This window comes from Eumetopias jubatus, unplaced genomic scaffold (genome assembly GCF_037043125.1).
Source record: "Eumetopias jubatus isolate StellerSeaLion01/CBP00866 unplaced genomic scaffold, mEumJub1_p1.0 scaffold_2, whole genome shotgun sequence".
Classification (NCBI taxonomy): domain Eukaryota; kingdom Metazoa; phylum Chordata; class Mammalia; order Carnivora; family Otariidae; genus Eumetopias; species Eumetopias jubatus.
In genome coordinates, this window is record NW_028274808.1 from 132,181,292 (window position 1) to 132,411,201 (window position 229,910).

At 41.7% G+C, this 229,910-nt stretch overlaps 1 protein-coding gene, 1 long non-coding RNA gene and 1 pseudogene across 6 annotated transcripts; 1 reads left to right on the forward strand and 2 right to left on the reverse strand.

Annotated features, from left to right (window-relative positions):
- The first annotated feature begins 8,096 nt into the window (after nucleotides 1–8,096).
- LOC148164896 (uncharacterized) lies at nucleotides 8,097–14,761 on the forward strand. The gene is made up of 3 exons (XR_015767790.1): nucleotides 8,097–8,250; nucleotides 12,992–13,136; nucleotides 14,449–14,761. It is a non-coding gene; the product is annotated as an uncharacterized LOC148164896 (long non-coding RNA).
- A 9,172-nt stretch (nucleotides 14,762–23,933) lies between these two features.
- AFF1 (ALF transcription elongation factor 1) lies at nucleotides 23,934–225,184 on the reverse strand. Of its 5 annotated transcripts, none has more exons than XM_088021113.1 (21): nucleotides 224,958–225,184; nucleotides 210,347–210,420; nucleotides 117,969–118,089; nucleotides 116,656–117,573; nucleotides 76,835–76,879; nucleotides 71,532–71,618; nucleotides 70,522–70,558; nucleotides 67,237–67,288; nucleotides 58,112–58,190; nucleotides 57,953–57,990; nucleotides 54,959–55,115; nucleotides 49,005–49,964; nucleotides 39,624–39,727; nucleotides 38,392–38,647; nucleotides 37,591–37,682; nucleotides 37,370–37,430; nucleotides 33,447–33,583; nucleotides 32,793–32,861; nucleotides 32,042–32,179; nucleotides 29,920–30,125; nucleotides 23,934–28,872 (listed from the first exon to the last, which is right to left on the reverse strand). In XM_088021113.1, the coding sequence occupies exons 2-21, from the start codon at nucleotides 210,382–210,384 to the stop codon at nucleotides 28,751–28,753; spliced, it is 3,717 nt and encodes a 1,238-aa protein (XP_087877239.1). In that variant the 5' UTR covers nucleotides 210,385–210,420; nucleotides 224,958–225,184; the 3' UTR covers nucleotides 23,934–28,750. The 5 variants fall into 5 exon arrangements, with proteins under 5 accessions (XP_087877239.1, XP_087877242.1, XP_087877240.1 ...); XM_088021116.1 differs by having other exon boundaries at nucleotides 58,112–58,166; nucleotides 224,958–225,183; XM_088021114.1 differs by having other exon boundaries at nucleotides 76,835–76,876; nucleotides 224,958–225,181.
- LOC114224895 (large ribosomal subunit protein uL1 pseudogene) lies at nucleotides 136,878–138,372 on the reverse strand (annotated as a pseudogene).
- Nucleotides 225,185–229,910: the final 4,726 nt, after the last annotated feature.

Below are 229,910 nucleotides of genomic sequence, written 5' to 3' on the forward strand. Positions count from 1 at the left end.
ATATTTTTGAAACAAGATTCATCAGAAAACAGTTACAATTTTTTCTTGTGAGAACTTTTAAGATCTCTCTTATTGGCAACTTTCAAATATACAACACAGCATTATTAACTACAGTCACCATGCTGTAATTTTATCCCCAGGACTTATAACTGGAAGTTTGTGTCTTTTGGCCACCTTCCCCCACTTTGTCCACCCCCCACACCCAACCTCTGGCAACCACTGGTCACTATATTTCTTTATGTAATGTTTGATTCATATATAAAAATATATGCATATGGGGGTAATGAATAATAAATGCCTATGTACACACTAAGAACTAGAACATTTCTGATAGTATTGACGGTACCTTCGTGTTCTTCCCAATTCCAGTACCCAGCTTACCCTCTTCCCCAGAGGTAACTATTGTCCTGAATCAATCACTTTTTTGTTCTATTTTTTGTTTTTTGCTTTAAATATATATATTATCCCACATAATGTTTACTTTTTTTGGTGAACTTTATGCAAAGTAGTATTGTACTTAATATGTAGTCTTATGTTACTTGATTTTTCCATTCAACAGGCTCATTTTTATAATTTAATTGGGTATAGTTTTCCTTATTTTTGTTTTTGGCTTTTACAGACAATTCTAAAATGAACATTAATATAGTTTCTTGGTACAGATGTACAAGAATTTCTTTACAGTGTATCCCTAGAAGCAGAGTTGGTTGTAATGTATGTGCCTGATTAGCTTTTTAACAGTTTTATAAGAAATAATAGTTATTTTCCAGAATGGTTGTGCTAGTTTACAATATGGTTTATCATTTGCTTACTACTGGAAGATCTGATTCTTGCCAATCTGGTAGGTGAAAAATGACATTTTATTGTGGCTTTAATTTGCATTTTCCTAATGAGTTGAACATGTTTTCACTATTGTTTCTTCTGTAAAATATTTCTTGGTGTCTTTTGTCATTTTTTTCTTAGAAGAGTTCTTCATAATAGGATACTAATATTTCTACTGTTAATTTTAACACATTCAAATGTTATTTTTATGTCTTAAGTTTTTTTTTTTTTTTTTTTAAGGGACCACCTGGATGGCTCAGGTCATGATCTCAGGGTTGTGAGATCACCTCCACACATCTGTCAGGCTCCGCGGTCAGCGCAGAGTCTGCTTGAAATGTTCTCTGTCCCTCTCCCTCTGCTTCTCCTCCTGCTTGTGTGCGTGCATGCACGCTCTCAATAAATCAAAAAAAATTTTTTTTTTAGGATTTAATTTTTAAGTAATCTCTACACACAACATGGGGCTGGAATACAACCCTGAGATCAAGAGTCGTATGCTCCACCAACTGAGCCAGCCAGGCATTCTATGTCTTAAGATATTTCTTATAGTCTCCTCTAGAAGTCAAAGTCTCACATTTGTCTTTAGTCTACTTGGAATTGATTTATGTATGCATGAGAAGCAATTTAATTTTTTACTATGTGGATAACTGGTTTTCTTTCTACTGTTTATTGACTAATCCATCCTTTCCTTGGGGACTTTATCTACATGACGAATTTCCATATAAATGTCTATTTTGGGACTTTCTTTGCCACTCTATTGGTCAGTTTGTCTAACCAAGAGCTAAGGCGGCACATTATTTTAATTGCTGTAACTTGATTACAAGTCTTGATAGCTTATAGAGCAAGTCTCCCTTCACTTTAAGGAGTGTTCTTGGCCTTTTGCTCTTTCATTAAATATTAGAATCAGTTGTCAAATTCTTTGGGAAGAAAAACAGGAGATTCTTTTTTTTTTAAGATTTTATTTATTTGAGGGCGCCTGGATGGCTCAGTTGGTTAAGCAACTGCTTTCGGCTCAGGTCATGATCCTGGAGTCCCCGGGATCGAGTCCCACATCGGGCTCCCTGCTCAGCAGGGAGTCTGCTTCTCCCTCTGACCCTCTTCCCTCTCGTGCTCTCTCTCATTCTCTCTCTCTCTCAAATAAATAAAAAATCTTTAAAAAAAAGATTTTATTTGACAGAGAGAGAGGCAGTGAGAGAAGGAACACAAGCAGGGGGAGTGGGAGAGGGAGAAGCAGGCTTCCTGCCAACTCAGGGATCACGACCTGAGCCGAAGGCAGATGCTTAACCGACTGAGCCACCCAGGCACCCCTTTTTTTCTTTCTTTAACTAGAATCATATTTAATCTGTAGTTATTTAGGGAGTACTGACAGCCCTACAATATTGAATTTTACTAGGTTTTGCTACTCTATCAGGGCAAGGAAGTTTCCTTCTATTTTATTAAGCTTTTTCTTATAGGGGTAGAAATTTATGAAACACTTTCTTTTCCTCTTGAAGTAAATGTGTTTATTCTACTTTAATCTGGCAATGTGGTGAATTACACATTTAAAAATTTTTAAATGTTAGCCATACTTGGGCTAAAGCAACTTGCTCATTAAGGAATGATTATTTTTTAAAAAATACACTTCTGAACTTTAATTGCTGATATTTTGTTTAGGACTTTCACATCTGTGCTCAGGAGTGAGATTAATCTGTTACTTTTTCATAGTTTTTAGCCTCACAGAATGAGTTATGGAATATTCTTTTCTCTGAATTAACATTGAAATAATCCACTTTTTTAAAAAAATAATCCACTTTGTGAACATCTGATAGAACGTAATTGTAAAACCACGGGGGCCTACAGTTTTCTTTTGTGGAAAAATTAACTACCAATTCATTATTTTATTGATAATAGGATATTTTAGAATTTCAGTTTTGGCAAGTTTTATTTTTTAAAATACCATCATTTTCTGGATCCCACAAGTTTTATTTTCATTATTTCATTTCATTTTCACTTCTAAACCTTTTAAAAATGTTTATTACAAGTTTTTGGGCCCATGAACTCTCCAAACTAACCAGTGAAAGCTCCCTTCCAGGATAAAGTCCCTAGAAACAATCAAATACACATCTGAAGACACACAACTTAAAATGCTCAACTCTTTTTAAAATCAGCATACACCTAAAAGCTCAACACATACAACTAATCAAAAATAGAATGTCAATACACTTCCTCTGTTGAGGAAGAGATTAGCCAAAGAAAAAAATGGCAATGTATAGAAGATTGAGCAGCATGAACTGCTTTGATATAATGCACAAATACAGAAACTGCACCAAAACAGGCTTTTTAAGAATACATAAATAATAAAATTTAACTCCATAATTGGCCATAAAACAAGTTCAATATATTTCCATGAAGTGGAGTCAAACAGATCATGATCACTGATGAAATGAAAAATAGTAATTTAAAAATATACTTCTAAACTCATGGCTCAAAGAAAAATACTTCAGCCTTTTCAGACCTGTCTCAGACCCCTTTGCTCTCTCAATATTTGAGAAGGCAAAACCCCATCCAGTTTGAGTACTGTTCTGGAGCTAGTCCTCTGAATTTTCCAATGAGCATGTTACCTTCTTTTGTTGTTCACTTCCTGGTTGCTTTCCCCCTGCTCAGTTGCTAATTTCTCACAGGTCTTATACCTGCCCAAATTTTGGGGTTCCTGAAACACCTAGTTTAATTAGGATGTTGTACATAGGTTAATTTTGTTACCCTACTTGTCCTGTTTTTGGGGGGTTGGGCGGGGAGCAGGTTAAATGGTCAGAAATTTTACCGGAACTTCCATTTCTGTCCAAGACCTTTGCCTTTGTTTTAAGGTTTTTCTGTGTGTTTTCCCTCCACCCCTTCCTGTTCTTTTAGTAGTTAACCTTACATGTGCATTGAAATCTTCAACAATCTAAAGTTACTTAGTATGTTAAATGCCTTCCTGAACGCTGAGGGCCTTAGAACACTAAAATTCATCACCTCTCATCCAACCTTTGTTATTCAGTATTTTAGTTTCCCAATCCACATGTAAACAATATTTATTTGGGTTCACTTTGATCATTTTTCTTTTGTGATCTCAGAGGTTGATTCTGAGGTAATTTATTTACTAAAGGATGTATTTCTAGAAGTTACTTTAAGGAAGTTCTAGTTAATCGCTCAGTTTCTGTTCATCTGCAAATGTCATTTTACTGCCAATTTTATATCTAAAAAAATTTTTTTAGCTTTGTTGACAAAATTGTATAAAGTATAGAACATAGGAATACTTGGCTGCCTCAGTCAGTGGAGCATGCAATTCTTGGTCTCAGGGCTGTTTGAGGTCCATATTGGGTGTAGAGATTACATTAACATATATATGTGTGTGTGTGTGTGTATAGAGAGAGAGAACATGATTTAACACATATACATCCATCACCTCACAGTTAATGTGTGCATCTGGTGAGAACACTTAAGGTCTACTCTCAGCAGATTTCAAGTATACAACACTTACTCTTCATAGTTTTACTGGGTACAGTTCTAGTTAATACTTTTCTTTCAACAGTTTGAAGTTATTCCACTATTACCTGGTTTCCTTTGTAGTTTAAGTGAACTGCTATCCTTTCCTTCCTAAGGGATCTCCTTTTACTTTCTGCTATTAAAATCTTTTCATCTGTTCTGATCTGTAGTTTCACTAAAATGCATCTAGATGTGTGTCTCTGTATTTGTCATGTATCTTTCTGCTCAAAATTTCAACCACGGACTCTTTATCACTTCTTTTTCTGGGACTTTACACAGAGCTGAAATGAGAAGTAATAAAATAGTTTAATCTGCTGTTACACCGCCGAATCTCTAATTTCAACTGCTGTTTTTCATTCCCAAAAGTACTATTTCATTCTCTTTCAGATAGGCTTGGCCTAAAGCTTTTTGATTTTTTGAGCATTTCATACATAGTTAATTTTATATCATCTGTGTATCTGAAGTTTTTGGGAGGGGTCCTAAATCTGTTTATTGTCGCTGAATTTTTCTTTATGGTGCCATTCTACCACCATGTGTGGTGATTTTATTTTGTGAATGCTTTCTTGGTTGAACTTGTGGGAATCCAGAGGTTCTAAATTGGCCATGTTCTCTCAGAGAGGTTTTGCATTTGCTTCTCTAGGCCAGGAATTGCCCCTGGGACACTTTAGGCCTCTCCTTGGTTCCTGGCCTAATTTGGGGTATCAGGCTCGGCTCCTCCCCTTACTGTTCATCCAAGGCTCAGTCTCAATCCCAGTGCTGATAAGGGCATTTGTCCTCAGGACAACCATGGCTTTTCTGTTTATTTACCATTCCTGCTTATATTTTGTCCTTGGAGGTTTCCCTGCTTTCCTGAAAATCTAGTAAGCATTTTTAAATGTTATTTTATCCAGGAACGAATAGTAATGGGAGAGCCCTTCAGAGGGTGCCTGGCTGGCTCAGTAGGTACAGCATGGGACTCTTGATCTCAAGGTCATGAGATCAATCTCCGCGTTGGGCCTAGCACTTACTTAAAAAATAAAAAGTGTATTTTATTAAAAAAAAAAAGTCTTTAGTAACTCCGAGTGTTGCCCCTGCCACTCTAGAGCCAAAAAAGGGGGCATAATTTTATCTTGATATTCACTTACCTTTCTCTTATTACAGCTAGACCCCTTTGTAAAATTTAGTTATCTTAGTAGACCTTAACAGAGTTTTTAGTCCCAGATACTTGTCATACCTGAAGTTTTTTTTTTTTCCTTAAGATTTTGAGAGAGTGAGCAAGCAGGGGCAGAGGGAGAAGCAGACTCCCCACTGAGCAAGGAGCCCAATGCGGGGCTCCATCCCAGGACCCTGGGATCATGACCTGAGCGGGAGGCAGATGCCTAACCAACTGAGCCACCCAGGGTGCCCCCTGAAGTTTCTTTGAGTAAACTTAAAAATCAGGAATTTATAAAGGATAATTCAGGATATGTGACATTACTTTGGCATAGATGTGTCTATCATTTCTTGTTTCAAGTTTTATACACGAGACCCTTAACTTGATATTATCAATCCTTTCATAAATGTGATTCCACAGTATTGGTTTTCATTCAGAAAATAACTGTGTTCTGCCTGAAGCTTTGCAACTTTTTTTAATGTTTCCGTTTTGGCCTCTGGCCAAGAGTAATGAAAAAAAAATTTTTTTAAAGATTTATTTGACAGAGAGAGACACAGCGAGAGAGGGAACACAAGCAGGGGGAGTGGGAGAGGGAGAAACAGGCCTCCCTCTGAGCAGGGAGCCCGATGCGGGGCTCAATCCCAGGACCTGGGACCATGACCTGAGCGGAAGGCAGATGCTTAATGACTGAGCCACCCAGGCGCCCCTAGCCAAGAGTAATGAAATTTTTATGTGACCATAAATTCCGATTCCCCTACCAAACCCCATTCATCTGCAAACAATGTTCTTTTTTCCTATCTGGAAACCAGAGCCCAGGGCTGAAATGATACAGGGCTATTTGTATTATAGTCTAACGGTGCTCTAATTTCCCTTCTACTTGTCTCATTTCTCAATACCTATTCTAATGCAATACTAAATCAATGTTTTTTGGATCCAGCTTTATTGATATAATTATATTAAATTCATTCACCATGTTTACAATCCATCATTTACTAAGTTTAGAGCTGTGCCAACATTACCATAATCCAGATTTAAACATTTTCATCAATCTTCGCCCCCAAATTTTTATGACCCTTCGTGCAGTCCATCTCCATTTCTCCCCAGGCAACCATGATATGGTTTCTGTCTATAAATTTGCCTTTCCTGGGTGTAAGTAAAATCGTATTCTAGATAGTTTTGCATCTGGCTTCCTAGTATAAATTTTTTGAGGTTCACCTCAAAAACCAATCTATACTATAGCATTTTTATTGCTGAATAGTATGTCATCTTATGTATGTATCACACATGTTGTTTATCCATTCACCAGTTGGTTACCAAATTTTGGCTATTTCTGAACTTTGACAGCAGCATTATATATAACAGAAGTAACACCAATCACCAAAGTAGTGATTGTTTATTGTGCATATCCTGGGAGCATTCAAACCATGGAATGAGGCTCAAGGGTATATTATCAAATAGCTTATATAGTGGGAAAGCAGTGACTGTTTATTCTTCCCAGCGATTAATAGGAAATTGGTCAGTGGTCACCTCATAATCAACCTTGGGAAACATTTCAAGTTTTGCATAAGCAAGAAATGACCCAGGTCAAGTTAATCTTGCAAAATAAACTAAGTTTATTGTGTATGACTAAACTGGTTTTGTCGGCCCAAGGAATTTTTAAGGCTGGTCTCCATTTGTTTTAATAATTACCCCCTTTTGGTCATTTCCTTAGCAGGCTGAGAATACTATTAACCAGTATAGTGTTATTCTCAGTTACCACCATTAATTTAGTCACGCTGAAGAATCACATGTTCAGGGTTTTCATCCAATTGAGTTGTCAGACTGGAGTGCCATGTAGTCACCGTCTTCATCACATCTGTGGTTATTGTTGAGTTCATCCTGTTGTCTGATAATTGGTATGTCAGTGGCTACGGACAGGCATTAAAAACCCTCAAGAGTATACAATGCACTGGAGAGGTGAATATGATGACTGTAAGGAAAACATCACCAAGGACTGAAAAATTCCCGAGTGGAGATAACCACTTGGAAAAAAAAAAATGAAACCCATTTATATAGGCACAACATGATGTATTAGCATTCACATTCTTGTGATTACTTAAAACATCCTTATATTCGTCCTGTCCTGTTTCAGTTGAGCTTTCACCTAAATTAGGTCTCTATATAATGTGAGCAAACAGGTAATTTAACAAGGCGCATTTCAGTGGAAACAAAAGAGAAAGATTAATAGCAAATTGGAGAGCTGTTAGTTGAGAAAATTTCTAGTGTTGGGTTCAGATGGAGTGGGGGCAAGCAGTGAGAGTCTGACCGATTTTCCTGGTTTGCAATGTTAATGAGACATACGAGCTGTTGTGAGGAATTCTCTGAAGTTTATATCAGGTTGCGCAGCTTTAAGCTTGCATGGCTCTGGGAAAAGGGCAGTTTTAGTTTCATACTGATTCTAAGTCAAAACTGGACATGTTAGTTTGGAGAGTTCTAGCCAAATACTGGAGCAAACTAGAAGAATTCAGGATCTAGTCTAGTTTACAGGTAGAAAACAAACCTCAAAGACAACAGCACTAGAATCCAGTATCCACAAAGGTATATTATTGAAAGGTAATTGTAAGATTTTATTTTTATGTTTTTTAAAGCTTTTATTTATTTATATATTTGTCAGGGAGAGAGAGCACACAAGCCGAGGGAGCAGCAGGCTTCCTGCTGAGCAAGGAGCCTGACTCGGGACTTGATCCCAGGACTCTGGGATCATGACCTGAGCCGAAGGCAGACACTTATCCGACTGAGCCACCCAGCTATTCTGAAAGGTAATTTTTCTCATCACTCCCGTTATGATCAGAGATAATGACAGTAGACTAATTTGTTTGCAAATTAAATCTAGTTTCAATAAAGTTGGCCTATTAGTTACAGAAGTGCAGCAAGAATAGGGATTGACTGCTTTGCTGGGACGTTTCATAAGGAATCTCAGATTGGACTTTCAAAAGCTTGAGGCTAGGAAGCCAAGCCTAGGACTTACCGAACTGTGTCCTGTTACAAAGAGAACAGATTCTTACTGAACTAACATTTGTTTTTGGGAGGGAGAGACAGCGAGTGTGCATGCATGCAAGTGCGAGCAGGGGTGGGTGGGGCAGGGGGAGAGAGAGAATCTTAGGCAGCCTCTATGCTCAGTGTGGAGCCGTACACGACGCTCAGCCTCACAACCCTGAGATCATGACCTGAGCCGAAATCAAGAGTCAGACACTCAACTGACAGCCACCCAGGCGATCCTGAACTAATTAAATGGTTTTTCAAAATCTGGAGAGATCCCGTGGAGATAGAGTGATAAATGCTTCAGCCTTTGTTGCAAACATACATTTTACCAAATTGCTGTAAGTTATAGATAGCTTAAGAGAGGAGAAAAAGGGGTCCTCTAAATCTAAAAAACATTAAAGAACCAGCAGTGTTTTAAATGAAATCATAAAAATTCTAGTCATCTTCATAAGTTCATTTAGTTGTATGTAATTCTTGTTTTGTTTCGTCTTGGGTTAGCAGCTTTATGAATCAGTTTTCCATTAGAGCTTTAGAAATTCTTACCCAGTTCAGTGTTATGAAAGTTGCCAGAAGCCTGCATCTTTGAACAATTGTCAAGATCTTTCCCATGAATTTCTTTCAAAATGAAGCATTTCTGCAGGAACACTTCTGCAAAACCATCAGAGTTAAACAACTACTGTCTGTAAATGGCAAAAGACTTAAAAAATAGCCACTTACAAATCTGGCAAGAATTCTTATATATACACCCCCAAGATGATGCAACTGGCAAGTAAATTTGGTTATTTTTTTATGATCTACAATATTTTAAGATCATACTTGAAACTATGACTGATAACACTATACCAAGACATGAAATTCTTAAAAATCTTATAATTTCTGAATTATTTTAATGACCTATATATCCCAGAAATAGGATCTAAGAAGGTTAAGCCATTTGACGTTTCCCATGCAATTTAATGTATCAAATAAACCTAAATAAATTAATACTTCTCTTTTTCATTCAGAATTTGATTTGGGGAAATTTGTCAAAAATGTCAGAAGATTTAAAACATTTGATCCAATATGATCACTCGTCACTGTGAAACAATACTTAGTTATCCATTCAACCAAAGTGACAGATTTCAAAGGCAAATACATAAAAGTTTCATAGTTGTAAAAAACCTTAGCTTTTTTAATAGAGAAGATTCAAAGGCTTGAAGCACAGCTAATATTTTCATAAGACAGATTTTTGTTTCCTACGCAAATTACATTAAAGTTAAAAAACCACTTCGTTTACAATTTCTTATTAAAAGCAGACCAATAATCTAAGAAAAAAAAAAGTGGCTCTTTTAACAGAGAGGAAACCAAATTTTAATGTGCATCAGTGTACTTTTGATATTAAAAGTCTTTTTAAAACAAATCCATTCTAATCTTGGCTTGATCACATGTAAGATTCCTTTCTTCTGGAACAATCATTTTACTTTAGGACAAAATTATTTTTTCCCTAAAAAAACAAGGTAAAAACAAAGTCCTTCATACCTTTCCTTAGCCAAAAAATTGTTTTCCTTAACTTTTTTTTTTTTTTAAGTAGGCTCCACACCCAGTGTGGAACCCAACATGGGGGCTTGAACTCACGACCCTGAGATCAAGACCTGAGCTGAGATCAGGAGTTGGACACTTAACTGACTGAGCTACCCAGGTGCCCCTCCTTACCTACTTTTCATCTACAGTTCGTTTTTTTATCCCTATTATTTCTAGTAATTTTAATTACATATATTAGGATTCTTAACTGTTCACTAGGAATTAAAGATCCTAAGAAAAAAGCAATTGTGGATTGACAAATTTATAAATATATCTCATAGTTTCTAGAAGTGTATTCTTCCTCATAAATTTTTTGGTGTGGCACCAACCATGTTTATTAATGGACCCAAGTATATTTTATATCTGTGTAGAAAATTAAAAAGCCAAAAGTAGGTAAACATTAAATGCTAAATATAAGTTTAGAAATGATTTAGATATCCAATGAATATCCACCATTCAGTTAAAATTAGTATAAACTTCAAGTTATTGCTTTAAACACTCATGTTTGGAGTAGGCATCGAGCAACCATCTTATTTTTCTTTTTGGCAAATTTTGAAGACATACCTTTTTTTTTTTTTTAAGATTTTATTTATTTATTTGAGAGAGAGAGAATGAGAGATAGAGAGCACGAGAGGGAAGAGGGTCAGAGGGAGAAGCAGACTCCCTGCTGAGCAGGGAGCCCGATGCGGGACTCGATCCCGGGACTCCAGGACCATGACCTGAGCCGAAGGCAGTCGCTTAACCAACTGAGCCACCCAGGCGCCCGACATACCTGTTTTTTTTAAGATTTTATTTATTTATTTGAGAGAGAGAATGAGATAGAGAGAGCATGAGACGGGGGAGGGTAAGAGGGAGAAGCAGACTCCCCACTGAGCAGGGAGCCCGATGTGGGACTCGATCCCGGGACTCCAGGATCATGACCTGAGCCGAAGGCAGTCGCTTAACCAACTGAGCCACCCAGGCGCCCCCCGACATACCTGCTTTTATTAAACCAGCAAACTTAAACAAGTTTTTATTTATCTAAGATTATCTCAGATCATATAACCTTGAAAAACATCTGGGTTAGTTCCTATACTTCTGAGAGTATACTTGATAAAACACTTAATTTTCTTTAAGAGAATTAAATAGAACTCTTTGCAATTTAATTTTGGTAATACCATCTGGAAAAAGAAAAATATCACACCTATAATATACATAGGCATACATAAACATACAGACATCCACAGAGATCTTAGAGCTTTTGTTGTGAAAATTTTACCCACATCTCAGGTACAAAAGTCAAAAGAATTGTTGGATCCAAGCTGTTTTTATTTTTTTGAGAGAGCGTGCATGCCTGCAAGAGTGAAGGGGGTAGGAGTAGAGGGAGAGAATCTTAAGCAGGCTCCAAGCCCAGCACAGAGCCTGATGAGGGGCTTGATCTCATGACCCCAAGATCATGACCTGAGTAGAAATCAAAAGTGGGACACCCAACCAACTGGAGCCACCCAGGTGCCTCCCAAACTGTGTTTCTGACAGATGGACTAAGTTAAGGTTACGTGCTCAGATGGCCAAAGATTTTTTATTTGCATGCTCTAGGGATGCTTTCAGGGTTCTTTTTGGAGTCATTTTTGTCTTTAATTTCTGCATATTGGTGAAAGGATGCATTCCATGGTCTCTGAGAGGTTTGGAATCTTCTCTTTTAAGGGTGAGGCTTCTTAAGGTGGACCTATCTACATTAAAGGTTCCCCAAAGTGGGCACCACAATTTCAAAAGTTCACTCATTTTCCAAAAAGGCACAAGAGCCTCATCCATAGACCAGGTGGAAACAATCTTTGCCTTTAGATGTCTAAACTGAGAGAGGCCCTGTTTTCTAATGGTTTTAAAACACAGGGAAATCACATTCCAGCCCCCCAATTCACTGAATAGAATGACTTACCAAGAAGCTCCAACAAGCAAAATGCAGGTGTGCACTATAAAGTTAGAGAGCTCAAAACAAAGAGCAGAGCTCAGATCCCAGAGAGACCTACCCTCAAGTTCCATTAGTGAGAAAGCAGTGAGTTCCGTGGGCTTCGTGGGTGCCAGCACCTGTTTGTTCACCTTCCTTGGAGACATTTGGGGTCTTCTTTGGATCCCATTTCTGTTGCCAGGACATGGCAGAAGTTCAGAAACAGTAGAAGTAAAACCAACCCATCACCAAAGTAGTAATTAGTAAAATTACTACTAAAGTGTCTCGTATACACACCGGGAGCGCTCAAACCAAAACGTGGAATGAGGCTCAGAGGAATGTTTGTTATCAAGCGGCTTATATAGTGAGAAAGCAGCAGCTGTTTATTCAGTCTTTGGTTATATTAGAATTTTCTTAAATGGTAGGGAATTGGTCAGTGTGTTACCGCCTACCAACTTTGGGAACTGTTCAAGTTTTGCTTATGAAAATCGTAAGTTGAGTATATCTCAACATAAACATGTTTTCATTTATCTTCCTAGGTTCATACAACTGGAATTGTTGGGTTGTATGGTAACGATTTTTAAGAAACTACTAAACTTATCCACAGGGGCTGTACTATAGCATATTCCCATCCGCACAGTATGAGGTTTTTGGTTTCTTTTCATCCTTTCTAACACTGTATGTCTTTTTCTTTGCTTAGAGCCATCTTACTGGGTGTGAAGTGGTGCCTTCTTGTGGTTAAATCCGTGTAGTTTTTCCTAAGGGAAATGATTGCTCTCTAGTGGTGCATTCTGCGCATTACAATTGGAATAAGGGCACTAATGAGAAGCCTAAAGCTAAAACTTGTTAAAACTTAAATTCATTTCATGTTGTTCCTGCATCACTTAGCACACTGAGTGCAATTTGAGGCCCAAGTTCAAAATGTTTTCCTCATTACCACTAAGAATAATCCTCAGGAGCTGGCTGTTGGCTATGGTTTTTACTTAATCCCCAGAGGTACGGTATAGTCAAAACTCTACGCTTTTGTGTTTCAGATCTCCTCCACTCTATGAGGCAGATCTCTCGGTGTATGGCTTTACACCTGTGAGCGGCTAATACCTATGAATAAGGGGAGGAAGAAGACAGAGACAGTTGTGTGGACTCCCACCTACCATATCCTTTCAAGCCAGAGCCAGAGAAGTAAATAATTCTTACTAGTGGAATGAATGTAAATTCTTTTTAATGAATTGCACACAAATGGAATGCCGGGTGGCTCCTTGGTATTTTCAGGTGACACTTTGTAAATATGCCTGTAAAGAGTCGTAAAGTTTTAGGAGAAGGGTCTCGGCTGACCCCAGGCTCCTGGGCTCTGCTGAAAGGAGAGCGCGCTATGCACATTAAAAATAGCAAAGAAATTGAGCCAAGAAAGGAACCTGGCCAGGGATTTACTTACTTACAGGAATGTGTATTTGGTAAGTAATGAAAGATGTGGCTTCAGGAAATTAGGGAAGCAGAACCAAACATTTAATGGTTTATTGTAAGAACCTACAACTTTTGCTTTAATACAACAGGATATTGCACTTTTTTTTTAATGAAATGTCCATATGTGAAGTTTCCCTAACTTCCTGTGTTTTACGTAAATGCATTGTGCTAACAATGCACTTAACCATCCTTACATGTCCATTAAGTAATCATGGATATTCATTTGTGTGTATACATACACATACATACACATGTATACGCAAATACCTGAACACAGAGGAGTAGAGAATATAATGGATGGGCCTCCCCATGGTTGATTTCCTGTTCCAGTCCAATGGAGGCAAGAGGAAGTAAAGAGACCAAGCCATCTGTGTGTGACATTTTTGTACACAGTAATTCTACTCCGTAGTTAAAATATAGTCGAATTCGCTCTTATGTTCCCAATCGAGGTGGATACAGGGGTATAAGGTTTAGGATAGGAGAAAGTCTATTCAACTTCAGGTTAAGCACTGGAGAGAAGGGAAAATTAAAATACTCTGGAATTAAAATAATTTTAAACATGTATTAGAACTTTAAAAATGTTGCCATAATGAATATTTCTATATATAAAGAATATGTAGAAATTTTGATTAATGCAGTGATGCTGCCATCATGACCAAAAGGAACATAAGGAGATACTGGAATTATTTAATAGGGACATTTCTTTTCCTCTGCCTTTTGAAAATTGGTGTTTTAGAGCCAAGTCTGGTGGACAGTATTGTTTAATTCTTCCCAGAAAAACGACCATAAAATAAGGTGTATGCTTACCCATCTAGTCCTGCGAACAACTTTAAAGTGTTCTACATCTGTTTGGAACAATGCTCATACATGTGTACAACCACCCCCCACCCCAAGATGATGATATTGAAGGACAGTGATCTTTTTAGTAAGTTCTGTGTATCTCTAAAGTTTAACCCATCACATTTAACAAATACATTACTAACATTTTTCACTTCATAGACTTTAGGATAGCCTTTCTTTTTTGTTTCAGGTGAGGAAAGAGTACCAGACATTCAGGTGACTTGCACAAGGTAGAGGATGGTTATTGCTTTTGGCTGCTGGTCGTTTTTCCTAGACACTGCATTATGAAAGTGAGAAGCGTCCTGCTGGGCCAAGGCATTCAGCCTTCAAAGTCATTGGTTTCTGAGCTAAAGTTTTATTTGGTCCTACTGTTCTCCAACTTGGAGGGCCCTGGGGGCGGCGGTAATTCATGCTGTTGCCTGTTTCAGTTATTTCATATTTGCTGGGGTTTTAACCTTTAAAGCTTACTTTGCATTGTTCATGACTTTAGAACTTTTGTTTTATGCTAGTTTCTTTAAAGGTTTATCACTAAATTTTGTTTTATTGTACTTTATTAAATAATACATGTACTCATAAAAAGAAAAAAACTAATTTCTGCAAGCACTAGAGGTATACTTGTGTTATTCTAGGAAGTGGAGAAAATCTACAAGTCATATGTAAAGCAACATCAGACTTGGAAAACCCCCACTGGGCGAGTCATTGTATAATGATTGCAGATTCTCAGGACTTCCTTCTCAAGTTCTATTTTATAGAACTTCTAATTCCTACCCACAATCCAATTTTATGAATTGTCTCTAATACAATCCAAAAGTGGTTAAATGTTAAAACAGAGTTAGGATACTGGTTGTAGATGACATTAAAACAGTCTATTTAAAAAACAAAACAGCTTATATTGGGGTGCCTGGGTGGCTTAGCTGATTAAGCGTCTGACTCCTGGTTTCGGCTCAAGATCTCAGGGTCCTAAGATCGAGCCCCACACCAGACTCTGCACTCAGTGCTCAGTCTGCTTTTCCCTCTCCCTCCCACCTGCACATGTGTGTGTGTGCTCTCTCTCAAATAAATAAAATCTTAAAACCAAAAAACGAAAAACGAAAAAAAAAAAAAAGCTTATATAAGCCACATTTCCTCCAGTTCATTCTTATAAGCAAAGTCCATCATAAAAGACAAATCTGTATCATAATTTGGGTCTCACCTTTTACTAGCTGCTTGACTATAACTTACTTTAAGTTTTATCATCTGTAAAGCATGATAGTGACTAATTTGAAAGGTAATTTTAAAAATAGAGACTGTGGGGCGCCTGGGTGGCTCAGATGGTTAAGCGTCTGCCTTTGGCTCAGGTCATGATCCCGGGGTCCTACGATCGAGTCCCGCATCGGGCTCCCTGCTCCTTAGGAGCCTGCTTCTCCCTCTGCTTCTCTCTCTCATGAATAAATAAAATCTTTAAAAAATAAATAAATAAAAATAAAATAAAAATAGAGACTATGGAAACTATACAGCACACACAGTTTAACCCACATTCCTTTTCCCTTCCCCGTGTTTCCATTTTCTATGTCTATTGTGCCATAGGGATGGGGATGTATCATGGATGTAGTAAATGAAAGGAAAAAAGGCTGAGTATTTCCATTTTGCTCTGGGGAATTTAGGACAAATACACAGGGCACAAGAGGAGTGCTGTCCTCTGCCTAATAGATAAACTGGCTAATGCCACACTGTCAAGCTTGAAATAACTCAGTCTGAACAGTGTAGCCACAGGGTGTTAGTTTTACAAAAGCATCTATACTAGGACTGGCTGGAGGCAAGGACAACGGCAATCTGGATGGGAAAGTACCAAATCTGAAGTTACCTGTCACCTGGATGGAAATGAGACACACCATCCGGAAGCTGGGCACCCTGCCCTATGCTCTGTGTTAACACATTCTGAAGCGTGTCATTGACACAAAGCAATCACTCAGACTATTGAATGGACAGAAGTAAACTTCACAGGGATAAGAAATCAGTCTTCCCTTGTTCTTTTAACTTTCATATAAAATAAACAAATATCAGGTTAATAGGACTGTAGTCAAATGAGGCTCGGGACTGACCTGTGACTAATTTGATCAGAGATTTGATCTCTGTAGGCCACAAAGAAACCTATGGTGAAGTTCATTCTGTAAAAACAGTGGGCTTCAAAACTGCCAATATTTCACAGCTTTCAATTTATCTAGGATGACTATCATTTGCTTGGACAAGTAATATGTTTTAAAGATTAATGGACCTTCAAATTCTTTATGTCAGTGTTGTGCATGCAGTTTCACTTACCTAGGGATCGATCATTGCCTCCTACAGGGTTGGAAAAAAAGAAATGGGAATTGTAAGCAGCTCGTGGATGATGTTTTCTGAGGTGCAAGCTATGGAGCAAACTTGGGAAGGGTTATACAGTGGGTTAGAGACAATCACCAACCTAGTCCAGGTTTCTTAATTTACAAATTAGAAGAAAAAAGATAACCTCATAGAAAATGAGCTAAGCACAGGAATAGGCAATTCCACAGAACCAGAAACAAATGGCCAATAAATGTATGACAAAATGGTCAATTTCAGTTGTCAGAGAGGTGTGAATTGTAGAAGGTTTTTCATATTGTATCCAAAGCTGGCAAGGATGTATGCCCAACCTGATAAAGGCCTTATATAAAAAAACCCACAGTCGACATCGTACTCAATGGTGAAAAACTGAGAACCTTACCCCTAAGGTCAGAGCAAGACAAGGATGTCCACTCTCACCACTTTTATTCAGCATAGTACTGGAAGTCCTAGCCACAGCAGTCGATAACAAAAAAGAAATAAAAGACAGCCACATTGGTAAGGAAGGAGTAAAACTCACTACTCACTATATGCAGATGACAGGATACTAAATATAGAAAACCCTGAAGACTCCACCAGGAAACTACTAGAACTGATAAATGAATTCAGTAAAGTCGCAGGATACAAAATCTATGTACAATGCAATCTGTTGCATTCGTATGCACTAATAATGAAGCAGCAGAAAGAGAAATTAAGAAAACAATGCCATTTATAACTGCATCAAAAAGAATAAAATACCTATTTAACTAGGAAGGTGAAAGACCTACCTATACACTGAAAACTGATAAAAAAAAAAAAAAACCCTCTAAAACACTGACGAAAGAAACTGAAGATGACACAAAGAATGGAAAGACATTCCATGCTCATAGGTTGGAAGAAAAAATGCTGTTAAAATGTCTGTACTAGGGGAGCCTGGGTGGCTCAGTCGGTAAGCGTCTGCCTTCGGCTCAGGTCATGATCCCAGGGTCCTGGGATCGAGCACCACATGGGGCTCCCTGCTCCACGGGAAGCCTGCTTCTCCCTCTCCCTCTCTCCCTGCTTGTGTTCCTTCTCTCACTGTGTCTCTGTCAAATAAATAAATAAAATCTTAAAAAAAAAATGTCTGTACTACTCAAAGCAATCTACAGGTTTAATGTAATCCCTATCAAAACACCAGCAGCATTTTTCACACAACTAGAACAAACAATTCTAAAATTTGTATGAAACCATGAAAGACCCTGGATAGCCAAAGCAATCTGGAAAAAGAGAAAGAAAACTGGAGGTATCACAATTCTAGATTTCAAATTATATTATAAAGTGGTGGAAATTAAAACAGTATGGTACTAGCATAAAAATAGACCCATAGATCAGGGCGCCTGGGTGGCTCAGTCATTAAGCGTCTGCCTTCGGCTCAGGTCACGATCCCAGGGTCCTGGGATCGAGCCCCACATCGGGCTCCCGGCTCAGCGGGGAGTCTGCTTCTCCTTCTCCCACCCCGTCTGCTTGTGTTCCCTCTCTCGCTGTGTCTCAAATAAATAAAAATAAAATCTTTTAAAGAAAAAATAGACCCACAGATCAATGGAATAGAAAACCCCAAAATGAACCCATAATTGTGTGGTCAATTAATCTTAATAAATAAAGGAGGGATGAATATACAATGGAAAAGACAGTCTCTTCAACAAATGGTGCTGGGAAAACTGGACAGCCACATGCAAAAGAACGAAACTATAGACCACTTTCTTTCACCATACAAACTCAAAATGGATGGAAGACCAAAATATGAGACCTGAAATCATAAAATCCTTGAAGAGAGCACAGATAGTCATTTCTCTGACGTTGGCCATAGCAACATTTTTCTAGCTATGTCTCCTGAGGCAAGGGAAATAAATAAACTGTTGAGACTACATCAAAATAAAAAGCTTCTGCACAGTAAAGGAAACAATCAACAAAAAAAAGCAACCTACTGAATGGGAAAAGATATTTGCAAATGACTTATCCGATAAAGAGTTATTATCCAAAATATATAAAAAACTTATACAACTCAACATCTAAAAAAACAATCCAATTAAAAAATGAGCAGATGACATGAATAGACATTTCTCCAAAGAAGACATACACATGAAAAGGTGCTCAACAGCACTCATCATCAGTGAAATGCAAATCAAAACCACGAGGGGGACGCCTGGGTGGCTCAGTCAGTTAAGCGACTGCCTTCAGCTCAGGTCATGGTCTCAGGGCCCTGGGATCGAGTCAAACGTTAGACTCCTTGCTCAGCAGGGAGCCTGCTTCTCCCTCTGCCTGCCACTCCCCCTGCTTGTGCTCTCATGCGCTCTCTCTCTGGCAGATAAAATCTTTAAAGGAAAAAAAAAGCCAAAACAAAAACAAAAACAAAAAAACCCCACCATGAGGTATTACCTTATACTTCTCAGACTGGCTAAAATAAAAAACACAAGAAATAACAAGTGTTGGTGAGGATGGAGAGAGAAAGGAATCCTCTTGCACTGTTGAAAGAAATGCAAACTAGTACAGCCACTGCAGAAAATGGTATGGAGGTTTCTCAAAACATTAAAAATAGAACTACCCTATGATCCAGCAGTCACACCACTGAGTATTTGCCCCCAAAATACAAAAACACTAATTCAAAGGGATACATGCACTCCTATTTTATAGCAGCATTATTTACAATAGCCAAACTATGGAAGCAGCCCAAGTGTCCACCGATAGATGAATGGATAAAGAAGATGTGTTATATACAACATGAGAAAATTATTCAGCCATAGAAAAGAATGAAATCTTGCTATCTGCAACATGGGTAGAGCTAGGCAGTATAATGCTAAACGAAATGTCAGTGAGAGAAAGACAAATGCCGTATGATCTTATTCATTATGTGGAATTTAAGAAACCAAACAAATGGAAAAAAAAAAAAAAGAGACAAACCAAGAAACAGACTCTTAACAATAGAGAACAACCTAAAGGTTAACCAGAGAGGAGGTTGGGGGATGGGGTAGAGGATTAGAGTACAGTTGTCATGATGAAAAATAAGCAGGGGGAAAAAAAAAAATTCACGGCCATCCACAGTTGGTATGAAAGCTTTTTTGGGAGAAGTGATTTGGTTAACATAAAAAATCTTAAATCTGATTTATCTTTTGATCCAGAATCCCCCTTAGAAAAATTTATCCTAGAAAAATACTTAAAAGAATGCAAAATGATGTGTATATCAAGATTCCTCAAAAAAAAAAAAAAATCATCAGTACAGCACTGTAACAGAATAATGGGGGGAGTGCCCAGGAGAGGCACATATGCATAATATGAGAATGTTTACATAAAGGGTGATATATCCTTACTGCACAATACTGTGTAGCCAAAACAGGGTTACCATAAAAAGACTGAATGAAGTGAAAGAATCAGAATATGGTATATTCCACATTTATGTTTAGAAACAAGGTATAAGTGCACAATACAAGTTTTGGAATGAGATGCACCAAACTTTATGGCTGTTAGCTCTGGAGGGAAAGGGATAGAGTATGTTTGGAGTATGTCTGCCCTTGCAAGTTTTTGCTCTGTATGCTTTTATGTCATTTGATTTTTTTTTAATTAGCCTATTTGCAATTCAGTTGAAAATGAGATTAAAAAAAAAATTCCAAAATGATTTACATGTATATGTAGGCTTGGGAAGCTCTGCAAAGCCAGTCTAGCATATCACTCACTCCCTCCTTAAGATGCTTGGCAAGTCCTCAGTTGCCGTGACTGCGAGTCCTCCCTGCAGGAAGAGTTTCTTCAAGGTCTGCAAGACAAAGATGGGACAGCAGGGAGTCGAAGAGTTAAACTGAGGCCATACTTCTAAAGCCCATGCAGTTGAGTACAATTCATTTTTTACATCCAAGAGTGTATACACTTGTAGAAAAATATGTGTGCATGCGCCTGTGTGTGTACTATTGCTTAGATGATAAGTTACAGGAATGTTTAGCAGTAGAGAGCTACAAACCTGTAATTGTTTCTGCCGCCTACCCATGAAGTAAGGTAAATGAGAAGTTAGGACTGGGCCCCAGTAGTAGAAAAGGGTGATTCACAGCACTTATCCAGGGCAGGCACATGGTCTTTTAAAGCTAAAATAGAATTGTCTGTTTAGAAAGTATTCCAGGTCCGCCCTCCAGTCTGTTGGAAGGGCACAGGTCTTTATTTAATCTGAGCCTTGATGTCTCACTGCAGTCTTGCTTTCAGCGGAGTGTGGTCTATGGGGAAACCACAAACACTGACCGAGTCCTGTTCTAAGACAAAACAGACGAGATGGGTACATTTATTTAAGCACAGCCAAAGGAGCAGCAGATAAACCTCTGCTTATATTAAGGTAAAGACCCGTCGGGCTTCAAAGTTGTTTAGAACGGATTGGAAGATTCTCAACACCTAGATGTCCTAAGTAAAAGTAGCCTGGGTTGTGACCATTTACATTTCCAACAACCCCGGCACAGAGTGAACAAACATCTCTTTAAATAACTCAGGTTCCAAAAGTGCCAAAATGGTTGCTAATGCAAAAACTGTGTAGGACACAAAGGGCAAGGCATGCTTACTTCAGAGTTGCCTGGTGCTAACACGGCTTCATGGAGCCTGGGGCATAGCCCATACGTGCCTCAAGACACCAAAAGCAGAAACTGCAAAAAGACATTGGTAGAAGTTGGCCTACTTAAAACAAACTTTATTTAAAAGTGCCATAATAAAAACTGAAATGCAGAGGAAAATTTAGAGAGAAACATTTCTAACATAATAGGTTAATATCCTGAATACAGAAATCAAAAAGGAAAAAGATGAAAAGCCTCAAGGGAATCATCTATTCATTTTTGCTGCTCAGCCTCCTCTCTCTCCCTTAAGAGACCCCTTCCTAATGGTGAACTCATTACATGATTTAGGTGAAAACCTTCCCCACATCTACTGAGTTGGGCACTTGAACTGGGTCTTAGGGTACTGGCCACAGAACACACGCTCTGCGAATGGCAACTTGGCATGTGATGGGAAAAAAACAGTACCACAGGGATAAAATGTTAAATGAAAACATCAGAAGACACCGTTTCCCACCTAAAGAATTAGGTGGGTTTTTTTCCCCCCCCCCGCCTTGCATTCTCCAAATATACCCAGGATTCATAAAGGAATGGATTATCAATGCATGCTAAAATCACAAAGTGTCCGAAGTTGCTGGACCAGGGAAAAGCCCATATTCACAACAGTGTTTCGATGATTGTACCTTAACCAAACAAAGTTAGCATCACTAACAATTTTAGGTGCCTCCTGACAGGACACAATGTGAAGTATACCACATCCCCTGTGGGGTCCTGCCAAATATAATCTGGCCTCTAAGACCTAACCCAGTTTGCGGGAAATACAGGAGTTGGAGGAATGAATTAAAGGACACTTTGGGAAACACACAAATCCAAGATGTAGGACATCACATTTAAAAAAAATTTTTTTATATAATGACTAAATGTTATGCATGAAACTTGACTGAATCCTGGTTTGAAAAATAAGCTCTAAGACCTTTCAGGGACAATTACAGAAATTTTAACATGAATTAAATATTAGATGTTTGTTGAAAATTTTTCTTAGATAACAGATATTGCTGTTGGAAAAGGTCCTGGGAAATGCAAGAACTTTTTAGGGCTGAAACCTAATTCAGCAGAAATATATACATGCACACATTTACTTAAGGACAATATGGTAAAATATTAATTGCTGAATCTGTCCAAATAGTTTGATTCAGGGATGGCTGTGGAAGCATTCTTTATCATAGCCCCTAATTAGAAATAATCTCAATGTCTAACAAGGAGGTTGGTTAAATAAATTGGTACAACCATACAAAGGACAACTACTACTGAAAATTTGTAATAGACAAACTAGGACATGGGACATTTTTTGTGAAAAAGATGAAAACCAGAGATTTTATGGCCCATCCTTCAAGGCCTAGTTCCAATGAGATGTCTGCCCTAGAGCTTCTCTTAATGGGGACTAAAAACACTCCCTTTCTCCACACGTGCTTGCCACTGCGTGCTTACCGGTTCTTGGGGCTTGTCGACTCTACAAGCTTGCTGAGTGAGGGTGGGGGGGTCTGTTCGGAAGGATCAATATTAAGTAGAGGTCAACCTAACCTATGGAACAAAAAATGAAAAAGGAAAAGGAGGGTAGTGAGGTCTTTATCAGTGTTCGGTCAGAGGCTGGAGGGTAGCTGTGGGGATACTGTGGTGCCGTAAGGGGAAGGAGTAAATTAAAGGAACCACCAGTTTGTGAGTGTTCATGCCAGGTACTATGCTAAGCGCTCTCCAGAACCATCTAGCCCAATCCTTACCATCTTACTACTAGGTAGATACCAAATCAAGAAAATTTATTAAAATGAGAAAACCCCAGAGAGGTTAAGTAACTTGCCCAAGGCCACATAGCAAACTCAAGAGCCAGGATTCAAATTCAGCAAGTCAGATTTCAGCACCTAGGTTTTTCCTGATTTCCTAAAAGCACTGAGGTAGAACATGAGTTTTCAAAGTAGCAAAGGGAGGAGAGACCAGATGGCCTTTCAAAACCTTTCAACACCAACATTCTACAAATCTGTCCACCCAACAAACATTGAAAACAGGCAAATTAAGGTCACCGTTGCCCCTGGCACAGAATGTCAGAGAAGATGCCACCCTGGTGAAAGGCTAACTCGTGTGTGACTGAAGTTCTTAAAAATAAACCAAAAGAGAAGGATGAGCTTCCCTCTGCCCACACTTCTTTTCCTGTTTCAACAATAAATACATATTGTGAACGAGGGCATGTCATTCCACCGTGTCAGACTCTTCTTGGCTAAGTGGTAATTATATATAGCAATTTTAGGAATTACTTTATTCAGGCAAAATGAAAGCATGGATTCAACCCCAATGATTTCTCTAAATTTTTATTTTTTTTTTTTTACAGCTCGATCCTCTTGTGAAAAGGAAAGAATTTGAAGATTAACAAGTCAATTACATGTCTTTTTAAACAGCAATTAATCCTCATTACAGAGAACAACAAACAAAAGATCTGTGGCACGTTATCTTTGGAAAGATCTTTTGCAAATTTTTCTTCTAAAAAAAGAAAACTATAATTTTCACAGATCACATATGTCTCTTTCAAAGGACTATACAAGGCAGCTAAATTTTATTCACACAAGCCCCAAGTTGCAGTTCCATTGCTGAAGTAGATACAATACATGGCATCCCCCTTACTTGTGTTGCACATCTTCCCGCTGAGAGCATCCCTGCTTCCCTAGCCTACGTACAAACTCACCATGTGGACTAGACAGCTGGCACATTATTCCACAAGAATTAGAGACAAATTCGTATTTTAGACAGACCAGTGATCATTTATCAACTGGGCAATTTATTCCTTTTTTAAACAATTTTAATACCAAGATTTGACTTCCTCTAAAGTTATAAGAAAGCAACAAATATATAATATAATATATAACGGTAATAAATAAAAAAAAGGCAACCCTGCTCAGGTATCATCCAAAACATGATCACATTCAGAAAGACAAAAAACAAAAAAGATTTGGGACACATACCTATAAACACACACACACACACACACACACACACACACACACACCCCAACATGAACAGTGTATACTTGATATCTGAGGGGGAACGTGCAGTAATTTTAACAATACATGTTGATGGCCTGAACAAAAGGCAAAGTTAATACTGCCTGTGTTAAGCATCACCTAAACATCTACTTTTATAAGCAAAGCACGTTATCTTCCTTAGGTCGGCCACCGCCTGGTCTCACCAGTGCAGCTTGGCCAGCCTTGCTGCCAGTGGTCTTACTCCCTTGTCCTTCCAGGCCGAGAGAGTATATCTAGGCTCACAGGGAGCTGTAGGTTTCCTTCCTGCCCTTGTGGGTAGAGAAATACAGGGAACTTTTCTACCCATCACAGTACCTGTTGAGATCTGTTGCACAGTGGAACATAGTGTGATTTCCCTAGGACAATAGGAAATCCACAGCCCCCTTAAGTAGATAGGTGGTGCTTGCCAACTCATTGTAGAACTAAAGAACATGGCCAGTGGTCATCATTCTTAGTCACTGAGAAACCAACATGACTGGATTGCATATTGGAGGTTTATATGGTACAAATACCCCTTGCAATGTTTGAAGGAAGATCCCCAACACCATGTAATTCTGCCAGTCAACCTCCAGCAAACAAAATCACAAGATAAAAAGGCACAGGAAAAACCTTATATTCATTAATTCTCAATAGGACCAAAAACAATCAGAAGAGACAACCCACTACAGAAAGGGAACAAAGAAGTACCGCCATAACCCTGACACGCCTCCGTAGCCCCATACACAACTCTTTCCAGTGAGCAAATCTCTGCATTTGTGTTTCTAAAAGAAACCCAAATATCCTTGCAAAACTGAAATACTGGTAATTGATGGTAAAGACTGTAGTAGAAGTGGCAAAGTTTTTCAAAGATTTGTGTAGTGTCTGGGAAAATAAATCCTTAAGAAAAAAGTAGAATCTGTGGTGGGAGGTAGGGAATCAAGCCTTATTTGATTCATTTACCTGAAGATGAATAAATATGCCTCAAACTTCATGAAGCAGAAGAACAAAAGGTACAAGACCCACATTAACATGTCTTAAAGCCATATCAAAATAAATACAGCATTATCCCAAATTAGTATTATTTCAAAATTAGGTTTGGTCAACAAAGGCACGATGAATAATACATCTAATTCAACCAGCCTCATAGTCTGTGTGTGTGAATGCGTATGCATGCGTACAACACACGCACATCTCCTTTCTGTATCAGATACAAAAGCTGTTCATTTTGGAGGACATAATGGTTCATCTTTTTGCTTCTAAAAATTATTGGACAGGAATCCTAACAAAATAGTAAGCTCCTGGTTCTACGAACATGAATATTTAAGGTACCAATTAAGGCAGGTTTTCAGCCAGAAAGGGGCCAAATGTTAGCTTCTCAAAAGCCTGGGATCTGGAATCAAAGGATATAAATGTGTTCTAATTTGTCTAGGGGAAAAGCTAAATATCTTGGTCAAAACAGATCTATAAAATAAAGATCCTTTTATTTAAAAAAAGAAAATTCAGATTCATTATCATGCAGCACTGAGTGTATCCTAGAAGTCATGCTACTGCAACTCTCGTCCTGATAATACACCCACTGGACCCTCGCTTCTTCACCGCAGCTCACATGTGGCGAATGTTTTCACATTCTTCCCCAGTGTCATTTGGTAAATTTCAGTGAAGTGTTTTTCATCCTTTAGCAGGGCCCCTAGTCTGGCTAAAATCTCAAGTTCAGTGATTCACATTTTAATTATCTCCAGAAAGGACAGGAACATTCAACATTTTAAAAAGTAAAACAGTGTTGTTCCATTTCCTAGTAAAGAGACACACAAACACACACACACACACACACACACACACACAAAACTGTAGTGCCAAAGGCAAGATTTTACACTCAATTTTCACTCCTTAAGATGCTTTGTTATTTGTCTCATTTTATAATCTAGTCCTTTCAATTATCTACCTCAGTACAAATTCTGCCTTTGGGAATTTAAGCATGCAGTGAAAAAGTGCAGTGATTTTTAAAATTCTTTATAGATTTCTATATACAACTGTAACAGGAAAAAGACATTATGAACATTAAGGATTCATCAGCCACTATTTTTCACATACTCTATTTAAAAAGTAGCCACTGGGAATCCTCTTTTAGGTACAAGGCAGTAAGAATCGGAAATATCCCATGTTCAAAATATTACAAATTGATCTCTGCAAATTGATTAGTTTTTCAAGGGACAAATTAATTTTTAATATAAAGGTCAGGGGGGGGAAACACTACACACGAAGAATAAGGCCACTGAAAAAGCAATCTTTTTTTTTTTTTTTTTTTTTTTTTTTTAGAAGTGGCTGAGCAATTGACGCCGAGTGTCTTCAGTCACAGGAGCAGTATCGCTCACCGACAGAACACACACACACACACACACACACACACACACACACACTCCAACACATCTGCATAGATCAGAACCTGTCCGAAAAAGACACAGCCTCCCAAACTGACAGGTGACTTGTACTGGGGAATGGTGGGGTAAAGGGGCAGAGAAGGCCAAGTGAGTAAGCAGGAAAAGGACATTAAATAATCACATATACCTGACTCTGGTGTCTTGTTTCACACATACAAGAGATGGGCATGATGCCACAACCCACCAGACAATTACTGCTCATTTAACAAAAGGTTTTGTTAAATGGCCTTGCTTTAGAACAACAGCGAATGAAATTGGTCCATCAAGACCACACATCCAGTCCTCATGCTCAGGTAGTAGTACCGCTCTAACTCTCTGGCTTTCACCTAAACATAGGTAACAAACCTCTGAACTAGCTACTGGTAACAGAGAACAGGCTGGCTAAGACACTGAAGGAACAGCTTCACACGAACACTTCATACGTGAAAAATCATCATCACTCCCATCCTCCACACATCCCTTTATGTATTGACCAAATCACCGAGTTCTTACATTCCTTGTATGGACCTTCAACCTCTTCCTTATACAGATGGCACTCCCTTCTTCATTAATAGTATGAAAATGACAAACGTTCTGGGTAGGAAACAAAATGTAGAGGGGCAGAATGGGATAAAGGGAGAGAAAAAAATGAACCAACAGTAGCGATAACACTCACTCCTCAATTTTAATACATGTGCAAATTCTACTTCTAAAAGGGATATCAGGAATTGGCTTTTAAAAACACTGCACTCAAAATAATGCTTCCAATAGCCTTCAAAGTTTCAATAAAAAAAAAAATCTGTGCTTATGGTTATGTGGGAATTTTGACTGTGTTCTTTCATTAGGTCATTCCCTACGAACTTGGTTTAACGTCTAGAATATGGCAATAACAACATATGGGAAGGCCACGGTTCTTCAATCCAATCAAATCTAGTTGACGGAGAACACTTTGGAGTGAAGGCATGTGGTGACTTTTTTTTTTTTTTTTTTTTTTAAAGTCTAATTAACCACCCAAATCTCCACATCCTCTTAGGGAGTTAACTTACCCTAGACAATCAAGGGCTCAGAAAGTGTACTTTTGCTATAAATATAAAATAATCTGTAGCAGAAAAATATAGCCTCTCTAAGGAGTAGATTTCATTTTTCTTTGTTTGCTGACAAAATTCTGAGTTGGTTAGACAACATGAGTTACCACATAACTGTAGACCACAGATCAGCACCTCAAATTCCAGCTCTACTTAAACAAAAATTAAAAAGCACTTTAGCCATCTGGTCAGGTATAAATGTTGGTTCCCTTCTTCCCCAAGGTAGAAAATTCAGAATATAGTCAATGGGTGACTGCCTTTCGCTGACGCAGGGGGTGGGGGACGACACCACCAAGTCCTCCATCGTGCATGCGATCTCAAGATGGCGTCCCCGTGGGCAGCAGCTCCTCCCTCCACCACTCGGACTTAGGCTGACTCCCAGCAGTGACGGAGAAATCAGAAGTGGGGTGAACGCGCGGTACTCCAGGCAACAGGGACATGGAGGGTGTGGGGGAGTTGCCTTCAATTTTATAAATTGTGACAATACTTGGTATTATCAAAGCCACTGTTCACGGGCAGGAAGTGGGGTACAGTGGAGTCCTTCACAACTTATGCTTTATAGGTGACTGTTAGAATTTAGTAAACAAATATTTCTCCCAAAACTTAAAAGAAAAAAAAATCATCCACAAAACCCTACACCAAAATTCATTGTTTAAAAAATTTCCTTCTGGGAATAGACTAGGGTGGCTACTGAGATGACATGAACTTGCTCTCAGAGCTGAAACTGCTTCTCCTCATTTCATCTGCCATTTGCATCCTGCTGGTTAAAAAAAGTACGGAAATGTTTCTAGACCACTCATGTGCCCACTTAGTCTACATTGCACTTCTGTCCTTCAGTTAGGAAAGGCAAGGTCATCTCTGGGGCCAGCCTCCACCTCTCTGCTTCTGTACAACCACCACGTCCAACCAACGATCATGTAAGTTCTTGAAAGTTGAAGTGGACAAATGTCCTGGCCATCTCATGGTGCTTCTCTTCTCGAGTTTGGTGTCTTGATGAGACAAACGTCTGAACTGTTTCTGAGGCTTTCAATGTGCAAAAAAGTTCCCAAGCCATCAAATCAACTTGGGCCTCCGTTAAGGTGTTTTGGTTGCTTGTTTTAGCCGCTGAAAACCCTGTCTGGTATAGTGCACCAGATCCATCAAACTGCTGTTGAGGGCCAAGGCACACACACTTGTGCTGAGCTGAGCAAAAAATTCTGCAAACAAAGCAAAACCAAAACCAAGTGAACACATTTGCACACACAAAAATAAAAATGGAAACATAAAAAGTCAAAGTTCCAGCAACTGTATCCCCACAATATTCTGTACTTCATCACAGCAAGAAATCGCCATCTACTACCGTTAATGGCCCACTAGTTCTCCATACGCCTCCACTAGGCCGCAAGGCTGAGCCCAGAGCCAGTTCTCGAGCTGAGTCCATCAGGCCTGGCACAGGGGCTTGTGCTGGAAGATACCCAACCTGTACTACCGGGCCAATGGGGGGCTGAATCAAAACAAAACAAAACAAAACAAAAACAAAACAAAACAACCCCAACAGGTGAAAAGCATCATTAGTTTGCTAAGAAAGAAAGTAAAATTCTAAGAGGCTATGAAAAAAGTTAAGTGGCTACAGCTAGCTGGCCCCTGCCTTCCCTACAGCCAGGAGAAAATCCGGAGTGGCATTCGGGGGCAGTGACAGGTACGCTTTTACTCAGTGCTCGCTGGGCGCTCACAGAGCAGTTCCTCGAACGGCACACACTCTACCATCACCTAAGTCTTGGCTCTCTCCAAGGTTTCTTCTTCTCAAAGAAGCCTCAGCACTGTGTGCTATGCCACGCTTCTTATACTGTTGCTAACCGTCTTTCTCAACAGATACTGAAAACAAGCGTGCGACTCCGTGTTTAGGTCACGCTACCTCACGTACCACATGGGTTGTGCGCAGACAGCCGGTCCCTTCCCGTCTTTACTTGCCCTGCCCTTTCGCTAGCACTTCAGCTTGGGATGAAATGATGATGCCAGAACGTCTGGAGGGCGAGGCGCCGCAACCACTTCTACTTTAATTTTGCGGAGATCTGGTCACGGAGGCTTGGCTCCGTGCCACAGGGCTCAAGCAAGAACTGCGGCTGGGTCGTGAGGCAGAAGGGAGAACAGCAAATAGCTCCACACTCCCTTCACTTGAGAACACTGAACATAAAATACAAACCAACAACGGCACTCCCTCCCGATCCCCATGCCCCGGGAATTACCACCACAGAGCCTTTTACCTTTATTCTTCCTCGTCAGGACCTCAGCCTGCTCCCAAAGATCGAAGGCAGTAAGGACATGGGACGTAATGGTGACATAAGACGACGTCATGTTTTGGATGGTGACAGGCATGCCGCTGCTCCCGCCACTGCTAGCACTTGACTGGGACCCGACGGAGCCAGCAGGAGAAGGCATTGGAGAGAGAGGGGACGGTGTGCCTGTGCTTCTGGGAGGCGGGACAAAGAAGAGAACTGGTTCATCACCTTAACCCCGCAGACTACGGACTTCTTGTCTCTGGGACTGCAGTCCAAGTTACAAAGTTCGGGGTGCACTAACCAAGATGAAAATCACTTCTACAAGATCAGAGACACCCTTCGCTTTCAGGATTTGGGGAATTTACTTCATCGCACACAACAAAATGGGGCCACCAAATAGAGAAAGTAGCTGGACGGACGCAAGGTGTCCTTCGCCGGACCCAGAATCAGGTGGGCACATCTACGTTCCGAACATGCTTGCTCCATTTACACAGTCTACTCCCTTGGCCTGGAATCCCTTCCTCCCCCCACCCTCAGTTCTAACTTCCACCAAGACAGTGCTTCCCTGGGAAGACAGTTCTAATCTCCTATATATTCATTCTCTCATCCAGTCAAACACTGACCGAGCATCCACTCCACACTTGGCCCTCTTCTGGACCCCAGGGAGACAGCATGGCCTCTCTTTGGCCACCACCTGAACTGGTCTCTTTGCATTTACCTATTAATTTATCCACTGCATTTCTCACATCCCATTATACTCTTCTGTCTATTCCTTTTCCTTCCTTGAAGGCTGGGACCATTTCTTATGAATCTTTGCATTTCTAGCACTTAACACAGAGAGTAGGCCCTTCCCAAGTATCTAACGAATCAATGACTGGATGAATACAGGACAGCCTCCGAGGAGACTGGGCAAGAGGTACTGCGCATCAGGGGATGCAGTTTTCTATCTACTCTCCTTCTGGCTATATACCTGCACGTGCAAGTTAACAAGGGCCTTGACGGGCCTCGAGTGAGAAACACGAGGCAAACATTTAGACATAAAAAGTAATGGAAAGATGGGTCAAACAGCAGGAGCCTCATGATTGGGTCCATCTGCCCTCAGGGAGCTGCAGGGACCCTAAGTGTCCCCCGCAGAATGTACACTGTGAAGGACTAGAGTGGCAGCTCCATGAGGGCAGAAATTCTTGTCTGCTTTGTATACTGCTTTATCCCCTGTACCTAAAAACAAGGTTTGGTACAAAGAAGGTGCTTGCTATATAGTGGCTGGACAAATGGTGAAGGAGTTATTTAAAATAATATGACTGACAATGTATTGACTTAAAATTAACATCTGAGGTGAGAGTCATGAAAATTTTCAGAGGTAAGAAGTTACTTCTCAATCAGGACTCTTTTTTTTTTTTTTTTTTTTTTAAGAGAGGCCATATGGGACTCCCTTCTCTTGAATGTGCTAGAAATGGGGCAATCTTCTAGGTGATATTCTTAAAATAGCAAAACCTATCAGAACGGGGAACTTTTCAAGGAGTATAACCAAATAAAACAACAACAACAACAACAAAACATGCTAGGTAAGTACTACAGGGAAGAAAATTCTAACTTCATCTTAACAACACCTGCACAAAAATTCTGTTTTTCAACATCTTATGGCACAGATGAACACCTTCAGTTCACAAAGGAGGCAGGAGTCAGCTAGAGATAGTTTTCATTCTTAATATTACTGTCATAGATCCTAGATAAGGGCATTCAGTTCTGGAAAGTTCTTGTTTACTGAAATGCCAAGACAACGTCATGTAGACGGAGAAAAGACTTTGGCTCTGATTGGCTCTGCCTCTGTTGTGTGTTGTTAGGCATATTTGAAGATCCTCAAAGCTCTAAAATTTTGACCCTATATTCTTTGTAATTATCTTTTTATGTTACTTACTCAGCAAACACCTTAACTTATACCTATTCCTCAAAAAGGTCGAAATATGCTAATAATTTAAGGAGCAAATCAGCACATAGATATACACAATTTTTGGAAAGCCAAAGTCATACAAATGGTTGCAAAAGCAAGAGGTAAATAAAGAGATAGCTTGATTTTGAGAATTATTTAAATTAGACTTTTCATTACCTTGCAATGCATGGAGAAGGTGCCTGGGCAACTTTGAAAAAACTGCTGAAGTGTTCGTTAAGAGCACGAGAATACTTTATTGCTGTCTCTTTTTTACAACGAAACATCGCCATGTTCAAAATGGACTGGCAACGCATGCTATGAACATAAACAGAAGTTAAAGTCAAGAATTACTTTGTAGACACGAGTATCACTACTACACAAAGCCATCTAATTAACCCTTTATAGTCTAAGGAACACTCTGGGTTTTCCTCATCTACATGAGGAAGAACATCTTAAGAATCTTACTATACTGTTCACACTAACATCAAAAGTAGATAAGACACAAAGGGGCGCCTGGGTGGCTCAGTCGGCTGAGCATCCCACTCTTGATTTCGGCTCAGGTCATGACTTCAGGGTCCTGAGATCAAGCTGACGCTGAGAGTGGAGGCTGCTTAAGGTTCTCTCTCTCCCTCTCCCTCTGTCCCTCCCCGCAAAGTAAATATTGGTGGAAAAACACAAATACACAAGAATATCATTTAAGTCATGAGACCAAAGCATCTACTGAGTCAACAGTAAAATGGCAGATGTCTTTCAGAAGAAATGACTATCAGCGGGATTAACCTCCTGACCACACATCCTACTTTCTGGTATTGTTCCGCCTTTCATTATTAATTACCATGTTAAGAAAACAAATTACTCAATCTTTTTTATAACAGCAAAAGATGCAAAAGCAAATACTATTTAGACAAGGAAAAATAAAGGTACACACCATAAAACAGCAAATATTTTCTCTTGTGGAGTTGAGGCGTCTGAAAAGGATTTCAATGACATTATAAATCTACAGGAAAATATAAAAATACATCAGGTTAACCAAAGGCAGTTAGAAAATCCCAGGCACAAAGATACCTTATTAGGTTTGTCTTGGTTTTATGTTCATTTTCCTGAAGATGTGAAGACATGAAAACCAGGCAGAAGAAAACCCCAGGCTTTAGAGCAGTAATTCAGGCCATTCGGCAAAGCAGACAAGGACACGTCTCTTCTCTGGCCTGTTACCTGCTGGAAACCACGTAAACGTGTGTCCTCACGGCGTCCCCTGCCCAAACACAAAGAAGGGAGCGGACACGGAGCTGCCAGTGCGTCTGATAAGACAGCCAAACTGGAAAAACCGGGCTCTCCCTGAATGGTCCGGCATTTCACGGTGCACTTGGCAGAAGGATGGAGCTGGACCCGGTCCCTCCGTTTTATCACTTCATCTAGAATACAATTTTCGTTTCGGGCCCAAGGAATGGTCCTGGATCAGTAAATTTTTTTTTAAGGCTCCCCTTTATTAAGTTGTCTTCCTACTAAATTCGAGTGGATTCAAACAATAAAAGGTGAGGAAGGAAAAGCACGTAGCAAGATGGCAAAATGACGTGGCACTTACTTAATGAGGTCTGCACTCTCCGAGTACACCAAGTAAGCCGACTTGGACGCCGAGCTTTCCGACTCTGTGGCAATCCCACACTCAATAAGGGACAAGGCGGCCTCCAAGTACTTAAAAGCCTTCCCAACCTTGTCCGTCTGTAGAAGAGCATGGTCAGTGTTAGGCCTCAAACAGACTTGTTTATAGTTTCTCAACCACATCCTCTACCTCAACTTCCCTCCACTGTCTTAGTTTAATTATGGCTAGGGAAAAGCGTGAGAACAAGGGAACTCAAAATGATAACCAAAGCCTGTTGGCTCTGACCTACTGCAAAATTTCTTTTAGCAAAAATTTAGTAGGAAAAAGAAAACAATCTTATTAAGACTACTCTCTCAAAGTCTTAAGCTACACATTCAAACCAAGGCAGTAAGCACATCGTCCCCTTGTTATTGGTGTACAATTATGTGATTTTCATGAGAAGATTTTCCTACACACCCAGAATGATGCAGACACAAATTTCTTTGTATGTGTAGAAGTTTATCTTATAAGCAATAGGAAACATTATGGTTTAGGAGCATCTTAGAACTTATGTCTAACAATAATCGTCTTATATATTTTAGAGCCAAACAGATTATCCAATCTCATTTGGAAGTCAGGGTTAAGTGTACAAGGCTATCCCTGGGCCAGGGAGGATAAAATTTCAGAGTCCCTTAAAGGGCAAGTAGAAACATGAATGAGCTCAAATACTGATGGTCACCTAAACCTGAAGGCACGCGGTGTCACGGAATGCTCTCCTCCCTGGAACACAGCCAGCTCTTCAGAGACTGTGATAAGCACCCCCACCTTTTCTCTACACTTGCCATATGGACCATGTGTTATAAGAGCAACCAATTAACACATATCCAAGTTTGTAGTTTCTGCTAATGCTTTCAACTTGGTATGTTCAAAAAGAATTAAAAACAGCAAAGATGCAAGAGGAGTATAAGGAGATGGTAACATATCAGCAAAGAAAGATGGCGTGGGGCTGCTAACTTTTTAAAAATAACTTTGTTCTAAACTATTTTTTCTAGAGAAAGCCAGGCTCAGAAAATCAGTGACAGTAGAGAGGTTCCTCAAAAAGTTAAAAACAGAACTAACTACCCTATGTTCCAACATATACACTACTAGATATTTACCCAAAAATACTGATTCAAAGGGGCACATGCACCCTGATATTTATAGCAGCGTTATATACAATAAGCCAAATTACGGAGCCCAGATGTCCAATGACTGATGAATGGATAAAGATGTGGTGTGTGTGTGTGTGTGTGTGTGTGTGTGTGTCTACACACACACACACAAATGTACATATAAATTTTGAGTCTTACTCAGCCATCAAAAAGAATGAAATCTTGCCATTTGCAACAACGTGGATGGAACTACAGGACATTGTGCCAAATGAAATAAGTCAGTCAGAGAAAGACAAATACCATATGATTTCACTCTTGTGTAATTTAAGAAACCAAACAGATGAACATAGGGGAAGGGAAGGAAAAATAAAGTAAGATAAAAACAGAGAGGGAGGCAAACCATAAAACACTCTTGACTGTAGAGAACAAACTGAAGGTTGCTGGCGGGGAGGTGGGTGGGGGATGGCCAGATGGGGGATGGTTCTTAAGGAGGGCACTTGTGATCAACACTGGGTGTTATACGTAAGTGATGAATCACTAAATTCTACTCCTGAAACTAGTATTACACTATATGTTAACTAACTAGAATTAAAAAATAAGGAAAAATTAAGAAAAACTTGAAACATTAAGTATGGTATTTATTAAGTGCTGTCAACTTCCTGTACTTGAAAAATATGTTTTCTATGTTTAATAAAAAGTCTGTTTTACATTTCAAAAAAAAAAAAACAAAAATTAGTGACAGAAAGAGTAAAGATCAAATTGGCACACCCCCACTAAACCAGCAGTACAGGGTTTTACTGGTTTGCTTCACTGGTGAGAATTTAACTCCTCAATTTGTTTATTTAATGCCATCTCTTTCATGGAAATTCCAAGATTTATACTGGCCTTAGTGTATAAACAAAAGGAACTATAGTAAAAAAAAAAAAAAAAAATTGCCAATATCCGCTTCTTTGAGGGAAGTATTCTGTAAGGCTAAGAACGAAAACATTCCTGTGACAGCCCCCTGGGTAGCTCTGGAGACAGGGTTCAAGAGTAGCGGCCTCACTTCCCTTTTCAACAGTGAGTAGGACGCAGAGAAAAAAAAGACACTCCTCTATGTTCAGTGGTGCACTTAATGATTTGGAACGCAAAATGGACCAATTTGAGTCCTTGTGCAAATAAAGGAGAATTAAAGAATAAAGAGGCTGCCCATTTGGGCTTTTGTCCAAACCAGCATATTTTCAGAGTGAAATGAGCTATTATTAGCTATTAAAATGAGATGCAACAAGGTATAAACCAGGACTGAACTGGGCACACTGGGATATGCGGGCAGCTTAGGCAGGGAGGAAGAAGAGGTGCATCTATATAAATTAATTAAAACAAAAACAAAGTCCCCTGGACTACTGTTTGAATAATGAAGGAATCTGGGGCGCCTGGGTGGCTCAGTCGTTAAGCGTCTGCCTTCAGCTCAGGTCATGATCCCAGGGTCCTGGGATCGAGCCCCACATTGCACTCCCTGCTCCGCGGGAGCATGGTTCTCCCTCTCCCACTCCCCCTGCTTGTGTTCCCACTCTTGCTGTGTCTCTCTCTGTCAAATAAATAAATAAATATTTAAAAAAAATAATGAAGGAATCTAGTGGCTGAAAGCGTCCAATGTCAGGGCAAGTTTTAGACAACCGGCTGACAAAGTACTGAATATTTACTCTTTTGCAGAACTCAAAAGGTTCTCACAGTTCTGGCACCAGCTCTGGGGAGCTGGAAGGCAGAGACAGGAAAAACACTGTCACATTTGGTGCAGATGCGGCCATCCTAGGAACGGGGCTGCTCCGGAGACAGGTCTAGAGGCAGAGGCTGATCTTTGAACCCCTCACAGCATTCCCGTATAGTAAGGCCTTGATAAGCATCTTGCCCTGATGAACAGGGGCTGATAACAGGGTCTCGGTCCAGCCCTCCCTAGCCGGTCTGAGGATCTGAGGAGAGATGCTTGCCTGCAGACTGGGGTGGAGAGCGCAGGCTGGGGTCTCAGGGGCACTACGCTCTTCCCACGTGTATAAGGTTCAATATATAGTATTTGCAGGGGTTGGGGCTCAGAGCACACATGAAATAAATAAAAGGCCCCGAGCCTCAGATGTTTGAACACGACAAAGGGCAGGCATGATGTAATCACACTGCAGCAGGGATGAACAGCACATTCAATCGTGGATGCAATTAACCACAAAGCACCGCTTCCCAGAACATCCCAGCAGCCACTGGGGAAAGAGAGCTCATTTTGTAAAAGCACGTATACCCACACTGCAATCATTATTACCTTCATGTTCAAATTTTACCGAACGGCACTCGGTCTACTCTTTCCTCGGGCCATTATCTCAAGGGCGTTAAGACAATTTGGGAGCACAGACTACCTCAGTTTCTGAAACGTTTTAGGCCGAACACAAATTGATCGACTTTCAATAGCAGAACTCGTCTCCCACAGCCGAAGAGCTGACTCAGTGGCACGAGGAAGCCCTCGTGTATTAAAGCAAACACCACCAGGTAGATCTAACTTCCATTCATTTAGATGTGAAACTTGTCACTAGGTACCCTGTCTATTCATTCACTCATGTTCAGACTGAGTCAAAGCGAATAATTTCACTAAGAATCCCTTACCCCTCGATTCTTAAGACCTGCTGATCCTGCTTTACTTTGTGACCCATGTCGCGCCCCCCCCCCCCGCCATTCAGTGATAGGGAGTTCAATGAGACCACAGAGACCTTATCAGAAAACATTCTACCAAAGGGATGAAAGAGCCAAACTGACCATTAACTCTGCTTTTTGCTTCAACTTTTTGGCCTCCTTCATGTGAAAATCTGCTTGTTGTCTGAAAGAGAAGCAAAGATCAGCAGTGGGTCAGAGGAACCTGGAATTACTAGACTGAGACAAGAGGAGTGAAGGCGAAGGGGGTGAAAAAGGCTGGGAGGAGGGGGGGGAGGGAGGAAGCAGAGAAGGGGCAGGGGAAACAGGAGGACCCAGGCCCTTACCTGTCAGGCTTCACTGGAGGCTTCCCTGGTTTCGAGTTACCATTTGGCAAAGAAGGCACCAGAAAAGGATATGCAGTATCTCCAGAAGGTCCCTTTTAAAAAATCGTCATACAGGTCACACACCAACAGTTACAACCATCGACCTAAAGGTACCACACCCCTCTAAACTAGCCCAAAACAGTAGTTCAAAAAGAGGAAATCAAGCACTGTACAATGCAGCTTAGTTAAGCATTTTCCCAGCTAGATTCATCCGAAACTGTAGGTACTGACTGTACTGAGGACCAAAAAGATGTAAGACAAGAATGTCCAAGAGCACAGATACTCAACAAAGCTAAACGTTACATTTTCTTGTAGTGCCCCCCCCACCCCAGGTTAGCAGGAAGGAAGGACCTTATATTTGACTATTATTTGAGAAAGTGGCTATTTTTTTTTCCCATTACAACCAAAAACCAAAGTATCTGATACCAAACGTGCGAACCAAGAACTAAGCTAGGTAACGTTTTTTACTGCAAAGCACCCGATAGAAAATTAACACAAAAATCTATTCTGATTTTTCACCTCTGAACCACTTCGTTAAGGAAGAATAAACTGACATCTAAACTTACATGGAATATTAACCATCTTTTTTACTCTCCCTCTAAAACGTGGTAGAACCTTAAACACAACTCATCATTGCCTTATCTGCAGGGACGAATAGTTCTGAAATACCATCCTTAGGAACTTCTCTTACCTGGGAATTCAAAGTGAAGATGTAATGATGGGTTCCACGCCACAAGTTCTAGCCAACCCCCCCCCACTTACCTTGTGCTCTGTACTGCTTCCGGGTCCCTTCCCCTCGACTTTTCTGTGCTTGGGAGCGGAAGAGTCTTTGTGGTTGCCCTTGCTACTACTGGCACTTTGGGGAGGGTCCTGGCTGCAGGAGTCGCCTTCCCGCCTTGGCCTCTTCTGTGCAGGCTTGGCTGGCTTCTGGGAGGACGAGGAGGACGACGATGACGATGATGCAGGTGGTGGGGGAAGCGCTTCCTTCTTTGAGGGCTCAGAGGAGGGCCTGGGTGTTCTGGAAGGAAACATCATGCAAAATTTTAAGTTAAGACAGAACCCGAACCACCTAACTTTAGTAGTTTAGTTGTAAGATAAAATGGCCGACAACACCAAAAATTAAGAAATCACAGAGCATGAAATCCATTCTTGTAGAAAGGCCCAATTTCAGGGACTTTGGATACCTCTGAAAGATCTAGTCCGATCTATGAATAATGGATTAAGTTGTGTGGTTTGTCACTAAGCTCCCAGAGTCTCCACAGATCCCAACCCCCCCCCAACCAAGTTAGTCTTATTAGCTGTTCCCTAACCTGTACCCTTCTCTGACAAGCGGCCAAGCCAGCTGCCACCTTCTCTCGCCCTCCTCCCCGCTCCCTCCCTCCCAAATCTGTGGGCTCCCACCCAGTGACACTATGCACTTTCTTTTGCCAAGTCATCGTATGAAGCGATTTCCTGAATAAACCAGAGAGTGAATAACAGTCACTGTTTATAGTCACACCTTCCTGGAACTACCCCCCGTCCCCCACCTCTCTCCAAAGCAAGAGACTTAGTGAAGAGGCCTGGACACTCCCAGGAATCGCCTGAAGAAAGAGCACTGAACCCAGGCTCCCAGGGTTCAAGTGCCAGTTCCATCTGTCATGAATTTTTTGACTATGGACAAGTCATTTTCTCTGTTTCCAATTCCGCAAAGTAGGGATAATAATAGCACCTTTGTTTTTATGAAAAATTCTTTTAGAAAGAAATTACTTCCAGATGTTCAGGAAATTTTCAATAGTTAAAATGTCTTTGATAAACCTAAGCTTGGACTCAATGAATTGTTAATTCCCAAAAGGTCCTCATGGATAAAAGCAACATGAAACAAACTTAGCGCCTCATCAAAATGAGCCCAACAGTGTGCTGATCCACTCCTACCGCAGAAGAAAAATGTTTTTGCCCTCTCAAGGCCTGGGAAGACTCAATCACCTTTCAGGGCGGTTGCTAATCTCTATACTCACTTTGCTTTAGAAGATTCTTTGTGGGAGGATGAAGATGATGACTGTGACTTGGTTTCTTTCTCCAGTCTGGCTTTCTTGCTATCATGGTCTTTCTCTGCTTCAGCCTATTAGTGTAGCATAACAAAGTACACGGTTACAAACAGATGTACGGACAAAACAAAAGACTTCACAGCAAAGGTAATGAGTCATTGGACTTTCGACGACATCTATACACACACAGCAAACTTCTAAGTACCTATACTGTGTGTGTTTTGGGGGGTGGAGGGAAGCAGACAATGGAGATTTGATGAGATCTGTCCTGAGACAGATTCTCGCACAAGGAAGGAGTACCCTTCCCACCCAGGGAAGGGAGGATCTCTATGTCTAAGTAATAGCTGGCAACAGGAAGGCTAAGTAAGAGTCCCCAACACATCACTGATGTTTTTCTAAATATAAAAGAATCAATAAAACATGCATATTCACAGCAAGTAACAATGGATGATTTTATGAGTAAGGACATCCCCCTTTATTTCGAAAGGACCATACACTTATGCCTGCTAATTTATTCTTTGTATAAAATTAGGAGTGGAGTACTTAAAGCTCACTTTTCATCTAATGAAAAACAAGTATATTGCTGAGAAAGAAACAGGGTTACAAAACCCTCTGTCTCTATCTTATAGGCAGGACTAGAAAGACATACAACAAAGTAAGAATAGTTGCTTTGGGATTCCAGCTAACTTTTTTTTTTCCTCTTTCACTGACACAACTGTCATTCTTTCTGTCTTTTTAAGAGACTGTCTTTATATCTCTCTATACATATATGGGGACACATGTTTCTATTTTTCAAAAAATTTGAAAAAAAAAAGAAGGATAAGGGGCGCCTGGGTGGCTCAGATGGTTGGGAGTCTGCCTTCGGCTTGGGTCGTGATCTCCAGGTCCTGGGATTGAGCCCCATATCGGGGCTCCCAGCTCGGCGGGGAGTCTGCTTCTGCCTCTCCCCCGTTTGTGTTCTCTCTCAAATGAACAAATAAGATCTTAAAAAAAAAAAAAAAATGAAGGATAAGTGTAATTTTAATGAGGGAAGAATATAAACAGAAGGGATATTTAAATCTATAGTCACATACCTCAAAAACATCTGTTTATACCAACTAAAGCGCACGCTAAACACACACAATGATTAAGAGAACAAAGAATTTTTCACGGCAAAAGTCTTTTCCCCTTGTCAACGTACAGACCAAGTTTATGGCAAGTCTCACATAGACTCAGTGACTTCATGGCGGCCTCCTTCCCACTGGTCTGAGTTCACATAACCGCTCCATGGGAAGAACAGCAAATGACAATAAAGTGATTGGTGGGAGTCCTTCAATTAATTCTGATGCACATTTAGAACTAAACTCCTCCAACTGTCAGTTCACCAAGAGAGAAATCTGGGACACTACCCAGTCAATCTAGGACAATCCCTAAAAAACCTGAAATCCTCTCTTAAAGCCTTAGAGGAAAAAAAACATTCTTCAAATTAACATTGTGGGAGGCCCCGACTTTCACCACTGGTCTCTCCCTCATTCCCTGAATTTCTCCAAGAAAAAATGAATAAATTCAGATGGGCAGGCTCAAGCTCTGCCCAGACATGAATAAGCAGCTCAAAGGAAGGGGAATAGGAAAAATGTGCCCCTCCTCCACCAGACATTCTGCAAACACATGTGTCTGAGTGTGCGCGGCCATTCAGCCCTTCAGCTCTCCTCCGGAAAAACACTTTCTCTCTTGTTTCAAAATGGATCATTCAAGGTGGCTTATAAAGATACAGGTTTCTAATCTCTTGGTGTGTGAACAAGTGAGAATATGAAGAAGGGAAAATATGGGGAGAGAAGAGAAATGGAATCCAAGGGAAGGCTTTTACCCTCCTCGAGACTCATTCTGCATGGCCGGCACAAGCCCAATGGCCCCCCCAACAGCATCCAGACAGAACCTGGACATGGCTGATCCAAAGCGACGGAGTTCAAAGACTTAGTGCAAAAATGGGAAACATACTTATTTTTATATTGATAAAATGTTGAAGTGGTGATGTTTTAGATATACTGGATTAAATAAAAATTTAAAAATTATTTTCACTGGTCTCTTGCCTTTTTATAGTTTTTAATGTGGCTACTAGAAAATTTAAAATCACATATATGGTTTACATTGTATTCCTAGTGGACAGTATTGTACTACAGTTTTCTAGAGCCACTCTGCAAATTAGGCTCTGAACTTCCAATTAGCCAATTCGAAGAAGGAATTATAAAATGTACAGGTTAGGGGTGACTGGGTGGCTCAGTCGTTTAGGTGTCTGACTCTTCATTTTGGCTCAAGTCATGATCTTGGGGCTGCAGGATTGAGCCCCTGTCGGGCTCTGTGCTGAGCCAGGAGTCTGCTCGAGATTCTCTCTCTCTCTCTCTCTCTCTCTCTCTCTCTCTCTCTCTCCCCCCACCTCTCCCTCCTCTAACAAAATAAAATTTAAAACATAAAATGTACCGGTTAGAGAAGATAAAAACAAACCAGTTGCTCAGAAATATAATTATTACAGAAGACTAGAGAAAAAGCACCCTGGGGGACCCTAGTAAGAAGATAATGTGACGTAAACAAACAGGGTCTTAAAGGCACAGCTGAAGGAGTCGAGGGAATCTGACAGAGCTGTTTCTCTTGTGGCCTCAGCATGGACGTCATGGGCCAGCAGCAGAATTCTGGAGCACAATTCAGAAGAAATGGAAGGTGCTGGCACATGCCAGGAGAAGCCTCCGGCAGTTCCGCAGAGCACACAGATCCCCATCCAGCAACTTGTAATGGCGACCCTTGAGAGACCGTCAACACTGGCAGAGAAGACAGAGTAAACTGGAAATGACTGAGTTAAAATAGAACCCTGCTATTCTTGTCAGTTAAGAACCTACTGTGCCCAAGAGTCTCTGCCACGGGTGGGCCCAGTGAATTCTCCTCCGTCTTAGATTAAGGGCTGGAAAGTTGGCCTAGCAAGCAGTGAGAGATGATGGGAGATTTCTCTCTGGGCAAAGTCACAGAATTTGCTGAAATATCCAGACAGATATTAACTTGTACATGTGGCAGATAGCAATATATACTTTTTCCAGTGGAAGGTATTTCTAGGCAATTAATGACACATAGATAAGTCCCCATGGGAAAACTAGACATCAACTGTCCACAAGGTTACTTCCTTAAAACAAAACAAAACAAAACAAAACAAAACAAAACACCACCAAACCTCAGAGGTGGAATGAGAGTTCATTTTTGTTTGTATATCTTCACACTGCTTAGGACATGCTGGTTAGGACTATAAACCAAAGTGGCAGACCTTATACACCACACATGAAAATAAGACTCACAGTGAGTCAACCCTCACGAACTGGACATACCTCTGGCTTGTGCCAATTGGTGACTCAAGAGAACAGCCAGAAAACCCCAAGAAATCAACAAACACAAACACTGACACTAACATTTAACACCTGTGGTGGCACTTACTGGCGTAATATGCTTATGACACTGATAGGCAGCACTGACAAACTGATCATATTCTGTAAGTTGGCAGAAATTAAGCCATTAAACCCAATGAAGCAACATTCCCCTTCTGGTGATTGTCCTTGCTTGACTGAGTTCAAGCCTGTGGGCTTGAGGTCAGTGTTTCTGTACACTATGCACTTGAAACCCTGTCATCTTCTGTCTGGAACAATCACAGAGGCTTCTCCAGAGTAAGTATTTGTCAAGTGGCACAGAAAGTAAGTTGAGCGGCTGAGGGGCACAGCTGAGGCCCCAGGAAGCAGGATGGCGCTACAACTCTAAGTGGCTGGATTTAGGAAAGGGCCATTAAAGAGGGCACCAAGCAGTACTGAGTGGAAAGAAATGAAGTCTTGAATTTCAAGACCAAAAAGCAGGAGGCAAGGAGTTCTTCAGATTTTTCTGGGACAAGCAGCCATTTGAAAATGAGAGAAGAGTGATGTACCCTTCAAGAGGAAAAGGAAGTCTCATGTGCCCTGTGGCTTAGCCACAGATCAAACCCTGTTACAGGGAACCCTGTGTAAGCTCTGGGCTTTGGAAGTTCCCTCTTTCCAAAAGGACAAGCATCTCAACAGGAACTGCATCAACAACAAAAGGAGGCTGCTGGCTGATGACTGGTCCTTCACTAACTTGTTTACTTTTCTTAACCCGTTGGGTCAGGAGGCCAAGGATTACCTGCCAGATGCTGCGCCCTCTACAGAGTACAGCAGAGGGCGTGTACAAAGACCATAAAAGGAAGAGGGGGGCTGTGCTGGGCCAAGCCGGTTTCTGAAGAACACCTCAGGGCAGCCTCCGACCTGCCCCAGCACCTGGCTTGCTATCTAAGAACTTACAGGTAGCAAAGGGAAAATGAAGACAACTTTTCCAAAACGGACACTCATTTAAGGCCACAGAGTTTCTACCAGGAGCTTAGCTATGACAGAGCCGAGGAGCATGTGAAAAGGCAATGGACATAGAAGGGTAGGTGGGGGTGAGGATGTGGCACACGGGAGTGGCAGGAGCGGGAACAACAGAGGGACTGAGCCAGGACGGCACTCTGTCAGGGTCAGTACACTGATCTTCAGCTGTGACCTTGTGCCTCTCTCCAGTAACACCCCCAACCAGACACCTGGGTACAAAAAAAAACAAAAAAAAAAAAACCCAACCAACCAACCAACCATCAGGTATGAAAGAGAAGAACATCACTGGACTGGGAGGAGTCAGCACGAGCTCCAGAACTACTTCTGCTAAGCAGCCAAGTGTGTGAGCGCCTTCCTGGATCGCCTGTAGAAAAGGAAGCAGCTGAGCAAGTAACCCGTAGGGTCTTGGCACTCAAACTTTAAGACCGTCACCTCCCTCAGGGAAGCAAGAGGGCTTGGTAGCAAGCACCTGGGGACAGGAAAAGTGGAGAAGCAGCCTTCTAGGAAATTCGGGATTTGCCTCTGCAAGGGGTTCACTAAGACGATGATGACACAGTGGACACCAGGTCCAATCAGTACCAAGAACGAGGGCGGGGCCTTACTGAGAAGACAGATTACAGTCACTGGGATAAGTACTACAGAAAAGGAAAATTAACCCACTTTCCCCCCTTCTTCTTGGTGAGGAAATACACAGGCATAAGAATGGTTTAAAACGGCCTTGGCAACCATGCTTATTCGGTTATGATGCTCTTCTTAGGGCAATTAACAAGGCATGAAGAAATCAGACATCAGTGGCTTTAGGAAACTATAAGGGATGACTTTCAAACCCTTGATTTTGGAGAAGACTAACTGGAAATGTTAGTCTGAATAAACAATCCAAGGAAAGACAGTCAGATCTTGGATAGAAGGAAGGGACTGAACCAACCATCCGCAAGCAATAAAAATGCACACTTTCCCACCACATCCCATAACTTCCTTTTCCCATTCCCCAAAACTGACATAAATGATAGTTCTGAAACGTAATTTCCAAAAATGCCAAAGCTTCTTGGTCAGTGAAGCAACTGTTTAGAAAAATAAAAAGGCAGACTTGAATGAATATACCTCCTTGTTCAGATATTTGTCTACATAATGGTTAGGACAGTCTGGCATTTTATTTGAGAGGCGATCTATACAATGAGTGAAACTAAATGAGATATTATAGGGACGTCTGGGTGGCTCAGACGGTTAAGCGTCTGCCTTCGGCTCAAGTCATGATCCCAGGGTCCTGGGATCAAGTCCCACGTCAGTCTCCTTGCTCTGGGGGAAGCCTGCTTCTCCCTCTCCCTTTGCCTCCCGCTCCCCTTGCTTGTGCTCTCTTTCCCTGTCAAATAAGTAAATAAACTCTTTTTTTTTAAAAGAGATATTACCTACAAAAGTGCCTAGAACGCTTAACTCATGCACGGAGTGCTATGCAAGTTAGGTGTGTTGTTAGAACACTCTCAATTGTGCTCGACTGACTGTACTTATTCTATTGTACTTCCCGAATTCCATGTCTTCCTAGCCTGGAAAACATAAGCTTGGTTTACAAATTATATAAATGAAAATACAAGTTGTATTTTAAATTCTAAACCGTAAGCTAGATGATGAAATTTGTAGTTTCTGTAGGGAGTACTACGTCAAGTCATGCCTATTTTCTCCCAAAGTTTTCTCCATTTTTCATCATGAACTGCCCCCTGCCCAGTCCTTTAAGGTAGTAAATACTTTTCTCCAGGGGCCACATGTGACAGCTTCAGCAGAACTGCCATCATCCACCATTTTGTCCTTAGGATGATCTTTTCCTGCTTTTAAGTCTAAAATGGCTTTAAGGATCTGATAACCCTCCGAAAATACTTGCTGAATTTTGCACCACAGAAGGAACAGACAGAATTTAAATGAAAAACTAAAGTTCAGGGGCGCCTGGCCAGCTCGGTCAGCAGAGCATGCAACTCAATCTCAGGGTGGTGAGTTTGAGCCCCATGTTGGGCATGGAGTCTACTGAAAAATTAAAAAAGAAAATACAGAAGAAAAAATTTCACTAATGTGAAGGATCAGGCACATTCTTCAACTGCTCAGAGAGCTTTTTTTTTTTCTAGCGTTCACACTGAAAATGAAAGCAATGAACAATCTTCACCATCCAGGTTTGTGGAAAAGTGCTCAGGCTTCAACACAGACCAGCCGTGCCTGCCTTGGGGCTTGGGCACACATGCTGGGGGAAAGCAGGCGCTCTGTGGGGAAGGCCGGAACAGTGGGAGTCAGGGTCCCGACAGGAAAGGGGGGAGCCCACCCACACCGGGAAGGAGCTCAGGTTCATATGATCAATATTCATAATACCTGGAACCCAGCAGGAACAAAACCGAAAGACCAGGATTTGCTGATCATGAAATAAGTATACAGTTGGATTATTTTTAAATTGACTTATCTGACAGCTTCTAACTAGTGACATACTTTAGGCAAGGAATTCCTCGTTGCCTAGATCCATGATGTCAAAACCGAGCACACTGGAGAAACGTCTCGATCCAAAGAACTAGCTTTGTGCAACCTCAGCCCTGTGGTATGGCTCTGTTCCAGCGGTTCCCAGCTCCGCTAGACATTAGGATTTAGAAAACATCAATGGAGGGGGGTAAGGAAGAAGGTGCAAACCCTGCGGTCGGCCATAAAGGCTCCTGGGGTGACCATCACGTGTAGCCAGGTCTGGAACCACTGGTTCAGACCCTGATCCTGTCGGTATCACAGCACAGAGGCAAACTGTTCCCAGGGGCAGATATCTCTGCTGCCTGCCAAAGCATTCAAGAAAGCATGTATCTGACTCAGCTGAGGGGGTCATTATTTCTCCATCCTCTTGACAGAGAGCTAAATGAGCTGCCCTAGTGGAGCAAGGCCAAGGGCTGGGAACAGCTTTTGAGAGTGCACGGCTCACATACTCAACAGGGAGAGCTGAGTTTCCCATTCCAGAGTTACAGTCAATTGCTTCTAGATTCGCACTTGGGTACGGACTGGGCTGAGAACTGTCTGGGGAGCCTCCAATTTCTAACATTCCCACCTGGTTAGTAAGTATTTTAGAAGTGAATACTTCTCCCCACTCCAGCTAATGCAGAAGGTGAGACTAGACAAGATCATGACAGTTGGGGGATAAGTGATAAAAAGATTTCCCAGGAGGAAGGAGAGGTAAAGGAGTGCAATTTTTTTTTTAAGATTTGTTTATTTTAGAGAGACGGAGAGAGACAGAAAGAGAGAGCAAGTGGGGGGAGGCACAGAGGGAGAGAATCTTCAAGCCGACTCCCCACTGACGAAGGGCTTGATCCCATGACCCATGAGTTCAAGACCTATGCAGAAACCAAGAGTCAGAGGTGCCCCCAAGGAGTGTATTTTTTTAACCTTTCTTGGGGATATGAGATGCAGGAAACTTTTTCTTAGCCGGGCCCATCACAAATTCATCCATAAAGTTTTACACTTTTAACACACACACAGACTGTCTTAAAAGTTGTCTGACATGGGAATATGCCCTCTTCTAGCTGAAACAGCACCACCAATGAGGACTGGACACCACCCAGCTTGAGCTGCCGGCTGCGGTTATGGTGGTAATACACACCCTCACGTCTCATTCAACAAGCTTCTGAAGAAAAGAGTCGCGCTTTGCTATTTGATAAAGTCATGTTATATTTTTAACCTGGTAGAGTAACTGGTCAAATCACAGACAGGACAACAGGCTTCATGATCTTTTTGATCTTTGCTATTCTTAGCTCAACTTCCACGACTGAGGAAGAAGTTTTTTGTGTACTTATAAGAGTGTTAAAAATTTTTATCCCTTGTCAGCAGGAAAGATTTGGTCCTTCTTGTGCCTTTCACTCTGAATCTTGAACAGATTAGGTTGGAATGCCACTGGGGGAAAAATTCACTTATCTTTTACCATGAAGCATCAGCAAAAAAGTATATCAGGAGCTCACTGATTCAGAATATAGGAAGGAAGGAGACTGTCCAAAATAGTGGTATGTCCAGGTTAACTCAGGATCTTAAGTAGTGTATAAATGTGTGTTTGTTTTTTTAAGATTTTATTTATTTATTTGGCAGAGAGAGAGCACAAGCAGGGGGAGTGGGAGAGGGAGAAGCAGACCCCGCTGAGCAAGGAGCCCGATTTGGAGCTCAATCCCAGGACTCTGGGATTATGACCTGAGCCGAAGGCAGACACTTAACCAACTGAGCCACCCAGGCGCCCCATGAATGTTGTTCTTTTCCCACTATGTTCGTTCCTTAAATGAAATTTCTAAAAATCGTGATAACTAGAATGACAGAGTTTCAATACCGCACAATATATCATTATCAGTCCAGTATTACTCAACAAGGAATCCTAACCATGAGTTTAATAGCTTTGTAACTTTCTTTATAATGTTCTGCTTATTGATAAAAGTCTTTAATAGAGGTCAGAAATTCTAAATCTGGTAGTTTCAAATTAATGAGGTGTCAGGCAGCCATGAGTTAAAATATAGATGTAGTATCAGTATTAAAAAGGATCCTACCACAGGAGTAAAATTTAGCATATAGCAGTTCTTTCAGTAATTCAGAATACTTATTAACATTTCAGTTCATGTAAGATACTAATTTCTAGGGCAAAACTTAATAATGGGTAGGGTGGTAAATACCACTGTTAGCAGAAAAAATAAAAGGATACCCAAAATGCTACATTATCCTATAACAAGATATCCTTTTCCACGTCTGCCTCACCTTTTCTCCAACTAGCAGGATCGCTGCAGGATCTAGCATATGCCAATGCCCGGGGGCAGAGTGGGGAGCATGCTGGTCCACAGTGACAGGGTCACTCTGGTATAGGAGCAAAGGCTACATCACATCAAAGATTTCCTGCTTCTAAGACAACCCAGGGGTCATAGCCAGCCCCAGGCCAACAGCACATACAATCCACACTGCAGAGGGAGGCCAGGCCCCCTTCACTCACCTTTCTTTTTTTGGCCAACTTGCTTGAATTGTCAAAGCCTCTCTTCTCCGAATCGAGCTTCTTCCCTGCGGAGGGCTGCTTGTCCTCGGGTTTCCTCGGACGGCCCCCCTTGCCAGGAAGCTGGGGTATCCGGGAAAGAAGGTCCAGAGTTATCTTCACCATCAAGATTGGAGGGGGAGGAGTGTCCCTGAGCGGGGACAGCAGCTTGGGGTCTCTCGCGGGCCCCGGGAGCTTGTCCTTCCTGCGGTCCTCCTGGACGACCACAGCGCGCCGGCAGCCACTAGTCCTGCTGCCACCGCCGCCGCCGCCGCCGCCGTGGGGTGGGCCCTGGCTCTGGGTCAGGGGAACCAGGGCAAAGTGCTCGGGGCTCCTGGCCCCTGCATTGTCCTTCGTGGGCTCCGGGCCCGAGAGCGCCTTTGAGGGGGCCAGCGGCGCGCTCCTGTGCTTCTTCCGCTCACTGGGGCTGGGCGCCGCGGGCTTGGGCTCTCTGCTTTCTCCGGCACGGGGCCTCCCTTTCGTCTTCACCTTGGGCTTGTCTTTGGAAGGCTGGTCTTTGGAGCCGTACGGAGGGGGTCCTGGCTCACTTTCCACCTGCAGGCTGGCCCGTGAGTCTGCCTCGGCCGAGGCCTTGACGGGCTTCTTGGGCTGTTTGGTTCCGACAGTCTGCCTCGGCGGGGGATCCTGTTGCGCGGGGGACTTCTGACAACTTCTCTTGCCGGTGTGGGGGCCTTCAGAGGAGCCCCGAGGGGCTTTGCTGGAGCTTTTGAGGGGAGGATCTTTGGATTCCGAGCGCTCGTGACCAGGGGTGGGGCCACCGCTGTCGTCCCCACCCTTGCCCTTACTGTCGGGGTGCCGAGGCGGGGGCTCTGCGCTCCCCTGCGCCTCCGGGGGTGCTGCCGGCTGGCTGACTTTGGTCAGCCAGTTGTCCAGCTGCCATTTGTTTGTTGTAGGAGGCTCAGGCTAAAAACAAAGGACAAGAGAAAAATGTGAACTGACCAAGGATGATAAGCTCTTCTGTGTTAGTCAACCAATTGTACAGCACTCTCCCAGGGAGATGCAATCATTCCAAAACCGAAGAATTCGAGTCCTTTTTATCCTTCTCTAATTACAGGTCAGAGTCTCTTAATAATTAACTCTTAACCCAATCTTCCAATCTGTTTGTGCTACAGGAATTTTTGCTGTAGCAGATATTGACTACTGACAGATCATGAGATACCCACCACTGACCACTGCTGAGAAATCTTTGTAATATTAAGTATTTTGTCCTAATGGTAATTACAGTGTAATTGAGAACTGACACATTTCAGCTCGTAAACTATCCGAAAATAAAGGGAGAAATGAAGAATAAACAGAATCCTTTTATCAAAAGGATTTCAGAAGGCTAATAAATAATTCTTAGTGATCACCTATAGGCTTTACCCTGTTTTTTGACATACTTGTCAACTGAAAATGACTTTCCTCAAGACTTGACCTCATCTCTTTTATTTACTTAAAAACATTAAACATTTATACATGACAAGGTTTGCAGTATATCATGGATTACAGCCTGATTTTCAAACTTTGCATCTTGGTAAAAGAACAAGTGACGTCACATTGTGACGTCACATTAACCAATTAAACTGGTCCCTAAATTTAGTCCCACCTGAATTCTTTAAAAATCAAACATTAAGTCTCTTGTTACAATCTTATCTGGAATAGCATCTATTTTTCTAAGAAACATAGGGAGGCTCCAGAGCAATTAAAAGCAGTGAGATTAGACTGATTATATGTACATCTAATCTGACGAACAGAGAAGTTCTTGACTTCTGCTATCTAAACTGTTGTTTAAATCTTTGTTGCTATGTATCCTAACATGTCTCTCCAAGTAGATTATTAACAGAAGACCCAATGACATTTGTATCTCCAAGTTCCACTATTATATCTTGCATATAGTGGTGTACACGAGATACTTACTTAGGCATACTACTGTACCCATACATCTTATGCCATATGGAAATATATCAGTGTCTAAAACAGTAAGCAATGATCACACCTTTTGAAAGGGCATTACATCACCAACATGCTACATGTTTTTAAAATCCATTCATTCTGATGGGTGGTTTGTATGAATGACTAAATCACACACACACAGTGCAAGAGGAAGTTAACTGAAAGATAGTCCACACGGGATTTAACTGGTTAGATGATGGATAAGGAGACTGCTCCAGTAGGCGGATGGTATTTTACAGGGAAAGATTGCTAACAATTTTCCCGAGTGGAACGTTCCAAATAATTCAACTCTTTAAAAACACATCAAGACATGTGGATATAATGTAAAGAGTTTGGAGCCAGGAAAAAGTTAGGTAATAAAATGATCAGGTAGGTAGTTTGGGCTTGGTGTTTTACAGTAGAAGAGGAACTTTAAGGAACCAGGTAGGACCAAACTTCGGCCACAAAGAGGGCTGCAGAACTGTTTTTTCTGCCTACCCTTTTATTGCTGCTTAATATAATAGATCTCCTCAATATCAACTCTACATCTAGGCTCTCATTTGAATTTCAGAGCAGGGAGGAGGGGAAGAAGGGAACTACTCTAATGTGCCAGGCATTTATTTTGCCACAGGAGATCTCAAACTGTATTCCATGTTCGAACAAGACAGGAGGACAGTTAAGGGTGGAGAAAAGATCAGCACCCAATACCTACTTGTCAGACGATATTTCCTGCAAACACGTTAGGGTGTGGTAATCCAGGTGGCTCACTGGGGATAAGGCATTGGGATATATCACCTGCCACTTACCTTAGGAACCAAACCCTTCAAACTCTTCTTTGGGACGGGTATGGACCTCTCAACAGGGCTAAGTTTATAGCCCCATTTGAATCACTGACATGCTCTATAGAAGAGTATTTATTCATGAACCAAAAAGGAAAGTCATTCCTGGTATAAATAACATCTGCTCTACCCCCACCCCAAAACAGGGCAGTATAAGATACATTTAGTAGGAATGTCCTACTAAAGGAATGTCCTGATTACAGAAATAAAACACATTTTCTTCCACTGTGGTCCTAAAAATGTCCAGAAGGGAGGCATATGGCCCAATTGCAGGGTAAAATTGAGTTTATGTGCCCAGACAAGAAGAAAGGGTAGGGCCAATCCTTTCTACAGACCTGCTATAAAGACAGAAAAGGTATAGAATTCTCCTAAGGTCAGATATTTGGGTGTTGGGATGGGGAAAACTTTTACTAGGGATTGACTCAAATTGATTTCACAGTGAATTTTAAGTCTAAGTGCTAGGTAGGCTCAAGGTTTGGACTCTGCCTTCTTGCCCTGCCTTTCCTCGCGCCCCATCGCCAGCCTCCTGGGGCTGGTGCAACCCAAACACTGCACACTGGGCATGAAAAAATACCAGACTGGTCTTCGTTAGGTGTTTTCATAAATGTTTGATTGCACGTCCCTTTATGTCTAACCCCTCAAACTGTCAGAAGTTCATGTATTTTAGGATGAATTGTGATGTTGAATAAAAAGTTCTGAGCTATGCACAAATTTTTTTTTTTTTTTTTTTTTTTTTTAGTAAAATCATCATCATTATGAGTGAGTAGGAGTCCTAAAATGAAAGAAAAAGGAGAGAGGTGTGAGAGATAGGCATAGTGTCACAGGAAAAAAGGCTTCAGAGTTAGATGGCCACGGGCCTGAATCTTGGGTGTTGCTACCTTTTTACAGGTGAAAAGACAGCTCCCAATCTCACAGGGTTGGCAGAGAGCTAAGTCAAATAATTCATGCAAAAGTACCAAGTGTGTAAGAGGCAAATCAACAAAGGTAGTTTACTACAGAAAAAGAAAAAGGACAATGAATAGATTAGAAAAGTAAGGAGATCCTTGGATAACTGAGAATAGAAGCATTTTTTCTGAACTGAAGCAGGAAAAAGATGACTCGTCCTACATATTTTGAAAAGCTGAGATTCACATTTTGATTCACACTATAAAGCAGACGCTGAAAGAGCCTTTCCCCCAAGTTCACCGCCCACCCACTGACAGGCATAGGACATTTCAGATCTCTTAAGATCACTAGACTACTTTGTCAAATGACCTTAAAATGGAGCTGTAAGAAGTAAAATTCTCTAAAAAAATCTAAAAATAGACTTAAAAAAGGGGAGAGAGTTAAAACTAGTAACTGTGGCTTATTGTGGAATTGTTACTCTCACACAGGAGATTTACAAGAAGGCAGGTATTGAAGGAGAGAAGGTAGTTAAATACACTGGGAAAAATTAAAGGTTTAAAATCTAGACCCAGACAAAATATTTCTGGTGAAGTCAAGTGTCAGGACATGACATACAAACTGTGCCCAAATCTAGACAGATTTGCTCATCAACACAAAGCTACAAATCTGAGCCTATTTGGTAAGGTGCTTTAAAAAAAATAAAGTAGAATGGGAACATTTATTTTTTAACTAAGAGTCTCTAAATCTACTCCAGTAACCTTCTGAGCAGTAAGATCTAATGGTTTCATTAATACAAACACCAGATTAAATTTTTCTTTCAAGTTTCAATTATTCAGCCAAATCTGTACCATTTCCATTTCATTTGAACAGAATTTTATTATTTAATCCAATTCTCTTCCTTCTCTTAGTAACTGAACAAGCATGCAGATTTCTCTAATTCAATAAGGTGAGACATAAAGCAAAGATCTTATAAAAGGGAACAATCACACAATTTGTCTGCAGAGCATATTCAGTATCTTTTTCCCTGAGGCACAGAAAAATGATTTCAACAGTAATTAGTATCACACAAGGAAACAGCCCCCAGAAATATACTGAGGAGTTTCCAAAATCTGAAAGGCATTTTAAGTGCAGTTAATGCTGATTCATGTGTATTCACTCCAAAAAATATTTATTGAGCACTTACTCTGTGCCAGACATAAATTCATATCTAACAAAAAAATGACACTCGGTTATTTTCCCAGCCTCCCTTGCCCTTGGCCACGGCTGTTAAGGCTCACTACATGTCCTCCAGATGCATTCGGTTAACGCTCTAGTGGAACTGCCTCGGTTGCTAAATGGCCGAGACAAATACTGGGAACCTTAACACTTTCTTAACCAGAAAGGCTCATTTCCCAGGATGCCCATCTAAAACATGCAGAGTAATTTTCACTACATAAGCTGGTCTAATTCACCAAGAATGTCTTTCTTCCCTTTTTACCAAGTAGTCTTCCCCCGCGTAATTTTTACATTGCTACTCCAAGTTTTGAGGGCATCTGGCAGCCCTGATTGTTGTCATTAAACTTCTTGTGCTCAACGATCCGGTAAAAAATAGCATAAATCCTCCAGATAAACTTGGTGCTTGCGATTTGCCGTCTCATCGGTTTATCTTACAACATCGATGTCCCAAGGGCGGGTGACAGGGAAACACAATTATCCCTGTTTTACATGGAGCAAAGGGAGCAAGAAACACAACCCTGGCAAAACCACTTCGCCATCAATTTAATGCATGGCTTTTAGTGATTCAAAAATAGAACCTCTGATGACTTATTTCTAGTTCACATTCCTGCCCTTTGCCAAATTGGGCTGTCTCCTTTTGATTTCCTTAATTCATGCATTCCTGAAATTTCAAAAAGAATTTTCATTAAGATTGAAACAGCAGCCTACTAAAAAACAAGTTTTCTTTTTCAACAGAAGGGAAAAGAAAATGGTGTGCAAACATTCTTAGTGAGCTGCTCTTCCAAACAACACTAGCAGCAACAGAGAACTTATCATTTTAAACAGGAGAGAGAAGACCGCTCTCCCAAACCTCTAGGGCCAAATGTTTGGTAAGAAGTAAACAGAAATGGCTGGCTCTACACGGCCCGGGGGGTAGGAAAAGAGCTGCCCCATGGGACAGAACCACTCAGGCCAGGGTCAGCACTGGCCCACAGCCGACTCTAGCCCCGGAAGACAGAGCGCGGCCATCTTAGCTCCCCTCTCTGCCTCCTGGAGGGGACACGGTACCTCAGGAGCCGGAGTTTCTAGGGGCTCATTCTCTTCGCTGTCACTTGAGCTGCTCTCGCTCTCCGAGTCCGAGGAGCTGTCTGAGTCACTGGTGCTCTCTGACTCGGCACTGCTGGAATGTGCTGAGGCCGCTGCTTCCGGAAGCGACTGTGGAGCACTGTGAAGTAACCCCAAGAGAGAATCTGAAGACACCTCACAAGGTGGATGTTGTCCCTCTCTACTCATTTCCCCCCTTGGCCATTGTTCTGCGACGCAAAAGAAAGGGCCTCAATATTACCTAATATTACTAAATTACCATACCATCCAGTTGAGAGAAAGGCCCAGAGGGGCTCAAAAACCAGTGAAAAATCCTTAAAATAGCTCACCAAATAACTACATAGAAGAGAAGCCTGTGGAATTTTGCTCCTGAAGAATACTGTGAGCTATACAAAATTTACGTTCAACGGTAGTGCTTTCTATCGGAATTCGGTAAACCACAGCACGGACAGGCCGCCTATTTTTCTAAATAAAGTTTTATTGGAACATGTCCACACCCATTATTTTATGTATTATCTATGTCTGCTTTTACACTATGGAAGTAGAGTTGAATAGTTTCAAGACAGGCTGGATGGCCCACAAAGCCTAAAATATTTACTTTCTGACCCTTTAAGTTTCCTTTAAATGGATATATATTAGGCCAAAGAAGTTAATTTATAAAAAGACAGCCAATACATTAAAATCTCCCTCTATTCTCTATATGAAAACTAACCAAATGGTAGCCAGAGAACTACTAAATATAATATATTGAATATGAATGGTGTTCCTCTAGAAAGTGACCTCAAAGGTAATCCAGTCACACTCTTGGGCAGAATTATAAAAGAGGCCTTTCTTTATGAGAGGCTTAGGATCACCCCCAAATACCAGCCGAAGTAGAGATTAACTACTCCAAGTTTTAAGAATAGGGCAATCAGGGCTCAGATGGTTAAGCGTCTGCCTTTGGCTCAGGTCATGATGCCCAGGTCCTGGGATCAAGCCCCATGTCCAGCTCCCAGCTCAGCGGGGAGGAGTCTGCTTCTCCCTCTCCCTTTGCCTCTCCCCCTGCTTGTGCTCTGTCTCTGTCTCTCTCAAATGAATAAATGAAATCTTAAAAAAAAAAAAAAAAAAAAAAGAATACGGCAATAACTCTAGGTCAGTGAGAAAACACACACTGATCGTACTTCTGGACACATACAGAATTTAACAACCTGTGTTAAAAGCTTGCCCCAGATGGAATCAGCCAGAGCAGTAAATCAATAACTATAATCTTTTGAAAGCCTCCACATCTACCTAAGATACTAAATAACTTATTAAATAATACTGTTTATTAAAGTAGAACAAAAAATATTAAAGTCACTAGTTGAAGTAATTTTAAAACACACACACTACACTATGATGTAATTTCCTCATATAAAAATGCTACATCAAGTTTGTGATCACTTTTACACTGGTAGCTTAAGTCAGTGATGAATGAGATGCACTTTCAATGTTATTGCTGCTTCTGATTTATGCCCACTTTTCCTTTTTTCTTTTCCTACACTTTTAAGTTAGGCTATTTCATCATAATTTATGGGACATTACAAGCCACCAGAAATTACGGAACAGACAGAATATAAATAAATGAGCAGAGCTTATGAATACATGATCTTCCTCCACATGAACTATAACATCACCTGTTCGGCAGGAAGGGTTTCTTGCTGTGCTTGTCTCAGAATGAATGACCACATGTCAAGGAGTACAACCACTACCACACAGTTTAACTCTTTGTCCATGGAAGGCAGGTATTGGTATATTAAATCATTAAATTCAGTATCAGAGGAAAATATTACAAAGGTAGTTCAGACAACTCCCACTTCCAAAAATTAAAGCATCTAATTTTCTGAAATATGGCTGCAGTTTACAAAGTGAAAAGAGTGCCATTTTCCATCACACTAAAATGCACTCTAGCTCATTTTTAAAAGCAACTGAGGGGCGCCTGGCTGCGCTCCATCGGTAGAGCATGCAACTCCTGACCTCAGGGTTGTGGGTTCAAGCCCCATGTTGGGTACAGAGATTACTAAAAATCTATTTAAAATCTATTTATTTACTTACAAAATGAAATAAAATAAAATGAAAACAGCTGAAACAATTAGAAATTCATGACTGAGAAAACAGGAACTATGGAAAACAATTTACAGAAATGATTCAGCTTTACAATTTTTGAAAACAGCAAATAAATCTCCCATAAAAACATTAGGCTTTTCAGCATAACTTTTAAAATATTGGTTATATAATACTGATGAAAGTGATTTAAGCTTATTTTTAAACTCTCAAAAATTATTTATTTTAATGAAAGATTTTATTTATTTATTTGACAGAGAGAGAGAGAGAGAGAGCGCGCGCACAAGCACAAGCAGGGGGAGCAGCAGAGGGAGAGGGAGAAGCAGACTCCCCGCTGAGCAGGAAGCCTGATGTGGGGCTCTGTCCCAGGACCCTGAGATCATGACCTGAGCCAAAGGCAGATACTAACTGACAGAGCCACCCAAGCACCCCCAAAATTTTATTTTTAAAGATATTTACTTGAGAGAGTGAGAAAGAATGAGCACGAGGGAGAGGAGGGGCAGAGGAAGAAGCAGACTCCCTGCTGAAGAGGGAGGCCAACTCGGGGCTCGAACCCTGGACCCCGAAATCATGACCTGAGCCAAAGGCAGATGCTCAACTGACTGAGCCCCCCAGGCACCCCATGAAACTCTCAGAAATTTTAAACATCCAAACTGATGATTTAGGTGGGTACAGGGACTTTCTCTTTTATAGAGCTAACAATCTCTCCAAGGCTGATTTAAGCTTCCAAAAAATTAAACAGGTACTTTCTTCTAACTGTGATCCTTTATGTCCTTCCCCATGAAGAAGCTATGAAAGCACTAAATAAGGCTGTTAAGGCTGTATTTTCCCCATTTGGTAGAAAAACGCAAACATTTTGCTCACACACGCACATGATACCTTGGAGGTGCAGATACAGGAGGAGGCTTCTCTGGGCTCTAGGTATGCACAATAAGGGGAAGGAGGACCAGGAAAAGAACAAACAACAGGTTAGGATATGCAGCTCAGAAATACTAGATTTAAAAGGATTCCTGGTACGATGGGGTGTACGAAACTTACTTGTTCGTTGTCACTGTCCTCACTGTCACTGAGCTGAAGGTCATCTTCAAGCATGCTGAAATGGGCAGGGACAGAGACACTGTAGGATTTAAAATAATTTCTAATAACTTATTTTAGCATATAAATAGAAAATATGCTTAATGATTAAAAAAAGAGGGATGGGATAGGTCTAATTTTTATTTATTCATCAAATGCTTCATTTTCCTGGAAATGTAAGGTTTACTATTATAACACAGAAACTAGTTTAGTCTATGCTCCTTACCATCAAGACTGACTCTTCCACACATTGAGCATTAAAAAGCAGAACCACCACGGGACAGGGATTTGTGGCCAGCCCCGAGACTCAAGTTCCCAGGTCCACACAAACAAAACAAACAATAACAACAACAAAGAGAAAAACACCCTACTTTCTCCTATAGTCTCCAACTAGAATAAGTGATTAACCGTTAATAAGCTAACCCTGGATAAATGAATATTTGTGAAGTATTGGCAAGTGCGTCAGGGCACTTAAAAAGTACGCTATGTGAACTCAATACACAGTAAGAGAAAGAGGAAGCTATTGTGGCCACGGTCACCAAACCGTGCCGGTATCTTCCATTTCTGTCCAAAGGACATTATTAATATGGTACTTTACTTTTCACCACCCTCCTCCGACATACAAATTCTCACACACACAGTCTGCTTAAACATTATAATCAGTTGAAAGAGTAGTAATACAAATAATCTTGTTGTCTAGAAAATATGTTTAACCTTACTGCTATCGTTCTGGTGAAAATAAAACCTCAGTTCACTTCCTCAAAGTTATCATAATACTTATCTCTAGGCATTCTGGTTTATGAGCAATCTAAATATTAAAAGCAAATAAGATACTTCCATTTTTAAAAGGTCATTTTCCAATCTGTACATGTTAACTGAAATCTTAGCCCTTCCCTATCTCCTCCCTCTCTTACCATCTTCCAGGGGGATGCTTACATATCAAAAGAATGAATTAGTTGTTAACTGCTTGCTCCCACTTCCCCCCAAATTTATGAGGACTATTTGAGGAAATGTTATTAGTGCAAGTGAAAACAAAACCAATCTGCTTAAGTATTATTAATTTTCCAAAAAGCAAAAATTATATTGGAGGTTATAATACTTTAGCATTTCTGGGGTGCCTGGGTGGCTCAGTCATTAAGCGTCTGCCTTCGGTTCAGGTCATGATCCCAGAATCCTGGGATCGAGCCCCGCATCAGGCTCCCTGCTCGGCGGGAAGTCTGCTTCTCCCTCTCCCACTCCCCCTGCTTGTGTTCCCTCTCTCGCTGTGTCTCTCCTCCGTCAAATAAATAAATAAAATCTTAAAAAATAATAATACTTTAGTATTTCTAAAAACATCTCTTCAACAAATAATCTGACCATTGATTTTTACTGCAAACCCACTAACCTGCCACTGAAATAAGCAAGCATGATTATTTTGGGAATCCTTGGTAAAATCATTATATTTTCTAATGAAAATAAAAGATAAAACTGGGCTCTTTCATAATGACCACTTACATGCAATGTTGTAATTCTGCCAAGAACTACTTTCACCAACAAGTGGTACTAAAACTATCCGAAGTTTCTAAAAAATATGAAAACTGTTAGCTACTTGCAAATGTAGATGCTGCTCGATATTTACCTAATGAGAGCTACCTTCTTATTTTAGCAAGGCTAGAAAACACAGCCTTCAGATGCAGGACTTGGCAGTAGATATCATAATGGTATACAAGAAAAAGTCACTCAACAGTGTTACTGCCAAGTCCTGTCTTGGCTGGGGCATACCCAAGCAAAAGATAAAAGATGTATCTTTGAATAAATGTAAGGCATAACACAACCAGGAAAAAAAAACCCAAAAAACAAAAAACCGACAGCAAAACCACAGTAAGTAGACCTCTTTGTTTCTTAGTCACTGGCTTTTGTATAAAACTGATTTGCTTTAATTTCCTGAAACATCAGTGATCAGGTAACCAATCACACTTCCTGATGTAAGCAGGGGGCTAAATACTCTGTAAGCTGTCCACCTGGCTTCCACAAATATATTCTCCTAAAGTAAGTCAGAAAGCGTATGTTCTGACTTTTAGCTCTACTTGATCTTAAGGAATAAAAGGCACTGTAAAAATGCTGTCTCAGATTCCAAGAATTTCCCCTTCAGAGCCTTACGAAGACAAAAACAATACAAACCGGCAGGTATGACACCTAAAGAGATGAGGGATAGTGACCTCTGAAGGAAGAGTGCTCCAGATACCGCCGAAGAAACACTCAAAAAGCAATGATAAACCAATAGGGTGGCTCAGTTGGTTAAGCGACTGCCTTCGGCTCAGGTCGTGATCCTGGAGTCCCGGGATCGAGTCCCGCATCAGGCTTCCTGCTCAGCAGGGAGTCTGCTTCTCCCTCTGACCCTCTTCCCTCTCGTGCTCTCTATCTCTCATTCTCTCACTCTCAAATAAATAAAAATCTTAAAAAAAAAAAACAAAACCAATAGGGTCAAACAAAATCTACCACTATGTAGGATATACTGGTTATTTACACATGTTATTTCATTTAATCAAAATTCATGGTTCAATTTATTTGATAAAAAAATTAGTTTGTTGGTTTTGTTTTTGTTTTTTTAAAGAATAAGTTCTAACAGGTCCAATGTGGGGCTTGAACTCACGATCCCAAAATCAAGAGTCGCATGCTCTATCAACTGAGCCGGCCAGGAACCCTGATGCAAAAATCAACAAAGTGTATTGTCAGTGTCTGCCACTCTGCTAAGAGTAACATGGAATCTTCCAGAAACCAGAGTTTATTATATCACCAGATGGGTAGCTCAACATAAACCAGCATACTATTAGTGGGGCTAAGAAAGACACTTCTAAAGTTCTTTATAACAAACCTGTCCTGAATCTGTAGTAAGAAAAAAAGTTACTTAAAAACCGTATCTAAGTTTTACTAATACAGAAAATTAATCATGAATACCACTGTGATTAAAAAAAAAAAAAAAAAAGAGGGGCGCTTGGGTGGCTCAGTTGGTTGGGCATCTGCCTTTGGCTTGGGTCATGATCCCAGAGTTCTGGGATCAAGCCCCATGTTCTCCCTCTCCCTCTGCCTGCAGCACCCCCTGCTTGTGCTCTATCAAATGAATGAATACAATCTTTATAAATAAATAAATAAATCCATACAGTTGGGGGAAATCTAACCTGATAACCGGTAAAGGTTTTATCTTTTGAGATAAAGGAAAAAATTTAAAGGAAGCAGCTGCTAAAATCCCCGACTTGTCCCACAAACAGTTATGTCTGAGGCCAAGCACATTACTCTAGCACACTTCACGTGGTACATGTGAGAGAATTGGTCCTTAATGTGAAAAATGGCAAACACGAATTACAGCACATCTGGGTGACCACCTCAGCACCCACTAGAAGGGAATCAAACCTCTTAGACCCAGTCTCACTCATACTGTAAGATCTAGGTCAAGAGAGCATAAGGCCCAAGGGACATACTCAACTATAAGCTTTTCTGGGGCAGGACCAAGTCATTTTCACCTTCATATCTTCTCTATCCAGAACTTGGCAGGTAACCCTAAGAGGCCGGCTGAATGAGTAGCAGCACGCTGTTTGCTGCATAGGTAACAGTACCGCGTAGCTGTGCCCACTGTGTGCTCAGAACTCTGCAGACACTGCCTTTACTCACAACCCTATGGCCGCCTCTGGTCATGCCCTCACATTCTGAGGGTGAGGAAACGGGCTCAGAATGGCCACTGACCCTGCCCACATCGTGAAGCTGGTACATGCTGGATCTGGAAGGCAAAAGCCATTGCGTCTCATATGATTGCCTTGCTCCGGCCAATAGAGGGCGCAATGGCTAGAAAACCTACATGATAGGAGAGATTCTCCAGAATCCCCGGAGAGAAAGACTTCGATTAAAGAAAACAGTAATTACCCTGCTGGAATAAAATGGATACGCTCTTTTTCCCTTACGAAAATAAATGAACTATAAACCTTATATACTTTTAAAATTGGTTAAATGACTAATTTCACTTCCAAAGCCAAGACAAAGCAGCTATTTCAAAGCATATGCCACCATATGGCCTACCTTGGCACTGGTCAAAAGAAGTCAAATACTCAGGTAGAGCCACTCTTTGAACTAACACGTAGCTTTAACCACATTTTACATTACTGGTGAGGTAGAGTTTTTACTTAGAGGTTACAAACAATCCTCAAACCCCTTTGTACAAATGCATTCTTCAGGCCAACTGCTCTGCAACGCTTAGAGAGCCATGTACACGTCCCGGCAGGCAGGCTTCAGTGACTCAGAGCCTGACTGTTCCTGTGTGAAGACACAAGACAAGCCTTTATTCCTTTTCCATTCCCCAGTCCTGGGCTTGCCAACGACTTCACTGCCAATAGTCCGTAACATCTCAATTCAAACCCCAAAACTACTTAAATAAGCTGATTTTTTGGCTCAACATTTCCTACGATTGGGCCGTACGTTTTATTTGGGAAACAGCAAGTGAAGGCAAGCTCACGGTAATTAGTAAGTCACAACCCTGGTATTAGGTGTGCGTAAGACGGCACGTAATACTTTTCAGAAACCGCTAATGAACATGTGAGAATGGGTGAACTGGAACAATCTCACAAACTGAAAACTGATTTGGGAATAGAACAGGCAATGGAGGGCAGAGAAAGAGAAAGAGGCTGGGCTCCAAAGTAGACATATGTAAGTCCCCAAATCTAAAATCCAATCAGGCTGTGATTCCTTTTTTTGATCAAGGGCGGAAATACGGACTGCAAATGCTTTGGAGGAGACGAGGGAAGGCGACAAATTATGAAGAAGGCTCCACATATAATAAATGAAAAACTGAAAAACACAAATCTCGAGCAGTTGTGACACTGCATATAGGGGGGACTCTCCAAATGGTGACAGGGGCTGTCATTATTCAAATTCAGGGAGGGACGGTCTGTGGGAGATTATGGACAAACAAGACAGAGCAGAAAGTGACAGTACACAGAGTAATCAAGGTTAAAAACTGTCAGAGGTGTAAAAGACTTTAAAATCCATGGATGAAGTGAAGATTATCTGAGGTCACAGAAGGACATGAGAAAAATTACAAGAGTATAAATGAGGGGAAATCTGAAGTTAATAAATAAGATTAAATCAGTAAGTATAACAGGGATGCCTGGCTGGCTCAGTTGGTAGAGCATGTGACTCTTGATCTCTGGGTTCTGAGTTCAGGCCCCATGCTAGGCAGAGAGATTACTTAAAAAAATAAGTATGACAAATAAGATATTAGTGCAAGAATGACATACTGGACAACCAGGAAAAACCTAGAAAAGTTATTGCCTTAAATCCTGTGTATTAAGTATTGTTTATACACGTATTTAATCAAGTTTCTATGTAATAGTTTTCTTTCCACATTTACTCTTAGTACTTACTACATGCCAGGCCCTGCTCTAGATTCAGTGGATACAACTCTAAGCAGACAAAATCCCTGCTTTGTGGCACTGACAGTCTAGGAGATAAACAACTAAAATATATACTTTTCTCCCTTATGAAAAGGGAAATAAACAACTAAAATATATTTTTTTCAATGGGTAAAAAGCCTATGGAGGGGAATAAAAGACTAAAGGTGGGCGTGGGTTGCTTTTCTACCTGGGGTAGTTAGGGAAGTCTGCGCTAGTAAGGAGATTGCATACACCACAGGAATGGGGGTAGAGTGATCGGGGCACCCAAAACAGCAAAGAGGGGGCGCCCGGGTGGCTCAGTAGGTTAAGCATCTGCCATCAGCTCAGGTCATGATCCCAGGGTCTTGGGATTGAGCCTCACATCAGGCTCCCTGCTCAGTGGGGAGTCTGCTTCTTCCTCTCCCTCTGCACCTCTCCCCCAGCTTGTGTTCTCTCTCTCAAATAAAATCAAAAGAAAAGAAAAGAAAAAAGAAAAGAAGGAAGGGGAGGGGAGGGGAGGGGAGGGGAGGGGAGGGGAGGAAGGAAGGAAGGAAATAAACAGCAAGGGGGCCAACATGGCCACAATGGAAAGTATACCAGAATATGGGGGAAAAGGGATCGTAAGGGGGGTAGACAGGTAAGTTACTGGCAGGCTTTGGAGGCCCCTGCAGGGTGAGAGAGAATACACATTCTTGTGGAAGTAGACCACATCTTGTTGACTTAATAGCCCAGCATCCCACAGTGGGTGGAAGGCACAAACTGCCTTCAGGGCTAACAGATTCTTAGCGCATTAAAACATATCTTATTCAATCTTTCAGGCAATGTTTAAATTAGTCTATGGTCACTTACTGCAGGAAATTAGCAGTTATGACCAAATGTGAGACTTAAATGGACCTCCACAAGCTCCTTCAAAACCTTTACATAGGCAAAGGAACTACTTCAAAGTTGTCACTGCCAGTAAGAATTACTACTCCCCAATGTTTTCAAATGGCTTCAGAGCCTGCTGCAAAATCTATCAAGCCCCTTTAGACGTAGCAGAAATTCTCTGCCTCGCTCTCCCATCATTCAGGCTCCAGATCAAATGTCACTCCTCTGAGAAACCTTTCCTGACCTCCCACCCAAAAGTATCACCGTCACCCAAAAGAACTGCTCCCTGAGCCTGTAGCCATCACAGCACCTAGTTTGTATGCCATGCCACCCGCATTAAGTTACAAGACAAAAAGACAAGAATTTTGTCTCAGCGGCCACCGTTTCCAAGTCCCTAAAGCAGCACCAAGCACACAGCATGTGTTCACTAATTATGCCTTGAATGGATGCATGGAAGCAATTTTTGGAAAGATCTCCAAGTCACCTGGAACCAAGTCCGGAGAATAATATTGTATCTGAGGATTCCCAAATACTAGCAACTGAAAGAAAAAGCATTAAGACCTAGATTGAGTTTTAAAACCACAGTACACATGATCCCAAAATGAACGTTTTTTTCTCTGACATTCAAAGTGCGTTAGACCATCTCTCTGGCACTCTGCCGCTCAAAGAGTTTCAGTGCATGTCAAAGAGCCTGCACGCTGACACTAGATCAAATTAACCTGTGAGCACCAACAGATGTGACCTACTGAGTCTGAAACCATGACTGCACTGCACAAATTAACTGGGACACGGACGTGATTCCTTTTCCCCAGAGATAACATTTCTGGCTCTTATCGATGCCACCAGCCCCACCCGTCCGGCCACCACCGTACCCACCCCCCCATTCTCTCCTCCTCTGTCACGCTTCCCTTTCCTCTTTGCCTCCCTGGGGCCCTGTCTTCCTCCCCTCCTTCAGTCTACCAGGATCATAATAAATATTCTTTTCTAGGTGATTTTATATATGGCAAATGAACAGTTTTGTAAAGAGAGCACTACCTATGTCATATGCCTGTCACGCACTTGCAGGCACCTCTGATTTCTGGGCTTTAACTCAGCAGGAGGACGGCCCGTCTCTCTGAAGAGCAAACCCAACACAGAAAATGGTCTAAATCCCTACGACTACCCGAGCCTGAAAGCTGATGGAAATGGGTGTGAGAGGGTGTGACTTTGGCCTGCTCAGTATGAAGCTGCTTCTTGGGCCTCGCTCACATCCAGTGGCCTTTCCTCCTCTCCCCAGAGGCCCAAGGACACAGCGGTTTCCTTTCCTCTTCAATTCCCCCTTCCTCGCTGCCCCCAAAAACACAGACAGGGGCCTTTTATGGTCTAAAGGGCTTTACTACCAATCGTTACAAAGAGCACAAGGTGTAAAACCTTGGGGGATGTTAGAGCTTCCACAGAATCATTACAATTGCAGTCCCTTGAACTACAGTTTCTGTTCTCTACCAGCCATCGATTCCAGACTTCCAAAATTCAGAAGCCAGTGAAATTTAAAAAGGAAGGAAGACAGAAAGGGGGGTGGAGAAGGGAAAGAAAAGGCACCATAAGGTTAAAAAAAAATTTTTTTTTTTCTGGTAAAGGGCAATAAAAACAAGCAAAAATCTCACCATCTGCCAGTACCACAAATGAAATAACTTTTATTACACGCACAAAAAAGTCCACCCTTTGAACTATAAGAAATTAATCTTTAAAAATATCTTGCCAGGGCACCTAGGTGGCTCAGTCGTTAAGCATCTGCCTTTGGCTCAGGTCGTGATCCCGGGCCGGGTCCTGGGATCGAGCCCCACATCGGGCTCCCTGCTCAGTGGGAAGCCTGCTTCTCCCTCTCCTACTCCCCCTGCTTGTGTTCCCTCTCTCGCTATGTCTCTCTCTGTCAAATAAATAAATAAAATCTTTAAAAAAAAATTTAAAAATATCTTGCCATATTGTTCTTTTTTTCTTGTTTTGCGATAGAGAAAGGAGCTGGCACTTGGGAGACGTGATTTAACTTAGTCCCACATTCAGTCACGGTGAAAAGATAAAATAACCTCTTTGCCTCGACTACACAGCTTCTCAAAATACTCAACCCACAGCAATGACCCCTTCCAAGATGCATGGAACAAACACTGTACCCAGAGCAAAGCTGGAGCTTAAACCCGAAATTCTGGGAGGCTGGCGCCCCCCCTGCCCCCCGTCAGTAACTGATTAGTACTGAAGGAGCATCACCTCGTTCCCAAAAACCCTTTGCAGTTGGACGAAAACAAGTATTACTTCAATACCATCAAGAAATGACCAAGTGGGTCCAACTGCTGATTTGAAAAATCTTTATTATGTACTTTAAACTGTTCTAAAAACCCCAAATGTATCTGGACTTACTTGGCCTTAATAAAGAACAGCTGGGCAACAGAACTCGTTCTTTATTAGTTAAAACTAGGCCAAAAAAGTGGCAAAAAAATCTTAAATTGTACACATCCCCTAAAATTTGTTTTCCAAAGCAAAAGCTATTTAGGACTGAAATTTACAACGCTAAGACCTTCTATTTTCCACAGTTAACATGTAAAGAATGGCTCACATGCCTTTCTTTTGAGAAAACTCCTTAGCAAACTCTCTTGTGGTGCCTGAACCTTCAACAGAAGAACTTAATCCAAGTATAAATGTAGGGCATTACTTCCTTTTACGATGCAGTGGTAGGTTATGAAAGTCATTACTTGAAAGTGGTAGGGAAAAAAAAAATCTAAGCAATGGATTTACATGGGAAATTACCATGTTACGTTATAAACTTTTAATAAACAAAAGCATATTACTTACGATGTTCCCTGCTGAGAATTAGTGTGGGTTTTTGAAGATGTATCATGTTGTTCTGTGGGGGAAGGAAAAATGATCAGAGCAGCACAATGAGATACATTCCTGAGTTTATTATAAATCCCCTCCTTTTGTGCTGTCCCCCTCACCCCAGTCCTCGCTTTTTCCACCTGAACACTTAGTCTACTTCAACTCGGTCAACCATAGTGCTTGCTATACGCACTGCACTCGGTACAACCTCACCATCATACAGTAACACTTACGTTACCTCTAGAACAAGGACTTGCTCAGAATCGAAAAACCCTAAACAGAGCAAAAAGTCACAGAAAAGCCCTGCTTGCAGCACACCCTACCCCATGACTGGTAACTTTCCTACATGCTGGGGACCTGACTTTCCTTGATGTCAGCTCGCGGTGGGGGACCCCCATGGAAGAAGCCCTAGGACAGAGCTGCTCTCCCTCCCACCTGCTCTGCCCTTCCCCATCTACCAGGGATTTACCAGCACTCCTTTTTCCCAGCCTCTGACCTCCGTTGAGTGTGCGCTCCCTCTCACCTGTCCATTATTCAACACCTGCCCCCATCCACGTAGTCACACTGTCTCCCAGAGACAAGATGCTCAAGGCACTCGACCCTACCCTCAATGAGCTGACAAGTGACCGAGGGACGTGTGCCGGGCACACAAGTATCTCCAGTGGCGGGCAGTGTGAAAGGGGCACACAGATCGGTCACAGAAATGAATTGTCCCAGGAATCTCAAGAATGGTCTCTCTGTTGGTAGTGACTGAAGAAGGCAAGCTAGACAAGGAGCAAAATGAACTGTGTCACAAAAGATGGGTGAGGTTTTGACAGAATGACTGCTGGCCAAGGGGGGAGGAGGAGGAGGAAGGCCTTCAGGCAGGAGAGGGAAGATTTACAACGGCACAGACTTGGAAAGGGTAATAAGGACAGGGTACAAAATGTGTGGACACCACGGAAAGATGGGTGAAAGTCAGATCTGGGAGGGCGCTGAATGCCAGGATGGTAAGTTCTAACTTTGTTAGGCAATGAGACACCACCAAAGGTCTCTACCAGGGACATGCTAGAGAGATCCCTCAGAAAGATTCATCTAGTGGTGCCACCTGGCAGAACCTAGAAGGGAACGGGCAATATTAATGGTGGAGGCAACAACCCATCTGGGAAGCTGCTTTAGGCGTGAGGTAATAGGGACCTGAAACGAACGGGGAGTGGAATGGGAATACGGGTGCCTTTGAGGCAGGCTTGAATGAGATTTCCCAACAATGTCACGTGGAGACCTTGCAATTAATCACTTCACCCTCATGGCGGCGGCAGCTCTTACATGATAGTTACAACCGCTTCCCCCTCTGGCTAGGAAGCTATAGGCAGGACTACAAATGGGAGGGGCTAAGGCCACTCTTCAAGGCACTCACAGGGACTCTCATATACTGGTCTTCACTGGGTTTGAAGCGCCCCAAGGCTCTGGTTATCCTTAGGCATACTTCATTCTCTGCAGGCTCCAAACAAAACCTTAAGATAACTAACTCCCTCTTCACCCAACATAAAACTAGACCTCTCTAGGGTTCAACTAGGCCCCACTCTCACAAAAGTAAACAAGGTTCCCCGGAACACAGACAGACAGAATGGCAGCAGCATGAAAAACCCCAGGGTAAGCATCTAGTGAGCCAAGACCTACTGGAGACCTGCCAGGGTCTGAAAACGCCTCGGAGCAAGAGCAAGGAGAAATCGGCCCACACTACTCCATCGGCCGAGAGGGCCACCCATCCTCCGCCAACAAAGTGCTTACCAGCTCATCTTCAGCTAGGTTTCGCTAAAAGGGGGAATCAAACAATTTAAAGGATTAAAGGGTCTTTCTGAACCAGGAGTTAGCAATCATCAAAGCTGTGAGGAACCCAGGGGAAAGCATATGATCTGCCTGGCGGGCAGCCCTAGCAAATGGGGAGAGCAAGCGGTAAAAGGGCACACAGCAAGGCTGTCCACAGCTGAGCTGGCCGTCCTGCCAAGCCTTGTCCCACTCCACTGCTTATCTGTCTCTGCAGGGACCGCCAAGATGCTGAGAAAAAAAGAGGTCCCGACCTCACCAAGAAGCCATTAATTTCGGTTAATTTTACCTTACCACTTATACAAACACTGTGGCAGGATGATCAGGCTTATTTCTCTGCATTTGGGGGAAATTCAGTCATGAGTCTTTTGCAAGATCTTATTTAGTATCTAGAGCAGAGAATGGCAAACTTTTTCTATAAAGGTCAGATAGTCAGTATTTCAGGCGTTGCAAGCCGTACCTCGTGGCATAATAATAAATGAACGGGCATGGCTGTGTCCTAATAAAACCTTCTTTACAAAAACCAGCTGCAGAACAGATGGACTCTCAGGCTATGGTGGGTCCACCCCTGCTCTAGAGGAAAGGATATTCTGTTTCTTGCTTTCCTCATCTTTTTTCTACTCTCCTCACATCCGTGCAATTTAAACTGTAGAAAAATAAAGGGAAAAAATATATAAGTGAGGGAAAAGAATGAGGTGGGGAGATTTGAGGAAGAGTCACCTCCATGGAGTATCTATGTGCAACCTTCTCCCAACATACATACATATCCTACTTTGGTTGCCCTATTTTTTTTGAAGACTAATACTTCATAACTGGGACATGCACCATATATTAATAAACAAAATGACTGCAAATACCCTAGTCATTTCTATAAGGTTTGAAATGCCTTGCATGTAGTTGGGACACAAAAACTTAATTGAATCAAGGGGTTATTGATGAAGAGAAAGGCTGGATCCAGTTAGCTTACTTATGTTTCCCTCTGAATTCTCAACTATTTACAATCCATAAAGAGAGACCAAACAAGAATTGCAGGGTGAATACATAAAGAAAAACTAAAGAAGTTATGTACTCTATTCCTTATACAAATTTCTTACTTTTCTAAGAAAAAAAACACAAGAACCACACAAAATATCCTAATCTATTCTATATACTATTTCTGGGTTACAATGCTTTGAGAGTCACATTCAAGATGTGTGCATACGTCAGGCAATTATATTTGTTATAATTATGACACATTATATTTGTCAAGTACTTTACTATGACATCTTCATTAACTCTTTGCAACAATCTGAAATTGCACCTAAAGCACAGTTTTATGTTTGTGCTCCCTTCCTATTCTTTCAAAATAGGAAGCCCTCATCTGTGCTGGGCTAGTTTCCATTTTTTTTTTCTTTTAAATAGTAAAACAACAAAAACCATGCTTTGTTCTCCAATGCAATAATCAGTTCCACTTACTTTGGTTTTGGGTTGCAGAACTGATGTGCTGAGAATCCTAGAAAGAAAAAAAATCTCTAGTTATTAAAATATTAAGGTTTATAAATCTAAGGTTGCATCACTGCTAAGTCTGATGAACACTGATAAATCTATTTTTTACATACGTAAAATGGGTTTTAGTTCTTCTATTTATTATTTATTTCTTCTATTCTTTCCTAGAATTTATTTTTCCTTTGGTGTTGAGCAAAGAGTTATTTACTTATTTTTACAAAGTATAATGTTTTTTTACCAGGAATAATGAACAACATTAAAAAAAACTATCATGAGAAAATATGTAAAGTATCTAACATGGCAGATTCTGGTCTGGGTAGATATAACCTCTTTTGAAAACAATACCATGCAAAGGAATAGCTTTAATATATTAAGAGTGTGCATCCATACCAAGCTGGACAGAACACAGATCTGAAGGTGCTATTTCTATACTCTGAAGGTTATCCCAAAGTACAAATAAGCAAAGGAAAATGGCAGTGTTTAAAATACACTGTTCACAAATACTTCAACGGAAACATGTGAGTCAGCAACTGATTCACTTGTTATTAAGAGCAGCACTAATGTAGAAGATGATCACAGCAAACTTTAAGAAAATTAGTGGGTATGAGAAAGTCTAAGATTTATGTGTTATGCATATATCTAAATTCCGAACGAGGAATCAGATACCTACCTCACTCACTCTCCCTGTACTTCTGTTTTCCCATGTCTAAGTAAGAAGTCTCAAGTGAGAGAATTTACTGAAAAGTCCTGAATGCTTTCATAAGCTACAAAACCCCATACAAAGGTAAGATGTTCCCACATAATTTGGAGAGTGAAGTGTTTGAAAACATTATGAAGCACTTCAGAAGCTAAGTTAGTGGCAGTTTTAACCTAATCTGCAAAGATTTCAAAAGCTAGTGCTAGGTTAATCTATCTCATAGCAATACTTCAGACTTCGCACGGGTATGGATACAGGGCCTGTTGTACTTGTAAAGAATTACCTTTGTGGGAAAAGGAAATTTGGAGGGCTCAGCTGTACTAGGCGTGTGTATTGCTGTCAAAGGAGGCGGCCATGAATGGGTCATTTCCTGGAAAGAGACATGGAAAGGGAAGAAAAAGTAAATTATAAATAGCACATTTATTGCTACGTAAGTTAACTTTTCAATCTTAAACGTAAAGTGGATTGGTGGTAAATAAAAAGTGAAATCTTAGAAGTTATTTATTTTACTTTTTAAAAGACGCCTACTTAAAGGGCTGTGTTCAAACGCTGAAGATCTCCCACTCACAAAACAGCATTCAGTTCAGAGAGGAAAAACAAGAATGCAGAACATGAGCGGTCTTCACACTGGAGATCATAAAGCATATTAACAGAGCTTATGTAACTGTGACCACACAGTCGCGACTCAATGCTTGCTTTCTCCCTCAGCTTCTTTATTGCATTTCCTGGAATTATTTAAGTTCAAAGGAAGAAGAACTTTCCTGTTTGACTTAAGCAAACAAGTAATTCAGGTCACTTGTTCCACTTGGGAGAGTTTTAATGGATTTGACCCTCCCCTGATACACACTATTAGTACAAAGGAACTTTTTTGGGGGGAGGGAAGGGCCTTAAAAAATTACCTTCCCTTTCCAGTAATACAAGTTTCACTTTTTTCTTTTTTTAAGATTTTATTTATTTACTTGAGAGAGAGAATGAGAGAGACAGAGAGCACATGAGGGGGGTAGGGTCAGAGGGAGAAACAGACTCCCTGCTGAGCAGGGAGCCCAATGCGGAACTCGATCCCGGGACTCCAGGATCATGACCTGAGCTGCTTTGCTAAAAAACTGGCGGAGAACAGGTCAGATTAAACGTGTCTAATCACAAATACATGTGTGCATGTGTGTGCGATGCGCATACACACACACACACACACACACTTGGGTAAAGAGCTAAAATGGCATTGGAGATCATTCATATCAACCCCTCCATTTTTTTTCAGATTTTATTTATTTGTCAGGGAGCAAGAGAAAGAGAGAGAGGGAATACAAGCAGGGGGAGCGGCAGGCAGAGGGAGAAGCAGACTCCCTGCTGAGCAAGGAGCCTGATGTGGGGCTCAATCCCAGAACCCTGAGATCATGACCTGAGCCAAAGGCAGACGCTCAACCATCTGAGCCACCCAGGCGCCCCTCAACACCTTCATTCTTACAGATGAGAAAACTGAGGCCCAGAATGACTGGATCAGGCTGATGGCTGAGAACACACAGTGTGGGCCCCTTTGCTTCTCCAGTCTAAGAGCAAGACGTCCATCACCACATGTGTCAGACTTGCCTGGGAAACTGGCTTAAAGATGGACTAGCAACTTCCTACCAGCAAGCGGGCGACCCCAGACTGCACCGAATTACTTCACTTGTACAACACAGTGTATTATATAACAGTGCACTCTTTTTCAAGTGCAGACAACCTCTCCATTACCACAGAAACGCTATGCGATCCTTGAACAACTGGAGATGGATCTCTAGCAGGTATTTCCATCCCCAACCTCTGCACCTCCCCCCTTGCCTTTCCTCACAGCCACTCTCTGGGTTGCTATCACCCCAGGACAGACAGAAATGACCAGGCACAATGACGAGCAAAGTCCCTGATTCTGGCTTTCTTGAGTAATTTTTGCTAAAGGTGAAGACATGCCCCTGTTCACTGACTAACCCTCTGCTTTGTGCAGCACAAAGGAAGAATTCTGCCCTCAAATATGATGGAAAAAGTAACCACTCTGGAGCTAGAGTCCCAGACTGGAATCTGAACTCTGACCCTTACCAGCCCTGGGCAGCCTGGGGTGCCTGAGCCCTCTGAACGGCTGTTCTCAGTGAGAGGTGAACTAAGACCACTTATTTTTCTGAGGGAAATGAGGGTAATTTATGTAGTGTTTAGATACATGGTCATAGAAAGTACTTAAGTTAAAAGCATCACAACTTTTAACTAAGTCCAGTTTTTCAGAATTTCAATACTGCACCAAAGAGAGCTCCCTGCTGTTTTCCTTATTTTACTGTCCTTTAAGGAATGGGACCACTATACCGCTACAATGTAAAAATGCATTAATTGAGGTGTTTGAAAGTATCCCCCCTCTTCTGTTTTCCAAGAATTTCTTTAGAATCCCAATGGTATCTATGACTTTTAGTCACCAGTTATTCCCAGAAAATGTCCATTGTACTCACAATGCCTAAGGCTGCCCCGGCTATTAAATTAGGCAGTTGGAAAGTGCATAAACTCTTTCAAGCCCTAGGTTGTTTCCCAACAGTCTGAAAGAATTTATATACTTCCCTAAATGCCTAGCTTACTGGAGGGAGTCAGGCCTTAGGAGAACTCGGGCCATAAGGTGAAGAGGCTGCCCAGAATTGCACTCAAGGCCATGAATTCACCGCCTACCTAAACAATGACTTATCACACCTGCCTAGTCTTGGCTTGTCGGCTTGTTGGCTTCTAGGCGCCAGGGCTAACGCTGCTCCTCGCTCTCCACCTTGCTCATGCTGCTCTAGACACACTGCCTAGCTCTTGGTGCTCTTCTAATACACCAACCTGTTCCCACCTCAAGGTTTTCTGCATTCTTTCCTCTGTCTAGTCCTCTTCATTTGCCTGCTGTAGGACTCATAGTACTTAACAATATCTGACATTTTTATTGTATAATTATCTTCCTCCTGTAGTCCCCTTTAGAGCAAGAACTCAGTCCTACTCATGTGGAATCCCCAGTGCCTAGAAAAGTATCTGAGGTTTAGTGGGTATTTGTTGCATAAATGAATGAGCAAATACTAGTGCTGCCGCTCATTGTCACAGCATCCCCACTGGGAGGCTACACTGAGGTCACGTCCACGAGTACTGCACTGACCTCCCCAGGAGGCTGTCCAGGCCATCCCACTGTAAGGAGAGAACGTGAGCTGTTTCCATTCACCCACTGAGGACATGCGGGCACGGTGCCCTGTCTGGATCTCGTGCACAGCCAATTCCTAGTTTCTGGTAGTATCTATCTGCTATCTCCTTACCCCATCAGCCTGCAGGAATTATAGGCCACTACCTCCCCTTCATTAAAAACACTTCCACTCTTAATATTTCCACCAGAGAACCAAACAGTATCTTCTATGATTAATTTTTTCTGTTAGGGAACAATTTACTGCTTCTATTGCCCATCAGAAAGATGTGTGTTAGGATTCCTGGCAATCTTCATAAATTGCTGGTACAAAGGAAGAACAGGGACCATGAGGCAGAGGAAAGTATCTGGATCAGCACCAGAGAATGGGAGCTAGATCATACCCTAGAGATCATCTATTAGCCCAGGGCCTTCATTTTACCAACGAGGAAACCGAGGCCCAGGGCAGTACACATGACGTAGCTGAAGCTCCAAACAGAGGAGAAATGAAGGGGCACAGACTCTAAGTCTCTGCTATGCAAAAGCCTTGCCCCTCCCCAGTCCAGGACATCCTTCTGTTTGCTTTCTATATGATTTCCAAATGAAAATACTCATCCGGTTACTTGCATTAACCATTCACTTTCATGTACTTCCAGGTAAGGACGGACCTGTGAAAGTGATGTTGGCTTAGAGGGGAGGGAGTTTTTTAAATTAAAATTGCTTGTCTGGTGTTCTAATACCATCGTCCTAATTAAGGGATTCCACAAGTAATATATTAACCCACATCAAAACCTAAGAGTAGCATTTGACATATACAGAAGACAAACTAATCTGTATCGCTGCATTTACTTTTGAAATAACTATAAAACAAATCACATAGGCTTTCAGAGAAAATGCTAAGCCCGTATTTTATAACTAAGTCATTTGTTGTTTTTATGACTCATCACACCAAAGGATTTCAGAAATGCCAGAAGGAGAGGATGAAATGAAAGCTTGATCAAGATAACCTGTTTATTATTAGTCTTCCTAGCTGGTTCACAAAAATTGCTCAATTCTAGCAGTAAAAAGCATGTTTCCTTAGAGATATTTCTTTCTCAGAAGATCCTAACCACAAAAGCAGGGGACAAAGAAAACAAAAATGATGGGACTACTTTCCAAACATCTGGCTAGACACTACCTTTGCCAAAAATTTTGCAAGTGAGAAGGTAACCTATATAATTACTGGTTTCAGGGGTGCCTGGGTGACAGTCGGTTGAGTGTCCGAGGCTCTTAGTTTCGGCTCAGGTAATGATCCCAGGGTCGTGAGATCAAGCCCTGCATTGGGCTCTGGGCGGAGTCGACACTCTCTCTCCCTCTCCCTCTGCCCACCCGTACCCCCTCCTGATCGCTCGCTCTGTCTCTCCCTCTAAAATAAATAAATCTTAAAAAAATTACTGGTTTCAGTACCACCTTACTTTACAATGAAAAATTAAAGGAAAAAATTGGGTAAGTATGTATTTTGAGGAAAAGTGAGCAGTGAAGATAGGAATGAATAGGTAGGTACATGTGTCATATATATCTCTACTTCAAAAAAAAAATCAGAAAACTTATAGTAAAAGATAAAGCAAGAATATCATTAAATCCCACACGAAGGAAAAGTTAAAAGTCAAAGAAAAGGAATGAGAAACAAAACCCTTAGTTATCACAATTATAGTACTCGGGCATTAAATTTAGCTCTAGATTTCCTGGAAATTAAAGCCAAAATGGGAAATTAAACAGCTTATATAATTCTTCTCTGATAAAAAGAAAGCATGCTGGTTCATGAGAATTTATTCATTTTGTCCTGGAGCTGAATTCTAGGAGGGATTTGTTGTCCTTGTGCAAAAAAACCTTGAACCCACAGATAATGGGTTCAATGTATCTGTAGAAGCAGCACAAATGTTCATGGCACCATCTCAAGCAACTAGAGTGAAAAATAACCCTTCAAGGTAGGTTTATAGATGTCCATTTACTCTCTTTTTTTTTTTATTCCTTTAAAAATTCATGGCCTCACTGAAGATGAGGCCATACATATCAGGTGTCACCTACAAAACACTAAGAGTATAAATCAAGCACTGTTTAACCCCTTAAATACAGAGGACTTTCTGAGAAGTGAACAACTCTCATGGGTCTTTATGAACAACAATCAGAAAAACCTGAGAGAGGTCTTGAAACTCTGGTCCAAATGCCTTGCAGCTTGTAGACTTTGTTTTAATTAATAGAATCTGTCAGAGAGCTCAGGCTCTTAAGAGTCCTTCTATTACTGTTCTGGTTTATTTTGCACTGGAAGGTGTGAAGAGGGGAATGGTTTGAAGGGGTTTGGAATGGCAACCGTTCTTTAAAGTCAAAGTAAATGGATATCCATCTACCTCCTTCAGTATTTCTTCAAATGGAGAGACAGTAAATGAACTCACCTTCAGAATCTCTTCAACACAATGAACTTCATTGGAGTAGGTCTGCTGAAAGTGAAAAACAAGAAGGAAAAGCTTAGCACAAGCAAACAGCTCGAGCGATGGTTATTAGGGGACGCTGGGATTCACACAGCAACCCTCTTGCAAGGGCAATCACCTCGGGGCCACCTTTTACTGGTTAAGTAGTAGGAGCTTCACATTCTGGAGAAAACAAGACCAGAGATCAACCTGACTTAATGGGTGGGGAAAGGGTTCTGCTGGAGACAACAGGAGGACAATTCGGACGTCAGGTCAAAGTTTCCAAAGGAAAATGCATATCTTGAAGAAAATCAGTAAATCAGTGAATCTAGGGGAATAACAGACATAACGAAAGTGGAGGCAGAAAGAGAGAACACCGGGGTCACAGCTTGCGGCTTCATAGCAACATCTATCCAGCCAGCCGAGGAAAATGAACACAGGGATGGAAATCATCTGGACACCTCAGTGAGCCCACAGTAAAGAGGCTAACATCGAATAAAGGACAGATTAGATTTTGGGGGTAATAATCTAGCCGGCCAAAGACTGTCTTTTAAAGTAATGACATTCACTCTAATGTCTCTACCCCTCCTTCAAGTCAGCATTTTCAAAGTATATATGCACATGTATATACATGCATGTGTACACACAAACATACACAGATTTCCTCATGTCTTGGATGAAAGATCTACTATTTATACTTCTTCCTGATTCCCAGCTTAACAAATGATGGCTGTTGCCGCTAGTATAACCACCACAGTGTCTAGAAAATGCCATTTTACAGTCTTTATATTTTTAAGTGCAAAGAAAATGGAGAAGTTAAAAAAAATGAAACAAAACACCATTTTTCCTTAACTAGAGACATGAAACAAATCCCATGACCTCATGATTTTCACTGGAAAAGCAACTTTTTGCTCTGTGTCAATTCAGAGCCAAGTGCCCTGGGCAAGTTCTGTACAACACACACCCCTCCTGTGGACCAGACCTAAAGCACTGGTCTTCCCAGTCCCTTGGGTCCAATACCTGCCTCACAGCCGGACAGGACATGAAAGGGTTCTTTTCCTGGCTCTCATTTCTAATCTGAGTGTAATTTAATACAGCATTGGTTGCCAATTCCTGACCTAGGATTCATTAACCCACCATTTGTTTAAGGATGAAGGAAAAGGAAAGAAAAGAGCACACAACATTCACACTGTCGTGGGATCAAATCGAACGGACATGTCAATGTTCAAATGTAATTTAACCTGCCTGGGTCTGGTTTTAAAACATGTAAATTTCATGGAAACAATTTTGCTGGAATTTTTGCAGTTTCATATTTTTGAGGAAGTTAGAAGGTATAACCAAAGAATCAAAGGTATCACTTTTATCTGCATCCTATCAGATCTGCCTTTAGGCATTCTGCATGTCACTAACTACATTTCCTTACCTGCTTTTTGTTTTTCAAAACCACTAAGAGATGCCTAAAAACTGGACCAAACACTAATAACCAAACATTTTAGTACAAATGTCAGAAACAGAACTGAATGCTGTTTTGACCTGAGGGTAAAATGTAATACTCCTCTATGGTTTCAATTTTTCACATGCATCATCAGGAAAAGTAACAATTATAAGTTGAAGGTGAATCAATTCAATACAACAGAGCATATAGCATATTACTACCGACTCTGGTCAAACAGTCCCCTCATCCCCCGTCTGTTCCTGGAATGAGAATGGGAATCCAATTAATGTGTTTGGGAATCAATGAAATAGTGAAGCATGTTGGAATGAGAGAGAAAAAGATTTGCCCACCGCTTCCAACAGAATGAGATGAGAAAGCTACGACTTTAGGATGCTAAAAGACTTTCCAATCTTCGTAATTATTCAAGGAGTCAACACTTAGCCAAGATGCTTCATGTCACTAAAAGATTCTTTTTTTCTAAAGCTTTGTTACAGACATGAAGCAGAACTGAAGAAATTTTTCTATAGCTCATATTAATATCTGGGTAAGATAAATATTGCTAACTAGTCAACATTTAACCCATTTAAAATTGTAAATAAGGTCTTAGGTTCAAGCATTAATTTGTTAGTTTACTGTGAATTTTCCTATTAGGTCCACTATGAGAGTGGGAATATTTCAAAAGAGTGCAGGGATTCCATTCCAAATACATGAGGATATTATTATCATATTTAAAGACCTCCACACAGCACTGTTTATAATGGCAAATAACCGGAAATAATCAAATGCCCCAAAATAGGAGTCTGGCTAAAGACCTTCACAGTACATCCACACAGCAGTATGTTACAGAAAATTAAAATAATAATGTAAATGTATGGGCTTCCATGGAAAGATACTCAAGATATTTTCAACTTTTTCTTTAGAAATAACTTTATACTTACAGAAAAATTACGAAAATAGAAAAAAATTCCCACAAACCCTTCACCCAGATTCCCCAAATGTCGGCATTCTACCACATTTGTTTTTTATTTTTCTCCCCCACCCATCTACACTGAACTCTTTAAGAGTAAGTTAGAGTTGGGGCACCTGGGTGGCTCAGTCGTTAAGCGTCTGCCTTCAGCTCAGGTCATGGTCCCAGGGTCCTGGGATCGAGCCCCATATTGGGCTCCTTGCTCCACGGGAAGCCTGCTTCTCCCTCTCCCACCCACTCTGCTTGTGTTCCCTCTCTCGGTGTCACTGTCAAATAAAATCTTTAAAAAAAAAAAAAAGGAAAAAAAGAGTAAGTTAAATGCCCCTTTACCCTTTACCTATACCTCCGTGAGTACCAAGATATATTTTTAAAACTATATTTAACAGAAGGGAAGTTCCAAGATAGCTTGTATAAAATGAGCCCATTTTATGTTCCATCTACCTGAGATTCAGATCTCTACTCGTCTTCCCACCCAAATTAGAGACTCTTAAACTAGAGTATAGGTATTTCAAATGTGTCTGCAGAGAAAGATCTGTAAGGACAGGCTCCCTTGTTTAATAAAATACAGTCTGGCACCTTCAAGTCTGCCACGGGAAGGAGACCTTCCAAAAAGGGAGGGGAAGTTCAACAAACCATTATGGCCTAATCCCTTAAAATCCACTTTGGCCATAGGGTCTCCAGCTGAGTTGTGCCACTCCTGCCTCAAAGAAGCCAGGCATCTTTGGAACAAACCCTGCAGCCCAAGAGGAAGTAAACAGCCTCTCTAAAGCACAGCCTCGTTAAGGCTGAAGATCTTCAGGTAAGACCGCCACAAAGAATAAGAAGTGATAAAAAAGCAACAAGAAGGAAAACCTGTGCTAGCTGCACGAATCAGGAAGTTCTACTTTGCATGTCCTTCCTCGTCCAGCTCCCGCTTCCATGGTGTAGACAGTGACTTTAGCACTGAAAACCACAAATCCCACTGCCCTCTCTCATATTCAACAGCTAGGTTCCTAGGAGCTGCTCTTCCCTCCTGCCCACTTGTGGCTACCTCACAAATCTGGTGTCCTGTGTGTAGACTGACCTCATTTCCCTACTAGGGTATGGCCTTAACATAGGAACCATAATTCTATTCAATTAAAAATAAAATGATAGCAGCTACTTACTGAATACATATTGTACCTGACATGGCATTAACCTCTTTACATACTATTATTTCCTCTATTTGATACCGTCTATTGTAAGATGCAACACCATTAGCTCAGCAGGCGGGGGTGGAGAGACTACACTAAATGTCCCCATCGACTGTAGATACAGCCCTCATTACAGAAACTTAAAAATGAAATACCACAGCTAACATTACATTCAACTGTGAAAAGCTGAAAGCTTTTCCTCTAAGATCAGGAACAAGATGAGGATGCCCACTCTTGCCACTTTTATTCAACATAGTATTGGAAGTCCTAGCCACAGCAATCAGACAAGAAGTAAAAGGCATCCAAATTGGAAAAAAAATAAAACTGTCCTTATTTGCAGATGACATACTATACATAGAAAACTCTAAAGACTTCACCCAAAAAACTATTAGAATAAATGTATTCAATAAAGGTTCAGGATATAAAATTAATATACATAAATCTGTTGCATTTCTATATACTAATAACTATCAGAAAGAGAAATTAAGAAAACAATCCCATTTACAATCACATCCAAAAACAAACCTAAATAAAACACCTAGGAATAAATTTAACCACAGAAGTAAAGGACCAGTACTCTGAAAACTGTAAGACACCGATAAAGGAAACTGAAGACAACACAAGTATATAAAAAGATATATCATGCTCACAGACTAGAATATTGTTAAAATGTCCATACTACCCAAAACAATCTACAGATTTAGTGCTGTCTCTATCAAAACACCAATGGCATTTTTCACAGGAGAACAAATAGTACTAGAATTTGTATAGAATCAAAATAGACCCTAAATAACCAAAGCAACCTTGAGAAAGAACAAAGCTGAAGGTATCACACTCCCTGATCTCAAACTATACTACAAAGCTATAGTAAGCAAAACAATATGGTACTGGCACAAAAACAGACACATAGATCAAGAGACCAGAATAGAATCCAGAAATATAAAACCATGCTTGTACAGTCAATTAATCTTCAACAAAGGAAGCAAGACTATACAATGGGAAAAAGTCTCTTAAATAAATGGTGCTGGGAAAACTGGACAGCTACATGCAAAAGAATGTAACTGCATCACCTTCTTACATCATACACAAAAATAAACTCGGAAATGGATTAGAGACCGGAAACCATAAAACTCCTGAAAAAAACAACAAAAAAAACCACAGGCAGTAATCTCTTGGACATCGGTGCAAGCAATATTTTTTTGGATCTGTCTGCTCAGGCAAGAACAAAAGTAAAGATAAATAAATGGGACCACCTCAAACTAAAAAGCTTTTGCACAGTAAGGGAAACTATCAACAAAATGAAAAGGCAACCTACTGAATGGGAGAAGAGGATATTTGCAAATGACACGGCCAACAAGGGGTTAATACCCAAACTACACAAAGAACTCACAACTACTATCCAGAAAACAACCCAATTAAAAGATGGGCAGAGAACCTGAATAGACATTTTTCCAAAGAAGACATACAGATGGCTGACACATGAAAAGACGCTCCCTACCACCTCACACCTATCGGAATGGCTAGTATCAAAAAGACAAGAAATAACAAGTGTTGGTGAAGATGTGGAGAAAAGGGAACTTTCGTGCACTGTTGGTGGGAATGCAAAATGGTGTGGCTGCTATGAAAACAGTGTGGAGGTTTCTCAAAAAAATTAAAAATAGAAATAGCATACAATGCAGCAATTCCACTTCTGGGTATTTATCCAAAGAAAACAAAAACACTAATTAGAAAAGACAGGAGCACCCCTCCGTTTACTGCAGCATTATTTGCAATAGCCAAGATAGGGAAACAGCCTAAGTATTCATGGATGGATGAATGGATAAAGATGTGGTATATATATGCAATGGAGTATTACTCCGCCACAGAAAAACATAATCTTGCCATGTGCCACAACATGGATGGACCTAGAGGGTATTACGCAAAGAAGTCACAGGAAGACAAATAATGTATGATTCTACCTGTATATGGAATCTAAAAAACAAAACAAAACAGAAATAGACTCATAGATACAAAGAGCAATTTGGTTGCCAGAGGGAAGGGAGATGGGGGGGTGGCTAAGGGAAAGGGATTAAGAGCTACAGACTTCCAGTTATAAAATAAGACACAGGATGAAATGTACAGCATAGGGAATATAGTTAATAACAGGTAACAACTTTGTATAGTGACACATGGTAGCTAGATTTATTGTGGTGATCACTCCATAATGTATATAAAGGTTGAATCACTATGTTGTATAACTGAAATATAATATTGTATGTCAATTATACTTTGGCAACAACAAAATAAATCTGAGGGAATTCTGTATAACGTTCCAACTCTCCTGTCAACCTCTATGGTAGGTATTATCCCATTTTTTTAAAATGAGACTGAATTCTAGAGAAATTAAGTTACATGTCCAAAGTCACACAATGCTCTGGAGTGACTGAGCCTGGGTTCATAACAGTGTTAAAACTACCTTTCCAAACACCTCAACCTCCAAGCAAGAGACAAACATTTTGGCATTTTAAGGAGGGGATGTAACTCCGGTTGTCCTTAAGAACAACGTTTTGCCTGTTTGTGCAAAGGAGCGCTTTGGTATTCAGATTTAAGCACCTCTTAGTACTTGAGGTGCATCAGACCAGAAAAGGCAGCCACGCTAGCCTCGGTCTGATTTCTCACTCCTCTTGGAATGACACTGTGTAATCCTAAGGAAATGCCCTGATACCAAAATAAAATATGTTCGTGAATGTCTTCTAAGCGTGACACAGTTTGTTTTAATAAGCCAAAGAGAGCTGGACGGAAAAACTCTACCTCACCGCTGAAACCAGGAGCCCCTCGCAACCCTGTGTCTTAAGTCTCTCAAGTTTCAACAGAGCAGCACTTTTGTAACAAGGCTGTTCTCAAAACGCCTTAGTTATCACTAACAAGGAACTGCAGGGCACAAAGGCAGCATGCTGAGGAAGGAAGCCAGAAGATCTTGGATTCTAGCTCTGGACCTGCTGAGGACTGGCTCTTCAATTCTGCAGTAGATTCAACTTTCTTTGGGACTACTTCCTCATGGTGATAAAGGGATAATATTACCAATCCTAACCAACACACATCTGCTGGTATGCTTTCAAGGCTCAGAACTCAGAACATGAAAATAAATATCCAGATTTTAGCTTCAGAGACTTCTTAAACACTGTAGTTTGTCCGAATTAGAAGTCAAGGTCTTAAGTAACAGACTACTGGAAATAAACATACTGGGGACAAAAGGGAAATTGCTTTGCACTGTTTCCTCCTTAAAAATATTAGGACTACTCTTAGAAACTATTTTTCACCTGACTAGCAAAACAAAAAACGGACAATACTGTGTCCATAAGATAGATATGAGGGAACAGGCACCCCACTGCCCCAGCTGGGGGGGGTAATGGGTGACAACATCTGAAGACACCAGGCAACAGCCCCCAAATTCTAATTTCCCGTACTCTGACACAGCAGTGTGACTTCTAGCACCAACTTCTACACATACACACCGATATGTGTACACAGTTATTCACTTCAGCCTAGTTTGCAAACAGTTAAGATATTGGGAACAATCTAAATGCCCTTCTAGGGGTAACTGGCTAAGAAAACTGTGGTACACGCCCCTTACAGAGAAATACTATGTATTTGGAGAACATGTACGTGGAGTTACTAACGACGCATGAAACACCACTAGGAACGTGGCCGAGAAGAAGCCTGTCACATCAGTTGCTTCCGGAGGGAGAATTAGGTGGTGGGGTGGGGGAGCAGTGGGAAGATTTTCTATCTACATATTTTTATCCTTTAAATTCTGAATCACGAAATACATTACCTATTCATAAATAAAAACATAATTAGGCTGAGATTTTTTTAAAATAGGGATAAAAATTTTTACTCAAAGTACAGTCAAATGTCTTCTGCCACATTTATCTTTACTTTCTATTAGTCTTCCACTAAATGTCATTCCTTCTCCCAAACACACACCTATGGGCCTCTGTTCCCAGCTTCTTCCTCGCTGCTCTGGGCTTGCCCCAACTAACACTCAGCGCACCTAGCTGCTCGCGGATTTGCAGTCAGCCTTCCATCACAGACTGACTGCAAGGTGTTCCTGTGGAAACCTGGGACTACTGTTAAGGCCTGGTCCAGTGTTTGTTAGCTAATTCACTCTTTCTTCCCAAACTAACCTACAAAGTCCTTGAAAGGAGTGCACTGTTTGGGTTTGCTTTTTTAAGATCAGTCATACTTAAATACTGAGAAGCCACATATGATATACACAAAACCTCACACGATTGCTGTGAGGAAGAAATAAGACAATAGACGTAATATAAATAAATGCAGACATTTATCATGAAGATGCCACAATCAGCATTTCCAAGAGACAGATTAGAGAAGGAAACCAAAAGGCCTGCCTGAGCAAGGTTTTGACACAAAATTAATTTTATTCTGTGAATACATAGTAAATTACCTCAACAGCGAGGCTATTACAAGAACATGCTCATACTACTTGGGTGTGCCTACTTAGGCTGGGACAGGTATAAAGGTGCTAGGAATATTACTTCTTCAGAAGCATCATGCCCGTTGGGCAACTACCTAAATGTCTACTTCCACACCCGGTATTTTAGAAGAATTTTTAAGATCCCTAGACAGATTTAGCAGGCATACTTAGAGGACAAATATTTTTAAAAAGGAAGCCATAGATTGGGATGCCTCAGCTGTTAAGCGTCTGCCTTTGGCTCAGGTCATGATCCCAGGGTCCTGGGATCGAGTCCTGTATTTGGCTCCCTGCTCATCAGGGAGCCTGCTTCTCCCTCTCCCTCTGCTTGTGTGCTCTCTCTCTCTCTGTCAAATAAATAAATAAAATCTTAAAAAAAAAAAAAAAGGAAAGCTATAGATTGTTAATATGAAAGGAGGAACAATGAGCTATAAGATGGAACAGGGCACTCTTAACAGTATAATAGTATTATGTAAATTGCAGACAACTTTAACTGTTAAATTCTAAAATTAAACACCCTCCCATTTCTCCCCAAATATTTTCAAATAATGGAAAGGTTTTGAATAGCTTTTAAAATGTGATACATTCTAATATGTAGCAAAGAATCACTCACATTTCCTTGGAACCCTTTTTTAAGGCCAAACCCTTTTTTAAAGCCACACATAAAGACTACCACAATTAATGTTATGCTAATTACAGAAATCTCTATCTATAGCTCTCCAAATAAATTCTTCAAGGAAAGAAGGAAAGAGATTGATAAAGGACAAGATTATTTTAAATGATAAGGGATCTATACAGGTCACCTACAGTTATCATCCAACAAAAATTTACTGTGGAAAGACCATACTTTCTACTCATATTGGAGGATCTAGAAAGAGTGGTCATGTCGAAACAGGGGTGTCACAAACACTGGCAGACCTTTTCTGGAAGTCTTCTTATCCTTCACTCTCTACCCACCTTCAACTCCGAAAGACAGCCCTTGGTGTTTTCATTTGCTTTCCGCAGGCTTGTTTCCTATTTGGTGGGATCTGGGATTTATTCATCTCTGTGTCTCCCAGGACCTCAGCATAATTCTGGACTAACACAGATGTACAAGTAGTATTTGTGAAATGAATGTGATTTTGTCATTTCATGGCATCTCTGACAAAATTCAGAAACATACGCTTACCAAAAAGTATGGAGTATTTTATGCTGAATTCTCTTTCTCCTATATATTAGAAATATATGTTTGTTCACATCTGTAACATTCCAGATATCTTCACAGAACAATGACACTTTCTAAGACACAGAAATCCTGGGACGCCTGGGTGGCTCAGTCGTGAAGTGTCTGCCTTTAGCTCAGGTCATGATCCCAGGGTCCTGGGATCTAGCCCCGCATCGGGCTCCCTGCTCTGCGGGAAGCCTGCTTCTCCCTCTCCCACTGCCCACCCCCCCACACTTGTGTTCCCTCTCTCTCTGTCAAAAAATAAATCTTAAAAAAAAAACTATTATAAGAAAATTCCATCACCACCACCAACCCCATCAGATGCTTTTCACCCAAGGAGTAGTTTCCTGAGTGCAATTTGGGGATGTGAATTTCCCAGAGCAAAGTATGAGATGTGAGAGTAACAGGAGATCATGACTAGTGGGGGGGGGTACTTCAGGCATGCTTGGGTTGAGGTAAGGAAAGGCATGTGTCTCCTTGATATAGGACATCAAGAAATACTCCAGGGATAAACACGGAAGAAGAATGCTGGAAGCTTGGAAGATGGAGTGGCACCCCAATTCACTTCACTTATTAAACAAGAGCTAATATTCCTGATTTTTAAAAAGTTTACCTTTAGGTAAACTGCTTTATTAAATAGGCAAATTATTATTTCCTTGTCTTTCACGAACTAAAGCAAAACTAAAAGTGAAAAGAACCCTAAATATCATTACTGAAACTTATAAAACCTCACAAGAAGTATTTTGAACTTTTAAAGATCAATACAAATAGTTTATTGTTCCTTTCCAGTCACTTTCATTTTACCTAATTTGCTTTAGTGTCTTTAAGATAATTTATTTTTCTAAAATGTGTAAAATTTATAAAAGCTCATAATTTGTATTAACTGAACTACTTAAAATAGTCTGGAAATTCTGTTTAGATCTCTACTAAAACAAAGTCTCTTTTCATTATAGAACCTAGGATTTAGTTCTTAAGATATGGTTTAAATAAATAAAAATATGGACAATGAGTAGCCTTCTCCACATATATAATTGTTTAAACTTCCTTCATCTAAATGTACAAATGAATATGAGGGGAGTACTAAAAGTGTTGGTTTCATTTATTTTATTACTATTATTTTCCTAACATCACCTGAGTGTGTACATTTTAATGTATTTGCAAGGCTTTTGTAGAGCCACATGTAACAGCTCCTATTTTTTATTTATTTATTTTTTAAGATTTTATTTATTTGACAGCGAGAGACACAGTGGGAGAGGGAGAAGCAGGCTTCCCGCTGAGCAGGGAGCCCGATGCGGGGCTCAATCCCAGGACCCCAGGATCATGATGTGAGGCGAAGGCAGACACTTAAAGACTGAGCCACCCAGGCGCCCCAACAGTTATTTAAAAAAAAAATACTATTTTATGTTTGTGCATTATATACAGAAATGTCTTCAGTAGATATTATTTATGATGATGTCAACTAGTTTTCTTGGTGTAAAAGTTAAGAGGAAGGGGATCTACCTGAGATAGGTTTAAACTGACTTAAAAACAAGTACCTGGATGAAAAACAAATGTAAAAAACTTACCATTGTTTGATAGTACTTATGTCTTATCTCGGTTATTCACCAACTTTCTAACTTTTGCCTGTGAACCACTACCATTCACCATGCAATAAGGTATCAGAAATCCCCAATGCTCTTAAGACTTGAAAACATTGTACCTTTCATGAACGATCACATGAGACCCCATGAAGCCCACTGTGGACGTAGCAACCGTGAATGATTTAGTAAGACTGGCTAAAAAGGCACTGCTTAAAAAAAAAGGAAGGAAGGAAGGATGGAAGGAAGGAAGGAAGGAAGGAAAGCAAGAAAGAAGCATCTCAAAGAACAAGTCTAGACATATACTGGTTCCGTTCCAGTGATAATAAACTGACAAGTTCTTTCAAATGGACCAAACTATATGATCTATTCCTTCCACAAGCAATTCTATTCACTAAAACAATCTCAACAGTTTTTTCTAAGAGAGATTTAATTTTTACTTTTGAGTGGGTACATTAATTTAGAATGCATGAATAGTCTTTCAATTAAAATATATCACTATAGGGAGGGTGTTACACTGTAGTGTGATGTTTTATGACCATGCTTATTCCCATCCCCACCCCCCCTTCTCGCTCCTGTGTGTACTCGCGCTCTCGCTCTCTCTCACACACACACACACACACACACACACGAGCACTCTCTCACAAATATTAACTGATGGTTTTGAGTCTAAAACAACACTACTAAATTACTTTGTCAACCATGACTGGATTTATAGATACATAAACCTGCATTACTGCTCCTCCTTTGAGTGTATGTGTCCATCAAACTTAAGTGGCAAACAATGTTCAGGAACCATGTCTAATTCTATGTTACATAGGGGTGACTGGACTTTTTTTTTTTTTTTCCGTAGCTGAGCAAAAGCTAGGACTAGAGAGGCACCAGAAAAAAACTTTCCATCAGTTTCTGGATTAGGTTGAAAGAAACTGAAGTCATATGAATAAGATAAGCCATTTAATCCATGCTTTGTCTGAAAGAACATAAAGATTTTATCTTGGGTTTATTCCAAGAGTAATCTCAACAGTCCCCTCCGGGCTAGGTGTTGGTTGTCTGTCTCCTGGCATGATGACTTTTAAAAAACAAAAAACAGAACCCAATGAAAAAAAAGGAAAGAAAATTACTGAAGCAGGCATATATGCTCTGAGGAAGCAATGTGAGCTTCAAACTACCTTGGGGATTACTGATACTATAATAAACAGAGGAGAGAAGGAAAATAAAGATGGCCTTGCCCTTTATATCTAATTCTGAACAAGTAAATCCTCCCCCCGCCGCAACAAACAACCAGGTTACTTGCCAGGGTCTAGAAAAAGGACCAAAGATCATTCTGGGAAAGTACAATTCATATAAGACTGTAGTATTATGATGGTTACAAATCACTTATTTAATCCTATCATCAAAGAGCACCTATATTTAAGAGATAATTTTGCTTTTCTATAATCTATTAAGAACCAGATTCAGCGGGGGTTAGGAGATGGGTTAGCCTGGTGATGGGTATTGAAGAGGACACGTACTGAATGGAGCACTGGGTGTTATACGCAAACAATGAATCATGGAACACTACATCAAAAACTAATGATGTAATGTATGGTGACTAACATTATAAAATTTAAAAAAAATTTTTTTTAAACAGCAAAAAAAAAACAGATTCAGTCATTCTTTTTTAGAAGAAAAGTTTACTAATTCCACTGACTCTCTGATGAACAATAATCTTTTCGTTTTCCTGCATTATCTTTGTATGTAAATTTGATCTGAAAGTTTAGACAAATTGCATCAAGCTTCCAGTAAAGCTCATCTCATAAAGTGATTTACTGTGCTGGTCAAAGTGAAACAGTTTAATAACAATGTTTTGAACAAATACTTAGTCACTCAACAAGTGCTAGTGTTTTTTTTTAATATATAAAATATTTTTTTAATATATAAATGCAAGGGGCAGGATAAATATATATAAAAATTTTATTCTTGCAGGACGCCTGGGTGGTTCAGTCGGTTGAGCATCTCACTCTTGATTTCAGCTCAGGTCACCATCTCCGGGGTCAGATAGAGCCCCACGTCCAGCTCCATACTGAATGTAGTAGAGCCTGCTTGGAATTCTCTTTTTCCTTCTCCCTCTGCCCCTCCCCCAGCACATGCTGTGGCTCTCAAAAAAATAAATTTTATTATTGCATAGATCCTAGATATTTCATATGTGCCAAGGGAAAACATTCTTTACTTATAAAAGAAATGCACTCTAATACCTGCTAATTTTTTTTTTAAGATTTTTTATTTATTTATTTGAGAGAGAGAGAATGAGAGATAGCACGAGAGGGAAGAGGGTCAGAGGGAGGAGCAGACTCCCTGCCGAGCAGGGAGCCCGATGTGGGACTCGATCCCGGCACTCCGGGATCATGACCCGAGCCGAAGGCAGTCGCTCAACCAACTGAGCCACCCAGGCGCCCTAATACCTGCTAATTTTTTTAAGATGTTATTTATTTACTTATTTGAGAAAGAGAGAGAGCACGCATGAGTGGCAAAGGAGAATTTGTAGAATTAGCACTATATTTTTTAAAATTCCTGAATGGATTATAAGTAGTTGTTATTAATTCAATATTTCACATTTGTAACACATAAGAATGGTTGTTCCATTTGAAAACATTATTAATGTCATTAGAAAGGATGTAAAAACCATGTTCATTTGCATGAAGCATACTTTGAAATGTAACTTTTTTTTTTTTTAAGATTTTACTTATTTATTTGACAGAGAAAGACATAGCAAGAGAGGGAACACAAGCAGGGAGAGTGGGAGAGGGAGAAGCAGGCTTCCCGCTGAGCAGAGAGCCCAATGCGGGCTTGATCCCACGACCCTGAGATCACGACCTGAGCTGAAATTGAGTTGGATGCCTAACCAACTGAGCCACCCAGGCGCCCCTAATACATGCTGAATTTAAAGCATTTTAATGGGGCGCCTGGGTGGCTCAGTCCGTTAAGTGTCTGTCAATTCAGGTCATGATCTCAGGGTCCTGGGATTGAGCCCCATGTCCGGCTCCCTGCTCAGCAGGGAGTCGGCTTCTCCCTCTGCCCCCCCATGCTGTCTGTCTGTCTGTCTCTCTCTCTCTCTCTAATAGAATCTTAAAAAAAAAAGAACTGCCTTTAAAAAAATAATAAAGCATTTTAAGCATTCAGACTATATATGATCACAATTCTAAAGTTGCAGCAGGAACAGTTTATGCCCATTTTGAATACAAGAAACAGTAACCCTCTCCTCACAACTTTCTTCATCTCGGTATTTCGCTCTTCTCATCCCCTCAACACTGACACACACCTGCCATGAAGTTTTAAAAGTACTCTTGACTTTAACCCAGAGCCCTTGACCCAAGACTCCAACTTTTTAAGTGTTTTAAGGCAAAGGTAAGTCAACCCCATCTGTCACAACTCACAATATTCTTGCATTTACTGTTGTTCCTGTTTTCCTAGAATACAAAATCTAGGTGCCAGAGAAGAGAGATTGTGAAAAATAGTGGACCATTCTAACAGTAACAAAACCAACTCCTTTTTGAAAACTGTCTTTAAGAGAAAGGAGGATCAAATCAGCAGAAGTAAATTACATCTCAGTTGTACATAAATCCAACTGTGGTCCTCCTGACTATTCTTACACCTGGCACATGGTCTGCTGGGAAGATGCTCTTGAAGCCCAGGTCACTTTTTTACTGACATTATCATAATCACAGTGCCAGTTTGTGGGATGCGGATGGGAAGGGGCACACGCTATTTAAAAAGTCCTTTCAGTTTAAAGTTCTTCAACTGGTATACAGCCGAATCATCTGTAAAAATAAGCAGTATTATTTATATTGCCACAATACTGCTGTCTACCCAGTAACATTAAATGAACCTGAAGAGTTTTAGAGAGGCTCCAGAGCAGGCAAGTCTTATCTGTTTTATTATCTCTTTTAGTAAAACTTTTAAGAGGCATCTCAATGTCAAACATTGTTTCCTTAATAAAATTCTCTCAAAAGGAAAGTATATAGCAATACAAGCCTTTCTCAAGAAACAAGAAAGGTCTCAAATACACAACCTAACCCTACACCTAAAGGAGCTGGAAAAAGAACAGCAAATAAAGCCTAAACCCAGCAGGAGAAGAGAAATAATAAAGATCAGAGCAGAAATCAATGAACTAGAAACCAAAAGAAGAGTAGAACAGATCAACGAAACTAGGAGCTGGTTCTTTGAAAGAATTAACAAGATTGATAAACCCCTGGCCAGACTTATCAAAAAGAAAAGAGAAATGACCCAAATCAACAAAATCATGAATGAAAGAGGAGAGATCACAACCAACACCAAAGAAATACAAACAATTATAAGAACATATTATGAGCAACTCCATGCAGGCAAATTAGATAACCTGGAAGAAATGGGTGCATTCCTAGAGATGTATCAACTACCAAAATTGAACCAGGAAGAAATAGAAAACTTGAACAGACCTATAGCCACTAAGGAAATTGAAGCAGTCATCAACAATCTCCCAAGAAACAAAAGCCCGGGGCCAGATGGCTTCCCAGGGGAATTCTATCAGACATTTAAAGAAGAATTAATACCTATTCTCCTGAAACTGTTCCAAAAAATAGAAATGGAAGGAAAATTTCTAAACTCATTTTATGAGGCCAGCATTACCTTGATCCCAAAACCAGACAAAGACCCCATCAAAAAGGAGAATTACAGACCAATATCCTTGATGAACATGGATGCAAAAATTCTCACCAAAATACTAGCCAATAGGATCCAACAGTACATTAAAAGGATTATTCACCACGACCAAGTGGGATTTACCCCTGGGCTGCAAGGTTGGTTCAACATCCACAAATCAATCAATGTGACACAATATATTAATAAAACAAAGAACAAGAACCATATGATCCTCTCAATAGATGCAGAAAAAGCATTTGACAAAGTACAGCATCCTTTCTTGATCAAAACTCTTCAGAGTATAAGGATAGAGGGTACATACCTCAATATCATAAAAGCCATCTATGAAAAACCTACAGCAAATATCATTCTCAATGGGGAAAACCTTAGAGCTTTTCCCCTAAGGTCAGGAACGCGGCAGGGATGTCCACTCTCACCACTGCTATTCAACACAGTATTAGAAGTCCTAGCCACAGCAATCAGACAACAAAAAGAAATCAAAGGCATCCAAATCGGCAAAGAGGAAGTCAAACTCTCACTCTTTGCAGATGATATGATACTGTATGTGGAAAACCCAAAACTGCTAGAACTCATACAGGAATTCAGTAAGGTAGCAGGATATAAAAATCAATGCACAGAAATCAGTGGCATTCCTATACACCAACAACAAGACAGAAGAGAGACAAATCAAGGAGTCGATCCCATTTACAATTGCACCCAAAACCATAAGATACCTAGGAATAAATTTAACCAAAGAGGCAAAGGATCTGTACTCAGAAAACTATAAAATACTCAGGAAAGAAATTGAAGAAGACACAAAGAAATGGAAAAATGTTCCATGCTCATGGATTGGGAGAACCAACATTGTGAAGATGTCAATGCTACCTAGAGCAATCTACACATTCAATGCAATCCCCATTAAAATACCATCCACTTTTTTCAAAGAAATGGAACAAATAATCCTAAAATTTGTATGGAACCAGAAGAGACCCCGAATAGCCAGAGGAATATTGAAAAAGAAAAGCAAAGCTGGCGGCATCACAATTCCGGACTTCCAGCTCTATTACAAAGCTGTCATCATCAAGACAGTATGGTACTGGCACAAAAACAGACACATAGATCAATGGAACAGAATCGAGAGCCCAGAAATGGACCCTCAACTCTATGGTCAACTTATCTTTGACAAAGCAGGAAAGAATGTCCAATGGCAAAAAGATAGTCTCTTCAACAAATGGTGTTGGGAAAACTGGACAGCCACATGCAGAAGAATGAAACTGGACCATTTCCTTACACCACACACAAAAACAGACTCAAAATGGTTGAAAGACCTAAACGTGAGACAGGAGTCCATCAAAATCCTAAAGGAGAACACAGGTAGCAACCTCTTCAACCTCAGCCGCAGCAACTTCTTCCTAGAAACATCGCCAAAGGCAAGGGAAGCAAGGGCAAAAATGAACTATTGGGATTTCATCAAGATAAAAAGCTTTTGCACAGCAAAAGAAACAGTCCACAAAACCAAAAGACAACCGACAGAATGGGAGAAGATATTTGCAAATGACGTATCAGATAAAGGGCTAGTATCCAAAATCTATAAAGAACTTATCAAACTCAACACCCAAAGAACAAATAATCCAATCAAGAAATGGGCAGAAGACATGAACAGACATTTTTCCAAAGAAGACATCCAAATGGCCAACAGACACATGAAAAAGTGCTCAACATCACTCGGCATCAGGGAAATCCAAATCAAAACCTCAGTGAGATACCACCTCACGCCAGTCAGAATGGCTAAAATTAACAAGTCAGGAAATGACAGATGTTGGCGGGGATGTGGAGAAAGGGGAACCCTCCTGCACTGTTGGTGGGAATGCAAGCTGGTGCAATCCCTCTGGAAAACAGTATGGAGGTTCCTCAAACAGTTGAAAATAGAGCTACCCTATGATCCAGCAATTGCACTACTGGGTATTTACCACAAAGATACAAATGTAGGGATCCGAAGGGGTACGTGCACCCCAATGTTTATAGCAGCAATGTCCACAATAGCCTAACTGTGGAAAGAGCCAAGACGTCCATCGACAGATGAATGGATAAAGAAGATGTGGTATATATACGCAATGGAATATTATGCAGCCATCAAAAGGGTATTCAAGGGGGCACATTCTGCATGGAGCACTGGGTGTTATGCACAAACAATGAATCATGGAACACAACATCAAAAACTAATGATGTAATATATGGTGATTAACATAACAATAAAAATAAATAAAATTCTCTCAAAAGCTTTTTGTAGGACAAAATAAGCCAGTTTCTTCTGGACCTAATTAGAACGAGTTCATTAAAAAACAAATAAACAAACATTATTTGTGAGGGACTTAAGTCACTTGAAAACTCTATTACTTCCTAAATCTGGAGCAAATAGGTCCTCTAACTCATTTTAGGACATAGTTCTTACTTTTAAAAATTCCCAAGGTAGGGGGGCCTGGGTGGCTTAGTTGGTTAAGCGTCTGCCTTTCAGCTCAGGTCATGATCCCAGAGAACTGGGACTGAGCCCCATATGGGGCTCCCTGCTCAACGAGAAGCTTGCTTCTCCCTCTCCCTCTGTGGGCTGCTCTGCCTACTTGTGCTCTCTGTCAAAAAATAAATAAAATCTTAAAAAAAAAAAAAAAAGCCCAAAGGCATATCCTGAATTCAAATCAATCAATGAAGAGTTCACACTGTAATAATTTGAGGGTTCTCTCTTTCTCATTATTTGTGCCCATTTTCTCTGCTCTTTTGTTGACACAAGATTCACGACTGCTTAACCTTAAAGTTAACAAATTCTATCTTCTGAGGGGGGGAAATGAAAACACTGCCATCTTCTCTAACTAGCCTTTTATCACATAAATTTACATTCCACATAGATACACGCTATGTGACCACGAACTATGCTGAATAAATTAGTAAGAACCAAATAACTACAAGAATATTAAAATTTGTCTCCTACACTTGCCTGTACCAAAGTAAAATTACTTCAAAATATTCTTTTACCGCTGAAAATCAATTATTACTTGTAAGTTAAAATTTGGGTAGGTGCCCCACAATCATTTGACTCAAATTCTATTTGTCTGCTGAAAACGAAAGCAAAGCAATAAAAGCGGGGGGGGGGGGGGGGGACGGGGGACGGGGGAGAGGTAAGGGAGAGAAAGCAGAGATTGGGAGTGCATATACGTGTATAAACACACATACATAAGCTTTTAAGCTGCCAATATATTCCATTTGTACCTTTACTTTAGAAAGACAAAAGAAGCCATCAGTATTTGCCAAGAGATCCAGAAGTTCAAGACCTGAGCTTGAAAGATGGACCAAAAAAATCTGAGTGGTAAGGAAGTGCTTAAAGTGTTTTTTAATTTCTTTAAAATGCACTGCCAAAAATAGGCTGTGATTTCATACAGAGACAAAATAACATTATACTTTCTCTACTTTTACTCCATTCTTTCATTAGAAAGAAAGTGACAGAGAAAGGAAAATCCATAATCCAAACCAACAACCGCGAAATCTCTAGAGGTATTCAAAGTCTCTAGTGGCAGCCAAAAGGGGAAAAAAAAAAAAAAAAAAGCCACACCACACCACCTGTCTGTTACCTATCAAGTATATACCAAGGGAGGGGACATGGGAGGGGCCGAATACCTGTGGCTGGAAAGCTTATGTACCTTGTTTAGAAGGTCATAAACACAGCATCACTCAACTACAGAGGTTATTCTGACCCTTCTCTTCTTTGATTAACATCCCCTAATAGAGGAGGCAAAAGAGAAGAGGGGGAGGGAAGGGGGAGGGAAGGAGGAGGGAAGGAGGAGGGAAGGAGGAGGGAAGGAGGAGGGAAGGAGGAGGGAAGGGAACAAGGAAGGGCAGGATGGAGGGAGAGGAAAGGGGAGGGAGAGAGGTTTTCTCTTTTCAGGCCTCACTTTCTCAACCTCCTCCTTCCCCACCTGAACCTCACACTTGCACTTACTCATACTTACTGTGGGGCAGCTTTTCACTGGGGGGGGGGGGGGGGGCACTTACCTCTGTGAACATGTCTTACTGCCTTCCTACATGGCAAAAAAGCTTTCCTGTTTTCATACATCCCCTTGCCAGTCCTAATCGGTGCCACTAGGTCACCGGCTTTTGTGCTAGCGACTGCAATGGCGGCCCTGACAGGAAAGAACTTTTCATCTCTTCCCTTGTACTGAGCCATAAGCAGCAGCGAGTGCTCCCAGGCACAACTCCCTTGGCTCTGCTCCTAAAAATGCTCTCTCAAGTACACCGTTGCTTAGCAATATTTGCCTTCCCCCTGTACATTTGAAATTGGCAACATCTGTCCCTTTAGCAATTTTGACTTGTGCAAAAGCACAATGCTCATAGTTTAAAAACATACAGCTTTATGAAATGGGCAATCCTCCATTCTTCCCATCAAAACCAGAGATGTGAAGACCCCCCCCCAAATGGTTTTAATCTTTGCTGTACTTTGCTTTCAAGGTCGACATAAAAATCTTCATGATTTAAAAGTGTCAATAACACAAAAGCAAAATACTGAAGCCACCACTGGGATTTCCTATTAAACCCCACCTAATAAGTGTCTGCATGATGACACCTGAGACAAATCCCATTCAGCTCAAAATTTTCTATATAACTAATTATATCACCGGGTATTATATGCAAATATGTATTAGATCAGTCATATTGCGTCTTAGTAAATATGTATAACATATAAAGGCAATGTATTCATGGAGTAGATAGGGCAATTTCCATGCTCACATTAGAACCCAACTTCATAAACAAAAATACACCAACACAGACAGACACACACACACACACACACACACACGCTGATCAATGGCAAAAGAACCTCAAGAGTCTAGAGAAAAAAAAATTCATTTAAGTAATTCCAACATTATGTATTTCAAAACAAATGACCATAAGTTTCCTAAGTTTTTTTATTTATCCCTCAACAGTCATCTTAGTATTTTGCTAACGTTATTCATTAACAGAAAAGTAGTTTGTAATGCTAAAATTTTACACATAAAAAAAAATCTAACATAAAAATGAGTATTTTTATGGGTAGTATAAATGTTCTGCAAATAACCTTACTTACCCAGCACACTGATGGGAAATAAAAATCAGAGTAATAAGAAGCATAAAAGTCAACGAAGAAGTAAACTGCGCTTTGTGCGTTGAAACTTTGGTGTGTAGTTATTTTTGTTTCTTTAAACAAATCAGGCTACAGTTTTGTTTTTGGCCAAACCAATTGCGACAGATTAGAAACACATGTTTTCGAAGACATTCGATAGGAAGAGAGTTCCAGCAACAAAGGGCAGAGTGACCTACTGGTCTCATCAAGTCTCTACCTGGAACTCATAAGCAGCAGAAAAGACTGGGTGATACTTATGGACAGTAAATATACATCCAAAAGGTCCCTTGATTCTGCAAATTTAACAACAGCCCTGAAATCCCATTAACGTGCACGGGTTTGTAATCCTTAGCCAACAAACATGAATTCAACAGCCTAGAACCCACTTCTCACCGTAGCTCATCACTCATACTTGCCCAGGTGCACACAATAATTCTTGTGAAGTTAGGCTTTTTATTGCAGTTGGTTAAAGAAACTTGAGCAGACTTTGCAATTGGGAATTTTCAAAGTCTCAGATGTTCCTCCAAGTCATCCTCAGTGGTTCTGGCCTTGCAGCGTAGTGCTCATGAGCAAGGGTCTGAGTTGGACAGACTGGCTTCCAGATAAGACTCTGCCAGGGACCAACTACAAGCTCGCTGCATGGAAAGGGCTTAAACACAGTGCCACGTACATAGTACATTCTCAATAAAATACATCATTTTTACTGTTACACTCTTACAAAAGCCTCAGTCTTTTTTTTCCCCTTTTTTTCCATTCTACTAAACTTTCCCACTTCTCCACACCATCACCCAAAACAAGCTTTATTTAATGTATACGTAGAAAAACCTCCTCTGGAAGGGGGGGGGGGGGAGGAATGCTGAAGGAATGAGTGACAACAAATTTTATATCTTTTAGTAACTATTTAGTACAATCCTTACTTGCACCTTCCTCTGATTTATCCTTAAACAGCCAAGGTCTCTTCAGCTTTGGAGCAGCCATCACCTATGGACACGTGTCTGCAATATGTTTCTAATAAATTCTGAATTATTAATTAATGTGGGGAAAACAAGGTAATTTGTAGAGGATGGCTCCTGGGCCCTGGGAACTAGAGACTGGAGCCCGGGCAGGGACTGTGGTGCTGTCCACCAGGCAAGTGCTGATAAGCCCTAAGGGTTCAGTTGAGCCTGCCTCCAGGACAGCCCTCGTGTCAAGCCATTTACTGGACAAGGAGAAAGTGCAAAAAAGGCTTTCCCTGAGAAGAGTTTCGGGACCAGCAGGGGAAAACAGGGACTGGTCATGTCAGCACTGCCCTTCTCCATGATTGCCCTTCTGCAGAGTCTACTGGGTGGGTAATCAATGAGGGGCCACTAGAAAGCCAAACCCTGGGGTTTACTTAACCAACTAGAGCATTCTTGAGAATTTCTCCATTCTGGCATGAGACCTGCTCTTAAGGATGAATGCCATGACCTATCCCGCAGTGCCAATCAATAAAAAAATTATTAAGTCTTCAAGCAAGGGAACTAAAACACAGGCTGTAGGGTGCCTGGGTGGCTCAGTTGGTTAAGCGACTGCCTTCGGCTCAGGTCATGATCCTGGAGTCCCTGGATCGAGTCCCGCATCGGGCTCCCTGCTCAGCAGGGAGTCTGCTTCTCCCTCTGACCCTCCCCCCATCTCATGTGCTTTCTCTCTCATTCTCTGTCTCTCAAATAAATAAATGAGATCTTTAAAAAAAAATAAAAATAAAAAAAAATAAAACACAGGCTGTAATACTCATCAAAATCAGTTGTGTCTTCATTACCATGTAGGGATACTCTACCCTAGCCTGATATCCTGCAGGAAATCTATGGCCCTTGTACTGCTTCCACCTCTGAAAATACTCAGAGTTAAGCCCCAATCTCCTTCTCAGCCTACATACCTGGTAACTTTGCAGGACAACCTGCTGGCACAGTCAGAAATAAATTTCAAACAATATTAGCATTAAAGTCTTCTAAAAAATATTCCTAACTCAAGAAAAATTTCTATAGTATGATACTGGCAGCAGCAGTAGCAGCTGTAAGTAGTGGAAACATCTATTAAGTGCCAGCTGAACAGGAGGGGGAGAAAGGGGGAAAGGAAACAGTGGACAAAACTGAGTTCTGAACAGAGGGAAGCTCTTCAAGCCTGAAGAGGTCCTTCACTGGCCAAGACAAGGAAATGTTCCAAGTCACCACCAGGACTCACGCTTACCTTCCTTCTTTGACACGGGTCCATCTCCAGCCAAACTTTGTAAATTCTTTCCCCCGTGACTCAAAGCATAGTCTAAAGCAGTTTCACCCAAACTTCCAGTCATTTCCACACTATCTTGACAAGGATACCGTATTGTATTATAGCACCGTCTGTACTATTTTCTTTAAATCAACTTATGATCAATTCAGTTTTTCCCTGGCCTCACTGTATAACAATATTTATGAAATCCTGAACTCAGTGTGCTGGTACACATATTTTTTTCACTCGCATTAAGATACATAAAATAAATATTGGTGCCCCTATACTCTTTTGGAAGTTCCAGTACTAATCAATATTATTTGAACGCAAAATTGAATGGATGTCCTGGAACATCTCATTGATGTTTTTCAGAAAAGCTGTGGTGACTTCCCTACTTCATAAAGTCATCCTATTTTATTAGTTTATATAAGTGTTGCGCATTCTCTATATCAGACTCAGGAAGACTTCACAAATTACATGAATATGCCTACTCAATGCCTATTCTTACTGGACTTGTGACCCAGATGACAAAATTAACACTATATGATCTGCAGTTCAGTACCAGAACGTCCCCCCATGTGTTTCATGATGCCCAAATACAACCGAAAGCTCTTCACAAGGCTGGAACTAGCCCCATGGAGTTCTCACAACAATTAATACAATTCTGCAATCCTGAAAACATAGCAGGTACTCAGTACTTTACTAGTGGTACAAAATATTCATTCAAGTCTCTTATTTTAAAAACCGTATTTTAAAATTTGAATAAAGTTAAATGCATGACCAAGAATTTCATTACTTCACGAAAACACCTGAGAAATACAATCAAACCAAGCCAAAACATTAGGACACATCTTAGGATCCTGATGACTTCTAAACATAGTTGTAAAGTCAATAAAGAAACTTGCAGATGAGTAAATAAACGATTTTCCTACAGTGTGAATTTGCTTTTACTGTTTACTGCATGTTAATGAAGGTGGGACATCATGCAGTCTACTGTATGCTAGGCAAATATATAACCCATTTCGTTTTCACACCAGCCCTGTAGCTCAAGTAGAAATGTCTCATTTAAAGATGGAGGAAAATGAACCCAGGTATTCTGACTCCATAGTGCCATCCATTAGACAGATTACCTCCCATTTGTATCTCTTTAAAGCCTTAAAATTCAAAACTGTTGGGGTGCCTGGATGGCTCAATTGGTTGAATCTTGATTTTGGCTCTAGTCATCATCTCAGGGTCTGTGCTGGGCATGGAGCCTGTTTAAGATTCTTTCTCTTCGGTTCCCTCTGCCCCACCCTTTCCTCCCCCTCACATGCACACAATGCCACGGGGGGGCGGGGGGGAGGGAGGAAGAAATTCAAAACTATTAAAACTACCCAAATTTCAGATTCTAAGCCAAGGCAAAGAAGTGAATCTACTACATTTACTCATACATTTGGACAATGTTAGAGTAACTGTGATAATGACATAGATACAGCAGCTATTAAATATTTACTGTATACCAGTCACTAATCTAAGGGTTTCATGTACATTTTCTTTTTAAGCCTGACAACTACTTTATGAGAAAAATTCTATTATTTCTGTTGTAAAGGTAACATGGAGGCTTGAACAGTAATTTTTAGTATTTAAGTAATTTGCCTGTGGTCTAACAGCTAGTTTGAGATAAAGATTCAAACCCAAGTCTTCCTTAATCCCAAAATCATGCTCTTAACTACCACCTATAATGCCTTAAAGTTCCATCTAATTAGCCAAAAAAAAAACAAACAAAAAAACACCAAGATGACTTTAAAAAAAAATTAAGTATATCTTCGTTCCCTTCAACAATTGCAAAGTTTTTAATGTCCCATGGGCTATATACTCTATTATAGATTTATTATTTATCCCTAGTTACTAGTAAGTATTAACACATCAAAATTCTCAACAATGATATGGACAGACGGGAAACAAAATCATATCCAACAAGAAAAAAGAGTTTGGAAATTCTCGAAAACAGTCACACCCCAATTCTTAACAGTACCCTATACTAATTAAGTATATTAATTGCATATTTGTACAAGTACAAAAACCTGTACCTTATAGAAACCTCAACGTGAACTGTCCATACAACTAAAGGATCAATATTGTTAAGATCAGCCTTTTGGGGGAGATGGGAGTCTCTGGAGCCAGGAGCCAGAGCTGTTGTAGCTCTTCCTCTTTTCCCCTTCCTGTTTCAACTAATAAAGCCTGTTCGAACCATAAAAACAAAAACACAAACACGTACACATGTTGCTAAGATCAAAGGAAGGAAAGCAGCCTTGTTCGCTGAATGGGCGTTGAAACCCCATTTCCCATTATTCACTATAGAAACAAGAAAAATAATTTTGAATAAAAGGTACTGAAGAATATGCTACTGGACTCAACATAGGAAACAGCATCAGCATCCAACCGCTAGGAATTCAAATTCCTTTTTTAAAAAAAGAATCATAATATTTTAAAGCTGAGAAGCGCATGACTGACTACCCACCTCCTCATTTAGGAAACTAAGGGAGCATATTTCTACTTGGTGACAAGGAAAATAAGAATCCTTGTTCCACAGTTTTAGGTGGTAGCAAACAATTAAAAAAAAAAAGTTAAGGAGGCTAACATTGTGGGGTTTTCTTTAAAATATGACTTAACTGTCTGAATCATACATTTAAAGGCTTATTGGAAAACATCTCTGTATTTGGAAAGAAGGGCAAAGATGAAGCAGCGAAGTAGGACCAACTTTACATAATTTCTTTTAGAAGTTTGAAAATCAGGGATGCCTGGGTGGCTCAGTCCGCTAAGCGTCTGCCTTTGGCTCAGGTCATGATCCCAGGGTCCTGGGATCAAGTCCCACATTGGGCCCCTTGCTCGGCGGGGAGCCTGCTTCTCCTTCTGCCTGCCGCTCCCCCTGCTTGTGCTCTCTCTCTCTCTCTGACAAATAAATAAATAAAATCTTTTTAAAAAATTAAAAAAATAAAAATAAAAGTTTGAAAATCAGAGGCGCCTGGCTGGCTCAGTTGGTAGAGCATGTGACTCGAACTCAGGGTTGTAAGTTCAAGTCCCACGCTGTGCACAGAGCTTACTTAAAAAACAATAATAAATAAAAAGTTTGAAAATCAATTGCTTTTACTTTAACTAGATACCATTAAACACATTTCATTATAAATCCTTCTGAAAAGATAGTAGGTCTTTTGCAAGTCTGGGTTTTCATCCATTGGACCTGCCCAGAGGGAGGAATAACCATGAGGACATAGAAATACTTGAATTCACAGAGAGAGAACACTGACACTCACAGGGCTCAAGCCAGTGTGTGCCCTAAAGGATTAGCCAATTGTAGCTTTGCAGGAATGCAAAACCTATGTTGACAATGTTTACGGGGGAAAAAATCAAAATCCAGATTTCAATGTGAAGTGTATTAATTTTCAGATGCTGGCAACTAAATCAATCCCACCATACAAGACCCTGGCCCTCTAAGGATGAACACTCTCTGAAGTTGGCTTTAGGGCACCTGGGTGGCTCAGTCTCTGGGCATCTGCCTTCGGCTCACATCATGATCCCAGGGTCCTGGGATCGAGCCCTGCATCGGGCTCCCTGCTCCGCAGGAAGCCTGCTTCTCCCTCTCCCACTCCCCCTGCTTGTGTTCCCTCTCTCGCTGTGTCTCTCTGTCAAATAAATAAATAAAAAATCTTAAAAAAAATAATAAAGTTGGCTTTAATGCTTCCTTCTCTCACAAATGGGGGAATGGGAGAACACGATACGGGGGAACAGGATTATTTTGAAGACCTGAGTCTCTTTTTATACGAAGCATAGCCCCACATACACTATGGGCATCTTCAGTCCCCTTGGGGAGATTGTGAAAAGGCCCTCTGTGTGGGGGACACAGGACAAGGCAGCCCCACGGCTGTACTGTGGGATGGTCTCCTGTTTGCCACACAGGCGCCTGCCAAAGCCTGCTTCAGCGGATTGGCATATGCAGCCTGACAGATCACCAGAAACATGAACCAAGTAAGCAAAACAAACCACAGTGTTATTTTACATGACTTGCATGGAATAAATCTGTGAACTATAGGTGAGTCATCACATAATAAAGGACTCAATTAGATTCAGAACACACCAGTGTTTTCCCCTGTCGTAGCAACTAGCTCACTGGAATCTTGAGAGAATATAAGGGACATAAAGAACCCTGGTGTCTCTGTTTTACTCTTTCCTGCAAGATAATTAATCTTACTAGAAAATTAAACCCAGGTTGCCAGTCGGGCATTTTCAGGGTCAATAATTCTTAAGTTACTAGGATACCAATTAATGATACCCAAGTGGCCTAGAAGAGTTAATGCCCCTACCCAAAATGGTTGGCTCATTCCCAAAAAAGTGATTCATTCAATGGCAAAATATTTAAAATTGAGAATCCTGATATTAACAGCAATTTCATCATATGTAAGCACTTATATAAAAAGAAACCCAAAATTCACTAAAGGAAATTTGGTGTCCTATTTAAATAGAGAAGAAAGCACCTACATACATGACAGATACAGAAAAATCATGACTTTCCAAATTTTGTAGTAAATAAAACCACCTGATTAATCTCTAAACTCAATACTGAAAGTACAGCAATTAGGAGGCCGGAGCTCTACTAAGAACGCCTAATGATCGGATTAGGCTGCTTATTTTCAAATCCACACGTAAGAATGCCTAACATGACCTAGGAAATACTTAGGCTGAAAATGGTAAGTCAAACAATTTCTTTAAAAAAATGCTGAACTTAGTGCCTGCTTCCCATCCCAGTGTCCTAAATAGGAAATACAGTCCCACATCAAACTGCCCCCCCACACACTCCGATAAACATTTATAAGAGATTATCTTTCAGACCACAGATCCAAGTGAACTAAGAACTCGAGCTCAGCACAGAACAGGAAAATCACCGTTTTTGCTCCTGTCCTCATTTGTGCTAAACACAAAGGACAAAGAAGCAAAGGAGACATATGATCCTGCCCTCAAAATGTTTTTACCACCTGGAGAAAGACACAAAGGATAACACCAAGAAGTCCTGAGGCAGAAGTCTGGGAACCAGGAGCACAGAGGAGAAGGTCATGTCTTTCAGGGTCTGGGTGGCTTACAGTAAGGACAAGGAAGCATCAGCAGGAGGGCCATAACCCATGCCTGGAGAGACAGGTTAAGAATCCCATCAAGAAAGCAACTGGGGGAGGAGGAGGTTAGAGAGAAGGCAATCGGAAATAATCTGGATTTTTATCTTGGGCAATGAAGAGGTACTGAAGGATTTTAAACTAGGATGACTTGGGCAATATCCATAGGACTAGGTTGCTAAGTGGCAAGGGGACAGAAAGGAATGGAGACTAACAACCAGAAAGGAGAACATTTTATGTGGATGAAGAGGCACAGGAGACGTAATGAAATCCGTCACAGATGCTGAATTTGAGATGCCTGGGCAACACCAACAACAAGAGCTGGATAAAACAATCTAGAGCTGGAAAAAACTTCCTGCAGTTTTAGGCTAGAAAAATCAATTTGGTGGTCATGAGGGTGCAAGCAGTTGAAATCTTATGTGCAGATGAGATCACCAGCAAAAGGCTGCAGAATGAGAAAAGATGGTTGAAAGCAGAGCTTGGGAAAGAGGTGGGAAAGGCAGCCTTCAATGGGGATTGTTAAAGCATGTGTAAGGAGGCAGGAGAAAAAACAGACAAACGAGGGCAGTGTTTCAGGGGATGGTGGTCAACAGTGCCAGAGGCCATGGAGAGGCCAAGCAAGCAACCCCCCGCCTCACAAGAGCTCCTTGACTCCGCGTACCAGGCGTCCACTGGAGGCAGTGCTGTGGAATGGCAGGGGAACCACGCAGCCTGCGCTGGGGTCGGAGATTACCTGGGAAGAGAGGACGTAGGCAAACAACGTTTACCTACTTCTTTCTCCAGAGCTTTGGCTAGGAAGAGAACAAGAAAGAGGTAATCAAGAGTAAAACAGGAGTGAGAAAAGGTTTGTTTTGCCTCTTAAGCTAGGAAAGGCTTGAATGTAACTAGACTCTTAGGAAAGAGGCAAGTAACGGGGGAAAGGCTTAAGGTAGCCTTAAGGTACCTTCTCCTCTTAAGGTACGGAGAAGGATCTGCTCCTTCTGTGAGATCAAAGGGAAAGCTGTAAATGGTGGATGTAATCACAGATTTTTTTGGGGGGGAGGGACAATGTAGATGGAGAGAATGAGAGAATGAGAGATCTCATACCTGGTGGCCTCCTTCCTTAAAGGGTAGAAACCTCAGAAAAAGCCACATGGCTACCATGACCAAAACTGAGTTTCAATCATCCTCTCATTTGAATCATCCGTTCCACCCAACATTTGCATTTATCAGGCACTGACGTGAAGGCAAGGCCATGGAGAAAAGCAGAGCTCTTAACGCTTCAAATAAAAGTGTTAAACAAATTTTCATTACTCCACAGAAGCCATGTTTTGTGGTAGAAAGAGGACCGGAACTAGGAGCCAAGGGTCCTGGTTTCATGCCCCCAGCTCTGCCACTTAGGAGCTTAAATCATTAAACTCTGTTCCATGGCATGTAAAATGGTGATTCGTGCCAACCGCCCTAACTCACAAGGTTGCTGTGACAATCGAGAGAGAAACAAATAAGCAAGTGCCTTGGAATTAAAAAGGGGTGGGTGGGGGCGGCAGCAAAATATTTTCAAGTGCCTAAGTTTAAGGGAACCATTTATACTGGGAATTGCCAAGCTATGGGAATGTGCCCCACAGGATTTGAATGCAAATCCCCTGCGCTCTCAGGCAGTGTTGGGCAGCAGTGCCCCTCAGCAAACCAGTTCTTGAAATGTTCTTGATAACACCACCCCTAAGCAAATGCGGTCTTTCCCTAGGCTCTTCACTGGTTTATTTTTAACACTTGTACATCAAATTTTTAGGGCTTTATTCAACCTAGCATCTTAACTGGGAATTCCTGGTCCCTTTGATCTGATCCCTCCTACATTTCTTTTTTAAAGATTTTATTTATTTGACAGAGAGAGACAGTGAGAGAGGGAACACAAGCAGGGGGAGTGGGAGAGAGAGAAGCAGGCTCCCCGCTGAGCAGGAAATCCAATGCGGGGCTCAATCCCAGGAAACTGGGACCATGACCCGAGCTAAAGGCAGACGCTTAACGACTGAACCACCCAGGCACCCCTCCCACCTACATTTCTAAAGCATACACCAATAAACGACAATGTGTTCAAAGTCTTTCTACTTTCCCAACAACTCCTCATTTTGATAACTCTGTCTAAATTCTATCTTTCTCCTTAAAGCCCAGTTCAAATTTTAACTCTAATTGCTCCTTCTACCACCCGCTGAGCTCTTACTATGTGCCAAATGCTGTTCTAAGCATTTCATATGGATTACCCTCAATCTAGTGACCCCACTGTACAGATAAATAAACTAATAACAACACAGCAAGGTCAAGTTTCCTGCCCAAGGTCTCAGAGAATTGTAACCCCATGCTACAGTGTCTGCCATCAAGCCAAAGTAATTTCTCCTCTTTATTAAGCACCAGCTTTTGGATAAATTATTCAATAAGGAACTGAAAATTTTCAGGACCCCCATTCTCAGGATGTAGGCTCATCTCCCATTGCTCCGCGCTGCCTCTCCCCAACTATTCTTGCTAGGCTCCTGTCTTCCCTCCACGTTTCTTCTCTCCCCTTTACTGTAGCCTGGAATGCACTTTTGTCAATACCCAAAATTGGAAGTGCTACAAAAGCCGACACTCAAAGAATGGACAGCTTCCTCTTTTGAAAGGCAGCATAATGTAGGGGTCATAGTTAAGAGTGTGGATGCAAGCCAGACTACTTAGCTCTGGATTCCAGAGCCAGCACTTAAGGCGTGGGTAAACCTGGACAAATATATTTCTCTGTACCCTTGTGAGTCTCTCAGTAAAACTACAATAATAACTGTGCCTACCACAGGGGATAGTTGCAAGGATTAAATGAGTTAATGCACACAAAGCGTTTAGAACTGTTCCCACCATAAAGGAAACAGGAGAACAGTGTGAGCATTATAAGGCCATAATTAGCAGTTCCACACTACCTTCTTCATACTGATAATACTTTGTGTTTTTTTACACTATGTAATAAATGTACTGTGTCAATGTCTTTCTCTCCCATTAGCTCCCTTTATATCTAGTGGGTGTTCAAACGCTTGTTGACTAAAAAGGCAGAAACCTAGAATATAAAGAGGTAAATCCTTCCAGACCAAACTGTTCCTGACAGGAAAAGAATTTTTAACATTTTTAAACAATGTCCAGATTATCTGATAATAGAAAAAAAGAACTTTTTCATAAGTTAACACATTCTCAAGTATGAAAAAATGTTAGAAGTAAACTCTACAGCATCAAATTCTGTAAAAAAATAAAAATAAATTTTGTAAGTTTGTAAGAGTTTGTAAGAACTGTAGGGAATGTGAACAACATGGAATGCTTTCTTTAATTCACGCAGCTCAATTCAAAGCTTCAAATTCTGGTCCAATATATATTTTCAGAGTTCTACTATTTGTACATTGGAACAAAAAAAAAAAAACCCAAGATGATTTATCTAAGGGACAGAGCTAGAAATAGGACCTCTAATTACTTAAATACCGAGGCCCCTAGATTAAAACATTAAACCTCAAAACCCTTTAGCCAAAGGATTAAGGAGATTAGAGTGGGCTTGACAAATTACCACAGGGTTAGGGGGAAAAAAAATGCAGACAGAAAGTAGGCCAAGCTTACACAGGGAACGAAATGAAGTTTAAGAGAAAACAAATGGTGTGTGTCCCTGAACCTCTAGAGGGGGAAAGACTGTCAATCTAGTGATTTCAACAATTAAAGAAAACAGTGTCAGTTTAAAAATAGCTCTTATAAAGTTCTTGGAAAATGTGAACATGCAGCAAAGTTAACCTCGGAAATAACGATTTTCAAATAGATCTTGGCAACTGGAGAGGAGAAATACAAGGCCAAAAAATAAACTTGTTATGATAACAGGAACCAGGATTCTCTCTTAAAAGGAATTCTGCTTAAATAGCTCATTAGTATTGGTCACTCCCACCAAAACAACCCAAATCAAAACTACTAACTCCGTCATCAACAGACTCCCCTTGGAATATTTGGTTTTCTGTCCCTGAAGATTATCAGTTGGCTCAAAATAAATCACAATTAATCTAGACAAGAGCTAAAAAGACTCCAGTGGCTACGTGAGAGCCTGGGAGAGCACTCGGCCTGGAAAGATTCTGAAGAGCTGAAAGTCTACATTTTGGCAAAGGCACAAGATGAAGGACCCAGGGGGGATCCAATAACTCTCCACAAATATCTCAAGTGTGAAAACAACAAGGAGGAACAGGAATTTCTTATCCTGGTACCAAATGTACTTCTGGCATTTTGAGAAGGAATAGAACATAAAATGAACAAAGAAAACAGCTCCAATTAATACCACCCAAAAAGATTTTCAAGGTTCAATTGTAGGCCTTCTTCTTGGGCTACTATATGTAATCCCATTATTCATACTAACTCATTTCTAGCAATTCTAGAGCTTCTCAAAAATATCTTGCCTATGTTACTCAGAATGTTTCCTTCAGCGTTTAACTCAAAGAGTTACCAGGATCAGGAAACAGCTCTATTTGGTGAAACTGAAATCTGATTTTTCACCAGAATTCTCCAGTTTGTAAATATCAGCTCAAAGGGAAAACAAAAAAACCAAACACACACACACAACAGCGCGCGCACAATTCAGGCAAAACAAAATAGTCCACAGGCCCAATCTAGTGCTCAGGCTGTTTGTAGCTTCTGCTCTAAAATTTCTGTCAGTCACTTGCTACTATTTTTTCACTTTTATATTTAGATATTTGGGGGCTCTAAAATTTAGCCAGCCTCTAAGCAGATACAAGCTAGTTACTATTCAATATTTCTCATAGTTGGGAAGTATTCTGCTCCAGACACCAAGCATCATCAGAGACTTGGGTACACAGATAACCTTTCCTTCCACTGTGTTATCATTTTAACACAAACATTTAAGTAGAGCAGGTATGCCCAAGTTAACTGAGTGCTAGCTCCTGGAATCTAATTTAATTTGCTATAAAAGAGTTACTGTAATAAAAACATCTTTAGAAAACTGAACAAAGCTAGATAAGCTAGATAAGGGGGTATCAGAATCTTACTTTCCCCACAAGCTTGACAATGTTGAGGACACAAGAAAGGAAACAGGAGCTGTGGAGGAAGAAAAAGTGTATGTAGTCTTTGGAGTCCTATGCCCTCCTTTCTTCCCTGAGGCTACTCTCATTTCCTACTCAGGACAGAAAGTCCTATCAATTCAGCCTGCTCCTTTTGCCTAAGGCCCACTTGTGAGACACTGGGACCACTGGGGTCGGTTTTCAGCCCTTGCGGAGTTTCTGTTTCCAGGCTCTAGAACAAACCTCATGAAAATCACAGGTACAGATTCTGGAGCCCACCTGGATACCCGCGGAACCAATCTCCTAGGGTGGGGATTCGGAATTTTTATTTTTTACAATTTGTATCTTTAACAGGCTTCCCCAGGTGATTCGGATGTGCTGCCAAGTTTCAGAATGAATGCAAAAAAATCCCCTTTGACCTACAGTACTGAGCCTATAACCCAAGAGGACTCGTAACGGTCTCTGTACATCACGTGGCATAAGCCAGTGGTACACACTGCTCCCTCTTCCTGGAATATTGAGGTTGCTGAACCCCCAGCACATCTGCGATGGTCTGAATGTTTACGTGCCCCCAAAATTCATGTTGAAACCCCAAAGGTGATGACAGTAAGAGGTGGGGCCTTTGGGCAGAGCCCTCCCCAATGGGATTAGTGCCTTATCAAAGAAGTTCCAGAGAAATCCCTGCCCCTTTCACCAAGTAAGGATAAAAGTGAGAAAACACCAACTAGGAACTAGGAAGAAGGTCCCTCTTGAAAATGTGATCGCGGCTAGTGCCTTGATCTTGGGCTTCCAGCCTTCGGAACTGTGAGCAAAAATTTCTGTCATTTGTAAGCCACCCAGTCTGCGGTATTTTGTTCAAAGCAGCCCAAACAGACTAAGACAACCTCTCACTTCTGTCACTTTTACTTGCTATTCAGGTCTTGCTTGAATTCTTCCCTGAGCTCCTTGATTCCAAGCCACAGCCCCCTTTATCCCTCTTATAACAGTTTGTAGATTTTTTCTTTTTAAGATTTATTTATTTATTTGACAGAGAGAGACAGCGAGAGAGGGAACACAAGCAGGGGGAGTGGGAGAAGGAGAAGCAGGTTTCCCGCTGAGCAGGGAGCCCCATGCAGGGCTTGATCCCAGGACCCCAGAATCATGCCGAGTCGAAGGCAGATACTTAACGACTGAGCCACCCAGGCGCCCCAACAGTTTGTAGATTCTTTACAGCGCTTGCCAAAGTTCTTACAATTTGATCAGAGCGGTTATCTGCATGATGTCAGTTCCTAACTAGATAGTCAAGGCCCAAGAGACTCAGAGTCATCTGTTTTGCCCACCGTTGTAACCCCATCCCCAGCACAAGGCTTGGCACATAGTAGGTGCTCTAGATAATTTAGGTAGAAGGTGCAGAATTGATGGTGTTTACAGGAGAGAGTGAGCTTCTTAACTCTACTGAGCATCAGCAGGCGACATACCACCAACACACCTAAAGGGAACTGCCTGAAGGGTTAGATCATTTCATAATAAGTAAGTTGCTCTTTTCAAGGTTTAAGATAGTAAGAGAACTAAATATGGAAGTAGGAAAGACTATTTGCACATATGAATGCAAAGTGAATCACTATTACAAATTTTCCACTGCGGATTAATTCACACTGTTAGGCTGGCAGTTTATTGAAAATGGAAGGTACAGTTTAAGAATTGCCATGAGGGCCCCTGGGTGGCTCAGACGGTTGGGCGTCTGCCTTTGGCTCGGGTCATGATCCCAGGGTCCTGGGATTGAGTCCCGCGTCGGGCTCCCTGCTCCTTGGGAGCCTGCTTCTCCCTCTGCCTGTCTTTCATGAATAAATAAATAAAATCTTAAAAAAAAAAAAAAATTGCCATGAGTCAAGGTAGTCCAACAATGAACTCACAGCTGCAGGGGACACCCAGGTTTTAGAAATTAGGTGGAAGCATTTGGTAACAGAAGTCATTCCTCACTGATGCCATAAGAGGCCACAGGGAAATCAGAAACCATCAGGACTCAAGATCAGATTCATCTGGAGGGTATGGCTTGGGACCACATAAGGACACAAGCAACAGCAAATTTAAATTTACAGTAAATTCTGCTAGATGCCAGTGAGTTATTTGAATAAATTAAGATAAATGTACCATTTACATGTACGCTTCAAACTAAGTGAAAAAATAGAAACCTATCATTTCTACTACTTTATGAGCAGATTCTCAAGTTCCCAGGATGGTCTTCAGTTTCTGTTTCCGAAGATCCAACCCATCCTCATTTCTTCCCACCCGCTGCCCCTTGCCAAGGTTAAGCTGAGCCAGGAAGGGCTTGATTCAGGGACTTTTCGGGCAGTCTAGTCCCAAAGCTTTAAATACTACTATATGCAAACATAGCCCAAACTTATCATTTCCAGTCTTAACATTTTCTCTGAGCTCATCTACTACCTACGACTGCCAACTTGCCGCATCTACCTGGACAAATGACGGCATCTCAAACTTATTATCTGATCTACTCAGAGCTCCTGGTTTTCCCTCCAAACGTGTCCACCCAGGTCAAGTCCACCTCAGCAGCAGTTATCATCCCAGCATCCAGACCTATCAAGTAAAACAACCCTTGATGCCTCACTTTCCCTCACCTCAGGCACACTCCGATCTCCAGCCAACCAAAGCCTGTCAAACACATCCGGAACTGGCCCTTTCTGCACCACGTCCACTCCTATTACCCTACTCCAAGCCATCCTCATTTCTCAACCCCTACCTAGTCTCCCTGCTTCCACCCTTGCCCCTCAAGCCATTTCCGCCTAGAAGCCAGAATGATTTTTTTCAAAAAAGAAAGCTACATCACTGCCCTGCTCCAGATCTTCCAGTTGTCTCCATCTGTACTTAACAAGCAGAAGTGGAAAGATCATAGAACTGAGAGTCTGAGCTCTGGCTCTGCTACTAACTCTAAATCTCAGCAAAATTATGTGACTGCCTCCTCCAAGGTCTTAGCTGCAAAATGAAAGGGCTATATGTTTAGCTTTAAAAGTCTAATATTCTAAATCCAGTATACAATTTAAAATGCCCATCTCGGCTTATCCCATTTCTCTGTTTCAATAAAACATCTATTTCATAAATCCTGTATTTAATCCCCCCACTCCCCATCCTGGGGTCCATGCTCAGGAACACAACACAGAGATGCCACAGTTTTTCTCCCACTTTCATTTGATTATCTTCAGGCAGAAAAGAGGGATAGGGGCAACTGGGTGGCTCAGTTGGTAGAGCATCTGACTCTTGATCTCAGCTCAGGTCTTAATCTCTGGGTCATGAGTTCAAGCCCTGTGTCGGGCTCCACACTGGGCATGGAGGCTACTGAAAGGAAGAAAGAAAAGACAGAAAGGGGAAAAAAAGAAAGAAAAGAAAGGAAGAAAGAAAGAAAAAAGAGAAGAGAAAAAGAAAGAAGGAAGAGAGGGGTACCTGGCTCAGTCAAACATCTGCCTTCGGCTCAGGTCATGATCTCAGGGTCCTGGGATGGAGCCCAGCTTCAGGCTCCCTGCTCAGAGGGAGTCTGCTTCTCCCTCTCCCTTTGCCCCTCCCCCACCGTTGCTTGTGCTGTCTCAAGTAAAATCTTAAAAAAAAAAAAAAGCGGGGAGAGGGGATAGAGAGGAATCTCAACCTTCCACTTGGGCAGGTCCATCTGACGTAGCAACTCTACAGCTGGAAGGTATCCACAGAAGATCACCGAGTCCTGCCTGTACCCCTCAGATGGGTCATTTCAAGCTGCTACACATCTTCCAGTTGACACAAAACTAAAACTGACACGCCCACAGAAAAACCAAGTGCAGATTTTTGTGAGCCAGGCCTCTATGTGGTCAGAATACTGACCTTTTGATCATTTTTTTTCCCCTGTAGGATTCTAGGAAAGACTACGTTTTAACTGTGAGAATGACTTATTCCAGAAAAGAATATCATTTTTTTTTAGGAGAACCAACTAAAATATACAAACGTTTGTCTCCACGAAATGAAAGGACAGTGTGGTGTAAGGAATTCACATGGATGTGGCCTGAGAATGAAGAAGAGCCAGGCGGACAAGATGATTTTCCCAGTTTGGTTCACTTTTTTAAAATACTGTTTTGTGGAAGCCATGGGGAAGGGGGTGGCGGCGAAGAAACAAACCGCAAAACCCTCACACTCAGAAAGCCAGGAAAGAGAACCTCCTCTGACTTGCCTTAGGACAAATTAAGCAAATAAAGGAAAACCACTTAGCCACCCCCACCCCCCCTTCTGTCAGGGCTACCAACAGCCAACTTCCTCTATCCCCATCCTCTATCCTTCTGCCCCAACGTCACAAACAGCCCAAGATATTGCTCATGTTCTGGTTCTATATCCAGAGTTTACCTGCTCTGGGGTGAATTCCCTGCTTCTTCTGACCCCCATCTCTATGCTTTCCTTTGATTCATCAGAATATTAAAATTTGAGATCTTAATAACCCTGCTTCCCAGATTTACTGCCCCTGCATGCCAAGATCTTAGCTCTGAACCCCCCCTTCACACTGGTTTTGCGGCACCCTGCATCTGCCCGGGGCTCCAAGGCAGCTGGAGTCACAGCTGCCACTAGCATGAGAACCCCCAACAGAAACTAGACAGAGCCAGCATATTAAAATGAACGCTCACAGCAAACACGGGCCGAAGACGAAAAGTTTACATCTACTCAAATCGTTGGCAGGTGACCCCGTGCCAGGGAAACCCCATTCTCCAATCACCAAACCCATGGAGGATTTTGCTCGTTTCAAATATCCACTCTGAAAATATATTCAAGGGCCATCTGGCATGGTCCTAGGTTTGAAATACATATTAAATCTGAGGAGCTTTGGGGCCTTAGAGAAATCTCAACTTGGCTTAACTCCTTTTCACCAAGGAAGCAAAAAGTTAACCAGGACTCTCTCCCCTGGAAGGTCAACTGGAAATCCAATTGGTTGAACACAGTAACTAGGTTCCTGGCTTTAAGACTGCCATTTGAAACTTTCTCTAAGCACCAAGTAGTAGGATACTCTGGACTCAACTGTCCTCTAATTGTTTTCCTGTGTGGAGACTGATCTACACACCAGACTGTCGCCTCGCCTGTGGCAGGGACCAGTACTTGCTTGGCATCCCACCCCGCACTTAAGCATATGGTTGAGCATTTGGTAAACAATGCAGATGATGTTTGCTGATTTGTCTTAAATTTGTTTTAAAGCAATTTTTAGTTCCTTGTTTTTTTTTTTTTTTAAGAAAATAGGTTTAAATTCCCCCCTTATCTGCTTTTTTTTAAACTGGGAAAACAGAACACACCTTATTTGATAAACAAAGCAAAGAAAATCCCACTAAGTTCTTCACTCTACGCATTATAAGGCACGCTGACTGGCCATTATGAGGGGGGAATCTCACTTCAATTCCACTCTGCCCTAATTTGCTGCCTACCCCTCCTTGCAGCACAGGACAAAATGTTTGGTAAATATCTCATTACGGTGAATCTTCATGACTTAAGAGGTTAAAAGCAGAGTAGTTCTGCCATCTTGGTCACTTCTACCACTTGCTGTCCTCCCCCTTTCCCATTTTTCCTCAGCCTCCACACAAGTCCCATTCTGAAGACACCCAAACTCACTCCAGCTCAATAGGTGACTGTGGACAGAGCTATAACCTCTTCTAAACCAAAAGCTGACACCCCAGAGGAACAGATTTTCCTCCTTCAAGATAAGGGTTATCTTTCCAGCTAAGCATCCTAGAGTCTGTTTGGGTTTTGTTTTTAAGCCTAAAGGAATTTTACCTTCTAGCACCACCTAAGACTGCTATCTGGGTACACACAGAAGCCTTTGAGCAATGGATATGCAAATTAGAAGGTTTATACAATAGATGTGACTAAACCAAGGACATTACCTTAACAGATAAGCTTTCAGACAAATTCACTTCAAAACATTTCTACTAATCTGAATTTTGGAGTAACTGTTACTAATTTAGAATTTCAGTGATAAGATGTGTGCTCTGATTCTCTTCATTCAAACACAATGCTGCCATTTACCAAAGGGGCAGAAAAAAGAATTTGTTGTTGTTGTTGTTTAAAAAAGATAAAGTATTTTGGTTACTTGAAAAAGCCATCGCTGAATAACATTCTGTATCATATTTGTGACTCACTCTCAAATAGGATGTCACCGACACCCCCAGTCTTTCTTAGGTGGTAAACAAAAATATATTAGAACTTTAGTTTCATATTTTCTTGTAATTTACAGGAAACAAATCTTTAGAAATACTTTGCCTTCAACATTTTAACCTCTTAATTTTACTTTTTTATTGTTTGGATCTCAGAAAAACTAACTGGGGCTGAGGAAGTATTACCCCTCCCCCCTTTTGCTCTACAATGTTAAAGAAGTCAGTGTTCCCTCAAACAAGTAAAAACAAAAACAAAACAAAAAAAACAATGACAGCTCAAAACCTTCCTGAAACTTTCTCACGATAAATACTGTGACTGGGTTGTGGGTTATACAGGTGTATACATTTTTCAAAACACAGCAAACTGTGTACTCATGATCTCTGATTTTACAGCATATAAACTATGGCTCAGTAAAAATTAAAAAAATAAATAAATAAACCTTCCTGAAAATCACATTTCAATATCTGTCATCAGTAATTCCTCTCAGACCTGAGTTCTTTGTGGGACAAGATCCTAAAGACAAAAAGGAATCTCACAACCCAAAAGCCATTGACACCCAGGTCCCCAGTTCTCCAGAAACTTCCATCTCGAATTTTCCTTCACACTGGAATTGCCCCAGATACGAAATTCCACTCACCTCAGCTGACTGAGACGGCATCTTCAGCTTGGTGAGCTTGGCTTTGGCAGGCACTTTTAAATCTGTTTTTTCAAAGGTCTGTTGCCGGTAGTCTTCCGGCAGGGGTTTCAGTTCAGGAGACTCACTAGGAGCCTGATCTTGACCATCCATGGGGCGGACATAAGCTGTGGGCTTCTGCTGCATTGCAACAGTTTTTGAGGGGAGGGAGGGCGGGGGGAAAGTCTGAGAAGGTGGCTGGGGAGGGGCCACCCCGAGGCTGGCGACTGCCACTAAATTGTCTTGAGGAGTCTCTTTATCGTGGACCTTTACCACGAGGTCTTTGGGAGATTTGGCCGGGCAATAGCCTTTATTGTTACTGTTACTGTTGTGAACCTTGCTGCTTCCTTGTGTCCTGGGAAGAGTTTGCTGGTTGGAATGTACAGGTGACAGGGGGGGCACTGGGGAAGGCAAGGAGAGTAAGGGAGAGAGCTCCCTCTCTGGAGCGGAGTCTGTCACCAAAGCACAGCGGTCTCCATCAGCCCTGCGGTCACCCTTTTTGTGATGACTGGAGCTGCACCCCTCCTGACCGAGGCGATCTTGGGTCGGGTGCTGGCTGTCTGGTGGGCCATAGCTTTTGACATGAGGATTTGACATTGGTTCCATTCTTGGCTGTGCCATCTTTGGATTGTGGCTGTTACCAACAGGAAGTGGTCCAGAGGCAGGAGTGTTAATAGGCTGGTGGTGGGCACTAGTGTGGAAGGAGTGGGATGGAATGCTGCTCCCCTTCTCAGGAAATAAAGGGTATCTTGGCCTTCCCAACCTATTTTCAGAAGCATCCAAGTGATGAGGGTGGGACTTGCTACTAAGGAACTCCTTCACTTCTTCATAGTTTCCCAACATGTTCTGTATTCGACTGGATAGCTCATCACCTTTTTCTGTCTGGAAAAAGATAGCAGAGTTAGATACTGAGAAAAAGAAATCTAAGGAAAATCATCATTTAATAAATGATGTTACACAGTACCATTTAAAGGGGGGAAAAAAAACAATTTAATGTGTAACATAACATTTAACATGCAGTTTAAACTCAATTTCCCTGTTGAGAAGCCCGTCCTGGACAAATATTACTAAAGACAGGAGATTAACATTACAAGAGAAGACCACAAACTTTGGCAATTTGAATAACAAGGTTCAGAGAACTTTCACAGTTTATTTTCAAAGACAATCTAAGATAAGTTGTCTTATTTTCACGTGTGTGGCCCTTGTTCAAACTCACTTTCACCACAGAGTTAAATACAGTGATAAATCAGGCTTTCTAGTATCCAATAAATAAATACCTTGTAGGGCTCTCCAAAAAGGGGGATCTTTTCAGAAAATGCCTCTTTGTCTTGGTGAGCTTCCTGGTTGCGTCTTTCCTTCTCTCTAATTCGAAGCAGGTTTCTGTCTTCATTGTACAAGCTGTTTCAGATGCCACAAAAGAACAAAAATAATAAAAATGTATCAGTGTCCAAGTTTTGCTATGCATATGTACATGTGTGAGGGAGGCCAGAAGAGGTCAACAAGAAGTGATGACAAGGGAGAGGTTTTAAAGAAGGCCTAAATCCTTCAACCCACTCCTGGATTAAGGCTGTGACCCTCCGGGCCTTGGGTCCTGGCTCCAGAAACCTAAGCCTTCACTCTGGAGTACCGCCTTCATGGCTCAGGACTGACTCCAAACTGAACAGTCTTTTATAGGCAGTCGTGGAACAGAGACAAGATTAATGATATTTTTACTTCCAGCTTGCAAAATATGGGGTAGAGGTAGGAGCTTTTCATCTGAAGGAGTCAGCAAGATGTGAACTTTAAAAAGGCTGTTTTCCTGGATCAGTATTATACATTTTGGAAGATTAAAATCAAAAGGCTTATTTCATAATTAAAAGATTACCAAGCACCCAAAACAGCATTTACTTTATTCTCAGCTTATTCTACTGGGAGTGCCTTGGCATGTTAAACCTGAAAAGATAATGTTTATTTCTCATTTCAAATGTCAAGGATGGGAAAATCCAATTTTAGATGTCAGCTTTACCTACCAAGAAGTCTGATAATCTGATTGCCCTACTTAAACCACATAAAAATACATCCTAAATCATCAAGCCCTGGCACCAAAAGTGGTTGAAAATGCATTCACTGACAAATGGCAGAGAAGGAAGCCAACGAGAGAGCAGTTTTAGCTAGCCGGTAAACCAGAAATGGGCCTGCCTCAGGGGGGCGACACAGGCCACACCCTCCTGACCCCCACATGTGATATATAAGAACAATGAAGGGAAGAACTATAAACTGACTCTTGTCCTCATACACTTGCTTCTAGGGTAGCTACTGAATTTTCCCCCCAATATTATGTGAATAAATATGTAGGAAAACATTGCCTTGCCAAGACCATATGTATCTTTAGAAACTCTAGCCCTGATCTCAGACACCCCTTTCTTCTGGCCTCTCTGCTCTGGTGACTTCTCTTATTTCCTCTGACAAGAGCCTACTTACTGGTCTCCTTGCCTCCCCAACATCTTGTCCCTCTAAACTAGCCTTCTCATGGAAAGAAATCCAATCTATAAAGCTGTGGTTCTCATGCCACTATCCACATTTTAAAATAAGAGGCATTTGATGGCTCTTTGCTGCTGCAGAATAAATTCTAAGTCCTTGCCTTGGCATTAAAATCCCCCCAAGAATCTGGTACAGATCTACTCTAGGTATTACCCCACCGTTTCCCTGCAGGCCTGCCACATGCATTCTACCTGCCGGTAATATCCATTCCCCAAACTTTTCCATTCTAATCCCCACCCCAGAACCCTGAATGAAAACCAATTCTTTCAGGACCTGCTTACCCATGAAATAGGATTCTCCTGCAAACCATCTCTATATTCCAGGGATACCAGACTATTCCTTGCTCCTCATTGGTAACCTGGACTTTGATGCTTTCATTCTAATCACACAAATTTCCTCTGCTTCTCTCTCAACCTCACACCCTCATCCCCAATTTTCAACTACCAGCAAATCTCGAGTGGTTCCAATGACACCCACTCTGAAGGCTTCCTCAAATCCACCAAGCCTGTGCTGATAGAACATACTGATTGCTTCTCTCTCCTCCTCCCCTTTCCCCTAGAATGTTAACTCCATCAAAGTAGAACCTCTCATTTATCTCTCTCCTGATGCTGACGCATGGTACTTTGCATAAAAACCAGTCACTAAATATTTTTTAATTAAAAAACAGCCACTATGCTTACAGTCTATTTTTGAAAACTTACTTGTAATTAAAACAAATTAACTCTGGAAGACATATGCAAAAACAATTAAAAAAATAGCCATCTAAAAAGCGATTTTCTGCTATTCCCATAGCCTTAAGCTATCTGGCTAAATTCACCTGGATGTGGAAAAGAATTCCCTGCTTAGTCCACCGGCACAAAAACTTTCCCTAAACGATGGATATCTCGATGGCCTACTTTATAAGAGAACTACAAAGTGAACTATTTAGGTTAGTCAACATACTGAAAGAAGTTGAGAAAAAAAAAAACTAAACCGGAAACTGTCTATGGAGTCTTCTTTAACACAGTCTGAATCTCACATGTTTTGGACAGTTAGATTTATTTCTGGTTGAAAGAAGCACAGTGGACTTGACCACTCAGGAATTCCTTTCAGTTATTTTATAATTTTGGTAATAGAGGGTTGATCAGGAAATCTTTTTCCTTCAAACTTCTTTTACAGCCACTTTGTTTGCAGAGGGGGTGGGGCACACAACTGTCCTGTGAGCAACCTGAACAGCCAAGCTTCCCTTTTCCAAAGCTACGTGGTACAGGGACCCCACACAGGGTACACACAGGAGGAGAAGCAGCTTTCCAAGGCATCTGCTTTACTATTCTCTCCCTTTCTGATTCTGCTGGTTACAATGAGAGAGTCCCTGCCCACTTCTGAATTGCTACCTTCGTCTCCAAAAAGGTAACCCCAAATGGCAAAATTCTCAGTTCCAGATTGAAAAGTGAGGGTGTGAACAAGTAGCACCTTCAACCATCATCAGGCTGCTTGGGGTCCTCACGTAATTTTCCTATCAACTCCACACATACCTTTAAGAAAAGCTACCCTGGCTTAAAAGTACTGAAGTATTTCTAAATTGATCAGCACAGTCTTATCTCAGTATCAGTTTGGTAAGTTTTACCACACACTTCTAGGTTTTAGTTCTCAAATAATAAAAATTGCTATGGAAATAATAAGAACCCAATTTTACAACATTCCTAACACTGGCTTATTGCTATGTGATTCAAAAATCAAGGTACCTCCCACAGGGAAGAAATCCTATTAAATTAAGGACTCTGCTTAATTAAAGGTTTTACTTCATTAGTTTAAAAAAAGTTAAAACCCACACCAAGATTTTTTGGCAGACATATGTAATACTATACCAATTTTGAAACAAGCTTTGAAGAATGTGGTTTGTTTGTTTTTTTTTAATTAACAACTACCCTTCAACTGAAAAACCCCCAAATTGTGAGATGAGGAAAGACCTCACGAGTGGCACTGGGAGGATAAGTTTTAGGAGGTTTGGACTTAGTGAGACAACCCCCCCCCCCCCCCGCACTGTTCCTTGGGTCTCACTCCCCAAGGCTCCTGGGCAGGGCGGGGGAAGGCAGAAGAGACAGGAAGTGACCAGTCCATAATTCCCAGGACTACACAGGATAGGCTATGAGCCCTCATTCTTCTGGATTGTCTACCTTCTCCTTGCCACTGACCGGGTTTTACCAGTCGTACTGGGGAGCTTTCTGGTTTATTTGGTTTTTACTTCCTCTAAGTCTGCAATGATTTAAAGAATAGTTAGGGTTCATAGGCAAATTTTTTCATGAATACTTTCTTTTCCTTGTTTCCATTTTGACATCGGGGGAAACAAATTTTAACAATATCAACACAATTAGTAGCATGAGTAAGTAAATCACTGTTCAGCCTTACACATTTTTAATTCAAGGTGCAAGCAAAGAACGGGTAGATGGAAGAATTTTAAATGAGGGGATTTTAGGTAGCAGTACACGTCCTACATGATTCACAGACTGTTAATTACCATTGAATAATTACAAGTTGGCTATCACTTCATTTAATTAAAGGTGGCATTTTTCCTCTGGTGTGGAGGAGAAAAACATTCTCCCTCTCAGGATAACCTCATCCCAACGTCAGCCTTTCACGGTCAGACTTTCTCATTGTTCCACACAAAACAGAGTGAGCGACAAGTGCTCCTTCCCTGCTCTCCACAGAGCATTTTGTATTAGATGAGAGGTTCCTGAACCAGTTAGCACAGAATCACCTGGAGGACCTGTTAGAACATGGAGCGCAGAGACCTACCCCCCGCCCCTTGCCAGCCACCCAGCTTCTGAGTCAGTAGATCTGATGCGGGGCCTGAGATCTGCATGTGTAACAAGTTTCTAGGTGGTTCTGAGGAGTACAAGAGAGCGCACTCTTCTTGGGCTCTATGGATCACTTTAATAAAGCTTACCAAAAACAGGAGCAATGATGACAGCAACAGCAGGTTGCCAAGGACTGCCACCACTTAATGTCTGTTATTTGGTCAGCACGGATTTAGGCACATCACACCAGTGTCCTATTTAATTTTCACAACAACTCTGTGAGAGGGAGATTATGAACCCCATATTCTGGGTGGAAAAAAAAAAGGCAAAGCTCAGAGATTTACTTGGTGTTAAATAATGGACCTTAAAATTTGAATGCAGGTCTGCTTGGCAAAAGAGCATGTATTCTTAATCACAGTTCTGCTAGCAAGTTCTGCACAGCAAGGTTGTGTTAAATAGGGCAACAACAAAGAAGGCGTACTGTACGTGTGTTCACTCACAATCCTCATAATTCCTTGTTCTCAAAGAGGTACACATCGATAAGTGAGGTTTCACCCCTGCCACATGAGCAATCTCAGAGCCACAAAATGTGTTTGGTTAAATGTATTCACATGCGTCTGTCTTTGCCTACAGACCTGACAGAGAGCCCTTGGAGAAAGGGATGGCCGGCAGCATGAAGTTACTCCTCCAGTTATAAAAGCTGTACTAAAATTCTTATTTTAGAGCTTTTTTTTTTGGAGCCCCTTTTTAACTTACAGATTTGAGGTCCCTGGCCCCATAATAACCTCTGGATTCACAAGTCATCTCCAACATGCTAAGGGGCTCTTCACATTAATTTCTTTCAAGGACAGGCTGTAAATAAAACTTGCACCAAAGCTGTCATTCCATGCCCGATATTGGGCTCCCCTCCCAGTAACTTCTGGCCACTGACCTAAGCCATGTTCCTTGGGCCTCGATGCCAGTTGTCTGGTCAGCCCAGGAGCCCCCACCTGGGGAGAAAAAGACCACCAAGTCACAGGATGATCTGAAGCAACTGACGGTGGCATTCACAAACAAGGCCCCGGGGGGAGGATGCAGAGTCTGACCACCCAGCAGACGACCAGGAGTTCTGCCTAAATAAACGAGGGAAATACTGTCAGTTGCCACATTGTTGCTTTGGGGTCATATACTACTGTCCACCATCTGCAGAGGTGCAGTGCTGATGCTTCAAAAAGATCTCTGCAAAGTGCAACAAACCACCTCCCCCTCTTTTTTTTTTTTTTTTTTTTTAAGCAAACATGAAAGACCAAAGGGGAAACCCCAGGCTTCAGTTTCCAGAGCCTGGTGTGCCCTGCAGAACACAAGTGCACAAGGCATTGCGAAGGGGGACTGTGCCACAGATGGAATTCCGCCCTTCTAATCCACACAGGAGCCCGAGCGAAGCTGGGAAGTCTAAACCATGCAAAGATGCTCTCGCTTTCGGAGAGGTGGTGAAACTCCAGAGGAATTCGAAGCTGCCCATTCAGCCCCTTGAATGCAGTCATTTAGTCAAGCCCATGCTGGGGCCTGTGTGACTCTGACTTTTGAAATGCTCCTCCTTGGGGTTATGGGTGGGTGTGATAAAATGAAGAAATCACAGCTCTGTGATGAGCTCTGTAATGAGAGTGATCCTCTTTGTCACTTTCCTTGCACTCAAAAAGGAGAGGAACTTATGTGGCAGGAGAAAAGACAGTAACAGGAAGGCCCACGTTGAGCGTGAGCTGTGGGGCAGCATGCAGGCTAGGCCATCATCTGGCTGGGAGCACCTTCTTCCAGGCTGGAGCCCACAGGCCCTGCTGCTAATCTAGGTTAGTCATGCAGGATCGCTGGATGCCATTGGGCGCTTCCATGGCAACCCCGGGCCCACGGGGCAGGCTGTGCACAGCTGACTACCCATTTATCACCCTTGACTGGCTACTTCACACAGACCTGCCTCTGATAGATGTGACCAACTCTCTCTAGAACTCACGTTTAAAAGTTTAATTCTCCCTTGGGGGATAGAATGTAATTTCTCCAGTGTATTCAACTCCCGAGGCATGGAAGAGACATTTGGCAGGAAGGAAAGGACAAAATCCTCAAATCAACAACGTATGTTAATTTTGGAAAAGGAGGAGTCTTTATACTGTTTAGGAGCAGCACTATGCCATTCTGATTTGAATGTATAAAAGATAAAACAAAACGAAAAACTTGCAAGTCTATTCACAAAAGTTGGACCACCCTGGTTTAGAGAATGGTGATAGAACATGTCACAAGTGAGAGGCAGAAGGATAGCAGGTTTGGGTTCTTACTCTTGTGCAAGTGACTTTTTTATTTTGAAAACCACTCCTCTTGACTTTTACAGTCCATCTTCTGGCCCTTTTTTCCCAGGTTTCTCTAGTCCGACAACCTAACATCTAGGGAACATTTTTCACACATTACAGAAAAATATCAATATACTTCAAAACACAAAATTCGCTTTGTCATTAAAACTATCATTCATCAATACAGTTTAAACATAATAAATCAAAGTGGCTCCACATTAGAAGAAATGTTGCTTCAAAGAATGGAAAATCTTTTCCTTCTTTCGCTTTGTGCATATGAAAGACTTTGCAACAGGCTTTCTTGTAATAAAAATCACTCAGCTAAATCTTCCAAAGATTTCACCTTTATTACTTCCCCTATCACCTAACATACACAATAAATGCAAAGAAAAAACAAAGACTTAATCCTTAATTTCAAAAACCAAATCTGATTTAATTGAAAAGAGAAATATAAGCAAAGTGAAATGACAAAATCGCATTATGTCGCTGCTGTTTTCCTAGAGGAGCTCCCAGAGGATCATCTCAAAGTAACGGCTCTCTGCTACTCACCTCTGCTTGCCACAGAAGACTCAGCCTCATTAGAATACTCAAAGTTGTACAGAATTCCATTTTGCAAAATTAAATCAACCCTTTAAGATTTTTTTACGTAACGGGCGCCTGGGTGGCTCAGTCGTTGGGCGTCTGCCTTCAGCTCAGGTCATGGTCCCAGGGTCCTGGGATCGAGTCCCACATCGGGCTCCCTGCTCCGCAGAGAGCCTGCTTCTCCCTCTCCCACTCCCCCTGCTTGTGTTCCCTCTCTCACTGTGTCTCTCTGTGTCAAATAAATAAATAAATAAAATCTTTAAAAAAAAAATATTTTTTTACGTAACTTAAAGGCATACTATCAGTTTTAAACTGAGAAAGCCTCTACCCAGGCAAACTTGAGTAAAAAGTCAGTTACTTACATCCTAATGAAAGACATGTTAATTTACCTTTCAAAATGAATCCGCCAGTTATTTTCCTGCATGCATGTTAATATGTAGCAAAGGTCTGAAAGGATTCACTTTACAAAAATCAAGAAGGAGCACCAGATTAGGGTGGAGGAGGTGAGTGGTAGTATGGTGGTTTAAGGAATATTTTAACATTTTTTTCCACAAGAAAGTATCCATCCATTTATTATTTGTGTAGTTAAAAATTCTGATTAAGAACAAAAGAAATTGCCTCATATAACAACATCAAGATCAGGGCTAAAGAAATACTGGGGTGTTGAACATTCTGTCAGTAACTCTCACTGGTACCTATGAACACTGATTTTGGACCCTGGACTCAGTCTTTGATCATTACTAATATTTATAGACCCATCTGCATAAAGCAGTGCATTAGAGGCTATGTCCCAAAATCTATAAACACCAGCAGCTCTTTTTTTAGAAGAGTAGTCTCACTATAGCCCATTTTGGTTGTCTCAATAGATCATAAATATATTTCGAGAGGCATTTGTACCCTGTAGACGGAAAAGCACAAGAATTTGTCTTCTTCGATGGTCTTAAAAGGGCAGCGAGGGAAACTGTACCGGTGAGGACACGCTGCTCTAACAAGAGGATGAGGGGAATGGAGACGATGAGCTACCGCGTTCCTATGTGTAGGACACAATCCCTTACCTTCTAAACATGTTTTATTTTTTACTCCGTCTTTTTTTTTTTTTTTAAGATTTTATTTGTTTATTTGACAGAGAGAGAGAGAGAGCGAGAGCAGGAACACAAGCAGGGGGAGTGGGAGAGGGAGAAGCAGGCCTCCCGCCGAGCAGGGAGCCCGATGCGGGGCTCGATCCCAGGACCCTGGGATCATGACCTGAGCCGAAGGCAGACGCTCAACGACTGAGCCACCCAGGTGCCCCTAAACATGTTTTATTTTTTAAAATGCATTTTATTTATTGTCTTTCTTTTAATTAACATATAATGTATTATTTGTTTCAGGGGTACAGGTCTGTGATTCAACAGTCTTGCACAATTCACAGCACTCACCATAGCACACACCCTCCCCAGTGTCCATCACCCAGCCACCCCATCCCTCCCACCCCCCACCACTCAGCAACCCTCAGTTTGTTTCCTGAGATTAGGAGTCTCTTATGGTTTGTCTTTTAAATGCATTTTAAACATTTAAAAAAATTTAGAACTAGTACTGAGGCAGGTCATCATGCAAATGGCACAATTACACAAACCACAACAGTGAGAAGAAATCGCTCCCGACCTTGAAGATTTGACAATCTACGGGCTAAGGGTTAGTAAAATTCGTTTTTAATGCTATTTGAAATAAGAACACATTAATGTTATTGAGAAATTCCAGAAAACGGCAGTCTCTCAGAGGGGATCCCTAAAATGCTGACTGTTCTTACTTACAGTTAACTGAAAGCACATACAGAAATCACCCTCTCCCCCACAGTGGTCACAGGCTCACTAGAGACAAATTTGCCACCTATTTCTGTCCCCCCCCCATTTAGTTATAAAGGTCCCTAGTGTTTTGAGCCCCCTCAGACCGCCTGCTTTATTGGCAACTACACATTGGGCACCAATCAGAAACATGGGCAGAAGCTGCTGGCTCTTCCCCTACAGGTCTCGTCTGTACTAGGATCAACCAGAGCACTGGCCTCATTACCATGCCATTCATCTTACACACTCAACTGACCATGAAGGACCGCATCACATACATATAAAATAATGAGGCTGGTGAAAGTCTGCATCATTACAGCCACAAAATAAAAGAATGCGGTGGTCACAAACGAAGAAAGAATGTAGACTAGAAAGCTCAAACTTCTGGGCTTTTCTTTAAATGTTTGTCTCATTTAATTCATACTCAACAAAAAAAATGTTTTGGGTATTAAATCTATTAAGCATCCAAAATTCAAAGAAAGCGTGTGAACTTCCTTACTTGCAACTCAGAGCACAGCCCCAACAGGCTCCTTGTCCTGGGCCACTCAACTCCACACAGATACTTCATTGAACTTTCTAAAAATCATGAATCTGATCTTATTATTCACCTATTTGCAACTTTTCTGAGCCCAATGCTGCCTACAGGATTAAAGGTGATTGGTGGTGGGGCATCTGGGTGGCTCAGTAGTTAAGCATCTGCCTTTGGCTCAGGTCATGATCCCAGGGTCCTGGGATCGAGCCCCACATCGGGCTCCCCGCTCAGAGGGAAGCCTGCTTCTCCCTCTCCCATTCCCCCTGCTTGTGTTCCCTCTCTCGCTGTGTCTCTGTCAAATAAATAAATAAAATCTTAAAAAAAAAAAAAAAGTGGTGGTTAAGCCAAGCAACACCCTTCACTATCTGGCTTCAACTTACCTCTAACCTTCAGGGGGTAAGACCTCTTTCTGCTTATTTCTCACCCCAAAATGGATAAGACCCATTTCTGCCCCTTCTCTCTCTTCTAGACACTATGAACACAAGGAATTGCGAGGCATGGGGGGGAAAGCACAGCCCTGGTCTCTGCCAGTTCTCTCATGAACTCCTCTCCCCTGACTTTCAGAGCCTTCCAAAATATCCCTGCCCCTCCATCACAGTACCCCCAGCCCCAACCTCCACTCTCACCTCCCATTCCTGCTGTGAATAATTTCTGTCTCTGGGATACATCTGTTCTTGCAAATCTGTCCATGTTTAGATTTACAAAAATGAGACAGACCATACACGTGCCTACAGATTTTCTTTATTAGACTGAGCTCCTTAACGGCAAGGACTATTCCTGAGAGCACAGTGCTTAGCAAAAAGTGATACTTAATACATATCTTTGACTTAATGCATTACTCAGTTTCAAACAATCCAGAATTCTACTGAAGTCTGCCAGTCTTACTCATTATTTGATGACAAAATATGATTCATTGTCTGATACCTAAAACTGATTTTTACCAGATTGTTGTACCCATCAAATGACTCAAGCCTAGAAGGAGGCTGACAGCTCTCTTTCCTAGGTCAGCCACGAAAGCTGCCTCAGCTAACACCATATGTTTATCAGTTAATATTACAGGCTTTCATTTTTCAGTTTGCCATATTTATCATGAAAGTCCAAGTATACTACACCAAAAAAAAAAAATGAGTAACATTTATAGCAACTACACATTTAATTTTAAATCAAATAAGATTCAGAATGATATTAATAAGCTGTCTCTAGGACTAAAACTTCAACAACAAAAATCCCACAATGAAAAATCTCTCCATGCTGTTACAAATGCATCATGGAGAAAACAGAACAAAAAATACAGGATCTAGAGAGTTTTAAAATGCAAATGAGATTATGTGGCTCCTTCCACTGCTAAAAGATCACCATAGGCTTCCCTTAGCATTCAAGATTAAAATCCAGAAGCGTGACCTAGAAGGCTCCATCCCTAGCACATCTCCTCTTAATTGCTACCTCCAGATATATTCCCCTCCCCCTACCCTTCTCAAATACTAGCCACACAGGCCTTTCCATGCCTGGAATGAGTGGAGCCGTGCATTGCTGATCCCCACCTGGATGCTCTGTCCAGAGAGCTGAGGCCAATGTTGTCACCAACACCTCAGGTTAAAGGAGCTCATCAGTGAGGTTCCAGATCTAAATGTGCACCTGGTCCCAAGAGCATGAGTTCTGTAGCCCTTCGTCTCTTTGTCACTATCTAAAATTATCTTGTATATTCATTTATCTGTTTAATTATGTCTGGCTCTCCACACTCATCTCTTTCAAGAATGTAAGCTACTGAAGGTTAGTCACCTTTTTTTTCTCTCTTATGCCACACTGTGTACCCAGCACTAACCCATTAGGCTAATAGAGTATTGGCTGAATGGATGGAAATCTGCATACAGATGCAGAACCTCGAGTAGTGGTTTCTTTAAAAAAAAAAAACAAAACAAAACAAAAAAAATCATACAATTTGAAGCTAACAGAAGTATTTTCAAAAGACCGTACAAAAAGATAGTACAAAAGATAGCATGTTGGGCGCCTGGGTGGCTCAGTTGGTTAGGCCACTGCCTTCGGCTCAGGTCATGATCCTGGAGTCCCGGGATCGAGTCCCGCATTGGGCTCCCTGCTCGGCAGGGAGTCTGCTTCTCCCTCTGACCCTCTTCCCTCTCGTGCTCTCTATCTCTCATTCTCTCTCTCAAATAAATAAATAAAATCTTAAAAAAAAAGATAGCATGTTAATTTTTTTTAAACTAGGCAGTTATGGACAGCACCCTATAAATAACAGATTTATACAACAAATTGTCAAGTACCACACAGAAAGCAAGAGAAAAACAAATCATTCCTAAATTCATCTTGTGTCTCATGAGACTGCTGAAATGCCCCTAAGGGGATTTAAAAAAAAAAAAAAAGCAACTCTTCTCTCAAGTAATTATTCAGGAGCAAGCTTATTTTTTGTTCTTTTTTTTTTTTTTAAAGAAGAGTCATAAGAGATCAAACATACCAAGTGGATATTTTTTGTCACTTAACATCTTGAGCACCAGCTAATTCCCAACATATGTCAAACTGAATGAATTACACTCTATAGAACAGCTTAGGAACTGTACAGATTTACCATTCCAAAAGGAAGAGTCCCTCCCAATGACTGAACTTCTAACGCACACACATTCCAGAAAACCAATTGCACCACATACGATAAGAAGAACTGTTTGAAACTGGGCCAATGTACCAAGTGCTGCTTCAGCCAGAATAAATGCTCAACATTCAGACTTGCTAACCAACAGCAAAAAGCAACAGGAAAAGGCTTACATTTGGAAAATGAAAGGAAAAACAATGTCTATGTATTGATAAGAACAGTGAGGAACAATGGGATAATGATGAAACTGGCAAGAGGTGATTTACTTTTCTAAAGAAGAAAATATTAAGAAACATTTATTATTTACATGAGTACACAGAGACCCATCAGCATATTCCAGTTACTGTACAAACAAAAAAAAATTGTAGGGCTCCTCCTCTATCCATTTAATGAAACTCATTCCGTTACAGGAGTATATCAAAGACTAAACTCAAGGATGGATCTTCCATTCCCCGGTCAACACACAACTTCCAGTAGAAGCCGCTGCCAATTATATTTTAAACCGAGTTAAACAGGCTGCTGTGGACATGTATATAAGAATAAAGATAAACTTTCTACAACTGAAAAAAGTTTTTTTCGGGCTCCAACAAACACATGGACATAAAAACACAAAGATAATCCAAACCAACTTGCGTATCACACAAAACAGATGACAACAATGTAAGAATAGAGCGTTGGTATGTTTTTACAGAATCATCAGGTTTTTTCTTTACCTCCTGAATTACAGTTATCTTTTTTTTTTGTTTAATTGCACATGTCACATTTGTTTTCAAGAAAGAAAGCTTAATGTCATAAAAACTAGAGGCAGCCTCATTATTCTATTCCATTTCATCCCACAGACATTTCAAGAAGGAAGAACAGGGAGATTATTACAGGAGAAGAAAGCTGGAAACATGTATTGGTATTTTATATGGCAACAAGCAACAATTACATGTTTCTAAATATTCTCATTTTCATCATAACCCCAGCTCACCTCCTACCACTGGCTATAATTGGCATCTCCTTAAAACTAAACAGTAAGCCATTGTTTTTCTGGAGAAGTCTCCCTTCATTTTGACCTCTGCTAAGCAGTGTTATGAGCCTTACAAAGCTTGTCAGGATTCTTTGGGCTGGATTTTGGCCCAGCCATGGACATTTATATGCAGAATATATCATCTTTTCCCCATCACTGCCAACACTCAGTTCACTCGCTTAAAACAAAGGGTATTTATCTAACTTAATACAGCACCCTCCACCTACTTGAACACCAGTAAACTAGAATCTGAGAGTTCACTCATTTTTTTTTTTAAAGTACACTGCAGGAGCTTCAAAGACTATTTTTCATAATGCTTTAAAATTTCCGTTTTCAACACTCTCTTTGAGAAGCAGAAGCAAATATAACCATTCTAAGGAAACAATAAGCAAACATTTAAAGTTACCAAATGCACTGATAATTTATATTAAAAGCCTCTGACTGTGAAACAGAATTGCATTTTAAATGTTATGCCACTTAAAGTTATTTAAGAGCACGAAGGCACTTCTATGGTTTTCCATAGTCCAACTAAGATCTTAAGCCTCACAGAATAAAAACAAAACAAAACAAAACAAAACAGAAAATCTATTTGTTTCCCGTCATTATTGACTCACCTATCTGCCAGACCTAAGGACAAAAGAAGTAAGGGTTCTTGGAACACTGCATCACAAACTAAGGATGTAATGTATGGCAATTAACGTAAAAAAAAAAAAAAAAGTAAGGGTTCTACAATCTAGTGGGAGAAATACAAAGCGGGGGTAGGGGCAGACTGCTAAGAGTGATTGCAGAGGTTGGTTACAAGTGCTAAAGAATCAGGAGAAAAATACCAACTCTAAAGGAAGGAGCCTGGGATGATTTAATTAAGATCGGTGACATCTGAGCTTGAAGAATGAACAGAGTTTGGAAGAGGGGAAGGAGTCCCCACGCCCCTGCTGAGAAAGCATGTAAGTCTGTCAAGGGGTGATCATTCACCATGGGGTGTTTGCACCATCTTACTTCATTCCCCAACTTCAACTCCAAATTTCACCTAAAAAGGGTCCAAAGAACCACTGACAATTCACAGGGATGACAGCCTTTTGCAGCCATCCACTCCACTTGGCTGGTCTAGAGTCTCAGTGATATTTTAGGGCAGCAATCCCCTGAGAATTGCCTGTGGACTTTCCTGGGCCTGAAACAATGACCTCAAATTACTCTGCACATGAAAAACCGTCAATTTTAGGAAATGAGCAGAGTGGGGATGTCACGGTTTAGAATGCAAATGGACTTAACTGGCCTAGATGATGGCAAAAACAAAACTCACCACTCCTCCCACCCCTCCACCCTCCTCATTGTCCCAAAGAACACAGTCCCTGTGCCCACTTGATACAGGGCCTTGCGGTGCAAAGTCGGGCCTGACTTCCTAATTCAAATTATTTTACACTATTCTAAAGACCTCCTTGTGTTGTGTTTGAGCCAGCAGCCACAATTCCATGATTTTAAAAGTTCAGTAATAAATTTAAAAGCATTTAGTTGAACATCCCCACTCAAAATGTTCCTTGATTTCCTGACATGCTGAGCCCAGAAGTTTCAGGCTTTTAAGTAAGATTAGTTTAAAAAGAATAAGGCTACCAGTGGCAAAGAGGGGAAAAATGTGTTGCAACATTCCAATTTGAATGAACATCGGTTGATGCTTGAATTTCAACCTAAAAACATAAACAAAGTTAGCAGAAACAAAAAGATGGACTAGACCACGGGTTAGCAAACTGCCTCATGAGCCAAATCTGGCCCAGCTGCCTGTTTTTATAAATAAAGATTTACTGGAACACAGCCGTGCTCATTTGTTTCCACACTGTCTATGGCTGCTTTGGTCCTGGAACAGCAGAGCTGACTAGTGGCAACAAAGACTGCATGGACTTAGCAAAGCCTGAGATATTTACCATCTGGTCCTTTACAGAAAAGGTTTGTCAGCCCTTGGACTAGACCCTAAATTATTAAGAAAGAAAGATAAAGGGTGAATTTTTTTTAAAGTTTATTTTGAAGTGTTTCATTTTAAAGGAGTAAAGTACAGACTATTTCTGAAATAGTTTCTTCTGAAACATGTAAGGCTTTCAGTAACAAACCAAATTTCTCTCTTATCAGCTTTCCTGTCTTGGGGGGGAAAGATGAGAAATCTCCACTCTTATCTCTATCTAATTTTAATGCCTTACTCTTTTATTCCAAAAGATTAGCATACTGTAGTGCGCGGTGAAAAGTGTGCCAAGCTGGCAGCCTCCAGGGTCTGGCACCACTCACTGTACGATCTTATCTACTCCCTCCAGGACTCAGCTCTAATACCCTGCCCGGCCTAATGATCAACAGCCTCAAGTGGGTTGTAAAAAGAGTGTGTTGGTGGAAGTTTGGGAAACGCAGGGGGCATAAAAACCATCCCAGTCACTGGTTCCAACTGCATCTTCAATAGAGTAATGGACCTCACATTACAACTGTGTATGATTTTTAGGATGAAGTGAATGGGAAACGACAGAAGATGATGGAGATTGCAGATCAAAAGAAAACATTAGGAGAAGCTATGGGATTAAAAACTCCCAAGGCACAGTGAGTCCATCCAACTTCCCTGAGCTATCTACTTCAGCAGGCGGGTGTGGTTTGCGGAAAATATGAAGAATTAGCCAGTGGTTGCTATTAAAGGTCAGAACTTACTGTTCCTCAAATGTCCTGGTTCTTTAGAAGTCTGGTGGGAGATTGCATCACTAGATTTGAATACCTTTATTTAAATAAAAGGATATTTGTCAGGTTGAGAGTGTAAGGAAACAGGCTGACAGCCTGGATAAAATTAAACCAAGATCTTCAAATGAAGGTAGAGAGAGTGAACCTCTTACACATTTTAATCTTATTCCTTGGATTTAAAGCCGTCCAGGGAATCTCTCAATAATCAAGGCTGCCACCCTCTCTCTGCCCTCAGGGGAATATCGCTTCCCTACAACTCTGACCCAATCACAGACTCAACTATTCCCTTAACAATAAAATAGCTGAGAAGTGGCTGAAATATTTACATTAGATTTTACCAAAAACCAGAGGATAACAGAACAGAAATAAACAGGTAACATTCAACCAGATAATTTGATTGACAAATTACAACTTGCCTCACTTCACCTCGGGGCCCCTGGTTATCTATGGACCCACCACCAGCCTACTTGGGAGAGCATTCCTTCACTCCCAGACTTCTCTCATTCATCCTGGTCCACCCACGCAGGATGAGTGACATTAACTAAGTCCACCTCTTTCAGGAGAGACCCCCACCTCCCTACCAATGACTTCCACAGCATGATCCTGGAAGAACACGACCCAGTCATCCTGGCACCCCTCTACTACATGCGCTCTTTAAGCAGCAGGCTTTAATTACACTCTGTCACATGCATTCCACTGTTACCCAGAAATAGGGAGTTCTTAAAGAATGGACAGAGGCCTGTACTCCCCATGAAGTACCTTAACTGGGAAAAGGGCTAATCCAAAATAAAATGTAATGATTTTGGACTCAAGCCTTCAAAGCACTCTATAAAGAAGGCTTTACATGTTTTAAAGAAGGAGTCGCTGCCACATGCCTGGTAACAAGAAATTTTAGTCTGTGACAGTCATGGGAGAAGTCATTTTAAAAAACAATATTCAGGGACACCTGGAGGGCTCAGTCAGTTAAGCGTCTGCCTTGGGCTCAGGTCACGATCCCTGGGTCCTGGGATGGAGGCCCGTGTCGGGCTCCCTGCTCCGTGCGGAGCCTGCTTCTCCCTCTCCCTCTGCCTGTGCTCTCTCCCTCTTTCTGTCAAATGAATAAAATCTTTAAAAAAAAAAAATATTCAAGGGGCACCTGGGTGGCTCAGTCAGTTAAGCGTCTGCCTCTGGATTCCAGCTCAGGTCATGACCTCAGGGTCCGGGGTTCGAGCCCCATAGGTGGCTCCCCATTCAGCGTTCAGTGGGGTGCCTGCTTGAAGATTTCTGTCCCTCTTCCTCTGCCCCTCCCCCCGCTCACATTCTGTCTCTCTCAAAATAAATAAATCTTTAAAAATTATTAAGAAAAATAAAAACACACAGAAATGATACCTTGAAAGGAGGAAAAATAAAACAGGAATGAGTCCATCACTCATCTTCTAATCCTCTTCCCACATACATACCAAAAAATAACGCTAAGATTAGTCCTATATCTTCATAGGGGTTTGGGTTACACAGACATATACACTGTCAAAATGTACCAAAACACCTCAAGTTTGTGCATTTCGTGGCATACCTGACTTTTATGGTGAAAGGGGAAAAGCCCTGTAAATACTTAACTTTAGCTGATGACATACAAGCTGAAGTATTTTGGGATCTGCAACTTACACAAGAAGCATAAGAGATTAATGGATGGATATAGCAATGAAGAGATGAGTACATACGTGGTAACGCAAATATAATAAAGTGTTAATAGTATAATCTGGGAATAAGGCTTTTTACTGTGAAATTCTTCCAACTTTCTGAATGTTTAAAATTTTTCCTAATACAGGGACGCCTGGGTTGCTCAGTTGGCTAAGTGTCTGCCTTCACGCTCAGGTCATGATCCCAGGGTCCTGGGATCGAGCCCCGCGTCAGGCTCCTTGTTCAGTGGGGAGCCTGCTTCTCCCTCTACCTGGAACTCTGCCTGCTTGTGCTGACAAATAAATAAATAAAATCTTAAAAAAAAAAGTTTTTTCCTAATACAGTGTTAGGGGAAATAGCCACAAGAATACACTAGTAAATATGACAGGATCTAAGAGGCTGCCAAACACGAGGAGATCCCACACGGTTCCATCACACACATCTACAGACAAAACTTCAGGTTGAACAGGAGGTCTCTACCAGAAAGAGGTAAGGGGGTAGAGGTGCACCTGAGTGGCTCAGTCAGTTGTGTCGGACTCTTGGTTTCGGCTCAGATCCCGATCTCAGCCCACATGCCCGCACATCCCCACATCAGGCTCCATACTTGGCAGGGAGTCTGCTAGAAATTCTCTCCCCCTCTCCTTCTGCCCCTCCCCACACTTGGGCGCACACTCTAATAAATAAATTGTTAAAGAGGCGGGTGGGGCAGTGAGAAGCACAAATTCATCTATTAACTAGCACAGTGGCTCCCTGAAAGGAAAGGACCTGAAGAGTGGTCCTGAACTGTGAGACACTCCATGACAGCTGCTGCCGGCAGAACTGAAACAGCCTGAGCGTACGTATGTCTGCACGCTGCAGAGTTTATCTGTGTGCGCGCACCGAGCAAAACCTTACCTTGCTCTTTCAAAATCTTCCACTTTTTCTCTATTGAGAAACTACAAGGGATCCAGCAGAGATACATATGTGCATTTGGAGGAGGACATTTCCGACTCCCATTTGGAAAGCTTTTAGGGCAATCTCCTTAGCAGCCACTATGGAGACTTAATTCACCTTTCCCTCCCACTCCTCCAATCTTCACCTTTGTGTAAAAAAAAAAAAAAAAAACATTGTTTTTCCCTATTTGAGAACTAGATTGGTTGTGAGGTTTCAGAAAATTAATCTTCTCCAATTCTTGTCCTACTTCATGTACAGATTTAGTGCCTATAAAGGAACCACCGGAATCACATTTCCTTCTTCATGTTTCAAAGCGTTTTTCCTACAAGTCCTTCCCTACAAAATTACCAAGCCAGAAAGCTTTGGGCTTTAAGGAAGGCCTGATTCTGTGGTTTCCCTATTTTAAGTTACATCTGATATCTAAGATACAAAACGCCCAGAGTTTAGACACGTATTTTACACAAGTAAATTTGTAATACAATAGGTACCAATCTCCCTTTCCGAGTATTTTCTCCCTTGAGTTAGTTGAAAAGTGCTTCTGCAGTCAACCTCTTCCTTGCCAGATATGTTGAGGACCCATGTCACTCAGAATTCTTCCCTTGCTGCTTTAAAAGACTCACCTTAAGTTCTCTGCTAATGGGCTCCCTCACCTCTGACCCCTCTCTATCACCTCCTGCTACAGAGCTACCGAATGGAGAGAGCTGTGTGTCAGTCTCTTCCTGCAGCTTTGCTGAGTTCGGGGAGGGCAGAGAGGAGGATGAGCAATACACAATAGGATGCAAACACTCTGGCTACCAGCATCGCAAGCTGGTTAAGAGCGTGGTCTCTGGAGTTAGGGATGGGTTCGTACATGGACTCCACGACTTTCTAGTAGTGTCCTTTGGGCAAGTCATTTAACCTGAATGTCAGCCATTTTATTTTATTTATTTATTTATTTTTAAGGGTGATACTAGGATTTACTGAACTGTGCCTTAGTACAGGCGCTGGGGCTTGCCCATGGTGCTCTTGATGTATAAAGCCCGGACGTTCTGCCAATTCTTCTTGAGCAAGGACACCAGGAAATTGACTGCTAAGTGGATGCTGTACACAAACTCGTCATCTGTCATCTTCACATGGCCAACAGCCACTGCCCGACACAGCACCTTCTTCATCTGGAATTTGATGGTGGACTTCACTTCATCCACTTTGGCCACCATGTTTTCATTGTGGGTCAGCAAGGAAGGGAACCTGCCAGCCTTATTCAGGCCTGGGCCCAGGATTCGTGGGATCTGCTTGATCAGAGATTCTGAAGCCAAAAAGGCATCATACTTCTTGGCCAGATTCTTGACTAATTTCTTATTCTTGTTGTTCTTATTCTTGTTGAGTTTCTTCAGCACTTCAATGTCCATGTGGGGAATATCCACTGCCTTGGCCTCATCACAGTGCTGCTGATGCCCCAAAACACATACGGAGAACTTGGGGCAGGGAGTGGACTTAAGCCTGACGGTGCCCAAGAAGCGTTTGCCCTTCTGAGGGTCACAGTTCTTCAAGCTGATCTGCAGCTCCACCCCGTCTCCAAAAACTTCCGGCGCTTGCACTGGTTCCTGTGCAGGACTTCCCGCACCGCCCCGTACAGGGTGTCGCAGGAGACTTTGCTGCTCATGGTTCTTCGCGCCGCAGTAACGGGAAAAGAGTGAATGTCAGCCATTTTAAAAAAGGTCGTGGCAATCCTGGTACCAATTCCCTAAAAACTAATGTGAGGTTTAAGTGAGCTAATGCCTGGTAGTACCATAGTTAACTGAGAGCACTCAAGCGAGCAAGAAAGGAGAAATCTGAAAATGTCTCCAGATGCACCTCCAGCTGTGCTCTTCAAAAAAACTCAGGTTTTACACTTTCCCAATTTGCAGCTTTTATCTATCCAAGCCTTTGTCCTCCCCACATCCCTCTGCTTCAACAAATCCTTTCCTTATCACCACCCTCAGAAGTGTTTCTTCCATTTCTCCCTTTCCTACAGGGCTGTGTAATCCACATGGTGCCCAGCAGTGTCCTGCACACACACGTTGCGTCCTAAACAGACTTTTAACTAACGCTTGGGGCCAGCACTGGTTGAGCTGGAGTCTGTTTACAATATACTGATGTTCTCTGAGGCACAAATATCCACATACCTATGAACTAGGAGGAACCAGCGGAGCAGGGGTTCTCAACTGTGGCACTACTGACATTTTGAACCAAATAATTCTGTGTGTCAGAGAACACTGTCCTGTGCATCGTGAGACATTTAGCAGGATCCCTGGGCTCCACCTTCGGTGATGGAAGCACAGTCTTCCCGGATGTGACAATCAATTATGTTTCTAGACTTTGCCAAATATTCCTGTGTGTGGGGTGGGGGCTAAAATAACCTCCTCTTCTTTTCCCTGCCTCCCCGGTGTTGAGAGCCACTGTTGTAGAGAATGAGAACTATTCCCCAAGTCGTGGCGTTAGTTTTCTACTCTAGCAGCAGTCACCACAATGCGGCACACGAAAAACAGACACGGGAACTCTTTAGCTACATCTGTGCAAGGCACCTTCGAGATTCTGTCACTACCAGCTATGGCCGACAGGGTGAGTCACAGACTCAAAACTCTAACGATACCAAAGGTTCAGAACCGCTGTAAGAATTAAATGAACTAATGCATACACAGTGCTTAGCCCAGTGCCTGGCCATGAGTTTAAGTATTCCCCACCTGTGAGCTCTTATCAGTTAAATATACACAGCTGAGTGCAAGTGCTGGGCAAGACAGCACAGGCCTGGGCTCTCCCCTCACCCGCTCTTTCCACGTTCCTCCCACCCATCTCCCCGAGGAGGAGGTAAGATAATTCAATACTAAACAGTACCAGGGTCCCTGGAGCTGATAGCGTATGAAGCGGCGTAAGAGAACAGAAGAAAAAAAAGAGAATCCAAGAACGGCAGGAAAAGTGTGGTGTCCTGCAGCAGAGGCAAAGGGGTGCACACATTTCCCACTAGACAGGAAGCGGCAGAAGGATGCTTGGTTCATTCCAAAATGAGTTTCTTATAAGGAAGCAGCATCCTGAAAGGGCATGAAGGGTACAAGGGATTTCACATCTACCCAGGGAAGTTCCACCCACATAATTCTCCCTTTCTAAATATTATAGGAGTTCCCTGAGTTAGAAATACCCCCCATAGCTGCAAATAGTTGCACTGTCTCTCCTTAATTCCCCATGTGGTAACCAAGTTGTGGGGAAAAGGTACTTCCCAGTGCGAGGCATTCGGAAATACTGACCTCATGTTTCTTCACCCTGAGAGGAATTTTACACATACTGTGTTTCCCTGCTCTCATCTCATTCCCTTTTCCTGCTTCATACACTTCAGCTGACACACACACACACACACACACACACACACACACACACACACACACACACACAGTCATGTTCCATTTTCTCCATCCTTCTTTTCCTCCATTAGTAAACCAAGGCGCACTGACCATACAGGTAAAGTGTATGAAGGACAAAGCTGACATTTTTGTGAAAGTCTAGAGTAGATGGGTAGAGGCTGTGTGCCAGCTCTGTAGCCATGATCAATCACTGAGAGTCAGTCACTTAATCTCCATGAGCCTCAGTTTCTTCATCTGTACAATGGGAGGGATAACCCCTGCCTAACAGATTCAATGACATCAAATATGCAAATTCTTGGCTCAGGGCTCAAAATGTAAGAGAATGCACAATAAAAGATTGCTATTATTATATACCAAAATTATACACGTCTGTGTCCTTCAAAGTACCCAAAGTTTATCAACAGAAATACTCCCAAGAAATTCATTTTTTCCACTTTTTCTTCCTATTAAACCTAAAGGTCCCTTACAATACTCAACCCTCCCACCAAAAAGAACTTAAGCAGAAGATAAGCTGTCTTATTTAAGCATGGTTCATCTGCCTTGTTCAATCAATTGCACTGTTTTCCATTACTGTACCACATGTTTGACATTTTGGCACCATAAGTGAAGAAACATTCTGGGTTCAGCCTGGGGCCTAACCTTCATCACATGATTTTCGTTGCTGCTTCTGTAGAATTTTTTGTTTTCCAAACCCATTTCTGGAAGAAAAGCAGTCTGTAAATAGGAAACCATGCATGCTTTCTTTCTAAATTCCCAACATCTATTGAAATAACATCTACTCTTACCAGCAATTCAACTATGAAAACACAGGGAAAGAAATTTTTGAATTAAATAAGAAAGGTTTCTCTCAAAAAAAAAAAAAAAAAGATTACAGTGGCTCTTGCTGTCCTAAAGTTTGGGCACAAATTTTAAAGGAATTCTATAAAAATATAAGATCTGAATTTTCTATTCCTGATAATCTAAACAAAGTTTACAAAGTTAAAGACAATTGCCAAAAATCTGTTTATTTCCTTGTCAATTTTAAAATGATATCGCAAAAACAAGAAATGTAATTTTTCATTGGCTATTTTTTTTTTTAAAGATTTTATTTGAAAGAGAGAGACACAGAGAAAGAGGGAACACAAGCAGAGGCAGTGGGAGAGGGAGAAGCAGGCTTCCCACCGAGCAGGGAGCCCGATGCAGGGCTCAGTCTCAGGACCCCAGGATCATGACCTGAGCCAAAGGCAGACGCTTAATGACTGAGCCACCGAGGCGCCCTCCTTGGCTAATTTTAAACTAATATTTAAAAGCACAATGAGAAAATAACCATTTCAGTCTGCATTAGGATTCCAACTTCTATTGAGGCAACATTTGTGTTCTGCATGAGCATGCATGTACATGTACCTGTGTGTATGAATAGAAAAGAAAAAATCCTAGGTCTTCAATATTTAGTTTGTGAGCTATACTAGTTCTTCTTCAACTATGACAGTCTTATAAATAAACACGAATGAGTGAAGCTCATAAATATGTTATTCAGAGTAGTTTCCATACCCAGGATCATGAACAGACCATAACACCTAACTGTGGCAGTGTGTTAATATCTGTCACTACCTTGGCTCCTAGCACAAGGTATAAAATAACACCTTGCTTTAGTCAATATTAAGTAGGCTGCTTTTGGCTTTCTAAAAACGTATTCTTAGCATGGCATTTCTAAGCATAAAAGAACTGAAAGTCTTATGTTCCTCCTCTCAAATTTAAGACAAGATGACAATCTTAAAAAAAAAAAAATCAAAACAGCCTAAAGTAACCTCCACCTCATCCTTTCCCCTGTACATTGAATAAATCACCTATCAAACATATGTCAAGAACGACTCAGGGCGCCTGGGTGGCTCAGTAGTTAAGCGTCTGCCTTCGGCTCAGGACATGATCCCGGGGTCCTGGCTGAGTCCCACGTCAGGCTTCCTGCTCAGCGGGGAGCCTGCTTCTCCCTCTGCGGCTCCCCCTGCTTGTGCTGTCTGTCAAATAAATAAAATCTTAAAAAACAAAAACAATGATTCAAAATGAGGTAACATTTCATGTGTAAAGAAAAAGTGGAAAAGGAACAAAAAGAAAATGTTTGGTCAAGTTGTTGAAAATTATGGAAGATGTTTCTCTCTCATTTTAATTAGAGTTAACATTAATATACTGTAGCTTTTGTTTTACTGAACTACAGAATATTTTAAAGAGAAATTGTATCTATTATGGTCAAGGAAAAGTGAATGAAAAAGTCTGCTCGGAAGTGAGGGTCTCTCAGGGCTCCTGCCTAGCTCAGTCAGTGGAGCATGTAACTCTTCATCTTGGGTTGTGAGTTCGAGCCCCACGTTGGGTGTAGAGATTACTTAAAAATAAAATCTTAAAAAAAAGGGGGGGGAGAGAGAGAGAGAAAGTTAAAAAAAAAAAAAGGAAAAAGAAAATGAGATCTTCTCTACAGCAATAGAGACTACAAAATTCTCCTGCCTAAAGTCCGATGTAAGTCACCTACAAAAATATGATTTCACTCCAGAGAGTTAGATTAACAATGCATTCATTTGGGACAAAAGCAAATGTATATTTTCACTTCCTCCAGGAGAAACTGAGGCAAATAAGATTTCCCAAATGTCCCCAAGATAAACAAGTGGTGTCTGGCTAGTGATTCAGGAGTCCCTGGCACTCAAACCTACTCTTTTCCATTCCATGAAAATTTGCAAAGAACACAGTAATCCTGTCTAAAACTTTAATACTTCTGAAAAACAGGATGAGGTTTTTATAGGAAGTTATCCCATTAAAAGACCACTAGCTTTTTTTTTTTAACAAAATACTCGAGTCGATCTTGAAAAATATCCATGAAAATTCCATAAGCACGAGTAAAGAAGCTCCGGAGATTGGCTCTATCACATGTTAACACACGTTATAAAGGTATAGTGATTGAGTCTTGACAATGGCTTTTGAATAGAGAGAACAGAATGGCTACTTTTGAGGGAGAGGAGAGGGCTGCAGAACCCTCACTCCTTAAACCAAAATAAAATCCACATAGATAAAAGATAAAAAGATATAGCTTTTAAAAAAATGTATCACCAATACTCAAAGAAACCTTCTGGAAGAAGACTTAAGAAAGTAATACTTTGGGGAGTCTGGGTGGCTCAGTCATTTAAGCGTCTGCCTTCAGCTCGGGTCATGATCCCAGGGTCCTGGGATCGATCCCCACATTGGGCTCCCTGCTCGGCGGGAAGCCTGCTTCTCCCTCTCCCACTCCCCCTGCTTCTGTTCCCTCTCTCGCTGTGTCTCTCTCTGTCAAGTAAATAAAAAAAAAAAATCTTAAAAAAAAAAAAAAGAAAGTAATACTTTGAAGGGGGCAATCTAAAATGAAGACATAACAATTATGAATATCTATGCAACAAAAGCACCTACATTTGTAAAGCAAAAACTTCAGATTATTAGGAGAAAAGCTCATTAATTGTATCAGACTTATTTTATCTCTCAGTCCAAAGAATGGACAAAAATTAGAATACAGAATGATGTAAGACAGATCTAATGTACAAAAACCCACCTTAAACTCTGGGCCCTGAAAATAAAGAATATACATTCTTTTCATATGTTCACAATACATTCATAAAATTATATGATGCCACAAGAGGTCCACAACTAAATATGTTTATTTGAAAAATAACTGTAAAACAGAGGTACAAAAGAGATGAGGTGATGATAATGAACGCAGGATCCCTGAAGTAACTTTATGTAATCAAACATAGCTGTGATGCTGGCAGAGGTAAGAACTTTCAGTTCCTACAGTAGTTCGTTGTGATCACATTTTTTCAAGAAGCCACAGAATCCCTTGAGAAAAAAGTACTTAAACCAGCGGCTACTTCCTAAAGGACCCAAGGTAGAAGATTATCTATTTCCTATTTCTGAGACACTGAAAGAACTCCCCCTTCCACTGTGTTTTCATGTTTAATTATCTTCAATGAGAACTTCGTTCCTGGGCTTTTCCTTAAACCCCGTAGCATATATAATTTATTAATTCAAGATCTGTGTTTGGCAGAGGTGGAGGACATCTTTCACCACACTTCCTATAGCAGTCTTTCACACGCATAAAAGGTTGCTTTGTAAATTAACCTTTGTATTTAATAGCCAGGCTAAATATCCTCCTTACTGTCTAAATCTTCACTTCCTTATGACTGGACTCACTGAGCTGCGACTTCCCTACTTCTATCGCCAATCCTTATTTGATGGCTTTCCAAACTAAGAAAAACGTACTCTCAAACTTCTTTTCCACGTTTAACTTGTTTATATGTATGCACCAATTAAGGCACTCTTCGAAAATACAGTCTTTATTTTAAAAGTACAATTTGTTATGGAACTCATTTTGCCTTTATTAAAAACAAAAAACAAAACAAAAACACAGGGCTGAGTTTTGATAGACTTAATCCACAAAAGTAATTTTTACTTCAAGAAACTGCCACATGGCAATATTTCCTAAAACCACATTTGCCCTGTTTAAAAATGCCACCCTTTCCACTATCATCACTTATTTCCATGTATATTCTGAAAGGGCAGTTAGTTCTAACACACATCATGACCTGCGTTTTCTCCACTTCAGGTCAACTTTGTCAGAGGTCCTTGTGGCTGACGTGAGATCAAGTTCCACACTCCATTACTCTCTGTCATGACACCCCATTTGTTTTTTGTCATGGTGCTTTAACAGTTTGTGCTTGTTTCACTGGTCAGTTTGTTGGCTTAATTTTCTGTCCTCCACCCCCTCTCCCAACCAGCTATGAGCTCCTCTTCATGTGGGGAGACAGATCTGTCTGAACCAGCTTCGAGCCCTGCACACACTGTGGCCGGCTCTCAGTGAGCAATGAGGCATTCATCAATACATAATATGGATAATATTAAAAGCACTGTTCATGTATGTGAATTGGCCACAGTCATAAAGCTATTAATGCTGATACAATCTTTAAAAGGGGTAAATTAATACCCAGAAGCAGTGAATTCCAGTAACATGCCATAATGTTCTGAGGCTCCAAAGCTGAAAGCACACTGGGTAGGCTCATTAAAGGCAGCCATGTAGGAGACAACTAACCAGGGCCTCCCAGCTCTTTCACAGACTAGCAGCGGGAGTGCTGAAAAGATGATTCACTTTCACGACCATCACACACACATCTAAAGACAATTTCAGAGCATTTCATGAAGTATTTTTGTTCATAAAATAGATCTATCTTTTCCTGAAGTTTGGAACACACCACTGACTGGGGGCATATGGTCACCACCTTCCCCTAGCAGGACCCAAGTTTTAAAGATAATTACCAGAAGCTCCACTCAGATAACCTATCTCTGCATTCAAGACTGCAGTGAATGGGAACAGCTAATTTTTGCCTGAATGTTTTTATTTAAAAAAAAAAAAAAAAACCACACACATTTAAATGACAATTTCTAAGGCTATTTTTCAGTTCTGAAATAAAGGCTTTATATATATATTTATTATAAAACAAAATTTTATAAATATATATACAGCTATTTGCAGGGTTTATGAGCTATGTGTTGGAAAATTCACTTCCTACTTTGACAAAAACATGCATTGATACTTTAAATGTTAAATTGGTTTTCTTTAAATACTCTTTGATACAAGTTTCTTCTTCAAAAGCCCAACCAATTTTAGAAATACTATATTTTCTATGAAAAAAGTTGTTTTTAAGCCACATGTATTTAAAACATCACATTATCTTTTAATAATCAAATGCAAAAGTGATCAGATCTCAGAACCACCAGTTCCACAGCCCAGCTGACCCGAAAGATAGCAAAATAACTTGCAAAAAATTGAATTAGGTCACTTTAAATATGGGAGAGGGTGGACACATAGTCTGAAAACAGTTTAGTGGTTCTTCCAAAAGTAAGGCATAGAACTATCCTAGGACCCAGCAAACCCCTCTTAGGTATCCAACCAAGCAAAAGGAAAATGTACATCTACATAAAGACTGGCACGCAAATGTTCTTAGGAATATTATTCATAATAGCCACCCACCCCTACCCTGTGGGCGCGCGCATGCACGCGCACACACACACACACACACAACCAGTCTCTAATATTCAGACAGAATACTATTCAGTTATTACAAGGACAGAACTGACACGTGCTATGCCATAGACGAACCTCAAAAAAATTACGGAAGTGAAAAAAGCCAGATGCAATAAACCACAAGATTCCATGTATGTGAAGCACCCACCAAAAGCCAAATTTACACACAGAAAGATTTTTGCATGGGGCTAGGAACAGGGATTACATATAAATGGACATGAGAGATCTTACTGGGGAGATATCCTAAAAATGATTTATGATGATGGCTGTATCACTTAGTAAAGTAAAAATAATTGAATTGTACACCTGAAATGGGCAACTCTTATGATATGTAAATTACACCCCAAAGTTATAAAGGGAAAAAAAGGAAAAAAAAAAAACTTGGGACTCAAGAAAAAGTTCATAAAATGATAAGTAACATAAGAGATAAAAGATCTGGGTGATAGTGAATGTATCCTGATTAAAGCTAGTTCCCTCTCCTCCTCTCCTGCCAAAAGAGTCATTTACCAAGCTACCAAAAGGACATGCAGGAGTCAAGTTTCTACTCCACTCTTCAAAATAATAGGTAACACCAACACCTTGGAGGTACCACCAGGATATGGGTGACCTCAGGAAGAAACCAAGTTTCATTCTAGGCTTATCATGAGAACCTATCTTTTCAAAGCCTACAAATTAAGTAAATCTAATGATTTTCACTTTATCCTTAGAAAAACATGACTCTTAAGAAAAATACGAAGCTGTTTGTAAGACTAAGGCACCTGTCATGAAATTGAAAAAACAAAACCCCCACACTATCAGTAAAATGATAAAAAATTATCAAACTCAATCTTTTATTAACTTCCAATCTAGGGCTTTTTTTGGGGGGGGTCTTCTGGGCGCAGTTCCCACTTAAAAACAAAAAACTATGTTTAATCAGTTATTCTGAATTATACTAAAAACAAGTGACACGACAAGCAGACAACACTCATCTCTTTATTCTTTCCAACATTTTCAGCTAGAAATTGATTTTGGAAACAAATATAACATACTGGGTTCCACTGTATCTTTTTACTATGCTAATGTCAGTAAATGTGGCTGCCTAATTTCTTTCCTGTGGTACAAAGTTTATATTTACACAGCTTTTTAAAATGGGAGAGTTAGCACAAGTATGGTTTAACTCTAAAAGGAAGTGAGGGGGTAAAGGGAGAGATACCAATTATAAAATAACAGAAAAACCTAATTCCTGGAAGTGTAATTGCAGATCAACGTTACTTGGGGGAAAAAAAAAAAGAGTTAGCTATGTGTTACTGTCCAGAATTTTGTACCAATAAACACCCCCTTTAACAAAATGTTTAAAGTATTTAAAATTCAGCATGTTAACCCAAGAGGTTCTGTTTTCCTTTAAAAAAAAAACCCACAAAAATCATAATATCATGAACTCATGACAGCTAAAGCTACCAACTTAACTAGATAGGCCATCTTACTTAGAAATGTTTATGGTAAAATACTAATTTATCAATCAGGAGAAAAAATATGTAATTTCTGCAAAACTAGGAAACAGGTTTCATTCTTTTACACAAAACAATGGGAACTGGTTAATTTTATACCACTTTCCAAAAATTCACATCCAGAGTAAATCAGGTACACCTGCATTTTTAAGGCAACAATAAGGGGAGCAATTTAACAAGCTATCCAGATGCACATTATCCAAAATGAAAGTCACGTGAGAGGCCAGGCTCTGTCATGACCACAGAAACATATGCACCAAATCAAAATTTAATTACACTGCAGGACACCGTTTGTGAATTGTGCTACATATTTTATCAACTGCTCCCCTTTGACAGGGCAGTTTCCTGCAGGAAAGTTCCAAGAACTGAAGAGTTACAACACCCACATACCAGAAAGTGTTTCCTGAATTTTGTTACAGGAACTGACATCTGCTATAATTTGAATATTTACTTCCCAGTAGGAGGAGTCCCATGTAAAATTTTGTTGATTATTTGTTCAACACAGTAGACACAGGCAATGTTTTGTTTTAAAAACAAAACCAAACCAAACCACCACCACCACCTTTCAGTTTCATAGAGTTTGGATGTAATTGACCAATTCACAGTTGTAACTTTTCCCCTGGGAACAAAAACATCTGCCACCTGATAAACTTAGGTATGTGTGGTAGAGAGTGCATTTGTAGTTACGGTAGGAGGTAGGAGGCAGCCCAGAGTGGACAGGAAAGGGCAAATTAAATAACCAGGTCCTTGGGAAGAAACAACTGTTAGGAAAGTGCTGCACGATCAAACGTGGGCTTTACTTCTTGGTACCTTCCTTTTCCTTTCATTTCTTAAATTTAAGTGCATCTGGAGACTTCAGCACTTATCGTTTGTAACAGATACATAAATTTATAGAGACGGAGATTTATTTTTTCTACCAACCTCTTGTCTATTTCAATGGGGGAAGGAGGACAGGTGTGAAAATGTAACTGCATTTCATGATATACTTTATATATCTCTCACACACAGACTCCATTTCACAAAGGGTAGTAGGGTGGGCCTCTGGCCCCGGAGAAGCAGATCTCCACCCAAGCTCCACCCCAGGCCTGTCCAATCAGAATCTTGGGGGGGTGAGGAGGAGTAGAATCAGCACATCGGCAAGCACTCCCCGTGATTCTAGTGTCTAGTCAAGTTTGAGAACCTTGAACTTAATAGGACTACATTGCATCTAAAATATTCTTTTCTTTGTCTAATTGCCAATCCAGCAGGAAGCAATAGTGAAAAGAAAGGCAAGATGATTTGGGGTAAAATACAAGCAAGCCAGTGAGTCAAGAGTTCCATCCTTAACTCTCTCCAGCCCACCCAAAGGATCATGTGGGCCCACAAGTCTCCAAGTATTCATCATCATATGAGCCATTACGGAGGAACAACAACTCTTGGTACTTTTAGAGTGTGGTCAAACTGTGGGTGTCCTTTGGAGATACAATACTTAATACCAAAGTAAGGGTCATTTAGGTGTCAATCGACAATATATTTCCCCCTTCAGTTAGCTTCAGTTCTTTTTGACAAGATGTCCCTACTGGGATTCCTCTTCATATATTACACCTGACATCAAATTACTGCTTGAGTAATAGCCCTAAGAATCTGATCGTTTAATCAGGTTAAATTAAAAACAAAGCCAATAAACCATAACAAGAAAACACATTCACCAGAGAACAAGACTTCCAGGATTAAGTCTGCTGGCCTTGTGGCCATCGGGTTAAGCTTTAACTCACTGTGGATAGCTTGGAAAAGGGAAAAGTTTGCACAGAGGAAAGATTCTCAACACTGATCACTGCCAAGACAAAAAGTCAGCCCTTGGGATTGTTTTGAAGTTAATTTTTACTTTAGGGTCTCTAGGGCATTAACACCAAGAGTTACCTTATTTTTCCCCTTGAGGCCTAAAGCTAAGCTCCACCTGACACATTTATAGTTGAGCAAGATGTTACTGTGCATTCTACCTGCTGTATTATGCTGAGCAAATGAATACATGTATATTCATAATAAAATTAACAATCTGAAGCAGAGCTAAAATACTACAGCTTTATCTCGCCCATTTTTTTACTTATGTAAAAAAGGTAATCATTTAAGCTGCTGTAAAAGTTATGCACACACCCTATGCCAATAAAATGTAACTGAACCACAAAAGAGATTATGATATCCAAGCTTGTTATGTTTGTACTTCTGAGCCAAGAAACTTTGTCCTAAAGATGTAGACTGTATTTCCAACTAGTACGGAGGGAAAAAATCAGAATATGTTACTGGTTGTAGTTCTCACTACAACTCACATACAGGACTTTCTCTTTTAAAAGACAGATTTGGGAATTAAGTTTATTTGCCAATCTTGGAAAACAAACGAAATAGAGAAATTTCCTAATAGAAAACTAAGTTTATATATTTAGAAGCAATCAAATTGTATTTATACCGCAAAGCAGTAATGAAGATAATTGGCTTTATAATTCCTCCACTTTTACAGCAATTGGGTAATATATATAGATTTGGATGCTCAAACCAAAGGACAGTACCAAAATGAGATTTCCCTCTTATCCATGATTAAGATAACATTTTTCATTACTGAGAATACATGAAATTTAAACTGCTTAAATGCAGCATTCACTAAATTCCATTTTCAAAAGAGTACAGAAGCAGCCGAATACCTTTTCATGCTCTCGTACAGAATCCCCTAAATCTCCTGAGAGATCACTGGCATTAATGTTGCCAAAGAACATCCCCATAAACCAGTTGACTGAAAAAAATGACTCAGTTCTCCTTCTTTATCTTGGAAGAAGCTGTAGTCTGTGAGTCAGGAAGCTCAGCTGGCTCTCAGGATGAACTAGAAGGAAATCACTTAAGAGACCTGTCTGTGTTTCTCTTCTGTCAAGGACACTGTTTACAATGGCGTCATAAGGGAAAAAATGAAGATATTCACTGGGTCAAAATACTGCATAAATTATTTCCCTCTTGAAATCACTGCCCTGAACCGCACTTTCCAAAACACCACAGCATTCTTCTTTGATATTTGCTCATACTCAATCAGAGCTTCTTTGCTTTCATGAATTTTCTTCCAAGGTAATCAGTAGGTCACAAATCAGGAGGGCAGAGGACAGAGCAAAACTGGTTCTATACCAGTTTAAGAGCAATGCTTTTTGCAAAAAAAAAAAAAGGGGGGGAATGCTTGTTGCAATGGAAAAATTTCCCTCACCAAAGAGATCCACCAAAAACCGGCTTCATAATAATCTTGGGAACAATCTGACTTTGCTTCATTATTATTTTTTAAACTTCATTAACATTAACTTCAGTCAAATTCAAACAAAAACGCTGTGGGAGAACTGACTAAACCTAATTTTCTTTTGCAATTTGTCTGAAAGTGCTTTCTTCTGAGATGTGCTCAGCCACCAGATGCTACTCTCCTACAGAATATCAACTCCCCCACTTCCGGGGGGGGGGGGCTGCAGGGCTTCTCCGGGAGCACAAGTGCATTTTACAACTGATTAATCCCTGGCAGTAGGTGAAGGTATGTATATATTCCTTTCTAGAATTCAAAGATTGCTCCAATGAGGGGTTTAGCAAAGATGAGGAACCAGACAAAGCCCTTCTTTCTGTTTTATCCATCAACACACTCCTCAATCTAAAGCAAGCTAATCCTCACAGAAAAGCATAAATCTTCCAACTATTGAGATTCCATGCCCACTCCCCCCTTCCCCATCATAGGCTTGCTCCTCTCAAAAGAGAGCATGCCAGGTTGTATACTTCTATAAAGTATTCTGTGCCTTAGATCAGTTTGGAAACTAAAACCATGATCTGTAACTATTTCACATTAAAGAAAGCAAATTTGTTATAATTCCCATCAGAAAGTAGTCAATGTATCTGTGGTACTTACAGGTTCTAATCTGAGAGCTGAGGCATAGTTTAGGTCCTGCTTTAACTGATACTGCATTTTTTTTTAAGATTTTATTTATTTATTTGAGAGAGAGAATGAGATAGAGCATGAGAGAGAGGAGGGTCAGAGGGAGAAGCAGACTCACTGCTGAGCAGGGAGCCCGACGCGGGACTCGATCCCGGGACTCCAGAATCATGACCTGAGCCAAAGGCAGTCGCTTAACCAACTGATACTGCATTTCTAAGTGACTGCCTTTCTCCACAACTCAAATGAATACTCAAACCAAATATTAAATGCTTTCAAAATACTGATCCAAAATCTAATTTTTAAAACGTAGGCAAACGTGACCTCTCATTCAACAGACATCTCCCACTTCTGGGAGAAAACAATGAACCACAAAGCAAAACAAAATAATCAACTTCCTACTTTGAGGTGCTTTCTCTCCTACTTTTAGGTTTAAAATGAGGGAGGGAGCTGGTCAACTTCAATTTATAATGGTTCACAAGCTAAGAAATACTTAGGTAGTCCCTCCCTCATTCAAAATACTTCTAACTTATGCGGGAGATACTAAAAACGTGAGACAACATCTTAAGGAGCTGACTATAGAAAAGGAATACACTGACTAGCCTACTCACATGAAAAATTAGTCATATACCAACCATAAGTATCAAATGAAGAATATTACCTCACAGCAATGACAATGACAGAAAAGTGCCATGGCCGCCTCATGTATTCACTGTCAGTGCCACAAAATTCACTTTCATCTAAGTTCTCATCTACCTCTTCTACTAAGAAAAAAAAGTCAAACTATTTTAAATAGTGCACATTGAAACAACTGCGTTTAGAACAAATTGAGCTATGAATCTTAAGGGCCAATGAGTCCAACAACCCAAACTAATTGTTCCGAGAGCAAACAGATACTGTGGGTGGCACTTGGGCAAGATTTTACTACCCTAGATTATAAGTCAGAGGTGATGGTTTTGTTTCTCTTAGCACTACTCTCAACAATTTGACCCAGCTTGAGGTTTCCTCGAAATCCAAAAATATGTGCGATCTTCTCTTTAGATCTCAGATTACCTACTGTCCCACAAAACACAATGCCTAGGGGCGCCTGGGTGGCTCAGTCGGCTGAGTGGCTGAGCGTCTGCCTTCGGGCTCAGGTCATGGAGATCCCAGATTCCTGGGATCGAGCCCCACATCACATTGGGCTCCCAGCTCAGCGGGGAGTCTGCTCCTCCCTCTCCCCATGCCCCTCCCCCCTGCTCATGCTCTCTTGCTCTCTCTCAAATCTTAAAAAAAAAACACGTCTAAATGAGCACAGACCACATTCCAGATGTAACTGTAGAAAGTGAATATTTACAACTTGTGAGATAAACTCCTATTATGCAGGCTAAGAAAACAACAGCCATCATGGCCCTGTGGCTTTGTTTCTAGTTCAAGGACATGTCTGAAGGCCAGGTAGAAGAGCGGAATATATACAGTCCTCCTGTTTCAACTGCTAACAAGTTGAACTACCATCCTGATAATTCAGATTTTTCCACTTTTAGCAGAAATTGCTTTTTGTACACTTACATGAGGCTTTGCGGTTCCCTTTTCACACCTCCCCTCAGGATTGAAGGGGAAGTCTGGAAGTAAGGAAAATGCTGCTAAGCAGCTCCAGTCAGGCACTGCTCCACCTATGTGACCTCGGGTGAGAAACAGGCTGGCTGGGCCTCAGTTTCCTCAACCATAAATGGGAAAAATAAAAGTACTTACCTATTTAAGTGACAGAGAAGGATCAAAGAGATAATCCAATTAAAGCAGCTGTGCCTGGCACACTGCATGCAGTGTCCAATTAGCTATTATCTCATTTTATTCTTAGTTTAAGAGCTGAGGCATTGAAATCACTTGCACCTGAGTTCAGATCCCAGGTCTCTATTATTGAGTTCTGTTGGATAGTATTTAGTTTCTTAGACTAAGGTATCTTAATCTAAGGCTTTATTCCACAGACCCCCTTGGCAATTAAATTTCATTAGAGGTTAGCAAACAAAGATGCCACTTCTCATCTAAGTTTTCCCGCTACTTGGTCCCAAGTTAAGAACCCCTTTCTTAGAACAACCAAGAACATGGGACAGGGGATAAACCACAGAGTTGAGAGGATTAAATATATAAAGCAGATGGTGCACTACATGGAGTAGTTGGTTCTCTTCCTAGAAAGTTCTCTTAGGAAAAAATCTTGACTTTCAACTTCAGCATTGGGGCATCTATTTCTTTTAGTGCTACACCTGGGTTTTCAGACCTGAAATGTAGCCTTCTAAGACATCCCCAAATCACTGTACTACATCAATATCAACTCCAAGAGCCCTATTACTTTAAATAGGTGACACCAAACTGCTTTCTAGTAAAACTAAAAGTTAAATAAGAACTTATATAACTCCAAGTTTCCCTTAGCACCAACTGCTGTCACAACTAAAATGAACTCACACACAAGTCTGAGTCGTGTAATGATCACTGATGCCTTGTCATCACTCCTTAACACTCATTACAAAAAAAAAAAGGAACCAACCATGGAAAGTCAGAGCTTGAGGTTCTTACAATAGCGTTCCTCTGACAGCAACTGCAGTTCATTATCCTCTCCCCTCACCAACCCCGGTACATTCCCGGTCTTTGCCTACTCAGCAGATTCTCCGCAAGCTGTGCCGTTTTATGTGGAATACATTTCAGCAGTAAAATTTTCTATCACTCCCCAGCCAAAATCTCGACCACCTTCTCCAAGGCGAGCTGTTTTTACATTAAGTGATTTCTAAAATTCCGATCAAAATACTAGTCCCCCGCCACCCCCAAATCCGGAGAACCAAAGGGAGGTGCACAAAGAAACTAAATTAAAATTCGGGCAAAGGCAAACAAGTTAAAACAACTTAATTCCTCCGAAAATAATTATTTTGGAAGACGGAAGAAATTTAATTTTTAACTTTAACTGAACCCCTCTACTCTGCAGAAATTATCCAGTATGCTCTCAACTGTTTTTTGTTTTTGTTTTTTGTTTTAAATCTGACGTTAAATAGTGACCCACAGCACCGGGAATGATGAGAAAGCAATGACAAAGCTGCTTCCTGCCGGTCTTCCTCGCAGCACCCCAACCCTCCCTCCCCCACCCCTGCCCGCAACCTTCAATTCCCCTAGCCACGAACACATTTTAAAAAGTTTCTCTCGGTGCCCGGCTTACCTTGACTGGGCTGCCATAATTCAGTTTACAGAGCTCAAGGACTTCTGTCCATCGGAGCCTTCAACCCGCGGCCCTTCTGCCAGCGCCGCGCTCACCATTTGCTGGGGCCGGGCGGGGACGGTCTCCCCTACGCGACTCCCCGGTGTTACGGGACTACCTGCTCCCGAGCCCGGGCGTCCTCACCGCAGCCTCGGGCTCCGACCGTATTGGCTCGCACTAATCCTGATGGACATCCGGGCACTGGGGCCTCTGCAGGCGAATCACACTTTGGACCAGCTCGGGGAACGCCGCGTCCGAATTCAGAGCCAGTGAAATCCCTCGGGGCGATTTCGCAGAAGGGAAACCCAAGAAGCCCACGTCCAAAGCCCACCAGCGCATAGCTCCCACCGAGCGGCACTAGAACTCGGGCCAGCGTTATAAGAGAAGTGAAACCGTCTTTTGGCTCACTGAAAGTTGTCCGAGTTCGCCTGAATACCCCCTGTCAAGAAAGTTCTGGTGGTACGGTCCGCCTCCTTAAATGGGCACGGCGCTCCGCCGGCCCGAGCCGGAGGCTGCGCCGGGCGGGGGCACCTGGCTCGAGCGCCGGCGCAGCCCTGCTCGCTCGCTCGCTCGCGGCCGAGCCCCGCCTGCAGGCTCCTGGCTAGTGCTGTCTTGCCAGGTTTTAAACAATGTACAAACACACCGCGGGAACACACAGTACCCGGCCACTCAGAACTCCAGCTCCAATTTGAATATTTGTTGAATATTGGGCCCCAAGAGGCTGCAGGGAGCAAGGAATAAAACCACCAGCAGCAAACCACGTTCGCTACTTTAGATTATTCCAAATGCTTGCCGTCAGGAAATGTGCAACTAACGCACCCTTGTTTTACTTTGTTCGCTTTCAGTTTTGATTTCATTACACTGAGAAAACATTTACAAAACGCCCTTCCCTTTTTTGCACAACATACAGATTACAGAGTAAACAGTAACTCCTTTTGGGGTTGGCATTTAAAAAATCACTGAGGATGCAAACCAACTATGTAGTAAACACTATGTGAGAAGTACAAACGAGAAAACGGGTCCTACTAAGAGGACCAGGGAAGGCATTAGGTAAGCAGGACAAACCTTAGGTGGGCAGAGATGGAGGGAGGCTGTGCTACAATGTCTCCAGGGGATCCAGCAGCACACTGTACGAACTGGAAACTCTTAATGAATGCCTGTCCTGGAGACTCCTCAGCCGTTACAGTGTTGTCCACCTCACAAAGTGATAGTCCAGACTGTATTACTAACAAGCCATGGAATACAGACATGTTGACCTCCGAAAAGAAAAAATACAATGCTGGGAGGAAGGCCCGATGCATCTTTATGTGTGGTTGATTAGTGGACTCCTGGGAGTCCCCAAGAACTTCTCAGAGGTCAAAACTATTTTTAGAGAACATAAAGACATGATCTATCTTCTCCACTGTGCTGACATTTGCACTAATGGTGCAAAAGCAATTGTGGGGTAACTGCAAGCGCCTTAGCACCAACCAAGGCAGTGGCTGCAAATGGAACTAGTGACACTGCATTCTCCACCACCACACACTAGCAGTTAAAACAAGTGTCCTTTAAGAATGTCCTTAATGGGGCGCCTGGGTGGCTCAGTTGGTTAAGCGACTGCCTTCGGCTCAGGTCATGATCCTGGAGTCCCAGGATTGAGTCCCGCATCGGGCTCCCTGCTCAGCAGGGAGTCTGCTTCTCCCTCTAACCCTCTTCCCTCTCATGCTCTCTCTCATTCTCTCTCTCTCAAATAAATAAGTAAAATCTTTAAAAAAAAAAAAAAGGAATATCCTTAATGAAGCAAGCAGTAGGAATTACTACTTTTGTTAAATCTCAACAAGGCCTCGAGCAGAGGTCTTTTTGACGTTCTTTGTGACAAAATGAGAAGTACACACGAACCACTCTGCTGCAGAGTGAAGTACAATCATCTGGAAGAAAAGCATGTGTGTAACTGAGTTGCGAGATAAACCAGCTGTTTTTTTGTTTTGTTTTGTTTTTTGACGGACTACCATTTTTACGTGAAAGAACAACTAATGAACTGTGGTTTTTCCGACTTGGGTTTTTGGCAGTCATTTTCTCAAAAATGAACAAAGTGAGTCTGTTTCCTCAAGGAAAACAACTGACAGTATTTATTGCCAATGATAAGATTTGAGCTTTCAAGCATTCTGGAAAACTTTACATCTGCCACTGTGAACTTGATAGCTTCCCAATAATTAAAAGACTTTTTCCAGTGAGATTGGAAGAGGATCCAGTCATAGCCTTGACCGACTCCATTTTGCCTTCAAATCTATTCTTCTTAATTGTGTTTCCCCCCTCCGGCTTTATCTGTTAACTCAGGCAAGGGACCCAGTGGGCAAAACATCCAGTGATGGAAACCGAAACTATGCCCTCAAGAAACAAGGGCTGGCTGCCCTGACACCAGCAAGACCCTGCAAGATTGACCCCCAAGAAATCAACCTGACCTTTTGCTGCTCAGCTGCGGAGTACCCACCGATCTTTGTTCTGCATTTTCCCTATATAAACTTAGACGTATTCTCAGCACCTTGGAGACAGTTCTTAGGACATTAGCCCACTTTCTTCCTGGTGCTGGCTTCACTGAAATGAATTCCTTTCTTGTTTCACCACCCCTGGTCTCTAATCCTTTAGATTTTGTTAGCAGTGAGTGGCAGAACCTGGTGTGTTTGCCGCCCCCCACCCCCAGGGGGCCAGGTACTCCTGTACCCTTGGGCTCCAGTAATACACTTTCTGGTGAGCCAGCCAGAAGCTGTGCTTCCGTTTTGTCCAGCCCTCTTGGGATCCCCGGAAGGAGCAGCTGGAGGCAGGGCGCTTGGGGCTCACCCTTTCATTTCCCAAATCAGGGACTATGACGGGTGGGAGACAACCACTATGGACCTCAGGCAGGGAAAGTGAGGAGAACAGTCCCTGACAGCTGCCAAAACTTGTTTTGGGGACACTCCTTTCCACTCGCCCCAGATAGGCACGAACTGCCTTAGCCACGTTTGGCGAAGCAGAGAAATGAACTGAGGAGTAAGTGCGCCCTGAAAGATTTGGTTCCTGGTAAGTTCCTCCATAGTGCACGCTGGACCCTGTCCTTCTCTAGTTCCCTGTTGTCTGAGCTCCTGGGAACCATTCTGAGCCTTGCATGGCTCGTTCATATGATTTGCAACAAGGAATTTATAGAATTCGTCATTAGAGGTACCATTAGAAAAGGAGAAGGGACGAGTGGCAAGTAGGGAAGTCAGGATATGTGTTTGTAAGATCTCTTGAAGTTTGTGTAAGAATGGGAAGTGCTATTTCTATACCCTCTCACAGCCCCCTAAGGAGAATATTGGCTGACTAGTCTATTTTTAGCTATGAACCTATGACTAAAAAGAAGACGGTATTTTACTGTTTCACCACCTGGCCTGTGTATATGTTAAGCTCAGAGGAAAGATGGTACTGAATGGCTCTCTCAGAGTTCTTCCTCCCATTCGGTGACCACCACCAAAGAGGGGGTTTTAATTTGGCTCTCAGCTTGTCTAGAAGCTGTTTGGTTCAGCCAGTGAAGCCCCGACTTTTGGGAAAGAATGAATGCTAACAGAAGGACTCTGAGCTTCATTTAGTGTTTCTTCTGTGTTCTTTCTGAACTTTTGCCTAGGAAGATGGGAGATACTTCTGTTTCCAAAGAAAGTCCATTAGGACATATTTTGAATAAATGATGCAGAGGGCTAAAAAGCAACCAGAGAAAAAAGCCTGTTTTGCAGGGGAGATAAAGGAATGTTAGTCCAAAGTTTGAATCTACTTCCAGCCTTGCTGGGGGCACCCCTGCCACCTCTGCCACCACCTCCCCCACCCCCTCCTGTCCCCATATCACCACTGGTTTGGCTTGCACAGGTGGCTCCTTCATTAACCTTGGTGCTTCTGGTGCCAAAGCACCCCAAGCTTTTGGGCCCCCTCTATATGAGGTTCGAACTGAAGTAACCTCCCAAATCAGCATGAAGGTGTCCAGGGGCTCCCCTAGACTCAACCCACCCACTTCAGATTTCCCCACAGGAGCCCCAGGTAAAAACCACAATGGGGAACAAAGTGATGGACTGTTTAGTGGACACAAGTGCAGCATACCCGGTATCAAAGCTAATTCAAAGTTGTTGGTTTAATTAAAAAAGACATGTCTTTAGACTTACCAGAATTAAATATAAAACTCATCCTACCAAGGTTTATTAAAGGTCAAATAAGCTCATGTTATCTCTGTTGCAATTTGTCAGCAAAAAGATGACTCAAAGTGATGGCTAATTTAGTCTCTCTCATGAAGTTTTCATGGGTAATTGTTAAAAGCAAGTAGATTTTTAAAAAGGTTTATAGGTAAACTTTTTTTGGTAAGATTTATTTGAGAAAGAGAGAGAGCGAGAGTGCACTCAAGAATGGGGGGGGGAGTGCAGAGGGAGAGCGAAAGAATCCCCCACTGAGCCCGGAGGCAGCCATGGGGCCTGAGATCATGACCTGAGCTGAGATCAAGAGTCAGACGTTTAACCAACTGAGCCATCCAGGTGCCCCTATAAGTAAACTTTTAAATAGCTTTCAAAATCTTTGGTAACCTAACTTTGAAATTCTGTTAGTTAAATAACAAATTGGTTTGAACTCATTGTATATGCAAGTCTTTTCCAAATAAAATAAAATACTGAAACATTAATTACTAGACACAGGTTTATCTGCCCTTGGCTTCTTATTACAAAGAAACTAAAGATAGTTGGGTCTACTAGTAAACATATTTTATGCTTCAATGAAAGTTGTACTGTGAAAAAACACGTTCCTAAAAATTATGAAATATATTCATAAATTTGCCAACCTCTAACAGTTCACAGTCGGTTACTAAAGTTTTCACTGGAGACTAAGATTTCTAAGAGTCAGAATTCTGTACATATAATTAAGACTGCTAGACATGATAAGGAGAGCCACTCTCTATGTAGGGAAAGTAAGATGTGTTTTTGGTAAGAAAGGTTAGGAGAATGGGAGTACATTTTTGTTGAGGAAAAAGAAAGTAATTTTGTCCCAGAATGAGACTGGTTAGAGAGAGAAAACTTAGGATAAAATATGAATCTAAAAAACAAAAACAAAAACCAAACCCCTGTGGAAGGCTTGTGAAGGGGAATCTCTGGAAAACAGTTCTGTGCATGTTCAGGACTAAGATTGGAATGAATGAATTTTAGAAGAACACTGGTATAAGACTGGAATTTGGGGGTTTTTTTCTTTCTGTTAAAATGACAATGTTTTCTTAGATTATTGGTCTACTCTTGATAAGAAATTATAAAGTTTCTTTTATCTGCCCAGAAAACCAAACTTTCTACATTTTGTCTTTATCAGGTCTTTGATTACTTAAGAAGGTTAAAACTTCTCATTATTAAAGGAGCTAAGTTTTGCTAGCAACTATGTAACCTTCTGTAGAATCTCGTATTGCCACTTTGGTTAAATAGATTATTAAATGTTATGTTTTATAATGATTTTTAATTCTATCTAGGCATGTTGCTTTAAAACCTGAGGTTTTTAAAAAAATAAATTAAAAAAACCTGAGGTTTTTAACAAAACTTCCCCAAAATTCAAATTCTAAATGAAGTCTTTTGGACTAATTAGGCTTGTTTTATTTGGTATGTTAAGTTACATGGGAAGCATTGTCAAACAAATGATGATAAACCTTCTTAGGTTATATTGCATGGGCAAATGCTATAACTCTCCTAGAAAATTTTGTTTAAGATTTTATTTATTTATTTGAGAGAGACAGTGAAAGAGAGAGAGAGAAAGAGAATGAGCAGGAGCCCTGATGCCGATGCCGCCAATGCCGATAAGATTCCTGATTCCCGGGCGCCAGGATCATGACCTGAGCCGAAGGCAGATGCTTAACTGACTAGGCCACCCAGGTGTCCCTCTGTCCTAGAAATTATATGAAATTCTTAAAGTTTTAATATGTCCTGGTATAAGGTCATCACTTGACATTCTACTTATTGAAATGCCATGTGTCACAGAACTGGATCTCCTTGTCAGCTGCTAAAATTATAATGAACTCTCATCAGATCTTTAACCAGGTCCATCTTTGAGTCTTTTGTCATTTACAGTTACTGTATTTGATGCTCTCCCAAAATGTGTTTCATCTTAAAGGAAGTTCATGAAAAGGACTTCTGACAAATACAGGTTTCCGATATCCTTAAGATGACAAAACTAAACTGCGTAAGAATTTCCAAAACTAATGGAAACATTGCATTCAAACAGAACAAGATTTGATAACAAGGAAGTGAATGAATTGAGGAAGATGATTACAGTTTTTATGACTCTCCTTTGAAACACTGCTGGTTCTCTAATGTTTGCTCTTCCAGATTTTTTTTTCCCTTCCAGATTTAAGGACATTTTTTCTCTTAAAATATCTATGACTTACAGAAATATGATAAAATAGTCCTTGGTGAGCAAATGGAAACATTAATCTTTTCTCCCTATCTGAACCCTCTAGAATTCAGAAACTCTCAGTGAGTATTCTTTCTTTTGTAACAATTATAATTGTTTACATAAGTTCAATAAGAATCTGTTCTCCTTATAACAGAACACCATTGGAAACACTGGTTATATTACCAAGGCTTCGAGTGGAATGTCATATTTGAGAGAGACATATATAGACTCAGATATGACCACACAGCTTTAAGGAACTGAAATTGATTTTATGGAGCCAATAGATCCCCTTGGAGATATTCCCCAATACTTTGCTTACAGAGTTCCCAGCAGCCTTACCAAGTGAGTCAAGAATGTCACTTCCTGGCAGATGCAGGAAACTTATACTTGGGGAACCTCAAGAAGAGAGGAATTCACTCAAATCTACAGGTGCAGTAGGATCTGATGGCAAGTATTTGGCTTGACTTCTCGCCCTGAGAGGCTATTAAAAGTTCAATCTGAAATTCCTTATAAAAAAATTCCAGCAAAGGGTGCCTGGGTGGCTCAATCAGTTGAGCATCTGCCTTCAGCTCAGGTTATGATCCCAGGGTCCCAGGATCGAGCCCCGCATCGGGTTCCTTGCCCAGTGGGGAGCCTGTTTCTCCCTCTCCCTCTGCTGCTCCCCCTGCTTGTGCTCTCTCTCTCTCTCTCTCTCTCTCTCTGTCAAAAAAAAAAAAAAAGTTCCAGCAAAGCAGATTTAAAAGACCTTATATGGCCAATTACTTTTCTTCCTGTGCTTATGTGTAAATAATTAGGCCAAGTTTGTTAAAACTGGACTTTTTTACAAAGTAGTCTTAATTTGGCTATCTTTGTTGGAAATGAGGGTGATTTTAGAGAGAAAAATTATGTCTCAATAACACACTTTTATGGATGTTAGATTCTAGTTTTGATTGTCTTTAAAGGTTTGTTGTTCACCTAACCTACACAGCTTGAGGTAAACTTCAGAGAAATTGTCACAATAACTCATGTATAGACAATCTTCAAGCCTGTTACTCTGTGGGGATAATAAAAGGACCCATGGGCATATGACTGAACAGCTGGACAATGGGAGGCACTTGCTCGTTAGGAGTTCTTATCACTCCCTTCTCAGTCCACATTAAATCTGAGGTTGCCCATCAGACTAGCTCTCTCAAATTATTTACCCAGGTCACATAGGACCTCCCTGGGGAAATATGAGATGGAAGTGAATATTTCTTTGGTTATATTTTGTTACCCCTGGTGGGAAGTTGCAGCTCATCAACATGTGTTTGCCTTAGTAAAAGAACAGATTAAAAACCACCACCACCCCCCCACTACCCTCACCCCGCGTGTGGGAAATGAATTACATGGCGAACTGAGTAGCTAACTGCTGAGCAAGTCCAATGGAGTAAAGCTGCCCCCCTATGTAATAAAAAGCTAGATAGTATTCAGGGATCATCTCAGGCAATGGTATTGACTTCCTGACAATTGTGTAACTCAACTATCACCTTGACGGATTCCGTGTGGCTGGGAGGGCAAAAATTGCTCCTTACAAGCCAAGTGTACCCCACTCTATGGGGTTAGCTACAGACTTGTGGAAAATAATGGATGGCTTTACCTTCCTTATGACTGGATTAGCTGATGCACTTGGGGATAAGTTATCTTCCACTGATTAAATTAAAGTTAAATCCCAGTGATTTCTCATAACTGGGATATTGTTAAAGCTCAACATCAGGCAAAGAGGGCTTCTTGATGGTTTTATCCCTTAGCCATATTTGTCCCAGGAACTGCCTCTATCGATGTGGGGGGCTTTAGCCGAACATACAATAGCCACCTTTATGCAAACGCAGCACGTAGTCACTCTCCTAAATGATGAAACCACACAAATGCAAAAGGTAGCCCTTCAAAACTGGACGATCCTTGACATTTTGACTGCAGCCCAAAGGGGAACCTGTCCTCTCCTTAAAATAGAATGTTATGTCTCTATTCCAAATTACTCAAAAAAATGTTAATGGAAGCCGTGAAAGATTTAAAAACACGTAACTGCTAGGGATGCCCTAGTTCTAGATCCTTTCAGCAGTTGACTAAATTTGATTCCTTTTAAACGGAAATATGCCCTGTTAAGCATTGCTATATTTCTTGTTCTTCTCTTTGGTTGTTGTTTGACTTTGTATTTGTCACACAGAAGCCCACGCTTGTACTAGCTCGGAGATGCCCTTGCTGTCCTCCTCAGCGGGAACACAAGAAACAAAATTCTCCTAACCTGTCAAAATCTTCCATTCCAGAATTCCTACATTATCCCTGGTCTGCAGGAAGTAGTTATGACTGTCGTCCCTCCCCCTTCCAATGAAATGGAATGATGGCGTGACAGTGAGGATTTCAAGGAGGACCCAGGCATTGCCCTGACTGGACTCCATTTTGCCTTCAACCTTTTCCTCTTAATGGCCTTGTTTTCCCCTCCAGCTTATCTGTTAACTCAGGCAAAAACCCAGCGGGCAAAACATCCCATGATGGAAACCAAAATTACCCCCTCAAGCAATAAACTACTCCCCTGGCACCAGCAAGACCCCACATGATTGACCCCAAGACAACAGTCAAGCAGACCTTTGCTGCTGCAGCAGGTACCTACTGATCTTTGTTCTGCGGTTTCCCCGTATAAACTTAGACGTATTCTCAGCACCTTGGAGACATTCTTAGGATATTAGTCTTCTGTATTCCCACTGCTGACCTCACTGAAATTCCTTTCTTGTTTCACCACCACTGGTCTCTCGGCCTTTAGATATTTTTAGTGGCAAGTGGCAGAACCTGGTCTGTTTGGGCCCCTCCCCATCAGGTGTTCTTGCACTCCTGGGCTCCAGTAAACAAGATGAGGGAAATAAATGTGATTTTAGAAGATCTGCATAACTTCGTGACCAATATCTTCTATTTGGTACAAAGTCATGCATGGGCAGAAGATTCACGGAAAGTATAAGACAGATCAATGGATTCTAATGTAACACAGTAAAAAAACAAAACAAAACACCTCAGTGACAGGATTTCAGATTCCACTGCAACTAAGCTTTAAGAAAATATGACTTGTAGAGTTTTGGTATAATATCAAAGGAGGGATGAAAATACTGCCCCCCTTTTCTGTGTAAGGCTGGATCTTCTTCATAGATTTCAACCAAAAAAACATTGCAGCAGATTGAATACAGAAGCATATATAAGAACCCAGCTGCCTTCACTTGTATTAACTTTCTATTGTGTTAATAATAAAGAGATTTGTATAAATGTAAAATAATGCCATAACTGTTATTAATTTATTTTATTTTGGAAATAGTTTTTTTTTAGTAAGAAAGTATTTAAATAATGGGTTTATTATTTTAAATATCTCAATTTTAATTTTTTTTAAAGATTTTTATTTATTTGACAGAGAGAGACACAGCAAGAGAGGGAACACAAGCAGGGGGAGTGGGAGAGGGAGAAGCAGGCTCCCCACTGAGCAGGGAGCCCAATGCGGGGCTTGATCCCAGGACCCCGGGATCATGAACTGAGCCGAAGGCAGACGCTTAACAACTGAGCCACGAGGGCACCCCTCAATTTTAATTTTCTTAATAAAATATTTGATTTATTTGTCAGAGAGAGAGAGTGAGCACAAGCAGGGGGAGCGGCAGACAGAGGGAGAAGCAGGCTCCCCACTGAGCAAGGAGACCGATGCAGGACTTGATCCCGGGACCCTGCGATAATGACCTGAACCAAAGGTACATGCCTAACTGACTGAGCCACCCAGGCTCCCCTCAATTTTAATTTTTAATACAGTAAGTATCAATAGATAAAACCCATATATATAAAACTCTTTGGGGTTCTTGGGTGCCTGGGTGGCTCAGTTGGTTAAGCGACTGCCTTCAGCTCAGGTCATGATCCTGGAGTCTGCTTCTCCCTCTGACCCTCTTCCCTCTCGTGCTAGCTCTCATTCTCTCTCTCTCAAATAAATAAATAAAATCTTTAAAAAACAATAAAATAAAATAAAACTCTTTGGGGTTCTTAATATAATTGTGGGGCACAAACTTTTCCATGTCATTTGCTAATACTTTCATGTCCCCCTCACCTCTCCATACTCATCATAGCTTCTCTTGCATTACAGGTAATATTCTTAGAACTAGTCCCTTAGCACCTACATCAGCTTTGAAAAAATATGGTCAGATCACCTGGGACTTGTGTTAAAAACACAGTGGAGAGGTGCCTGGGTGGCTCAGTCATTAAGTGTCTGCCTTCAGCTCAGGTCATGATCCTGGGGTCCTGGGATCGAGCCCCGCATCGGGCTCCCTGCTCCACGGGAAGCCTGCTTCTCCCTCTCCCACTCCTCCTGCTTGTGTTCCCTCTCTCGCTGTCTCTCTCTCTGTCAAGTAAATAAATAAAATCTTTAAAAAAAAAAACAAAACAGTGGAGTCTAGAACTACTGAATCAAAGTCCTTGTGGGTTGAGGTCCCAGGGATGTGCATTTCAGCACATTCTCCAGGTAATACTTGTCTGCTTCTAAGTGAGAACAACTTCCCTAGATCAAGCATATTTAGAAATGAATGTTAAGAGCTTTTTGATTCACTATTGGTTTATAATCCCTGAATCATTTTATGGATCACAGTTGGACCGCATATATCTTCACTGTCAGAGACCTCTATCAAACAATAAAATATAACTGCATGCATATATTCATAGTAAAGTGATAAACCTTCAAGGAAACAAAGTATAAATTCAGGAAAAAAGTCTGCTCCTAAGAATTTTCTGCTTGCCATTTCCCCCAGTTTTTCTCTTGTTCTTCTCAATACTAACTAGGATCATCTGTACTTTAAACAAATTGGTATCAGACATCTAAGTAAGATGAAACAGTATTTCATAAGAGCATTTACTCACAGAGTCTCCATTTACCACAGGCTAGAAATGTAACGTCAGTAATATTAAAATTACATGTTTCCTCTGTGAAATGTGTTAATTATTCTGGCACTATTTAACTGTGAAGAAATGAAAGAATACAGCAAACCGTTACCCAAAAGGAAAAAGGGAATCACCAGATCATGATTACACCTTGAGATAACCCAGGCTGTCAAAATTGTTTGTAAATTAGTGAGGGTAATTTAAAACTGAAGCAGGATTATACTGGACTTGTAACAGATCTAAAAATACTAGAGGAAAGTGCAAGAGCAATGTTCGGGAATCAGATACTGTCTGGGGCTGAAGTACTGCAATACCAACATGCGTGTTACTGTTTCCAAGCACTCTGAAAACACCAGTGTCCTAACCACAGACTTGTTCAGTAATGAAACTGAACAAAGAGGACATTTTTAACCTTTGGGGGCGTAGAGGGGCACGAAATTCTTTGGATTTTGGATGAAATTTGAGGAGAAAGCCCCATGCATACATCTGTTATACTTTGATGTGTTCATGATCTCCCTGGCACCCACCACGGGAGCCCCCTGAGGTTTTGTAGACTTCAGGTGAAGAACTGCTGAGCCCTGAAGTATGCTCAAACTGGACCAGCTCATAGACCCAACTTAGCTTACAAGTTAAGAGGTAAGATCACCTGTCAATCTTCACTGCCCCTTTAAAAACTTGGAGCTATCTTATTAATTGCCCAGTGCAGTGAAGAATTGCTAATGAAAATAAAAAGATGTTAGTTGACACCAAAACATCATCTATACAACAAAATAAGAAGTTTCTCTGTACAATGAGAATATGCTAATCAGTCTACATTTTCTGAATTAATCCTACAGTGACCAAGTATGCTAAAACCAAAAGGTACACAATTTAATACATAGGATGGAATTTATAAGGTGAGTGGGACAGACTATTTTATAATCCAAACTATGTTATTGAATCACAAGGCTATCTTCTTATTGGCTCTTTAAGTTAATGGCCTTTATAAATGACACTTGAACACATGTAGTGGCAACAACATATGGCATGTGTAATACACTGTAAGTACAATCACAAATATGTACTAGATATTGTTATCCAAGAGTGAAAATAGAATCATCTTTCCAGTGCTCCATTATCTATTTGGCAAAATATACAGGCATATCTTTAGAAATATATATAGTGTATATATATATATATATATATATGTTAATTTTTTAAAAAACTTAGAATGCAAAATCTAACATACCTCAGTTGAAATTAAGGTGGGGGGGGAGGTTACACAGGTTGCCTTAATCCAAACTGTAAAATGCCTCATTCAATGTACTATGCATTTGGTCCACAATAGTCATCCAATGATTCTACTCTTTAATAGCATTTTGGGTCTAAAAGTTACATAGGTCAAATCTCCTATGAACTGCTACTTCATTTCAATGGAAATGTTGTTTTAATGAGGACATTGCAAAACTCACTTCATGAAAAGAAGACCACTCAAGGTTGCCACTGGAAGATTTCAAATAAAGTAGACAGGAAAAGGGAGAAGAGGCAAAGGAGGAGAAAAAAGATGAGCAGTCCGAGGAGGGCAGAACTAGCAGGGAAAACAGTATCATAAGCATCCCTGGAAATTAACTGACTTCCCCTTCAGCTATGACCTCAACACAAAGTAGTCCTCCCCTCACTGGTCTTGAGAAAACTGTCTTCTTCCCCAGGCACTATTCCAAAGCTTTACTCTACATTTCTCAGGTCCTCTACTACAGTAGTCTTCAAACTCGGGGGTCCAAGGAAATTCACAAGAGGTATGAGGGCAAAGGTTTTACGTAAATCTCTTTCCAAGGTCCCTAACTTCCCTCTTCAGGCTTTCCTTTCACTTCCCACTTGCCTTTCCCTACCTGAACAAGAGAAGCAGGCCTCTCACTCTCTCCAAATCAAGGGCACGCTGCTCCAGGGTGTAAACAACTCTGAGGCCCCAAAGGAACAGGTCTATGTGGGAGAATCCCTGAGCTCAAATCAAGAAATATTCAAGGGGGATTCCTCATTAAAGGAACCTCACTACAGGAACCAACCTGTAGCAAGGCCCAAGCCTTCTCTATCTAGCTATACAGAACTACAAAATGAGGGGGAAGATTTTCTCTCATAGGTTTCACAATGAAGACTTGCCGTTTTTCCAACATTCTGTCCGGGTGGGGGGCCGTACACAAGCAAAAACGTTTAGGACTACTGCCCAGCTTCAGCTCACTCTTGACTGAATGAATGTCTTTTTCTCTACTTCTGCTTTACACTTTTCCATGTCTCCTTCTGTTTGTGCATTGTTAGAGCATTCCCCCTCACCGTCCCCAGGACGCCTGCCCTTCCATACCAATGACTTATTCACAGCCTGCACACAAGCTTAAATTTCCAAAACCCCACCCCAATACAAACACACAAACACCCCCCCACACACACACACCGCTTTAAAAAAAATTTTTTTTGGACTTTATTTATTGAGAGAGAGAGATCATGAGCAGGGTGAGGGGCAGAGGGAGAAGCAGACTCCCTGCTGAGCAGGGAGCCAAATGTGGGACTCGATCCCAGGACCCTGGGATCATGACCTGAGCAGAAGGCAGACGCTTAACTGACTGAGCCACACAGGCGCCCTAAAAAAAAAATTTTTTTTAAGATTTTATTTATTTATTTATTTATTTATTTGAGAGCGAGAGAGAGCACATGAGAGGGGGGAGGGTCAGAGGGCAAAGCAGACTCCCTGCCGAGCAGGGAGCCCGATGCAGGACTCGATCCAGGGACTCCAGGATCATGACCTGAGCCGAAGGCAGTTGCTTAACCAACTGAGCCACCCAGGCGCCCCCCCCCAAAAAATTTTTTTTTATTTTAGAATAATTTTAGGTTTACGGAAAAGTGGCAAAGAATTCCCATATACCTCCCCAGTCAGTTTCCCCATTTTCACATCTTATAGCTCTATTTATCATTTGCCAAAATTGAGAAATCCACACTGGTATATTACTTTGAACTCCAGACTTCGTTTTGAATTCAGTTTTTCCATTAATGTTCTCTTTCTGTTCCAAAAGCCAATCCAGGGTATCACACACTGCACTCTGTGACAGTATCTCCATTTTTCCTGGCTTTTCGTGACCTTCACAGCTTTGAGGAGTTCAGGCCAGGTGTGCTGTGGAATGTCTCCCTCCCCTCCTCCACCAATCTGGGTTTATTTGATGTTTTCCCTTCAAGGGAAGGAGGGAATTACACTCCACCTCCTATAGAGTGTGGTGGTATCTATACACCCTATCTGGAATTCCTCTGTGGGAAAGATATGCTTCTTCTCCATTTATTAACTTATATAATCACTTCTTTTATATCAGTATGGGCTCATGATTATGTTATCCTTTGGGTCATAATTCAGTGCTACATGATTTATTTTATTCATCAAATTGTTCCAGCCCTGGCCATTGGGTGCTCTCAGGTTAGCTCTTTGTCCCTTTGATTTGCTTCCCATCCTTTTGTCTTTTGAGCACCTCCTTACCTTCTGGTCCTACAAGATGCTCCAGGCTCATCTACTTTTCTCTGCCTCCGTTCTAGAATCAGCCATTTCTCCCACATATCAGTCTCCTCTTCTTAAAAGCTATCACCTGGGGCGCCTGGGTGGCTCAGTCGGTTAAGCATCTGACTCTTGGTTTCAGTTCGGGTCATGATCTCAGGTCATGAGATGGAGCCCCGCATCAGGCCTCACATGAGGCTCTCCGCTCAGCTGGGAGTCTCCTTCTCTCCCCCTCTTTTGCCCTCTCCCCCTTTGCCCCCCCACCCCGCTCGAGCTCTCACTAAATACATCTTAAAAAAAAAAAAAAAAACTATCACCCGATCTCCTGCCATCCCAGCCAAACTTCCTAAATGAAGAACAGTTGGCTTCATTTGTAATGCCAGGGACCACCTTCCTTGAAGCTCTCCTCTGTAGACTTTTAGGATGCCACTCTATTTGGGGAGGAACTCATAATTCTTTCTGCTCACACAACCAGAATTCATTATAAGACATTAGAAAACTTCAATTAACTCTCAGTCTCTGTATGTAGTCTTGGAAAATATCATCAATGACTCTCCAAAAGTGTAACCTTCAGCCCAAACCTCTCTCCACAACTCCAAGTTCATTCTTCCCAGCTGCCCAGAAACATGATCCTAGGTATGAAAAGGCACTTGGAAGGCTGTCCAAAATGGATCATTCACTTAGTGGAAAGTGTATCACCCTGGAGAAGCCAAGAGACACCTATCATTCAGCCTGAGCTGCTGCTTGAGTCTGCAAACGGCACTTAATCTATAAAGGAGACAATGTCTCCCTCCCCAAAGAAGGGATGGGAAAGAACTGAGAGAGGAAGGCTAGAGCTGTTCCATTCCCGGGAATAAAAGCAGAAGGCATAATTTTAAAAAGGCTTCCAATTAGCAGATCAGGAGGGACATGAGTAACATAAAACTAAAAAATGTCATCTTTATAATGTGTTTAACTGCAATGAACAGCAATAAACATCTTAACACCTGCTTCCTTAAATTTTTGACTAGCAAAAACCAGTGAGTGTGGTATGTGAAGTAGAGTAGTGACACCTTTAAAAAAAGAAAGAAAGAAAAAAGGCAGAGGGGGCGCCTGGGTGGCTCAGTTGTTAAGCGTCTGCCTTCAGATCAGGTCATGATCTCAGGGTCCTGGGATAAAGCCCCGCATCGGGCTCCCTGCTCCACGGGAAGCCTGCTTCTCCCTCTCCCACTCCCTCTGCTTGTGTTCCCTCTCTCGTTGTGTCTCTCTCTGTCTAATAGATAAATAAAATCTTGAAAAAAAAAAAAGATTGGGGCGCCTGGGTGGCTCAGTTGTTAAGCGTCTGCCTTCGGCTCAGGTCATGGTCCTGGAGTCCCGGGATCGAGTCCCGCATCGGGCTCCCTGCTCAGCAGGAAGCCTGCTTCTCCCTCTCCCTCTGCTGCTCCCCTTGCTTGTGCTCTCTCTCTCATGAGCTCCCTCTCTTTCAAATAAATAAATTTTTACAAAATAAACTATAATCAAATCTTAGTTCCAGAAAGGAGACCAAGGTCATCTAATCCACATCTCTACGCAAGAATGCTCTTTCTCTACCTAGTCTTGTTTGCCAATCTCCAGGGACATCTGTTGTAATTAAAAAGCAGCCCCTTCCACTGCTGGTCAGTGATGGGACCAGAAAGTTGTGCTCCACAGACCTAAAATTGGCTTCCTAGCAGCCGTCATCCATTGGTTCTACTTCTGCCCTCTTGATCCTAATGTAGCTGTCCAGCTTTCTTATGCTTACTGTTTGAGGGTATTTCTTTTTCTCTTCTTAAAATTTTTTATTGTTATGTTAATCACCATACATTACATCATTAGTTTTTGATATAGTGTTCCATGATTCATTGTTTGTGCATAACACCCAGTGCTCCACGCAGAACGTGCCCTCTTTAATACCCATCACCAGGCTAACCCATCCCCCTCATCCCCCTCCCCTCTAGAACCCTCAGTGTGTTTCTCAGAGTCCATCGTCTCTCATGGTTCGTCTCCCCCTCCGATTTACTCCCCTTCATTCTTCCCCTCCTGCTATCTTCTTTTTTTCTTAACATATATTGTGAGGGTATTTCTTATTCTATCCTTTTCCCTTATACCTATGCATGGTTTTATATTTAAAATGCATCTAAAATAAAATAAAATCCATCTACTGTAAGGGTATTGTGTTGGGCGAAGCCCAGTCTGCTGGATCTTTGCTTGTAATTGAAATGTTCAATCACTTATTTTAATGATGTTGTTGGGTTTAAGTTCTACCAACTTGTTATCTCTTTCATTTTCCCTCCAGATTCCTGTTGCTCCTTTCCTGCATTCTTTTGCAAATTTTCAGGCCCCACCCAAACCTGCAGAATGAGAAATGTGGGTGGGGCCCAACAACTGGAATTTTGACAACCTTGTCCAGGTGATTCTGTTGTACAAGAAAGTTTAGAAACCACTGCTCTAGGGCTAATAGAATGCATCCTTAACGTACCAAATTCTATTTAGAGTCAATCTTGTACCTCTTCCCAGCTGACACTTCCGTCATCTAATTCCTTTTGGAAATTAAAAATAATCACAAGGTCTTCTAGAACCCCTACCATTCTCTTAGTTCAGATTCTTTCTCATACATCATCGTGCTTTTTCAATAGCTTAAGAATTCTTTCTCTTGCCAACCTTCTCTCCCCACTTAGCCTTCAACACTACTGCCAGAATATATCATTCCTAAAATACACATCAGATGTTACTCTCTTTGTGGAGAAAAAAGATAAAATGCGCATTGCCTGTGGCCTCCAGGATGAAGACCATACTTCTTACGGGGACATCCAACACCCATCCTTGTTGGGTCAAACTTCAGCAGCCCTTCTCATCTGCCAACCCCCTCCACTGCTTCCTCTGCTTATCGCCACAAACACCCTCCAGCCAGATGCCTCTCATGCCAGCCATCTTTGCACAAGAGTATTTTCTTCGTTGGAATGCTCCTTCCCCCTTCTCCAGCTGGAGACCCCCTACCATTCCTCAAATCCCAGCCAATGCAGCTCTTCTAAGAAGCCTCCTCTGCTATCTTAACCTTCATGCTCTCCCCCAAGCTCCTAGCTCTCTGGTATATCAAGTCACGAGGTGGGAGAGGATTGGCGGGGTGGGGGGGATGTGCACTCGTTCGAGTGTTAAGGCAGCCAAAAGATAACGCAGCTGACGGATAATGCCTGAAACCGAAGACTGTGAGGAACTCGGCTCCCGGCAGCTGCGAGACCGCTTCCTACACCTGAACCCCAGGGACAGCTCTGCCCTGAACCAACAGAACCTGAGGTTCTCTCTCATGATGTAATCGCTGGGCTCTGACCTAGGTCCACACGTGGAGATCAGTCAACTACTGCCGACATTTCAGAAAGTCCAAAGGAAATCCCGTATTTGCCCGTGGAAAGTATGGGCAGGACTCTGCTTTGGGCCTTTCTGGAGTGTCTGCCAACTGCGCATGGTAACACCAGGGAGCTCATGCTCACCAGGAAGTCTGACTGACAAGCTTATGTGGTTTGATTACGTTAAAAACAGGGAAACAGCAAAGTTGTTTAAATGGAGTTTCTTTAGTAGAGGGGCTCTTTCAAAACACAGGGTCCAAAGAAGGGAGAAATAATAACAGAAAACAATAATAATTTAAAACGCACACAGAGGACCTGACTTTGGAGACAGGTACTTCCCCACAGATGTGAACTAAGAATGGAAACAATTCAGATCCTTCAGACTGAGCACAGGTTCACAGCCTTGACTCTCTGTGAAAATCACCTGAGGAGACTGATAAGTTCCTGACACTGGGGGCCACACCCCAGGCCAATGACTCTCTGGAGGTGGGACCCCTGTGTCAGTATTTTTTTTTTTAAGATTTTATTTATTTATTTGACAGAGAGAGACACAGCGAGAGAGGGAACACAAGCAGGGGGAGTGGGAGAGGGAGAAGCAGGCTTCCCGCCCAGCAGGGAGCCCGGTAGCGGGGCTCGATCCCAGGACCCTGGGATCATGACCTGAGCTGAAGGCAGACGCTTAACCATCTGAGCCACCCAGGCGCCCCCCTGTGTCAGTATTTTTTAAATGTCCTGAGGTAATTTAATGTGAAGTCAAGTTTCAAAACCTCTGCTTTTGATCCCTGCTACCTCAGCTGAGGGCGACACAGGAGGCTGCTCAGAAATACAGGATCTGGGGCGCCTGGGTAGCTCAGTCGGGTAAGCATCTGCCTTTGGCTCAGGTCGTGATCCCGGGGTCCTGGGATCGAGTCCCACCATCAGGCTCCCTGCTCAGTGGGAAGCATGCTTCTCCCTTTGCCTGCCACTCCCCCTGCCTGTGCTCTTTCTCTCTCTCTCTGACAAATAAAATCTAAAAAAAAAAAGAAAAGAAAAGAAATACAGAATCTTAGATTCCATTCCAGATCTACCAAATCACAATCTGCATTTTAACAAAATTCCCAGGTGATTCATACACCCAATAGAGTCTGAGAAGCACTGTTCTGTAAAATATAGAAGATTTAAGAATTCCTTAAACTCTCAAAGACAAGTGACCAATATCATCCCGATATTCAGTCTAAAACAATAATCTCTACACAATGTTTTGGTGAAGTCCTCTACGAGTTGGGGACTTTTCCATCCCTTCAAAATACCCTCAAATTTTCCTGAATACACACATAAGAAAAAGGGAAGGATGTAAGAATTGGAAGAGAGGAAACATTTCCCCATCTTTGCAGGCCATTTTCTCCTTTTGTGGGAAAAAAAAGTTTACATACAAAGACAAGCCACAATGGTCAGTAAATTGCAGCTTATAAATGACATTAAGATCTTATCTCAGGGGGCGCCTGAGCCTGGGTGGCTCAGTCGTTAAGAGTCTGCCTTCGGCTCAGGTCATGATCCCAGGGTCCTGCGATCGAGCCCCGCATCAGGCTCCCTGCTCCGTGGGAAGCCTGCTTCTCCCTCCCTCACCCCCCTGGTTGTGTTCTCTCTCTTGCTGTGTCTCTCTCTGTCAAATAAATAAATAAAATCTTAAAAAAAAAAAAGATCTCATCTCCCCACATATAAAAAGAGGTTATGTCAACTATTGACGTTTGCCTGTGATAGCCAGGCCTGACCTAAATGTGTTTTTATTCCTAGCAAATGTTTGAATCCAAACAAATCAAAACCTAATATGAGGCACAAGTTTTGCATTCCATTGGAGGGCAGAGGCTCTTCAAAAAACCAGGGGGGTTTCGTTTGAGGTCATGAGCTCTGCCTCCTACCTAGGTCACATGCAAAACAGGAAGATTAAAATGAAATCAAAGCAGCATTAAGCATCTATTATGTCCAAAGCCCTGCACAACCCTATAGGAGAGATTTAAAAATCCTTTGTCTTCTAAGCGCTTACTAACTCAGGGAAAGGGCATTTTTCTATGTCCTAAATACCTTGAAAATATAACAAATCTAAAGAACAAAAAGTTGATTAATAACCAACTAAACCTCTTCATGATCAATGATCTCTTAGTTATGGAGTTAATTAGTTTTAAGCATCATTTTTTTTTTTTTTTTTAAGAAACTTACACCAGTTTTGGTTCACAAATGTTGCCTATAGTCTCAGAAAGGAGGCGACTTCCTGGCTAATCCAATTAGAACTCATCCAGTTCCAGTAGTCAAGGTGAGAACTCTCAGCTGGGAACTCTACTCCCAGCTGACAGACTAGTTAGTGCCCTTTAACACCTCAGAGCCAGCTGGCCTCGTGCCTTAAAATGATTAACAACTTAATGGGCCCCTAAGTTTCTTCCACTTGGAAATTCACAGAAAGATGACTTTCCCCCAAATACAATATCCCCTCAGTATGTGTGCTTGAGATGTTTAGTAACAGTCCTAGATACCAAAGCCTGGGCACAGTGGCAAGCAAGGTGCTGGGAATAATTTTTATTTAATGTTTTATTTATTTATTCATGAGACTCAGAGAGAGAGAGAGGAACAGGCAGAGGGAGAAGCAGGCTCCCCGCCCAGCATGGAGCCCAACGCGGGACTCGATCCCAGGACCCTGGGATCATGACCTGAGCCGAAGGCAGACGCTTAACCATCTGAGCCACCCAGGCGCCCCGGTGCTGGGAATAATTTTGTTAGTGACATGAATTGTGAACACCCACAATATACAGTACTTAACCTGTATTAAACTAATTCCCACCACAAGCTATAAAGCCAAGTACAGTTTTACCATCCCTGCTCTACAGACAATGATGGCGAGGCCCAGGGAGTTGGGTGATCTTCTCAGTCACACAGCTGGTACGTGGTGGGACTGGGCTATCACCCTGGCACCCTGGCTCCAGGAACCCTTGCTCTTAGTCACTATGCCAAGTAGCCTCTGGAGGAGCTACTGTTACAATGTCAGGCCGTAGGTCACTGGATCACTTTTACAGTCTTTTAGAAAATACTTTTCCTGACATCTAAGCTATGTTTCATCACAGCATTCCCAAATTTGATATTACTTTTGAACTCAGCTAGATGGCTTCTGCAAAAGGCAAAAAGGGATTTATTTGGGATCATGACCTGAGCCGAAGGCAGACAGAGGCACCCGGGCACCGCAAATAAAATATTTTTATTAAAAAAAGAAATTCGATATCTGGGACCAGCGCATCTACCATATTTTAATGACTAAAGATAAGGATATATATATATATATACTAAAAAAAAAAGCAAGTTGAAGTAAACATGGAACTCTAGTCCTGGTTTTTACCTGATGTTTCAGGTGCTCTGAACACTCAAGTTTCCCCCCATGAAGATGTGGTTAAGAGATGCCAGCCTCCATCCTAGCAGAAAGTCTGCAAAGCTATAAGCTAATGTTACCGAGTCTGAGGGGTAGCAGTAAGGCAGTTACTGATGGTGGTGTCGTCTAGGACAATCACTTTATTAAGACAAAGTGCTTTCAGAATAAGAACTTGGCTGAAACAATTTCAACTAATAGCATTTCTCACTCCTCTCTACCCCTCTTCTCTCTCCTTTAATAAATGCACAGTTGCAGGGAGCCATATATGTAGGTTACATATTGCCAACAACCTTAAATAAGTGGATCACAGCTGTGTTTTCTTCATACTTCTTTCCTGTCAACAACTAACCAAGGCTCTTTGAAAATTACCAAAGCAGGGGTGCCGATGGCTCCCACTGAAGGGGACCTGCTATCTTCTACAACCCTTGTAGTCTTCAAGAAGTGCTAAGTTGGTACTACTCTACAATGGTTATTGCCTCTGGTTTCCACCTGGATATGAGTTATCACCTCTTGAGGAATGAAGTCGTCCACACAGAGGGCTGACTGTCAGCCAAGTCTGACTCAGCCCAGTCCATAAATTGTTTGTTGTCAAGCCCCCACTGGCCCCCTCACTCAAAGCTCAGAACTACTGTGGTCAGACCCTGCTCAGGAGAGGGTGAAGGGCCAGGAAAAAAATCACAGAGGAGTTTTCTAGGGCCTAAGGTCAATCAGGCCATTCAGGCTGAGCCCTGGAGTTCCTGCCGGCAGAGGTACGCTTAAATAAAGGCTTAACCACATGCAACATTACTGCTTGCCCTTAAGAGTGTAAGATTCTAAGAAGGAAAACAAGAGGGGGTGGCTGTTTCATAAGGAGCAGAGAAAAAACAAGAAAGGCAACTAATCTAATCCTCTTCCTTATTTTATAGGTAAGAAACAAGTACCAGGGTTTCCCGGGTTTGAACAGACTTTAATATGATTTTCTTAAAAAAAACATAACCACAGTAATATTATCCCATCTAAAATGTTTTCTTTAAAAAAATAAAAATAGGGGCACCCGGGTGGGTCAGTCGGTAGAGCGCCTCTTAGTTTCAGCTCAGGTGATGAGCTCCCAGTCCTGGGATCAGCCCCTCAGTCGGGCTCTGCACTCAGTGCGGGGTCTGCTCCAGATTCTCTGCCCCAACCCCCCACACCCCGGCTTGCATGCGCCTCTCTCTTAAAATAAATAAAGTCTTTTTTTTAATTAAAAAATAAAAACACAATGTTTTCTTTAATATTAATTACTGTTTAACATTAATAAAATTTTCCTTTAATAGCCTCAAATATCCAGTTAGTCTTCAAATTTAATTGATACGCTTAGATCAAACAGGATCCTTTCATTACAGGGTTCTGTCTCTTGGGTTTTTAAATAACCTATATTTTTTTTTTCTACAGATTTGTTGGAAAAAAAGATTACTTCCTGTAGCATTCTCAGGTTATGGATTTTGCTGACAGCATGCAGGAAACCCGTTTCTTGGTCCAGTGTATTTCCCATAAACTGGCTTGACCAGATCCCTGTCGAAACTTTTGGAAAGACTGTTCCACAGGTGGTTTGTCTCCATCCCCCTGAATCACATCAGGATACACAACAGTTACCTCTTTTAAAAAAAAATCTTAATATTAAATAAATGGATCCAGGTGTTATCAGCCACCCTAAACCATCCCACTGAAAAGCTTCTCACTTTTTTTTTAAAGATTTTATTTATTCATGAAAGACAGAGACTACTTTTTAACCTAATATTATCAGCTAATGGTCACTGCCTATTTAGTTTGAGAATGCAAACATTGAAATGATAATATTCCAATGCTATCACTCTTTATGCGTTAATGTTTTCCTGTAAGTAACATTTCCTCCTTAATTATTTGGTGACCCAGTTTGTTCAGGAAACTAGGATAAATGCTTGATATTTTATTTTGTTTTCATTTTTTTTTTTAATTATGAGCTGGTTCCCTACCATTTTCCAAAGGTGGTTAATGGATGTTGCTGTTTTAGTATCAGTTTAAATCCCAGGGTTTAAATGTATTTGATATGTTTTAATCCACTCAGTTTTATTCTTTTAAGCTTTTACGCTACCATTTGGCTGCTGGGAAACCCTTCAAGTTGTTTCTGGAGTCTTTTTGTTATCACCTAAATAGTCTTTAATAGTGCTTTGCTTGGAGCGCCTGGGTGGCTCAGTCCTTTTAAGTGTCTGCCTTCGGCTCAGTCCTTTTAAGTGTCTGCCTTCGGCTCAGGTCCTGGTCCCAGGGTCCTGGGATGGAGACCCACGTGGGTCACCCTGCTCAGTAGGGAGCCTGCTTCTCCCTCTCCCATGCCCCCTGCTTATGTTCCCTCTCTCGCTGTGTCTCTCTGTCAAATAAATAAAATCTTAAAAAAAAAAAAAAAGCTGAATCTCTGCAAAATCAATCTTAATAATCAATGCAGAAAATTACAATTGTTGGGGTGCCTGCGTGGCTCAGTTGGTTGAGGTGTCTGCCTTCAGCTCAGATCATGATCCCGGGGTCCTGGGATCGAGCCCCGAGTCAGGCTCCCTACTTGGTGGAAGTCTGCTTCTCCTTCTCACTCTGTGTACACTCGCTCCATCTCTCTCTCAAATAAATAAATCAAAAAAAATTACAATTGTTCCATGTCCTTTACAAATTTCTATCAAAATACTAAAATGTATGCTATAAGTCTAAAGGTTTACAGGGAAATAACTTCTATATAACTTACAAGTAACAAGTTATATATAAATAACATACAAATATATAAATGAGATAGTTTATAGGGAAATGAAGAGTAAAACTAGTATTTATTAAATATGCTGTGGTTTCGGGCACCTGGGTGGCTCAGTCGGTTAAGCATCCAACTCTTGATTTCGGCTCAGGTCATGATCTCAGGGTCATGAGACCAAGCCCCAGGTTGGGCTTGCGCTGGGTGCAGAGCCTGCTTAAGATTCTCTTTCCTTCTCCCTCTGCCCCTCCCCCCACTCTCTCTCTTAAAATAAATAAATAACTAAAACTAAAATTTAAAACATTAAACACATGGAGAGTTAAAGGGTTTTATTTCTTTGTTTAAAAAAAAAACTTTCTAAGAGTACTTTGAACAGTGCTTGCCTTCTTGTCACATAACTCACAACACAAAATGGACATCTCTTCTACACCTTGGCAAACTGTCATACTCCTAAGTATGGATCAACTTCCAACATTTTACCCTTGGCTCTTTCAATGCAGTGAAATGTCTCACTGTGGTGAAGTAAGAGTTCCTTTAATGTGAGTGTTTCTGAGGCACCTCATCCCCTGGGACATCGCCCTCCTCCTCATCACAACCTCCTTCCTCACTTAGGTCAGTAAGTACCTCTCCACTGTGTTCCTCTCTCTGGCGGCACATTCCCAATCAGACACTTCTTCTGTAGCTTCCTTTATGCTCCTTCAGCATTTCTCTCTCAGCATTGTCACTTTCTTTTTCTTTCTGCAGTTCCATATTTGTTGGCCAATTCTCTCTTTCAATTATCCATTTATGTGAAATGCCCCAGGGGTTTATCACTGGGAGACAAGGAGACAACACAACTACAGCGACCAATCATGGGCAGGCTTTAAAAGAAGTGACATGATTGGTTACTGATCGTGATGCCCTTTGTTATTTATACAGTGATTTGTAGAGTAAGGAACAAGTTTGCACTTTATGAAATTGCTGTGCTAACTGAAATTTAAACCACCGCGTTTCGGGACTGGTATTACTGAAACCAAGATAACGGAAATTTGTGCGCACTGGAACTGTGCAAAGCAAGGACAGACTATGATTCCTATCAGTAAAGACAAACCACCAGCTTGAGAAACAATTAGATTCATTTGTTCACTGTTGCTTCCCACTTTTAAGGGCTGGTTTCACCCTCCACAATTTTGATGTAATTCTCTTTTATAATTATGTATAACATTTAGCAGTTCCAAGGTGAGCCACAAAGCAAGGTATATTCAGGAAAGTCTAGTTTCTATTTTTGTCCTGCCATCAGTTTTTGGGTTATTACTTATTCTTTTAATATAAGCAAATGCATATACATTTTCATATTCTTCCCTTACTATATTTTACTATATTTTTTTTAGAGAATTATTTACTTCTTTTAGAGAGAGAGTGCGCTCACACATGGGAGGGGGGGGGAGGTGGGCAGAGGAAGAGAGAATCTCCAGCAGATTCCCTGCTGAGCAAAGAGGCCCACTAGAGGCTTGAGCCGGGGACCCTGAGATCATGACCTGAGCCAAAATCAAGAGTCAGATGCTTGGGACACCTGGGTGGCTCAGTCGGTTAAGGGTTTGCCTTCGGCTCATGTCATGATCCCAGTGTCCTGGATTGAGCCCTGCATCAGGCTCCCTGCTCAGGGGGAAGCCTGCTTCTCCCTCTCCCTCTCCCTCTGCCCCACTCCTGCGTTCTCTTCTCTCAAATAAAAAAATAAAATCTTTGGGGGAAAACAAAAGAGTCAGATGCTTAACTGACTGAGCCACCCAAGTGCCCCTTCTGTACTTTACTTTAAAAAAAATTATACATCTTAAGGACGCCTAGGTGGCTCAGTCATTAGGCATCTGCCTTCGGCTCAGGTCATAGTCCCAGGGTCCTGGGATCGAGCCCCGCATCGGGCTCCTTCCCGCTCCACGGAAAGCCTGCTTCTCCCTCTCCCACTCCCCCTGCTTGTGTTCCCTCTCTCGCTGTGTCTCTCTGTCAAATAAATAAATAAAATCTTAAAAAAAAAAAAATGATGTCTCTTAGAGATCACACAAGAGTAGAAAATAAAGTCCTCATTTCATTTTATACTTTTATAATGCCCCATTATGTTGAATTACCAGCTTTTTATTTGTTTATGTATGTATGTATGCAATCTCTGCACCAATGTGGGGCTTGAACTCAGGACCCTGAGATCAAGAGTTCCATGCTCTTCTGACTGAGTCAGCCAGGTACCCAAAAGTACCAGATTTCTTTTAAACCAACTTCCTAATGATATTTGTATTATTTCATCTTTTGCTATTACATTTAGTCTGTAATGAAAAAAACCTATAGATACCTTTTTCTTATTTTTGCCAGTGTATCTTGGGGATAAATTCCTAGAAGTGAGCTGGCTGAATCAAAGAGTAAATGCAAATGTGATTTTGCTACTAACTGCCAAACCCCCCTCATAGGATTATACCATTTTGCATTCCCACCAGCTATGTATGAAAGTACTTTGTCCCCTTACAGTCTTATCAATAAAACATGTTGTCAAACCTTTTATTTTTACCACCCGGATAGACAAGATATGATAGCTTACTGTAGTTTTCATTTGCATCTCTTTTATTTTGCATGACTGAGCATCTTTTCTTATTAAAGGGACATTTTAAAAAATGTAACTGCTCCAACAGGTTTGATATTTTAGGATAAGAAAATTTTCATTCAGGGCACCTGGATGGCTCAGTCGGTTAAGCGTCTGCCTTCAGCTCAGGTCATGATCCCAGAGTCCTGGGATCGAGCCCCACATCGGGCTCCCTGCTTGGCGGGGAGTCTGCTTCTCCTTCTCCCCGACTTGTGCTCTCTAGCTCTCTCGCTCTCTCAAATAAATAAAATTTGAAAAATAAATTTTTTTCACAAGGATAAAAAGTAGTATTAAACACACTCCTTAAAAATCTGAGTAATTTATTTTTTTTTAAGATTTTATTTATTTATTTGACAGAGAGAGACATAGCGAGAGCAGGAACACAAGCAGGGGGAGTGGGAGAGGGAGAAGCAGGCTTCCCGCTGAGCAGGGAGCCCGATGTGGGACTTGATCCCAGGACCCTGGGACCATGACCTGAGCCAAAGGCAGATGCTTAACGACTGAGCCACCCAGGCGCCCAAAATCTGAGTAATTTAAATACTCTTCAAGCCCACATAGGCTTTATGCGTATCAGTTTATTGAATCAACACATATCTGAGGGTTTTGGTGTACCAGGACCTGCCCCTGGTGTACTAACAGAGGCCCGGTAAAGAGGCATGGGAACGCCAAGGATGCCATGTTCAGCAAGGCTCCCAACAGTTTTAAGGTCACTGGAGTTGAGAGTATCTGAGGTACTTTTCAATAAGGAGTAGTTCACCAGGCCAAAAGACAAAAGGTTTTCTGGGCTTAGAGACGGTCTGAGCAAAGAGTGATAAATGTTCGCAACAGTACAAGTCTGCCTTTTCTATTAAAAAAAAAAAAAAAAAAAAAGGCAGTGGGGTAGGCTACAGATGCCAGAGAATTTATAGTGAGAAAAGCAGGGACAGATACAACCAAAAGCTTAAAACTATAGCTGTAATGAAAACCTGTAACCGGGTACCTCTCATCAAACATAAAACCCGATGCTCATTACGGATTAAGTCCAAGAACAAAGAGCCCAGGAAGATACTTTGTCCGAGGACAAGGATATATGCCCCCGTCCCACATGAGAATAATTTTATTCAGGATTAAAAACCGAGAAATGAGCAGGCTTACTGTGAAACTTGACACTGTGCAGTTTACCAAACAGATTCTGTCATGACAGAAAACTGAAACGTGAAATGAAAAATAAGCTACCTTCAACGAGACATCATTAAAAAAAATAAAATAATTCTGAGATTCTCTGATTGAGGCAATTACACTTCTAAACAAAAACCCCAATACAGAGGTGCTGGGGTGGCTCAGTCGTTAAGCGTCTGCCTTCGGCTCAGGGCATGATCCCAGGGTCCCGGGATCGAGTCCCGCATCGGGCTCCCCGCTTAGCAGGGAGTCTGCTTCTCCCTCTGACCCTCACTCCTCTCATTCTCTCTCTCTCAAAAATAAATTTTAAAAAATCTTTTAAAAAAACCTATCAGCAACCATTTACCTTTTCCCTTATACCCACAATTAAGAGTGTAAGAGTCAACACAACCCAGGGCAGAGTACACAGTTGATTCATCTTTGTATCCCCCACAGCACCATGTGCAGTAGGCACTCAATAAATAGCTGGTGTATTAAAGAATAAAAACAACCTCCCATAGCAACATGCCCAGACTTTCCCATGGGAGGACCTTTCGCCTGAATTATAAGTTAGGGCAACTCCCTAGTAAACCTTTCAAATAAATTCAACAACCACTTGTTGAGTGCCCAGTATGTGCCAGTGTTCAGCCCGTCCTTCGCAGGGGCATGTGAAGATGAGTAACACACAGTCCTTAACACCCTGGGGGAAGTCAGTCCAGTGTGAGAAACACAAACTATAAAATACAATGGGAAAATGCCACCATGGAGATAAAATGGTGTGGGAACACAGGTGAAGGAACACATAATTATGCAGTGAAGGAGGAGAAAAGGTGAGGTCAGAGAATCCACAAAAATACAATACCGGTGCCCTCCTCCCCAACACACAGGCTCATACTTGCTCCAAGTTGATATTTGAGAAACTGAAGAACGATCAAGTCGCTCCACTGCAAATAACCCGTAAAAGGTCTGCAATGGGTCATAGCTTATCTCTGTGCAACACTAAGTCCACAGGCACCACCCCTGCAGTTAGTGAGCACCTGCAGGGCTAGACACTGTGCCAGGCACTTAATAGGTACTTATTTAATCCTTACAACAACCTGATGGTGTTGGTGCTATCATCTCAGCTTTATAAATGAGGAAACTGAGGCACAAAAAGTTTTTTTTTTTTTAATATATTCCACATATCCTATATGTGGGAATGCCAGAGACTGAGACCTGAGCCCAGTTCTGGCTCCAGAGTCCCCTGCTTCCTTCCCCCTTCTTCTCAGCCTCATGTCCTGCCTCTAGGCTCCTCGCACTATAAAATTTCAACGGTATCAAAGTACTTTAAGCTCTGTGAACAGAAGTTGTTTTAAACCTCTGTGCTTTTGCATGGAAAGCCCCTCAGCCAGCCCTCACAAATCCCTCCACTGCAAGGCAGGAGAAATCTTGGGGGCCCATCGTACTCCCAAAGTATCCTTGTTACATCCCCGGATCACTGAGTTTATCACGCTGTGTTATAACTATTCGTTTGCACTTAAATTTCAACACACAGGTCTCCTACACTACTCCTGTGATAAATAACCTTTGTTATGCTTTACTATAATTATGTTTAAATGTCTTCTTAAAAATGTCACCTCCTTGGAGAAGCCAATCCTGACCCTCCTTTTTTATTTTTTTAATTTAGAATTGACTTCCCAGTGGGACGCCTAGGTGGCTTAGTCAGTTAAACGCCTGCCTTCGGCTCTGGTCATGATCATGATCCCAGGGTCCTGGGATGGAGCCCCGCACTGGGCTCCATGCTCAGCATGGAGTCAACCTGTCCCTCTCCCTCTGCTCCTCCCCCTGCATGATCTCGGTGCTCTCTCTCTTAAATTAAATCTTTAAAAAAAATAAAAATAAAAAATAAAATTGACTTCCCTACCCTCCCACGTTACTTGCTTTCTCAGATCAAAGGGGTTTTTCACAGTTTCTAAAATTTGATTTCTTCTCCCCCACCAGAACATAGGCTTCATGGGGGCAGGAAGCATAACGTCTGTTTTGTCGTCATGTTTCCAACACTTAATCCCAGCACTTAGGAATATTAATACATATTTATGTACCTGCCTCCTTATACTATTAACTCCTTGGAAAAAAGACTGTCTTCATGAGTTCTGTATCCCCAACATATAATGCATGGAACCACTTCAATACATGTTTGCTGAACTGAAACCAAATAAAGGTTATGGTAGGACTGACAGGATTTTCCCCTGGAAAACCAAGTAGTTTTGGAAGATCATTCAAGGCATGGATCAATATGGTCAGAAACACAGAGGCAGGAGAAGCGGCAGCTCTTGGTGAAAAGGTGCTCTGCACAGCAGGGAGCCCAAGAGAGGTGAGGAAAGCCTGGAGAGGGGAGCACCCCAGGCTGCAGAGAGACTTGTAATATTTCTCTCTAGGGAGCAATGATCTAGCAGTTTTTAAAGCAGTTGTGGGTTTTTTGTTTTAAGATTTTATTTATTTATTTGAGAGAGAGAGAATGAGTGAGAGCACAGGCAGGGGGAGGAGTAGAGGCAGAGGGAGAGGGAGAAGCAGACTCAGCAGGGAGCCCGATGAGGGGCTCAATTCCAGGGCCCAGGGATCATGACCTGAGCTGAAGGCAGACGCTTAACTGACTGAGCCACCCAGGCGTCCCCTCAAATATGTTTTCAATCTGAGTCTTTCTGTGGCAAATTTTCTGAGAACTCGTATTCTTTTTTTTTTTTTTTTTAAAGATTTTATTTATTTGACAGAGAGAGACACAGCGAGAGAGGGAACACAAGCAGGGGGAGTGGGAGAGGGAGAAGCAGGCTTCCCGCCGAGGAGAGAGCCCGATGCGGGGCTCGATCCCAGGACTCTGGGATCATGACCTGAGCCGAAGGCAGACGCTTAACCATCTGAGCCACCCAGGTGCCCCGAGAACTCGTATTCTTGAAGCTGAATATCACTTTTCCTATGCCTTTATATTTGAAGGACAATCTGGTTGAATGCAATATTCTAGGCTCAAGTTATTTTTCAGTATAACATATATTACTCCTTTGTCTTCCTGCAGCCAGTGGGACAGAAAGCACAAGTAGGGGGAGTGGGGGAAGGGAGAAGCGGGCTCCCTGATGTGGGGCTCGATCCCAGGACCCTGGGATCATGACCTGAGCCGAAGGCAGACACTTAACGACCGAGCCACCCAGGTGCCCCGATACATCAGATTTTAACATTCTCCCTGCCATAGTTTTTAATAAGTACTTGCTGAATGAATGAAAGAATGAAAACAATTCTCAAAAAGGAGGGCTTTCCTAATAAAAACTCTGCAGTCCTCATTCTGATTCTAGGAAATAAAGCTCGGCAAATGTGTTATGTGGATACCTCCTTTCTCTTTACCAAAGCAATCTGCTTCCAGAAATAATAAGGAAAAAGAGAAGTTTCTATACTAGTCCAAATATCTGCATTCAAATTTTTTGGCCACACCATAATTTGCATGCTTCCTTTTCCCCTGTGGTAAAAGGTGTGATAATTTCAGACACAAAGATAGGGCCTCTCTGAGGCAGAACTGGGAAGCCCAGTGTAAAATGCAGCATTAACTGCAAAGCAGTTCTGCAGGTTATTTCTATAGTACCTCATGCTCTCACCCTACCCCCCCCCCAAGAGGCTGCAGCAACCAGTTGTGATGGGTCTGGGACCCAACCTAACTGGTCTCCCTACCTCCAGCTCCTGCCAGCTCCACATTTTGCTGCCAAGCTAATCTCCCTACAGAACAGCCTGTGACCAACAGGCCCCAATGAAATCATCAGTCCTCCGCCCTCCAACGCCTCCTTGCCGTCGCGCACTCCTTCAAGTTCATTGCGACATCAGGCCAGAGCCTCGGGGGCGGGGGAGGGGGGGCACTGACCTCTCCCACACGCAGTAGTGTAGTCCTATGGATTCTCCTTTCCTGGTTTTCTTCTATGCCTCTCCTTCTCACTTTTTCACCCCCCTTCCACTCCCTCTTCCAGGGTTAGTCGGCCTAGCCTAGATCAGCTACGACCAATAAAAATATAATGGTGGCTACAAATCTAAGTTTCCATTTGCTAGTAGCCACATTAAAAAGGTAAAGAGAAACCAGAGCAATAAATTTTAGTAATGTTTTATTTAAAACCAATATAACCAAAACGTAATTTCATTGTTTGACTTTTAACCAATATAAAGTTAACGATGAGTGGTTTTACTTTTTTTTTTCCCCTCCAGACCAGTCGTTGAAATCTGCGTGTATTGTCCTTTTCTGGGGCATCTCGGCTCAGACCAGCCACGTTTCCAGCGCCACATGTGGCCAGTGGCCACTGGACTGGACTGTAACAGCTCGGGCTCAGGTGCAATGGTCCCATTGCACCCACTGTCTCCCTCTTTTCCACCTCCTGCAAAGACTTGAATCCGGCTGAAATAGATCCTTCCCTAAGCCCGTTTTCTTTCATGGCACTCCTCTGGCTGTCCCTCAAGCCCAAAATACCTTCTGGTCCTCTCCAAACTCCAATATCCAGTTCCAGCACTACCTCATTCATGAAGCCTTTCCCATTATCCCCACTCATAATTCACTTCTACCTCCTTTGTACTTCCAGTTCTCATCTTGCAACTCTGTATTAAACATTAGTACTGTTGCCTGGTGTACCCAACAGACTGCAAACTCCTTACGGGCATAATACTGCGATTTATATTACAGCTCCTAAAGAACATGGCACACTGCTTTGCCTACAGCAGACCGTGATAAGCTAGCTTCTGATGATGTAACTCTTTAATTTACCAGCCTTATGATAAGTAAGTGTACCCTTAACATACACACTCAAGGTACAGATGGTTCCAAGGTAAGCTTAACCACTGAACGTGTAGGTGCATCCAAACACTGCCAGGGAAAGCAACACTAAGTCATACTCTGACTCAAAATTCTAGCAAACACCCTAGATCAGAAGCACTATCTTTATGCAAAAAGAGGACTAAGGCCAGAACCCCTGGAAATTCTGTACAGCATCACAGGCCTAAGGCTCATGATAATTCATCAGAGATCTAACTATTAAAAATAACATGTTATAACGTATCAGAAAATGGAAAGTCCCAGATTAAAGTTCCTTATCTGTATAACAGAGTGCTGAAGTGACAGCCAGGAAAACTTGGGGCCCGGTCCTGCCTCTGTAATGTTTCCTGTTCCTGTACCAAACCTTTAACTCTCTCTACTTGTGAAGTGAGGGGGAAGGATAGTCCCCATCCACGGCAGGGATGGTTTCTTCTGCGGACGCCCACCACAGTGTAAACGCCACAAAGCTTTCCCCAGGGACCCCGTTAAAAGGACACTCAGACACTGCTACTTCTCTGGTCAAAAATAGTTTTCCATCTCACTCCAACAACTTTCCAGTGGCCAAAAGGCCCTGCATAATCGCCTCCTGCTGGCTCTCTCTGACCTCTTCCTCCACCTCCCCCACCCCCCCAACCCCGCCCCTGCTCCAACATCACTAGCTGCCCCGCTCTTTGTCAAACATGCAAAATGCACGCTGCCCCAGGGCCCCAACATAAGCTCCCTCTGCCTGAAATGTCAGCCCCCCCCCCGCGCGCCCCCCCCCCCCGCACCTCCAGTCATCTGCCTGGCTTATGCTCTTTCAGGTCTCTCCTCAAACATCACCGCATCAGAGACCTTTCCTGAGGACTTGATGTAAAGTATAAAACAGCAGCGCTTTCCTGCACATATATGACCTTGTTTCCCCCCCACCAGCACTACTTTATAACCCTGAGCTGTTACGTGTTTACTCTTTGTCCATCCCTACACTAGCCACCAGCTCCAGGAAAGCACCATCGTGCTGGTTTTATTTGTTCCCGTATCCTCACTGCAGAGAATAATGCCTGGAATGCAAAACAAATATTTACTGGCTGAATAAGTGAATAAGCAACATTTTAACTTTCCTTTGGAAGTAGCAGAACTGGGGCACCTGGGTGGCTCAGTCGGTAAGTGTCTGCCTTCCGCTCAGGTCATGATCCCAGGGTCCTGGGATCGAATCCTACATCAGGCTCCCTGCTCAGTGGAAACCCTGCTTCTCCCTCTGCCCCTCTCAAATAAATAAAATCTTTAAAAAAAGAAAGAGGGAAAAAAAAAGGAGGAGCGCCTGGGTGGCTCAGTTGGTTAAGCATCTGACTCTTGACCTCTGCTCAGGTCATGATCTCAGGGTTGTGAGCTCTGTGCTAGCTCAGTGCAGAGTCTGCACGTCCCTCTCCTTTCCCCCGCCTGCACATTGCTCTCTCTTTCTCTAAAATAAATACATACAATCTTTAAAATAAATAAATAAAAAATAAAGGAAGTAGCAGAACAAGAGACCATTCCCTCACTTTTTCAAATATTTTAGAAAACGTTTTCATTTTAATATAATACACACACATCAAGAAAAAAATTACCCATCAGTGTATAAATTTAAAAAACAAAAGTCATCCTACTGAGCATCCTAAATAATCCTATTCCCAAGAAAATTAACACTGCAAAGGTTGGTAAATGTCCTTTCAGACCCATTCTATGTATGTTTGTCTACATTTCTATTCATAAAAACAGAATCATATCTTTTGATTTTATTCTGCAATTCATACACTGTATCATGCCATGTTCACATACTTACAATTATCTCATTCTTTTTAATAGCTACTTTCCTATTTTGTAGTATATCCTAGTTTAGAATTCAACCCCCGTTTGATGGACTGATTCAAGTGTCTTTCATTTGAAAAGACAAAAATAGAGTTTTTGGGTTTGGTTTGGTTTTTTTCCAGGCAAATAATCTGCCCTCTGGCCAAGACATTAGGATCTCACCTGCAGAAACTGATGCAGATTAATGAAGGAACAGGGAGAAACTCCACACACAGGAAACCATTTAAGATCTGAAACCAATGAACACAATCTTCTGCTTCCTGCTAAATGGTCCCTTCAACTCTCTTCACAATTCAACAAGCATTTATAAAGCTAGAGATAATTCTTGGGCCCTCTGTGCCATCTCTCTGTTTTTGCCTGTTCCTTTTTCTCTCCTTCTGAAAGATGGATTACCTCAGCCCAGCATTAACCCCCACACAGACTCAAAAAGAATACCACCTATCAATTCTCTTTCACCCATGTGTTCTGCAAAAGATATCCATAAAAGGTCCCCCTGAGACCCCAAGAGCAGACTTTATTTCCTGAGCTGCCTTCATGATTTATACAGAAATTTCTCCCCCTATTCTGTCCCCAGCAGTGATCCCAGAGCAGGATGTTGCTCATAAATCTTTTCCCTCAGCTTACCTACCACCCACCGACCAGCTTATTTTTACAAGAGCTGCCATTTCCCATACTCCGCTAGTGTAAGCCCCCTATGTCACAAAGTCTTGCTCCTAAGCTCTTTGTCCATCACAAGAACCAGGCACACTCAAAACATCATACTTCTGCCATTTTGAGTGCAGAAAATTCTACAAGGCGCTATGAAAGAATATTGATATATTTAAAAACACACCCTAAATCCAGAGAGACAAAAGCAGGCAAATCACTAAGAGGCCATGACCATTTCTTGATGATAGAGGTGAATTCTCATTTATTTTTAAAATATTAATTTATGAAAAAAATAAAGTATTAATTTATGGGGCGCCTGGGTGGCTCAGTCAGTTAAGCGTCTGCCTTCGGCTCAGGTCATGATCCCGGGGTCCTGGGATGGAGCCCCGCGTCTTCAGGCTCCCTGCTCAGCGGGGAGCCTGCTTCTCCCTCTGCCCCTCCCCCCAGCTTGTGCTCTCTCTCGCTTGCTCTCTCAATAAAACCTTATAAATATATATAATATTAATTTATTGAATATCTTCTTAGTCCAGGTACAACACCAGCCCTTGGAGACACAGAGATGACAGCCTTTCAATCAGCTGTCTGATCACAGAATCTGGTAAGGAAGATAAGCATCACAGCAATTGAGGAAATAAATGTCATAATAAAAGGCAGTATCTCTGAGAGGTGGGGGGACCACTGCTGCCCAAGGGTGACAGGAGAGGTTGCTCGAACAGGTGAGTGAACCAATAGTTGAAGAGCATCTGATTATGCTGAGCCACCCTTCCTATGCTCTCTTCTCTCCACCCCCAAACTAGTACTCCCTTGTTTTTCCTCCCACTTCCTTGCTGTTGTCTTCTCAATCTCCTTGAAACTTCTTGCTACTTAGTTTCCTCCTCTTAGGCATTTTCATTTTTCTCACCCTCCCAAGAAAATCTCATGGATAACTGTGATTCAATTTCTACTCAACAAATGTGTATCTTAGGTCCAGACCTTCCCTAGTAAGCTCCAGTCTTAGACAACCAATTGCCCACTTGACATCTCCACTTGCAAGGAGTTGCACAGGCATCTCAAACTTAAACTCTCCCCCAAAGAACTTATAGCACCTCCAGTCTTCCCCACCTTGCCAGCAGCATCTCCCAGTAACAGAGCCAAATAATTAGGGATTGTTCTTGACCCTTCTCTTTTATACATCCTTTACGTCCAACTACCTACAAATCTTCTTTCACTATTTCTCCAAAATTATCCAGAAACAATCTGGTCCTCTCCAGCTCTCCCATGAACCACTTAATAGTCCCCCAATTGGTTTCTCTGCTTCCTCTTCCACCCTACTACACTCCATTCTCCATTTGATAAGTGACCTTCGGAAATCATGTCAACCATCATTAACCCACTTAAAATTCTTCTTTTTTTTTTTAAAGATTTTTATTTATTTGACAGAGAGAGACATAGCGAGAGAGGGAACACAAGCAGGGGGAGTGGGAGAGGGAGAAGCAGGCTTCCCACCCAGCAGGGAGCCCGATGTGGGGCTCAATCCCAGGACCCTGGGACCATGACCTGAGCCGAAGGCAGACGCTTAACGACTGAGCCACCTAGGTGCCCACCGACCGAGCCACCCAGGCGCCCCAACCCACTTAAAATTCTTTGAGGACTTCCCATTCCCCTAAATACGAAGTCAAATTTCTTAGCATGGCCCACCAGATCATTTCCTGGCTTGGTACTCTATTCTCCAGCTACAATGAAATTTATTCAGTTTCTCAAAGGAGTCTTATGTTTTGTTTGCTTTTAACCCAAGCCTTCACAAGTGTGTTTCTTTTTACCTGGAATACATTTTTCTTCTCCCCATTCCACTACCCAACTGTTTCAACTGACTAACTCTTAAACATACATTCATTTTCTGCCCAGCCACATCTTTCTCCAAGACGTCTCCCTTGACTATTCTGCAAATCTGCCTTTAGGTGCCCTTTCCATATGCTCCTGCAAAGCCCTGTACTTCCTGGGTAGCACTTACAGATGAATGAAGCAAAGATGGGAGAAAGGCATAGCATATGCCAAAGCACGTAATTTGAAAGACAAAAGCCTGCAAAGGGAATTGTGAGAACTTCTGTAAAGTGAGGGACCAGGGTTGGTGGAAAGACTGGAGATGAGACTTGAAGAAAAGGCTGAGGCCCAGGGGGATAGAGGTTTGGGTGATCCATTAAGGGAATCCAACTATAAAGAGTAGATGATAGGGAGCCCTGAAAGTTTTTTAGGTAATGGAGCAAAATGAACATACAGGGAACCTCTTAGCGTAAAGCAGTTCCTCCTACTGAGGAGTAGCCATGAAGAGGAGAAGCAATGAAGTGAGGATGGAGAGAGCATGACTGACCTTTAGAGAGATATAACGATCTGGAGAGAGAAATGATGGCAGATGTGGAAGCCGTGCTGGCTTAGAAATCCAGATGTGGGAGTCACCTATCATGGGCAGGACAGCCACAGTGAGAGACTGTACAGAGAAAATCTGTGGTATAAGAAGGAAGCAAAGTCAGGGACAAAGGTTTGAAGAATGACAACTTTTATTAAGCAGGAAAAAAAGGAAGTTGCATGTGGAAGTGGGAGGAGCCCATCAGAATGGTAAAGAGCTTATGAGCCGGCATGAATGTCCCAGAGAAGGTATCGGGGAGGAGGGAAGGAAATGGCCCATCACGTGCCCAACTTACTATATGGCACTCTGCACACAGTAGGTGCTGAGCATTTGCTGAAGTGTAAAATAATACACTGAGCTCCTCTGTCCAGGTTACATAGAGTTCCAAAGAAACTGCATATATTTCTCAGATTATCAAGACACTATTTTGCTACAAAGATACACTCTGGGAGATAGTTCAAAACACCACACCCATTCCCTGATTCAAAGGATGCCAGATGTGAATCCTTTTGAAAGGAAACAACAAAATTTTTCTTCATACAAATAATTACCCTCTAACATTCCAAATTGAGGTCCTATCTTCATTAAGGAGAGAAATCTTGCTTTAGTGGAAAAAGGTCATCTGAGTGGATGGAATAGGGAAGGGGTACAAAGATTTGGACAATGACAGAGAAACACTGACGGAGAAGAGCGGGCATGGGCAAACAGAAGGCGGAGGCAAACACCCGTGCGCGGAAATCGGCACATCATGAAGGGTCAATCAGCAAACTGGCTGAACCAAGTAACTCCTACTGCCTCAAAAACGCCCATTAGCCTCCTAATGATACCAAGTATTAATATTTCCTTGCTGAACCATAAAGAAGCACCTATATTCACAATACAGGCAATATTCCTGCTTTTCTGGCTACACCGCTTTCCTAGACACAGACTCAGAATGCCAACTGGAGGGAAAAAGATGTTTTCCCCCGTGGGGTATACCCTTTACTCCTCTTTTGCTCATGGGTTGGTGAGAGAAAAGGATTAGCAAGTACGTGTATGGAACCTGCACATTAACCCAAGCCGGAACACCCTGGCTCCAAACAGACAACATTACTACTACCGTGAGGGGACACTGACAAATTAGTCTGAAAAGTGAAATACACGTGACTTTTAAAGCACCACTGGCTACAAGGCTTTCTGTACTTTAAAGCAATTTGGGTTTTTGTTTTGCTTTGTTTTTTTAGCAATATGTTTTTAAAAGGTCAGTGAAGATAAACAGGCAGCAGTAAATCGCTGTTTACACAGTTCTGAAGACTTTACACACAGGCCTTAAAAGGTACTTTTCGATAACTGGGTCACCAAGTAATTGCCTCAACTGTGACAGGATTCCACGGAAACACCAAGTTAACGCATTATTGAGACAGCAAGAACTTTGAGCTGTCTTTCCCATAAAGAGCAATGAACACCCATTATAACCATCCTCTCCCCCCCGCCCCACAGCAACAACAGCGGCAGGAAACGCAATCATTCATTCCTCACAGGTTATCTGCAAAGCACAGAGATAATGCTGCGGGATTCAACAGGCCTCTGCTGTCAAAGTAGGTAACAATTCACACAGATGTGTGAAATAACACAGAGACGAAGGAAAACCAGCACTAGAGGTTGTATTCGTCTTGGTTCGACCAGGAAAGAGAAACCACACAGTAATGTGAACAGAAATGTAGTATCAAAAAATAATTCAACCCTCATAGGGGAATTAAAGACAAATCGAAAGGATACCCGGAGCTGAGAGAGGGTACCCAAGGAAGAACAACCTTTGAAGTCTGAACAACCTTCAGACAACTGAAGCTGGGAGGTCACTAGCGAGGGCGTGGTTGACGCCCGCTGGGCACTGGTCTACACTAACAGAGCAGCAGGGAACAGTCCTCTGGGGCGCAGGGGCCCAGGCGGCTGGCGGGTACGCAGCGGGCACTTCCACAGGCACGAGGCCTGGCGTGTGCAGTGTCTGCTCTGAGGGGATGAAGGCAAGGGCTGCAAAGTTGCCAGGAGACTGCATGCACCGAGGCCGAGCACCACTGGGTCCATGCGCACACACACCGTGGGCATGCTAACACTGATGCACTGCACAGCAGGAGTGAGAAAAAGAAGCAACCACGACCCAGAAGAGAACCTCCCGAGCATGTGGCCAAGGTTAGCACTGTGCTCCCTGTAAAGGAGAAACAGAGTCTATTACAACAGAGCAGGTACTGAAGGGTGAATTTGGAGAAGAGAAGCATTAATGCAACTGTGGCACAGAGGAAAGGACAAAGGTGAGAGCACAGGAAAAGAGCAATGACTTTTGTGGGTGACCAGAGTTCTAGAAGAGACATGACTGCAGTGGAACCTGGAAAAATGAGTAAGATTTTCAAAGACCTGGGGGTGAGGGGGAGGCTGGGAAAGTGACAGAAAACTCATTCCAGGTTAAGAGGACGGTTTTATCATTAACTCTGGGATGTTGAGCAAACCGTTTAACTTCTGTAAGCCTACCCACCTTATAAGACACCTAGGAGGTTAAAATGCAACAGCAGACTGTTAATAATGCTTTGAAAAAAGTTTAAAGCACTAGGGGCGCCCGGGTGGCTCAGTTGGTTGAGAATCTGACTCTTGGTTTCAGCTCGGGTCAGGATCAGGGGTCATGGGATCGAGCCCCATGTAGGCCTCGATTCGAGCACAGAATCTGCCTGAGATTCTCTCTCCCCCTCTCCCTCTGCTCCCCCCCTACTTGTGAGCGCACACGCATGCTCTCTCTCAAAAATAAGTGAGTAAGGGCGCCTGGGTGGCTCAGCTGGTTAAGCGACTGCCTTCGGCTCGGGTCATGATCCTGGAGTCCCGGGATCGAGTCCCACATCGGGCTCCCTGCTCGGCAGGGAGCCTGCTTCTCCCTCTGCCTCTACCGCTCCCCTTGCTTGTGCGCGCTCTGTCTCTGACAAATAAATAAATAAAATCTTAAAAAAAAAAATTCTCTCTGCATAGTTAGGCACACTTATCTTGATGGATACCCTAATGTATAGTCTTAATGGAACATTTTAACAGGAAATATGAAATGAGGATTTTATTGAGAAATGAATGCAAAGTGTCATCTACCATTTAGGAAAGACCCAAATGCTCAATAATATAAATCCCATAGTAACAAAAATCATTCTCAAGCTCGCTTTAGCAGCACATATACTTAAAAAAAAAATCAATCTCAATCACCTGAGCCCACAGTTCGGAGGAACAGTTGATTAAGCAGTTCACACACTGCCACACCCCCAAACACCCCCCAGCCCCCAGTCACTGACCAGGTGTTTCAGAGCTGGGTCTCAAAAGCACAGCAGGGCAACTTCCCAAATAGTGCCCAGTAGACTTTTACACTCCTCTAGGTGCTTCAGGAACATCACAGAGTACAAATTCTCTAGGCCCTGAACACTAAAATTCTCAAAAGCAGGTCAACAGAAAGGGAAACAAATTAATATCTATTAGATACCGACTCACTGCAGGCACACTGCTGGGTTTTAAAAAATACATTATCTCACATAATTCTTTTTTTTTTTTTTTTTAAGTAGGCTCCACGCCCAACATGAGGCTTGAACTCACGACCCTGAGATTAGGAGTCGTGTGCTCTCCTGACTGAGCCAGCCAGGCGCCCCGCATCATTATTCTTATTTTACAGATGAAGGAAGTAGCGGTTGGAGAGATTAAGTAAATTGCCCAGCATCACACACTCTAGTGGGGCTAGAATTCAAGCCCAGGTCTAACGGATTTCAAAGCAAACTTTTTCCCTTGAACTTCAGCTGCCTCCAGGTAAAATTCAATGGCAGAGTCTCAGTGGGCCCTGTAAGAACTCCACTCACCTGGTCGCTACGGGAGGTTGAGGACACAGGGACAGAAAGGAAAAGTAACCCTGACATTAATTCAGAACTGTTCCAAATCCCCCCTCACTCCCCTCATTGCCTTTGCTCTCAAGTCTTTTGTGGGTTTTTTTGGCTTTTTGGGTTTTTTACAAGCTAGCACATATTTTTAAATATATTTTTGAGACAAGAGATAGTCTCGGCTCTCATTTCTTAAATATTCTGTCATATCTGAAAATCGACGCCTCCATTCTTCAATTAAGGACAATTTCCTATCTCAGTCATCAAACGCACACTGGAGGAAAGTTAAGTCTCACCGGATGTTGAAAAGATAATCTGAAATGAGAACTGCTACAACTTCTAACCGTTGAGACGTTGATTTATTACCAGGGCCACCACCTGACATCTGAGCAATGCTCTACAAACCGCAAGGTGCTCTCCAAGAGAGCACACGACAACCCGCCAGAGGATGACAACAGCTCTGCTAGAGGCCAGCTAGGGAGATCCCAACTTCTCCTAGTCTGGGCACCACCTCTATCCCTCAGGTCATCGTTTTCCTGCCACTGGCTCATCAGTCACCCCAGCCCCCGCCCTTCCTTTCTTGTCCCCTCTGCACCGTCTACACCTCAGTGTAAAGAAACCCGTTTTGTCCCTTCCCTAGAAAGGATGCGTGTTTCTATGACTACTGGAGCCAGGCTAAAGCGCTGTCCCAGGGGAAACTTTTGATTAATTCTTCTTTAATGTCAGAAAAGGAACAGTCCACTCCAGAAGATCTCTGGCCCAAGCCTCAGAGTTTCAAATCAGAGCTCAGAACATGCTTCTGTGCCCCAAGCTTCTGCCAAGACAACCTGGACCAGGGGGTTAAGGGCGTAGGGTCTGGTGATAAAAGGAAGTAGCCTGAATATCAACCAGCAATGAGTCAGGCATGATTTCATGCCTATCAAATAAAGACGTATTAGCACGAATTCTGGTCACTGTGCTCATCAAACACTAGCTGCCACTGGCACCTGGAGCTCACAAAGGCAGTGCTAACTGCAGTGTCTCCCACAGGCTCACCATTCTAGTATCAGAGGAGAATGGACGACCTCCAGTACTCTTAACTCTAGTTGAATCACCCCACCTGGAGGACTGCTTCTCTACCAGGGACCTGCTTGCTCCCCTCCGGCGGTGACTTCTGCTCCTTTCTCAAGTCTTACCACTTGTCTGGAAGATACACTTAGAAAGCGATTACCAAGCATCTGGAAAGTCAGTAAACACATTAGAATTCTTGGGTGCCCGGCACCTTTCGAGCTCCACTCACAAAGGGCAGTCTCTGACCTTCAGTTTAACATCTGGTCGGGGCTTTAGACTAACAGGAACAAGGGAGCCAAGTGAAAACCCAGCAAGGGAGAAGCTTGGTGGGGAGTGGGGTACACGAGGGAGTGTACGGAAGGTGCACCTTCAACTCTGCGGAACTGCATTTAGAGAGCACTTTCCAAGTCTTGACTCCCTAAAATGCTAGATTACTAGTGTTCATAATAGCGTCACTTTCAATAGAAACACTGAACATAAAGTGTTCAAATACCATCCTTTTGGCGACAGGTTTCCATCACATGCCAAACCTTGCACTATACAAATAAAAGGAATAGAACTTTAAGCCTTAAAAGTAAAATTGGAAGCGAGAGCCTCTGGACTCCTTTACAAAGTTCTGAGAAGTCACTTAAACACTGACCTCTTTCTGCCCGGCATAGGAGCAAGGGAGTTTTTCTCTTGAGGTTGGGTGGGGAAAGGAGCAGAGTAAGGGTCTAACAAGCCCTCAACCTCCTCGGAGGTACAGAGCTAAAGAATTCTGCCTTGTCCCCCTTATGGCAACCAGCACATCGCGGAACCCGGTGCACTCGGGTCTCCAGCAGGGAGCAAGAGGCCACCCGGGGCAGGGTGCACTGATGCCAGATTTGGAGTCACTGCTGACACCCGGGGTAACAGTGGCCGCCTCCTCACGACCTCATCCGAAATCTCCAGCGTGAATAGTCAGAATTCAAACGAAGAGCAGCCCCACACTCGGCACTAGGAAATCCTGTTTTCTTTTAATTAAAAAAATTTGAGGTCACCCCTCAGCTTTGTTTACAAGTAATGAGTCCAGCAGCCCCCATTTATCACTCCTGGAGATTCTCTTACACTTTGATGTGAAAAGAGTCAGGGGCCCATTGTGATTTCAACTACTCCAACAGCAGTCCTTTCATTTGCAAACGAAGCCCTGGCCCCAGCAAGAACCAACTGTCAGAAAAAATTCATTGCCTTTCCTTCCAATGATTTATCAGAGACGGGGGTGGGGGGGGAAGAGAAGCTGGCTTTAAGACAACTTTCCAGAAAGGATTCCCAGCACACCCCTATGCATTCCCGACCTTTGCTGGTTCTTTTGGCCCTGAATGCCCCTTTCCCAAATCCCACTGCTCACAAAAGGCAACCTTCTCTCTTGAAACCATCCCCTTTGGAGGGACTCTCTCTCTCCTTTAAGCTTTCAGACAAAGCCCAAGTGGCCTAACTTTACTCATTGTTTTTAGGTGTGATCTCCCTCATGGCAATGCTCCAGAACAAGAAAAATACCTGGCTTGGCCTTTACAGACACTCCACCATCCCAATAATTGGGTCACGAGGCACCTGGTTTACGCCATCTTTGTCATTCTCTTCCAGTAAATGGAATTGAGTATTAAGGAAGTTTAAAAGGGAAGAGGATTTAAAGATTTCCTAACATATCTAAGAATCCAACATGGCAGTCAAAGATACACAGCAGGACTAGTAAGGCTTTTTCAAGTAAACTTTAAAAATTAGAATATAACGTACATTTAAAATGTATACCGCTCCTGCTGCCATTTGCAACAACATGGATGGACCTAGAGACTGTAAAGCTAAGTGAAATAAGTCAGTCAAAGAAAGACAGATCCTATATGATTTCACTCATATGTGGAATTTAAGAAACAAAGCAAATGAACAAAGAAAGAGACAAAAAAAAAAACCCAACAACCCCAGACTCTTAAATTCAGAGAACTGGTGGTTGCCAGAGGGGAGGTGAAGGGGGGGGGGGGGGGTGAAACAGATAAAGGGAATTAAGAGTACAGTTATCCTGATGAGCACTGAGTAATGCACAGAATTGTTGAATCATTGTATTGTACACCTCAAACTAATAACACTGTATGTTAATTATATTTCTTTTTTCTAGATATTTTATTCATTTATTTGTTAGAGACAGCACAAGCAGGGAGGGTGGCAGGCAGAGCAGGCAGAGGGAGAAACAGGCTCCCCACTGAGCAAGGAGTGCAATGTGGGACAGAACTCGATCCCAGGACCCTGGGATCATGACCTGAGCCAAAGGCAGACGCTCAACCGACTGAGCCAGCCAGGTGTCCCTATATTTCAATTTTTAAAAAGTACACAGCTCACGGTGCTGGAGTGGTGGGGGGTGGGAGGCATGGGGTGCCTGGGTGATAGACATTGGGGAGGGTATGTGCTATGGTGAGCGCTGTGAATTGTGCAAGACTGATGAATCACAGATCTGTACTTCTGAAACAAATAATGCAACATATGTTAAGAAAAAAGAAAAAGAAGAAGATAGCAGGAGGGGAAGAATGAAGGGGAGTAAGTAGGAGGGGGAGACGAACCATGAGAGACGATGGACTCTGAGAAACAAACTGAGGGTTCTAGAGGGGAGGGGGGTGGGGGGATGGGTTAGCCTGGTGATGGGTATTAAAGAGGGCACGTTCTGCGTGGAGCACTGGGTGTTATGCACAAACAATGAATCATGGAACACGACATCAAAAACTAATGATGTAATGTATGGTGATTAACATAACAATAAAAACATTTTTTTTAAAAAAATGCACAGCTCACACATGCATTTCACAGAGATATACTCTTGTAAGCAGCACCCAGATCAAAACACAGAACAATATCAGCACTCTTGAACTATTAAACTATTTTTAGCAATGAGTCTAAGTGAGCTTTAGAGGTAACTTCCATTCTACAGGAAATACCTGGGATAGAACCACAGGGATTCTCAACCTTAACAATGCTGACATTTGGAGCCAGAAAATTCTTTGTAGTGGGGGCCATACTGTGTATTGTAGGATATTTAGCAGCACTCCTGCCCTCGACTCCTTAGATTATGACAAGAAAAAATCTCTCCTGACGTTGTCAAATGTCCCCCCAATCCTGGGGCGGGAGCATGTGAAATTATTCCTGGCTGAGAGCCACCAGTATACAAGAACAAATTAAAAACATTAAGAGTTAACAAAGAGATAAATCCACAAAGTAGGACATACGGTCAACTCAATTCTACAACTAGTCCAATCCCCGCCTCCCCCCAACACCCCTCAAGGCGGGTAGCTGCTCTAGATTAAGACTCAAGAAACAAAACCTAGGGGCACCTAGCTGGCTCACTGGAGGAGCATGAGGCCCTTAATCTTGCAGCTCTAAATTCCAGCCCACGTTGGATATAGAGATTACTTAAATAAAATTTTAACAACAAAGAAGCAAAACCTAACACAACACAAGCATTTGGCTTGCATAAATCGGGATGTAAATAACTTTAATAGACTTTTTTTTAAGTCATCTCTATACCCAACATGGGGCTCAAACTCACAACCCTTGAGATCAAGTCGCATGCTCTACCCACTGAGCCAGTCATTTTTAAACAATCTGAACAGTTCGGATATGGGCTAGCCATTACATGAATCTAAAATGTTTATTTTAGGGGCGCCTGGGTGGCTCAGTCGTTAAGCGTGTGTCTTAGGTTCAGGTCATGATCCCAGGGTCCTGGGATCGAGCCCCACATCGGGCTCCCTGCTCAGTGGGAAGCCTGCTTCTCCCTCTCCCACTCCACCTGCTTGTGTTCCCTCTCGCTGTGCCTCTCTCTGTCAAATAAATAGAACCTTTAAACAAATAAATAAAATATTTATTTTATTAGGTATGAAATCAGTGTACAGTTATGTAGGGAACTATCCGTATTTTTTTAGTGATCCACATTAAGGTATGCAGGAGTGAAAAAACAGATGCCTGCCGGGACTTACTTTAAAAACACTTCACTTCAGCAAAGGAAAAAAAAGACAAAGGATAGGGTTTTTTTTGTTTTTTTTTTTTTAAGATTTTATTTATTTATTTGACAGACACAGCAAGAGAGGGAACACAAGCAGGGGGAGTGGGAGAGGGAGAAGCAGGCTTCCTGCTGAGCAGGGAGCCCGATGTGGGTCTCAATCCCAGGACCCTGAGATCATGACCTGAGCCGAGGGCAGACGCTTAACGACTGAGCCACCCAGGTGCCCACAAAAGATAGATTTTTAAAGTGTGACAAAATACTGAGAAATGTTAAATATGGGAAAAGGGTATTTGATCATGAAATATTCTTTCTACTTTTATTAATGTCTGAATATTTCTATGAAAAAATGTCTTCAGATTTTTATTTGAAAAGTGTCTTTTAAAGTGAAGGAGACGAAATGAAAGAGTAGGCAAGAACTAAGATTAAGTCCATACTAAATTAGATTACCAAGGCCGGTCAAAGCCAACATTATTTCTTTATTGCTACTTCAATGCGGATATCTTTCCCTCCGTCCCTTAGACTCTCTTCTTAACACGAAGTCTTGGATGACCTCATGCTTTCAATAGCTTTAATAAGACATGTTCTCTTTATATCTATGAACATCTTACTTACATAAACATACACAATCCAGAATCTACAATTTTAGCAACAAAAATAGTGACAGTCTGCCTTGCAGTTTATGAAAAAGGCATCGTCTGATGAAGGCATCCAAACTTGTTGGTCAAGAGCAGAAATGCAACTGCACAGTGCCTCACATGTTAAATGTTATTCTATGTAGTAATTTAAGAACTTCACAACCAAAACAAACTAGTTGCCCCCAGCATTCCCCATAGTCTGATTCACACATTCAGCTATTAACTTCTCCAGGCCTTTGCTTCCTCCAGTACAAGGAAGCAGTTTACCATCTAATCTGACCACTTTACAGGGTTATCATGAGCTACAGAAAACAAGACTCTGAAATAATGTCCTCCAGGCTTCTAGAAACCACAAGAACCTGGAACCGAAATTCTCTTCTTCCTAACCCTGTTCCACAGATCCCTAAAGAGGCTAACTGCTACAACTTCAGAAAAAAAGATTATCATTGAAGCCCCCCAAAAAGAAGAAAAAGGTTCTTCTCCAAATCTGGATAGCATAAAATTAGGATCCCTACAGAAATGGTGTAATCCTAAACAATTTATTTATTTTATTTATTTTTTTAAGATTTTATTTATTTATTTGAGAGAGAGCATGAGGGAGAGAGAGACAGCACCAGTGGAAAGAGAGGCAGAGGGAGAGGGAGAAGCAGGCTTCCCACTGAGAGCCCGATGTGGGGCTCAATCCCAGGACCCCGGGATCATGACCTGAGCTGAAGGCAGACACTTAACAACTGAGCCACCCAGGCACCCCCATAATCCTAAACAATTTAAATCAATGTCCATCTAACCTACCACCACAGACCAAAGTATCACCTAAAATGATATCATGCCAACTACCTAGACTAGTATCCATTACAAAGAAGGCACTAAATAATATGAATCCATTCTCTTCCAAGTCTTAACATTAGTTACAGTTCAGGGCTGAAGGCAAAGAGAAAAACCACAGGCAAATGAATCTGAAACTGACACATCAACACAATGAACCAGAACTTAGAATAATCAAAGATGACTCTAGGGTGCCTGGGTGGCTCAGTAGGTTAAGCGTCTGCCTCCAGCTCGGGTCATGATCCCAGAGTCCCAGGACTGAGTCCCGCATCAGGCTCCCCCCTCCGCGTCTCCCCACTCGGCAGGGAGTCTGCTTCTCCCTCTTACCCTCCCCCCTCTTTTGTGCTTTCTCTATCTCAAATAAAGAAATAAAATCTTTAAAAAATAATAAAATTTAAAAAAGATGACTCTAAACATGAATCTACCTTACAAGAAAGCAATCCCACTTCTAATATCTACCCAAAAGAAATGAAAACATATGTGCATTATTCATAATAGCCAAAAAGTGGATACAACTCAAATGTCCATCAATTGGTGAATAGTAAATAAAACATTGGTATATCCATACAATGGGTTATTTGGCAATAAAAAAGAATGAAATATTGACACATGCTACAACATGGATAAGTCTTGAAAACTTTATGCTAAGTGAAAGTAGCCAGTCACAAAAAAAAAACAACACACAAACAAACCCATATTATATGACTGCATTTACATGAAATGTTCAGAACAGGCAAAACTATTAAGTAGATTAATGGCCGCCTCTGGTTGGGATGGGAAACAGGCATCTACCGGGAGTGCAATTCTGAAAATGAACTGGAGAAATGGTTGCACAACTCAGTAAATTTACTAAAAATCATTAAACTGCATATTTAAAATGGCTTATAAATTATACCTCCATAAAGTGTTTTTATTTTTTAATATATAAAGACAATGCTACTTGTAGAAAAGAAAATACTATGCAGCAGTGTTTTTTTTATACTGTGTGTGTGATTTAGGCCAATCCCACTGCCAATATTAAATGTAAAATAGACCACAGTAAAACTTGTAAGTGTATCCACATGCTCTGCAAATAAACACACTCTTTTGTTCTGTTTTGTTTTTTTAAAGATTTTATTTATTCGACAGAGAGAGACACAGCGAGAATGGGAACACAAGCAGAGGGAGTGGGAGAGGGAGAAGCAGGCTTCCCGCCCAGCAAGGAGCCCGATGTGGGGCTTGATCCCAGAACCCTGGGACAGTGACCCAAGCCAGCCGAAGGCAGACGCTTAACGACTGAGCCACCCAGGCACCCCCCGTGTTTTGTTTTTAAAGGTCTGTTTCCTCTATCATTCTTTGTACAAATGCTATTCCTGGAGTAGCTCACAAAATCTTCTATCCAAAGAGTTGCCTCTAAACAAAGCCTTTTCCCTCAAAATAGAATTAAGGAAGCTTCTGACTCCCCTGAAATCCACCACTCTACCATCATCACCAAAGTGGTGGAGTTAATAATTTACTGAGGACTTACAATGTAGGAGGTCCTATGATAAGCACTTTACACACATTATTCTTCCTATCCCCATTTTTTTTTCTTATCCCCATTTTAATGAGGCTTTAAAAGTTGAGCAATTTGCCCAAGTAACCAAAGTGTCAGATATCTAAACATAGTTATCCCACTGCAGAGTCACACACTCCGGCTTGCTCTATCACAGATCTAACCCTAGCTCAACTGGATTTTACGGGTGGAAATTATACAGTATTTCGACAGTTTAGCCTCCCTCCCCCCAAACTTAACTGTCCCTCTGGGAGATACCTAATTCTGAAAAAGATTTCCTCAGGTCTGCGATAAGTCTGAAACCAAACTCTTCTAAACCCGTCAAACCGAGTGACTCATCTTAAACTACTTATGGCAGTGTCACATATTTAATGATTAGGAACCATTTTCTAAAATAAAGGGATACAATGAGTTCTACATAGGAAACATTATTGCACTTGTAAATCAGGTCTTAGACGGCTTGCCTGGCAAATACAGGAAACCTTCCTAGTTACCCCAGTTCACAATCCAGGTGTGGATTATTTACAATGCCCAGGCCAATCACTGTTTCAAAAAAACATGGCCTACAGCCATTAATCTCTCTAGTAAGCATCTGGAAGTTAGGCCCCTGATTTACTCACACAAAGAAAATCTGTCCATATAATAGGTGTTAATCGGCTTAACACCTTGTAGCTTCCTTACTAATTGAGGACTCTTCTCAATTAGGAGAGTTAAACATTATTTCAGACTCTCTTGGGGGAAGGAGAGCTTCTAAGAGTACCATACTATAATATGATTCATCACTCAAAAAATTCAATCTTTCAAATCTTCCCAAATACTGAAAAGCATAGCTCAGCAGATCTCCTAAAATCTGTCTAAGAAGTACTTACCCTTAATGGCAGAAAACAATAGAATCACGTCCCACAAATCTGGTGATACAGCCTGAAATAAAATTTCTTTCATTCTTACGTCTTACCTTCACATGTTTTCCACCCATCATCAACTAACATTTTCCCAGAATGCATCCCAGCTTTACTCTCTGGCTTCGCTTACCTGAGCCCAATTTCAGAAGAATGTAATTTAGCACACACTTTGTAAAAATTAACTTTAGTTTCGTGATTCCAAGAAGGAAATGAGACTTTTCAATCAGTAAGTAAGAGTAAGGGTCGGGGGGAGGCGCTTGGGTGGCTCAGTCCGTTAAGCGACTGCCTTCAGCTCAGGTCATGATCCCAGAGTCCTGGGATCGAGCCCCACATCGGGCTCCCTGCTCAGCAGAGAGCCTGCTTCTCCCTCTCCCTCTGCCTGCTGCTCTGCCTACTTGTGCTCTCTCTCTAATAAATAAATAAAATCTTTAGGAAAAAAAATAAGGGGAAGAAGGGGAACAGACTGGTGAAATGGCAAAAAGCCATGTTCTCTCAATAAGGAAAAAGAAAGTAACTAAAAACTCCAGGAAAAATGAAAACACCGTTCAAAGATGAAGCAATTTAAAGTGTGGCAGGAATTTGAACAATTTATTCAGCTAAACAACTGATCTGTCCTGACCAAAATGAACCTTCTTTTTCAAGTGGTACTTGTAAGAACTTTGAACCCATATGAAATATGACCCTATATGAAATATGAAATGAAACCCTAAACACTGTTTTGCTTCCCTATCACAATAATGTGAATAGGGCTACTGATTTTTCAAACCTTTCTTTTTTTAAAGATTTTATTTATTTATTTGACACAGAGAGAGAGAGAGACAGCAAGAGAGGGAACGCAGGCAGGGTGAGTGTGAGAGGGAGACGCAGGCTTCCCGCTGAGCAGGGAGCCCGATGTGGGGCTCGATCCCGGGACCCTGGGATCATGACCTGAGCTGAAGGCAGATGCTTAACGGCTGAGCCACCCAGGCGCCCCTGATTTTTCAGACTTTTTTTTTTAAGATTTTATTTATTTGACAGAGACAGAGACAGTGAGAGCAGAGCAGGAACACAAGCAGGGGGAGCGGGAGAGGGAGAAGCAGGCTTCCCGCGGAGCAGGAAGCCCGACGTGGGGCTCGATCCCAGGACCCCGGGATCGATTTTTCAAACTTTTTTATCAATTTAGAGACAAAGCTTTTAATGCATAATTATAAAATAAAATGTGCTGTCAATGTGGACAATTTAAAAGCAGAGCTAACAGCTGGAGGGTAGAAGAGGAAGAAATGGAAGAAAGAATAAGGATAATTATATTATCATATCAGACTGTGGAAAGTTGATGGAAAGGAACATAAAAATATTTAATATAGACTATATAAAATATACCTAACATAGTAATTTAATACAAAAAACATTGAGATATTTAAAAGTTAAAGATATTTAAATTTATGAAATAGAATAAAAACAAACGTCAATACTGAAGAGAAAATATAAAAAGTATACTACCTGATTAAGTTTAAAGAAAATTCAAAAGAAAGCAAAACAAATTCATGGTGTTAGAAGTCAGAAGAGTGGCAGCCTTTGAGGGAGTTAGTAGCTGAAAGCGGACAAGAGGCGGCGTCTGGAGGGCTGGTATTGTCACTTGATCGGTTACACAAGCGTGTTCACTTTGTGAAAACGCACTGAACTGTACTAATAATGTCTGCCCTATTCAGTTTGTTATACTCCAATAACAATTTTTATAAAGAACAAAAAGAAAGGGGAGGAAATGGAAGGTGGGGGTAAATATAAGTGAGCTGAAATTCACTAGTGTCTAATGCTGATAAATCTACAAATCAGAGAATAAGCCTATTATTTACAAGAACTAAAACACTGTCTTTACACATTACATTAATATTCTGCCCACGCTTATGACTTTTGATATCCCTGAGCAAAGTAAGGGTTCACACTCAGACTTCTGTTTAGTTTGAACAATTAGAGTTGCATACTCAATACACATCTGTTTCCTTTCAAGTACGTGCTAGCCCTGGACCAGTTCCACGTGAATTTGATGAGGTTTTTTTCTGGACTACTAAAAGATTAACCTGTCATGATTAAACATTTAAACAGTAAGCTATTGATATATATTAAAAATTGAGCTCCATTCAGGACTTTGCCTAGCTTTATCACTGGTACTGGGTATTAAAGGAGCACATCAGGGAGGTTATGAGCTGAAAAAAAATGTAATGAACAATAAAACTGGTTCTATAACTGCCAGAATGTTCCTATAAATGCCACTTACCCATGTTAATAATTATTTTCTTAAAAGATTTTATTTATTTATTTGACAGAGAGAGACACAGCGAGAGAGGGAACACAAGCAGGGGGAGTGGGAGACGGAGAAGCAGGCTTCCCACCAAGCAGGGAGCCTGATGTGGGGCTCGATCTCAGGACCCTGGGACCATGCCTGAGCCGAAGGCAGACGCTTAACAACTGAGCCACCCAGGCGCCCCACCCATCCTAATAATTATTAACAATAGCAAACATATGTAAATAATAGAATATAAAATACTTTTTAATCTTGTCACTGATAATACTGTATTATAGTTGATTATTCTACCAAAAATTACATAGGATGCAATATCAACAACTAGAAATTTTTGAAAAATCATATGCCCACAAAAAGTTGAAACTTAAAATTTCTTCATCCTCTTAAAAGTTCACCATTCTGATATTTAGATTCTTTGGTAGGAAGACCCAGTTTTAATATGCTATAGAATTCAACTCTCCGTAACTGATGAAATTCAAAGGGACCCAAATCAAAATGCCAACATTTTTCTAGAAAAGGCCTGACTTCAGAGGAAACATGGAAATGTAATCAGATGTGAGTAACTACCAAAATTCTAAAAATGAAAAGTAGTGGCAAAGAAGTGCCTGAATATTAAGATCTATGAAAATACAGTGAAATAGTAGGGCACCACTGCCAGAAGAAACAATCAATGGAACAAAAGAGTCCAACAAAAGACTCAAAAATGTGATGTAACTAAGATGCTGCACTCAAATCAACGGAGAAAAGATAGAGATTTACTAAATTATATTGAAACAACTGGCTAGCCTTTTTTTTTTTTTTTTTAATGACTCCCGGGGCACCTGGGGGTGGCTCAGTCGGTTAAGCATCCAACTCAATTTCAGCTCAGGTCATGTCAGTGTCTTGAGATCGAGCTGGCATTGGGCTCCCCGCTCAGCAGGGCGTCTGCTTGAGATTCCCTCTCTCCCTCTGCCTCTACCCTTCCCCCAGCTCAGTGCTCATACACTCTCTCTCAAATAAATAAGTCTTTTAAAACATTAAATAGGGGCGCCTGGGTGGCTCAGTTGTTAAGTGTCTGCCTTGGGCTCAGGTCATGGTCCCAGGGTCCTGGGATCGAGCCCCACATCGGGCTCCCTGCTCGGCGGGGGGCCTGCTTCTCCCTCTCCCACTCCCCCTGCTTGTATTCCCTCTCTCGCTGTGTCTCTCTCTGTCAAATAAATAAATAAAATCTTCAATAAGTAAATAAATAAATAGAATTAAAAATGGCTCCCTACCATCCCTCGGAGTTTTCATCTTCCTACCAATATGGAAATTCACAGCAGACACTTGACACTAAAATTAATTACAGATAGATCAAAATATTAAAAAGTCCAAGATCTGGGGTGCCTGGCTGGTTCAGTCAGTAGAGCCTGTGACTCCTGATCTCAGGGTTGAGTTCAAGCCCTACATGGGACAGAGAACTTACTTTAAAAATTAATTAATTAGGGGCACCTGGGTGGCTCAGTCATTAAACATCTGCCTTCGGCTCAGGTCATGATCCCGGGGTCCTGGGATCAAGACCCACATCGGGCTCCCTGCTCAGTAGGAAGCCTGCTTCTCCCTCTCCCACTCCCCTTGCTTGTATTCCCTCTCTCGCTTTGTCTCTCTGTCAAATAAATAAAATCTTAAAAAATAATAACTAATTAAAAATTTTAAAAATGTAAAAGTCCAAGATCTGGCGTGGGTCACAAGTGAAGGGGGCTAAGCCATGAAGTAAATGTGTGAGTCCACCTGTGTGGGAACTGCAGCGAACTAGAAAAGCATCTGCACTCTCCTGACCTTTTTTTTTTTTACATCAAGTCTTTCTGGGGCAACCTGACAAAGCAGATGTCTGCAGGAGGAAACAGGTGGGAATTCTGGAGTTCTGGCTGACTGGCGGGCCGAGAGGATGAACATGCCGGCACACCCGGAAGCGTACTGGTGACATACCATTTGGTAAGGTGTGAATTAGAACTTGTCTCAGCTCAGGCCTTGGGAAAGACAGCAGCCCTTCAATGGTACCTAAGCGCTGCCACACAGCAGTGCAAGCCCCCTGGTGTGAAATCTTACATTTCTAAAGAGATTTGGGGAGTCTAGATGGTTATGTAAAAAACACTGGCAGATCTATTTTTTTTTTTTTAGAACACTGTGAGAGGCCAAACAAAACCCATCTGTTGACCAGATCGGTCCCAGAGGCCACCAGCTCACAAGTTCTGATTTAAATGCAAAAACTGAAACCGTTCAAGTGTCAGCAGAGATCACATGACATTATTTGCACAATCTCAGAGTTGGAAAGACCTTTCTCAGCACAATCAAAACCAGAACCCATAAAGGACAAGACATTTAATGGCATAAAAATGTAAAACTTATGTGTAACGAACATCATGCACAAGCCTAAAGGCAGCGGACATCAGCGTCCCTGAGTTCCAGCAGAATGAGAGCTGCTGCAGCCTGGGTCACAGGCCTTCCTCTATCAACAGTACCACCAGGGCTACCTGGAATAGAGGAAGAGGTTCCCAAATGAGCCCGAGAGGGAGAGTAGGAAAGCATCCAGGCAGGACCTTCCAGAATTATAGGCGCCATCATCTGTTAATAAATATTAGTTGAGTAAGCTTGAGTGAATATCTAACAGTAGAAATAAAAATTGATCAGTGACATTAAGAATTCCCTCTGGAGGGGCACCTGGGTGGCTCAGATGGTTGGACATCTGCCTTCGGCTCCGGTCATAGTCTCCGGGTGCGGAATCGAGCCCCATGTCGGGCTCCCGGCTCAGCAGGGAGCCTGCTTCTCTCTCTCCCTCTGCCTCTCCCCCTGTTTGTGCTCTCTCTGTCTCTCTCTCAAATGAATAAATAAAATTTAAAAAAAAGAATTCCCTCTTAATAGCCGCTTCAGAATGTTAATATGCTCCCCTCGGCCAACCCTGATCATGTAGGATATGCAAGAAGGAAGTTAACTCCATGTGCACATTCTATGTGGAGGGGGAGATTTGAAAGCAGTAAAATGTAACTGACAAAATTCTCTCCTTCATAGCTCTCAGGAGAAGGTGGATTTCATGAATAGGTGGCTCATTTCTCCAAAGCTGTGTAATACAGACCAGTATCTTGAACCCAGAATTAGGATGCTGATCTACTATAACATCCATATGTTAAAGAAATGAGTTAGGAGGCTCAGAAAGTGCTAGATTGAAAGAAAATATGGTGGCAGTCTAACAGGTTTGGCTTCATGTAGAGAAAACTGAATTTTCCCATATTTTCTTGCATTGTAAAAATTAAAAGGATCAAGCTTATTCTTTGAAAAATACACTCTACAATTAAATATTGTCACATCTTTGAATCATGGATTTCACCGTTACCTGCTGCTGCTATTCTTGACCCTTCCAGTGAACGCCATTGCTGTCAGTCAGTGGAAAATAACAAGTCTGTTCATCTGAAAGAGAAAGCGCAATCTGTGACTATTAGCACATAAGTAAACTCATAGGTATACATGACTTCCAAGAAAATCTTACTGGAAACAGAATTCAATGTTCTCACTGGAATAGAGAGTGGTTCTTCATCAACTCTCAAGTTGCAGGAAGAAATTCGTTACCATATGTCAAAAGCCAAGTGTATTTTTAATTTTGAGGCCGCTGCTCACAGCCATTTCAGCCAGACGAAATATGCACAAGTTTATCATGAGAAGGAAGAAAGGAAATAACATTTCCCCAGTGTCTACTCTTGCCAAGCATTGTGTTGAGCCCTTTTAAAATGACATTTCATGTAAACATTAAAATAACCTTGCAAGGTAGATGCTAATACCCCATATACTAATAAGTCATTTTATAAAGAGGAAAACTGAAACTCGGTTTTAAGTAATTTGCCTGAGGTAACAGGTTGTGCAGCACCCTCCCTAGAATCAAAAGGTAGAAAGGTATGCACAAGAAAGGAAATCAGCCAGTTGGTTTTTACATAAGAATACTTAACAAAAAAGCAGGATAAATAAGAGCCAATTTTAAGAATTTACTTCCACTCATAAAAGGTGCTTAATCTCCAAAGACATTTTTGAGCATTCTCTCAAAAGAGTACTGGGAAAAACGAAAGAAAGAAAAAGAAAAGAGAAAAGAAAAGAAAGAGAAAAAGGAAAAAGGAAAAAAAGAAAGTTATACAACCTGGGCAGATGGCCTTGGTACTGTCCTGCGTATCTCTAGAAACAACCTCTCTCTCTATGGTTAACACTATCAACAGCTGTTTCCTTTTCCCTTTCTTGTATGTATTTGTAAATTTACTGCACTTCTCCTAACTTGCTTTAAATAGTTTCAATTTTTCCAAACATCCTTAAGGCAAAGGATCTATTACACATTATCTTGGTACAGATTTAACAAACTATGTGATACAAATGAAAACACACTAAATTTGTAACAGTTATATAGCTTGCCTCTTATGTTTAAGAGGCTAACTGTTACACTTCCGGCTGAGGCTGAACACTGAATATAGTCCAGCTCTACTCTGACACCTGATAAGGTCTTTTATCTCCTACTCCATGAAATTAAAATTGTTAACCACAATGTTTCCATACCAGCAGATATCACTGTCACTCTTTCTCCTCCCCCCAAGAAAGAATGCAATATGGATGCTACAAATATTCTAATTAAACTCACACTGGTAGAGCTCTAAGTTTTTCAGGGTCAAACATGCTTTGGAGTAACACACTCCTCCAACCAGCTCTAGTAGCCCTACAGGGGCTTAGGCAAGTTTCCTAAATTCTCCAACTGAAATCCCAATCATTCCCCCCCCCCCACCACCACCACCACCGCTGCCACCACCGCCCCTTACTCTCTCTCACTTTCCCTCTCTCCAACACACTTTTACTTCCCTTTCCCTTCTTTCTCTACCCTCTTTCCCCCTTCCCTTTCCCGCCATTACTCCCCCTCCTTCCTTTTCTCTCCCTTCACCTCTTCCACTGCTCTCTCCTTTTCTCTCTCTCGACATGTAGGGCTGGCACACAGTAGATGCTCAATAAAATAGTGTGTCCTTTCAGCATCATTCTTCATAACACTGTAAAGCCTTCCGAAGAGTCCGTGATGGCAGTCACCCACACAACCTTCCCAATTAAGATGCCCACCTGCTTGCAGCCCAACCGTGCCCTCCCTAGGGCTTGTTGGAGAGCCAGAGGGCAGTGAGGGAGATGGTAGGTTGGGTTGTGGAGGAACACCAACCTTGAGAATGGCCCTGAGTTCCCCTATTTGTTCATTTAGTCACTAAGCCAGCAAATATTTCCTGAGCATCTACTCTAAGCCACGTACAGAGAATAGGAGTGAGGAAAACAGACCTGCCATCACTGAGCTTGCAAACTATAGGAGTTTAGCAAAGAAGACACATAAGAAAAATATGTCAATGTTAGATACCAAAAGGCGCTACAGAGAAAAACAAAAGTGTACAGTGGCAGCAAGGAACCAAGGTAAGGTGTTGTAATTTTACATAGGGTGATCAGAGAATGTAACATTTGAGCAAAGACCTAAAGGAAATGAGGGGCAAGCTGTGCAGAACTGCAGGGAAAGATGGTCCTATAACCCTAGGTGATAATGATGTGTCAATGCAAATTCCTCGTTTGTAACTAATATACCACTCCACTGGGAGATGTTGATTATGCGGAGGCTGTGCATGGGGGCAGGGAGGGGGGTGGGGGGGAGGCAGAGAAGTCTATGGGAAATCTCTGTCCCTTCTGTTCAATTTTGCTGAGAACCTAAAACCTCTTTAAAAAGTCTACTTTGGAGGCACGTGGGTGGCTCAGTTGATTAAGCAACTGACTCTTGATTTTGGCTCAGGTCATGATCTCAGAGTCCTGGGATCAAGCCCCCACATCAGGCTCCATGCTCAGCCGGGAGTCAGCTTGGAGAGTCTCTCTCCCTCTGCCCCTCCCCCACTCACAGGCGCTCATGTTCACACATGAACACGCGCTCTTGCTCTTTCTCTCTCTCTCTCAAATAAATAAATAAATTGCTAAAAGACTATTCTTTTTAACTGTCCTAGAGACTGACAAGTCCAAGACTGAAGGGGTTGGACAAACCTGTGAGTCTCACCACTGGCTTCTTGGGTGAGTGGATACAGTACAAAGTTAAAGAGACTTATTCTCAGAGGGATCTGGCCCCAGAGCACAGCCAGGAACTTGTCTATTCAACTCAAATTCTTTATTCTTTAATTTGCCAGGAGGCACGAACCTTTCCGGTGCCAGGAGGCTGCATTACCAGATTATTGTCTGTTATCTCAATTATGTCTCATCAAAAAAAAACCAAACAAACAACCCAAATTCAGTGCATGAAAGACTGTTTAGATGCTGATGTATGATTTACACAGCTGTAGGGAGTAGCCGTGCAACTCACAAGGTTAGGTTAGGTTGGATTGGAGGCCTACTGTAGTCAGGAAGTTATTAACCTAAACCACTGCTAAGAAAGGAAATTAGTATATGCTTCACTTAATGTCTCTTTCAAAGAATCTTTCTTAAAATACAGTCACAAAACTGGACCATTTTCTTACACCATACACAAAAATAGACTCAAAATGGATGAAAGACCTAAATGTGAGACAGGAATCCATCAAAATCCTAGAGGAGAACACAGGCAGCAACCTTTGTGACCTCGGCCACAGCAACTTCTTGCTAGACACATCTCCAAAGGCAAGGGAAACAAAGGCAAAACTCAACTATTGGGACTTCATCAAGATAAAAAGCTGCACTGTGAAGGAAACAGTCAACAAACCAAAAGACAACCAACAGAATGGGAGAAGATATTTGCAAATGACGTATCAGATAAAGGGCTAGTATCCAAAATCTATACAGAATTTATCAAATTCAACACCCAAAGAACAAATAATCCAATCAAGAAATGGGCAGAAGACATGAACAGACATTTCTCCAAAGACAAACAAATGGCCAACAGACACGTGAAAAAGTGCTCAACATCACTCGGCATCAGGGAAATACAAATCAAAACCACAATGAGATACCACCTCACACCAGTCAGAATGGCTAAAATTAACAAGTCGGGAAACGACAGATGTTGGGGAGGATGTGGAGAAAGGGGAACCCTCCTACACGGTTGGTGGGAACGCAAGCTGGTGCAGCCACTCTGGAAAACAGTATGAAGGTTCCTCAAAAAGTTGAAAATAGAGCTACCGTACGATCCAGCAATTGCACTACTGGGTATTTACCCCAAAGATACAAATGTAGTGATCTGAAGGGGCACCTGCATCCCAGTGTTTATAGCAGCAATGTCCACAAGAGCCAAGCTATGGAAAGAGCCCAGATGTCCATCGACAGATGAATGGATAAAGACGTATGTGTGTATATATATATATATATATATATATATATATATATATGGAATATTATGCAGCCATCACACAAAAAAATGGAATCTTACTATTTGCAATGACGGGGATGGAACTAGAGGGTATTATGCTAAGCGAAATAAGTCAGAGAAAGACAATTATCATATGATCTCACTGATGTGTGGAATTTAAGAAACAAGGCAGAGGATTATAGGGGAAGAGAGGAAAAAATGAAACAAGATGAAACCAGAGAGGGAGACAAACCATAAGAGACTCTTAATCTCAGGAAACAAACTCAGGGTTGCTGGAGGGGAGGGGGAGTGGGGGATGGGGTAACTGGGTGATGGGCTTAGTTAACGAGGGCATGTGATGTAATGAGCACTGGGTATTATATAAGACTGATGAATCACTGACCTCTACCTCTGAAACCAATAATATGTTATATGTTAATTGAATTTAAATTTAAAAAATAAACTTAAAACAAAAACAGAAAATAAAAAGTCACATGTGCACAAGGAATTTTGTGCAATAAACTACTGTTTATAACATTAAGAAAACTGGTAACAACTTAATACATGCCAACACAGAAATGGCTAAATCAATTATGATACATCAGGAGATGCAACAGAACATCAAAAAGAATATGTTTATCTAAACAAGATGTGTAACATGTATAATGTGAGCCAATTTGCTTAAAAAAATGCTTTTTAACCACCATACAAACACAAATGTGCATGCACGCGCACACACGTGTGTGCACACATACACCAAACTATAAATGGTGACTTCTCTGGAAAGGGACACTTCTATTATGTATGCTATGAATCCTTTATTTCTGTGTAAACATATTTTTCTCTAAATACAGGGGCTGGGAGGAAAATGGACTGGCCTATAAATATTGAAATCAGAGGTCTTGGGGCGCCTGGGTGGCTCAGTTGGTTAAGCGACTGCCTTCGGCTCAGGTCATGATCCTGGAGTCCTGGGATCGAGTCCCGCATTGGGCTCCCTGCTCGGCAGGGAGTCTGCTTCTCCCTCTGACCCTCTTCCCTCTTGTGTTCTCTAATCTCTCATTCTCTCTCTCTCAAATAAATAAATAAAATCTTAAAAAAAATATGAAATCAGAGGTCTTCCTTAAGTTTTCATACATTTTTAATATTATTCCCAAAGATTATAAAGACAAAATGTGATGTGGGGGGAGTAGGCAGTTTAAAATCTTCCTATTTAAAAAGAAAAAAAGCCAGGCGCCTGGGTGGCTCAGTTGGTTAAGCGACTGCCTTCGGCTCAGGTCATGATCCTGGAGTCCCAGGATCGAGTCCTGCATCAGGCTCCCTGCTCAGTGGGGAGTCTGCTTCTCCATCTGACCCTCCCCCCCTCATGCTCTCTCTCTCTCATTCTCTTTCTCTCAAATAAATAAATAAATAAAATCTTTAAGAAAAAGAAAAAGAGAAAGTACCAACTTGGCTGTACAGCGGAAAGAGGACAGGTTCAAGTGAGACAGGTGATCACTTTGGGCAAATTAAACCCTACCAGCCTCAGTGTTCCCATCCGTAAAATGGAAAATAGCAAATTTTACAGTGTTACTGAAAAGAGTGAATTATATAATCTAGCTAAAATGCCTAGCACACTGACACATCATAAGCATTCAATACATAGCAGCTCTTGTGGAGTTGGGGGGAGGGGAATACACAGCAGGTCTTATTTAAGTCGGCAACAATTATGTTACATTTTATATAAGCAAAACAAATATGTTTCATTTAGGAATGTACCCTGCCAGGTCTTCTGTAGTCCTTCCAGCCTCTTGCAACAAATTTATTCAGAAATAAAAATGTCGGGGTACCTGGGTGGCTCAATCCGCTAAACGTCTGCCTATGGCTCAGGTCATGATCCCAGGGTCCTAGGATCGAGCCCCAGGTTGGGCTCCCTGCTCAGTGGAGAGTCTGCTTCTCCTTTTCCCTCTACCACTCCGCACCGCCCCCCATCTCCACTGCGTGTGCTCTATATCAAATAAATAAAATCTTAAAAAAAGTCATGTATATCAAATTGCTTTTCTCACCAAAATAGCAGGTAAAACAATTCAAGTAAAAAAAAAAAAATTTCCCTCACTTTTTAAGGGCTTCCAAAACCTAGCACATTCTAGGGAACCCACTCTCAGAAGCCTTATGACAAGCTGGTTAAAAGGTCTGTTTTGCAACCTAGCAGCTATGTAATCTCAAAAAAATTACTATTTTTTCCCCTAAGGTCTCAGCTTTCTCATCAGTAATATGGGGCTTCATGGGATTGTCGCAGGGTTAAATAAAATGTGTGTCATACTTTTAGCACAATGCCTGGCTAAGCACTGGTTAAGCACTTAGTGAAACAGTCACAGTTGTTGTTCGAGTTATTTTTCTGCCAATCAAAGCACATGATTGGGAGAATCCATATACTGCTTTTCAATAACAGAGATAAGCAAGTCTCAAAGCCCCATGACCCAGTTCCCAAAGGAGAATATGAGGAAAAGAACTCTGGATTCCAGAGGGAGTGTGGACTGGTCAGTAGTCCCTGTCAAGTCTACTTCCCTTCCCTTCCCCACACATTCCTCCAGGAGTTAAGTCTCCTGGTAACAGGCAATGTGTCAGGGGTGAGTCATGGATCATACAGTGTTTTCATCAGCATTCTCCTGAAGTCTGCCCCAAGCAGATCATAATCTCCCAAGGCCACAGACTGATCTGATCACTCACAGTTCCTTTAGCTCTCCAATGATGTGTGGCGCCCACAGCTTAGAAATCCATAATGGATTTCCCCAACCGTCTCTTCATTTCGAAATCCTTGCTCAAGAGAACTCCAGTGCTACCCCAAACTCAAGTGTACATTTCACACCTTCTTGGCTCCCGCTCATCATCTGGGTCTCTGCTCAAAGATACATTCTCAAAGAGGCCTTCCTGCTTACAGCAGCTAATGTGGTACTGTTGTGCCTTCAATCATATCCTCCAGCCAACCATTCTCAATTCCATTATAATCTACATGGGTTAGGAACTTGTCTAGCTGCAAGTAGTTGCTATTAAGCAGTTGCTTAATTAATGGAAGTTTATACTTCCACAGCAAGTCCAGAAGAAGGTGGCTACTGGTATAGTGTTAGGCGTTCAGTGAGGCCACAGAGAACTCCGGCTCTTTCTGCTCTGCCATATTTAGCATGTTGTCTTTATGCCTGTCACCTCACGGTACAAAAAGGCTGCTACCGTAACCAGATATCTTACCTACATTCAAGGCTGGAAGAAGATGAGTAGAGGAAGGTGTGGCTATGCCAGCCACATCTTTCTCCTTCTGTTAGGAAAGGAAAATCCTTCCCCAAGACCTTGCCTATCAAAAAACCAGAGCTAGGTCACATGGCCCTCCTAAAGCGGCAGGGCAGGCAGGTAAGTCAGGATACAAACTGTTAGCACTGGCTAAGAACAAGCATGATCTATCACCTAAGACTAGGCACAATGTAGTCCCACACACAATCAACGTTCTTCTAACAACAAAAAAAGTGGGAATGGGTGTTGGGAAGGAAAGTAACAGTGCTGGCCACACTTATTTTTCATAGTACTTACCATCTGAAATTACTTTATGCAAAATAATAAAAATAAGTGTTAACTGCTCATATCCTCTCAAGAGAATGCAAGCTCCTAGTCTAGACCCATATGTATATACGGATATATATATATATATACATCCAGAATCTGCATTTTAAAATAGTCAAGTTCCTTGCAGTAGGTAGGTATTATATTTATATATAGGCACTGGAAGATAGTGGGGATCATCCAGGTTATCCTGTAGTGGCAAATTAAATCAAAATCTCAGTGTTTGACAGAACAAAGGTTTATTTCATACTCACTCTTCATGTCCACTGCATATTGGTGTGTTGGGGTAGGAAAGAGGGCAAGGAGCTTTTCTCCACATTGAGAAACCCAAACTGTTGGAATCTCCACTATTTCAAATTGTGGCTTCAGGGTTTGCCATAGTAAAGAGAGTTAGAGGGTCTCATGAGGGCCACTTAAACGCTTTAGCTCACGTTACTCCCACAGATAGCCCACTGGACAGAATTAGTCACATGACTTTTTTCCCCAAAAGTTTATTTATGGGTTGTTGGGGGGTTTTGTGTTTTTTTTTTGTTTTTTCAGTAATCTCTACACCCAACATGGGGCTCGAATTCACAGCCCCGAGATCAAGAGTTGCATGCTCTTCAAGAGTTGCATACTCTTCAAGAGTCACATGCTCCTTGGACTGAGCCAGCCAGGCACCCCCAGAATTAGTCACATGATTCTATGTAATCATAATGAGGCAGAGAAACATGAGAGAACACATGAGTATTGGTAGTAAATGTTTCTGCCTCATTCCCCATGGGCTGGTACAACAATGCATTATCCCATTTTAAAATGTAGACCCATTAAAGAAGTTCCTTGGAACAAACTCAACATTAGGGATACTCAGTAAAACTATTTCATCTTATAAGGTAATACTTAACATTAAGACACACACACACATTTTTCCTTCAGGAATAATAACAGGAAATATTTATGTAGCACTTATTATGCTCTGCTCCAAGTACCTGCCAAATTTTAGTAACTTTAATCTACTCAACTACCCAGTAAGGGAGATCTTATTAGGAGTAACAGTCTTAACCCCATCTTGTAAGGGAATGGAAAAGTGTTAGGAGCCAGTTTTCCATGGGTCTATGGCATTTCTGCATATTGTACGAGCAGAGGCACCAATTGTCTTTGTTCTAGACAATCTCTAAGGATGTTTGTATAGAGAACAGCCTTGGAAAATAGTGTCTCCTACAGCACGAGGCAGCATGTTTACTGTGCAGTATAAACAAAATAATGTCTCTCCCTCCGGAGCAAAGGGCATACTGCCCATTATAAAAGACTAGGTTTCCCTAAGCTCAGGATTCCTCTCCTGTAATGCAACCCTCTTTATTTCCAGGTGTCATCTGACTCTCCACATCTCGCTTTGAAAACTGGGGCTTAGGGAACCAGTATAAGAAAATGCTCACACTCTGGCTATGGCTATTATTATGAGCAATAAAGTCATTCCCATGAGCCCATGAAACTGTGGCAGGTTAACTTGTTAAAGTAGGGTAAAATCTCAGAACCTTCAGTTTTCGACAAAAAGTTAAGCAATTTGCCTAAGGTGTGACAGCTAGTAGGTGGCATATGCAAGATTCAAGCCCAAGCTGTCTGGTTCAGTAACCATGCTTTTAAATTTTTAAATCCTCTGCTATATGGCAGTAGTTCTCGAAGTGTAGTTCCAGAACTAGCATCATCAATATCACCTGTGAACATGTTACAAATGCAAATTCTTGGGCATTACCCCAGACCTACTGAATCAAAAATTGGGGGGGGGGGGGTGGTAGGGGAGACATGTGTTTTAACAAGTCTTCCAGAAGATTCTGACAATATAAGTTTGAAAACCACTGCTATATTGCATATATTCACTGAATCTATAAGATCGAAGGAAATGGTATGGGTATATCCTGATTCACACAGGGATGTGACTGACCTTTCGTAACTTGAATAGTAGATTTCAAACACTAAGAGAGATGGTTTTTCATAAGCCCTTGCATATAATTTTTTAGGAAGGTAAGGATCTTTATATGGTGCAAATAAATATCAAATGTCTTTTTAATAGGCCTGCATAATATTTTCCTTTGGAGTCACAAATATATGTCCAGAATGCTAAATGAAAATACCTGCTTTTTTATTCCCATAATGATCAGAAAGAACTACTTAGCCAAGGGAGAAACACTATTTATATTTTAGAGTCAAGCTGTAATTCTTGAAAAACAGGAAACCACATATCAACAAAGCCAACTCAGTGTACCATAGTGGAAAGGGCACCAGGCTTTGAGTCACAGAGTCAAGTCACTTAACTTCTTCAACTCAATTTCCTGATTTTAAAATGGAAAATGAACTCCAACTTTAGAGCTGCAATTAGGCTTAAATGATACATTATTTGAAAGCTGTGGGTAAATAGCTTTTATGCTATGTGAATGTAAAGTCCGCCTGCATAAGCTCTTTCTTTCTTGATCATGGTGTTACCACAGTTTCTCCAAAGCTTAGAGTACTGCCTGGCACATAGAAGACGTTCAATACATATGAGGTATTAGAAATGAATATGAGGTATTATATTAATGATGTAATTGACTCCTCTGGACTCCACTTGTCACAATAATTTCAGCCTTTTAATAGGAAAAAGTCACTCTAACAAGAAATCCTTAGTCATGTTTAAAATGGGCCAGCTAATTTAAGAAAATCAGCTGAGTTTCTTCCCCTGGAGAACACTACTAAAGAAGTTCTGTCCTAAGGCAGGAGACAGAAACTCCTATTAGTAGCCCGGATGGCCTTAGAACCTCAGGGTTTCAATTCTACAATACTCTGTTGTGCATATATAAACAGTTAGGAGTAAAGGATGTGTACCTACAAAGAACTACATATTTCACGTTTACTTGTGCACTGCAGTAGGATTTTAATAAATGTATTACAGGGTTTATGAATCTATTTGAATAAAATCTGAGATTCAAGTCAGTAAATATTAAATAAACTACTGTATATAAAAAAGAGCTAGAAAACTACAGCCAATTAAAGATTGTTTGGGAACAGAATTTATAACTTATTTATTTATTTTTTAAGATTTTATTTATTTTGGGGTGCCTGGGTGGCTCAGGTGGTTAAGCAACTGCCTTCGGCTCAGGTCATGATCCTGGAGTCCCAGGATCGAGTCTCACATCTGGCTCCCTGCTCAGCAGTGAGTCTGCTTCTCCCTCTGACCCTCCCCTCTCTCATGCTCTCTCTCATTCTCTCTCTCAAATAAATAAATAAAATCTTTAAAAAAAAAGGTTTTATTTATTTGTCAGACAGAGACAGACAGAGAGCGAGCAAGCACAAGCAGGGGGAGCGGCAGACAGAGGGAGAAGCAAGCTCCCCACTGAGCAAGGAGCCCGATGCAGGACTTGATCCCAGGACCCCGGGATCATGACCTGAGTTGAAGGCAAACACTTAAATGACTGAGCCACCCAGTTATCCCCAGAATTTATAATTTAATGAGGAAAATATTATTTACAAAATTTTGTAGATTTATGTTAATGCAGTTCCTTAATTTGTACTCTCTCCAACATACTTTCTCAATATCCTGAAAAATTAGTTAATAATCTAGAGTTCTTAAAATAGAGGAACTTCAAGCTTTTAGCTTCAACAGACATATCTAAGTTAGCAAATGAATTCAAGTTGAAGGTCAGCTTTCAGTATAGGGCTTTAATAGTAAGGACACTATCCCAACTATGTTGCCATACCTTCAAAGACACCTGCAGGGTATACTGTTCCCTGTCTCATAATGATCCAAATATTTATACATAAATTAGTTCTACCTTTTAAAAAGTGAAAGCATAAGTCCATCTTAAAGATTTGTAATTTGAACAACCAATTAACTTCATAAATGATCATGCAAATTCGTTTGATGAAAGCACAAATTACAGTTGAGCATGAAACTCCTTTCACTTGTTTCTTAAAAAAATATTGAGGGATGCCTGGGTTGTACAGTCGGTTAAGGGACTGACTCTTGGCTTCAGCTCAGGTTGTGATCTCAGGGCTGTGGGATTAAGCACCGTGTTCGGCTCCTGGGCTCCATGCTGAGGGCAGAATCTGCTTGAAGATTCTCTCTCCCTCTCTCTCTGCCCCTCCCGCTTGTGCATGCATGCTCTCTCTCTCTCTCTCTCAAATAAATAAATAAATAAACAAATCTTTTTTAAAACCTCTAAAGAAAGGAAAATATTGAAAACAATTTTGCCTTTTCTAAACTTAATTTTTTTACCCATCTTTTCAACTCAAGGCAATATAATTTCAACTGAACAATCACGTGGCTATAGTGATTTGTAGACATTTTTAGACATGCAACTCATATGTGTCATAACTGAACAGTATTCTTCCAAATTTAATCCAAAATCCAATTGAGAATCTTAGTTAAAAAACAGTAACTTTTAGCTCAACCCACTCCTTCAAAAATGCAATCAAACCAGATAGGATACAGAAGAGACAGCCAGTTTTGATGTAGTCTACTACCTCAAAGTGGTAAGTCTTACAACCACACAGCGAAACACTGACTTCTGGTGGCAAAAAATGCATGCATACTCCACATTTTGCAGGAGAAAGCAGTATTTAAAATCACTGGGCTAGGGGCGCCTGGGTGGCTCAGTCGATAAGCGTCTGCCTTAGGCTCAGGCCATGATCCCAGGGTCCTGGGATCGAGCACCACATCGGGCTCCCTGCTTGGCGGGAAGCCTGCTTCTCCCTCTCCCATTCCCCCTGCTTGTGTTCCTGCTCTCGCTATGTCTCTCTCTGTCAAATAAATAAATAAAATCTTAAGCAATAAAAATCACTGGGCTTTCCTGACCATAAATTCTCAGTCCCTGGATGACCTTTGTATTCTAATTTAACACACTGTGATTCTTCAAGATTGTATTTTTACAAAGTTGAAGAGTTAAGCAAATCACAAATGCCAAAGCCACCACAGAAATTTGATTGCTTCAGTGAAGGTATAAAACATGTTAACTCTGATAAGTTAACAGTTCATTTTCTTTCTGCAGGTGGAAAGCCTGCAAGTCCTACACCCCTAGTCTCATCATCCCTGTAAGTTATATTTAGAAAAAGAAAAAAGGGGGGATCCCCAATATCTAAACTCATTTTTTCTTGTTATTTAAGTAGGCTCCACACCCAGCGTGCAGCCTGAGGGGCTTGATCTCCCGACCCTGAGATCAAGACCCAAGAGTTGGACTCCTCAACTGAGCCACTAGGTGCACCTAAACTCATCTTTTTTCAAAGCCTTGTATCCTACTCTTCAATACTTCTTTGTCTTAAAGATCCCAAGTCCTTTCCGTGGTTCCCCCTCTCCTAAATTAGCTAAATTCAAATTAGTCTTCTAGTTTTACACAACCAGTAGCACGAGTTATTTATTCTTTTGCTTTCTCTCCTAGTCTCCATTCTCTTGGGTCAGTATTCTTTAGTACTCTCCATTCCTTTTCTGCGTCTTTATCTTTAAATACAATATTTTCTAACACTGTCAAGAGACAACACCTTTAAATTAAAGCAGGGAACCATGCAGAATTTTCAACTCTCCTGTGAATTTATGTCCAGAATACCCACTCAAGGAATCCTTTCCACTAAAGATGAAAGGCAAGCTAAGGAAATACATTAGACAGAGGAAGTAAACACTGAAACAGGGCCATGCCTACGTATTCTCAAGCCTCTAAGCAGAACTAGACTCATAGTCCAAAGGTCTTTTTCTTTTACGTGCCTTCTATCTCCATCCGGAGTCTGACACACACGTACCTCCGGCAGAGGTATCCCACCTCTGCCTACCTTCTACGAACTCTGCATGACCTTGCTCTGAAATAATCTTGCACAAGCAAAATCCCCACACTTCTCAGGGCGCTCCCTCGCCCGATGTTTCTGTATCTCAATTTCTGAGCTTTTTTCACTTTGCAACTGTCCCAGGGAACACTGGGTCTTCGCCTTAATTCCGGTTTCGCCTTTAAGGTTTTAAAATCTGTCTGGTTCCTCGATGGTATGTCATCCCCCGGCCCCCAGCCCTCAACGTGCTCCAACAGGGTTAAAATTGCCCTAACCCACACTTAAAACATAGCAAAACATGGTCTGCAAGCGCCCCCCGCACCTCCCCTCCCCGCAACAGAGACTGGCTCCCGGAAGAAACGGACACATCCCCACCTCCAAAGCCAAAGGTCTTCCTGGGGCAATCTGCATAACAATACTGGGGTGTATGTGAGTGTAGAAACTCCTGCAAGACCGACCAACCTAGTGAAGAAAGTATCGAGACCCTTGCAGATTCATTAATGTAACTACCATTACATTAAGGTGGGTACGATTCACACAACTCTCCAATTCCTCTTCCTTTTAATTCGACGACCTTGGCGCTCGCAGCGTCGGGGGGCTCGAAAGCAGCAGTCACACGAAGATAAGACACCAGCGTAAAAAATTACCAAGAGAAATTAACCAGTTCCACGTTCTGCAGATGCAGTCTCCCTGCGCCCCAGGGGCAAGTCTCAGAAGATGCCTTCAACTTTCCCCCTCCCTCTCTCGAGGCTGCGGACCACCGACACGCGCCTCCATCTCAATCACAATTAGATCGGATTGGATCCACTAATTCTCTCAATCAGACGCAAGGGGGAGGGGTGACAATGACGGAGGGGGGAAGTAAGGGGAACTCGGGATGGAAGAGAGAAAAGCCCCAGTTTTACTCCCGGAGAAACTTCTGGGACGCTTCTATTACGCAACCCCGAGTCTGGGTTCCAAAACCGAACATCCTTCCGCAAGACGCGGGGCGCACCAGCAGACGACTGATTTGGGGGAGTGGGGAAGGAAAATGGGTATCTTCCTGTTTCCCACCGCTCCACCCCCAGTTCTTCCAGACGCTACCTGCCCCGGATTTGCAAGGGTGATGCGAGCTCCGCGTCTCCTTCGCCCGTTCCCCCCGAAGGTTCCCACCGGAAAAGTGGGAACGCCAGCTACTTGAGTCAGCGTGCTGGGAAGCAGGCAGCGAGGCGGGGAGAGCCTGGGCTTCCCAGAAGTCCGCGGCTGCGGCGCTCCCGGCGAGGCTGCCCCCCAGCCCGGGGGCGCACAAGGCTCTGCTTACCTTCCTGACCCTTGCTTCTCCAGTCTCAAGTCGTGAGCCCTCGCCACCTCCTTCGCCCTCCCCTGACCTGTTGCGGTGGGGAAGGGGCGCGGGTGCTGAGAGCGAAAGGGATCGCGTCGTCCCGGGATTCGGAGGCGGCTCGCACGGGTCCCGGCTCGCGAGGCGCGGAGGCGAAAATGCAGCTGCGCCCGCGATGCGCGCAGGCGGCGGCCGAGTGCGCAGGAGCCGCGCGCTAGTCCGCTTGCTGGCTCCCAAGCTCTGCGCGCCGGCAGCCCCAGAACGCCCCGGAGGCCAGGCCACGCCCTCCTCGGGAGACCCCGCCCCCGGCCCGGCCCGCCCTCGCCCTGCAGCCCGGCGCTACGCGGATCAGCCCGGCCCACGCCCTCTAGCTGGCGCCACCCAAATGGCTAGGAACGTCGCCGCCCTCCTCGGGAAACCGGTGGGAGGATCCAGGGCGAGCAGCCGCTGAGGACGGGATACTGCGGTGACCGCGCCGGCAGCGTGGGTGACCCTGCCCCGGGCTGATGTGGGACACAAGAACCCTTTCGTTTTACAGAGACATTCAGCTCCGTGTCGGGTTCTGACTAAAAGTGTCAAGGAGTCTTTCTGCAATCCCCTATACAATCGAAACAGATTCTGTGCCCTTTAAGGAGATAATAATTCACATCTGGAGAGTGCTTTCCAGTTTATGGAGGGCTTTTCACACACAGGCCCGACTCATCTTCGCAACAACCTTATAAAACAGATACATCATTATCGCCATTTCCCAAATGATGAAACCGAGGAGCTGAAAATTAAGTGGTGTGCCCAGTGTCCACAAGCTACAAAGTGGCACGGGAAAACAGATCTCCTGAATCCATCCCCTGGGTTCTTGCATTTCACCAGGCCAACCCCAGAAAATCCGCATAGGGGTAGGGGCTTTGGCAAACAGAACCAAAGGAAGAAGGGAAAGCTAATGTCTAGTTAAAATGCTACTTGGTTCCTTCTACGAACACAAGGAAAGCATCGAGTCTAGTCTTTGCGCCATCTCACCTCCCCCACTGAGAGAGATGCAGAAAGATTACATTGAATGGCTCAGATGGGTTTTTACAGTATCGTAATGGTTTAAACTGGGTGAAATTATTTGGATGAAGATTACCTTATTCAAGTGTAATATGTAAATGTAAATTAATATAATGTATGAAAATAACCCACTCAGTGCCCTCTGTATTTCTTTTCACCTTCCTCCTCCTTCTTGTCCCTATTGCTTTGCCCTTCATTACTCCTTCTTTGTGTACATGAACGGTGTTGATTGAAAACCCAATCAATAGATATTTGCATTTCCAAATTAAACCTTTGGTTACCTGACTTAATTTCCCATGGATTGTTTTCCAAAATATAACTCTTCTTCCTACTCCCTATGCTCCCATGATGATATTGATTCGGCTTACCTTAACAACTAAAATAATGAAGGTGTCCCTGATGAAATTTGGTGTGCCTCTAGATGAAAGCTTTAGAGGTCATCTCTGAGCAGGAGTCACCTCTGACAGACGGGGTTCTGTATAGTTCTTAAAAGTTTCTAACAGATCAGTATCTATTCTAACCATAACAAATATTTTAACCTTTTTGTTATAGAACTAATATATTTCATTGTAATATACATGTGCATAATAATATTTTATAATCCAAAGGTCTTTACCACTCCTATCTGAAACTTTTTCCTTTGTCATGTTCCTTTTAATCATCCCATACTACCTCCTAATACCTTCAAATGTGGTCAGCTTAGTAAATAAGGTTGTCAGTGAAAGTATGATAATTTTATTTTCCTGCTTTTGGAGATGAAGGATGTCATTTTGCAAAAATTTTTTGTAGAAGATGATGTGGTTTTGCTTCAGAGAGTAGTCCATTCCATTTATATGGATATTCTTAAGGCAATGTGCTAGGTGATAGGCTGTATCAATAGCAAAGTTTCCAGTGCCTGGCAGAAACAAACAAGTAAATAAATAATTCCAATGCATACTTCTATTGATTAATTTCTGGAAAGATGGTAGGTTATTTATTTTTTTTAAAGATTTTATTTATTTATTTTGACAGAGAGAGAGAGAGACAGCGAAACAGCGAGAGAGGGAACACAAGCAGGGGGAGCAGGAGAGGGAGAAGCAGGCTTCCCGCCGAGCAGGGAGCCTGATGCGGGGCTCAATCCCAGGACCCTGGGATCATGACCTGAGCCGAAGGCAGACGCTTAACGACTGAGCCACCCAGGTGCCCCGATGGTAGATTATTTAAAAACACTTAAGTCAAAATTAATTTTTTAAAAAGATTTTATTTATTTATTTGTCAGAGAGAGGGAACACAAGCAGGCGAAGTGGGAGAGGGAGAAGCCGGCTTCCCATGGAGCAGGGAGCCCGATGCGGGGCTCGATCCCAGGACCCTGGGATCATGACCTGAGCCGAAGGCAGATGCCCAACTGACTGAGCCACCCAGGTCCCCCTAAATTTTTTCATAATAAATAAAAAGCAGGATAGTTATTCTATTGAGGTTTTTTTTTTTTTTTTCTTTCAAAAAGTTGCCTTTCTGAGGCACCTGGCTGATTCAGTGAGAATAGGCGGTCACTTAATCTTGGGATCCTGAGTTCGAGCCCCATGTTGGTGTAGAAATTACTACTGAGGGACAGAGGGATAGGGAGAAAGAGAATCCTAAGCAGGCTCCGTGCCCAGCTTGGACCCGATGCAGGGCTGGATCTCACAACCCGAGATCATGACCGGAGCTGAAATCAAGAGTCAGATGCTTAATTGACTGAGCCACCCAGGTGCACCCCCCCACCCCCGCTTTTCCCTTTTTAAAGAGTACTTTTTAAAACTGCCTCTTGGGCGCCTGGGTGGCTCAGATGGTTAAGCGTCTGCCTTCGGCTCAGGTCATTGATCCCAGGGTCCTGGGATCGAGTCCCGCATCGGGCTCCCTGCTCCGCGGGAAGCCTGCTTCTCCCTCTGCCTCTCTCTCTGTCTCTCATGGATAAATAAAGTTTAAAAAAAAAAATAAAACTGCCTCTTCATGAAAGGACTCCTGGGATGCTACTTGACAATTTTCAGCCATGTTTTTACTTACAATTTAAAGACAAACTGGGACTCACAGAAATTCATAGGCTGTATTCTCAGAGCGCCCGAATGGTACAACGGGGCAGGAAAATAATGTTAAGACGGAGACTGGTGGGAAATGTGCCTGCATCGCGACACGGACGGCTGTTTGCTTGGCCAGCCGGAAGCGCTCCTAAACTCTGCAGTTAGCAAGACGGCAGTTTAAATTATGTTACTCCAAAATTACTGCATGTATATTTCAAAGGGATAATTTCTTCAAAGTGTAAATAAATCCCAACCGAACTGAAAGATGAGTATACACTTGTAAAAGAAAACAAGGAACCCAGAGCTGGGAGGTGTGTAGATGAGGAGAAGGTGAGAGTGAGGGAGGTGGAAGGCTGAGCTTAAACCGGGTAAGGGAAAGCGGTGGAAGAGCCAGTTCCCCAAAAAAAGAACACAAAGAGGGGGTAGTAGGACCTTGGGGCAAAGATTATGAGGGGCAGTGATAAGACAGAAGACAGGAAAGGTCAACAGGAAACTGCTGGTAAAGTACCAGCCATGCCAACCTAGAGTTTTCCTTTCATCCTAAGTGCAGTGGGTACGAGATTCAAACAGGCTGCATTTTATTTTACCTTATTTTATTTTATTTTTTAAAGATTTAATTTATTTATCTGACAGAGAGAGAGAATGCACAAGCAGGGGGAGCGGCAGGCAGAGGGAGAGGCAGACTCCCCATCGAGCAGGGAGCCCGATGCGGGGCTCCATCCCAGGACCCTGGGACCTTGACCTGAGCTGAAGGCAGTTGCTTAACCGACTGAGCCACCCAGGTGCCCCCAGGCTGCATTTTAGACAGACTACTGTGGCTACCTTATGAAAATGAATAGGAGACTGGAAGACTGCCATCATAATCCCCGAGGCCATGTAAGAAAGTATGCTGAGAGCTCAGCATAGATTGTAGGCAGATACAGAAATTCCTAGCTTTACATCTCAACCTGGGAGGCAGATATGCAAATATAAACCTGCTGTCTTTAGCTCTAAAAAGAACTAGGTGCAATATTACTGGAATTAAAATAACTATCTTTATTTCATCATGAATATTTAGCAGAAAATATGGTTCTAAGTAACCTGATATCACATTTTCTAACCAGTACAATATGAATTTCATATCATGTGTGAGTTTTTACTCATTGCTACTACATACTACTTCCCAATCCCGGCGGGGATTATGAATGTTTTTTAGTCATGTGGTAATATTGTTAAATTGATTTCATATTTCTAATAGTAATTTGAAAAATCCCAATTAATCTGGAGCAAAAGAATATGAGCACAACATCCATATTTTTCTCTAAAAAAATTAATGCAAGGATTTAACCGAATTTCTACAATTTATCAGACATTTCATACACAAATTTTATCTAATTCTCTTGAAAACATGCATAGATATCTAGTTCATGTATAAAGAAGGAATACGCTCAGAGAAATCATTCATCTCCATCATGATTATACAGCAAATAAACAGAGCCAGTACTTGAACCCTGCTCTTCTGTGGCTCAAGGTCATGTTCTCACCACTGTACACATAATTAGATTAGTATAAATATCCCAACTAATGTTTATTACAGTTAAATCCATATCAGCAGGCCCAAGAGGGTTGGCAATGGGTTTTTATTCTGACAGTTACATTTGGAGGGTTAAATAGAACGAGGATAAGAAAAATCTGAGTAATTATGGGAAAATCAAATAGTTGGGAAGTAGAAAAGGGAAAGACATGAGTCAGAGCCAGAATACAAAAGCCGAGTTGTGGGAGAAGGATTGGTGGTAACAGTACCCTACCAACTATGGCACAACTTAAGAATTCAATACTCAAGAGTGCCTGGGTGGCTCAGATGGTTAAGCGTCTG

Coding starts and splice junctions, on each gene's coding strand:
- AFF1 (XM_088021113.1), bottom strand. CDS start 210,384: ATGGCGTTCACTGGAAGGGTCAAGAATAGCAGCAGCAG. Junction 76,880..116,655: donor TGCCGTCTCAGTCAGCTGAG/GTGAGTGGAATT, acceptor TTTCACTTTCAG/CAGACCTACTCCAATGAAGT. Junction 70,559..71,531: donor AATTTCCTTTTCCCACAAAG/GTAATTCTTTAC, acceptor TTTTCTTTCTAG/GATTCTCAGCACATCAGTTC.